General features: G+C 39.8%; 13 protein-coding genes across 20 annotated transcripts; 5 read left to right on the top strand and 8 right to left on the bottom strand.

The window, feature by feature from the left end:
- Positions 1–32,711: 32,711 nt before the first annotated feature.
- LOC113169725 (TGF-beta receptor type-2-like) lies at positions 32,712–59,330 on the top strand. Its single transcript, XM_026371369.1, has 10 exons — positions 32,712–32,796; positions 39,578–39,722; positions 39,828–40,018; positions 49,257–49,555; positions 49,650–49,898; positions 49,977–50,090; positions 50,290–50,427; positions 52,075–52,216; positions 57,286–57,413; positions 58,213–59,330. Exons 1-10 carry the CDS (start codon positions 32,712–32,714, stop codon positions 58,471–58,473), a joined length of 1,752 nt encoding a protein of 583 aa, XP_026227154.1. The 3' UTR covers positions 58,474–59,330.
- Positions 59,331–65,890: 6,560 nt separating this feature from the next.
- Positions 65,891–69,294, bottom strand: LOC113169468 (potassium voltage-gated channel subfamily G member 2-like). The gene is made up of 2 exons (XM_026370867.1): positions 68,563–69,294; positions 65,891–66,760 (listed from the first exon to the last, which is right to left on the bottom strand). Exons 1-2 carry the CDS (start codon positions 69,292–69,294, stop codon positions 65,891–65,893), a joined length of 1,602 nt encoding a protein of 533 aa, XP_026226652.1.
- A 7,825-nt stretch (positions 69,295–77,119) lies between these two features.
- Positions 77,120–89,967, top strand: csad (cysteine sulfinic acid decarboxylase). 2 transcript variants are annotated; one of them, XM_026371289.1, is made up of 15 exons: positions 77,120–77,181; positions 83,139–83,332; positions 83,456–83,582; positions 84,078–84,168; positions 84,310–84,419; positions 84,511–84,626; positions 86,239–86,318; positions 86,494–86,548; positions 86,711–86,827; positions 86,914–86,978; positions 87,125–87,206; positions 87,346–87,545; positions 87,972–88,023; positions 88,178–88,267; positions 88,434–89,967. In XM_026371289.1, exons 1-15 carry the CDS (start codon positions 77,151–77,153, stop codon positions 88,605–88,607), a joined length of 1,584 nt encoding a protein of 527 aa, XP_026227074.1. In that variant the 5' UTR covers positions 77,120–77,150; the 3' UTR covers positions 88,608–89,967. The 2 variants fall into 2 exon arrangements, with proteins under 2 accessions (XP_026227074.1, XP_026227075.1); XM_026371290.1 differs by lacking the exons at positions 77,120–77,181; positions 83,139–83,332; positions 83,456–83,582 and having other exon boundaries at positions 84,108–84,195.
- Positions 89,968–91,075: 1,108 nt separating this feature from the next.
- LOC113169688 (dysbindin-A-like) lies at positions 91,076–99,514 on the bottom strand. Its single transcript, XM_026371291.1, has 10 exons — positions 99,322–99,514; positions 98,662–98,712; positions 97,968–98,018; positions 97,541–97,601; positions 96,612–96,744; positions 94,198–94,330; positions 93,703–93,725; positions 93,180–93,326; positions 92,819–92,947; positions 91,076–91,916 (listed from the first exon to the last, which is right to left on the bottom strand). Exons 1-10 carry the CDS (start codon positions 99,375–99,377, stop codon positions 91,669–91,671), a joined length of 1,032 nt encoding a protein of 343 aa, XP_026227076.1. The 5' UTR covers positions 99,378–99,514; the 3' UTR covers positions 91,076–91,668.
- Positions 99,515–100,419: 905 nt separating this feature from the next.
- On the bottom strand, positions 100,420–114,038 carry LOC113169903. 6 transcript variants are annotated; one of them, XM_026371679.1, is made up of 8 exons: positions 113,910–114,038; positions 112,580–112,722; positions 110,832–111,519; positions 108,591–108,729; positions 107,922–108,094; positions 105,409–105,555; positions 105,110–105,303; positions 100,420–104,175 (listed from the first exon to the last, which is right to left on the bottom strand). In XM_026371679.1, the coding sequence occupies exons 2-8, from the start codon at positions 112,622–112,624 to the stop codon at positions 102,937–102,939; spliced, it is 2,625 nt and encodes an 874-aa protein (XP_026227464.1). In that variant the 5' UTR covers positions 112,625–112,722; positions 113,910–114,038; the 3' UTR covers positions 100,420–102,936. The 6 variants fall into 6 exon arrangements, with proteins under 6 accessions (XP_026227464.1, XP_026227465.1, XP_026227467.1 ...); XM_026371680.1 differs by lacking the exon at positions 113,910–114,038 and adding an exon at positions 113,768–113,877; XM_026371682.1 differs by lacking the exons at positions 112,580–112,722; positions 113,910–114,038 and adding an exon at positions 108,827–108,890 and having other exon boundaries at positions 109,216–110,950.
- Positions 114,039–115,858: 1,820 nt separating this feature from the next.
- On the top strand, positions 115,859–121,761 carry LOC113169148. The gene is made up of 8 exons (XM_026370328.1): positions 115,859–116,390; positions 116,629–116,741; positions 117,271–117,374; positions 117,473–117,647; positions 117,761–117,869; positions 119,476–119,561; positions 119,738–119,808; positions 119,962–121,761. Exons 1-8 carry the CDS (start codon positions 115,926–115,928, stop codon positions 121,221–121,223), a joined length of 2,385 nt encoding a protein of 794 aa, XP_026226113.1. The 5' UTR covers positions 115,859–115,925; the 3' UTR covers positions 121,224–121,761.
- Positions 121,762–124,402: 2,641 nt separating this feature from the next.
- LOC113170366 (aldehyde dehydrogenase, mitochondrial) lies at positions 124,403–135,238 on the bottom strand. The gene is made up of 13 exons (XM_026372439.1): positions 135,040–135,238; positions 133,993–134,097; positions 133,365–133,505; positions 132,734–132,813; positions 132,499–132,610; positions 130,857–130,985; positions 129,886–129,999; positions 129,526–129,628; positions 129,098–129,282; positions 128,257–128,421; positions 126,271–126,428; positions 125,285–125,399; positions 124,403–124,796 (listed from the first exon to the last, which is right to left on the bottom strand). Exons 1-13 carry the CDS (start codon positions 135,154–135,156, stop codon positions 124,764–124,766), a joined length of 1,557 nt encoding a protein of 518 aa, XP_026228224.1. The 5' UTR covers positions 135,157–135,238; the 3' UTR covers positions 124,403–124,763.
- An 852-nt stretch (positions 135,239–136,090) lies between these two features.
- Positions 136,091–143,088, top strand: rbm42 (RNA binding motif protein 42). Its single transcript, XM_026373464.1, has 12 exons — positions 136,091–136,407; positions 136,602–136,658; positions 137,988–138,117; positions 138,908–138,977; positions 139,769–139,840; positions 140,247–140,401; positions 140,498–140,662; positions 140,783–140,917; positions 141,256–141,373; positions 141,498–141,595; positions 141,748–141,844; positions 142,829–143,088. Exons 2-12 carry the CDS (start codon positions 136,603–136,605, stop codon positions 142,939–142,941), a joined length of 1,209 nt encoding a protein of 402 aa, XP_026229249.1. The 5' UTR covers positions 136,091–136,407; position 136,602; the 3' UTR covers positions 142,942–143,088.
- Positions 143,089–143,969: 881 nt separating this feature from the next.
- ppox (protoporphyrinogen oxidase) lies at positions 143,970–154,614 on the bottom strand. The gene is made up of 13 exons (XM_026373136.1): positions 154,481–154,614; positions 153,786–153,876; positions 153,029–153,163; positions 151,513–151,628; positions 148,559–148,691; positions 148,189–148,333; positions 147,801–147,994; positions 147,212–147,272; positions 145,170–145,288; positions 144,841–144,954; positions 144,559–144,708; positions 144,404–144,446; positions 143,970–144,325 (listed from the first exon to the last, which is right to left on the bottom strand). The coding sequence occupies exons 2-13, from the start codon at positions 153,867–153,869 to the stop codon at positions 144,189–144,191; spliced, it is 1,431 nt and encodes a 476-aa protein (XP_026228921.1). The 5' UTR covers positions 153,870–153,876; positions 154,481–154,614; the 3' UTR covers positions 143,970–144,188.
- A 5,277-nt stretch (positions 154,615–159,891) lies between these two features.
- Positions 159,892–182,218, bottom strand: dyrk1b (dual-specificity tyrosine-(Y)-phosphorylation regulated kinase 1B). The gene is given in 14 exon segments (XM_026369931.1): positions 159,892–161,108; positions 161,110–161,333; positions 161,629–161,732; positions 162,562–162,744; positions 165,117–165,237; positions 165,845–165,985; positions 166,217–166,363; positions 166,932–167,068; positions 167,291–167,440; positions 168,743–168,890; positions 169,422–169,610; positions 170,568–170,687; positions 171,621–171,787; positions 180,950–182,218. Coding segments are annotated over 14 exon segments (2,226 nt in total). The 5' UTR covers positions 181,053–182,218; the 3' UTR covers positions 159,892–160,816.
- A 21,224-nt stretch (positions 182,219–203,442) lies between these two features.
- fbl (fibrillarin) lies at positions 203,443–210,412 on the bottom strand. The gene is made up of 9 exons (XM_026369932.1): positions 210,071–210,412; positions 207,803–207,886; positions 207,352–207,516; positions 207,049–207,143; positions 206,696–206,866; positions 205,892–206,024; positions 205,679–205,791; positions 205,254–205,399; positions 203,443–204,393 (listed from the first exon to the last, which is right to left on the bottom strand). Exons 1-9 carry the CDS (start codon positions 210,078–210,080, stop codon positions 204,369–204,371), a joined length of 942 nt encoding a protein of 313 aa, XP_026225717.1. The 5' UTR covers positions 210,081–210,412; the 3' UTR covers positions 203,443–204,368.
- A 1,070-nt stretch (positions 210,413–211,482) lies between these two features.
- LOC113170327 (phosphatidylinositide phosphatase SAC1-B) lies at positions 211,483–221,036 on the top strand. 2 transcript variants are annotated; one of them, XM_026372387.1, is made up of 20 exons: positions 211,483–211,555; positions 212,049–212,146; positions 212,494–212,568; positions 212,674–212,801; positions 213,161–213,310; positions 213,399–213,458; positions 214,250–214,283; positions 214,553–214,654; positions 214,820–214,905; positions 214,997–215,083; positions 215,192–215,260; positions 215,816–215,895; positions 216,019–216,117; positions 216,265–216,403; positions 216,621–216,690; positions 216,801–216,873; positions 217,111–217,204; positions 218,422–218,514; positions 218,596–218,653; positions 218,783–221,036. In XM_026372387.1, exons 1-20 carry the CDS (start codon positions 211,527–211,529, stop codon positions 218,917–218,919), a joined length of 1,761 nt encoding a protein of 586 aa, XP_026228172.1. In that variant the 5' UTR covers positions 211,483–211,526; the 3' UTR covers positions 218,920–221,036. The 2 variants fall into 2 exon arrangements, with proteins under 2 accessions (XP_026228172.1, XP_026228173.1); XM_026372388.1 differs by lacking the exon at positions 211,483–211,555 and having other exon boundaries at positions 212,049–212,156.
- A 6,740-nt stretch (positions 221,037–227,776) lies between these two features.
- On the bottom strand, positions 227,777–238,810 carry LOC113171086 (sodium- and chloride-dependent transporter XTRP3). The gene is made up of 11 exons (XM_026373461.1): positions 238,567–238,810; positions 234,406–234,546; positions 233,594–233,685; positions 233,256–233,483; positions 232,020–232,130; positions 231,643–231,884; positions 230,930–231,092; positions 229,913–230,114; positions 229,465–229,624; positions 229,114–229,279; positions 227,777–228,099 (listed from the first exon to the last, which is right to left on the bottom strand). The coding sequence occupies exons 1-11, from the start codon at positions 238,688–238,690 to the stop codon at positions 227,929–227,931; spliced, it is 1,800 nt and encodes a 599-aa protein (XP_026229246.1). The 5' UTR covers positions 238,691–238,810; the 3' UTR covers positions 227,777–227,928.
- Positions 238,811–244,808: the final 5,998 nt, after the last annotated feature.

Consider the following 244,808-nt stretch of genomic DNA (forward strand, 5'->3'; position numbering starts at 1 on the left):
CTTGAAGAGTTACTAATGATAACTATAATGATCATTGTTATCATTCCTGGATTACAGATCATTCATTCAAAAGAAAAGTGAAAGTTAATGGTTATGGTGTTTGTCCTGGATAATTGAACCATATCAGCCTTTCCACACCATAGATAAAGCTGGAGACACTGACGTGTGTGGACTATAGGAACTATGTATCAAGGTTTTTTTAATCTCTTGCATTAGTAGTGAAACATTTACAAGAAAGACGTCCACATAACAGCACAAAAACCACAGCAGAGAGTCCTTCCAACCTATGAAGCCATGCGGTACACCCTCTGACACTGTGTCCCAGCTGTGATTTGGATCATTTTACACTGTATCAGAGGATGTCTAAGGACGTAGTTCTCAGCTGTGCTGCTACTGATTATGTCGCTTTCCAGAGCTGCGGAAGTAACTGCAGGTTCTGGTGGAGATGACACGAGTTCTGGAATGGTTAGTACACTCTGGCAGCAGGTGACAGCATTAGCCTAGTCAGTGGGGGCAGAGAATATAGCAGAGCTGGTACTACATAGGTTGGGGATAGGTTTACCCTGCATCATCCTTTCATATATAGACAGGATCATGCTGTCTCTGATGGAGTGGTGGGACGTGACCTGATGGAGGCAAAGAGGGTGTGAAGAGTTTTAGATTCACATTGTTGAGTCACTGGACTCACTAGATGTGAGTGGATGTGTAGTGGTTTCAACTTACTCTCATTGTGGAGAGTTGCTTCTGAAGCCTGACACTGGCTCACAGAAAAGGTTGACAGTAGTGAGATACCCACTTCTAAAAGTTTCTGACCAAGATACAATTTTTGCAGTAATTTTTGTAGCTTGTCATTTATTTGAATTTCTTAAGTATTAACTGAAGGCTTATGCAGAGCAAATGCACATTCCTGAGGAAAATCTAATATTTCAACTGTCAAATCGGCAAAGGAATCACTACCTAAACAACTGACATTACTGTAATTTTGAAATGCATCGTCAAGGAAAAAATGGCTAATATACAGGGAGAATGGAGAAGATACCCTGTTATTTCTTAAATAAATACTTTGAATACTTTCTTCAAAAGCCACTCAATTTACTACATCCAGACTTTGGAGTAGATTTGTGTTAGGCTGCTAATTTGAGATAATCAGATTCTAGTGCTTAATTCCAAAACAGAAACCAGTTCTAGAGTGGCATTAAATCTTTAGAATCTAGAATCAAGAACTGCTTTGTCAGGGACTAGGGGCCAGACTATTGTTGCCAATAAAACCAACTAAAGTTTTGTTGAAAAGAATCACTGTATCTTTTATTAGATTTGTTTCACAGCAGTGTAATTGATAAAACATAGTTGATGCTAATTGGCTATCTGACGGCTGAGGCTAACATTATGACTTGCAGCATTTGTGTTTGACCACTAGTACAAAAACAGAAAGTGGAAGTATTCAGGTGTATGTGGTGACTTGGCTCTACAGTGGCTCTCTAGCACATGTGACACAGATTTTGAGCTCTGGATAATTTTGCTGTCTTGTTTGATTTATGCTATTTTGTTTTTTTGGCAGGAACTGATCATACAGAGCAGGAAAAATGAAAGGCCAGTTTTTATCCATTAGCTCTGACCAAAATGTTAAAAAAGGCACCTTTAAAACTGTTTTATCCCACATTAGCTAGTGATTTCTTTACATTTTTTACATGACTCATAAGCTTCTCATTTGTGTTATGTTAATTTGAATATGTGATCATGATATATGATCACATGATAACCCATTATCATTAATCAAAAATTCACCTGGGGTTTTACAGGCATACTATATTCTCTGTCCATGATAGATGAGGATAAAACAGCCCAAATTGACTGTTATCAAGCTGTTCAGTGGTTAGGCATAGTTTTCACGGTTGTAGTTATGGTTCAGTGTGGTAATTTGGTATTCTGTAAATTGACATATAGTGGCCACAGGAAATATAACAGAAGCAATAGTGACAGTTAAGAGAGAGTCATTTGTGGCAAGAACATATTACCACTAGCTGCTGTAGTAACATTTTATAGTCACTGTCTTGCTCTATAATTCACTTTCTGTTAGGTTTCTAATACACAAATACAAAACTTTAAGACTGGATCATTTTTTTACAATTGAATTTTTTACAAAGTGTATAATTTAATTTGTCTCATTTGTTTAATTGTTTTTTAGAGAAATCAGAGAAAGTTCCAAAGGGTTCACAAACTTTCAAGTGCCCCTGTATATTGCCAACCTGTTTGGAACTTTTTGTAGCACTCATTTGTCTCGCTGTCTTACTCTAACATTTCATTTTTACTTTTCAAATGAAGCCACTTAATGAAATACTTGTCTTCTAGGCCACATAAGGTTAAAATGTTTTGGATACAATAAGAACAGTACAAGAGGGAATACGGGAATATGTGGATATGAAGAAAATGAGTCTTCTCACTTAAAGACCTCTTGGACTCACAAATTGTAACTCAAAGAGACAATGAGCTCCACATGTTCTCTGCAACAGCATAAATAAAGACCTGGCCGTCATCTGTTGTTTTATTTGTGCTCTGTTAAACACTGGTGAACATTATGATGAAACGTTATGTGGAGTGTTAGTACAGTCTGTTCTTTGGTTTTTGTGCATGTACTTTCTGTGGATGTAGGTTGATAGTGATTAGTATAACATGTATTTCACAGCCTTCGAAAAGTACTTAAGTACTGCATATGATTATCATCCCCGAAAACAATTCAAACTAAAAGTTAAAAAAGACACTGTAACACCTTCTTGTTCATATCACTATCACAACCTTTTCTTCTACAGCTCCATTGTTGTCCAGAAACAATCTAAACTATTGTATCAGGAGACATATTCATCCGTTATTACCATGACTGCTGTAGTTTCTTTTTTTTTTTTTTTTTTTGCTGATTTAAAACTCACTAGAGACGAAATGGATACAACAAGCAACATGTGCAAAGGAATGTGCTAAGCACAATAAAATAAGAAAAAAATGAAAGAAACAAAAATGTTGACTTAATTAATTCATCTACACCAACATGTCTTCTAGACTCCATCCTGACTAGACTGCTCAAATATGTTTTACATTTCATTAACTTGTACTGGTAAAGGTCACTAACAATCTTCTATTAGTGTCAGACAACAGACTCTCAGCAGCACTGAGACTCTCAGATCTCAGTGCTGCATTCAACACTAGATCACAACATTTAATTACACAAACTGGAACATGTCATTGGGGTTAAAGGAACAGCACTACGGTGGTTTAAATCATATCTATCCGATAGATTACAGTAAGTGCATGTTATTGATGAGTCTTGTATGCACACATTCTACGGAGTTAATATTAATGAAGATATTATTGATCCCCTTGGGGAAATTGCAGTTGGACAGCTGCCAAACAGTACATGTCGGTGCTGCTACAAGGTTTTGGTGTCCTGTCCAAGGGCACCTCAGAAAGTAGCCAGGAGGAACCTACCACCTGAGCTACTGCTGCCCTAACCACAGGGTTCTGTGCTTGGTCCAATTCTTTTCACTCTATATATGTCCCCCTAGTGCAATTTTATTAGGAAACACTCCACTCTATTTTTCCATTGCTATGCAGATGATACCAAGCTATATTTATTTATGAAATTAGAAGAAACAAATCAAATAATTAAACTTCAAGCATGCCTAAAAGACATAAAGGCCTGGATGTCCTCCAATTTCCTTCTCCTCAATTCAGACAAGACAGAGGTTATTTTGTTTGGTCCTTAAAACCTCAGAGACATGATGTCTAATCATATTCTTACCCTAGATGACATAACATTGGTAATAAGTAAGTAGTAAGTAAGTAGTGGAAGTAAGTAGTGGAAGTAATACTGTGAGGAAAATCTCCTTTACATCATACATAAAAGAAATCTCTAGAACTGCCTTTTTCCACCTGCAGAATATTGGGAAAATTAGGAGCATACTATCTCAAAGTCCATGCATTTATTACTTCCAGACTGGACTATTGTAATTCATTATTAATAGAATGTCCCAGTAATAATAATAACTAATAATAAAAAGCCTCCAGTTAATCCAAAATGCTGCAGACAGAGTTCTCACTGGAATTAGCAAAAGAGATCATATTTCTCTTACATTAGCTTCTCTCAATTGACTCCCTGTAAAATCCAGAATTGAATTTAAAATCTTTATCCTCACATATAAAGCACTTGCTAATCAAGCTGCAGCATATTTTATAGATCTCATAGTTCTATATTTCCCTAGCAGAACTCTCCGTTCTCAGACGGCAGGTTTACTTGTGGTTCCTAGAGTTTCCAAATGTAGAATGGGAGGCAGAGCCTTTAGCTATCAAGCCCCTCTCCTGTGGAACCAGCTCCCAGTTCAGGTTTAGGAGGCAGACACCCTCTCTACATTTAAGACTAGACTTAAAACTTTCCTTTTTTATAAAGCTTATACTTAGAGATGGATTGGGTGACTCTGGGCCATCTATTAGTTATCCTGATATAGGATAGTCTGCTGGGGGAACTGAGCTCCCCTTCTCTCCTCTCCTCTTCTCTTCTCTTCTCTTGTCTTGTCTTCTCTTCTCTTCTCTTCTCTTCTCTTCTCTTCTCTTCTCTTCTCTTCTCTTCTGTCCTGGTCGAGGCAGATGGCCACCCACCCAGAGCCTGGTTCTACTGGAGGTTTCTTCCTCTAAACGGAGAGTTTTTCCTCTCCACTGTTGCCTAGTGCTTGCGCAAGTGGGGTTGTTGGGTTGTGTATATATATATATATATATATATAGTATATTATACTATACTATAATTCTCTATACTATTATATTTTGTAAGGTCTTAAACCTTACACTGTAAAGTGCCTTGAGATGATGTCTGTTGTGATTTTGCACTATACAATTGAATTGAATTGAATTGAATTGAATTGAAATGAAATTATACATGCCACAAAATGTTCTCTTCTTGTTCTCTTCTTATGAACAAGGTTAACACCAAGTCTCATTCAGATCTCTCTATCACACTAGAATTATTTGAGAAAATTCAAATTATAGAAGAATTAACTAAATCATTACAATTCTACATAAGTGAAGGCAACATGACTCTCTCCCCTCCCTCTTCTCTCATCTCTAGCCCTCACGCTCCCTCTCCTCCCATAAGTTTTGTTCTGACTGCAGGAGCAGAAGTGCAGAGGTTAGCAAGTAGATTAACAGCAGCAACAGCGAAATCACAGGGCGGCACCTTACACAGATCATGTTCTGCTGACTGACGAGCCCCAGCCCCACCAGGCTCTGTAGATTGTATGAAAGCAGTGCAACTCGCAGCTTGCACATATTTTACATCTGTACAGTGTGTCTGTATAGCTCCTTTCTGCTGTGTCTACTCATACGCTCCTTTCGGAACCATTTACTCTCTTCCTAATCTTTCTATTTTCAGTTCTTTACTTATCATTACTATAACATATCTGTATTTCTCTCTTTTCTTCTCCAGTAGAATTTCTCTCAGAACAAAACATCTCTTGATTTTTACTTGTCACCATGACAGCTGAGTGTTTAAGCAGCTGTGTCACTGTGTGTGCGTGTGTGTGTGTGTGTGTGTGTGTGTGTGTGTGTGTGTGTGTGTGTGTGTGTGTGTGTGTGTGTGTGTGTGTGTGTGTGTGTGTGTGTGTGAAAGAGAGAGAGGGAGAGTGAAGGTTTTCCCAGGCAAACACAGACCACTCTCGTCTTGCTGCTTAAGAAATGAAAGGAAGCAGTCATGTGGCTGTACCACCATAACCCGACCCATGCTGCACAAATCAGTCTCTACAACTGAATACTCAAATTGTAGCTTCTTACACATATGATCCATTATTCATCCATAATGTGTGATAATGGAGAACCAACTACGTGCAGCATGGCTGACCAGCAGCCTATGATGGCTAATGTTAGTTAATGTGACCTAAATTACTTATATTGTTGTGTAACATAGCCATTTATCATTCATTTCTAGTTCTGTTACAGTAACACTATGCTTTATTGTACTAGTACTATGCTTTAGTGCTAGAGACTTTCCATAAAATACAATATCACAAGAGCATGAATGATAATAATAACCTGAGTCTTCGTTAACAACCTTTCCTACACTGGGGGAGATCTTCTGTGCTGAGCTCTACCCAGTCAATGACATGAACTGGGGGAAATTACTTCACTAGCCTTTACACAACATACAGTATTTAATGAAGATTATCTTTAGAAGAACATTTTGTATTTCTTTATTTCAATTCAATTCAATTCAATTCAATTCAGTTTTATTTGTATAGCGCCAATTTACAACAGAAGTTAAAGCACTTTACAGTGTTTAAGACCTTACAGAAGATATTTATACAAAAAATTATAGAGAAAACCCAACAATCCCATTTGAGCAAGCTTTGGGCAACAGTGGAGAGGAAAAACTCCCTTTAGAGGAAGAAACCTCCAGCAGAACCAGGCTCATAGTGGGCGGCCATCTGCCTCAACCGGTTGGGGTGAGTGGAAAGAGAAGAGAGAAAAGAACAGCAGGCAATAAAGACAACAACAAGCAGCAAGAACATTGGGCAGATCAACTGGATTCTGGAGATGTACAGCTCCAGGCCGAGGATACCTGCAGAAAAGTACAGAGAGAGGGAGACAGAGAGGAGGAAACACAACTACAGGAGAGAGAAGACACAAAGTTAATGACATGCAATGGTGGCATTTGCATTGATACAGGAGAAAGGAGAGAGGAGAGGAGGTCAGTTTATCAGTAGAGTTCCCCCAGCAGACTAAGCTATATCAGGATAACTAAGAGATGGTTCAGAGTCACCTGATCCATCTCTAACTATAAGATTTATAAAAAAAGAAAGTTTTAAGTCTAGTCTTAAATGTAGAGAGGGTGTCTGCGTCCCGAACCTGAACTGGGAGCTGGTTCCCCAGAAGAGGGGCTTGGTAGCTAAAGGCTCTGCCTCCCATTCTACATTTGGAAACTCTAGGAACCACAAGTAAACCTGCAGTCTGAGAACGGAGAGTTCTGCTTGGAAGATAAGGAACTATGAGTTCTTTGAGGTAAGATGGATCCTGATTATTAAGTGATTTATAAGTGAGGAGAAGAATTTTAAATTCAATTCTGCATTTAACAGGGAGCCAATGGAGAGAAGCTAACTTAGGAGAAATATGATCTCTCTTGCTAATTCCAGTCAGAACTCTGGCTGCAGCATTTTGGATTAACTGGAGGCTTTTTAATGAGTTATTAGGGCATCCTATTAATAAGGAATTACAATAGTCCAGTCTGGAAGTAACAAATGCATGGACTAGTTTTTCAGCATCACTTTGGGACAGGATGCTCCTAATTTTAACAATGTTTCTCAGGTGAAAAAAGGCAGTTCTAGAGATTTCTTTTATGTATGAAGTGAAGGAGATATCCTGATCAAAGATAACTCTGAGATTTCTTACAATATTACTTGAGGCCAGTACTAAGTACTAACTAATCAAGGGTGAGAACGTGATTAGACATAGTGTCTCTGAGATTTTTAGGCCCGAACAGTATAACCTCTGTCTTGTCCAGATTTAGGAGAAGGAAATTGGAGGACATCCAGACCTTTATGTCTTTTAAGCATGCTTGAAGTTTGACTAATTGATTAGTTTCTCCTGGTTTCATAGATAAATATAGCTGGGTATCATCTGCATAACAATGGAAATTTATAGAGTGTTTCCTAATAATATTGCCTAAAGGGGACATATATAAAGTGAAAAGAATCGGTCCAAGCACAGATCCCTGTGGAACTCCATAGCATACAAATTCAAACTGAAATCTATCCGATAGATACGATTTAAACCACTCTAGTGCTGTTCCTTTGATCCCAATGACATGTTCCAGTCTGTTTAATAAAATGTTGTGATCTATAGTGTTGAATGCAGCACTAAGACCTAAGATTTGACACTTGTATTATTTTACAATCTTTCTTTAACTGTGTTTGTTGCGCACACACACACACACTCACACACACACACACACACACACACACACACACACACACACACACACACACACACATTTGTGCTACACATTTGTTCGTCTGTTTGTGTCCCCTCCTTGTACAAACCGCAGGCAGCTAAAATTAGAGCCAGGACCAGACTTGATGTGTATTTCAGTGTCTCTGTGTGTGCAAGCATGTTCACTTGTCAGCACTTTCATGTGAGATCAAACTATATTGTTTCCAGCAGGTCATTATCAATCATGTGCTTCTCTCCCATCAGGACCCACAGGCTGAGGACTCCAAGAAGCTTAGGTGAAAGGCCAAACTTCTAAAAACAAAGCTGAGCTGTTACATGTAATGTCTGAGGTACACCACAGACACACACTTACACAGAGCCTAAAGTCAGAAAGGAGTTTGAGACACACACAGAGAGTCACAGTCAGAGGCAAGGGTTCAGGTCCTGGTTCAGGATGAATGTAGCTGCACTGCCTCTCATTCATCAAACTTGCACAAGAATACATTAATTATAACATCAGTGTTTATTAATATCATCTTGATTGGATCTTTAAGATCAAACCCACATCTGGTCAGAGACACATTCCAACAAGATGAATAATGCTGGATTGAGGTACCACAATAAAACCAAGACAAATAACCACAGTCATAACAATAATCATTATCAGAATTCTAAGTACAGTACTTCACACATGGAGCCCAGATACAGATGCTCAGTAAAGTGTTCAAAAACAAGTATTTGCAGTACACAGTGGAGACATGTGCCCCGTGCCACAGTTTGGAGTATAAAAGCATATGTTGTCTGTACCTTTTGATTTACTTCTTCTTTCCTTCAAACATACTGCACAAAATAGCCAAGTGTGGGAATTGTGGAAATACTGTAATGTATGTGACCTCCAGCACTAAGGCAGCATTGCACCAGAAACTATCCATTCTTCCATTATCTTAACTGCTTGTCCTCTTAAGGGTCGCGGGAATGCTGGAGCCTATCCCAGCTTTAGTAGCGAGAGGCAGGGCACACCCTGGACAGGACGCCAGTCCATCGCATGGCATGAGGAACCATTATGCTTCCATTAAGCAATATAACACTCAGGGTTCTGCTATTGTACTATAAATGAGCAGGTTGTATGCACTGGGATATAGTACATTTAGATAGTAATTTAATTAGTTCTTTGGATCTTTCAACACAAATGTTTTTGAAGCTGAACCAACACTTGACAAACAATGAGCACATCCTTAACCTAACTACCTAGTTAACTACTTCTACTACATGTTACAGCAAGTCATGGCCCACTACTTTGATTCATGTACATTCATCTATATGTTTCTACTGTATTGTATTAATACAGTATTTTGACAGTAATGTTGTGTTTCTCCGGCTGTAGCTCAGGAGGTAGAACAGTCGTCCACCAATCCTGGGAAGTAGGTCAATAATAATAACATTATTATTTATAATAATAATAACTCAAAAACTTGAGTACATGCCCCTCTTTGCTGGCAGCTTTACGGGCAAAACACAGGCCTTTTAACTGTATGTAGGGTTATTTCTGGACATTTTTACCGTCTAGTTTTACATTTAAGTTGTTAATGAATTATTAACCATTATAAACTAGTAATTACTTGCAAACAGAACCTCTACACTGGTCTTTATGACAGGACAGTATACTGTACCACTATATCTATAGATACATACATATACATATGTATGCTTATATAGTCCGATCATTAAAGTCAATGGAAACATCACTCCTCTTCATAACACATCACGTCACGTCCAACATATATCACTATTTTCTATTTTTATCTGCTCTCAAAATAAACTAGCATAGTATGGGCTTTTCTCCATCTCGTTCTGCTCCTCAACGACTTAATGCTTGGTCGGAACTAACTGTTGAGTAAAGATCAATATAGACACATGGATTCAGCTGTATTTTGTAAAGTCAGTGTCAACACTGTCCACTGCTGTATCCAGAAATGCATCCTGAAACCTGTTATGCAAGGGGGAAGCCAAACATGAATTCTGTGCAAAAAACGCCACAGAGTTTATTATTAGACATTTTAACCATTTGAAATCCAGCCATGCATGTTCGCTCATTTGTATGTAATAAATTACAGAATAGCATAACTAAAGTAGACATAATAATAGTTTCTATGTTTTGTTACAAGGGCCTCCTCTCTTTTTCTTTCTTTTCTTTCCTTTCTTTTACTTTTCTTTTAAGGGAGAAACTGATGTGCAGTTTCTCAACAATTATATTCTATTAAACTACTATACTTTGCATGCAAACTGTAGATCCTCTCACTCTTTATTTGTTCTGATGGATGTATTGTTTGGCATTAAATACCCTAATCTGTCTCTGGCCAAAAGGCCCTGCCCTCATTGCAGGGCCTCATCCCAAAAATGCCTCATACCGCGTTGCTGACGTCCGTCTTTCCTGCATCCGTGCCAGGAAAACCCAGATACTGTAAGTGATGGAGTAGAAGAGGAAATGCAGGAAGAACTGAAAAGAGATTATGTTGAGGCACTTTTTACCACCCTGATCTGGCAGCTCTTTGTTTTCAACAGTTAAACAAAAACACAGAAAAGATCATTCCATTTATGTAAGAAACACCGTTTGCTGTTTTTAAGTGACAGTGCAATTAATGTAGTGTTGTTGTTTTTTTTATGGTGATTGAAAGTTTCAGTGATGATGCTATAAACTTTGCATGCAAGTGTTCGATGTACAGTAAATTGTTTTGGGGTTGTTGATGCACTGCATGTGTGTGTGTGTGGGTGGACACACGTTTCCTTTGTCCATTCTTGCAAAAACAAATGCTTTTCTTCCATGTTATGAGACATGCACAGCACACACAAACTCCATGTTCCTCTGCCCACTCTTATCATCTTTATTCCCGTACTCCAATTAATCCTGGCCCTACTGAGATAAGAACCACCTTATCTGAGCAGTGATGAATCACGAGTAACTAACATTTACAGTAAATGTTTTGACTAGAGGATTACAACACTGATTCTCTGTTAGAGGAAACACAATCAAATGGAAGCTGTTGTGTGAATTTTATTGAACTAGTTATTGTATTAATTGCATGTCCCAGGCATAAATTCAGAGTCCATTGCTGCACATCAGCTTCCTTTCTTTCTGTCTGAAGGTCTAACTGGTGTCTCTACCCATGTCATTATCAGTTTCATGCTTATGGTACATTTAGAGTACCATACAGTTAGAGTTAAGTTAGAGTACGATACGTTACTTAATGGTCAGACAAAAGGGTGAGCGAGGTTAATGGTAATGGGAGAAATGCAGGATGCACAGTGTAAATTAATTTCAGTAATTAATTCCTCTAAACCATCAACATGTCTCTTAGATCCCATCCCGACTAGACTCCTCAAGGATGTCTTACCTTTGATCAGCACGTCCATATTAGATCAGATCAATCTGTCTTTACAAATAGGCTACGTACCACAGGCTTTTAAGGTTGCTGTAGTCAAGCCCTGCTCAAAAAACCTACTCTGGACTCAGGGGTCTTAGCGAATTATAGACCAATATCCAATGTGCCCTTTATCTCTAAAATCCTTGAAAAGATAGTTTCTAAGCAATTGTACGACCACCTGCGTAGCAATAACTTGTATGAAGATTTCCAGTCAGGATTTAGAGTACATTATAGTACAGAAACAGAACTGGTAAAGGTTACTAATGATCTTCTATTGGCATCAGACAATGGACTACTCTCTATACTCGTCATGTTAGATCTTAGTGCTACATTCAACACTATAGATCACAACATTTTATTACACAGACTGGAACATGTCATTGGAATCAAAGGAACAGCACTAGAGTGGTTTAAATCGTATCTATCGGATAGATTTCAGTTTGTACATGTTAATGATGAGTCTTGCACAGCAAAGTCAGCTATGGAGTTCCACAGGGATCTGTGCTTGGACCGATTCTTTTCACTTTATATATGTCCCCTTTAGGCAATATTATTAGGAAACACTCTATAAATTTCCATTGTTATGCAGATGATACCCAGCTATACTTATCTATGAAACCAGGAGAAACTAATCAATTAGTCAAACTTCAGGAATGCTTAAAAGACATAAAGACCTGGATGTCCTCCAATTTCCTTCTCCTAAATCCAGACAAGACAGAGGTTATACTGTTTGGGCCTAAAAATCTCAGAGACACTATGTCTAAACACATTCTCACCATTGATGACTTAGTTCTGGCCTCAAGTAATACTTGAACTGTAAGAAACCTCGGAGTTATCTTTGATCAGGATATCTCCTTCACTTCATACATCAAAGGAATCTCTAGAACTGCCTTTTTTCACCTGAGAAACATTGCTAAAATTAGGAGCATCCTGTCCCAAAGTGATGCTGAAAAACTATTCCATGCATTTGTTACTTCCAGACTGGACTATTGTAATTCATTATTAATAGTTTGTCCCAATAACTCATTAAAGAGCCTCCAGTTAATCCAAAATGCTGCAGCCAGAGTTCTGACTGGAATTAGCAAGAGAGATCATATTTCTCCAACGTTAGCTTCTCTCCATTGGCTCCCTGTTAAATCCAGAATTGAATTTAAAATTCTTCTCCTAACTTATAAATCCCTTAATAATCAGGCTCCATCTTATCTTAAAGACCTCATAGTTCCTTATCTTCCAAGCAGAACTCTCCGTTCTCAGACTGCAGGTTTACTTGTGGTTCCTAGAGTTTCCAAATGTAGAATGGGAGGCAGAGCCTTTAGCTACCGAGCCCCTCTGCTGTGGAACCAGCTCCCAGTTCAGGTTCGGGAGGCAGACACCCTCTCTACATTTAAGACTAGACTTAAAACTTTCCTTTTTTATAAAGCTTATAGTTAGAGATGGATCAGGTGAGTCGGAACAATCTCTTAGTTATGCTGATATAGGTTATTCTGCTGGGGGACTTCTACTGATAAACTGAGCTCCTCTCCTCTCTCCTTTCTCCTATATCAATGCAAATGCCACCATTGCATGTCATTAACTTTGTGTCTTCTCTCTCCTGTAGTTGTGTTTCCTCCTCTCTGTCTCCCTCTCTCTGTACTTTTCTGCAGGTATCCTCGGCCTGGAGCTGTACATCTCCAGAATCCAGTTGATCTGCCCAATGTTCTTGCTGCTTGTTGTTGTCTTTATTGCCTGCTGTTCTTTTCTCTCTTCTCTTTCCACTCACCCCAACCGGTTGAGGCAGATGGCCGCCCACTATGAGCCTGGTTCTGCTGGAGGTTTCTTCCTCTAAAGGGAGTTTTTCCTCTCCACTGTTGCCTAAAGCTAAAGCTCAAATGGGACTGTTGGGTTTTCTCTAAATTTTTTTGTATAAATATTTTCTGTAAGGTCTTAAACCTTACACTGTAAAGTGCCTTGAGATAACTTCTGTTGTAAATTGGCGCTATACAAATAAAATTGAATTGAATTGAATTGAATTGTAGTGTAGTACTTCATAGAAGGATGCTGTGTTGTGACACTGACATCAGAATGTAGATGTAGGTGACACAGCTTATTACAGAGCTTTGATACTCACACATTGAAGTTGTAACCAAAGCTGTAAATGATCTGTATCTAATAGGTTCAAAGGGGAAATTACATCTATCAGCTATTATAACTTTGTAGGACTTCTTGGTAAGAAGAGATTAATACTAGCAGAGATTTTTGGATGTGGCAACACATTAAAAATTCAGGCTGTAAACATGTTAGTAGATCAGCCAAATGTATTTACAGCAAATAGAAAACTAAAGTGAACAAGCCCAAACTGTAATAAAGTGAGAAATTCGGGTATAGTATACGATACAACACAGTGGCATTAGTGGAATGATCTGTAAAAGTATAGTGTTACATGGTGCAGAATAAAGATAGGACAAGAAGAAGCCTGCTGAAACCTGGGAACATGGCACCAGCACATTGCTTTTGCTTCTTTCAGGTGCTATAAAAACTTCCTAGTATCAATAAACTTCTCCAAAAACATTTCACAATATTTGGATTTTTTGGAAATGTACTCCCTGTCCACCACACCTTCTTCTTTTTAAGTGTTTCTTGGCTCCACGTCTTGTCCTTCCTGTCAGTACCATTTCATAAGACATACCAAACCCCCACTCCCCAAATATGATGGTTGCTGTTAAGAAAAACATTCCCTTTTCCAGACAAACATTGCCATCATAAGGGGACAGAATTTTAAGTGGAATCAAATGTTGTTGTCTCAGAGTGAAAAGACAGCAAAAGTTGTGAGATAGTGTTTGAGATGTTACACCAACAATTGTTAGCATAGTTGGTTTCTTGTCTCACAGAGTTTCCTTGAAGTGATAATATGAAAATTCAGATATTTACGACAGCATGACTACAAATCCTAAAATTATGCACAGCAGGCTGTTCAGGGATTATTGTGGTTGTGAATTTTTACAGTTACAGTTATATTACAGAAATGAGGATGTGTTGATCACACTGCTCCTGATCCATTGTAGCTTTTACTTTCCTGACATTCCACATTTCCTGGTGCCTTTATTGGACGGATGATGATCCAAAATGCAGCAGCATCTCTCATTTCTGATCAACCAAAAAAGACACGTTGCCAGTGAATGACGTCTTGTTGCCCCTTTACCTCACCTCAAAAGATCCCAGGTAAACTATTCAGCTTAGCGTGTCCACAATGCTAGAACAACCAAACCACTTCAGCATGCTCAGCAGCCTCATTCCCAAATTTCAAAAACCTGCTAAAAAAACACAATGATTATACAACTTTCTCACAACTGAATAAAAACAAATTAATTAAACATTGTTGCACACTTTATGAAATGGAGACAGTTCTTTCTATAGCACTTTAAAGCACTTTTCTCCTTGACTGAGATTGCATTACATTTAGCAGACGCTTTTATCCAAAGCGACTTACATATGTCAGTACAATGGTAGGCAGCGTGAGCATGAGGAGGTCTTGCCTAAGGACCCCTACTGGAGGTAGGCCACTGCTGGGATTGAATCCCGGTCTCCCACATAGGAGGTGGTGATGTTACCACTACACTAACCAGCCACAGAGAGATATTTTGCATACCTTGTAAGTCAGGGGTTTGCCAAATCAATAAATTAACTGTAAATGTATATAAAATTATAATTTATCCAAAAAATATTTGACTTTAAATTAGACAGAAATGAGCCAAACAGTTATGCTAATTAGAAAATTATACTAAACTAAACAAAGAAGTTAAATATGTTACATTATTCACCTTATACCCTCTAAATATCAGCCTATTAGTGTTATTATTAAGGCATAGGGTTATGGTTTTTATGTGTTTATTCTATTTGTGCATGAAGTGGAGATGCCAAACAAAACGTGACTGTAAACAAAACACTACAATTTCCTCAACATACTTTGTGCATCGCGTCCTGTATCCTGCACACATTGCAGTCAGAGCGTTTTTAGTAGGTTAGAATGCATTTGAATTGAGGAATTTCTGATCACATCACTCTTCCCAAGAGAATAAACTTAGGTTGGATTAAAATGACATGAGCAGGAATGCTTGCAAACCAAATTGAACAGAACACAATCTCTGTCACTGTTGAATTTTCTTTCCGATAGTAAAAAGAGTAAATGTTCCTTTCTTTAAAACTAATGGTTAAACAATACAACTGGATGAATGATGAATTAGGGGTGGGGGTAGAGGGAGCTTCCCATCAAATTAAGAACTGCTGAGTGAGGATATGATGAGGGGTCTTGAGTTTCTACAGGGACTAATGAGAAATGTATGACCTCTATATTCTTACCAAGAATGACTCTTCTCTGGACTCAAAAACTGTGAACAATGGAGAGGTGGGAACAAATGTCAGCTGAAAGTAATAAGAGTCCATAGCTGATGGCAACGATCTTCTATTGTTGTTCTGTCTTACATGAAATTACAACTTACACTCTTTCCAGTTAACCATAAATCTACACATAAATGGGAGTTTTTGTCATTCCATGCTCTCATTTATTTCTTCCTCTTTGTATTGTTTTGCCTTGTCTACTGCAGTCCAGAGCCAGGCTGTATGCTGCATTAGCTTATCCTTGTCCACAAGACAAACAGGTGGGTATGCACATGCTGGACATATTTCAACACACTGCAAATGACTGCTTTACATTAGTGGTGTGTGTGTGTGTGTGTGTGTGTGTGTGTGTGTGTGTGTGTGTGTGTGTGTGTGTGTGTGTGTGTGCGTGTGTGTGTGTGTGCGTGTGTGTGTGTGTGTGTGTGTGTGTGTGTGTGTGTGTGTGTGTGTGTGAAAGAGAGAGAGAGACAGACAGTTTACATGTGCACCATTTGTATTGTGCTAATCACCTCGGGATGTGTAAATTGTAAAGAGTGACACACTTACACAATTACATTTATGTATGTGAGAGTGTTGGGATGAGTAACAGAGCCACAGCAGGAAATACCAGAGTCTAATTAAAGAACCTACCCAACCATCCCACCAAGGATAACAGCACACAGAAATTGATCTGAGTGTATTGACTTTTCAGTGCTAGAATTTTTTTTTTTTTTTTTGGTAAATTCCTTAAAACCCTCCTGGTTCCTGCCCTGTTCAGAAATAGCTCCTAACAGGACAAGTATGCACCAGACTGTAGCAAAAAGACAGACAAAGAAATCTTTGTAATAAAGTCTTCTGATTGCCAGAAGAAGGGTAAGTGCACCTGACCTGTACACCCGGACCTCTATGTTATGTGTGATGCACAGGAAAAATAGAGCGCCAATAAAAAACAAACCAACTCCAAAAAAAAAAACTTCTGTACAGTTGAAGAGGGGTGGAGAGAGAAGTTCACCATGGTATATTAAAAGAAGAACCTGCACAATATAATATACTGTTTGACACTATAACTATGCATGGTAAACTATATTTTCATGAAGTATCTAAACATTGTCTCAAATACGGCTGCAACTAACTTTTTTTTAATAATAAAATGTAGAAATGATTTATTTGATTGGTCAGTTCAGCTAAACAAAGTAATTTTTATGTCTGAATGAAGGAACTATTCCAAAGTTGAACTTTCACTATGATAATATTCAACACAAAAGGTTTATGCACCATAGGCCTGATTGGATGCAATGGAAATGTTGTTTAGTCTTAAATCAAACTGTAACTAATGTATCAGCAACAACCTGCATCATCATACTTGTTAATTTAAGGAAATGTTGGAATGTTGGAAAGTCCAAACCAAAAAGCCCCCCCGCTGGCCACCATGAATTCCAGTTGTGAGGTGGCAGCTGTAACTACTCCATTATCATGCTGCCCCAGCTAAACAATAAATCAGTGAACCTAAAATAAATACATAATATGCCTACACATATATATTTATATGGTGTGTGTGTGTGTGTGTGTGTGTGTGTGTGTGTGTGTGTGTGTGTGTGTGTGTGAGTGACTCCAGTATGGAATGTTGACAACAGCTGTGGACACAAATGAATTTACACAGAAACCTAACCTCATGATGGTATTATACACACACATACACACACTCCTGCATTATACCACGATGCAAAAAGGTCGGGTGTGCATTTTGGCTACCAAATTTAAAGTAATGCCAACAGTGGTTGGTACCTTATCTGTATTTTATTTTTTAAGAAAACTATTGCTCCAACTGTGTTATTTGCATTAGCTGCTATCACTTGTGGCTTGGAAGCAAAGGTTAAGCAGGTTGTCATGGTGATTACAACCTATTGGAATGCAAGTGCGTGGGAGGAGAAGAAAAAAAGAGAATGTTGGCCAATCTCATGCAGAGTTTCTGTTATCTGTCATAATAGGTCTGTCAGTGGGTGTAAATGTGTCAGTTCATGTGTATGTATGTATGTATGTTGTGTAGTAACTATCACAAATAGGGACTTTACATGCCTCACACCCACAGCTGTGGGTTGCTGCTCAAAGCAGGTTAGTACTCAGGCAAGCAAAAAGCTACCTCCACCTAGGGACCAGAGGGGTAATGCACAAAAGTAGAATTAAGAAACCCAGTATGAGTGAAAGTGCTGATATGCTCATCCTGGCATTCCATTGCACGTTTGCCATAATAACAAGGTGCAGCTAAATCAAGCCAGATGTAGATATCTGGGATGTACGTGTTTACGGTATCGTTTAAAAGACCACGTATCGATCACAGAGTTAATTAAAGTAATTAAAGTAATCCAGAAATAATTATTAAGCAGTGTTTCAGAGAAATCTTACAATGTATTGAGTTACTGAACATATATACGAGGGTCATTCAATAAATAAGGTGAATTTTTCGGTATAAGGACTTTTAATACAGATAGAAGCTTACTTTTTTTTGTTTTGTTTTTTTGTTTTAATTCTTTTTCACATGGATTTAATTTCTTTTGCAAATTAAAAAAAAACCTTGGGAGTTTTTGCGATTAACAAAGATGGCCGACCAAGAAGCATGCTCCAGAATTGAACAGCGGTCAATTATCAAGTTTTTGGTTGCTGAAGGGTGCAAACCCGTTGAAATTCATAGGAGAATGTCAACTGTGTATGGTGCCACATGTTTCAGCCCTTAAAGAAGGACGGAGCAGTGTTGAGGATGAAGGCAGGCCTGGGAGGCCTACAGAAGTGAGGTCTCCTGAGGTGATCGAATCAGTCAATGACCTCACTCAGTCTGACAGAAGGGTGACAGTGGATGACATTGCAAGGACTTTGAGGAGAAAAGTAAGCTTCCCAGTAAGTAAGCTTCTATCTGTATTAGAAGTCCTTATACCGAAAAACTCACCTTATTTATTGAATGATCCTCGTACTAAACAGTTGTTGTATAAATGCCTTGAATGTGATCATTGGCAGTGAATATGTTATATATACATATAAATTTAATTTGTTTTACCCCCTCTAGTTTTTTTTTTCTTGGTTGATTTATTTAACCAAATCTATAATTTGATAATTTGGTTATATCAATTTACCGGTCTTATTATTTTTTTAATTACATTGTCTCCCTTATTTTCCACTGAGAGTTGTTTGAAAAGTGGACAGACATATCGAGAATCTCTAGGCCTACCTGTGAATCAGGTATTGGTCTTCAAATGCGAACCTGTCTCGGAACACTCTCTGATGCCTGAATGAACTAGTATCAACGTTTTCTCATTAGCTATGTTGTCTAAGAAAGGGCACGCCATTGTCAAGAGAAACTTGTGAATGGGACCTTTACAGTTTATATACTAGACTGCATGTTCCCCACTTTCTGAAACTGCCTATGTAAAATCATTAGCCGCTTCTAATAAAGACAACAATCGTAATCCTCATACTCTTCAAAGCATAACCATATGAACTGCAATTTTCATAAAACTAGCAGTTTAAAAATATGTCTGACAGTAATCATCATTACCACATAAATAGTTATGATAATAGTTAAAAATTATGTTAAAAAACGAACCAACATAGGCCAGCTCTGGACCAGGCTAACTTCAGAGAATAAACCTCCATAGTAACTTAATTCAGTTTAATTTAACCTGCTTTTGTGTAACTGAGTCTGGTATAAATGAAGCTAGGATGAGTGGATAACCACAACACAGACAACACAGAACAAGAGGATACGTTCAACACCCCTCAGGTTGCAACGCCCACTCTTTAAGGTGTTTGCACACTTTTTTTTGGAAGCACTTGTGTTTTTAGTTCCAGTTTCCACTGCTGGGGTCCTTGGATGGGCAGGGCAGGGAGGTACCAAGGCCTAGGGATGATTATTTTTGTGGTGCTCTTTTGTGCAGAAATGGCTACTCCATGTACTTTACTTTTTCATTAACTTACCATGTGGCTGTTCTAAGTTGTCACATAAAAGCATGTGATCAAAGGTCGACCAACTATTTCAAGTGAAAAGTTTGAAACAAGACAATATGTTGGTGTTTCTTTATTAACTTGCTTTGGAGTCTTGCTGCCTGGGAACTTTTTACTGATTTATGTAGATGTAGATATGTAGTTGAACTTCTTAAGTGATAGGGGAGTTTTTAAAATCCAGGTTATCTTCTTTCATATCAGAAACTAACATCACACCCCTCCTCTGAATCATCATTGTGGGTAGAAACGAAACTCTTAGAGAGAGAAGGGGAAAATGCATTTTGAGATCTGTAGTGAATGTTAAAACCCTGTAATATAGTAGTACCGCATGTGCCCTAAAAACAGAAGAACATGAAGGGACCACATAGTGATGATAACATATATAATTTATAGGTCTTTAATCGGTCACATCAACTAGAACATACTTACAGTGTGTTTAAACCACTCTAAGTCTCCATTGCTTGGCCAAAGGGTTTTCCCTTCTCAACACTTAGAGCAGACAAAGCTGGAGTATACGAATACACTGATTGGAAAGGGTTTCTGTCTAGACGAGTTCTGATATTTGGAAAAAATAAAGGCGTGTGATTTCATGTGTTTTTGGCAAAGTCCTCCACAGTTGTTTTATAATAACCTGATCGGGGAGATTATCCATCATTTTAATGTTGTTTTGAAAGAACTCTCCTAATGTTGGAATAAATATGTTCAATCTGTTCTAGGATGAGAAGTAAATAAACTCTGGAGATCTGCTTTTTTTCTGTGTTTTCATCTCAATATATTTAATACAAATGCAGGTGACAATCAAATGATTCAAGCAACAGCTTTAAATAAAATATGTAAATACTAAGAATAAAATCAAATTAGTAATTAAAGCTGTTTAAAATGTTGGTAGCATTAACTTTTCCACTGGGTTTAGGGTTAGGGTTAAGTAATAGTTAGGGTAGAGCTCATATACAGAAAATCCTTCCATCATTCCACGTGATTCATTCATGTGCATACATGCATCATTATTATATTATATTAATCCACTAGTGGATAATACTAAGCTAAGTACAAGTTACATGACCAAATCCATCCACCTCATTTCCAGTAAGAGGCGTTATCTTGGACCTAAGCCAAAGGATCCCTTTGGAATCTACCTTTGACAAGATGGGAATGACACTGGATAGAGAACTCACTGAAACAGCCATTGTTTAAACACAATAAAAAGGCCAAACCGTGATATAGATATTTAAGCTAGTTAAACTTGATTTCAGGAAATATATGCCAGTATGCAAAAAGTTACATTGTAATTAAGTATGAAATAGGCACAGGCAAAACTAGTTTTGCTACCTTTAACAATGGCAATATCTCCCAGGAATCTGTCTGTCAGAAAAAAAACATATCTTCAAACCTAAGTGTTCAAATTTTGCACATAATATAAGAAATACACAAAAAATAAACAAAACTTAAATAAAGATGAATGTGTTCCAACTATGTTAATATAGTGTAGTCAAGGGCATTTGGACAAACCAAACAGTGTTAAAGTAGCAGCTTATTACCATAATTATTCTTCAGCCGTCAGCAGGCAATGCAAGTTTATTACCATGTTTATGTTTGCATATATAGTATGTATGCAGCATATTTACTGGGGTGGCAGTTAGCTCAGTTGGTAAAGCATTCGTTTATAAACCCCAGGGTTATTGGTTCAATTCATTCTGTGTGACTGAATGTGATTTTATATCCTACATCAGTTATGATTATATCCCCTAAGCTGCAAAAAGCATAAATTGATGCCCAGGCACAATAGCGGGAAAAACAGGAAGTCAGTATAAACCAAACAGATAAGGATTGTTCAAAACAATTGCACTTTAATCACATGTCAGATTTTAATGAACAATTTTAAAATCTTTACTGATGTAAACACTGAAAATCAATGTGAAAACTCTTTACTTAAAGGCTCATTTAAGTTATGTGAATTTCATCACAGCAACTAATGTGACTCAGAAGGGCCCGGCAGCTCCTGCTCCGCTTCTTCTGGTGTCCAGAAGCAGAGCAGGAACTGCCGTGTTCAGTGGAGATCATTGAGTAGGAAGAAGCACCATCTAAAGATCCAGATCTACTGTTGGTGAAAAAGAGTGTAGAATGTAAAGTAATGCCCTCAGGGCCAGAACAAAAGATTCTACCCTACAGAGTTTGTAAGCTGCTGCAACAGTAGAGAAAGTTTGAGATTAAAAGTGGACTACTTGTTCATAAAGTGATTAACCAGCATACAGAAGTTTGGGCGATCCCCACGTGATTAGACAGCTAAAACTACCGTTAAGGCTCTGTGGTTGCATGCAGTCCAGCCCTTTGTCTAGTTCCACTAAGATCATGGTCCTTATTTCGAGTATAAGCTTATGAAATAGAAAAGTTGCACAACACCCTATCGTCCTGCAAGTAATGGTAGATTTAGGCTTTTTAACCAGACCTTGCTAAACATGTATCCTTGAGGAAGCCATACAGAATTTGCCTGCACTGGTCCATGATTTAACAACACATAAGCATAGTGCATAGTGTGACTGACTATGCACCCGCACTTTTAATGTGCGGACGACACTTAATGCTCCCAGATCACTCAGTTTTATGGGTAGCTCCTCAGCAGACTCAACAGGATGTGAGTGAGTGGATGCAAGACCACCAGCACAAGCTCTACTTAGTGTATCAGATAGCTAGACAGAAGATGGATGAGACTGCTTCCCAGCACAAATGTCAAGCTATTGTCCCCAGGGGAAAGGGTTTGGGTTAGGTTTGGCTAATTAAAGGGGAGTACTGGACATGGTGGAACTCTGAGTCTTATGTGGTTATAGAACAGGTGTGAGAAACTAGTTTCGTATATAGGGTGCGGCAAAAGAAGAGTGTGTGTGAACAGACGTTGCATAGGAATGCTTTGAAGATATGCACTGCTCCACCACTGGACCCCACTGAACAAGGGCCGACACCAGTTGTACTTATGTCTGCACTAACACACACAACCCACACCACAGGCTGCACAGGACTCTACTGTGGGACGTTCTACTAGAGTATACATGGCAGGGACTGCCGATGATAAAGTGTGGGGGGATGTCATGTGGTGAACAGATTTTTTTTTTTTTTTAATCATGAAGGGTTTATTTATTTTAACCACGTTTAATTGCTTGATTGCATGTTTTATTGTCTATTTCTGTTGTGTATGTGGTTATATATTAATTTGACCTGCATACCCGTGTGAACTACATTGCATTAATGACTTGCTCCTTCTAGAGTACACTGAATCCACCTGTGAATGATTGTTGACCAATAGCACGGAGTAGACAGGTATTGGCTGATTTAACAAGTGGAGCAGGGCACGATCAGGGTCTGCTCGCTCTGGTACACTCTCTATGGTCTCTCTTGCATGCCTTCCCATGCTTCTCTTTCCCCTACTGACGACTTGCCATTGGACCAGGCAGTGACACAGGTAGAATAAGCTAAAGATTTAGCCAAGGCACTCCCCATAGACATAGAGCACAATGCCCGGAAAAGTCAGCAGGGCAGGGAACTTTTCTCTGCCCCCAAATGAGTGAGTATTGCTAGCTAGTGCACCATTTTGCCGCTCATTAATGTATTGCGATGCTATATTATTGTTCCGAGGTTGTGTGCTTTCTCCTGATACTTGAAGACCTGGTGACCTACAGCGCAGGAAGACTCTACTCCCGTCATGGCTTTTAAAGCAATGTTTTATTTGACATTTTTTGGCCTTTATTGTTTTAGAAATCTAATTTTTAATCATTCTTAGTTAATAAATAATAATTCTCCTGGTTTGCTCCTGTTTAATGGTTTGGTCCCAACAAATTTGAAAGAACCTGCATGGCTGTGTGAATTAGTTGTAGGTTTACCCACTGGTGTAGTTAGCTACCTTTTATCCTTTTATATTTTGTAAATTTCTAATAACTACAATTCTATTTATTTTTTATACATTAATAATCTTTTAATAAAAAATATTTTTTATATTAAAATAATAAATATAATCACAATCACCAGGCTCCACATCACACTTATCAGTTGTAAATAAACAATTTATCCATAAGAACTACATCCAAAAGACTAATATTTATATAAATTAACAAAGTCCCCAAAATCCGAATCTAGACCCCCTCTTTGGAGGTTCTAGACACTGGTACAGTCACTTCCTGTATAAAATAGCTGTTTCCTGGGGTGCATCCTTTGCCCAAGCAAAAATGACTGTCTAGCTGCAGCAGCAACTAGCAGTGTCAGCTTCAGCACTGGTAATTCAATTTAATAAAATATAATAATTGTTAACACAGACATTGTTAACAAATTTAAGTATGACTGTATTGAACTAAATGTGTGCACTACAGATAGAAACTCATGTACTGTCAACCATACAAAATAAACTGAGTATATTGAATGAAACTAAATTGTTTCATTTCTATACTTCACTACCATAAACTTATTGTGGTGTTTAAACTAACAGAATTTAAAGATAATAAACTAAATATGAATTAAAACTAAGGTGTCCAGTGAGATAGTCGGGCTCACTTCCACACATAGTTTGGGCTCTGGAACACAAATCCTTGAGAGAGGTTGAACTCTCTTCTACTCTGGAGTTGCCCATGGTGAGAGGCGGCAGGCAGGGGTGGGCTTGCTTATAGCCCCCCAGCTCAGCTGCCATGTGTTGGAGTTCTCCCCGGTGGATGAGAGAGTTGCTTTCCTGCGCCTTTGGCTAGGGGATAGGTCTCTCACTGTTGTTTGTGCCTACGGGCCAAATAGCAGTGTAGAGTACCCAACTTTCTTAGGGTCTCTGGAAGGGGTACTGGAAGGTGCTCCGACTGGGGACTCTGTCGTCCTACTGGGGGATTTCAATGCCCACGTGGGCAATGACAGTGATACCTGGAGGGGAGTGATTAGAACGGCCTCCCTGATCTGAACCCGAGTGGTGTTTTGTTATTGGACTTCTGTGCTAGTCACAGTTTGTCCATAACGAACACCATGTTCAAGCTTAAGGGTGTCCATTAGTGCACGCGGCACCAGGACACCCTAGGTTGGAGGTCTATGATCGACTTTGTGGTTGTGTCACCTGACCTCCGACCATATGTCTTGGACACTCGGGCGAAGAGAGGGGCTGAGCTGTCAACTGATCACCACCTGGTGGTGAGTTGGATCCGGTGGCAGAGGAGGAAGCTGGATAGACTTGGCAGACCCAAACGTATTGTGAGGGCCTGTTGGGAATGTCTGGTGGAACCCTCTGTCAGAGAGGTCTTCAACTCCCACCTCTGGGAGAGCTACAATCAGGTCCCGAGGGAGCCTGGAGACATTGAGTCCGAGTGGACCATGTTTTCCACTTTCATTGTCAATGCGACTGTTCGGAGCTGTGGCCGTAGGGTCTCTGGTGCCTGTCGCGGTGGCAACCCCCGAACTCGGTGGTGGACACCGGAAGTAAGGGAAGCCGTCAAGCTGAAGAAGGAGTCTTATCAGGCCTGGTTGGCCTGTGGGACTCCTGATGCAGCTGATGGGTATCGGAAGGGTATCGTCGCAGAGGCAAAAACTCGGACCTGGGAGAAGTTGGGTGAGGCCATGGAGGAGGACTATCGGTCTGCCTCAAGGAAATTCTGGCAAACCGTCCGGCGCCTCAGAATGGGAAAGCAGTTTCCTGCCAACACTGTTCACTTAGGAGGTGGGGAGCTGCTGACTTCGACTGGGGACATTGTAGGACGGTGGAAGGAATACTTTGAGGATCTCCTCAACCCCGTCGATACGCCTTCTGTTGAGGAAGCAGAGGCTGGGGACTCAGAGGTTGACTCATCCATTGCCCTGGTCGAAGTCACTGAGGTAGTCAGTAAGCTCCTCGGTGGCAAGGCACCAGGGATGGATGAAATTTGCCCTGAGTACCTTAAGTCTCTGGATGTTGTGGGACTGTCTTGGTTGACACGCCTTTGAAGCATCTCGTCAAGATCAGGGACAGTACCTCTGGACTGGCTGACCGGGGTGGTGGTTCCTCTTCTCAAAAAGGAGGACCGGAGGGTGTGTTCCAACTATAGGGGGATCACACTCCTCAGCCTCCCTGGGAAAGTCTATGCCAGAGTGCTGGAGGGAAGAATTAGGCCGCTATTGGAGACTCTTGGAATTCACTCTTTGAGAAGGTTTACATAAAGAACAGGGCTGCAATCGCTCTGGAGTAGAAACTCTGTAGGTGGTGGGTCCAAGTTTCTTCTCCACCACAAAAGGCCCCTGCCACTTAGCTTAAATTACTGTCACTGGGACCTTTTGACCTGGTTCAAAGCTTCTCTAGCAGGCTGATAGTCATGCCAGGTTTCTTTTGATGCATCTGGACCTCCATGTAAATGCACTTATATAGCACTTTTCTACCTAACTAATACCCAAAGCGCTTTACACTGCAGCTCATTCACCCATTAACAAGCACACACACACCAATGGCAGAGCTGACCTGACTTACCAGGGACCACTTGGGGTTCAGTATCTCGCCCAAGGACACTTTGGCATGTAACATGGCAGCCAATCGAACCACCAATCCTATGAGTGGCAGACAACTGCTCTACCTATTGAGCCACAGCCTGGGCCAATTCACTCACTTTCTGTAGTTTCTCTCTCATCTGAAAAACAAAGGAAATCACATTAACAGGCCCCTACCTCCCATGGTCTCCTTCCCAGGTCTCTTTTAGTAAAGTCAAAATTCCTCTTACCTCATGCCCACAAAGCAGTTCAAAAAGGGAGAAGCCAGTGGAGGCCAATGGTACCTCCCTGTAGGCAAATAGGACATAAGGAAGCCACTGATCCCAGTCAGATTCACAAACTTACGGAGCACTTGTTTAAGAGTCCAGTTAAATCTGACTCACTTGGGGCAACTTGGGGTTCAGTGTCTTACCCAAGGACACTTTGGCATGTGACATGGCAGCTGGGAATCAAACCACCGATCTTATGATTGGCAGACAACTGCTCTACCTACTGAGCCACAGCCACCCAAAACTTGTTTACAGTTGTTGTAACTTGGTCTGTCAAAATTTCACAGGGAAAAACCACCCTTGAGAAGAATTGAAACTATGAGAATGCCACAGCCTTTGCTTTAACAGATTCTGTAGGCATAATGGTTTGTTATGACCTTCCTGTTCACACAAATAACTGACTGATAGCTATAGGGTTTTGAAGGCACATTAGCATTTACAGGAGACTTACACACTCCTGGCATTGACCTCTGATGGTACTGGAGGGCATTGGCTTACAAGTGTCTTTAGAGCCCTTTTCAGTTTTCAGTCGTATCTCCTGGGCCTCCTGCCACCCCATGAAGGCCTAGTAGATACCAGCCAGATATTTTAGTGTTGGCCCTCCTGTTTCTTCACCCCTCATACCTAAAGCCACTCCAGAAGCTTCATCTGCCATCTCATCTTCTCCATCTACTTGGTTTCCTTGGGCCGCGGGGAAGGTCTCTAATCTCTGCTCGACCTCTTGTACCTCTTCCTCCTCACTGCATGGCTCATATAAAAATTTTTTTAAAGGAATGAAGAGAAAAAAACACAGCTGTATCCCCAGCCAGCTGATCCCACCGCTGCCACCATACGTGGTGGCAGGCAAGCAGGCGAGCAAGAGGAAACATGTGAATTGAAAAAAAATTTTATTTACCCAAAATGTAGACAGCAATTTAAATCAAATATTTAATATTTTCTGGGACCATAAAAGAGGCCAACCCATTAAGCTCCCCTGGTGTAACAACCAGTCTGGTGTCTCTTCAATCCTGTTGAGTCTGAGCTGGGAGACACAGCAAACTCTCAAACCTTTAAGCCACAACTTTCAACTGCACACAGTTTGAGCCACCTTGGAGTAACTGAACTATATAAACTGATTGGACTGCAGGTACTGTCTCATGCTACCAGTAGGACACCATCAAAAGACAAAACCTGAGAGCAATAACTAAGGAAGTATAAGAAGAGAGCATTTGTCTGTGGCCACCACATGTAGAACTATTTCCTTTTTGGGTACTGTCGTGGTTTTACCTCTCCATTGCACCTGTTGTTTGCACCAAAGTAGGTGAAACTGATTCAAATCACTTGTTTTCTAAAGACAGATTGATATCCCTGAAGTGTAACTGACTTGGTGTTTTAATGTGATGATTAAGTGGGAGTAGCTTAATTTTTGAGCAGTGTCTATGTCTGCTACGGGATTCTTAAAGTTGTACCTTAGGACATACCACATAGTTAATCTGCCTCATTTGATTCATCATTGGTTGTCAACTACTGCTCAACTAGTGCTCTTACACTAGTTAAGCAATAGTTGGCATGCTCTTTTGTTGTAAGAGCACCCCCAGGTTCAGACATAGGCATTTTGACTTCGACAATGGCACCAAAATGGTGACTGGTAAAACATTTATCTTCACCCTAAACAGTCAAAAACAATTTGTGCAAACAAAGCTTTTTGGTTGGTAATGAGCAGAAATGTCTGGGTTAAGTTTAGGCACTAAATAAATATGGTTAGGCTTGCCTTCAAAGCTACAGCTTTCTTAATGTGTGACATTCGTCATATGACTTGCAACTCATGACTAGATTGTCATGTGATGCAGTGTAACTGCGTGTTATACCTACTAGCAAGTTTGGTTGCCTCCAGCTACTTGTAGATCAGAGTGGGTCTCAAGTCTTGCATTTAATTTGAGAATATTGGTGTTGACTGCACGCACTTTTATTTTTGATTATACCGTAACCTGACTGATGGTCTGAGCACTTGTCATGGTTGCCATTAGTCTCCATTGCTGACATTATGAAAGCATATAGCTATGAATACTGTCAATATTTTTAAGATAAAACATTTCTACATACGTATGTTGAAGAAACACATAATCCAGTTCCTCAGAAGATATTTTAAATAATACAGGCAATGCAATAATGGGGTGTAGATTATTTGTATATGAAATGTTCTTGCCAAATGTCTAAACTTCCACTAAAGACCATTTTTTATTACTAAAGGTTTTGACATCTATATATCTATAGTATAACTGATCCTGAGTGAAAAAGCAGCCAGGCCCCAAACATGGACTATCTGTTTATACATCTTTTGGGACCAAAGATACGAAACAGATACTTTATGAATTAAAATAAAATATTCTTTTAAGAGTTCGCTGCACTAACATGACAGCAGAAACCTCTATTCCATCTGTGTCCAAGTTTCCATTATTGTGAAATGCCTGGCAAAGAGCGCTTCACACGATCGTCCAGAGATCCAGCAAAAGCACAAGAAACATGAACAGTTGGTTCTGATGGATTAAATCATATATGTTGGCGGGTGTTAACCTGACATATACTACACAGCCCTCATGGTTGGTTTGTCCACTAAGTTGGTTAGAGATGAACAACATATATTAAAGACCTCACCCACACTGACACATTGTAAACATCCTTTATGCTCTTGCGAACCAGTTTAGGAATAAATGCTTCTTAATCAAGATCCAGGAGCTTAAGGGAAAATTGTTCTGTGGTTTCAGCCTCATTGACTGACAGTAGGGTCCTTGCGTACTCTCTTCCACCACCAGTGATCATAAACCACAGTCAGCGCTAAGTGAGATTTATTGTGCACTGTGACATGCCATTTACCAATTGATGCAGATTAGGAGACTCAGTGTGGTTGTTGGTGAGAGCACTTTGGATTTGGTTTTTCAACTGTTGAGAGAATGAGAGACATGAATATAGCTTTGAATGAGGCTATAATGATGTATTAAGAAGACTTTTTTGTTTGTATTGTGTTTGAATCCCCATACTGATATTAATAAAAAACACACTAATGAGCCACACTGTTACTGGGGGACATGCTGGACCCCTGGCCTGACTACCTGTTTAAGTTCTACATTCTTAGTAAGATATGGGCAGATTATTATTTGGGAGAACCTGAGTTCCTGCTGTCTCCTGTAACTTACATGTGTAAGTAAACTGCAATTGCAGTATTTTATAGGACCCTTTATCAGTGGGTAGGTGCTGTAATGCAACTTATTTTTCTGAAACAAACACTACATTTAAAGAGTGAAAGGAATTTGGTTGCTGGGTTTGGATGGTGGATGTACAAAGCACACAACTGTCAAACCACAGACCTGACTTTAACTGTGGTGAAGTTTAGGCAACTAAAGCACTTTGGATAAGACTGAAGTAAGATGGTAGTTTAATTAAGTAAATAATCCTGTTGTGTTGAAGTTACTATTAAGTTGGTCTCCAGCCAGACCGCAATCCTTTTACTTAGACATAGGGGTTAGCAAGGGAGACCTGACCTGGCAGCTTAAAGTTTCAATACAATCCACCATAAAACTCCCACACACACACATGCAATCCTTAAACCAATGTGTAGAGGTTTTAATGGAGCTAAAAACAAAAGATGCTACAATAGTTTTTCATTTGGAGGGTTTAAGAAGTTATTTATAAGGACTGACTTTCTTGTTTGTTTCAGTGATTTGAACTGTTTCTGTGTGGAGGCAGCTGGGAGGCAAAACTGCACAGCTGCAAGAGGAAAACACATTGTTAATCCAAAAATCTAACAACTACTAAAGTACTTTCAAAGAGGGAGAGGGTGTGTAAAAAACAAAATCAGAAGTATCTAACCAAATTTGGCCAGACTTGAAATACAACATTGGTTACTTTCAGTTTAATACAGTAAGTGTATTTTAATGACAGTTTAACAACAGCTCCGCCCCAGAGGACCTTTCACTTTGTTTGTTTCGACCACATTTTGATCAGGTCTAAATATTCTGTTCAAGTTGGATCTGACTGTTCTCAGGGTTTCTTGGAGCAGACGTGTCTTTTAGGAAATGAACTAAAACCATACATGTTGGGTTGGAAATAATTTTATTTAAATGACTAGAAGAGACCTCAAAATTCACCAAGTAGACACACAAATACAGTGGATGATAATCTGTGCATCTGAAATGATGCATAGGACATTGTTTTCAGCTTAGTAAAATGATGCAGCCCTAAAAACATCAGAGGCCATTTCATGGCTTTTGTTTGCCCCCAGTGCTTTATAAGCACAGCAGATAACATGATATCCACCTCCTTTGTTAGTTCGTTTTGGCTGAACAATATAATGCAAATAGAAAACTGAAGAATTAAATAAAGATAAAACTGATGAAAGGAAAACAAATACTAGCATGATGAGGAGGATTCTTCAGACATCCCACTCGAGAAAAAAGCTTTTCATTTCAGCACTGGGAAAGAATGGGTTCTGTTTCTGTTTTCTAATATTTTTGTAGAATTGATTTAAGTCAGATTGATGTCAGTGATTGTGCAAATCTTGGCTCATCAGGTAGGAATTTTATTGCTGAGGGGCCTGACAGCAAAAGTGACTTGTATGTCAGAGGAGAGATAATTTAGCTGAGATTGGCCTGCACAAGAGAACATAGGCAGATTTCCAAATATTGGGAATTTCTTTGTCACTATTGGTGAGATTAAATATATTGGTCAATGCTGCTGCGAGGCTAAGCAGAGCTCTTTTTAAGACTCTGTGGAGCTCCAACATGTCACAAGCACCTGAAGAAATTAAATGTCTAGTAAAGTATGGGTGTGCATAAATAGAAAAACATCTGCAGGCAAGAGGGGCTACAATAAAGGACTACAAAAGATGTCCTCCAACCAATTTATACGTTAAGACTGTGCAAACAACCTACTTTGGTTTACGCAAAAAAAAACATCATGGTTAGAGGTCAGAATATACAAGACTGGATATTGGATCTTTAACATGCCCAGTGACTGGCTGCACGTAGCCTGTCAACAGTCAGACAGGGGTCGCGTGGTCCTGCATTAGTCAAGTAAAGTTTGAATATTTGCATTACCAGATATGAATATGTCCCTGTTAGAATAATTGAGATAAATACAAAAAAAGTTATTTAACTAATTTAAGTAAGAGTAATTTAATAGAAAATAAATGATTTGATACTATTTTAACATCAAAACATGACTCAGGTTTCCCTTATTTAAAAGAAATCATGTTTTAGTCATGGAGCCAAATTCAGTTTATTTGTAGTCCCAGGCCGTAAAACATATTCTTCAATACATGTGGGACCCAAAAGGAATGAGGAAGAAATGAGGAAAGGGGTCAACCAGGTCTTTGAGACTCTAGAGAGTGTGTGGCTATGTTTCAGTGCTGGTGGAGAGCCGCTTGTCTAGACCTGCCTTAGTGTTCTTAGCTCATTTCAGTACTGCCATCAGGCTTTAATTAGATGTAAATCTTCAAGCTAACATCTTGATAAAATCAAACTTATATTTAGTTAGATTATAGATACAATAATGTCAGAGGTTATTTCCCCCCCCCATTGCGAAATTGTTACTGCTACAGGGGTTGGGTGTCTTGTCCATGTGGTGCAATTCAAGGAAAACTAAATGTTTCAATTCAAGAAAAGCCAATGCTCAAACAACAGGGGATATGACATCCCTGTTGCCAGTGGGGACTCCCCTTCAAATTCCACCACATGTACTTCTGACTACAACAGGTCCACAGCTGCCCTCCTATAGTTAGTGCTTCCAGTTATTCTTGATGTTCCATGAAGTTGTTCTATGTTGTATGTCATATGTGAAGGGATTGTTCGCCCTGTTCGCTGTAGACTCTGAGTCTGACAGTTGAAATCAGCTGAGGTGTGGCTGAGGCTGTGATATTCCAGAAAGCTGGTTGGCAGCTTTTCTCTACGACTCCATGTAAATGTGCGCAGAGCTGTTTACTGTTCCGATTTCCTCTATTTGGATGGGTAATTATACACACATACAGAGAGAGAGAGAGAGAGAGAGAGAGAGAGCGAGAGACCTCCCTCCTCTGGTTTCCTGTCAGAGCAGTGTGTGTGTGTGTGTATGTGTGTGTGTGTGTGTGTGTGGGGATGGTTCAGCAGTGACTCTCCAGCTGCTGAGCGGAGTGGAGCGGAGCGCGCAGTGAACTCGTTCCTTCACGGGACTCTGGTTTGACTTTACTGTGGTTTGGTTCACTGAAGGACACTGTTTGGACAGGGGACACAGAGACATGGAGGGACAGCGCTGTTCTTTCACTTCACGGGGACTTTTGGCACTCTCATTGCTCTCTGTGCTGGTGGAGCCCGGGACTGCCGGTGAGTAGCGCACTTTCTAATCTGTCCTCCTGTTCACTGCCATTAGCGCACTAACTCCAAACTGTGACAAGCTTCCACACTCGGTGTGATTGAGTAAAGGTCACCTCTGTCGTGATGTCGTGATGAGCGGGGGGGAGAGCTGCGTTGCGTGTTTCTCACAAGCAGCGGCAACAGGTGACTCATAGCGGGAGAGACAGTCTTACTGCTGGGTGCTCTGCTGTGAACTCAGTGCAGGGGACTGTGCCAAACAGCACATGCTTTAAGTTTATTTCCACTGGGCATCAATTAGTACATGTCCTGTTCAACTGTTAGGTGTAATGGCAACTTATATAATAAATAAATAACAAATCTGATTGTATCTTAACCTTTGAACATAGTTTAAACTCTTTATTTTAACTGTCCCCATCTTAAGTCCTTCACTTGACTCCCACATGTTGATCAGTTCAGTGTCAGCCAGCTTTCTAATCACACATATCACTGAGTTGCATTATAGTTGCTCCTGCGCTCACAGGGACTTGGAGCTCTGTTGTTTGGCTGTTGTTTCTCGTGACACCCTCAGCTTTATGGCAGCACTGTGCTAAATGGTGGGAATGCCCATTAAATGTTGTTTCTCCTACTCTGTCAGCAGAGTACGTGTCCATGTTTCCACCCAGCTTTCTGTTTGTGCATCAGCCTGACATGTTCGATATTTACAGTATATGGAAACTTTGACTTCCTAGAGCCTAGTCAGCATTTATCTACACCCTACCATTCCATTTAACTACAGAAATGTCAGGTGGGCAGACTGAACACACAATTCAGATGTGAAAAAAAACAAAGCTTCTGCAACTTCTTTATCATCTTCTTCATCTCCTGCTTCTTCTTCCTCTCCCGCAGTGTGTTACCCCCACCCCCTACCCACCCTTCACTGGTGGGGGCCTATTTTCAACTTGGAAATCCCACATACCACAAAGACTGTGTGCTCAATGCTGCATTGTACAGAATGTCACAAATAGACAAACACACATGCACATGAAAACATCCAAACGTCCGCCCACTTGAGCCACTCTCCTCTACCACTGTACAATGTCATACACATACTTGTAGCTATGCTTACTTCTCCAGAGCACCTTGTACTGGGGAAAACAACTCTCCACTCTCCTGCTCTGGAGATAGACATTTTGGCTATCCAAACAGCAGGTCAGGACTCTGTTGTTTTCAATAACCATCCGCTCAGCGGGCTGTCACCGGAAGGTTCTTACTTCCTTCCTTTCCAGGGAATCTTCGTTATGTCAGGGCATTAGCCAGCATGTCCCAGTCCTTGTGCTTAGCCAAGGCGGTGCTGGAAGATATTTTGATGATGCCAAAAATCAGAGCTGAAAGAGAAAACTGAAGGGCAATGTTGAGTAGATATAGATGTCAGGACTGTTCAGTCTAGCAAATCCTGACTGACCTCTGTTCAGAGAAGAACACAGAAGACAAGAGGTCACCTACTTTAATTTCAGGCACTTTTTCTTTTTTACCCTATTAGTCAACTTCCCGTCATGCTCTCTGCTGTCGACTCACTCCACTGGGTCTCAGATGGGCAGCGGGAAAGAAGGAGCCCCAGAAAGTCAAAGGAGGAAGATAAAGACGGGAGGAACAGGAGGATTAGGGCCATGTTGGAGAGACCTGGGTTAAGAGGGGGAGAGAAGTGGGAGGATAGCTTTCAGGAGCAGAGAGAGAGAGCCGAGCCACCTGCTGTGGCAGTTATGTAGCCCCGCGCTGCCTCTTGCCAGTTGTCTCCTCTCGTTTCAGCGACAGGAAAGAAGGATTCGTATTTTGTTTTGTGGTGCTGCATCTGTTTCTGGGGTTTTACACTGACACTGTTTCACACTGGAATCTTTGTTTACTAAACCTTAGGGAGAAGAACATTTTTCATTCATTTACCTCTTTAATTCTTTAAAATTCCTAAAATTAGGATATATATAATATACATTTACGCGGTGTCATTGAAAAGCAAACACAATTTTCATGTGATGGGTATCATGTATTTATGGAACTAAAACAGATTAATTGGTGTAAGAGATAACACAGAAACAACAGGCTCTTTCTGGATATAAAAACAGGTGAGCTGTGTGTGTACTGCCTAAAACAATCCTTAACATATTAACATTTTTCATTTTTTCACAACATTCTGTACACTCAGATGCACAAAGGCCAACACTGTGAGTTTTTTCTTTCATTTATGAAAATATATGACACAAAGACTCACTCAAAACAGTAATCAAATCCTGTCAAACATCAATTTGCCTCAGTAAGTTTAACAATCTGTCACCTACGACACCCTCTGTCCTTAGAGCCACAAATCAGATAAGGAAAAAAACTCCACAAAACAACCTTTAACAGGAAATAGGCAGAAACCTGAGGATCAGGAGGTTGTGTGTGCAGAGCAAAGCATGTGAATAATAATAAAATATAAATACTGTATGTTAACTCATAATTTAATTATGTAGTTTGTATGACACTGACCTGTAGAATTTTAACCTGGTTTGCAGATTTTTCACTTTTTCCGTTCACACCAAATGAGTTCAGAGCAGTTTTTCCTGAGAATGGATGATAAGTTGCAGTCAGGTTTCCTGTCTGTCCTTGTGTCCACTGTGAGCTTACATCCTCAGTGGTTTGGAAAAAGAGAGAAAGGAGAGCAGAAGAAGAGAGGGGAGGAAATAGTGGGGGGCGGGGGGTATCCCAGCTGTTCAGTGCTGATACACTGAAATGAGTGTGTACTTGTGCTTCTGTAAGCAGATTCATTGTTAGATTAAGCAACTGGTGTGTTTTCCTGGGCTGTTTATCAGTATTCTGAATGGATACTTTCATTTGTTGTTCTGACTGCCATACGAGAGCAGGTCACAGTAGCATGGCTTCCCTCCTGCAGCAACAGGACCTTGAGGAAAGCTCACATTTCAATTACAGCCACTACAGGAGCCATCCCAAGTACGACTAATGACCACACTTTCCTCTCACATTTTGCTGTGACACACTGAGGTTATGTGTGTTTTCATGCTGTAATTCCTACACATGGTCCAGTATGAAAAAGTGCGGTAGTAATATAACAGGCAGTGGAAGATCTTGAGCAGCTGGAACAGTGATCTGCATACTACCACAGACCTTCATCCACAGTTACCCGTTCTGTATTCTGTTTCTGGGCATAGTCTGCTGGAATATCAGAGCGAAGTGTGTAAAGCTGCAGCTTCAAACTATGTAGGATCAACAGCTCAGTTATTTTAGCATAAATCCAGAGAATTAAATTGCAACGTTTAGGGTAGTGTTTTTCTTTTGCTGTTTACACTTTAGATATAACTGATGAAAAATACAGTTTCCCATAGGACTTAAAGTTTAAACAACCAAAAATAAAAATAAAAAAAGTCCCCTTGGAGAACAAGTTGCTGGACTGGTCAGTAGGGTCCCTCTCTCTTTTCAAAACTCACTTGAGATGACTTATTAACTCTTTCTACTCACTCATGTCTTGATGCACCTGCAGTCTTGTGTCTCTTGTGTCAGGAAGAAGATTAAACTAAATGTGACAGCACTTATTCTCAAAGGTTCCTGCTTGAATTGTGCCTTATTTGTGCAACACTTTGGAAGAAAAATGTCTAATGAATAACAGGACAAGTTGTAGTTTTATAGGGAGTTTCAATAAACAACATTTAACCACCTGTTCTGTATCCTGTTTCCCCAAAGTAGTACTTTTAGTGGCAAATAAATCACATTTGTGTCCAAATCTACAGCGTTGACCTTCGTTCTTTATGACTACTACATTTCACTCTGACATGCTGGATATCAGCCTCTGAGCCAAAGCCTAATTGATGGTGATCCATTCTCACCCTATCAGTGTTTGAAGTTGATCACAACTTGTGGACTTCAGCATGTGCATGTAAATAAATTGAGTGTCGAAAAGGAGAAGAAATAGTCTGGACCAAATGCATCTTTTACCGAAACTGACCTGCAATCAGATGGTTAATGAGCCCGTAATGTGTAATAAGATTTACACAACACCATAAAAGACTTATTGAGCTTACTGGCTGCACACAGTGTAACTCTCCCCCTGTTGTCTGTGGCATGCTGCAGCACTAAATCAGGAGGTTTTATTTGTCTTGTAGATTGTGTGTGGGTGTTTGTGCTCTGCTATTTCAAATTCACAGGCTCTTTGTGCTAGAATGTGATTTCAGAAGTAAACTGTACACTACAGTACTCACAGTTAAATAATAACCTGGTCTACCCATATAAACACACTGTAGCAGGCAGCTTGAGTTCAAAGGAGAATTACTGGTGGAGTTTAGCAGCATGCATGGAGAATATGGGAATTCATGTGCAGTAGACCTGAAGTCATCTCGTGGTCAGGTTTAACAGTTCAGCCTGCAGATGTAATTATTAATTAATCTCGGTTGATTTAACAATAGCATAGGCTGCACTGCATGCACTTGTTTTTGTCTATGTCTCGTATTTTAGATGTGTGAGGGCTATTGTTGTTGTTGTAGGTGTTTGTAAGAGCATGCTATGGGTATCTGTAAAAATACGATTTTACTCAATCTGTAAAAAGGTCCCTGAAGTCTACAAATGTCTGAGTACATACTTCATCTGCATCTGTAACATGCAATGAAATCTACTCAGTTGTCTACACAGGTGTACAGCTCAGCCATTGTGACCTCACACTGCATGGTGCAGGGTGCAACACCATCACACCTACCAGCTACATACACTGTGGCTAAAAAGAGCTGCTTGCAGCTTAAAATAGAGGAAATGGTAGCGTATGTACAGTACAAAGTCATGTCTGCAAGTATTCACACACCTTTGCTTTTCGCACGTTTTACTGCATTGCAAATGTATTTGGAATCAGAAAACATTGAAATGTTTGCCTGTGAATGTCTATACAATAACCACTAATGACACTAATGAGTGAAAAACAAACAATTTACAAAAGTATTCACACCCTTTAATGTGGCTTCAAAATGTGGTCAGGTGCATCCTGTTTCCTTTAAACATTGGCAAAAACAGTCTTTTATAAAGAGTACCTTTCATAAACTGCTTCTATGTCTGCATGTGACTAAAACCACAACAAGAAGGCCATGGTCTCTGCAGACCTTCACAAGAACAGTCGCTCTAAAAGAGTTTAAGAAATCCTCTCTAGAGACGGCAGAGCCTAATGGAAGGACGGTCGTCTCAGTAACATTCCAGCATGCAGGAGTACATGTTACCTATCAGTACGACAGCCTGAAGTGACAGCCACACTCCCCTTCAGATTTGAGCTTTTACACAGCCTCTTCTAAGCTGGCAAGCAGTGGGTATTGATTCAGAGAGGCAGGTCTGAATAGGTCACAGAGCAGAGGGAGATGAGAGAGGTGTAGGCGGCTTGAGTCGTGCTAGAAGGAAGAAGATAGGACAGGTAGACGATTTGACAGATTAAGCAGGCCGCCCAGGCAGCACACGATGCACACAAACATGCAATACCTTCTAACTAGCCAGAGAAATTAAATGAAACAATGTCACCGTGTCGCTATTATGACACAAAATGAAGTCATAAATGGTTTTACATGTAAACAGGATGATGATTACTGATGTCACAAAGAGAATATCCAGTAAATGAGAGGCAGAGGCTCTTGTGAAATCATTGCCACCTCAAAGTCTGTGACTAAGTTTGTGGTTAGACATATTAGTCATGTTTAGGAGACACGGTAAATCATTTCTCAGATGGATTTGACTTTCATTTCTAAAAGCTTTCTAAAAGTTTTAAAGGCATCTCAAAGATTGCACGGTTTTGTATCAAAAAAATCGGAGCAACCATCATAGCATGGCACCGGCTAACATTTGATTCAGCTGTGGTTGTCTGTGTTGTGGTGGTTTTGTGTGGTCTTGGCCTTTATTTTTACGGCCTGATGATTTCCTAAGGCCCCATCCAGCACATTTGAGACGGTTGATCCAGGCACACGCAGTGAACTTCAATGGAGGTGTTGCCATGGTTTCGATTGTGTGTGTTGACTGTTGTTGACCTGGTTCGCTTTGGACAGCTGATGCTTTCCTGTGCGTACAAGCTGAGTTGTTTACAATAACATCCACATTAGAATTAGTGTGTCAGCAGGAGTTGCACATAACAGCCAAAATAACTTGCATCTTTGTGTATAATGTGGAAACCAGAGCAGGACACTCGAAACTTGGACTTGAATCCTACTGTAGTTACAAATATTAAAATGTGTACTCCACCTCACTCTGGAACTTTCTCACAGATGGAAAGCTGCAAATAGTTTTTCCATTAACTGGCTCCTGTTGCATCATGAAAGGAAACGATTCATCATCTTGGGAGCATGAACATGCTTGGTAACATTTGTTGGTTAGTTAGATTTTGGTTTCTGTTCTCATTTACATTTGCATTTAGTCATTTGGCAGGTGCTTTTATCCAAAGCGACTTACAAGGTAAAGTTCAAAAATGAAAGATGATGGTGGTTCTACAGGAAAGGTCAGAAACATTTAGCTTCATCAGTTTAGAGGTTGTGGATTTCCACTGCAAATACCATGAACGTCAGGCTCAGAAAAAGTGTCAATACTTACTTATAATACTTATGATAATAGTACAATACTTAATAATATTGTAATATCTCAATTTGGTTAATAAATGGGCTTACTTTAGAATTTGCTAGAAAATTTAAACATTGATTAGTCAAACTCAATCCAGCTCAAGGCAGAGTAAAAGCCATCAAACTAATAATTGCTGTTTAGCCTGCAACATGTAGCCAACCACATCATTACCTTTGTTTGTTTTTTTTTCCAGGTTTACCTTTTATTTACCCTAGCCATCAGCTTTGTATGTTCTGTGACGTGGAGCTGTCCACATGTAGCGCTACAGGCACCTGCAAGTCCCTGTGCAACATCACATCCATCTGTGAGGACTACAATGAGGTCTGTGTCGCTATCTGGTAGGTACCTGAGAGCAGGAAAATAACTTCATCTATCACATGGTCTTTACTAGTCAATAGTTTCTAAGACATGCACTGTTTAATGCCTCCATCTCTGTCTGCCAGGAGGGCTAATGAGACAGCCTTCTCCATCGAAACGCTTTGCCACAATCCATCCAAGATGCTGTATGGCGTCATGCTAGATGACTACAACAGCACCACCTGTATCATGAAGGAGAAGAACACCACAAGTGGAGTGGCTTACATCTGCTCCTGTAGTGGGGAGGAGTGTAACGATGAGCTCGTATTTTCACCCAGTAAGTACACGAAACAAACACACTGTAATGAGGCTAAAGCTGCACTTAGATTTGATTTAAATGAAAGTTGATTTGATCACTTGTGGTGACAAACCCACAGAGAGTTATCTCTCAGAGAGTTGTCTTAGCTCGGTTATGGTTTTTAGCAATTCATTTCTTTGGGCCAAAGCTTTACTGGTTTGGTTCACACTCATTTTTGTTTTAAATCACAACAAATGTTCTTATCAGCCCATTTACACAACCTGCCCATGATAGTGGCACAGGATCCTGACCAACATAAAGCACACACAGACAATTCTAAAAGAGGTGTTACTGTAACTACTGTGTGCATGAGTCTACATTTCCTTTAGATTTCATCAGTTGTCTATTGTTGACATTTTCTTTTTACTTATCTATCTAATTATTCTTTCCTGTTATCATTTTCTCACCTACTCCCCGTAGCTCGAGTACTTTGGCACATAAAGCCGTGTGTGCATGCATTTCAGAAGCAGGGTATTTCTTCCTTTTTTTTTTTTATTTAATTTTTTTCTCGTAGTTGTTATTAACTGGTTGGATAACTGTAGACTGCATCGTCATCATAAACAGGAAGTGGAAATGTGGTGCTTGCATCACACATAAACAGAGTTTGGGGAATCCTCATTGTGGTCACTGACATGCAGCTGTGCTCTATGCTTAACTGGGTGTTCAGCCTCTGAATACACACCCACGAGTGTGTGTGTGTGTGTGTGTGTGTGTGGCTGTGTAGGCTAACAACATCGGAGAGCTCAGACATATGGTTTCCTGTCTGTGTTTTAACTCAAATCAGAAACATCTCTAGCACAGGGTGAAATGGCCCCTAATACACAGAACACCTCTGCAGTCAGGCTGTTGGTACTGTATGTGCAGGATAGATCAATTGTTATCTTTACATGTTACAATGTCAATAAGACTGATGTGATTCATCTTCTTTCTTCTGTTGTACATACATTATGCACTGGAAATAATGTGGGAGGCTGAAGAAAAGCCACGTGTTAAAGCAGATTCTCCCTAAACTGGATGGAAAACATATCAATCAGGAAATTCAGAATAGAAAGGGTTAGTTCAGCAATTATTGCAAAACCACATTTCTCATTTCCCTCTTGTGGTACAGTTTTGAGATATGGTCAGATATAAAACAAGGTGACCCCAAAGTCACTTACAGTCCGAAGGTGAGCCCCCTCTAAGGTTCACACCCACAAACTCAAAAGTAATTCCACAGCACTCAACACTATATCTATGTATTGATCTGATATCTGTCTAGTGCTTTTTTTCCTTTACTGCACACAGTTTGTATATAAATTGTAATGCTGACTGCTGGTCTTTTGTTAATGCTGCACTCTGTTCTTCCTGTTATTAATCCCTATAAGCACCAGACAACACCACTGTCATGCACGCTCAGCAGAAGTGTCAAGATGTAGAGTACTAAACGCCTTACCCTAAGATTAGCCTTAACCTGGTCCCAACCCTAATCACCAAAACCAAAACTTAGTCGCCAAACTAACCAGACTAAATGTCCTCACAATGATGCTATCTAACTGACATTTGTCAACATAACTATAACAAGGCATGTACACACACACACACACACACACACACACACACACACAAACAGATAGCCTTGAGGGTAAGGGTTGTGGTTCCTTCCTCCCATTGAAGACACTTGCAGCAGGAAGTCCTTGTTTGTTTATTGGATCACTGCCGTGACTTATTCCTCCACAAATGCCTCACATTGTTATCCTCCAGTACTGCATTCCTATGACATGCTTCCAGTGTTTGTTAATCTCGTTTATTGCTTGAGAGTTGTGGATTCTGGCATGAGTGAGTGAGTGAGGAAGGGAGTGAGTGAGGGAGCAAGTGAGTGAGTGAGTGTGTGTGTGTTTGTTGGAAATGTCACTATGAGGGAGTTAACAGCAGTTTTTGGACAGCTTTCATAGGCAGCTAGTTTGATGACAATATATTGGATCAGAGCTGCTGTTTAATAAAGCTACTTAAAGAGGGATACATCACTGTTTCACATTTAGTGTTGTAGGTACTGAAAGGTAGGGGAGGTATGTAAGAGAAAACTTTAAATCTGCACTCATCAGCATTTTCTTATATAATAAGAATAATAAGAAGATTGTGTGGCTTTAAAATGGTAAATGATCTGCACTTATATAGTGCTTTTCTACCTAGCTGGTACTCAAAGCGCTTTACACTGCATCTCATTCACCCATTTGCACACACAAGCTTACACACACTCACATAACGATGGCAGAGCTGCTATGTAGATGATCTGAGTCACCAGGGGCAACTTGGGGTTCAGTATCTTGCCCAAGGACACTTTGTCATGTGACACAAGGGAATCGAACAATCAATCCTAGCAGCCAACTGCTCTACCTACTGATCCACAGCCACCAATTTAGTGTTGATCTACCTTCTCATCGTATTGTATATTTTTGATTCAGAATAGATATTTTGTTTTAAAGTTAAATATTATTTCTGACCAAACCAAATTTGAATATCAGAGATTAAGCCTCAGATCTATAAACCCCCGAACTGCATGAACAGGGATGAAATGTTCATATCCAAACTGCAACTACAAATTCTTTGCTGACATAGGAATCAGCAATGTCCAAAGACAGATTGTGACATAAAATATAGTTGTTATAAATGAGGCCACTGAACTTCTGGGACATCACAGATGTTTCTAATGAAGAGCCTCATAGCAGACCAGTGCTGCCTCGCAACCAGTGTCAGCTACACATGCGATTTGGAGCTTGTGGACTGGGTTCAGTGGAAAGGAAGGCACTGATAGTAAATACTGCCTTGTCATAGGAACATGCATTTTAGTGCTGTATTTACAGCTGTGCTCAGTTTTACATTAAGTGTATGGAATGAGACGGAGGTAGAACTAATTTGTCTGTGACATGGATTTATTTACTCACACTGTCCGTCTGTGCTTCTGCTCACATGTCACCTGATCTTCTATGTTGATTCATGAGTTCCTTTGGCATCCGTCACTGTGAATGAAATATTCCTCTTGACTTGAAGTGGGAACGTTAAATGTGAGGGGGGTGTTTCTATTTTGATGGTAAAGGCTGTAAAGAGGAAGAGGAAAAGAAGACAGATATGGAGCTTTAATGGAAAAAGTCCCTATGTGTTTTCCAAGATGTGTTTTTTTATTCTTATACTTTACATTTCCTCATTAACTGCGGAATTTTGGCTTACTGTCAGTGGGTATGTCACAAGAATGTCATTCCATCACAGAGCAGACTGCTTTAGAAAGAAATTACTCAAACAGACCTGTTTAAAGATACATAAAAGGAGATTTGGGGCAAAAAGGGGAAATACTTGCCAGGGCATATAAACAATAAGATTGGAGAAGGAAATAGATGGAGACAAAGAGATGGAGCAATGAAATAGACAGATATGAACCATGTTTATGGCTGGGTTGTAAAAGCAGTGCTGTTACCATAACAAGTCGATATTCAGTTTTACTGGATTCCTCCATGCACCATCAAACTACAATACCAGCCTGGATAAAAGCAAGTTATTTCATATACACTTATAAAGGTAAACATTCTGCAAAATGCAAACCTTAAGAATGTTTGTGTGGTGCTGCTGAAAAGACAAGAAGTGGAGATTAACGAACAGTCAATCATTTAGTAAATCTACAACACCCTACTCAAACATCCATTCATCCTTTTTAGCTTCCTCCACTTATCTGGGACAGGGCCGCCTCCCCAGGGAGGGGTCCCAGGGGCATCCAAAACAGATGACTAAGCCACCTGAGCTGACACCTCTCGATGTGGAGCTCCTCCCCAATGACCAAGCTCCTTACCCCATTTCTAAGGGTGCGCACAGCCATCCTGCAAAGGAAACTCACTAATTCGTCAATGTCACGCGCCATCGTTCCCTCACTTATGAACAAGACCCCAAGATACTTGATACCAGTACATAGTGAAGGTCCTGGCTTGATGAAGCAAACAGAACAACATCATCTGCAAGAAGCAGGGATGAAATCATGTGGTCCCCAAACAGGACTTCCTCTGGCCCCTGGCTGCACCTAGAAATTCTGTCCATGAAAATGATAAACAGAACCAGTGACAAAGGGCAGAGTCCGGAGTCCAACATGCACTTGGAAGACTTGGACTTATTGTTGGCAATGCAAACCAAGCTCGATAGGGACCGGACAGTCCCTAACAGAGGGCCCCGTACTCCCAAAGCACCCCCCACAGGATACCACAAGGGACAAGGGACATGGTAATATTAGATACAACATAATTTTTGTCTAATCTTAACCAAAGTGCTTTTTTGTCTAAAACTAACCACACACACTACTCTATAGTTAACCCCAGTCTGCAATTGTCCAGTGTGTTAAATTCCTGTTATCCAGCCTAACCACCTTGGGCATTAATAAGAAATACGTTATTCTTTCAGAAAAATATGTTGCTTCATAACATAACTATACTATGAATATGTTTTCTTAAAAAAATTGCTTGCATGTGCAGTTTAATTGCATAAGAAAATCAATTTTGGGGAACAGGGTTTGTGCTGTAAGTAATGAACATTTTTTACTATTCAGTTTTATGCATTTTACAAGAAGTGCCACCAGGTCAGCCATGAAGCATCTTATCAGCACATAATTGCTACTTCTAGATAGCATCTTACAGCTGTCCGCTGCTAGACTTGACATCATACTTCACCTGTGTTCACCCGCTATTAACCATATCACTGCTACAGTGCAATGCAAAAAACTAATCTGATTCATACACAACCTGCATTGTTTCTTCAACATTAGTTTAATACAAGTGTTTTGCCAGTGCAGGAGAATAAAGAAGCAAGATATTCAACCTTCTCAGTGTTTATAATAACTTCTGCCTATCCACCCATCACCTGTTTCAAACATGAAATCATGTCTGGTTGTGTTATTTTCCAAAGAAAATAGTTCCTCTTTAATATTCCAACTCACTACTTTGTTATTCACAAAACACTATGAGGATCCAAGTAATTAGCAAATGGTTAGAGCATTAAGAGTGTGAGTCAGAGTTGGCAGTGACTGAAATCCTGAAACACACACACACAATGATGATGTGAGAAAGCCAGAGGCGAGGACCTCTCTCTATTAGTCTAAATGATGTGTCAGACCTCACTGAACGCTGCATGAGAACACTCTGGCATGCTGATTGGAAAAGGCAATATGATTTCTATTACGAGTTTATGTTGGCGGGCAAGTTTCACCTTGAACACACACATCCACACACTGCAATCATGGCAGAAAGACAGCAAAGAAATAAACCTAAAAACCTCAAAAAGCATACATATTCAGACACATGGAATTTGAGAAGTACTGTCTGACTGTCTGGCCAGCTACTTTACTACCAGACTTCTGAAGGTGTCTCAAAAATCTGTGCACGGTTGTGTTCAGTAGTTTTGATTGACTGCATCCATGACTTTACCCAAAGCAATTTTAGAAAGATTAACTGCTTGACAATCACACACACACACATTTTGTATGGTAGTCAGTGTGAGGATACTCATTGACATAATGCATTCCCCAGCCCCCTACTGTTGCATAGGCCATGCTAATCTACTCTGTTTTAATTTTCTATTTGTCACATGTACTGCCTTACCCTAACCCTAACCATCACAACTAACTGCCTCACCCTAAACTTTACCCTAACCCTATAAGTCTTAAGTCCAAAATTGCTCTTTAAACACCTTTTCATTGTGAGGACCAGCAAAAGATATGTCCTCACTTCGTGAAAATGCCCTCAGTCCAATGGTTAAAAATTCATGCTGGTCCTCACAATGATAGCCATACAAACACACACACAGAGCCACAAACCACAAAATGAAGAAATCATTCAGAATTATTAATAATATTATTATTACATATTATTCTGTGAATATTTTTACTTTGCTTGAACATAGTGTGTCCCAGTACATGAAGGCTTCAGAAAGTTGCTTCTTTAAAAAAAAACAAATTTAAAGCATGTGATTCAGATATGTTTTACAGCTGTATAATCATGTGAGTAGTTGCTTTGGGCACAGCTGTTCAAAATAGCTCTAAATATTGTATTACAGCATGAGTTATAGCCAAGACTTGAACAAGTGAGTGACAAATACAGTTTAGAATTTTTATTCCACACAGTAAATCAGTCCGTAATCTTACAATCTAAACCTACATTCTTTGCTCAGTCAAACTGCATTTATTTAGAAGCTTTGGTACTTGGTTTGTGCAATTCAAGATGCGATACTGATGACTCACACACTGACAATAAGACCTTTCCAGGATCAGAGGCAGCAAAGCTCCACTGTAGTTCACTGATGTGATGATGTTCTCGTGCTAGTGTGCAGTTCCCTTTTTATATGCTCTTTATAAATAAATCAACCTTTGTTTCACCAGTCCTCATCTAACTTACTGTAGCTACCAGTGTTTTCAGGCTTGCTACCCACACAGTCCTTTCAATTGCTCTACAGTAAAGTTGACATGCCCCAACATGTTTATCATCTTTTATGATATAGTATCGGGAAACCTATACAGTTCATGGTGAGGAAAATAGGAAAGTATTTCTCTTAGATCGGAGTGGGACAGGCTGAGAGTTGTGTGCCATTCTACTAAGTCTAGTTCAACCCACACTACAGGAAATACAGGAGCTGATCCAACTTCAAAGTCACTTCTCTCTGTCCCATAAGAAAATGAGAGGGCGGGAAAAATAGGAAATAAATGCATGGTTATATATGAGCCAAAATTTAAAAAGAAACGCTAAATTTAAGCATTTGAAATTCAGTGAGGTTGTGAAGAAGAAAAGTCAAATATAGTAAAAAGTTAATTTTAACAACTGATTGCAGACAAATCTCTTTTTTTCTTAACAACTGACTATAACTAACTTTGACTTTGCACACAGAAGCAATTGAAGTATATTCTGTAACCTTAGATTGTAAAGTGCTGACTTGTTGTGATTTGGCGCTATATAAATAAACTGAATTATATTGATTTGACTGGAGGTTTAAATAGTTTTTTAGACTAAATGTAACTAATCTCTCTCACGTTGTAACTAACTCTATTGTTTATTAAGGTTGTCAATTACAGTTTTAACCTTTATGCATTTTTATTACTCAATAGAGCTCAGCCATGAGCATTAGATATGTGGAAAATTTGAATGCATAAATAGATGCAGGGTGGTGTGGCCTGTTAAATGGTCAGTCCTTGGTCCAAGCACCTCAATCCCTGCCAATGTGTGGCTTTGCTTAGGAGACTGAATGGGACTCTTTAAAAAAGTGCCCAAGCCGAGCCGAGCAGAGCAGAGCATGCCAGGCCATACACAGACAGGCTCTCAACTATTTTCTCCCCACTGCTCTGAGGTTTGGCTGCCGTTCTGTCCAGGCTGGTGGTTAGAGCCAGAGGAGGTAGCTAATGTAAAGTTCTTAAAGCTGTAAAGACTTCCCTCACTATACATAGTTTCTACTGTAGACTGACTGAGCCTAGCAGAAGCTCATGCAAAACCTATAGATACAGACGTGTGGAAAGGTTGTTGCAGTTGTTTTATTGGATGTTTTATTTATACTGCATGTATAGCTGAATAAAAGAATGCCATCTAGTTGGCAGGTATAGGAGGAGGATATTTTGGAGTGTCCAAAATGTGATTGTATACTATCATGCTGTAAAACGGTGTAGAGCAACGTCTAAAAATGTAGGCAAACAGACCCTCGCCACATTAGCTGTTTACCATTAATGTGACTAGATTCAACAAGCCAACCCAGATAACAAATAAGAGAAAACACAAAGTGCTGGTATAATTTACAGCTTGAAACTTTGAATGATGCCCAGGTTTAGGTCACAGTCCAAAATAAAAATACAAGGAAAATAAAAAAGGACGGAGTGTACTTCTAACATACTTGGTGTGTGTCTACATGCAACCTAAAGTCACATAAATTTACCAGAATGACCAAATAGAGAATTTTGCATAATGTGGGCCCAACAGGAAACATCAAAGATCTAGGTTGATCTGTTGACCAAGGGGGAGTAGAATTACTTTGTTGTGTTTGTTCAACTCTGTTCATGAATGTACTCAAGTTCCTTCCATCACCTATTACAAATAAGACTGTACATCGTGGCTCCATTAATATGAAAAAGAAGAAGAAGAAGATGATGATGATGATGACATGATTTACCTGAAAGGATAAGTGGGGATTACTGGAAATGGAGAACAGGAGGCCATTGAATGAGGGCTACTCAACTCAGTCTGATAGTCTGTCCAATGTAGAAACTCAACCAAAAAATAATTAAATAAAACTGGCTTCACATAGCACTGTTACGTGCACTATAACTATTTATTTTCTTATATCACACAGTTCAAGTCTTCCTTGTGTAAGATAGGTTTCAGTTAAGTTTAGTGCAGTATCCTTCCATCACATATGCATTTCAATATCTTTATATCAATACATATGCACAGAACTTCAACAGTATAAAATGTTTCAGTGTTTCATTGAGTCTATCCCAATAGTTTGTTTTGGTTTTTGTTTTATGTAAAAATAATGTTATCAACAACTAGTGGTATTTAAGCTCCCAGTTAGCAGACAAGTCATCAGAATCCACTCTGTGACTGTTGCTTGTTTTTCAGCTTTAACCAGTCTGCAGCCTAAACTGCTGTCTTACTTTAAATCCTGATTGTTCTGCCCACTTTTGTCAAGGAGGCTATATTTTTTTGTTTGACTTAACGAGAGTTATTTGCTGCTTGCTATTATTGTGCTTGTCTTTATCTCTGTCTGGATATATTAAGGAGAACTGGATACCGTATTAGTACAAAGGTTCTATTCATTCCTATGAAAGTTGCACATAATCCCGAAAAGTTTTCATCCTCCTGGCTTCCAGTCATAAAAAATACCTCTACCTCTAATATGTTCTTCATATGTCGCTATGTTTTTGGGTCCATATAGCGCACTATAGTGCACTATAGCACCTCTGGGCTTCCTGCTCACATGAAAATAATAAAAGTATATAAAAGTAATTTTATAATCTGCAGATAACTGATTGCTTTGGGTTTATCCTTCATTATTTATTAGTTTCGTCATAGTATATTTGTTGATCCAGTTTATTCCACATTTTCCAAATTTTATATGTAGTTCTTCACCAGTTATTCAACCTGCTGTCTACTCGTTGTGTTTGTGCTGGTTATGAACCTCATGCATGTATCACATGTTCTGCACCATTTTATTGAGATCTTCTGTTTCCTAGTTCTGGATCCAACCCCAGAAGACTCATTTCTCTATGTGATTCTGGTGAGCATGCTGCCCCTGCTGGTGATGGGAATCGTTGTTGTGGGGATGTTGTACTGGTATAGGGCCTACCGGCAACACATGCTCAGCCGAGAATGGGAGAGTAGCATTAACAAGCGCAAGCCAAAAACCAGTGGGCTGGACTGCAGCGATGCCTGTGCTATCATGATGGATGATGACAGGTCAGACAGCAGCTCGACTCACGCCAACAACCTGAACCACAACACTGAGCCACTGCCTATAGAGCTGGATATGCTGGTATAAAGACCTAGTAGTATTCTGGAGTTGTTTTGGGGACCTATTTTGCACTCAGCCATTCTAACTAAAATGCTAACTTTTGATGCTCTCCCAGGTAGGCAAAGGTCGATTTGCCCAGGTTTACAAGGCTAAACTGAAGCAGACCACCTCAGACCAGTTTGAAACTGTGGCTGTGAAGATCTTCCCCTATGAGGAATATGCTTCCTGGAAGAACGAGAAAGACATTTTCTCCAACACAGACCTCCGACACGAGAACATTCTCCACTTCCTGACAGCTGAGGATAGGAAAGTGGAGAAACAGTACTGGCTCATCACTGCCTTCCACCCACAGGGAAATCTGCAGGTGAGATTTTTATTTTATTTTATTTTATTTTGCATTTCAAACAGTACACACTTACAACCCTATGAATGTATCCTTCAGGAGTACCTGACACGTCATGTGACCAGCTGGGAAGAGCTGCAGGTGTTAAGCAGTTCTCTGGCTCGGGGTGTCGCCCATCTCCACAGTGACCGTCTTCCCTGCGGTCGCCCTAAGGTATACTGTGTGAATATGTGTTTGTGGTGTGTGTGCTGTTGGGATGAACTGAATGTCAGTTATTTATGTTTCATGAGATTTTAATTATTATTGCTGCCTAAAATGTCTTATTAACTGGAGAGCATGAATGTAAATTATTATTCTGTCTACTTTAATTCTTTTAATTTCAAATTGTTAACCATGATTCTTTTGTGCCTAGGTGCCCATTGTCCACCGTGACCTGAAGAGCTCCAACATCCTGGTGAAGAATGACTTGACATGCTGCCTGTGTGACTTTGGACTGGGACTCTGTCTGGACAGCAGTTTGTCTGTGGATGACCTCGCAAACAGTGGACAGGTTAGATGGCAAAGATCTTTTGCATTGTTTTGTGACTTAAAGCAGCAGCTTTTCTTTTTAATCAAATATTATTTTATCCAGAAACTGGTTGCTGGGTCACAATTCCTCATTTGTATTTGATCAAATCACTTCAAGTCTGCCTGTAGTCTTCTGCATAGAAGAATCAGTATCTAAGGCTTTTAGATACTAGACTATCTAAAGTCAAATATGACAAGTGGTTGAAGAACTATTTATATTTTTTAGTTAAGATAAATTTGTGATGCAACAATGTACTGTAAAAAATAGTGTGATAGAAAAGGATTTGTTTTTTTTTTTGTTGTTGTTTTTGTTATTCAAAATATTATTGGTACTATCACAAGTATTTATTTGTCCCAGACCAAGTTATATCAAAAGTAACCTGCAACAAATTGCCCAGGTGACTGATAACTTACATATACATACATCAGCCATACCAGCCACACCATCAACATCAACTGGAGGTGGTGCTGCATAGAATTCAGAACCAGGTCATTGAAGATACTGAATTATAATTGAGACCTGTTTGGAGCATTATTTTGATTTGGATCTGTAAAATACTATCATATTGCATTATGCATATTATAATATTGTTGATACTTTGGGTACACTGGCATTGCACTACAGACTATTTGCATTACAACTAGAGTTATCTGGAAACAGGTCCCCCCCTAAAATAGTTAACCAGTGCTTCAGTCTGTATTTAACATGGTACAATGCAGATGAACTACATCTGTCAGCATCATACTGTTTGTTTAAAACAGGTTGTGGGTTTTTAACTGAAAGCTTACCATGTACTGTTACAGTAACTCTCTGTGTTTACCATCACAGCTCTGCATTACAACAGCTTTGATTTGGTTTTTGGTGACGTGTGAATTGGTTGTGCGTGTTTTTCCTGTTTCAATCAAAGTCCCTCTTTGTGTTTGTGTGTTTTGATGGCATGCACCTCATTTGAATATAGAACAAAACAATCAGGAAGTAATGAGAGAGGTTTTGCCATGCAAGCATCTTAAGGCAGCTCAGTCTCGTTCTTGGCCTGTCAGAGACTTTGTCCTTCTGTTATGTATGTATGAGACATGTGAGACATGACAATGTTCTGCAAAATACTTCTTGCTATTGTATTAAAAGTGTGTTCCACAGCTATAATGTGAGCACAATTTTGCAAACAAAGGGGCATTAATTTGTGTGTTTAGCAATAAGTATACTAAAGTCTCTAAAAGCTAGTAGGCTATTCTCTGCAATCACCAACAATCATTAACTGTTTCCTGTTTATGTAGTACCTGTGGTAGAACATGCAGAATGACCTCAATGCACGTATTTTTTGTTAGATTTAAAGTTGAACAATACTGAAAACCAGTGTTTTAGTCTTCTGCTTTAATGTTGACATTAGGGATCATTCTGTGACAGTTTTCTTGGTTGTAAAATGGAAACAGAAGGTTGCTGCAGGAAACATTTTGTTAATTAATTGATGATTTGTCCAAAAAGCATTACCCATGAAAACTTTCTAAGTGTATTTTACACTCGGTGTATTTTAAGTGTGTTAGTTGTATGGGTGGCATTTAATACACTGTTATACACTTAGTAAGTGTTTCTACATGTGAATTAATCCTTTCTGCTGTCTGTGTACTGCAGGTTGGTACAGCACGTTACATGGCTCCTGAGGTGCTGGAGGCTCGACTCAATCTGGAGAACACTGAGTCCTTCAAACAGACTGACATTTACTCCATGGCTCTGGTTTTGTGGGAGATGACATCGAGGTGTGAAGCGATTGGAGGTCTGAGCACCCACACACCACAAGCATACATGTTTACTGCCATTACCTTTTTTACTATGTAGGAAGTGTGATGTCACGTAAATACACATTCACACTGATAGCCAAGTAAGTTCTAGTGAGGTGAAGTGTGAACACTGAAATGACTCAACAGTGACAACATACAGTTTGTCATGAGTTATGGTGACAAGCTCAGCAGGTGCATTCACTGACATTATAGAGTTCTGAGTTCTTGGTTTGTCACATAATGAAGATTTATTTAAGTAGTACTTGTGCATTCGTTTTTGCATGTGGAGGCAACATGTGAAAGTGTGCGTAATATCTGTAATCTAATGTGATAAACGTGATTGGTTTTGAGAGTTCAGTGAGATGTGATCAAAGCAGTAAAGTTAGAAGACATAAAACCAAAACGAGGAACTGAAAGATCCTCAAGCTCTCACAACAGTCATTTAACCCATCATCAGTATACAAATGTTGATTAGTGCAGCTTTAGGGATTGTGACCGATGGCACATAGTGTGGACTGTCTGCTGTTTCTTGTTATGCAGTGAGTGTGTCAACGGGGAGGCTGATTTCTTGTCTGTCACACTGCACCTCGACCTCAGCACCAGGTCTGCTGCAAGAATCTGAAGAATCTCTGATATGTTAGGGAGATGATCTGAACACTGCTGTTGCCCTTGTTTGGGCAGGAAATCAGTGGTGGAGAGCTGTAGTGGATACTGTACCTGCTGCAGCTGGCTGCACACGTGTGTGTGTGTGTGTGTGTGTGTGTGTGTGTGTGTGTGTGTGTGTGTGTGTGTGTGTGTGTGTGTGTGTGTGTGCAAGTGTGTTCAAGTGTGTTCAAGTGTGTTAGTTTTATGAGGCTCAAATGTCCTCACAAGTTTCAGTCTGCCTAAAAAAACTCAGTCCTCCTGAATGGAGCTAGAACAGTGGTGCTGCTGGGGTGCCACAAACCTTTACCTAAAACAACTTACAAGGTACAAAGGCAGGGTGAGCGTAAGAATGTCTTTCCTAAGGACCCCCACTGGAGGTAAACCACATTTAAACCCTTGTCTCCCACATTGGAGGGCAACAATGTTACCACTACACTATCCGTCCACTGCAGTTCCAGGACTAGTTTAACAGAGCAGAGCTTTTTCTGTAGTTATTGAATAATTGGACAGAATACTATGCGGACCTCCATATGCTGTAGATGGAGATCTTGTGATACAGTTTTTTTCATTATTTTAACTCCAAAACCATTAGATAACAAACAAACCTTTCAACTCAGTTCAATTCAGTTTATTTGTTATGCAGTACCAATTAACAATTAAAATAATTTTAAGGCATTTTCCGGTACATACTATACCAAGGTCAAGGCCATCAACTTACAGAACTTTCAACCACCAAAACTATTCGCCTAGTCTCTTGGACATATTTGACAAACTTGGACAGAAAGGTAGCAATATACAAAAACAGTTTCCTGAAATCTCCTCTCCAGACAGTAGTCTCTCTGGTCCACCTCCTTGCACAGTAATCTTTTTTAGAAAGTCTGAGACATTTCGAACTAGACAGTCACATTCCAACATGTGTGTGCTTGTCTGTGTATGTGTTTATTTCAGAGGAAGTGAGATGAAGGTACTGAACAGCCACGTGTAGCCTTGTTTCAATGTCTCAATCTGGACTGTGTGTGTGTGTGTGTGTGTCTGTGTTTCCTCTGTCTACACCCCAACAACAGGGGACAGAATGGTGGATAGAAATACTACCCTGCACTGGAATTGTTGTTGTGGTCAGTTATAGTACATTCTCAGTTTGTCTCTGAGCATTTTATTTACATGTCCTGAATTAGCTCGTGGGGCGCGGCAGGGCCTGCGGACTCTGTCTGAGGTGAGGGTTATGCAGGGTAATGGAGCGAGTCAAAGGTTTGCACTGAGCTAAGCACAAGCCATGTGGCCCAGCCTTCATGGGCCGCTGCTTGGCAGTAACTGGTGAGGGGGTAATAGTGGTGGAAGCTTGGGGTTGGAGTCTTGAAGGGCTAATATATATTCCAGGAAATGCATTTGTTAGCTTTTTTTCTGAGAGTTAGATCTGAGCTAAGATTGATACAATTGATATCTGACTGTATGTATGTATGTAAAAAATAGCCTATACCATCCAGCGTCCCTTTAACTTGTATGGCATTTATTTAATTAGCTGCATGCATATCTTTCATTTAATACATGCACAAACAGATAATGTATAAAACAACTAGAACTGTTTGCCAAGAAGTAAACACCGGAAAATAAATTGTAATTTTTACTTGGCTGTTTTGTGCACGGGTTAAACAAACAACATACTGTAAATGTTTAAAAGAAAAAAAACGATCTATCTGTCCAGCTCACATCATCACATTAGAGTGATCTATCATCACAATCTGTTGGAAATAAGGAAATAAGTTTACTTCTCTAAATCCTCCTTTAAAACTGCCTTTAACAGATGAATCCTCCAGCAGAATCAGGCTCAGGGCAGGCGGCCATCTGCCAGACAGAGAAAAGAAGAACAACAAGCGATAGATTAATGCTGGGCAGGTTGTTAGGGCCAGTAACTACACACTGAAAACAAGCTGGGGATAGCTGCAGAAAGGTAACGAGAGGGAGAGAGAGAGAAAAAAAAAAACCACAACTATGGGTTAAAGAAGACACAGTTCAAACTACAAGATGAAAAGCTATATACCAGGGCATATGCACTGTGGGAAATATTCATACAGTGATTATACAAAGCAAAGCATAAGGGCTCGGTGGTCATCAATAAACAGGAGATAAGCCATCATGGCAGTAATATTGAGCTCCACTCAATCTGGAGAACAGGAGAGCTTATGTTAAATTATTATAAGATAATAAATAAAATAGAATAAATAGAAGTGATGGCGTCACTCGAGTAGTTTCTGTAGGAAGCTACTGTTACTGTCCACCTGACTGTACTGAGTCATTTTCAGGCCCCGACATGAATGGAATTAGTATCACCTGCTTGCAGCAAAGTCTTTTCCTCTCAAGCTTCAGACACTTAAACCCCAATCAAAACACCACAAGCAGAACTGACTTTAACTTTCACAGCACCCTAATGTACAAGCCACAAACCTACCACAGAAATTCAGCCCACAACTCTCTGGAGGTATCTGGGGATGCTTTGTTTGGATGGAGAGAGGATTTTATTTTGATGCAAGTGTGGTCTTTTAAGGTTTGTGCAGATTTATTTGTATTGTAATGCATCAGTGTGGGATCAGTGTTTAACTTTATGGGTGTTGAGTCTCTTAAAAGGCAGATATAGAGCAGTGTTTCTCTCAAGATAGTAGATCCAACACAGTGCAGCCAGCCACAAGGGTTTTTGCTAACCTCCAAGCCACAAACGTTTCAGACAGATAATCTGAAAAGGAAACAGTTGTAAACCGCTTTCCACCCCTTAGACTGGATACACCAGGGTTTAACTATGAGCTCCAGACAGCGAGGGAAAAGTGAGAGTGAGACTCTGATTGCAGTCTCTTGTGAAATCTGCTCTAAAACTGCAGATGAAATTCTTCTCATAGCTTTCAAATGTCCAGAGAAGGAAAATAAGCCACACCTCAGACTGCATCGATCAATGCCTACCTTTGTCTCACTAGTTCTATTAATCACAGAAACACAGAGACAAGTCTATAAGAGCCACCAATAACTGTCTTTTTCAACTTTGCTTCTCATGTCAGATCAGATCAGTCTGTTTTGTCTTTTAACTGTGTCAAGTCCAGGTAAATGTGTAGTGTTTACTCCAGGCCCTCAGCAGGAGATCTAAACAGCAGCGCGCTGAGGACAATACTATCCTAAATAGGCTCCAGGCAAATGGGCCGGGCCATTCTCTGTCCTGTTTTAAAAACCCTGAAAACGGGGGAAGTTCCACATGTCAAAAACAGGAAGTGTGGGTTTGTGCACTAAGCTTCTCTGCACACAGTCTTGATCCCAGCCCTCCAGCTTCCTGTCAGGAGATTCCACTCTGACCCTTCCATTTCCCATTTCGCCAACGTGCTAATAAACATGAACAATATGCAGCATTAGTATTAGTATTGGATTGGTTAGAAGAGGGCACCTCATATACAGAAGCAGATAATGGAAATAAATAATGGAAACAAAAGATGTTTGAAGACTGTTTAAACAAAGAGTCCATTTAATAACTGTTGTGGAACGTTTGCTCGTCTCACATAAACATCATAATGAACATGTTATCTTTCGATTGTAACTTGATAAAACAAAAAAAGAAAATAATGCTGGTAGTGTCAACATCTACAGTAAAACTAAATGCTCACTTAGCTCCACCCCTCTTGGTTATGGCTGTTACACTTGTCAGGCCTTCCCCCCTCTTTTTTATTGATTTTTACTGTGTACTTTACTGACTGTATATAGAATATGTAATAGAGCTTCATGAATCTGGTCTTATCATTTTCTGGGTCAAAGAGATAATTGACAATAACTTTACAGTGACTAGTGTCTCTTTACAGCAACTGTGAGATTGGGAAAGGTTTTCTTTGTGGGACTGCAGCTGTTGTGAGCTCAGTTTCATGAGATTTGGATCCAGTCCCAGAACTTACATTTTTCATGGTTTCAACGTCATGTTTTTTCTTTTTTCTATTCTAACTCTTCAACATGAAATAATAATAGAAAAAAGTATTGCGTACTGTACCGGCTGAGGTGACGACCAATTGCTTGTTAGCGGAAACTCACTTGTTGTTTTTAGAAACAATCATTATTCAAGTGCCAGAGTAAAAATATGTCCTCCCATCATACAAATATTTTTATTTTAATTTATATATCTGTGTGCGTGTGTGTGAGTGTATTATATCTTGTTTGTTTGAGGAATGGCCTCATATCAGATTGGTTTTCACTTTCTAATGCCATAAAATGTGTTTTAATGTTAATGTTGAACTTGGCCAAATCCTTAAAACTTGTTGTTATCATGTGCTCACTTCCAAGTGCATATGATAGAAACATGATGCCGTATAAAACACAAAGAAAGGATATTTTTCTTCACTTCAGACTGAGGTGATGATTTGCAGTACATGTTATAAATGAGTTGTGTTTGTGATTGCAGAGGTGAAGGACTACGAGCCTGCATTTGGATCTAAAGTGCGAGAGCACCCCTGTGTGGAGAGTATGAAGGACAACGTGCTGAGAGACAGAGGAAGACCTGAGATCCCCGACAGCTGGCTCAGGCATCAGGTCACTGCAACCCATACATTGGAGATATTATGTTTAGTGATCATTCTAGCAAAAAACACACACACGCAAAATGTGTTCATCAGCATTGAAAACAGTGCTGTGATAATGTGTGTATTCAGAGGGCAAGTGACAGATTTGCCTGGAAGAATATTTTAGGCTTTTCTTGATATGTAAAGTCATGTTTTTGTCCACCTAATAATTATTACTCTGCTGTTAACTCTTAATTTGATTCCTGCAAACACCAGCGAAAGAAATATATCTGTGTATCTGCTAAATGTGCTAATATGTTCACAACATAGTCGCTAAGGTAGTTTAGGTTTATCAGATCTCTTACTGAAACCAGCTTCAGTATATATAGACCATATATATAGACCATATATATATATATATATATATATATATATATATATATATATATATGGACCAAACCAAAGAGCTAAAAGGGACTAAACGCAGTGTATAAACACTTTGAGTACCGGTTAGGTAGGAAAGTGCTACATAAGTGCAGACCATTTACCATTTACATGGTTAGATTGGTTAGAACCTTTAGAAATAAAAATTTCTGCACCACTAGCTGTTGCTACTGTTCTGTGAGTCTTTGCCACAGGAGGCCTTGACAGCACCTTACATTAAGATATGTTATGGAACATATCTCTTTTAAAAGAATTGGCGCACTGTAGCTTAACGTGTGGCTGGTATAAAAAAAACTGTTAGATGCTTTAATCAGTGTTAAAACTGATGTTAAAACCTACATGCTGGGAAGGTAGTCTCATACGCCTGCTCTCTTCTTCCCATACAGGGCGTGGCAGTGATCTGTGCCACCATAAAAGAATGTTGGGACCATGACCCCGAGGCCCGTCTCACAGCCCACTGTGTTGCAGAACGTATTTCTGAGATTGAGGATGAGATGGACAAGCTGTCCAGCCGCAGCTCATCAGCAGAGAAGATCCCTGAGGAGATGAAAATCCCAATAAAGGTGGAAATCCCAGAGGAGGAGGTGAAAATCACAGAAATCCAGGACATCATAGCTGTGGACTGTTCCGTTAGTGACCAGAAGTGAGAGACAGATATACAACCTCAAGGAGATTTATCAACATGGTGCAGGAGCTGAGCTCTTGCAGGACTTGCCAGGTTGAGTTCAGTCACGGTCTGCATGTTTGGTTCAAACAAGCAAAGATCAACTCTCTGTGATGATTCAGACTTTACCACGTTTCAAATATAACAACTCACCTTAATTAGCCAAAAAAGCTACAGAGCCAAAAATCCAAAGTATACTGGAAGCTTCCAAAGGTGTGCTGAGCATGGTCAGCCGAAAAAGGTCACTCTCACTAGAAGAAAGGAACAGGTCAATAACTGTTAAACCAAAGACATCAATATGCACTTTACTGCTTTACTGTGTGATATGTATGCATTACAAGTGCCTTTCATTTTGACATTTGCATGTATTACAGTTACAAAAGTCTTTGCCTAAAAGTGCCTTTATGAGTCTGGCAGCAATGTAGGCTTAACACTAATGATTCTCTGGACTCCATCCTCACCAGCAGCAAGTCAAACGAATGTGTGTATATATGTGTGAGCGTGTGCCTGTGTGTGTGTGTGTGTGCATGTCTGTAACAGTGTTTTTACTCAGCTATACTTAAACCTTGTTTGCCAGATAAACAAGAGCAGTGTACATAGAGACAAAAACTGTACATAAGAGACAAATCAGCCATAAAGGGAAAGTAAGCCTACTACTTATCTATAAATACAGAGGTCTTCATAGATATGTATTATTTGAAGCATTTCATATGTTTTTTTATCTATTGCAACAGGAAACAGAGCTGTGCCAAAGATCTTTATCATGCTTTACATACAGTATGTGTCATATGTAAAATACTGGAAATCTTTGCATGAGATAAAGATATTTCTGTATACTGGGATTGTGTGCAGTGTCGTCTGTAATCCATCCGAGATGTGACACCAGATACTGTGAACCGTTTTATCATTTTAGCTAACACATAATCTCAAAATTGGTAAATGTGTCTTTTTCTTTACCAACAAGTTGCTTTTTAGACCATTCTAACTGTAACTCTGAAGCTCCAGTCCTCTTTTACTTCTGCTGCATTGTCCAGTTCCTCTTCCATCTGTACTGTCCCAGTCTGCTCATTCTTCAGCTCATATATTGTCCTCCTCCTCTTCCAGCTTCTTCTCGTCTTCTGCCTTTCTCTGTTTTTGTCTACATAACTTTGTCAGGCTTTACTACCATCTTGTTCTTGTTCTCCTCTGTCCGCCTCTGCATGAATGTCATCTGAAGTGCATCTCCCCAGTCTGTTGCCCACACACTAGAAATGATGGCAGAATCTTTCATGGTGAGAAATAAAACTTTATTTGAAAACACTGTGCTGGCTGAGGTCAGGGCTACAGCCAGTCAATATCTCTCCCTCATAGACATCTTTAACAATTCTAAGTTTATGATAATGATAAAGCTTCAACTAATAATAATTATTTATTCATGTGTTCATTCAAAAATGATTTTGAATAACACATCGCAGTACTTCATGTAAATGTTGTGAAAAGCTGCTGCATTATAATTCTTGAGTAAGAGTCAAGATTCCTCTGGCCTCTGAGATGGCCAGCCCCCAGAACTGCAACTGTATAAAGGTAATTTTTTCATGAACTAGTGCATGTTCTTCGCTCATTCACAAAGATTTCTCTTATTGATTTTAGAATCTTTTTCAAGACTTGAAGCACAGCTGGTGCCATCATTAGAGGAAATAGATACTGCCGCCCCCAGTTCTTACTGTACAGTACCAGCCACTGTTGAGGCCAAACTGTGTTTAATGAAGTGAGCACAAGCAAATCTAAAGTGAATTCTTCAGTTTCTTCACAGTCAAATGTTTTTTGAGTGTTCCCACCTGTTGGGAAGAATTTGACTGTAGCCTAACTGTGACCACACTTTGGCTCCAAAATACCTAAACATGCAGCAGCAGACACTGGCCAGCAGTCAAATACTTGCATGGAGCATCAACTGAGCGAAATAACTCTGACTGAGTTTGTTATGTAGCGTGAAAATGTAGTGGAATGACTAGTAAGTGTGTGGGTGTGTGTGTGGTGTAGACATTCTTCTGCAAACTATTTTGTACCATTGAGTTTGTAGCAGGGAAATGTAATGACAGGCCTGCTAGAGCAGATGGTACCACATCACATGTGCACAGACACACACTGCCCTTTCTTTCTTCGTTCCTCGCCTTCTCTCTGGCTCTCACTTGTTCTTTCCATCTTAAAGTTTTTTCCTCCTCATGGCTTTGTTGGTGTATTCCTGGCATTGCTGTCTGTTTTCAAGTCCAGAATTAACTTCTGGCCCCTTCTGTTGGATTTTTAGGCCCCAGTAGTCCTGCAATGTTCTCTATGTATTCCAGGGGCCTCTCTGTGTTGAAAGCACAAGGCTGGACTAGTTGGTCTCCCAGTTCAGATCAGTTTTCACAGGTTATTTCCAGCTGTGATGCATCTTCCTGACTCTTACAGCTTGTCTTTGCAAAAGGTTACATTAGCCATGTGAAACCATTCAAAATTTAAAGTGCAATCGTGTAGTTACTGTGTTATTTTGCTGCAGGGAAGCATATGCTCCTTTCTTTGTTAAATCAGTAGCAGTGATGGTGATTGAAAGAACATGGCTGCCCTCTTGTGGACAAACTCAGCCAACTGCCAGACTTTCACTCCACATCTTCCATTGCAGCACCCACTGTTTTTTTGTAATGCAGCCACATTGCTTTAGTCATTAAATTATTTCAAAAGGAGCTGACTGTATAAAATTAGACATAATGTATCACTGATTCTATATTTCAAGAGGTTTTTGAAAACAAATGCAAAAAAAACCGAATGAGGCTGTTTTCCTGCAAGTAGTCAAGCTCAGAAAATCATTGTTTCCAAAAAATATCTACTGTTTAATTCAGTCTCCAGAAGTTTGAAACAAGTAAGAGCTGATGTTCCAGTTGTAGTTAACATTATACCAAACCCCCCCGTAACCTGACAGCTGCTGAATACGAACTGGACATGCTGCTAATTATCCCTGAATAAGTTTACATATATTACTGTACATGTAAGGTAATTACATATATGTAGGAGAGAAAGCAAATACGACACATTACAATACACACAATTAACTGAATTCAGCTTTACACTCCTGTGTCACTGAACATTTCATTCCACCAGCCATGAGCATAGTTGGTTAGACAAATGCTAATTCCAAGCATGCACATACACAAAAACAGTCTGTGGTGAGAGGAAGGAACTGATGTTTTTACATGGACCCAGCATAGGTTAAAAAGTAGCCCCTCCCTTATTGAAGGATTATTACCCAAAACCTTGTCTTTTCACTAAACTTCATGATAACCCTGTGGTTTTGTGCTTACAAATCTCTGACCCTAACCCTAACCTAACCTAACCTAACCTAACCTAACCTAACCTAACCTAATGTAAAGAAAACATGATGTGTAAAACCTTCGATGCATTACTGTTATTGACAGACTTCCTACCCAAAATACAAATGTATGCTCAATCATTCAACTGGGTGTCAAGGTTAAAAAGCAGTGTATATGATTAGAACAGAAATTATTATATCACAAAAGCTTTGTTTTAACCATTGAAGTGGGAACCATGTTAGTTTCCATACCTGTGGTTAAAAGGTTTAGTTGATATTGATGACAGAAAAGATGCCCTTTAAATAAGTATTATTAGATTTTATCTATGTTGAACTTCTTTGTAACCTGAAGTTGAGGAAGCTGTTTTAACTTCAAAAGCTGCTTTAAACATTTTACATAAAGTCAACAAATGCAATTTGTTCTTTTAAGACACCTTAACGTTGCCTTGACTAAGTATTGTATGCTTTGTAAACTTGTTCTTGGTTTGGTTGATTTGGATTTATTAGTTTACTGAACAAGTTAGGTAGTTACTCTGACTTAAAGCTCTAATTTTATTTGGACAATCTGTTGTGCAGACACCAGTTAGTTTGATCTAATATTTAATATACTCCTAGTTTTATTAACTTGCACAACATCTACAATTTTCTCAGTTACTCTGAAGTAACTCTTCTGGGGTATGGACTAAATTTAATACCCACCTCTATCATGGTTCTTACCATGATAGAGGTACTCTATCACAATACTCCTGTGTGTGGTGACTATTTTCTTTAAATACAAAAAAAGAACAGTATTTTGAGACCATTAACTCAACCAGTGCATGCTGAGAAATCTACTAATATTCTAATTAGATTGTCTTTTATCAACTAAATTTAATGAGCTGAGTAAACTCTAAGAAATTAATCCATTTACCAAATCATTCAAGTTAAAAACCATCGCAAACCAGTCAGAAATCCTAATGTGTCAATAAAACTTAACTTTAAGTTGAACTAGCTTGGAAAAATTTATAAAAAAATATAAGCAAGATAATTTTCCCGAGACTACTGGTTCAAGGAGAGATGCAAAAGAAAAAAACCTAATGGAGTCTATATGTGATCACAAAACAAACCCATCCTTCTCTAAAATCGTTTTTTGCTATGCTGCAATTTTGAGCCATGGGTTAAACCATGTCTCAACAGGAGGGATGGTACATATGACAAATCAGGTTTTTTAACTAAATTTTGCCCTTGCACCAGACTTTTATCTCAGTGAGTCAGATAGGATGTTCCAGCATGAAATTCACCATGAGACAAAAAACAAATGCAATGTTTCACAGACAATTACTATCTTTTCACCTCCCTCCCATCTGAAATCCATAAAAAGAACTGTATGTGTTAGATTCTCTGAGTTTCGCCTCTGGTCCGACAAATACGTATGTATGGTATATCAAAACACACAGCATGAAAGAGACTGTGCTAGTTAGTCACAAGCATTGTGGACCATAGGGATGGACTATGGGTACCAAATGAGAGGTGATGGTTATGGAGGAGGCAGCAACGACCTAATGAATAGAATGGCGCTTGACATGTTGCTGGCTGAACAAGGGGTTGTTTGGAACCTTTTGTTGTACATTTGTTCCAAATAACACAGCCCCTGATGGTAGCATTACCAGAGCATTAGAAGGATTAATGGCTTTGTCAGATGAACTCTGGCATATATGACCCTTTTAAGGATCTTTTTGAAGCATGGTTTGGCAGGTGGATCTGATTAATCTCCTCTCTCCTAGTCTCTCTTGCAGTGGCTGTCAGTCTCATCGCGGTGTGTGGGTTTTGCTGCATTCCTTATATCATATTAGAGGCCTGCTACAACGGTGGATAGACACTGCCATGACAAAGACCATGTATCAACAAGTAGTGGACGAGAAGACAGCTGATCACGACCTGGTCTAGAAGACAACTATAAGAGACTTGGCCTCACCTGCATCTAGAGTGAACAGACAATAAAGCTAGTTATGAAAATCTTGTAGTGTAAGTGTAACTAGTAGATGATACATGAAAGAACAGATGTTGTTCATACCCATTTATTATTTTCTATAATGTTTTTCTTATGTTTTATGTATGTATTTGACTATGTGCACACTGTTGATATTGCAAATGTTGCTTGGGGAGTATGAAAGTTTTAACAGGAGGGAAATATGATGTGTTAAACTTTCTATGCATTTCTGTTATAAAACAGATTGCTCAGTATTGCATCTGCCGAAACTTTGCTGCCAGCTCCCTTTTTCTTATCTGGACAGTGGAAAAGAAACACTGAAGGCCAGCAGAGTCTGATATGAAGAAAGCAGTCAGGGGGGAGACGTTGTGTATATATGCTGCATTATTGAGTTGTGTAGTTAGTCAGATATGTAATTTTGATGTGCATGTACTGACTGTTGTGTTTGAGCAAGCGACACCACAAAACCCTAACCCCACCCTAAACTAACTTAACCTAACTCCTAACTCTAACTAAACCATAATGTCTTCATAATGATTACTGGCTGTTTATATCATGCGTCGACTAGCCTTCATTATGATGCTATTTCGCTCCTGCCACAGGGGCCTGACAGTCTTCATCAAGGTGCTATTGCAACAGATTCCTGCTGCCACAGTGCTCATGGATTGGGGCTACAACCCAATGCTCTACCACTGAGCCACCAGGCCCCCCAGACGCCTCCATATGCCCTATAAAGCATATGGAGCCAGAGGTTTATCCACAATTAAAGTTGCAATAACCAATTTTACAGTATATTTTTCAGCAGCTTGTTACAAATGCCAGAATATATTTATGATACAGGATAGTGCTTAATGCAAAACATGTATCTTTTCTATGTTGTGACACTAATATATTTATATTTAAGGTGAACTGCCCCTCCATAATTCAGATTTTATTGTATTGTTGTAAGATAAGATAGAGATAGACTCCTATTAATCCCACAGTGTGGAAACAAGCACAATGAGATCTTTATAAACAAACAGAAAAAAAAAATCTACAAATATTCAAATAAAAACAAATATTAATTTTTACCGGGATTTGGGATTAAGATTTTGAGTATTGAATATTTCACCTCCCATGACTATTGTATGAATTTGAATACTGCACATTGTGTAACACCTTAAGTTATACATAATTGTATTATTATTATTATTATTATTGCTATTATTATTTTTCTTACTGTATTGCTCATTCCCTTCCTTTATACATGTTGTCTGTTCAGTTCTGTCAAAAACTTACTCCTTTCGACAACAGCTGCACAAATTTGTCTGTAAGTCCTTTCTACTCAGTGCTACTGTTTATATCTATCTTTTGGGAGGCTATGAACAAAAACGTATCCATTGCCGGTCCAAAAACAAGTCACATACACAATATTTCATTGGACAAATCTTTAGCTTTTGATTACAGCAAGCATTAACCGTGGCATTGTTGCGAGATGTTTTGCTAATGCATTCATTTTTCACTAAGATCTTGTATTGATGATGGGAGAGTCGGACCACTGTGCATTGTCTTTACCAGCACATCCCAAAGATTCTCAATGGGGTTAAGGTCTGGACTCTGTGGTGGCCAATCCATGTGTGAAAAAGATATGTTATGCTACTTGAACCACTCTTTCACAGGTTAAGCCCAATGAATCCTGGCATTGTCATCTTGGGATATGCCCATGCCATCAGGGAAGAAAAAAAGCCATTGATGGAATAACCTGGTCATTCAGTACATTCAGGTAGTCAGCTGACCTAATTCTTTGGAAACATAACATTGCTGAACCTAGACCTGACCAACTGCAGCAACCCCAGATGATAGCACTGCCCCTAAATGCTTGTAGCTGACTTGTCCAAAATGCCCTCATATTCCAGACTGTTTGATTTGGGCTGGAGGATTTGTTTACTGAACCTCCAAATGACAAAAGCATCATCTAAACAGGACACACACACAATTTGTACAAATTTATGAACAGTTCTGGACATTTGTTCCAATCAGTGAGATCAACCAATGATGCTGGGCAGGAGTGTCTAGATACTTTTGGTTATATAATGCACATTCTGTACATTTCTGTGAACTCAGACAGTTTCAGGAGAAAGAAGAGGTTGACAACACCTGCTCTGAGCCAGCACTGTAATGTCTTTCAGTAAGGAAGAAATAAGGATCATCCACACCAGGTAAAAAGTCTGGTTCTGGCCAATTATCAGGCCAGGTTTCTCTTTCTTTCACGCTGTCTTCGACCTCAGTGGCTAGCTCAGCCCCCCTCTCCTCCTTCCACAACCTCTTGTGCTCTTCCTTGAGTTCGGTATAGGTGCGGTAAAAAGTGTGGAAGATAGATGTGGAAGGGAAAGAAAGAATGAGAATCCCTGCCAAGATGGAGATTAGCGCCACCAGTTGGCCAGGTATGCTGCGTGGCACCATGTCACCATATCCCACTGTTGTCACCGAGATGATGGACCACCAGTAGGACACCGGGATGCTGCTGAAGCTGAGCTGGGGTGATCTTGCAGCATTTGGAGCTAGTTCACTCTCAGCGAGATGCACCAGTGGGGAGAAGAGTGTGACAGCAACACATACGAAAAGCATCAGCAGGCCAAAGTCTTTCATACTCCTCTGGATGGTCAGGCCCAGAGTCTGCAGACCTACAGAGTGGCGGGCCAGCCTCATCACATAGAAGATCCGTAGTGCTCTCATTACACGCAGGGTTAGACCCAGTTTATCCAGGGTGCTCCTTCCTGCTCCGGCCACAATGTCCTGCACAGACTCATCCCTGAGCTCCAGAAACAGAGAGACATAGTAGGGCAAGATGGCTGCTGCATCAATGATGTTGAGTGGGCCCCGGCAAAACTCTAGCTTGCTTTGTGCGTGGAAAAATCGTACCAGAAACTCTACGGAAAACCAAGCCACACAAACTGACTCCACCACAAACATGTTACGGCACTTCTGGGAACATTCACCCTGTGGAGTGAACAAAAAAGAAAAAGTTTACATGGTTCTTCCCTTTAGTACAATGTAATATGCTCATACCTGTACGGTTCATTTCCTGCCTGTATTCTAAAAAACATAACTGTGTTCATTAGATTTTAGTCTAAATAAAATAATATCAAAGTTTCCAGATATTTTGTATAATGTACAGATCACTTATGAGAACCACCATGACCTAGTTTTTAAAGAATAATGAGACAGTATCTACTGAGCACAAAGACAAGCATGTGTCCAAAGTATTTGCTTTTGTTGTAGCACTAATGCATTAAGGCTTCAGTTCTGAACACAGGTGTTGTTATTTTATCATAAGTATGATATATGTACATTATATTACACACAATGAGTTTGTCTAATTGTCAGTGGCATTATGTTTTTTTATTGTGGCATTCTTATGTAGACCAGCATCTGACAGTGATACATGACTTGATGGGGATCAGAATAAAGCCTGGGCAGCTGCAAGAACTGCAGTCCTACAGCCCTTGGCCACACAAAGCCTGCAGTGAAATGTGTGTGAAAAGTGAATTCTACATTTGAATCAGTTACTCCAGAGATTCAGCAGGTTTTGTTCAACATCATACAGTATTTAAAACCCCACAAGACTTTCAACAATAAAGAAGAGTTTCATACTCAGCACATCAGTGCTGCAGAGAGATGAACTGATTACCAACATCCTCGTTACAAGAATGAAATTCAGCAATACAGAACAAGCAGATAGGAAAAGTTCTGCTGATAAAAACCCTGAAATCAGTCTGTTTCCCAGCGCAATGTCAGTTTGGAGAAGAGCTCAGACCACATTATTGACCCAGCTACAGATCTAGACCCATTAGTGTGTGCATGTTTGTGAGTTAGCACCATTGCCTGACAGCTAGAAGGGAATGGGTTCAAATCCACATCTTAGTCAAGTGCCTTTCTCTGTGGAGCTTGCATTATCTCCATGTGCCTGTGCCTTATTCCTCAAACTCACTCTCCCTTCCACAGTCCAAAGACACAGGTTCAGGTTAATTAGTGACTGAATTGGACATAGGTCTGAGTGTAGATGGTTGTCTCTTTATGTCAGCCATATGATGACCTATAGGTGAGAGATACCTATCTAGGGTGTGCCACGCCTCACCTGTGACCTTTAACAGGAAAAGTGTTTGAGATAATCTAGCTAGATAGATGATCTCCATAACCAAGAAGATAGCTTGCATTCCATATTTAACATCTGTGTCTCTGTCAAGAAGTTTCTATTTCAACAAAGCTTCATGTATTGCTCTTCTGATGGTGTGGGCATTGGACACCCTGCCTGATCTTTGCATAGAACTGATGCAGTTCCACAAAACCTCTTTTGGAGTGCCCTGCACTGCACCCTTTGAAAACTTTTAGTCTGGCCACGATGAAAGCCTGTGCACAGAGGAGCTATACATAGCTGAAATGTTCTCAGTATATAGACACATTGTCAACATCCACAGTACAATTTAATACATATTACGCAAGTACAGTAATATGATACAAAATAAATAATAATACATGTCTACATGTGCAATTAATATCATGTCATAACAACATTTTTGTTGGCCCTGTGGCTCAGTGGGTAGAGCTTTGTCCTGGGCTGCAGAATATTCCTAGTTCAAACCCCATCTGCATCACCCAGTGTGTCCTTGAGCAAGACACTCCAAGTTTAATATAGTTTCTTAATTTCAAAGAATCAGAATCACATTTAATCATAACTATTTGGTTGGTTAGTATTCTTTATTTTGACTTGAATCCACAGTATTGCAGTGGTTCATACATACCGTGACGTCTTCCTGTTGGTGGTCTGACATGGTGCTGAGGCACAGGCTAACCACAGTGACCACCACCATGATGACAGACAAGAAAGCAAACACTTTTCCTGCTAATCCTGAGTGAGGGTTCTCCACTGCTTCTCCCAGCATGTGGAATAGACTCCCCTCAGTCACAAGAGTTCTCAGTGCCCTCCTCTTCTCCCGCCACTCATCCTCCTTGCACCTCTGTTCAGCCACATCCTCCACAGCGGACATCATGTGGTGGTGGCAGCAAGGCTCCATCTGTTTTAAATCAATGCCCCAGTACAGCAGCTCAGTGTGCAGGGCCACATTGCAGACCTCCCGCAGCAGACGTAGTTTACCTTTAGCCATGAAAGTGAAGATAGCTTGAAAGGCTAAAGGGTCACGGTCAAAGAAGAATTCATGTCTCACAGCATCATAGTCATCACAAACCTCTGCCATCTCCCTCAGGGTGGTGCAGGAAATAAGACGGCTCAGACGGCTCTGGGGGAAATCCATTAGAGTGTTCCAGGGAAAGGTATATCGAATGCCTCCCACATTGATGAGGGCCTGCCGTGAAGCATCAATGCAACAATATAAGGCCTCTGGTCCACGAAGCCGCTGAGCTCGCTGGAAGTACATACCTTTAACTGTATTGGTCCCAGTGTCCATGAAGACATGATTGTAACTGTCTTCAGTACTAAGGGACAAATCATCAAAGCCAGCACCGATGATCGCCATGGTGGTAGGATGGTATCTGACAGATTCACAGTAATAGAAGTAGTATCTCCTGGAGATTCAAATTAAAACCTGAAAAAATAGAACATATTGGTTTACAAACACATCTAGATGTGTGTGTTTTCTTTTTATTACACAATTGTAGGTAGTAATGCTAATGCACCTGGTTAACTTGCAATAATTAGTATTTTTCTGCAAATGAATGACCCCACACTGACTAGATAGCTTAAGGACGTTTTACCTTTTATCAACACGTCCATCTTAGATCAGCACAATCTACCTAACAAACAGGCTACAAAAATTTACCACAGGAGAAAGAATAAGGAGGCAGCTTCCATCAAAAAGTGATTGATGACTTTGACCTTTGACGTCAATTAGGTAATAATATTATAATTCAATTAATTGGCTTTGTGCTTGCCACACTCTCATACAGCTTTTGAACCCAGGCAACAGTTGTTGTATGTACAGTCTCTCCTATCTCATTGGCTGAAGCTTGTAACTCCCTCAGAGTACTCATCAGTTTGTTAGTGGCCTCTCTCACTAGTCTCCATCTTGCACGGTCACTCAGTTTCAGCCTGTTTCAGGCAGACTTAGACATGTGCCGTATTCCTATCATTTCTTGATGATGGATTTCACTGAACTCTTCACTGGGGGATGTTCAGTGCCTTGAAGATTTTTTTGTATCCATCCCCTGAGTTATGCTTTTCAATTACCTGTTCTCTGAGTTGCTGGGAGTGTTCTTTTGTCTTCATGGTGTAATGGTAGCCAGGAATACTGAATAACCAGTGACTGGACCTTCCAGACACAAGTGTATTTATTTATGATATTTTCTTGTCAAAGTCGCCAACTTTTATTGACCATGACTGATTTATAATGTCAATAAAAAGATAAAACATCCAAATGGGTAAATACTTTTTATAGGCACTGTACCTCACTGCTTTTTATTTGATTGTTTGTAAATTGTCTTTCATTTGAGTTTTAATTAGTACACTGTGGTATTACCTATATTACTACTTGTCTTACTACTTTTTAAGTTGTGTGACCAACCCTCGAACTTTGCTAAAATACCTGTTCATTTATTGCTCGCTATTAAACAGTTAAATTAGTTAAATCTTGATTATTCATACCCTACTAAAATACCTGATCATTTATTGTGCGCTATTGAGCATTTAATCAAACAGACAGGGAGTACATGCCCACCCATGTGGCCGAGGCACTCTGGAAGGCTTGTTAAGGTAGGGTAAGATAAATGCGACAAAATATAGGACAATCCTAGAGGACAATCTTATTCAGTCTGCAAGACAACTACAGCTTGGGAGATGATTTGTTTTCCAGCAAGACAATGACCCAATCTATACAGCAAAAGCTACACAGAAATGGTTTACAGACAAAAACATGAATGTTCTGTTGTGATTTGGTGCTATACAAATAAAATTGAATTCAATTTAATTGTTAATTGTTGTACACAAACTGGTAGTACAAGCAGTCCTTGATATCGGAGAGACTTACTGGAAATTCAGAACTTGTACTATTCGCAAAAAAGCTTAAACTAGAGTTGGATGGTAAGGTGATGTAAAAGCTGCTCTCCTCCACGGCAGCATATAAAAAAAACATAATGTTTGAACCAACACCCATTAATAAACCTTATGCATTAATCAGATCATTTGCAATTTAAGAGTGTAGCCTTTCTACCTCATCAGTACCTATTTTTTCCCCTTTCTCTTTTCCTCCTTTAGGATTTTCTACACGTGATAAGTTTTATCTTTTCCTATTTGGACTCTTTGTAACTTTGGTATACAATCTGAGATGATAAATAGTTCATCCGTTTAAGTTTGTTCCTTTTATTTTTGAAGTTCTAAACCATGTCACCTTTTTTAAAGTTCATTTTTAATTTGTTCTGATGAACACGTAGTCTACAGTACAGGTTTTAAAATATGGTGGTAGCAATGGTTATAACCTTTTACTAAACCACGTCGATATAGCCCCTGTTATTCTTGGCTTTAAAATAGCGCCACATGCGGTCTTTTAAAGCCTTTAGGTCAGTAACTGTGGAAAAATACAAGATATGTGTTGTCATCAATCTATCAAAAAAAGGAATTGAAAATTTTCTTTTCAATTTTATTTGAATAGCGCCAAATCACAACAGAAGTCATCTCAATGCACTTTACAGTGTAAGGTTTAAGACCTTACAAAGTATAATTTTATAAAGAATTTGAGAATTTAGAAACCCAACAGTCCCATTTGAGCTAGCTTTAGGCAATAGTGGAGAGGAAAAACTCCCTTTAGAGGAAGAAACCTCCAGCAGAACAGGCTCAGGTTGGGTGGCCATCTTTCGTCTGAAGTTTTTCAGGCACCCTGCTTTCCACCAGCACTAAGGCAAAAGCTCTGGTCACTTCAGGGCATGTCTTGTTTTTGAGCGCATGCACATATGCCATTTTAAAAATATATCTACTGTATTATGGTCAACGGAAAACCATCATTGTGTTTTGCTGAAGCCTGCAAGTGTAATCTGACGGGTTCATGTAATGTGTAAGTGACCTGTCCTGAGCTAACAACAAGACAAGTATAGAGCCATTCTTTCAAACTTTCTGCTTTCAGTGTGTGCAGTTGTGGCTCAATAGGTAGAGCAGTTGTCTGCCAAACATAGGATTGGCAGTTTGATTCCCGGCTGCCACATCACATGCCAAAATGTCAAGTTATGAGTCAGGTCAGCTGCATAGCAGCTCTGCCATCAGTGTGCTTGTGTGTGCGAATGGCTGAATGAGATGCAGTATAAAGTGCTTTGAGTACCAGCTAGGTAGAAAAGTGCTATATCAGTGCAGACCATTTCATCTTCTGTCCTCTTTTTCCCTCCCTTCTCCCTTTTGAAAGAATCTGGATTAGCGGCACTATAATACATCTTTTTCAGGAGGTGTTCCATTTGCTTTCCCCCTGCCATCCTTACATTAAATGTTTATCTTGTAAGGATGTTGTAGGGTTTTAAGAATTTGACACAGAGCATGTAAGTATAAAAAAAAGAAAAGACATTTTCTGATTATACATAATAACTTTAATCAGGTAAATACATATGTGTATAAAAGTTACAAACAATGAGGCGTTCTTCAGTTTGTGCAGGAAGGCCTATGTCACTTTTTCAGGATTTCCGCGGAAACGTTGGGCTTCAAACATATGCATTAGCAACAGTACGAGACGATCCATCCAGAGTTTTTTCTTCAGCGCTTCAAAATGAATAAGAAAAAATATTTGGGAGGTTCAAACGGACAAGGGTGGCGTCTCTGGCTGGGATGGTTAATTTCACACCCTGGACAGTTTTTAGCCAAATGTCTACCCAAAAAAATGTGCACAGTTTCAGACACAGTCGCTTTCATAATGTCTAGAAAAGCAGAACTCATCAAACTGTCATGCTCATCACAAGGCAGCAGGGGTTTAGGAAATACATTGTCTGTCAATGTATTTCAGGAGGCCAATAGGGTCCCTCCTCCAGAACCCACCTCCAACCCCCTGATTCGCCGATGTCCACTGACTAAAACAAACTGCAGATCCTCACTGTCCTGAGGTTATTCAATTTTACAGGAACAGCACAAGAGTGGTTTAAATTTTATCTATCAGATAGATTTCAGTTTGCGCATGCTAAATGGGGGTGGCTGTGGCTCAATAGGTAGAGCCAATCATAGGATTGGTGGTTTGATTCCCGGCTGCCACGTCACATGCCAAAGTGTCCTTGGGCAAGATACTGAACCCCTAGTTACCCCCGGTGAGTCAGATCAGCTGCATAGCAGCTCTGCCATCAGTGTGTGTGTGTACTTGTGTGTGCGAATGGGTGAATGAGACGCAGTGTAAAGCGCTTTGAGTACCAGTTAGGTAGAAAAGCACTATATAAGTGCAGACCATTTAATAAAGAGTCTTTCATGCACACAAAAGTTAGTTATGCAGTTCATATATTATTATGCAAGGTTCTGTGTTTGGACCGATTCTTTTTACTACAATATTATTAGGAAACACTGTGCAGATTCAATTCAGTTCAATTCAGTTTTATTTGTATAGCACAAATTCACAACAGAAGTTATCTCAAGGCAGATGAGACCCAGCTAAGTGTATCTATGAAACCAGAAATAATTAATCAAACTTCAAGCATGCTTAAAGTTAAATTTCCATTGATATGCAGATGACACCTAGTAATATTTATCTATGAAACCAGAAGAAACAATTCGGAAAACATATCTCCTTTACCTCATATTTAAAAAAAATATCTAGAACTGTCTTCTTCTACTTGAGGAATATTGCTAAAATTAGAAGCATCCTGTCTCAAAGTCATGCTGTAAAACTAGCCACCATTGCATGTTGTTAGTTTTGAGTGTTCTAACCAACCTGCCCGGTGTTTTTGCTGCTTCTTCCTGTTCTTTTGTTGCCTGCTGTTCTTTTCTCTCTCCTCTTTCTACTTACACCAGCGGGTCAACTGGCCTGGTTCTGCTGGAGGTTTCTTCAGTTAATGTTTTAGATATCTTTTTTAGATCTCAGAAGATGACACTGATAACAGGCAATGTATAAGTACATTTCCATTAAGGGTCCAGTAAAAACCAAAACCAATTAAACTAAGTTTCCTTTCTAGTAGATCTGAGTTTATTGTAACGAATTATAATTTTAACATTATAAGATTAACATATTATATTTGGAAACATACCATCAATGTGATCAAAGTCACTCACCTTAAATGGGTAATGTAGTGTAAAAATCCTTTAGTAATAGCAATTGCAAATATCCCAAATCCTGCTGTCTCATATTGTGAATCTGAGGAGACAGAAACTCCAGAACCAGACAACCCGTCCCTCCCACATGATCCTGATAGCCTGTTCATCCTTTCCTGCTTTCTTCTCTTAACTCTTTTGTTTAGGTGACTAATGGACGACCCTGCCTTCAATCTGGACATAATCAGGACACTTTGTGTCTAGTTTGGTCTGAAACATCATCCATTAACATTGTCACTCACTAAGCTTTTGGCTTTAATGGATCAAAGCCTGACAGATGATGTCTAAAGACAGACTCATTCACAGAGGAAAAGATTAATGAGAGTATATAGAAACTAACACAGAGATGTTGCAGGAAGATTGAATTTTGGTCATTTTAAAAAGCATAAAGTCATAATATCCTGTATTCAAGTGCATATATTTATGCACAGGAATAGCTGTGTGTGTGTGTGCACTCTGGTCATGTACAACGGTGCAAAAATTCTGGCAAGGAGTATACAAACATTTATCATCGTGGGTAAATGCCAGCAACCCCAGCACTTCACCTGCTAGGCGATCTAGGTGGGCTTAAACTGGAGGTCAACACGTCACAGCTACTTCTTACTGCCCTCTGCGTCACCAAAAAACACATCTTCAACATTTCATCTAAAATTTCTCAGAAGCCAGGACTGACTTTGGGATGCTCGTGGTCTGCTGCAGTGTGAGCCTTACAGAAAGTACCGCACTTTATTGCACTAGTGTTCTATGTACAATACAGTATCCTGCAGTCACCCTGAGCTAAGACTGGGTCAGTGTCACATATTGCAAAGGACTTTACCACCTAGAGAGAAGGAAAATTATAAGTGGATCTTATCTTTGTCTAGATTGTTTCTCTAGGGCATAGTTACAGTATGAGTTAGGATCTGTTTCTCTGAACTATGGCTTCTAACAAATGTATGTATAATATTATAATATATATAATATATAGTTGTTGTTTTGTTTTTTTTTTCAAAAAGATTTTTATAGGTCTCTCTTTCTCTTTTAAATATTAATGTCACACTGTTCTGTTGGATGTCTGTGTTTAATGTTTGAGTCAGACTAAAACATGTGTCTCTCAGAAATAAAAATGTTTTAAATGTAAACTCAATGCAAAGAAAACATTGGTGGCAATGTATCTGTAAGGTGGGGGTACATGCGTCATCCAACAACCCTGAACTTTGTTGCAGTGAGGTGACAGTGCAGTGCTAAAAAATACCTCAAACTCACTGAAACACTGACACCTGGCAGTAAAATAACTCTAAGACAAGTAGTCAAGAGTCAAAAGTCACTGAATCAGCATCCATCCAGCTCCAGGATTGAGACTCTGGTCACACCCCAATCTGCCTGTGCTGACCTACGTACCTGGAGTATTCTTTTTTTTTTTTTTTTTTTTACATCTCAATAAACTGCCCCTTGTCACTGAAATAGAGCTGTTCTGTAACTTTCCACAGTATGAACAGATTCAGTAATTTTCCACAGCAGGGTGAGAGGACAATGTTCAGCCAAGTGGTCGAGCAGCTCAACCACTAACAGCTAAATAAAAGTGAGTTGCACAACACTGAGATTGATTCCAGCACCCTTTGTCCATGTGTATTTAATCTCTCCCCTGAACTGGTGGCTCTTCCCAGTCCGGCAACAAAAGCTACAGGCCTGATGGTATATTTTAAGAAAGTGAATCAGTACAGTTAAGTTGTTCATTTCAAATGAAGGCAGCATTATTGCTGTGTTAGTGGTAACTGCTGCTACAAAGCCAGAGTGAGTTCAAACGCTGAAACATGGGGCTCCACAACTGGCTTTTAAACAAGGTTAGCTATATAGTAGTGCTTATCCAGGACTGATTTAAGTAATGATTAATAGGAATTATTATAAGAGAATAACACATCCTAATTACAAAATATCAAACAACTTACAACAATAAATATTTTTGTAGAGGTTTTGCTTTGTTTTTTTTAAATGTGGTTTGTTGCATTATTTTACTGTAACTTCTTTTTTTCTCACACTGCTGCTGTATAAGTGTTAATCTAGCCCTCATTTATCATGTTTTTATCATTTGGGAACATATGTCTTAAGAACATAACATGTATTATTATTATTATTATTATTATTATTATTTATTTATTTTGTTGAATGTTACACACTTTATGCAGATTCTATTATATAATTGTCTGTTAAACTCAACTATAATCCAGTAATAATCTTTAAAATTTAAAAAAGCAGTAAAGGTGACTAAATGTTGACTGTAATTATTCATCTACCAGCAAGATAACAGAATTTAACTAAACTTAGTGGCTGAATGAATGAAATCAAACTAAATAGCAATGAGTTAGGAAGTAGATTAGTTACAAAAATATGAAACAATTGCAAAACGTGCAGTGTTATTTGCTCTGTGTCTGTGGAAAAACCTATGGGGTGGCTGTGACTCAGGAGAGGGCAGTCATCCACCAGTTGTGGGGTTGCTGGTTGGATTCCCTGTTTCTCTAGTCATATGTCGAAGTGTAAGAAACTCTGCCATCGCTGTGTGATTGTGTGAGTGACTGGGTGAATGAGAAGCAGTGCAAAACACTTGGAGCACTGATAAGATCAGAGTTTCCAACAGTTGTTACTTGTATGAAAAATGTGAAGCTACATGCAAAAATAAAAGTTTCTGTTGATCAACTACTGTATTGTTGCACCTGATGGAAATTAAAAGTGAAAGACAGATTTTCTAGAATTGTTGAATACAACCTAATGCGTCCCAGTCAATCCTAGTTCTGCTTTTTGTTCAAGTACTGTTACAGAGAGTATTGGGAGTTGTAGTATTTAAAATCTGTACGTGGCGCTACAGCTTAAAGAGTAAATAGCTGCATACAGTAGCTGAATTACTGAGTAGTAGTAGTAGCCTGTTTTACTAAAAAAGAAACTGTAATCATACAAGGAACTAAAGACATGGGACTTTAGTTAGTCCAGATGTTTCTGATTGCTGTGCAGGCAAAGCCAGTAGTGGGAAATTCCATGACATCAGGATAGTCCGTCCTCCTGTGTATAAATACAGACACTGTAACTGTAAATGTGCAAAAACTGCTTGGAGTCTAAATACAGCAGCGTCTGAGCTTAGAGATGGCATCAAGCACAGAGAGGCATTTGAATGGTAAGTTTTATGAGCAGTCTTATAAATTTTAATGGACACACAAATGATAAAAGATAAAGGTCCATTTTACAACTTCAGTTAAAAAGTGTATGAAGTTTTCAAACTGCAATTCAGATTTTTCATGGTGTGGTACTATATGTTCTGTTACTCAACAATAGTTAGCACAGACTGACAAATACTGCAACTTTAACTTTTTTAAAGAGTCTGTGCAACAGTTCACTTCTTGTTACATTACAGTGCAACTAACAGTTCAACTGGAGCTTGCAATATACCATAGACATTACCACTACTGATGGAATAAGATAAAAACACAAATCAGAACAGCATGAGATTTAAATTGGTAATTCTAGCTTTTTCTATGATGACGACTTATTAACTAATTCTAACTCTGTCAGAACTGGTGGAGTGACACTCTTGTGTACAAGTTGACTCAAGGCCAAGAGATAAGCAGCAGTTTGTTTGGAAGGGTTAGAGAGTTCAGACATACCTACAGTTTGGTCAGCTGCCATGACTGAAATGTACAGGGGTCAGCCAGCTCAAATGTCTATAAAGTGCATGGAGTGATATGAAAGCAGAATGAGAAACAGAGTTTAAATGCAGATGGTTAAACCATGATGATATAGACAGAATCCAACAATCCAGCTCTCATGACAGCAGCTCAACAGGGTCCATTAGTCTGTCAGGGTAAAAAATGTTACAGCTCAAAAGAATTGAAATAAAATCAAAAGATAGGTAATATGTCTTATGTATCAATGTTGGCAATTGTCAATCTCACAGGGTCACGATCTAAGTGCAACACAGGACGTGTTGTGCAAGTTTTAAAGGGATTTAATGACCAAAAAGAGAAGAATTACAGAGGTTTACTGAACAAGTGATTCAGAGTTACCAAAAAGATCCAAAGAAATCAAAGGATTTACATGAGCAGGCTGCAAGATTAACAAGGCTTGGGCAAGAGCTAAGGCAAAAGGGAGCAAAATACAGTCACCAGACATAGGACAGAACAGGAACCAGACCACAGCGAGATCTGTAGGCGTCGGGGGGGAAGACAATCTGGCAATAAGTAAGAGAGATGTGGGAGTGCAGTGTAAACTGAGCAGGTAAGTGGAAGCAGCTGCTGAGGGCGTGGTTGGAATATGAATGGTGCCAAACAGAACACGCGTGAGGGGATAGGGCAGGAGCTGAGGCAGGAAACGTATGACAACATGAGAGAGCAAAAGCAAAACTTAACAAAATAAAAGCACGAGAAAGCACTTAGTCTGACAGCCAATAATGTAAGACAATTAAATAATAGTATTCTGTATGTATTCAGTATGGAATGCCCTACCTCTGCACATTAGGCACCTTCATTGTCAATTTTTAAAACTTACTTGAAGACCCATTTTTATTCCCTGGCTTTTAATGCAGCATGAAGACTCTGTGTTTGCTCCTTTGTTTTATTCTTTTGTTTTTGTTATCATTTTATTTACTATTTATTGTTTTAAGTATTGTCTTAATTGCTTGTTTTTTCTCTTGACTAGCTGTGTACAGCACTTTGGTCAGCCAACACTGTTTTATAGGGCTTTATAAATAAAGTTGAGTTGAGCTGAGTTGAGTATTCTGCCCTTCCTCAATGTGGGTCTCCAGTTTGGAACAGTTTTCCAAATGAGAGCCAAGAGATGGTGGTTTAGGCTGTTTATTGCCTCCCCAACATAAACACTGTAAAACACAATTCAATTCAATTCAATTTTATTTGTACAGCGCCAATTTAGAACAGAAGTTATCTCAAGGCACTTTACAGTGTAAGGTTTAAGACCTTACAGAAAATATTTATACAAAAAATTACAGAGAAAACCCAACAATCCCATTTGAGCAAGCTTTAGGCAACAGTGGAGAGGAAAAACTCCCTGTAGAGGAAGAAACCTCCACCAGAACCAGGCTCATAGTCAACCGGTTGGGGTGAGTGGAAAGAGAAGAGAGAAAAGAACAGCAGGCAACTAAAACAACAACAAGCAGCAAGAACATTGGGCAGGTCAACTGGATTCTGGAGATGTACAGCTCCCGGCCGAGGATGCCTGCAGAAAAGTACAGAGAGAGGGAGACAGAGAGGAGGAAACACAACTACAGGAGAGAGAAGACACAAAGTTAATAACATGCAATGGTGGCATTTGCACCACCTTTTTCACACAAAAAAGAAGACTCTACCACATCCAAACGTCTACCACAGCATGACATGTTTCCCATCCCAGTCAAACGACAACAAAGGCATGCCATGATGTACTAAAAACTCACTTATTAGCTCGAAGCGCAGAGACAACAGAATTCCCCATTAACACGCTAACAGACGTTAACATCGCGAGCATGCCACCCCCAATGTAAAGCTTGCTCTGTAGAAATAAAGATATGACTTGGCATCCACCCAGACACCACTGCACCACTCCGTTAGCACGACCGAGCGCAACAGAACAAAACTGTGACATTACTGCGTGGGCAGCACACTCCTCAACTGGTATTATATATGCCAAAAGTATTCACTCATTCATCCAAATAATCGGAATAAGGTGTTTTAATCACTTCCATTGCCAAAGGTGTGTGAAATGAAGCACCTAGGCATGCAGACTGTTTTTACAAACATTTGTGAAAGAATGGGTCGCTCTCAGGAGCTCAGTGAAATCGAGCGTAGGACTGTGATAAGATGCTACCGTGTGCACACAAATCCAGTCGTGAAATATCCTCACTCCTAAATATTCCTCCCTCAACTGTCAGCTGTATTATAAGAATGTGGAAGCGTTTGGGAACGACAGCAACTCAGCCACGTAAACTGACGGAGGGGGGTCAGCGGACACTGAGGCGCATGGTATGAAGAGGTCGCTAACTTTCTGCAGAGTCAATCGCTACACACCTCCAAACTTCATGTGGCCTTCAGATTAGCTCAAGAACAGTGCACAGAGAGCTTCATGGAACGGGTTTCCATGGCTGAGCAGCTTCATCCAAGCCATACATCACCAAGTGCAATGCAAAGCGTAGGATTCAGTGGTGTAAAGCACGCCGCCACTGGACTCTAGAGCAGTGGAGACACTTTCTCTGGAGCGACAAATCGCGCTTCTCCATCTGGCAATCTGATGGACGAGTCTGGGTTTGGCGGTTGCCAGGAGAACAGTACTTGTCTAACTGCATTGTGCCAAGTGTAAAGTTTGGTGGAGGAGGGATTATGGTGTGGGGTTGTTTGTCAGGAGCTGGGCTTGGCCCCTTAGTTCCAGTGAAAGGAACTCGGAACAGTTAGGGGCTAGCGCCTTCCTCTTCTAACATGTGCACCAGTGCACAAAGCAAGGTCCATAAAGACGTGGATGACAGAGTGTGGTGTGGTTAAACTTGACTGGCATGCACAGAGTCCTGACCTCAACCCCATAGAACACTTTTGGGATTATTTAGAGCGGTGACTGAGAGCCAGGCCTTCTCGTCCAACATCAGTGTGTAACCTCACAAATGCGCTTCTGGAAGAATGGTCAAAAAATCCCATAAACACACTCCTAAACTTTGTGGACATCCTTCCTAGAAGAGTTGTTATAGCTGCAAAGGGTGGACGGATGTCATATTGAACTCTATGCATTAGGAATGGGATGTCACTTAAGTTCATATGCGAGTCAGGGCAGGTGATCGAATACTTTTGGCAATATAGTGTACTTCATACAACTATACATTTTCTCTAGGCAGTAGGAGAATGACCTCAAGATAGGCCACAAGTAAACCTTAGCTGTACCCTGCTTGATTACTTTGACCTCTACCTTATACACTATTATTATTTGACTAGGAACAGTATTAACAACAAGTCTGGTTTGCCAGTCATTCCTTTTGACTTGTGAATGTTTCAGTAGAATCACATGTCCTACTTGCAGATCGTCTTTGTAGGGAGCTTTGGTGATAGTTCTCACTTTCTTGATTAGCCTTACAACTGCTTGAGTGAGTGACTTCCAAATGGAAAACCTCTCAAACCTAGCAGAAGTCAGTAGGCCTTTGGTAGTTTTCGTGCTGGATGTTGTCACTTTAGGTTGAATATCCCGATCTGCATCTGTATCCACATGATCAAAACCGTGAACGTCAGGTGCATGCTCTTGCCCTGGTCTTGAAAAGGAAAAATAGACAAGTAAACCAGTTGGTACTTCTGAGCACTGCTGCTGGTACTGACCGAGTCCCATTGTCAGCAAGATTGTCTTCAGTGTTGATATAATGCCACTGGTTTGGTTTAGATTTTCTAATGCTAGCAACTCTGTTAGAGACATAGACATAAAATCACCTTACAGTGTTATGTATGTAGCCAAGCACAATTCTACTGTCTGTGTAGAACTTTACTGAATGACTGTCAATTTCACTGCCACACTCATAGCATTTGAGTACTGAGTACCTCCATAGGGGCCATAGCTCCGACTATATGGTTCTTTTCTTTTGGCTTCTTTGTTGCAGGGTGATCATTTCTGTCTTTTGGTTTGGACTAGTAGTTTGGTATAGCAAGGGTTTGATCTCTGGATAGCCGTACTCACTACTCTGGTGATCACGTGGTTCTTTGGAGTATTTTGCTGCCTCATCAACATCATTGTCTGATGCAGACATCGCCTCAGGAAGCTATGCCTGAAATGTTTGCAGATCAAAGTCTAATTGAGCATGTTGTTGCACATATTCCTGTGTGTGCTAGATTAGGCTGCTGACTTGACCACTATCTTGGTGTCTTGGTGGGACTGTTGTGGGTCTCCGCTTTCTTGCACGGATGCTTCCCAAGCTTGAGCCTTGCTAGTGCTGCAGCAGCTGCTTGCTTTGATTTTAATAAGTGCAGGTCAGCATCTAGTTCAGCTTGCTGTTTGTGATTAGGGGGAAGATAAATTCCTAAGTGTATGAAAAAATTCTTCAGGATAATGTGAGAATGTCTGTACGTTAGCTGAAACTCTTTAGAAGCTAGGTGATGCAACAGGACAATAAACTACAAGAGCTAAACAAGTTCTGCAGGAAGAATGTGTACGTGTGGAAATGGTGTAGCTGAATGATTACAGCACATCAGAGTCCAAAAGACTGAAGAGCTGCAACACTGGGAGGAGAAAAATAAGCCTCAAAAATTTCCAAGAGGGTGATTGACATCTATTAAAAAAAGCAGGATTTACTGTAACTACAAAAAAATACCATTTTACAACAGAGCCATTTCAGTATCAATATTGACTAGAAATACAGCTTTGTGGTTGTATGCTTCCACTAACAGGTGACGTAGTTTACACGTGTCTGAAATAAAAAAAATAATAAAATGCACTGTACAAAACAATCTATGTGTGTAATACTAAAATGAAAAATATCAGCAGAAGGACAAGTTAATGAATAAAATTGTTGTAGTCACCACACTAAACATTAGATATATTGTGGATATACTTAGCACAGAAGACTACAGAAAACAAACAAATACCACTCAGGCAGCCAGACTATTTAATTTAAATTTAGGGTTTGATCTTGATTCTAATCTTTTTTGTTGCACCATACAATTTCGGTAAGAGACGGATGTGGACTGCAGACAGGCCAGTCAAGTACACAAACTCTGTCTGTGTGAAACCACACTGTAGAACCACATGCAGAATTAGGACTGACATTGCCCTCCTGAAATACCTACTGACCTCCTGGGAAAAGAACATTTGTTTCTCTCAAATCCCAATATACGCCTCTGCATATGTGGCACCTTGACACATGTGCAAATCACCCATGATGCGAGCACTATAGCATGCCCATACCAACACATACACAACATATTTTATGGGTTTTGTTGTGAGCCATGACTCATCTTTGGTTAGGAAGATCTCAAAATTTGCTTAGATTTGCAAAATACATTAGAGTTGCTCATTAAAAACAATGACATAATTTAGTTTTTATTGTATATTACAAAAAGTCCCACCTTTTCTGGAAATGTGGTTTGATGAAAAAAAATAAAGTAATTACTTTTCTTTTTGCAGGGCTGAATTCCCATGAACACCAGAACCATGAGGTAGATCTCAAGCATCAAGCGAAGTGTTCTCCAACTTTCATGGACAATTTTGCTGTGAATAGTCCTACAGGGGAAATGAATGCAACAGAGAGCTTCATCCATCATGCTATGGAAATAATTCTGGAAGACGCGGTGAAAAAAGCCACTGATGTCAGAGAAAAGGTGAATTTTACATTTCTCTGAAATCCCTGCCAACTGTGTGTGGATTAACCACTATGCTTCAAGTGTAGGACTAGTACTGCTACATTTGATCTACATAGTGAGATGTCTGTCCATTCTGACCAGGTTTGTGAGTGGCGTTCACCTGAGCAGCTGAAGGAGTTGTTGGACCTTGAATTGAGAGATAAAGGGGAGTCTGAGTCCAGGGTCCTGCAGTACTGCAGGGATGCCATCAAATACAGTGTCAAAACTAGTAAGTGAATAAAGTTGATATATTATAAACTTTATTTACTCAGACAAAACTTAGATTTGCCTAAGTATTCACCCCCTGTGTGCTGAAGTCCCTTTTGGCAGTACACAACTCCAAATCCTCTTGGTTAAGCTTCTACAGGCCTCTTACACCTGAATTTAGACCGTTTATTTAATTGTTCTTGGCAGATTCTCTTAAGCACCATTAGAGTGGATGAAAAGTGTCTTCAGGTCTCTGACTCAGAAACCTTATCCTCATACACTCCTTTAAATGCCTCTGTGGTGTGGCATTCATCTAACCACTTTAGTATGAAGAACTAATTGATGGAGTTTGATGCAGATTAATGCAGGTTATCTTTCCTCATCAGTGGATTTATGAAGCTCGGTTAACATTAAATTAAAATAATTTAGCAAACAAAGAGAGCGCAATTAAAGGTTTTGCAGTAGCTGACACACTAATAGATAATAACAGGAAATCTATTTTGCATCATCTCTGCAGCTCATCCTCGTTTCTTCAACCAGCTGTATGCAGGGATGGATCCCTACTCCATGGTGGGAAGCTTTATTACTGAAGCAATCACTACCAGTCTGTGAGTCGCAAATCTCATTGTAATACTGTAAGTCACACATGGAAATGTCTCAGTTGAGTGACTGTCTTTTATTGTATATGCTCAATATTCAGAAGATTTTGAAATCATACCATGACACACTAGGTATTTTGTTTTTATCAGGTATACATATGAGGTGGCTCCAGTCTTTACTCTGATGGAGGACACTCTTCTGAGAAAGATGATCGAAATGATTGGATGGGATGAAGGAGGAGATGGAATCTTTAACCCAGGTCACCAAGAGCAATTAATACTTTTTTTTCCTAATTTTTTTTTTATCTTTTTTTGGTGGGTAACACATGACGTGCGCTGTTTGCCTTTCAGGTGGCTCAATGTCCAACATGTATGCTGTGAACTTAGCTAGGTACCGTTACTGCCCAGATATTAAAGAGGTTGGCCTCTTTGCTGCTAAAAGACTGGTCATTTTAACATCACAGGAGGTAAGTTTTACAACATCAGACTATTTTCAATGATCAAATTTTTACATTTTACAATGATAACCAGAGTGAATACAAAATGCAGTTTTCTAAATATTGTTTATTTTATTATTTAAGGAAAAAAAAATGTTAAAACCTTATTTGAAAAAGTAACTTTCCCCTTAAACCTAATAACTGGTTGCATTTGTGATAACTGGCAATAATTTCTTTCCTAACACTGTGGAGGAATTTCGGCCCACTGTTCCTTGCGGAATTGGAAACTGGAGCGTTTCCAAGCATAATGGTCCAATGCAAAACCCAAGTATGCTTTAGCCTGAGGTCACAAACTTATGGCCAGACATTCTCCTTAAGGATCTTAGAACAGGGAATTCATGGTTCTATCAATTATGGCAGGTTGTCCAGGTCCTGACACTGCAAAGCAGCCCCAGACCATTACGCTGCCAACACCATGTTTGACTGTTGGCATGACTTTTTTATTTGAAATGCCATGTTAGTTTTCCAACTGATGTAATGGGACATACACCTTCTAAAAAGCTCAACTTTTGTCGCATCAGTATAAAGAACATTTGCCCAAAAATCTTGGGAACATTCAAGATATTTTCTGTCAAATTGATCAACCTTTTTGATCAGCAGTGCCTTTTGCCTTAAAACTCTCCTGTGGATGCCATTTTGCCCAGTGTCTTTCTTATTGTTAAATGAGTAACACTCATTAATTGTGAAGTCTGCATGCTTTGGTGTTTCTTCTGGGAAATATTTTCACCTTGAGTCAAGCAGGTTTGGACAGCTTTTTTCCCTTAATAATTTAAAACGACATTTTGAATTTACTCAGGTTATCTTCGTGTAATATTAATATGTTTTTAATTATCTGATTCATTTGTCATCAAGTGTGACAAATATGACATCAAATAAAAACAACAGGAAGGAAGCTAATACTTTTTCAACACAGTAAGTTGGGCTTACTAATGTGACAGTTCCAACAACATTTTGACTTCATTGACACCATGCAAACCTAAAATCTCCGCTCCCCCTCATATTTATGAACATGTATTAGCACAACTATTCTAGTGACTGGGGAGCGAGCTGATCCAACTACATTATAACAATTGACCATGTAAGATGTTTAAACTGGCAGAAACCCCCTTCTCGACACATTCGCTTCACTCTCCTCTCTGCTCTGCAAGACCACTCATTGTGACAATTACCTGTTAGGCATCAGTTAGGAAAGAACCTCAAATCAATCAATCCCACCAAAGTGTAGAATGTTCTTCGCTGTTAAGGCACTAAATGAACATGTACAATATTTTCACTGGCAGCTATGAACCTTCCTCCCTCTTCAACTAATACCATCACATGGTGCATGAAGGGCAAGTGAAAAGATCAATGGTCTTTACAACTTCTAGCAATTGTTAATTTCACTCATAAACAACCTCATAAGAAGTTTATATTGATAGCTGAGTTAAGGAACACATTACACTGTTTACAGAGTATGAGGAAATAGGAATTGAATCCATTATGTGTGATTATATTTACTGTGGTTAAGTTTGAATGAATCCAGCCAAATCAAATGAACAGCATGCTGACATATTTGTTGACAGACCTGTGTAAACCTTTTCAGGGTCATTATTCCATTTCCAAAGGAGCAGCTCTGCTGGGCATCGGCACAAAAAACGTTTACATAGTGTCATCTGATAAGAGGTAAACTGCTTCTCACGCGCACTTACGACTACTCGATATATTGAATGGTTGATTTTGAAATTATATACATCACTCACAGTGTTTCTGTGAATACAACTCTCAATTTGGTAAAAGTTGAGAGTGAAACATGATGAATTTGTGGTTTCAAAACTGATTTTGTATGTATGTGAATCAGAGGGAAGATGATTCCGTCAGCTCTAGAGGAAAAAATAAAGTTAGCTAAAAGTGAGGTGAGGAAGCCATCTTGTTTTGTTTTTTGTTTTTTGTTTTTGTTGGAAAATTTTGCAGTATCTTCAAATGTTTCGTGTGTGTGTGTGTGTGTGTGTGTGTGTGTGTGTGTGTGTGTGTGTGTGTGTGTGTGTGTGTGTGTGTGTGTGTGTGTGTGTGTTCAGGGTGCAGTTCCCTTCATGGTAAATGCTACAGCAGGGACTACAGTACTTGGGGCTTTTGATCCTATTGAAGAAATTGCAGACATCTGTGAGAAGTACAACCTGTGGCTGCACGTCGACGTAAGATCATACATTCATTCACCGACTAATAAGCATTTTAACCATTTTACTATCACTGTAAACTATTTTATCTTGCCTTTTCTCAGGCATGTTGGGGAGGAGCAGCTCTGATGTCGAAAAAGCATAAACACTTGTTAAAAGGCATCCACAGGTAAACGTGTTAAGCTCGAATATGTCGCAGAGCTGCGGAAGTGCATGTATTGACACTCATTTAACTTCAGTTAATCAGTGATGTTGTTCAGTCATAACTCACTGACTGGAAAGTGTCTCTCTGCTGTGTTTATTGTGTCTGTTAAGAGTCAACTCAGTTGCCTGGAACCTTCACAAGATGCTGATGGTACCTCTGCAGTGCTCGGCTTTCCTGGTCAGAGACAAAACCGTAAGATAAGCTCCCTTGTCCTCTGATGATATAGCTGTTCCAGAGAAACAACATGATGTAATAAAAACAAAAGTAAAAAGTTTGTGTGGAATTTTGTAATGGACAAAAAGAAAAAGTGTAAAACTTGTCAATTCCTCAGAGTCTCCTCCAGCACTGCCACTCTGCTCGGGCCACCTACCTCTTCCAGCAGGATAAGTTCTATGATGTCAGCTATGACACGGGGGACAAGTCTGTCCAGTGCGGCAGGAAGCCAGATGCCTTCAAGTTCTGGTTAATGTGGAAGGCATTAGGAACCACACAGCTGGAGCAGATAGTGGATAGAGCTATTGCGATGGCCAGGTTAGTCTGTGCAAATGTACCTGTCATGGATGTGATCCTTGCTCAACTTGCTCAATTCATTAAGTAATGGACTGCACTAAAGCATCACATATACAGATAGACAACCATTCACACCTACATTCACACCAATGGACAATTTAGTGTCAATTTCACACCCTAACTTTAACCTGTAATTACCAGAGCAGCACACAAGCATGTGACAGACTAGAGGCAAAAACACAAAGATGGCCGGTCTTAGCTCACAGAGATTTAAGTGCTTGATCGAACCAAAGATTTATAATTGATAAAGCACCTCAGTTTGACTAATGATCTGTTAGACTTTTGAGGAAATGCACCTGTCATGGATGTGTACAGTATGAAAGCTGTAAATCAGAGCAGTGTCCTGGTCAGACCAGATCAACTCAAAGCTAAATATGCTTTTTACAGGTATCTTGCACAAGAGATCAAGAAAAGAGAAGAGTTCCAGCTTGTGATAGAAGTAAGTGAAAATCAACCAGAACTAAAACCAGCAAACCGATGAATTAGTCTCTAATTTAACTAATTTCACATCTTATCAGTAAAACACTTCAGGCATGCCAGTGAAGCTTGTGATCGCATTGATTTATTTTTGAACACTGGTCTTCTGTCTACAGCCTGAATATTCAAATGTTTGCTTTTGGTACATTCCACCAAGTCTGAGGAGCGTTCCACATGGTCCTGAGCGCTGGAAAAAACTCCACACAGTAAGTGACTGATCAGTCAATAATGACATTTTATCAAGTCTCACAGATAATTATAATGCTAAATTTTACAAGACAATTAAAATCGCGCAGCCCCTATTCATGCCTTGCAGGAATAGGGGGTGTGACAGTAGAAAGTCATCCTAGTTTTTCCTCCTTCCCCCTGCAGGTGGCCCCAGTGGTGAAAGAGCGCATGATGAAAAAGGGCAGCATGATGATTGGTTACCAGGCCCATGGTGACAAGCCCAACTTTTTCAGGATGGTGGTCATCAGTCCTCAGGTCAGCAGGGAGGACCTGAACTTTGTCCTGGATGAGATTCACAACCTGGGACAGGACTTGTAATGAAGAACCTGTAAATTTATCTGTCACCTGCCATTGACTCAGGCATCTTGATTACATCAGTTTAGTAAGAGTATGAAGGTGAAATGTCTTGCAATATCTGTGTGCAATGTATAATGATGATCTGTAAATAGATGATCATTAAAAATGTGTTTTTCTGCCACACATGTATGTTTTGTGTCTTTCAAATCCAAGTGTTGCATGCAGGTGTAGAAGACCAGTATGAGAATTGTCTAATATTTGTTGTGCATTTCATCATAAAATAATAATCCAGATCATGCTGCTTTAATCTGAACAGCTGCACAACTCTTCATCACCAGATTGTAGATGAGGCTTCCTGTCATGTCTTCATGATGAGGTTGTTTCTTCCTATGTTAATCTGCACAGCCATCTTATGTTTCATACCATATTTATTGTGGTGGTTCCTAAAGACCTCACTCAGCATTTTGTATGGAACTGGTCTTAACTGAGCTTTTGTCTGTAGTTTTAGATTCTTGACGTTGTACATTTGAATTGTCTCTTTAGCTTCTTGTAGCTCTGCTATGTGCTTGCACTGCAGCCCACAGCTCATGGAGCTACTGCTCACTCATTTCAGGTCGTTGACACCTGCTAGATACACTCACTCAGCTGGATAAACAGACAGAGATGCTTTTGACTTTTTAGTTGGTGCCCAACTATTGATCCACAATTGATGTCTGAACTCCTGTTGACCTGCTGAGTTGTGATAAAACATCCCAACTCAGCAATTGACCTTTTTGTGTTTGTCAGATCGATTGCGTGAGCTTCATACTAACTAACAAATGCAATACACACTTCTTTGGCCACATATCAATGAGTAAAGTTTGTTTTTGAAAAACTACAGACAACTTACTAGTAGTAATTTGGTGCGTGTATGTGTGCACGCAAGTCTGCAGTGTCATCAGGTGGACTCTCAATAAATGGTTCATCAGTTTGAGTTGGGTCCATGACAGAGAGAAGGTTCTGTCCCAGAACCATGTTCCTCTTTAGCTTTGCTTTCACATACAACCCAATTATCCATCACCAGCTACCAACATGCTAACTCTGCGACCATGTTGCAAGTTGCTTAACATGCTCAATTCAGTAAGTAATGGACTGCACTAAAACATCACATATACAGACAGACAACCATTCACACCAATAGACAATTTAGAGTCCAGGCCCTAACCTTAGCCTGTAATTACCAGAGCAGCACACAAGCATGTGACGCTGGTCTTAGCTCACAGAGGATGGTGAATCTCATGTTCATCTAGACCAAGTCCAACATAAGTAAAGTAAAAACGTTTTTGCTACCCTCAAGCCCCAGCAGAGCAGCTGAATGCAGGGATGAGAGGTGTCATAAAACTTAAGTGCTTCATTATCAAACCAAGGATTTATCACTCATAAAACACTTCAATTTGTTAGTTGATATTTGTGTTTAACAGTGGAATGTTAACAGATCTGGTGTCATTCTTCAGTTTTCATTTTGCAAATAAACACAAACAAAAGAAACAGCTTTTTGTAATGTTCTTTTTTTTCCAACATTGTAATAGATTATGTCAATGGGGTATTCTCCATATTGTCCAGTAGCACTGAGTTGTATGATCCTGTCTTATGGCTCCTAACAATGCTGATAACTGATCATGCAAACTGATGTTCTTGTATTTTATCCTATGATTGTCCATAAAAACAACTCAAACCTTCATTTTTTGACACATAGTGCTGTTTTAAGTCTTAGCACAGTATGTCTGTAATAGCTTAAGAACAATGGGGCAGACTCTTCAGTCAACTGGGAACTGGAACAATTCATTGTTTGTTGTCATGATTTAATTACACTAGGAGAAATGTAGAATATCACCACCAAAGAACTTGGCATTCCATGTATCTAAATTTGAGGTAGGACGGTACAACTCACTTCTTGCTTAGTTTAGAATAGTAATATACAATACACTGTTGTACCGCTTCTGATTAGCTATAGGTAAATTTAGTGACTTTAATTTGGACATTCAACCTGTTAGCTAGACTGCAAGAATGCACATATGTGTACATGTGTTACTCAATAATGATGTTCTGATCAAGAGTCATTGGGCCTGATCCTGATCCCTAATATTAATATATACCAAATTCAAATAAAGATGTATGTGACACACTTAGATACACTACATTTATAAGTTTAAATTAGTATGAAGGAACTGTGACTTCTGAACCGTCATTAAAGGGACCACTAGAAGACTTCTCAGTCAGATTCTCTGTTACAGAAATATTCAGTCCACTTGCAGTTTCCCAGCAGTGGAGTAACTTCTTCCACAAACAATCTTTGGATGAGTACAGAAATTAGCTCCTGAGTCACTTTAACCAAAACCATTACTCAGAGTTAATATGAATTGTGACAGCTGAAACATTTGAGCCAGTAAATGCTTTGTCAGCTACATAACCCAATAGCTTTGTCCTAAAAGGATCACTCTGCAATAGACTTTGCTCAAGTGTAGAACACACTGTAGATATTTATTGGTCAAAATGTTCATCAGTTTAGTCTTTTTTAATAAATTTCCAGAGATTACTTTACTGCCCAGCAGCAGCTTGTGAATGTAATGGTGCCATGTAGTCAAGTGAAGGTCTGTAGAAATCAAATTCTTGTCACTGTGAAAACTGTCACTTGCACAGCTAGACTAAGATGCTTTATAGCAAAGTATGTCAAGCACTCACTATTTAGCTTTGAATTGTTTCTATGCATGGGGAAGGTTCTCCATCAGTGATCATGGATTAGTAAAATGCCAAACACAATTCTTTTGCTATATGATAAATAAAGAATGTCTCACTTAGCATTACCAACTGATAACATTTCTCACAGCACAAGGATCCCTACTGTATGGAAATTCAGCATTTGTGTTGCAGACATGTTTTCGTATCCAAGCTGAAAAGAGCTTTTTTCATATTCATATTTTCATTCATATTTTTCAGGCTTCAAAGGAAAAAAGCACTAACATTCTGGCAACTGTTGGCTGAAGGTGGAGAGAGGGCATCAGAGGGTAACAGTGTCCCAATATTCAAGTGCCTGGTTGCCAAGTTACCCAGACAGCAGGTCCCCTGTAGAATCACTGTCGTCAGAGCCCCTTAATGTGCCAACATCCTGCAGCCCAACCAATGACAAATCTGGCTGAATGTCCTCTTCATCTAACTGCACCAGAGGGTCATCATTCTCACTGGCCAATTCCTCTTCTTGTCCCCAGTCTGTGTCCTGGGTGGACAGTTGGTTGTTCTTGCAAGGAGCTTGGTTTTTCGAAGACTCTGAAGAGCAGGACTCTAGGTCTGGACCTGTTTGTGATGACATTGCGTACTTTCACTCTCAGCGAACTAGTGAACCTAATATCATTTAGTTAAACCGATCACACAGGTTGTGTGTGGTTAAAGAGTCGCTAATGACGTATCCATTTTTATTAATATTATATTGGATTGTCACTGATTTATGACATAGTAGTTTTCACCAGTGGATTATTGCATGTTAATGTCAAAACCTAAAAAAACAAGAGCTGTGGAGGGTTTTATGCAAATGTCCTCAGGTAAACTCCAGATGGTCACTGATCCATCAAAAATCTACACACAGAAAATATCCACAGTACATCACAATCAGTCACGCAATAGACAGTACTGAAAACAAGTAAAGTCAGATGTACTGACTAGAGCTATGCACATATTTTAAAAATGATCAGTGACATGACATTCAGTTTTAATTTGACTTATTTACTGTAGCTATTCATTGGTTTTCCCACGAACTCAAGATTTTGTTGCTCCTGCAGGAGATGATCTCACCTCCTTGCATAGACTTTCTGAATAAGAGGATTGCTCCTGTTGAGTTTTCAATGACATTCACTCATTTTTCATCCAACCATGAAGACAATAATACATGTACAATAAAATATTATTCTTCTTAAAGTTAGGACTAGGTGTATATTTAAGAAAAAAAACTGAGAGTATGAACCAAACATATTTGGATTTGGAGAAACATTCCAGCTGTTTATTATCTATAAAAAATCTGCAGATATCTGTGTCATTCAGCTGGTTTAGTTTTCAGTTTATCTCCCCACAAGTGTCAAAACATGATTTCGTCTTGAAGACTTAACAACATATCTCCATATCTTGAACTGAGACTGAGTTTGTAGATGATAATAAATAATAATAATGACATACTTTGAACTGATAAACTGGGTCGAAGTTACCTGATGTCAGTGATGATCCGGTGCTGATGTCATCACCAGTAGAGTTAAGGAAGTCATCCAAAGCCTCCTGGTCTGATATGTTAGTTACTGTCATCTGATCCAGAGCACACACACCAGCACCTGTTGGCTCTACACACACAAACACATCTCACTATACTTACGATGACACTTATTGACATAATGCTTTCGCTAGCCCTAACCATTACAACTACATGGATGTAGACAAGCTCCATATCACCATTCTGTCCACCACCACCTACTACTGTGTACCACACACCTTTAAAATCTCTAGTTCTGATGATTTCATTGGCTAGTTATTAAAGCCAGTGAAACATAAATGCTATAAATGACAGTGACTTACCCTGGGGCTGCAGGTATCCAGTGGACAGGTACTGCTCCATGTCTTGTTTAAAGGCTTCTTCATACACTTTTTGTCTTTCCCTTAGTTTTTGCTGCATGGCCTGCTCCATTTCTGCCACCTTCTGAGAATGCTCAGAAATTAGCTTTGCTACAAAAAGGAAGACACAATGTTTTAGAAACTCAAAACTATTTTACACATGAAACCACTAATGGCAGCATTGGTCATTGGTTGGTCATCAGCTGCTGATTAACACTTCAACACTAGACATGGGAATACTGACTTCCACACCATTTCATTCATAGGAATGAAACCAAAGGACAAATGTCATGTTTTTAAATTGTCTAATATTACATCAAACCTTTCATATGTTTAAACTATTTGTGTGACAAATATAAAATATAAAATAAAATATAACCTGTCAAATATATTTTACAACACCGTAATAAAGTAGTAATCTGGTCAGTATTGTGCAGTAACTGTGTTTTGCATATAAATAATGGCTGATAACAGTACAGCAGCTTACCTTCTAGTACCTCCATCTCCTTCCTGTTAAAAGAAAAACATCAGACAAGTTATCATCAAGGCATTTTATTTCCCAGTATAACAGTTACAGAGGATGAGAGACTTGTCTCCATTCCCACACCAGGCTGCCCTCAGAGCTTGCAGAAGGTCATTAAAAAGAGTAAACTAAATACATGGAGCAAATGCACATCAATAGTGGAAGAATACTTACAATGTAAATAAACCAGAAGATGAACTTTACTCTGTATTGTCCCTGAATACCTCACAACATGGAAACACACCACACTGGAGCATCTTCAAACACTCACTACAGACACTAGCAATGTCAATATATTGATGCTGAAAACCTGGCCTGAAGTAAATGATTAAAATGTATAGTTGTGGTTAATATGTGTATCAACAGGCCTAGCCAGAGTAAATGATTGGTGTAAATGATTCACTGAGAAAAACAATCTGTTACATGAGGCATGATTAGGCACTCTGTTCTATTTCATACCTCTTTTTTTTCTTATAGACTTCAAGTTGGTTTATATGATGTTGTTTCAATATTTGTTGTTCACACTGGCAACACAGAGTCTCCAGGTACAGTAGTCTGCTCTCCATCTCCTCAAAGTCACCTTCCAAATGAGCTGGAAAGACACGCATATTGAACACACATTAACACAAACAACTTCATTCAGTGAATTCATTCTACGTGGTTTTTAAACAGTCACATTATATTTTACACAGCAGTATGTGCAACACATAACTCAGTTTCTTTCCTGAACGTGATAAAAACCCCACAGCCACCAGCTTCGTTACATTTCTACAGCTTTCCAAAAGCAACAATCCCATAATCACACAGTGAGGAGAGGAGCTGGGGTTTGAACTGGAGCTCTAATTTGAGCTCTTTATTCTTGACCGAACAGTTTCACATGAACAGCACAGTCATTGAGACTGTGTACAGACGTGCATCTTTATCCACATATTTAAACAATATTGTGTCTCTATGACAGCCAGCCTACTGCAACAGCCATAAACCATTTAATTTCAGTATAATTTCAGTCAATTCTCCTAGAAGTACATTTTGTTCTATTAGAAATGCATGATTTAAAAACAGTCTGCACAGGTTTAGACACTTTGATTGGTGGTTAGAATATGGTGGTGAATACAGGTCAACGCGTGAAAGATTCTGACGAAACACACGGTGAATCGCAGCCTTAGGGGCTACTTAGCTGCAAAAAGTATGCATGTTGACCCATGTCCATCATAATATTAAAACCATCAGGGGGATTTAATGTTCTCAGAAATCTTTGTCGAGCTACATGTCATTCCACCCTCTGCCCTCTGGACCTGTGTGACTCGTCCTGATGCCCAACTTCTGGCTGGAGATCTCGTCACCTGGATCCACCGTTAGCCCTATGGGATGCGTTTGGAGACTGGAGTTGGTCACACACTACTAACGTCAGAAGCTGTTTCTTGGAGGTCTCGACTCAACGCTTGATAGTCGAGGAATGGAACAAGTCTGCCTGCAATTAACTAACTGGACTCCACATTAACTTAAAAGACATTAACTGTTATACTGGACTGCTGCCTACACAGCATGTAATCCATATGAGGATGGGTTCCCTGTTGAGTCTGGTTCCTCTCAAGGTCTCTTCCTGTTGCCTTCTCAGGGAGTTTTTCCTTGCCACCGTCGCCCTCGGCTTGCTCATCAGGGACAATCTGATTTCATGATTCATACACATTCACTGTTCATGTACTGTTGTGTAAAGCTGCTTTGTGACAATGTCAATTGTAAAAAGCGCTCCACAAATAAAATTGAATTGAATTGAATTAAATGTTGTGTTTGATTGGTGTATGTAGGGAATGTGCTACTGAGGTAGAAAGCATGTGTTGTGAGGAAATACCAGAGAGTTAGCAGTAATGTTAGCATTTCTACAATACCGCATACAGCCACTGTGCTATGCCAACAAGACATTTTGGCCTATCAACAAAAGACAATGCATTCTATGTGTGAGACTTGCATTAAACAGGTGTGGTTATAACACAAATATTAAAGCTTATTTTTATTTACCTTTTTGACCTTGTGTTTTGCTTCTATTGTCCTATCTATTGTATTATTAATAGTATCGCATTTTTTAAAGTGTACTTATTATACCATTTTGAGACTTAAACAGGTCCTTCAAGTCTCCAAAACGTACACTGTCATTATGAAAAGCAGTGTAGATTATAGTAAGCAGCAAGTCTCAAAATGTTGGTGAATAGACCCTCTTAAAAATGAAAAATGTAAAAAAAAGTTGGGAATGCACATACACTTACATGCAAGTCATGACCAAAGTGTGTACTTTGCATAATATGGGCACTGTCACTTTCACGCTTTTCATGATGCTGGTGTTGTTCAGCAGGTTAGCCACCACCCTCTTAAATTACAGCCAATCACATGCCAACTGCCTTTAATCCAAGCAGGGTCAACTACTGCTATCAAATGCAAACAGTTAACTGCTGTGTTCTGTCACACCACAGTTGGTTTTGTGGTCTCCTGGGCCTTTCAATGTTCCTCAGCCCACCAGTGCATTATTTGGTTTTACCTCACCTTATATTTTTTAACATTTTAACAGATTCAATTTGTTTTTTAAGCTTAACAATGGTCTGTTCACAAGCAGCAACAGCTCATCTTAATTGTTTTCATCTCAAATTCTCTGTTGTGGTGTACAGGGCCAAAACATTTTAAGTGTTTGAGTGTACAGACTGGACTGTACAGTATACCTTTTACTTGGAAGACAGTTGTTTTTTGTTAAAAATAATATTTAAATGTACACTGGATAAATGTCTTGGTATGACAACAGCCCTGCAAGAGACTCTATAGAATTTAAGACCAAGTCCACAGCTCCTTTTGTGGCCCAGTCCATTTTCAAACAGACTTCCTACCTATGTTAGCAGTGATGGCATCGAGTTCGCTGATAAAGGCTGGCAAGCCTTGCAGTTGTTCCTGTAGCTGTGTCAGAGCTGCTCTTCTTTTCTCCCAGTGTGCCGAGAGCATCACTATGTCCCCATCTACTGCCTAACAAACACAGAGCACAGTGGACAGCTGCAGTAAACACAAGCCTCAGCAACACAATTACCGTGGCCTTAAAAAGTATTCACCCCCTTGGATGTTTCATCCTTTCATTGACATTTATAAATCAATCATGGTCACAGAAAGTTGGTGACTTTGATAAAAAAATGTCAGAAAAATACCTCATTAATGTCAAAGTGAAGATGGGTTTCTACAAAGTAATTAATTTAATTTAATTAAAATATATAAGGTGATTTGATGTGATTATTATAAACTTTATTATTAATAAACATTTTTGAATCTTGAATCTTCACACCAGATCCCCATGAAACCTGACAGAGCTTGAGCAGTTCTGCAAAGAAGAATGGCATAAAATTCTGGTGTCAAGATGTGCAAGCCTAATTGAGACCTATCCACACAGACTCCATGCTGCGATTGCATTCATCTATTAAATACTGACCTGAAGGGGGTGAATATTAATGCAACAACATTACCTTATAGAAACCAGTTTTCACTTTGACATCAATGATGTATTTTTCAGAATTATTTTTATCAAAGTCACCAACTTCTATTAACCATGATTGATTTATAATGTCAATAAAAGGAGGAAAATTTCAAGGGGGTGAATACTTTTTATATGCACTGTACCTGCACTAAACTCACTGTTCACTGATTTGTGATCACACTCAAACTTTTCTTTCTCTTATTAAAGAGAAATATAATATTCTAAAGATCCACAGTGTCCACAGAGTCCAAAGATTTTCATATAGAAATTTTCAAGTAAGACATATGCTGATCTTACCTCTGCAGCCTGAGCACAGTCCTTAGTTCTTTTATGGAGCAGGAACCAACTCTCTTCATACCTATAGGAATAGATTTTATAAACATGACCATAAAATGTATACACATGTACACTGGAAACATAAATTATTACATTAACTATGTGTTTGTGTGGCTCTCATTGTGAGGACCAGCATAGATGTTTAACCTTTGCATTAACTTTAGTTGTGATGGTTAGGGTTAGGTTAAAGCAGTACATGTGATAAATTAAAAATTGATACAGAGTAGATTAACATGGTCTATGCAACAGTAGGGGGCTAGGGGATACATTACATAAATGCCATACAAAAATGTGTGTGTGTGTGTGTGTGTGTGTGTGTGTGTGTGTGTGTGTGTGTGTGTGTGTGTGTGTGTGTGTGTGTGTGTGAGAGAGAGAGAGAGAGAGAGACCTGCTGAGGATTTCCAGTCCAGCACTGAAATGAGGAAGGATTTCTTCAGACCTGAACGACATACAAGAGCATACATCAGCTTTACACCAATCAGCCAACTGATGGTTTTATTGTTGTGAACTGGGCTCAGTATGAGACTAATTTAATTCTGCCATGGTTCACATGTGTCAGTGCATCACAGCTTGCCAGGTACAGAACAGTGTAGCTGCAGACAAGTCAGAGTGATGAGCTGATTGGCACACGTAGAAGAGGAAAAGAACACCACCCGACTGTGAAATATGGAGAATGTCCAGTTATGTTCTAGAACTCAGAACAAATCAGAAGATTAATGGATGGAAACTAATGTTGAAGCACTCTGTGGTGACTGCTATAAGTCCTTATCCATCCAATGCCACCTCAACACCCATGAGACGAGCTGAAACTCAGAGATGGGAGAAGACACCTGTTAAAGAGAACTGTAAGATGTCGAACTGCCAACTGAGAAGTGCAGAAGCCTCAATACAGTAAGTCATACAATACTACAAACATACACATACTACAATGCACCACTATGTTTGTCTAAGCTATAGTCACTGTTGTATTAGTTTAAACAATATATCACAAAAAAATGTACTGCACTCCATATGGAAGAGAGTAGCAGATCCATCAACAGGTTTTCAACTGTAACTTATTTAGGTCACCTCTGTAAACTAACCTGGGTCTCCTCATTTTGGTGTCCTTTGATTTGTCCCCAAGGGTCTTAAAGCTGGAGGGAGGAGATAAGGAAAGGGTTAGAGTTAGAAGAACGTCTTTGGATCTGAATATGAATTTGTTATGTTCATTTGCCATGGCTGACATTTTTGTAAAACGGATGTGAATTTTCTCAAGGCTCATGTTATTCATGGTTCACAGTGAAAGGCTGTTTAAAAAAAACTCATCACATGATCGTCAGCTGAAAGTAATAACTAGGAACTGCTTAGACCAAGCTAGTTAGCACGATGACAGCCTAACTTAACGCTACACTGACAATAAATGTAGCTGAGTACTTGTTTAAATTCAGGAAGATACACATAGGGAGGTGTTCTCCATAATTATATCGCATAACTCAGTTAGGAACACAGTCGTGTGTCATTTCTCCCTGCTGGTGTTTTGCTTCGTTAGCTGTAGCCACTACAGCTTCTAATCAAAGCTCGGCAGTGAAGATTGTCATTGTATCATTACATGGAGCTAGCATTAAGTGGCATGTCATGCTACCTGACAAGGTCTGAGACCCTTCTTACTAGGGTTAGGCTATAAACAAAACGCCTCAGCTAGCTAACATAAAGTAAAGGTGAATGTTAGTTAACGTTAACGCTTTATCAGAAAAAAGACTAACCCCGTAGCGAAGTCCTGCTGGACCATCTGAAACCTTTCTCTTAAGTTTTCAAACATGTTTCCTCTCAGTTTCGCTTTTCTGATTTTTGATTCTTCTCATAAAACACCAGCTTCAACTGACTTTGAACAGTCAAGTGTTTTCATTCTTAAGCTGCTCTACTTCCTATGTAACCCCTGCTCTGGGCCTCTGCAGCTCTTTTTGTCCTGAACGCCTCCTTCCAGGCAGCTCCGCCGCTACCGCTGAGTCTGCAGAACCTGCTCTTTCCCACATAACAAGCTCTGACGGTTAACGCACACGTTATAGATGGTATAAGAGGGGTGATGTCAGTTGTGGCAAGAACAGTGATTTGTCTCTCAGGCTGACAAAGAGAACACGAGAGCCAAGTTCGCCTGAAAGGCTCAACACTAGGTAGAATTTCCCAATCATTACTGTATTTGACGGTAGACCACACGCCCCTCTCTGTCGCTGTCGGTGCCTCGCAGTTCTCGAGCAGGGTTTAATGTTCACACGGTTTCGATAGTTCACTCGTCTATGTTTGCGCGTTGTTTGATTTCACTGAACCACATATAGTTTATCGTGTTCTTACAAAATGTACAATGAAGGCAATCGCAAATTCAGTTTTAACAACACACACAAAGTGTCAGTGATGAGTCATATAAGTGATCCAAAGGTTTTCAGTTCAGATGAGGAGGAGGTTATAGCCATGGTTGCTCCTCTACACGCTCCATCATAACATCATCTGAACTCCTGGAGATGTCATCTGGGGTATTTTAAAGCAAGTTTTAAACACAACACCTTTAAAGGGAAATTAAAACTGTATGTTAAATGTTAGCATTTTCACAATCTCTATTATCTTAACCTGAAATAGCTTATTTAAATGAGGTGCAGGAACCTGGCTGAGAAATATCCAAAGTGATTTTATTGCAAATTCTCTTTAAAATCCTTCACATTTCTACAGACTTTATACAGATACCTTAGATGTGGCTGCACAAATATTCATCTTTTCATGTGTTACATTTTATCATGTTCCCTTGGGACTGGAAAGGTTTGGTCACCTTACCAAACAGCCATCAATGACACATTTATTAACAACCTCAGTAACACTTGAAAGTTGTATTAACAAGCATGTAGTTACAGTCAGAAATGAAGGTGTGAATCAATTTGTTGTACACAAACACATTTTCCTAGTAACATGGGACCTTAAAAGTTTATGCTCTTCAAAGAAACTTGAATCCACTGATTCTGTGTCCCTCATGAAATCCCAGCACATCCCAGCTACAACACACTGTTCAGTGATTTTTTTATTGGAGGCCATTTAGCCAAAACATGCAGCACCAAAATGGTAAAACCTTGACAGTAAATGTTAAAGAAGAATGGCTGAAGCTTACATTGTGGTCTGCAGTATGAAACACTCCTAGAATATGACTGAGAATAGCAGTTGCTCAGTGGACAGGGAATCACAAGCCATATTCTGTACAAGCCAGACAGTCTGCACTCACCTGTTAAGTTCCTCTTGATAACTTGTCTGTAGCTACTTATCTTTGTGCAATAACCAGTGGTCTAATCAATAATCAATGAGTCCCTGTGTTTGTATTGTACACATGTGGGCTTTACTGTGAGGAAATGTGCAATAGGAGTTTATATGCTGACTCATTTAATACAGCCATAAAGTGTTAGCATTCTTCTATTCCCAAACATCCATTTATGAGTTTTGTAACAGTCACTTACCATTCAGCAGCCTGACAAAACCCACATCCTTTTATTTCTACAAATATATAAATCTGTGCAGATTCAGAAATACGGATGTAACCAAGTCTGTCTTTTTCCTTCTTTTGCATGTACAGTAAAGCCCTAACAAATTGGAAACAGGGAGTACTGTTGTTAAATGTACATACAGTACAGACATAAAAGGCTTCAGTGGTAGGGGAAGATACAATTAATAAATTGATCAGTAAAACACCAGTTTGTTGTTGTTGCTTGTACTTCAAGTGTACTTCACCTGCTTGAAAACAACATTTGTCCAGAAACAGAGCTGGTGACTGTGAGGCTGGGTTTAATACACCTGGCTGTGGAGGTCAAACTTGGTGAGGACAGAATAGATCGTTGTGCTTACACACCACTGACTTCTTAAAGGGAAGGTTCACAAATTCAAGCATGTCTTGAACACACTCACATATGCAGGTTGACACAAGGTTATGTAACCATTCCTCTAAAATGCAATGCAAGTGACAGGAACAAAACCTGTGCAAGTGTATTTGAATCTAATGTGATATTCAGCTTAGATTCAGTTTATTTAATTTCAGTTCTATGCAGTGTAGTTTCAACTTTCAATGTTGCACAGAACAATGGATTTTGTCTCACATCACTTACAATGAGACTGAATTTAAAATAGGGCATAATAAGCAGTAGATATGCCTACTCTTTCAGACTAACTTGTGAACCTATCCTTTATTTCTAGGGAGACCTTTAAGTGAGAACCCCTTAGAATATGTATGTTCTAGATTAATCTAGATTACCTTGAATAGTTCAAATGAAATGTAACCTTTGTCTCTTGAGTACTCTGACTCAAGTCAACCTAGAGTATGTGCCCCAATAAAACAAGTGCCTTTTCCATGTGAATTAAAAAATACAAAATATTAGGTTACTATGTGACAAACAGCAGGGAAGTCGATGACTTTTTTTTAATTCAGTCCACAATATGTCTGCAATTATTCTACCTCTTCCATATGTTTATTTTACTTACTTATTTTACTCACGTACTTTACAGATGTGGATGAATTTGGTAGTATCTTTTCACATACACAGAAGAAACCACAATTTTCTCTGAAATAACTAAAAATCAAAAGCTAAATAAAAATCTGACTTTGCTTTTGATTTTTGTTTCAACTGAACATTTTAACAATACAACAAATGAAAATGGCCTGGACAAAGATAATCTAGCTCACTGAACATGACAGGACTTATAGAGCTTTGCAGCTGTAGTCACAAGAACATTTAACTGCTTGGATATGGCCTTATAGCCTTTATTTTGACCATAGTTGTCTATACGTTTTCTGATCTTCTCACACAACTCTCTCCTTTGCTTTCTCTCTCTCTATGTTCAGCGTGGTATACACAATGATACCGAATAGCAGACTGAATACTTTCTTCCATTTAAGTAGGCTAAATGACTAAAAACATGTGTAGGTTGTAATGTCCGTGATATAATTTCAAATATGACTGTAATCCGGTCATCTAGGGGCACCAGCAAATCTATCTAGGCCATTTGTATTTGTTGTATTATTAAAATATTCAAACATTAAAAGCAAAAGTCAAGTTATTTCTTCTTTTTTTCATTACTTTTGTCAGTTTCAAGTTATTTCAGAGAAGACTGTGGGCTATTCTTTCTTTCCATGGAGGGGTAACAACAAATGTGTTCGAGTAGAATTTAAATTACCCCACAATCGATGAAAAATGTAGAGAAGCTGCCATAATCACTATGTCCAACCAGTCAGCAACTATCATCATGCACTGCCTTTGGTAAACACTATCCAATATTTCTTTCATTGTCTTCAACATGAATTTTCAATGTAGTAAAAACAGAATCTGTGAACATTTTCCCTTGGAAGGTGATTGTTAGCGCTTCAGGAGGATTCTAGGGCTGGTCCTGGTCTTAATGGATGAGGTAGTACACTTGGTCTGGGTAAGGCTCTTTATAGAGCCCTTGGAAGTGCTAGAATAGCTACTGACAGGTGCACAGCTCTTAGTGAAGTCCTCTGTGACACCCATGGAAGAGTCTTTTCCAGCAACTTGGGAATTGATGGAGATGGTGTAACTGCTGGTTACTGAAGTACACTTGTTATTGTCCTTCCTGGAACCCTTGTTAATAACCTTAGGAGTGTGCTTGGCAGAGTAACTGGCTGGTGGGTCTGTGTGTGCACAGGTAGACATCACTGAGTTGATTTTGTCTTTAGGTAAAATAGTCCTAGCAGTAGCACCTCTGGAAACAGTCCTAGAATCAGCAGTCCTAGTAACAGGCTTAGGGACTGTGGGTTGATTTCTCTGGAGCCTTTTTTCTCTCATTTGTCTGCATATAACCTCACTGACAGGGCTGAGGTCATAGCTGGTGATGGCACTAGTAAAGGTGACCCCTTCTTGAGAAGGTTCTGCAGCAGTAATGCTGGTTAAACTTAGCTTTTTAACAGTTACCTTGTTCTGTAGGTCCTTCTCTAGTCGCATCTCTCCGACATCGCCACATTGGTCATTATGGCTACAAGCAGTCATATCTGTATGGCTCACATGCTCCTCTCCTTTATCACATCTGGCCTCATTCTGTGGGGTCTCACCAATATGGCAGTGATTCTCTATTACGACATCAGCATTGTTGTACTGCATTGTTTTGCATTTCTTTGTTGAGTTCTTATCCAAAGAAGGTTGATTCTGAGATGTAGGGCTGGTGTCTGGTGGCAGACCTCTCCTCCTTCTAGAAAATCTAAGGACCCCATGGTTCTCACTTATCTCTCTGATGACTGAACCATTAGTCAATGGTATCTGAGCTGAAGTTTTGCTTGGATTTCTTCCTGAGTTCTGGAGACTACTTAAGGTCTCTGGGTTGCTATAGTAGTTAGAGACTGTTCGGTGGTGGAGAGAAAGGTGATTATTGTGAGGCAGCTGATGGCTGCTATTCCGGGGGAGGTGTTTGTTGTTGGTTTCTTGGAATCTGCTTTGGGGATGACTTTTTGGTTTACAGGTAGTCGTGGGTCTTGTGCGGGACCTGAGTGATCGCCTACTACCAACCCCTGTGCTAGGTTTTAAAGGAGGGATTGACCTAACACAGGACATTCTTTGTTGAGAAAGTCCACTGACCTTTGCAACCTGCAAAAGAAAGAAATCAGGGCTCATATAAATTAATTATTTTTGTATAAAAATTGTGTGAGCACCATTCTTTTGTTCAATGAAACAGCAGTCAGAGCATATTTACAGTTAGGCCTGAAAGTGTCTGGACAGTGAGTTTTTATACAGGAATTATAGCCATTTTAACAGTGTACCTCCATTTTAGGAGGTACACTGTTAAGTGTCCGAACACTTAATAGTGTTTGGACAAAGGGACATAATTGTAAATATGACCACAATATTTAATACGTCCTTTCCAGTCAATTACTGACTGGATACTGGAGCCCATGGACATCACCATGGAGTTTCCTCCCTGGAGATTTTTTTTTACCAAGGCTGGCTTTTCCCTACACCTACCTTCTCCAGGGTATTCTTGACTTGTGGTAATGCTGTAAAATGTTGTAAAAATGCCTAATGATGGCCTCCTTCACTTGCATTGAGATCTCCTTGGACTTCATATCAGTAGCTCCAGTCAAACAGCTGCCAAATGCCAACTCAATACTTGATATTAACTCCAGACCTTTTATCTGCTTCATTTCTCCGTCTCTCAACCAGTCAGTTATTATTGATGTAGCCTCTCAGATGAAAATGAAACAACTTGAAGAACAAGGCACAGTAAAAGCTTGTTGGTTGGCCAAGTAGCTTCAAAAATCCCTCCCCTACACTTTTCCAATGTCAGTTTTCGGGCCGTGTCTATTTCTCTAACTTTTTGAAACCAACATCATGATTGATCAGTTTTGCAGAGGACCGGATGGTGCAAGGTCTTGGGTATCACTCATGACTGGTTTGTTTCACCCCAAGTCATCAATCTTCCCTCTTTCCATTACAGTTATGGTGACTTTGAGACTCTGTGAAAGCATTATACTACAGAAGCATTTAAAAAACATGATCAAATGTTGTTTTTTGTCCTCCTGACCTGAAGGGAGAGCTGCCGAGGTCTCAGGAGGTTTCTCTTGGCTGCCACTCTCCTGTCCTCCCCCACCCCCTCTCTTCTCCTCTGCTGCTGCTCCTCCTCTCTCCTCTCTCTCTCCCTCCTCCGCTGAGCTCTAGCTGTCAGAGGGCAGAAGGGACCTCCAGGCTTCCCTCTCAGAGACCTAGAGTCTTGCAGGACTGTAGGATAGTAAGACAAAGGCAGACAGACATATTTATAAAGCAAAAAGAAAAACATGAAGCATCCAGAGTACACTCCTAACAGACAGGTTAATGGGTGATTACCTTTTGTTCTAGTGAACATGCTCAAGTTCTTTCCCTCAGCTAAAGTGCTGTGACTGGTAGAAACACAGGAAGTAATATGCCTGTCACCACGCTTCTTCTGTCGTCCACTTCCTAAGAAGGCCATGTTGCTGGGCAATGCTGCTGAACCTGTGAGGTGAATGAGCAAATGCTTTAATTTATTGTGACTGATTGTCTGAGTAAGTACATACATTCAATTCAATTCAGTTTTATTTGTATAGCGCCAATTTACAACAGAAGTTATCTCAAGATAACAGTACATGTTTATACTCTGACTCTATGTCAATTTTTAGATAGAAAATGCCCCTCTTAATAATATAATTATTATCCTTTTTTGCCATTAAACTAATCCTCCTTTAGGATGGCTGTTATTTTCTAAATCTCAAGTTTTATCCCAGTGTTCTTATGCTTAATAACCTAACTTTCACCTGAACATTTTAGTCATTTACAGACAAATATCCATGCACATCAACTGTTGACTGTCTGGGCAGGAATATGGAAATTTGCAGTTGGGACTTAGAGTAAATCATATAACAGAAACAGCACTGAAATTGGGTCACTAATGATTTTCTCTTTGCTTCAGACAATGGAATTATTGCTATACTCGCCCAGTTAGATCCTAATGCTGCATTTAACAATATAGATCACAACATTTTATTACAGAGACTAGAACACTTCTTTGGGATTAAAGTCTAGGCTGGTTTGTACATGTTAAGTGATAAGTCTTCCACGCACACCAAAGTTAGTGGAGTTCCACCAGGTTCTGTCCGACAAATACTACAAGTTTTCCCTTAGGCAATATTTTTAGGTAACACAGTTTTTATTGCTATGCAAACAACACCCAGCTAGTTTATTAATAGAACCAGATGAAACAAATCAATTAGTCATACCTTAAGCATGCTTAAAAGACATAACAGCCTGTATGTTTCGTAATTTTCTACTTCTAAATTCAGACAAGACAGAAGGTATTGTGTTAGTGGTTAAAAACTTCAGCAATATGCTATCTAGTCATACAGTTACCCTAGGTGACATAACGTAATACTGTAAGGAATTTCTTTATTATTAATTATCTTTGACCAGGAAATCTCCTTTACCTCATACATAAAAGAAATCTCTAGAACTGCCTTCATTCATCTTCTATCAACCTCCAGTTAATCCAAAATGCTGCAGCCAGAGTTCTGACTGGAATTAGCAAGAGAGATCATATTTCTCCTACATTAGTTTCTCTCCATTGGCTCCCTGTAAAATCCAGAATAGAGTTTAAAACACTTCTCCTTACATAAAAAGCACTTTATAATCAAGCTCCATCATACACGTCATCGTGTCAGAAAAAAAGTCTCAAACAATAATATTTTGTTGGACTGTCTTTTGCTCTGATTACTACATTCACTGTGGCATCGTTTTAAGGAGCTGTTGCTTATAATAAGCTGAGTTGCATTAATTTTTCACCAAGATCTTGTAGTGATGATAGGAGAGTTAGACTGCTGCGCAAAGTCTTCTCCAGCACTTAAGGTCAGGACTCTGTGGTGGCCAATCCATATGTAAAAATAATGTGTCATTCTCCCTGAATCACTCTTTCACAATTTAAGTCCAATTAATAGACCAGTTAATAAAGTTTTTGCAATCTTAAATCCTGGCATTGTCATCTTGAAATATGCCGGTGCCATCAGGAAAGAAAAAAATACATTGAAAAATAAACTCATTCAGTATATTCAGGTAGTCAGCTGACCTCAGTCTTTGGGCACATAACGTTGCTGAACCTAGACCAGACCAACTGCAGCAACCCCAGGTCATACCACTGCCGCCACAGGCTTGTACAGTAGGCACTAGACATGATGGGTGCATCACTGCCTACTTCCTTACTTACACCATTGAATAAAATCAAAAATGCCAAATATTATATCTTATAAAAAAAAGAACAAAAATTAATTAAGGGAATTTCTTAAAATTTTACACAAATGTCCACATGGACTTAAAGACAAACTGAATACTTTTTGGTGGTCAAAAGTTAAGCTCACTGTGACCTTCTGTCTGTCTTGTCCATCCATTCCATTTTTGTGAATGCAATATCACAGTAATGCCATGAGAGAATTTTTTCAAATGTGGCTCAAGCGTCCACTCTGACTCAATGGTAAATTGGTTAGATTTTGGTGGTCAAAGGTCACTGTGACCTCCTGTACAATATATTCTATTTTTGTCAACACTATAATTCTGAAATACCTGGATGAATCTCAGTTACATCTAGCACAAATGTCCACTTGGATGTATGCCTAAACTTTTTAGAATAAGTCTGGATAGACATGCAACATGCATCACTCGACATGCAGTGTAAACTAAAACCTCAGTGGTTGGCGGAGGTAAACAATCACAATGCCATAACTCAACAGTTCTTCTTTACACAGTAGTTCAGTATATACAGGTATGGAGCTATAAGCTCCACCAACCCTGTGACACGATCACTACCTGTGGTGTACAGGCTGTACGTTGTAGGTTACCTCTCAAACAGAGAAAAGACAAGAAGTCTTCAGTCTTAGGTCGACGTCTCGTCAGGCAGCTGACTGTGGCCAGGTTATGGTTATGATTACTCTGTGCTGATGTCATCAATACAGATGGTCCTGGAGAGCTGGGGGGGGATTGGGCAAACTTCCTCTGTGCTTGCAGCCTTGGTCTGCACACACAAACACACACACACGCACAGTTTCCAGTTAATTATGTAGATCTAGTTCGAAATGATGCTGTGTACTGTCCCATAAATCATGCCTCAGTTTTAGACTTGTTCAGTGCAGTGTTGATTTAACTATATGATCATTTTGTGCCCCTATTAGCTGTCATACAGAGACAGATGTTTCTATTATTTTGTCCACCTTATGTATATAAATGGGGGAATATTAACAGAAATAGCTTTCTGTATGATGCATTACAGTTCAAAGTAGCCATCTTCTAAAACAACTGCACACTTTAGCTACAATCCAAACTCAAATTACAATACACTGTGCACATAATATGTCAGTTGTTAGCAGCTAGTGATTGAAGATGAAGATCCTGGTTTCTGATAAGTAGTTATACTAATATAACAACAACAACAACAACAACAATAACTCTCTGTATAGAGACCAGTCATGCACACAGGTGTAAACAAGCACCCACACAATAAAGTAGCTGACCTTTTGCTGGCAGGGTCATCCTTGTCACAATGGATGCTGGCAGGGCGGCGCTGTTTAGGGCAAGCCTGTAAGGACCAGCTCCAGCTTGGACAAGCTGGCAAGAGGGACTGACACCGACTGCTGCGGTTACCTAGAGAGCCTTAGAAAAACAGTTACATTTTTACATGAAGCAGTGAATGAAATTACGATTTGATTTACAATGTCATGTAGAACAATCAGCCAAACATTAACACCACCTTGTGGTTTTAATGTGGTGGACAATGATGCCATGTTGGACTGCAGACCGGTCCATGCTGACCCCTGTGCACCACAACATACGTAAGAGTGGTATTAATGTTGTAGCTCACCATTACTATAGTTCACATTATAAACTGTGTTAATAATTAAAGTTAGATATGATGAAAAACACTGAATTAATGTTGATGCTTTCTTTTATAGATATTTCAAAATAAACCATTTACAATAACATTACCCACAGCTTCAAATACATGCTAGCTCCAGCTGTGAACATTTATAAAACATGTGCAGCGCCTGTTCACAGGCATTACTATAGACAGGTTAGACACAAGCTCACGTTCAAACTTCTATGTAATAAAAAAAAGATCAAATAAAAGTTTAAAACAACCTGGATGCATGCACACTTTCTGTTTTAACAACTTGGACGAAACCCATTTACTGTAGTTGTGTACCCAGTTTATCTGGGCAGTGAGGGTACACTGGGCCACTCTATGGGGAGTAAAAAAGAGGTTAAGAAATCCAGGATAACTGAAACAGCTGGGCTTGACCTGGTCTGATTAGCACATCCTGGCTTAACCTGTAGCAAATTATGCAGATTTATATTTTGAAGCTAGCGTGGTCCACAGTAAGCTAACTACCAGGATAAAATTAATCCTAATGATGTAACTGTTAGTTCAGAAGAAACTGGCTTTATTTGTCATATGTCATATGTGCATGTTACAATGTCTCCTCAGCATTTAACCCTTCCCCTCTGCGGGGAGCAGTGGGCAGTGACTTGCTAAAGGATACACCTGGTGACAGAAACGGGTTTGAACCAGGAACGCATCCCAGACTGATGCTCTACCCATTGAGGCACCAGGCTGCCAGCTGTCAATCCTTTTAATGTGCTTTACAGACATTCAACGACAGTCTTCTGTAAATATGTTGCACCATTTTAGTTGTAGATAATAGTGTCATTAATATGAGTATGCTTACTTTTTTCATACTGTCACAATCATTTTCATAATCAATCCCGTGGTAGTTATTTATGTACTCTAATTGATTATTACACAGGGGTAATATTATTGCAGTTGTTGAGATGGTTTCAATAACATTCAAGACAAGGGCATTATCTAGTCAATATATAGACTAAAGTCCCATTCATGTGTTTTCTCTTTAGAATGAGATGAGCTTTGTTGGAAAGCATATTAGACAAAGAAGCGTCACAATCTGGCATGACTCCTAGGTTAGTCCTGTTGAGATTTGCAGATGAATAAACACACAGATTCTGGAGCGATGGCTTTTGATATTTCTGAAGGAAACTCGAACAGTGTGAATCCAAGACCCTGCAAGTCTGCCTTCCGCTGGAGTGAAGTCACCCCCCACCCCTATACACGTTTGTTCTTAATGAAAGACAGAGATAAGATGGATGAAAGAAAGGTAAACAGAAAAGCAGATTTGATCAAATGATCAGATTACAGAACACATGCGCATTGTGGAGACATTAATGTGCATGTTAAATTTCCTGAGTAACATTCACTGGTCACATCTAAGTGTGCATCTGAAGACAAGTAACTCTTTCAGGCCCTAATGAAGACTGGTTTCTGTAGTGCATTGGTTATTAATTGTTTCTGGACTATGCCTGCATTGAGTCAGTCATCTATTGCCAGTCAGGCTTTAGCTCTCTCTGTTTAATCAAAGCAGACGTACACTTTTTACATATACATCCTTTTATGTCTCCATAATAAGCTAGTTATTCTGGCTTGACCTCCTGTCTTGCCAAACGTGCAACAGATTAAGTCAGGGTGTGCTGTCAAGTCAAGCCCGGCTTTTTCTCTTATCCTGGATTTCTTAATTCTATTCTGTGTAATACACCCATGGAGATTTAGATTAACTAAACTGTGGGCTTCTCTCCAACAATGTACAATGTAACAAAAGAGTGATAAGACACAGCACTAAAAAGGAATTATCCTTCCACAGTAGCTGCAGCACTACTGTGACGAGAAGAGTATTGACGGTACTGACCACTAAGGCTTGTGGGAGTATGTGACCTCAGATTTCTGGCCGGGGCAGGAGCACTCAGCAGCGTCTGTGTGTTGTCAGCTGCACAACTGATTTTCACTGAATGTTGCTGGGGAGTAACATGTGTGCATGTTTCGCTTTCTGTGTATTTCGCATTCAGCAGTTGTGTTTTATGTGAACGTAGTGTCCTGGTTGATACAGAACTCTTGTGGAATGTGTGTGTGTTTTCTTGTAGGTGTGTATGCTGTACATTGTGTGGGATTCTCCCTGCGCACGTTTGTAATTGTGTTTGCATGTTCTGTGTCTGGGTGCAGTTATATCTTGACGGGTGCGGATCCTGAGACAAGTTTGTTTTTTGCTCTTTGTTGGTTTGTTCATGACGGTGTGTGTGTTTTGAACTGTGCCTGTTCTTCTGTGTATGTGTGTTTGGTGGCCTGTGTGTAACTCTCTGTTGTGCTACGTGCACCCTTTGTCTTGTATGTGTCTTTTTCTGTGTGTGTGCATTAGGTAGTGCCTGTGCCTTTCGTGGCGCATGTAAGAGCGTGTTTTTGGATGTGCGTTTGGGCACACGCGTGTGTTTGATTGAGTGCTTGTGTGTGGCACGGTGTCTGTCTCTGAATTCCCTGAGGGAGAGGAAAAGAACTTTGCGGACCAGACGTTCTTCACACCAAGGCATCCCGTCACTGATGTCCTGCAGAGTCACACACACACACACACACACACACACACACACACACACACCATGAGCTTCATGTGTTGGATCAAGATATACATCTATCATAAATAGACTTGAATTCTGGACTAAACACTGTGTGTAACAAACATTTATACACACATTATAGAGCCATGTAGACACACATATATATATATAGACACTTGTTTTTAAATCTCAATCATTGTCGAACCATAAATGGACACACACACTCCTGTGTTAGAGCTGCTGTGGCTATTTGTAACACAATTATCATTCAATAATTACTGCAGAGCATTTCAAAAGATTGGATTCAATTAAAAGACTATAACATATTAAATATACTAAACTCTCACTGGCCACTAGGTACACCTGTACAATCTAATACAATCTAGTACAGCAGCTCTGAAGTCTACATTTTGGGTTTCTCAGTTTTTAAGCTGCAACTGTCTGAAAGGGGATTATTCTACTATATGGGTTGTGGAGTTGTCCTGGAGAAGGGGAACTAAAACATTTTAACCTTGTAAAAGTAGCATTCATATCCGAGCTGATGTATTGCATTGCATTAGAAAGTGTAGTAACTGTAAATTGTAAATTATTTGTTTTATTTGAAATAAAACAAATACGTTTATGATAAAATATATCACAGTGATGTCTATATTAAAAGACATCACTGTCTCGACTACAACCTCCATCTCCACCTTATCACATCACTGTGGCTCTCTATTGCATGGTCCTCTTTGATAAACACTATGTGTAACAAATGTCATGTTCATGGTAACAATTACTCATCATTCATCACATCATTACCAGATGTTTTATCAATCTGAGAAGTTTTGCAGAGAAGCAGACAACTACCTGCTGCCAGCCTCTTCTTGACAAATTATTAATGATTCGATCTGTGATTTTTGGCGATTCGCAGAACAATTTTGTAGAAAATGTATATGTCATAATCCTGACTGCATCAACTGTGGTTCTGATGTTGTACAGCAGAAAATTATTACCACAGAACCACAGACGGGTACAATATTACCACAGAGAGGAAAGAAGGTTGACTCACATATTTTTTCTTGATGATATTCCTTTTGGGTCTAACTGTACTCATCTTGCCCAGCAGACACTAAGTGGCACATGAATTACAGAAGCCTCTTTCTTTTGCAGTTGTCTCTTCCGGTGTGGAAATGTATATTCCACCGCTTTGTCCTGAAAAAGAGGAGCATGTCAAGAAATGTAAAAAGAACTGCACAACTGAAAGAAAAAACGCCACACAAATGGAGCATAAAGCCTCATTCCTGACTTGGAAACAGTTTGACAATCAATTCTTGATTCTAGATTCTCTCACAAGGTTACGACAGTCTTCATCTTCATCTTCAACTAAAACATTCTGGAGTAAGTGGAGTTGTATTTTGCACATTTAATACCTAAGTTAGGGATGTGAACATGTGATTTCTGTTTGTTTTTTCCAGTTCTAAATCAAACTTGTTTCTGATTTTTACCGCCGAGATCAGATTTTCAACCCTAGCAGGGTGTTGTTCTGTTTCAGTAAAGTCAGTGTTCTGTTCAGTACTAATGTGTTTTCCACCTGGAGACTGTGTGACAGCTCCACTTGACTCAATCAGATTTTGAGGCTTGCTACCATTCGTGGACCTGGCGCTATCCAGCATCACCCTGCAACACACTGAGGAGGTTGTCCAGGTCCACACTGGGACCTGCCTTACACAGCCAGTCTTAGAAGCTGGTGATGTGCTACAGTAGACAACAGTAATGGATTCACACAGCAATCACTGATTTCACTGGTTGCACTAAAGCTCGCATTGGCTGCAGTGTAATCTGGGAGTAATAATGCAGCTTTATAAAAGATGGAAGCTATTTCATTTGTACAGCTGTAATACACTGAACCTTGTGGTAGTTAATGTATGTAATAGACTACATACGATATGCTATCAGTCAGGACGAGTACCACTGACGACTGCAGTGTATTACAGCGGACATTTTAGTTCCAGTCATAATTTAAGAAAGCTCATGTGCAACAATGACTGTCCATTCACCTGCAGCAGGACTTGCCGGCCTGCTACCAGCTTCATAACAGCCACACACAAACATGTCAATCGTGTGTCTGTCAGTGATGCCGTAAGTGAGACTGTCTGGTCATCATCACCGCAGTGGCTGCAGATGACAGCAGAGCTCCCTAGTGCGCTCGTATTAGTCCAGACATGAAGCGACTGTGAAACAATAATCGATCACCCACCTCTAGCAGGATTACCGGCCTACATCATGAGCACACGGACAACCTGAGGGAATGGCACACCGAGCCACTTACACTCCGTAACAAACCCTGACACACCGAGTCACAAAAAATATCCCCCCGGCTCTGGCGTGCCGTTTTTCACCTTAATGAGTCGTTTAGCTCGGCGTGCCGCTTGGAGTCGGCACCTGCAGGGCGGACGAGCGCAGGGAAGCAGCACTACTGTGGTCATGTGAGCCGCCGTTTCCGAAACAAGGCCAGCCCCGGTTATTTTGGTGCGCCAATATTATTTTAACTACGGGTAGAAAGTGGTTTCTACTTCCCCCTTTATGCATCCACCACGTGACCCGGAAACCAGTCGAGCTTGAAACATGAAAATGTACTCTATTAACTGGTTCTTTTTTATATATTTGTTCGTCACTCCTTTACCCCGAAATCAGCCGGCTACGGTGTGAACCATGGTTTACAAAGCATGGTAACTTTAACCCCAGCCGCTGCTTATGATAACGCGCGTCTATTCCTGAAATTAGGTACGGGCGCTGCGAGTAGCCAAAAAGTACAAAGACATTTTCCCTATAACTAAATATACATAAAAATAACGATAAACAGACAAAGTACTTTACAAAGTACCATAAAGATAAAACAACATTAACAATTCTTTACTATGTGGCAATTTTTACATTATGACATTATGATTTTTTTTTCTTTCTTTCTTTTTGTCTTCTATTTGAGGGCATAGGCTTCCACAGCTGGGCCAGCTGTACACACTGACATAGAGAGATTTTAAAGTAGACCTTCTTAAATATCAGTCATAAGCTGATGGGTTACATTTCAATTCTACAGTGCTCTAATAATAGCAGAAACAAATGATGTATCAGAAATCAGTTAAGTAAAGCTATAGGTACAGCTTAGAAATTAAAGTGTAAAATGCATCTCAAAAAAGCAGTTGGATGACTGACAAAGAAAAGTCTCTCTCTTTATATATAATTAAGTTCAAGTACTAACTACTGACAGTTACTGAAACAGCGTATTGAATTCAATTTAATTCAATTTATTAAATAGCCTTAAATCACAACAATCTCAAGGCACTTTACAGTGTAATATTACATTAATATCAATACATTAATGACAATAATATAATATCACATAAATAATTGGCTGCTTCTCATTAAAAATAATTAAATTAATAGCAAAAGGTGTAATCTTTTAAGTTGTGTATTGGATCAAGATGTAAATACCTGGAAATCAAAGGTGAAATCTTGATCTCTCTCATATTCATCTTTTGATATCAATCCCAAATGGTTTCAGTCTACAGCAAAAATTTAAAAAAGGCCTCAGTGTTTCAATACTTTCAGAAAGGAGTGTAAATGGAGTATTGGGAGCGTCTTGGGAGCAGACACTATCTCTATAGAGTTTTGTTAGTTTTGGGGGGAAAACTGCAAAGAGGGGAAAGACTGTTTCATGTGTGCAACACTGCTATATGGTCATAAATCAATCAGTCCTGGACAATCAATCAACCACTAAGAACCACCACAATATGAGGTATTACTAATCAACTCTTACCACAGGTAATCAAAGCACCACCTTTGGTGTCAAAGAAGAAGGCCTAAACACTTCCTCAGCTGTGGAGCAAAGGCCCACTGCTGGTACCTAACCTGCTTCTGAGGACGGTGCATTGAAGTAGCACTGTAGCAATGTGTACAGACTCCACAGGGAGAAGTTGTGACAGTTTGTTGCATTTATGGAGCAGATTTTTAGCTTCCTCATGTCACCTATAAGGAGGCTCAATGTTTCCCCTTGAAGGAGGGTAACAGTAAAAGTCAAGTGCACTCTCCATTACAACTAATCAACAGAGTGGATATGGATGAGCGCATCAGGCCACAGGGTTGTACTCCCAGGGTTAAAGCTCTTCCTTTTCACTTTTAATTGTGAACATTTTTATTTTGGTTGAAACTATAAAGAAACTGATCACGACAACAGACTGCAGTCTGGTACTCAGAGGGAGTTTAATGTTTTGAATTTCATTGTGCGGCTGCTCTCCAATTAGCGCGGCACCAGGTGTGATAATGAAGAACTGAGATGAGCTGTGATGAGCTCAGATCAGATCACACTCCACTGGCCGCGACTCTGACTCCGACACCCGCTCTTGTTGGTCCAAATCATGTCGGTGTCCGCGTGGCTTCTTTGGGCATTGTTTCATACTATAGTGGCGGGACCGGTCCAGCGCGCGACATGGTCGGAGGGAGGAAATTCCCCCCTGACAGAAGAGGACGGAGCCCGGCTGCGCCCTTCATTCTTCCACCTGCCTATGTTCCACCACGCCCCGGCGCCGCTTGTCGCCCCCGAGCATTTTCGTCCAGTTCGCCATAAGCGGCCGTTTCCCGCCGAGCTGGCAGAGCTGCTGTTTCCGCCCACGCGACGGCCCCAGAGCGTCCAGGAGCCAGGTGCGCGCGCGGTGGAGGTCTGGTGCGGCGTCGATAAAGTGTCTGTGCGCGTGGACCGCTGGCAGCTGCGCACGTGGACCGCCCCGTCCCTGTTCCGCCTGGGCTCGTGCCGAGCCAGCAGAGTCAGCGCCCGCTTCCTGCACTTCCACTACGGCCTGACGGAGTGTGATGGAGAGGCTCAGGTCAGGACACGAAGCCAGCAGTGTGTTTGAATCAATCAATCAATCAATTAAATAATGAAGTGGCCACCCCATTTCCAAACACACATAGGAAGTGTTTGTAAAAGATCCCTCCAAAAGATTCAACAATGCAGCAAGACCTGTGATATGTTCATATGGGCCACTGACAAACTGTGAACCTGTCCTTGCACGATGATTTTGACTGGGGAAATGAACTGATTTGAAATCTGTTTTGTCTCAGGTGATTGGTGGTCTGCTGGTGTATACCTATTTACTTAGTTATACTCCACCTCGACAAGACTTCGTCCTCCGAGCTGTACCACTCAATTTTCCCATTCAGTGCCAGTACAACAGGTAGTTATAACCCCTGCTGTTCACTGTCATTAAAATGGTTTGTCTCACCCACTGTCTATAGGGACAGTAAGTATTTAGCATGCTTATTATTTATTATTTATTATTATGTAGGCTTATTTGTATCCGCTTTCCACTGACTCCGAATCTGAGGTCTGTCAACACTGATGCTGTATGTTCTTAAATGCGAGGAGGCTTCTTCTAGGTACATGTCTTCTAATCTAAATCAGATCAGAACAATGGATACTGAAGTGGACAAACAAGTAAAGTTTTAGATTGTCTTTGATGCATTTTGTTGGTGGGTCTGATATTAAAGGAGTGCTTCTGCTTCAGTTGCACTGGCAGAGGGGACTATGAAGTTGTGTTGGATAGCAAATACATTAATGCAAATACAAGAGTGTACAATACAATAACCTCAAGCAAGTCCAGTTACCACAGAGCAGCACCTTTGGGACCTCTAGAGGTATAGCAGTAGAACAATCTTTCACCTTAATTCACGTTTCTTTGTCATATGGAAATCCTCTTGTTTCAGGTTTTATTACTCTTACCAAGTTGGCTTCAGACCTCAAGTTCAGCACACAACCTTTATAAAGAGCTTGCAGACTAAACTCAGCTTCAGCCTCACTGTCTGCAATGGTAAGTTGTAGTGTGCAGTATCTAAAGAGTCTTTAGTGTTGCCATCATTTGTGCAGGAGGATATTTGGCTTTGTGTTTGTGTGTTTGTGTGTTAACAGCCCAGTGGGAGCCCCTCCCTCCAGGCCACCGGTTCTCTTTAGGGGAGCAGGTGTATTTTGTGGCCCAAACAGGAGCTCTGATGGCTGGGGAAAGGCTTTATGTGGACTCGTGCCATGCCACAAGCTCCAAAGACCCAAACAGCAAGCCCCGACTGGATATTGTATCCAACTATGGGTGTGTCTCTACTAGGAATACATAGATGTACTCAGTTCTTACATAATTTGCTTGCCACTTCACCTGTCTTAATTGAGGTTGTGCTTAGATTTTTATTAATTTTAAAATTGCAGCTGCATGATGGACAGCAGGAGGGAGGGCAGCGGCTCCCAGTTCCTGCAGAGAGAAGCCAGTGTGTTGAAGTTCTCTGTGGACGCCTTTCTTTTCAAAGCTGTCTCACAAGTAAGATGAAACCAGTTTTTTATTTGATGTCCTACTGAAATGAGAACTGTGCTACACAATCTTACTTTCACTTGCTAAGCAGAAGTCAAACAGCGGCAGGTTTCAACAACACTTATGTATGTTTTGCAAGAAAACTTAAGAGTATATTGTCAAGCATGCTAGTTCAGAAAAGACTGTATGACTAAAGGTACAGTTAACACAGTAAATTTCCTTTCAACCAGATGTACACACTTATCATTAATCAGATTGCTCACAGTAATATGAGTGATGTTAGTTTGTATTCTGCTGGTGTATTAAAGTATGAAGATGTGATAAAACAAGCTAAAATAACTACAATTTCTAAACATACTGCAGCAGTGTTTCTTTTAATGACTGAGCACGTCAACTTACTCAGTTTTGCAAAGATGTGAACTCGCCTATGGAGCTGCCATAATCTGTCAAAGAATGTGCTGTAGGCTTCAAACTCGAAATTTGTAAACACAATAAAGTTGGTCAGTGACAACACAGATAATCACAAAGATTAACTAGAATTAAATTGGGTTTTAGTTTTTATTGCATTTAAAAAAAAAAACACTATTTCAGGAAATGGTGTTTTGTAGAAATAATGGAATAGAATGTAATATGAGAAGTAATTATGACTATAAAATATAGTATTGTTTTGGCTCTAAAGGGAATTAATTGCCACAAATTATACCTGTAGCAGCTACTAACAGGCCGTACCATAGGATCACATCAAAAGATGCATGCCTTGCCTATAAGCAGTGTACTTCACTTGTTTCACACCATTACTTCACTTGTTGCCCACAGAGGTCATCATATTCGCTGAGCTCAGCTGGTTTGTTTGCTCAGGTTGATGCAAACACAAACTACTTCAGGTATGAGGGTCACAGTAGCTCCCCGTTTTCAACTGCAGTCCACATTCAGCATTGTCTGTGAAACGGAACAGAATGCACTCCATGAACAGCCTGTTAGGTCACCTGTCTCACAACACAGATAGTGGCTTCTCCATGGCTTTGCTGGAATTAATGTCACCTGAGCTCCAGCTCCTTGCTGGTATTCCATTAGCAAATCATACGTGGAAATCATCATTGTAACTAGGACAAAGAAACTTTTCAGACCAAAATTAAAATGTTTTAGTAGCGCCAACAATCTCAAAGTGCAGACGATTGACAGGGATTGTCTTTGATTTAGATTTTTACTTTAGACACAGTTTGGTGTTTTTGATATTTGACTCAAGCTTGGTTCTGGAAGAGAGGTGTGAACTTGTCCTAAACCTGAACCTAAGCTAAGTTTGCTGTTCAGCCCTGGTAAATGGAAGCATGAGTGGCAGTCGTCTGTGTGGATTTCCAAACATATTGAAGTGGGACTGTGGCTCACTGGTCAGCATGATGCATCCAGTGTTTGATGGCTTGTGTCACTGTTAAAAACTGAATGACAGCAAAAGTGTAACTGCTTTTTGAATCCCCCTGTTCTTTTTATCATTTGTTTTAACACTTATAACATTACATGCATTAAAATATATTTTTCAAATATGGCAAACACTTAGACGCTCTGCAACTTTTTTTTTTTTTTTTTTGCGTTTTACCTTCTGTGTCTGTCTTTGTAGATGCTCTACCTCCACTGCTCTATGTCAGTTGGTCTTGCCACATCTCTCACATCAAAGTCCTGTAACTACAACACGGCTGCAACCAGGTAAGCAATAAACCTTTACAAACTGGTAAAAATTTCAGTAGTTGGTTGCTATTTTAATACACTGGGGTCACTGCCATTGAACAGATCTGTACTTGCATGCCATTTAGTGATTAGTGTGTGGCACTGTAAGTAAGTAGTCTATGTACTGAAGGACAATCTGCTCTTTTAATGTGTAGGTGGCAGGAGCTGGAAGCCCTGCATTCAGTATGCTCCTGCTGTGATTCTGTGTGTACCGACACACACAACCGTAAGTTGTGTTTGATTGAACAAATCACGCTACACCAGATGGTGACCAAGGATATACATGCACACACAGTACAAGTACATGATTAATCAATGATGGTGATCACATAGTTATCAGTAGTATATTTAACTAATGGCTATCTCTTCTTCTATCTAGATATTGAGTCCACAGTTAGCAGTCCAGCCTGGCATATTGGACAAAAGGGTGAAGACAAACCAAGGATGGAGATATTTCAAGCAGAAGAGGACAGAGATTGGCTGAAAAGTGAAGGAAGAATGGGTGAGCGCCTTAGAAAAGTTCAGACTTTCCAAATAAAGACCGATATTAACCATGAGGAGGAAAAAGAAGAGATCCTTCATGAGATATCCCTGCTCCCTGACGAAACAATCGAATGGAGACACAGTACTGCAGTTAGACCGTGGGGGGGAAAGGAAGAAAAGGAGAGTGAGACAGAAGAGGTGGCAGCTGGCGAGCTGAAAGAGTTGATGTCGGATGGCAACATTATGTCTGACCAGAGTAGACCACAGGAAAAAAAGAAGCATCAGGCTAGAGATGATGATGATGATCTTGGTACCAGAGATGATTCTGTGAGTGATTTATCCAGCAACCACAGTAGTTCTGACCTTTCAAGAGTTGGTTTTGACACCACCACTGTTACAAGAATTTCCAGTTTTGGTATAGATCATGAGAATATAAGTAATCATGGTTTTGATGACGGCATTTCCTCAGCTGTAATTTCTATTGCCAATGATGGTCTGTTTGATGATGGACTGGAGACATTAGCTAGGACACTTCCTGCTACCAGTAATTTGGACTTTGATCTTCCTGGTTTTGATAAGGTCCGAAAATTGGGAAAGAGTAGGCTCAATTTGAATAGTTTCCTGATGTCAGAGCAGCCTGTGAATGAATCGGGGAACACCAAGTCTGACGGAATACAACAGCGAGCAGTTGACTCTGTTGGCAGTAAAGGAGCCGATGAAGATGAGGACATGCTTCACGGTCTACAGATCAGAGCATTAGAATCAGACCAGTCTGCTCGCTCACCTGGGCTCAGGGGCCCAAGCTGTGTAGATGGGTTACTCTGCGAGTCTGATTTTGATTCTGGAATTGAAGAAGGCAAAGCGCTTCATCTGAGTCAGTTTACTAGAGTAGCGAAGACATCAAGAGACGTACAAGACCTTTCTGGCGCCATTCCAAGAACCGGCGTGAATTCTGGTTCTGCTAGTTTAGAGCAAATGCATCAAGACAGCCCCAGTTATTCTGCTGTGGTGGCAGTTTCCACCCTGCGGAGCTCTGAGAGCCACCAGATGACTGACGGGGAGTGGGCTGAGGCAGTGCCACATTGGGGCCTGCAGAGTTTTAGATTTGTGGCCAAGCAGCCAACTGAGAGTTTTGACGAAGGAGATGGATATAGATAAACTTGTTGTTTCAGGAGCTTTAGAGTGGGTGTTAATGTTTGTACAAAGCTTAAACATTGCAAGGCTTACCAATAAATTCTAACTTTAATTATTAATGAAATTTTGGCTGACTGGTTCATTGTTGTTTACAAACAATAGAAGCATCTTTAAGTGTAATACAGTCCAGCATGACATCCCCTCAAAGCACAGGCTCTAAACTAACAAGACTTAAACACTGATAAAATGCTGGGTTGTATTTATTACTTGTATGGATTTCAACAAGGCCCAGAGAAGAGTGAGGCAAAAGAACAGTTGCATTTAACTGTGAGGTTAGGACCTGAATTCAGACGAACAACACCAGGGGAAGTGATTAGCAGTCATCATGGTTTTAATACAGTGTTACAACTTCTGTTCATCTTAGACTGCTAATGTTGAGTACTTAAAGAACCTGGATCCATAGTTTCAAACAACTTTGTTCAGGTCTGGAGCAAAAAGTTAGACCCTGGAGTTCACTTGGCTGTATCCATGTACACATTGATGAATAATAAACTCCTTTGACCGTCCCTTACCTACAGTTGCCCTGTTTTGAGTTTTTCATTTTCATTTTCATATATGATGAAAGCATGTCTTATTATATGCCTATATTCACACAAACTAATGCATTAGTTGGTAGTTCAGTACTGTCTTTAGTCTCATGCTGTAAGAACAAAGATTGCAATTTTGTCCATTTTTGCAAATCTGCTGTTGCTCTGTAAATCTTAATGGGACCTGGACAACTTGCAATGTTCAAGTCTTGTTATACTAGGGAATGGATGGATGGATTGCGTTCTGAGGTCCGTTTTATAATCCAAGCCTGTTTCTGGGACAACATTACCATGTGAAATGTCAAACATTACCTTTCACTTAAGTTTGAAGTAGTCAAAAGGCCTGAACCAAGTTCAATTTAGTCTGGCACTCTCTTGGAGTCCCATATTAGTTTGAACTGTTGTAAAATCAAAGAGGAGACAGAATCCAGGAATGATTCTTTTTTTTTTTTTTTTCTCTCTTCTATTGTTAACTGTTTGGTCATTGTCAGAAGTAATCTAAATATTATAGTTTGGTTAGAACAACATTCTTTATCTGCCATAGCATCTGTAAGACAAGAATTAAATGCTTCCCGAGTCCTCAGTCCAACCGGTTACTCAAACTGGCTGAGCAATTTTGATTTCACACCCTCCCCAACTCCCTACCTACTCCCAAACAGTCCCACGCCAACTGTTTAGTTAGCTTTATGTAAACCATCAATTCTAATGAGCACAGTATTCTTGTGAGGAGTAAACTCAGAAAGTTTGAGTGTTTTTTGTCAAAGTAGCTCTAGTCCACACCTACAAACTAATTTTTAAACAAGACTCCAGGTATGGTTATACCTGACTCCAATTAGCTTTTGAGGTCATTATACCAAGGATTTACATACTTCCACCCACTAGCAGTATAAGGTTTTTATGGTTCTAAATAAAGACATTAGAGATCAGATTACTTTTTTTTTTTTTAGGCACACACTTGTTAATATTCTTGACTTATATAAAGAGCAGACAACATTTGAAAAAGTTACACAGAAAACCGAAAGTTCCGAAAGGTTCACATACTTTCTTGCCACTGTATACCTCCATCCCAATTGGTGATGGAGAAAAAAACCTTCTGAAGCAGTGACCAAGTAAGAAGAAATTGTGAAATGGTTCACTGTTTTAAATCATATCACACCATCAAAAGTGACATCTACCAGCTAGAGCCTTGATATTGTACTTCAGTCTTTTATCCTTGCCCCATATTACAACCCTGTGCAGGTAGAGCTGACTTCTGTCTTAAAGCACTTGTACTGCAAGAATGTTTCAAGGATTGAATAGGATTGTGTTCAGTTGCTGGCTGTTATGGAGCATTTACACAAATGGATATGAAGTAACTATCAGTATCTTGTGTCATCAATAGTCTTGGGGGTGTGTTGTATTGAGCATATAATTTACACCTTCAGCTTTGACTACACAGTTGCTTTCTGTGTCATGCCACTGCCAGACACCAATGTTGATTTGTTTTTACGTTGCCTTGAAAAAATATCCCCCCGCCAGCAAACAATGGTGAGAGCCACAATCGACAAATGGAGAAAACTTGGAAGCTGAACCTTCCTATCAAAATGACTCCAAGATCACAACAATGGTCACAAAAGAACCCAGAACACAATCTAAAGAACTGTAGGCCTCAGTTGCTCGTTTAAGTTAAGGTCAGTGTTCTTCATTCAACAATCATAGAAAAAAATGGCATGCAGGGGAGAGTTTCAAGTCAAAAGCCACTGCTGACCAAAAAGAACACAGAGGCTCGTCTTACATTAGCAATAGTTGAATAGCTGAACCACCTCTTAGTTCTGCTGCTATAGGTTAATTTGCTGGGCGACCTCTGCTGATACACTGAGCTCATCTCCTTTCTCCTATATCATTGCAAAGTCCACCATTGCATGTCAACATGTTAACGTTGTGTCTTCTCTCTCCTGTAGTTGTGTTTCCTCCTCTCTGTCTCCCTCTCTCTGTACTTTTCTGCAGGTATCCTCAGCCTGGAGCTGCACATCTTCAGAATCCAGTTGACCTGCCCAATTGTTTTTGTTGCCTGCTGTTCTTTTCTCTCTTCTCTTTCCACTCACCCCAACCGGTCGAGGCAGATGGCCGCCCACTATGAGCCTGGTTCTGGTGGAGGTTTCTTCCTCTAAAGGGAGTTTTTCCTCTCCACTGTTGCCTAAAGTTTGCTCAAATGAGATTGTTGGGTTTTCTATATCATTTTTTTATACAATTAAACCTTACACTGTAAAGTGCCTTGAGATTACTTCTCTTGTGATTTGGCACTATTCAAATAAAACTGAATTGATTTAAATTATAAAAACTGTACAAGTTATTTTTATTCTGGTCCAGTAACCTGTTAAATAAACTTTGTAAAAAGTTAGTAACATTTTCAACAATAAAAAAAAAAAAAAAAGCCTGGATGAAAATTATGGGACCATTAAACAAATATTTAGCTTTCCAACCCTTAGAGACAATAACTGTGAACAATTGATTTCTGCGGCTGTTAATAAGGCTTCTGAAACTGCCAGCAGTAGTCTGACCTGCTCTACTTGAACAAACTGTCTCAGGTTTGAAGGAAGCTCTTCAGAATAATGTTTAGTTCTTTGACATTCGGGATATTTTAGAATCTGCATTTATTATGAAAATGTTGAAATATAAAAGCCCACAGATTACAAATTGGAGCTGGATTTATAAGCTTTATGATTACATCAAGTCAGAGCTGAGAGGACAGTTTTCTATACTCTGGTTTTTGAGACATCGTCAGTGTTATCAAAAATTCTGAATAACGTATTCAAGGCATCAATCACAAGTAGACGCATTTTCACAAACAAAGAAGAACCAACAGTGCTGAAATGAATTTAATTCACCCATCTTCCATGTGTGTTAAGTGTGCGTGTGACAGAAGTAAAATCGCTGAGAACAGATCAGAGTGAAATCACAGTCTGACGTTGGCTGTTGAATAGCTTGCAGCACATGTCTATGAATTCTTCTGTGGCACCTTGATGGTCACCTGATGAGAAAGAAAAAAAAAATACTCTCAATTTTCGGTGTATAATTATTTATTCAAAACAAACATGACACTGCATGTAGTACTTTTACTTCTACTTTCTAATTTATGTTTACTAAAGCAGTAAAGTTACATTTCTGACAGTGTTATTTCAAAATGCAATGCTGCACTGAATGTGCTTAAAATCCTTTCAAATACACAATTTAGTCTCTAATCCACGCTAGGCACTGGTATGGTCTGGTTAGACTTTATCATTTGAAAATTAGATAACACACACATTGGCTAATAAAACCATCCCAATGTTCTAAAGAACTGTAGGTGTGTATGTAGGAGTGACATGTTCCTGGCAGATCCTGCTTGACAACTGCTTAATATTAAACTGACAAGTCAACATTTTAGCAAGTTAGCTTTGCATGCTAATAGGAAGTGCTATGTGGCTCGAATCCTGAAGGTCCTGACTCAGAGCTATTAATGTATATTTTAGCAATTACCGTCTTGACTTCTGTGTAGTTCTCCAGACCATACTCTCCCATTTCTCTGCCATTACCCGAGGCTTTGTATCCTCCAAATGGAGCCTGCACTCCAAATACATTATAGCAGTTGACCCTACAGAGGAACACACAAACAACATAATACATCAATTGTGAGCAGGAACAAAGAGTTCCAGACAGTGGAAAGAAAAAGTATGTGAACCTTCAGGAATTTTATGGTTTTCAGCATGCATTTATCATAAAATGTGATCTGACCTTAATCTAGGTTAAGAGTATTTACAAATATAATGTGCCTAAAATAACAACACAAAAACAAATTCTGATCTTTCATGTCTTTATTGAGAACAACAATAAAAATATCATAGTGCCAGTAGAAAAAGTATGTAAACCATTGCAGTCCATGCCTGGTGTCTTCTTAATAAAATTAGTTTACAGGTGTGGACTGAAGCTACTTTGACTGGAGTTTGCTCCGCACAAGAAGAATGCACTTATATGAGCCATGCCTCACCAAAAGGAGCTTTCAGATAATCTAAGATCAAGAATTGATGTTCTGAAAGGGTTCTGAAAGAATATGACATAGCTAAAGCAGTTCTACATTTATTAGGTTATTGCTGCCAAAGGGTGGGTCAACCAGTTTACTTTTGATGTTTCTTCCACTAGCACTTTTGTTTCTGTTGTTGTTGTTGTGTTATTATTTTAAGCACATTATATTTGTTTATGCTCTTGAACAGATGAAGATCACATCACATTTTATGACAAATGAATACAGTTGACCTCTGATATATTTCACAGAGATGCAATCTCTGTCTGCTAATATCAGCTGGTCACCAGATCAGATTACCCACAGTGATGGGTAAAATGTAATGTAAAAACTAATAGCAACAGGATAGGAAATGTCCTGTCATTATTCCTTTAGTTTAACCATTACTGCCAACAGACTACTGTTTGTGCTAAATGAATAAAGATTTCAGTAATAATTTTCTTACCAGACTGTGCCAGCACGGAGCCCATGAGAGACATACATGGCCTTATCAATGTCTTTGGTAAAAACGGCAGCTGCTAGACCATATTTGGTATTGTTGGCTCTCTCTATCACCTCCTCCACCGTTTTAAACTTCAGGATCTGCATCACTGGACCAAAGATCTGCCAGAGAAAACATGGCCAAAGATAACACATATTGTTTAAAGTTTTTGATATCTGAAATCAATCTTATCAGAAATTAACTCATAAGAAAAACTACTTAAAAACTAGAGCACACCCACAGAACCAACAAACCAGCCAGACAACAGGAGAGAAGACAGAGGTTAAAAACACCTCTGACCTACTGAAACTGTACTATTACAATCACATGATCCCACATTCTGAGAAGCAATCTTGTGAGTGGAACCTCCCTGGTTCAATCAAAGAACCAGTAGGACTAAATATGACAGGACAAGTGAAACATCAGCCATTACTGTTTATGTTGATGAGGAAGGAACCTCATCAACATCACTGTCAATGTCAAAGCCCTTTTCACAGCTGTGTGAATGTGATCAGGGTCATTCCCAAAAAACAGAAAAAGGTTCCTAAAGCTGTTTTCACATATGCACTCTCCAGAGGATCAGGTACGGACATTGTGCAGACTTGTGAGTTCACACAGGCAGCACACAGCATTTTTTTCATAGTTTTCTGCATTAATTAGTCACGACAGGTGATCTGACCTTCATCTAAGTAAAAGTTTTAGTATTAATTAATATACTAAAAAGTCTAAAAATCAAAACACAAAAAAATTCAGATCTTTCATGTCTTTATTAGAAATCAATGATAAAAATAAAATATTGTGCTAGTGGAAAAAGTATGTGGACCCTTAGAATTAATAACTGGTTGAACTGCAGAACTGCTTTAGATTTGTCATTCTTTGGATGTCTCGTGTGTGGCTCTCTTCAAGTCGCTCCATAGCATCTCTATCTGTTTGAAGACATTCTGTTTGGGTCTGGTTTGAATCATTGTCCTGTTACATCACCCAGCGTCTACAAAGTTTCAGCTGACATACTCACATTATCCTGAAGAATTTTTTTAAACACTTGGAATTCATTTATTGAGTAGAGTAGGCACAGTCCCAAAGACACTTTCCAGCTTTTTGTAAAGTATTTGCTTTTTTTGAGGTAATTATTCAAAGGGTTCACATATGATTGTTCTAAGATATGAAGGATCAGAATTTTTTTTCTATCTAATATAATATTTGTTAAAACTTGTGAAAGATCAGATCACATTTTATGAGAAAATTATGATATGATGATTATGATACAATTAATGCAGAACCATAAACTTCCAAAAGGTGGTGAAATAGTCCCCTCACTCTCTTGCTGTGAATACTATTACCTGCTGTGTTTACACCTGGGCTCACAGACATTACACAGACTTTGCACCAGGGGGCTCCCAGGATAAAGTCTGGGTAATCTCTGAGCTGAATAACTTGGACGTTTGCATGATCACATGTAGCTCACCCGGGTAAAGTCTTAGGCTTAGAGATCAAAATCCAGACATACTCTGAGCTCAGAGTGTTACATCTCAATAAGAATCTGCAGAGTGATGTGTCAAGGTTCTTACTCAACGTTGCAAAAGTGTCACACAAGTCTACAAAATTGCTGCCATTATTGTATGTCTGTTGACTAAAAGACCGCACTGAGGCCATGAACCTTTGCCTGGAACATAGACTGTACCAAGTGCTGCCAAAAGGTGTGGTTGGCACAAAGTCCTCACAATCTGCCTAGTGCTCATTTGCAGTTATTGAGTTTTGTCCACAACATGTAATAGTTAATAGCCTGACCAACATACAGAACATGTTTCCCCTTAAAAAGCCATCTGCCTTGACTGGTTAAGATGAGTGGAAAGAGGAGAGAGAAAAGAACAACAAGCAACAAAAGAAACATTGCTGACACACTACTAAAGAATCAATCAGTGACATTTTAAAGCTTCCATACTGTCCTACCTCCTCCCTTGCAATGGTCATGTTGTCCTGAACATCTCCAAACACAGTAGGCTGGATGAAGTATCCTTTGTCTGCAGCCACTCCACCTCCACACATCAGCTTGGCTCCCTCTCTCTTCCCACTGCTGATGTAGCCGAGAATTTTGTTGAACTGCTCTTGATCTACCTGCATGGTCATCAGAGAGTGAACAACATCAAGTGTGTGTGACTATTCACTCTATTACTACTGTGCAAAAGTCTTAGGCACCATTTGCTTTGTTCTTTTATGAACGATGAACACTATTTATTTCTTTTTTTTTTTGGCTTTTGCCTTTCCAGAAAAAACATTTCAGGTCAAGCTTCTTTAGGCTGCGGAATGACCAACTTGGCATCCACATGAAGCTGCCAGATGCTGAACCAGGTAATTGCTGGACTTCTGATCTCTCAAAGAAGAAACTCTGGGAAACTTCTCATCAGATCTTCCACTTCTGTTTTTGTCCTTGACCTTTTCCAGATTCCTCTACAGAGGTTACACTTATTATTTGTCACTTTAGCCAACATAATGTTAAGTCAAACGTGTTTATTCTGATATTTTTGTGTTTTTTATCACTGTGAACATATTTCCTATGTACACTAGCTGCATTCTAATCAAGTGACTACAACATAAATAGGTATATAGTTATAATAGGACTGCCAACCCAAAGACAAATGTAATGGTGCCTAAGACTTTTGCACAGTAATGTATATACAAACTTGAAAACCCCTATTAATCCTGCCTATGATATAATCAAGATAGTTTATTATTTGAGGCTTTGGTACAGGTGGGTATAGTTTGTTTACCATTTTGTGCCTCTGTGTGTTACCTGAGGTCCCTGCTCGGTCTGAAAGTCAAAAGGGTTTCCCACCACTCGTCTTTTAGCTCGCTCTGCACTTCGCTCCACAAACTCATCGTAGATGTCTGCTTGGACGAAGGTTCGAGAGCCAGCACAGCAACACTGGCCTTGGTTGAAAAACAGACCAAAGTGGGACTGCTCCACTGCCTCTTCCACTGAAAATGGCAAAAACAACCTAATGGTTACCGGGGATCCTTAAAATAATTCTTGTAAAGCACACTAAAACACATCTTAAAGGGATAAAAGTAAATTTTATACAATGTTTACCTGCAGTTTTAAAAACAAGTTTAAAAAAAATATATCAATAAATCATTAAAATGTGACTGTGGAAATTAGATCTGTAAAACACACTAAGATACAGCATCTTGCAGTTTTGGAAGCACAGACAGAACACATACTATTAGCGTCAGACAGGATGATGTTAGGACTCTTTCCTCCCAGCTCCAGGGTGACTTTCTTCAGGTTACTGCTGCCTGCAGCCTGCTGGATCAGATGACCCACCTAGTGGACATAGGCAGGGAAAGACTGAGGGTGACACCTTCACATCACACATTCCCAGCTGAAACCATTTTACTAAAGCAGAAGTTAGTTGCCTCTCAGTGCTAGTTTAAAATGTTCCAACATACATTATCACTATCCATCTCGACTTGTTTCAGCCTTTCTGACCCTTTGTGGTCATCTGCAGGTTTTTCAGTTGATTTCAATCCATACATAGTGTCCTGTCAACAACAACAGCAAATAAAACCAAACTGTCGTACCTCGGTGGATCCAGTGAAGGCCACCTTGTCAATATCCATGTGGTTTGCAATGGCAGCACCAGCTGATGGTCCCATGCCAGGTAAGATATTCACAACACCTTCAGGAAAACCCACCTGCAAACAGAATCAAGTAAACAAAAGCTGAGGAAAAATATTTAGGTATAACGAAGGACTTATTTTTAGAGGATTGCTCTTTGCACTACATTGCACATGTAAATGTGATAAATGTTGGTGCTTTGTGCTTATTTAATAAATGTCCTCACTTTGATGACCATTCAAGAGTGTGTTGGTTAGGGATTAGGGTTAGGATTAATTGTGGGTGTAGGTGTGTGTGTGTGTATAAGATGGGCGTTGGTTGATTTTATCTCTCTGAATGGAGTGAATACTGGTTACTAACATGAGAGTGCAGATAAGTTTGGCTGCTGGCGGCTATTTGAAGGACTATGTGGCTCAGGAAGCATTCTGCCCATGGACTGTTGTTAGCATGTTGACAGTAGATGGTCTGGTTGCTTGTGAAGATGAGACAACAGAAGAGAAGTGATAAATCCAAAGAACTCTTGCTCTGTGAACTCTGTGCTTATAACAGCCAAACTGGCCTGAGCCTCATGACTAAGGTGTGTGAGGTATGACAGGCTCACTTTTAACAAGTCTGTCATAAACTAGGGAGCAAGGGTACATAGGACTGTATAATCAAGAGCTCAAATTTTATTTGCTGCTCCTGAGTGAAAAGGAGGAGAAGGTCTCTGTAAAACCAGTGTATGAGTGTAAAAGTGCAGCTGACCCTCTCTCTATCTCCCCGTATTTACTATCTCTCCTCAACTTGCAAAGGCAAAAAATTATATATTTTAAAATCTTTAATTTCTTTAATTAAATAAGTAAATTAACTATTTGCTCATTCATATAGCATTCATGATCACTTATATTTTTCTGGTAATGTGATGTTAAATCATGGAATGTAAAGAATAGAGTACCTCTTTAATCAAGCTGGCAATATAGAGTGCTGTCAGTGGTGTCTGCTCTGCCACTTTCATCACAACAGTGTTACCAGTGGCAAGGGCAGGGCCAAGTTTCCAGGCCTGCATCAACAGAGGGAAGTTCCACTGCAGAGAGAGAAGAAGAGAATGAGTTACATTTCCAGGCTTAACTTTTGCTGCAATGCATCATCACTGCAACTGTGCTGCAACAGCCATTCAAAGATTTGCAAATCTAAAATCCCAGTAGATCACTTTGTAAGATCAACGCCGTATTATCATGTTTTCTGCTGTATTTTATTGTTATGTTTTCACCTCCTATTTGTCATGATGAACATTTTGCTGTGTTTTAATATCCTCTTTATGTTGTTCTGCCATTTTATAAGCCTTGAAATAGATTATTCTGCTACTTTGCAGGTGTCAGTCAGCCCAGGTAGTGCTTGTCCCTGCTTTGACTCTGTAGTGGAACAGAGGTGACAGTTTGCAGGAGGACGAAAGATCAGTCCTTACCTGTAAAAGCTTTAAGTGCTTCTTTCACACCCTCCTATGCACACACTTCTATTGTTGCCTGTGAACTGGATGGCTTTCCACATAATGGCTGTGGGGTGGCTGTGGCTCAATAGATCATACCGATAGGTAGAGCAGTTGACTGCCAATCACAGGATTGGTGGTTCGATTCCCGGCTGCCACGTCACATGCCAAAGTGTCCTTGGGCAAGATACTGAACCCCTAGTTGCCCCCGGTGAGTCAGGTCAGCTGCATAGCAGCTCTGCCATCGGTGTGTGAATGTGTGTGTGCTTGTGTGTGTGAATGGGTGAATGGTAGGAATGGTACTAGGTAGAAAAGCGCTATATAAGACCATTTACCATAATCTGGTTTAGAATGACACGGCCTTATTTGACCCCTTCCTCTTCTCGTTCATCAGTTTGTTTTTTATACCTAAGCCGGTGACATGGCCCAGTTTAACATGTTAAAACCTGTAACTTTATTGTAATATAGTCACAAAACAAACATTAGTTAGTTTGCAGGTTTTGAAATGATCACCTGTCAGCTGCCTTTTTTTCATGGTCACGGAGGCAGAAACAACTCAAGAAATCAATGGAAGATGAAGATTAACAGCATATATGAACAATACAGAAGGTGGATAATCATGGTGTGCACTGTACAGTAACGCTGTGTAATAAAACTACTGCAAATATGTGTAGAAAACACAGTGGCAGTTGAACATTTATCAACTCTTAAGAATAACAATATGATCTAATATAATATGATCTAAAACATGATCTGAGTATTTATATGAGTCACTGCAGGAGAGGCTCTTAGATGTTACCCTGAGGTTGACTGTGATCTCTGGTACCTGCCTTACTCTTTGTGTTCTTTACTCATTCTTTGTGTAGCCCTTCAGTAAAGTAAATAGGAAATGAAAACATTATTTGGTTTTACCTAAACAAAGGCCAGAAATCCTTAGTAAATGTAATGTAATACTCTCCACTGTGTCATTAGATATATAAAATGGAAACACATCATAAATTAACTACATTTGTTGTTGTGAACTCTCACGATTATGTCCTTTGGTGATATTTTTTTTATTTTACAGGATGTAGAATATTGCCTGCCTGTCTCCACCCGCCCCATTCCTCACCGGTATGATCTGTCCACAAACTCCAATGGGTTCATGCCTGGTGTAGCAGAAATTATCTCCATCGATGGGGATGGTCTTTCCCTCCCATTTGTCAGCCCAGCCGGCGTAGTACCTAATCACAAAATTCAGAGAATTGAATTTTAAATATTTCCATTTCCATGTGGTCCAACAAGGCACAGTTGAGACCTGTGTCATACCTCAAAAGCCAGAAAACGCTGGCTAGTGTGTTTAGTACCTGAAACATTTCACCACCATGGGCAGATCCACGGTATAGGCAACAGCATATGGCTTTCCATTGTCAAGGGTCTCCAGTTCCTGTGGCAACAACACAATATCAGATTTGCAACTAATTCAAGACAATTAATTGATATTTGTTCTAAATTCTAATTGTTGGATCAGTGTTTTTTAAGTTTTAATCAGTAAAAAATATAAAGAATTAATTTGCATTTGATTTTTGTTTTGTAGTTTACACTCATTTTCATCTATCAAATGACATAGTAAAGATAAATGATTGGCAAAAAAATGAAAGCTGAAACTGAAAAAGGATATGTAGCACTTGATCAAAGAACACTACTCAAATAAAATTAAAGCCATATCCAGAGGGCCACTTTTAGCCTTAGCCTTTAAATGGTTAATAAGATATATATATATATATATATATATATATATATATATATATATATATATATATATATATATATATATATATATATATATATATATATATATATATATATATATATATATATATGTTTCTGTGCTGGTTCATTCTGACATTAATCTTGAAACAGGTTGATTTGGCATGGCATTTGACATGGTATAAACAGAAAACTTCAATTGGAGTTTGACACTTTACAATGACTTACAGCAAGGTAGGCAGCATCCCTCTCAATGGCATCAGCCAATTTGCTGATTAGGAGGCCACGATGAGAGGCATCCATTCGTCGCCATGGTGACCCCAACCTGAAGGCGTTGCGTGCCGCTTTCACTGCTTTGTCTACATCTGCCTGTAAATATTAGCACCACAGCATGATAAACTGGTCACCCGGATTAACTGAGACCTTAAGGACACTTAAACTTAAGACTTAAGAGACTGTTGGGACATAAACTTGCTGCATTCTTTACTCTTGTTGCAGCTGCAAACTGCATTTACCCTTTTTGTCAATCTGTGCAACTGTGGTGTTCCCCAAGGTCCTTTTTTGGAACCACTTTTGCTTACAAGCTACAACTTTCCCCTTAGTTAGAGGACATAAACCTAATATGTCCACTTCCTTTGCTATTTGGCTATTTGGATGACATGGAGTTATATATTACACTGAAGTCTAATGATTCTTGCACTGTAGATAATCTTCCTTCTTTATGATGTCACCTGTTGGATTTCCCAAGATTTCTTAAAACTGAATAATGATAAATCTACGTACCATTGGATTTGTATTTAAGTTCCACCTGAATGTTAATGAAAGCAGTTTATTGTCATGTTTTAGTTTATCTCACCTGATCAGCTTCTGCAACTTCACAGATGACTTCACCGGTTGCAGGGTTAATAGTAGGAAAGGTTTTCCCACTTGCTGCATCTTGCCACTGGTTGTTGATAAACAGCTAAAACATGAAAATCCAGTTACAAGACCTCTGTTTAGCCTGAAACATCATTGCTGCAAAGGAACATTACTAGTGTTACTGTAAAAACTTTTTTATTATAGTATTTAACTATTTGCAAAATTAATATTAGTTTCAATTTCATGTGTGAGGAGTATCCTGATTCAACAGAGCTGAATCATATTCCACCGAAAATGACCATGAAAGTTTCAGCAGACAGTCACACTGCGGTGTGTCTCATCATCCACATGACAATGATAAGCCGTAGGTGTTGTGCAACACTGTGTGTAGGGAAAGAAAACGGGCGGACTAGAGCTTTGGCAGCTGATGGACCTGAACAAACTAACCCGCTGCGCTTCCTGGTGTTTACTTGGAGAAGGACTCCTCAGTCGTGAACAACAGTCAGGACGCAGTGATTTGCACAAACGCAAACGGCCATTGATACACGACAATCCCCAGGACTCAGTGTTAATAATTACCCTTACATAACCTGCACCCAACATGTTAAACATGACTCCTCTGAGGGGGGGTTCGCAACTATCTTTCCCTCAGTTTGCACACAGACGCACTCTGTCACCTTCACGTCCTTTCACCTCACCTGTCTTCTCTGTGCAGCTCGTTCATGTGCGCGCGTCTTTCTGTCGCGTGTTTTCTAGCTAAACTAAGTATGTGAACGTCACAACTAGCCTACTGCTAACTGCTAAACTATTGCAAAGAACTGTTGCCATATAGTTGTTATAAGTCAGCAGCAGTGAACACTTGCACCCTTTTACACACACACACACACACACACACACACACACACACACACACACACACACACACACACACACACACACACACACACACACACACACACACACACTTGTTGACCAGTTGGCTCGTATCCAGCGTTTAACGGCACTTTCGCTCTCACCGTGACTCACAGCTCAGTTAATGCTGTACCTTGTTGTAATGGACCTCGGGCTGGGTGCTAGGTGCTGGGATGGCAGGAGCAGAGTAGTGACACGCAGACAGTCGGCTCAGTCCGGGAAGAGCCCGAGTAAACACGGTACGGAGCATGATTCCTCCTCCTAAACAGCAAACGCTTCAGTGAGAGTCCGACAGGATCCAGGCCCACACTGAACAGGCTGCAGGGGGAGCCAGGGCTAGATCTCCAGCCCCGCCCACCACTCTACGTCATCACTTACTGACTAGTTATAATTATAATGAATTATTATTAAAGATATCCTTCATTGTATTTTATTCATTGACATGTGGTCAATTAAAGATTTGATTTAAATTACAGATTTAACTAGTGAGAAATATATTGCAGATATATGTAATGGGAATCCTTTCATTGCATTAAACGCTAAATCAGTGCAACGTTACAATGTACAATGGAAATGTGACTAGTCAAGATGTAATTGTAGATATAATGAATTGTCATTCTTACTAGTAAGAATACAATTGCAGACATCTCTAATTATAATTTTAATTACATTGTAGTTTTGACCAGTCAAAATGCAATCGGCAGGATTTTCTTTCACAACAACTATTTCTTTCAGTTTATTGTCAACTTCATTATGTTGATTTTACTGCCTTTACTCTATGAGCTCCTTTTACCTTCAAAGGTCCCCAAGTGTCTGACTACCATTCCAAGTTAACAAGTAAAATACTGTGAAAAACGTTTTACTTTAATGCCTTTAGTTTTAATATTTTTTAAGGTAATCAGTTTTTATAGTTTTTGTTTTTTTTAACACAGATTTTATCAGAGCACTTCACAAAACAAAACAAACAATAACAGAAACAAAATGTGGTCCCTGGGGGACCTGGGGTACTTACCTCGTTTTCTGTAATTCTCTATTGAACAACACACAAACCTAAACACAAATTCAACAATAATTCACAAAGAAACAAGTTCACAAAACGAGCTTATATTGACAAGCTGTTGTTCCACAGTCCAGCAGGCGGCAGCAGCGCCGACATGCAGGTGGAGAAGAAGACGGAAGTAGGGGAACTTCAAGAAACGCTAACATCCGAAGAAGAAACATTAGCATTAAGCAAGAATGACTACAGCTCGTACAGTAGCTGGTTAACGTTTATCTTTTAAATGGTTTTACTAGTTATAGGTTAATTACCAGCAAAGCAGAAAGCAGTTTTGCAACGGTTAGCGTTAACAGTAGCTAGCTGACTCACACATTACTGCTGTAGCCAGCTTTATTGCTACGTCGGCTAGCTTGTGATGTGCTAACTAACGTTATTTTAATGAACAGGTAGTTCGTTAAAAGCCAAGTGTTGAGGTAGCGAACGATTCGTGTAGAAAGAGTGAAGGTAAGTAACAAATCTGATAATGTTAGATTAAGGTTATGATTCAGTGTGTTAGAAATCCTAGTGCTATTTATTTAATGTTTAACACTTTAGTGTAGCGTTTGTGACACGTGTTTATGTTGTTATGTTTATGTTTATATGAGCTTTGAAGTTTGCCCGTGTTTGGCTGCTCTGTGATCAGTGTTTTTGGCTCACAGCATGGCGCTCAAGTCAGGAGAAGAGCGTCAGAAGGAGATGGAGGCTGAGATGGCTCTGTGAGTACCACTTTTGTTCACAAACGTCACATATAGAAAAATGGTTAATTTGGCCCAGGCGGCACTTAGCAGCCACATCTGAGGAAATGTTCAAATGTTACTGGTGCAGGCTATGCATAAGCTGAAGTTGCTTTAAACAATACATTATCACCTTAATGTAAATGGAGAGCTGGCAGCAAAGCCTGGCTATTTGAGCACATAAAGTAAGGACTCAGCCTTTAAGTCAAGAGTATGGAACAACACAGAACAAATATAATGTGCCAAAATGAATAACGTGTGGACTAGAGCTACTGCGACTTTTTGAGTTTGCTCATAGGCTTATGTGAGCCATGACGCGCCAAAAGAAGCTTTTAGAGGATCTAAGGATCAAAAATTGTTGATTTTCATGAAGCTGTAAAGGGTTACAAAGTGATGTGAAAGACTTTAGAAATTCACCAGTCCACTGTTAGGCAAACAATCTACAAATGGAGACACTTTGAGACTGTGGCTACTACCAAGAAGTTGGCGGCCAGTCATAATGACCCCAAGAGCACAACGAACACTCATCAATGAGATAAAGAAGCAAACCAGAGTGACAGCCAGAGATTTGAAGGCATCAGGAACTGACTAACATCTGTGTTTGTGAGTCTACAGTACATTAAATGTACATTAAATGTACTGTAGAAGCAAGCAGGGTGTCTATAGCAGGACACCACATAGGAAGCGGCTGCTTACTAAAAAGAACATTGCTGCACCGAAGTTAGTACATTGACACTCCACAGTGGTTTGGCTAAATCTTTTTGTAGACTAATGAAACTAAATTTGAACACAAAACACTGGAGCAAGTCCACAATGAAATGGCTTAGAAAAAATAAATCAACCTTTTGGAGTGGCCATGTCAGAGCCCAGGTCTCAACCCAATAGAGATGCTATGGAACAACTTGAAGAGAGCCATACACATGAGTTGGCCAAAGAATAGGACAGAGCTAAAGCAGTTCTGCCAGGAAGAATGTGCTAAAATGTTATCCTGAACCATGTGCAGGTCTGATCCACAACTACATGAAGAGCCTAATTGTTCTCAATGAAGACATGAAAGATCAGATCTTTCTGTTATGTTAGGCACATTATATTTGTTTATACTCCTGAATTAACTAAAGATCAGATCACATTTTTTATCAAATTAATGCAGAAAACCGTGAAATTCCAAAAGGTTAACATACTTTTCCTTACCACTATATCTGCAGTAAAGAATCAGTCCCTGAATGTAAAGACACAGATATTCTTTAAAAAAAGTGATAATGTTCCAACTTTATATAAAGTCAGTGTGTATCTTTGTATCTTTGCATCTAGCTTTGAGCAGGAAGTTCTTGGTGGTCCAGTCTCCAGAAGTCCAGCTGTTATGGAGGCAGTACCTCTAGCTCTAGCTGTCCCAACAGTTCCAGTGGTGCGACCCATTATAGGCACCAACACCTACAGACAGGTTTGTACTAAACCAGTAGAATCTGAATAGAGTTATTGTTGTGATGATAATAATGACTTAAATCAAAGTGCAGGAAGCAAAATAAAAATCAAGTCTTTTAGCCTTGATCTGAGAGTGAGGCAAAGCCAGGACTGAACTCTGAGTAGGAGCCAAACCATGAAGTGCTTTAAGATTGACCAGTAAAATCTAATTATTTGAAGAAAGGCTAAAACAGGAGTTAGTTTAAATTAGTTAAAGCCAGTAATCAGGGTGTTATTTTATAAAAAAAGGTGTCTGAGATTCTTAGGATCAGTATGAGGAGAGAAGGATGGGATTTCAGAAGTGATGCTCAATTGGTTGAAGGATGACTGCACATAAATGCCACTGACTGTCAGGTTGACTTTAGCTGACAGAGGCAGAGACCCTGCTGCAGGATGGGGGTGGATTTAAAGGACCATATGTATTCATTTTGGAGCATTCAGCACTTAGGCACCAGAGAGACTAGAAACAGTTGTGGAACAGTGTAATGAGACCTGGGGGTCTAGGTGAACATAATGTTACACAAAGGGCCCATCTGGAACCTAATGTCCTTGGTTGTAGAGATAGAAAAAGTTGAAATGTGATTACTGCATCAAGGATTAATCGCTGAATTGTGAGTATAGAAACAGATGTTTGTTTTCATAGCTTAGATTATTTCTGTTCAAATAATGTAATTTTACCAAATAACTACTGAAAAAATATTTTCTGTTGTGTGTGTCTGTGAGAGACTGACTGAATCAGTTATTCTCACACTTGTCTTCTTCTACTTTAGGTCCAGCAGACATTAGAGGCCAGAGCTGCTAGTTTTGTTGGTCCTCCACCACCGGCCTTTGTTGGACCAGGTGAACTAAAACTCTTGGATAAGAATTGAATTTGTATGCAGTCTACACATAATAGAAATGCATTCCTTAGCTGTGGCTCCAATTTGTGGTCAGATGCATTCTGATAACCTTTGTTTTTATTGTTTTGTCTTAATGAAACATTATTATTGGGACTGAATTGATTCAACACAGCCTAGAAAGACACACACCTGCGTATATAAGATTCCCACATGTCACTCTGCATGCCAGTACGAACGCCAGACTTCCTTAATACCATTTTGTGGCGAGGCACCTACAGACATCGACAAAATTGTTGGTACCCTTCTATTTAAGAAAAGAAAAACCCACAAGGTCACTGAAACAACTTGAAACTGACAAAAGTAATAATGAAAAAATTACTAAAATTAACTCACGAAAATCAGACATTGTTTCTGAGGTGTGGTTTAATCAGAACAGTTTTTTAAAAAGAAACTAATGAAACTGGCCTGGACAAAAATGATGGCATGCTTTATGTTTAAGGGAAGGGTACCATCAATTTTGTCCACGTCTGTAAGTGGCAGGAACAAGGTGACTGGTAAAATGGAGAGAAAATAAAATTACAGAGATGTTCTTCAAGAAAACCTGCTCCAAACTGCAGGACACCTGAGACTGAGACAGTCAGACAAAGACTAAGCAAACATGTTGAACATTTCAGTTATGAAACATATTAAGTTTACTTAAAAAACACTGTGGGAGCTCTCACTCCCTGAGGCTGTCCTGCAGTCCTGCTGTGCCTTCATTTACACTGACTGTGTGACTTGTGTCTGTCCCAGTTCCTCCAATACGTCCTCCTCCTCCTTCCATGATGAGACCAGCCTTTGTCCCTCATATCCTGCAGAGACCTGGTAGGTTACCACTACACAACTGGTTTACTGAATTACTAGCACTGTGAAACGTTATGGTAACTTAATAGTCGTATTCTGTTTGATTCGAACATTAACATGAGGATTCCAGTCCAACATGTAACATGCATACAAAAGCCCCAATAAACAATAAATAAGAGTTAAAGCAGTGTTAAGTTGTTCCAGATCCCATTCGTTGACTTTATTGTAACGTTTCTGTACTAATGCTGATCACATTTTTCCAATTTGCTGAATATTGAGGTGATTGAAGTAATTGAGAATAAATATGATGCTGCTCTGTTTCCATAGTTTCCATCTGTGCTCTTTCTTTTACCTGGCATCCCTGCTCTATTCTCTGACTTCACACACCTCACAAACGGTTCTTGCTCTCTCATTGTCTTTTTGTCAGGTGGTCAGAGGCTGCAGATGATGCGCGTTCCTCCAATAGCACCTCCCCTGCCTCGGCCTCCTCCACCTCCTCCTATGATGCTTCCTCCTGCCCTACAGGGCCCGTCCCCTCAGGGTCCTCCTCAGCCCATGTCTCACGTAGCTGCTGCACCTCAGGTCAGAGCTCAGAGAAGCAGAACAGTGTTTGATGCGTTGATGAGTTGTTGGTTATGCGTTGACATACCTGTGGACTTGTTTTTGTGCCTCCCTCAGCTAGGTGACATGGTCTCAATGGCCCCAACCACAAGACAGGGAGCCCCGCCTTCCACAAAGCAGACACCGTCAATCATCCAGGCAGCACCGACTGTGTACTCGGCCCTTCCTGCTCCTGTTGGACATAAAAGAGTTGATGTCAGAGCTCAGAGACAAGCCAGGATGGTATTTGCATTTAGATACTCTTCTGTGCTCTCCTATGGGAATGATGTTCAGCAGTGTGGGTCAGTGTATGAAGGATGCTGTTGATAAACCTGCCTGATGTTTGTGATTTGGCTGCTTCAGGAGGAACTGGCAGCGCGGGTTGCAGAGCAGCAGGCTGCAGTGACTGCAGCAGGTCTGCTGGACAAAAAGGATAGTGAAGACAGCAGCGCCGTCATTGGACCCAGCATGCCCGAACCTGAGCCCATCCACACTGAGGTACATTTAAAGTCATTGACTTTAAAAGAGTTGTGTGTGTGGGCACGTTAGTTAGAAAACAGTCAGTGTCTGCCTCCACTCTCTACTATGGTTTTTCACCAGAATGTACAATCTGGATGCTGGATTTTCTGACACGCAGACACATTCACAGATTATAAATGAGGTTGGGCAGGGATTAATCATTCAAGGTTTATATATAATTTCTACATCAAGAAGATTTAACTGATATCCTCCAGATACAGCATTAAAACAAGTGAAGCTGTCGCCAGCGGGATCCTGTATACTGTGTTTGTGTTTATATAGGATGGGTTTTAGCTCTCTGTGTGTGTTTGTTCCAGCCTGTGGAAAGTGCTGCAGAGGACAAAAAGAAAGGAAAGGGGGAGAAGGTGAAGAAGTGTATCCGTACAGCAGCAGGGACCACCTGGGAGGACTCCAGTTTGCTAGAGTGGGAGTCAGGTACAAACCTGTGCATGAACTGGAGGACTGTGAAAAAGTTCAGATCCTGTGAGAAGCTTTTTCAGCTCCTGGTGCTTTTTCCTCAGTGTCCTCGTCAAACTCCTGTTTTCCTTGTTTGTTGCAGATGATTTCCGGATCTTCTGCGGTGATCTTGGTAACGAGGTCAATGACGACATACTGGCACGGGCTTTCAGCAGATACCCGTCTTTCCTCAAAGCTAAGGTTTGTGTCAGACCCATTATTTTGCCTTTTCTGCATCTTTTAACCCCTTCTTAGTAAATAGACTCATTGATGGTTTACCAGACCAGGTGTTATGTGTTGTCTCACTGTTTAAATGGGTCTCTGTGTATGTGCTCGACAAATGACATCATCAGGTGGTGAGAGACAAACGGACAGGAAAGACCAAAGGCTACGGCTTCGTCAGCTTTAAAGATCCAAATGACTACGTCAGAGCCATGAGGGAAATGAATGGTCAGACTTTGCACACGCAAACACACACAACAACACAGTTACTCTCTCCTCTTTCACCTGCCTGCTTGTTCTACATGTACTTCTTTAGAGTTGAAAAAGGCTTCTCTCTATCAACATTTGTTAGTTTTTGTTATTGGATGTTCCTTGATGTAGAAATTGAGTGTAACTGACACTGTCTTCCATTCATCCATACTTTCTTCAAATCTGTATTGCTTACCATTGTGTAAACAGAGGCTGTTTACAGGAAAGGAGCAGATTCTAGTTTTTGAGGAAACCTAACCTCTTAAATGTGTGCAACAAGATGTTTACCAGTCTGTTGTAGCCAGTGCCGTCTTCTTTACTGCTGTTTTTAACTAACTAAACAAAGTGAACGGAAGGGCTGTCTGTCTGCTGGGGCCTTTACTGGAGCCATTACTGGAACCTTTACTGGAACCAATTAGAGCAGGTTGTTGAGAGGAGGATGCTGAACAAACTACTGAACATGGTGGAGAGCAGCTCATATCCTCTCCACAGCCTCCTGGTCACACAGCGGAGTAGCTTTAGTCAGAGACTTCTCTAGGTGCACTGTGATAATGAAGAGGCACAGGAAGTCACTCCTGCCAGCAGCCATCACCCTGTACAATGACTATATTCAGACAGTAGACAGCGATGCTCCAACAGTTTAGTTATTGCTGGGGGGCAAAAAATAACAAACTTCAATTTATTGTAATATATTTCTTGATATTGTACTTTTATTTCAACATACAACTATACAACATACTTAATAGTTTTCCTGTTCTGTAGATTTGACAACTGTGTGCATCTTAAAGGTGCAATTTTGTTTCTGTTTAGGTGTTTATTAACAGGAACAATATAGGAAAGAATGATCTTCTACGTGTGTATGTTGCTCTAAGTAATGGCTACTGCAACACCAGAATTTAGAAAGTATGTAGCTGTCTATCTATCTCAGACTGTGACACTCAGTCCCTCATTCCATTTTTGCAGGGAAGTATGTCGGCAGTCGTCCCATCAAACTGAGGAAGAGCATGTGGAAGGATCGTAACATTGAAGTGGTCCGAAAGAAACATAAAGAGAAGAAGAAACTGGGCCTCAGATAGTGTTTAGTGGGACTTTTAGTGGGACGTGTTGTCCTCCCTGTGGAAAGACATTGTGTGAGGGTGTGACTTACACTTTGATCTGTCCCATTAGAAGATTGCGTAGATGTTAACATGTTTTCCTTTCTGAAATAAACCTATAATTTCTAAGTTGTTAATATTGTTCATTTTACTGTACCAGTACTCGTAGATTCCAGTTAAACCAGGACAGCATTTTAAGTGCTTCACAGGCTTTGTCACTTGTAACCACTTCTATTATAGATATGAGAAGTATCTTTCCTTCTCATCATGTATCATCTAAAAGAGCTCCTAACATAGTCTAAAAAAGTGGAGCCCTAGTCTAAGACTGATTAAGGAAACTTCTCATTATCTTAAAGAGGAGGTGTGGTTGCTAGGAATGACACATTGTTTTGAAAGCTGAGATTGGTTCATCAAAACATACAGTGCATCCAGAGTATACAGCTTGTTTAAAAGCCACCTGTGGGAAATTCAGTGGATTGGACATGATTTGGCATCCACCTGTCTATATAAGGTACCACAGTTAATAATTTCTCTGCTTCCACCATTTTGTCTGCTTAAGAATCTCTTTAGCCTCTTAAAAGTCCTCCTGCCTTACTGATTTTATGTTTAACAGTTTTTCACATTAGGAGCTCTTTTAAGGGCTACAATGCTTTGTTAAACATTTTTAGCTTTATAAGGATTGAGTCTTAACTTAGTGAACCAGGGAAATTCTTAGAAAATGTCATAATTCTTTGACAGTTCTATTCTATAAGAATATTCTTAGGATTTCACCACTAGGGGCAACCTTTAGGCTCAGGAAGCTTGGTGAATATGGCCCCGGATTTATTTCACAAACTCTGAGATCACAATTATATCTAAGAAACTATCTAGTAATGAATGACAAAAAAAAATAAAGAAATTAAGGCTCAGGTTACCATAGAGACTTGGTGTAAAAGGGAAACGTGATCAAGGTGGAGCTGAGATTAACCAGTGACTCCATAATAACACATTATTTATAATATATTTCTTTATTAACATTTTAATCTACAAAGGTTTTAAGGCTTTAAGTCGATGAAGAGAACGTGACAACAGCTTGTTGGTACATTAAGGCTTTACTTAAAGTGCAACTGACATCAATAAAAAAAAACTGAAATCAAGCGTACTGGAAAACAATCATAGTGATGTACTTCTTCATAAAAGTACATGTAGACCTGCAGAGCAACAGCTTGGTCTCGTCATGAGCAGCTCCATCAAACCCCACTTCCCAACAACTCTTCCACAGCTGTCCGTCCACTGAAAATGACATCATTCACTGAAACGCCATCATACGAGGAACCAATCAGAGACAGCGAGAGGTTGTTCTTCTTTATGAAACTGCGCATCGACTCTGGGAAAAAAAGACACAGCTTATAATAATCTTCCACTACTGTTTCTAAGGGTATCGTGTTTAGATGCCAGTACTCACCCACTCTCTGAAAGTGTCCTTGGTAATACTGAGGTATACAGTCCTGACGAGAGAAGGACACTCCTGTTACAACACACTAGTAACAGTTGAGCCATAACTGATCTACAGTACAGGTGCAAGAATTATGAAACAGAAAAGTAATTTCCTCGTTGTACCCTATGTACAGCCACCCGACTCCAGGTGGGTGCTGCAGCAACTCCAAGGTGGCTCTGCACTGCTTCAGTGGCTTTTACTAATAGACTCTCCTCTGTTACTGTTTCTGGAGCCCCAAAGACCTCCTGGAACCAGGCCCCACCCATCATCACCTAGAAGACATGGTCATGACTTTTAGGAATCTTGTGGTATAGGAACTGCTGAACACAAATGATCATTTTGTTCTGTTGGAGAAGGAGTGTGTGTGTGTGTGTGTGTGTGTGTGTGTGTGTGTGTGTGTGTACCGTCAGTCTAGTAGTCTGTCCATTAGGTCTGTTGTGTTGCGGGAAGAAAACAGAGTCATAGACCACCCCGAGTAAACCCCGATCCTCCGAAGATGGAATCAGGTGACCAAAACCCTGACAACACACAGTTTTAAACAATTGTGGACAGAACATGCTTGGGACTCAGGCAGGTCAAAGGGACAAACTTTTTTTTTTTTTTTTTTATTTGGTCTATTTGGGTTTTTTTTATTTTATTATATCAACACTTCCAGTTGAAATCAACTCATAGCGTCTGCCAAGCCTTTGTTTGTTTGTATGTACGTGTCTGTGTTCTCAACCGTGGTGCTCACCGTCACAGGCAGGATAGAACCGTCATACTCCAGATTTACCACGGCAACTGTTGCTGTGAAGATGTCCTGCAGCTCCTGGATGAGAGGGTGACAGGAGGAGGGCAGGGCTGAGGACAGGACTTTGCGGGTGGGGAGTGGGTGGTTGGTGGGGGTCAGGTAAAGAAATTACAGGCACAGGTGAAAAAAAATACTACATGCAGCCAGTTTATCAGCCGATAAATAGAAACAAAACATCGAGACAGTTTTTCCTGAACCAGCACTGTTTCATCACATCCAATTATCATTTCATAATTGATAATGCAGTAGACTGACAGCATCTGGATGTGTCGACAGGTGATAAGTGTAAAATCAATTACTCTTGTTGCACTTTGCATTACATTTGTAACTGAAGCTAACTGAGCGAGTGTTAAGTGCATCTAACTGGGACAGTATCAGACAAAACAAGTCATTCAGCTTCACTACAGGCTACTCAGTACAGAGTCCTCAACGACTACAGACCAGTGGCTCTGACCTCACATATTATAAAGGCTTTTGAGAGGCTGATCTTGGAGTCCCTCTGAACTCTGGTCAAACCCTCACTTGACCCCCTCCAGTTTGCTTATCAGCCTCAACTTTGAGTGGATGACGCCATCATACATCTGCTCCATCGCACCTACACCCACCTGGACAAGCCTGGGGGCTTAGTGAGGATCATGTTTAATTTCTCGAGTGCATTCAACACCATCCAGCCTGCACTGCTGGGAGAGAAATTAAAAAACATGCAGGTTGTCACTCCCCTGACTTCCTGCATCATGGACTACCTCACTAACCGCCCACAGTACATCTGCCTGAAGAACTGTGTGTCTGACACTGTGGTCTGTAGCACAGGTGCTCCACAGGGGACAGTTCTGTCTCCATTCCTCTTCACCCTGTACACCTCAGACTTCAGGTACAACTCAGAGTCCTGTCATCTTCAGAAGTTCTCTGATGACTCTGCAGTTGTAGGATGTAATAAGGGTGGAGATGTCACAGAGTAACAGGGAGAAGTGAACAGGTTTGTGGACTGGTGTGAGCTCAATCATCTCAAACTCAACATCTGTAAAACAAAGGAGCTGGTGATGGACTTCAGAAAATCTGATCCTGTCACCAGTCTCTCTATACAGGGGGAGGAAGTGGAGGTCATATTCAAATATTGCTGTTCTTTTCTCTCTTCTCTTTCCACTCACCCCAACCGGTCAAGGCAGATGGCCGCACACTATGAGCCTGGTTCTGCTGGAGGTTTCTTCCTCTAAAGGGAGTTTTTCCTCTCCACTGTTGCCTAAAGCTTGCTCAAATGGGATTGTTGGGTTTTCTCTATAATTTTTTGTATAAATATTTTCTGTAAGGTCTTAAACCTTACACTGTAAAGTGCCTTGAGATAACTTCTGTTGTAAATTGGCGCTATACAAATAAAATTGAATTGAATTGAATTGAAATACAATATCTGGGAGTGCACAATAAACTGTACTGGAAAAATAACTCAGCAGCACTGTACAAAAAGGTTCAGAGCCGGCTGTACTTTCTGAGGAGGCTCAGGTCCTTTAACATCTGCAGCACCATGCTGCGGATGTTTTATGAGTCTGTGGTGTCATCTTCTATGCTGTGGTCTGATGGGGCGGCAACATGAAGGTGACAGACACTAACAGGCTGAACAAACTGATTAGGAGGTCTGGATCTGTTCTGGGGCAGAGCTGGACTTTCTACATGTTGTAGCTGAGAGGAGGATGCTGTCCAAACTCCTGTAAATCCTGGACAATCCCTCCCACCCACTACACAGTGTGCTGCTGGACAGAGGAGCACGTTCAGCAAGAGACTGATAAACATCAAGGGCTCCACAGAGCGCCACAGATCCTTTTTGTCTGAACTAAACTGACAGCAGCTGTACCAAGGCGAAACATCTTCTAGCATTAATACAGTTTTTTGAATCCTGAAGGGTTGTAACCCTGTAAGTGTGTGTCAGTGCACATACTGATGACTGACTCTGTGTTAGATACTACAGTCAAAGTCTGTAGACCACAACTTACCTTTGGCAGGCAGAGCAGAGATGATGTGATCAGCTGATATGACTCCATCCTCCATGGTGATCTGCACACACATACACACGCATAAAAGGAACTTATAACACAAGAATATGAGATCTGAACATTTGATAGGTTTTGTGGACTCAGACGTGTTTAATGTGCATCATGACTCACCACACTTAAGCCCAGTCACAACTCACCCCCCTCTAACCCTCTTACCACTTAGCTACAGTTTAATATGCTCAGGAGTTCCTGATTCTCTTCAGGGCTGAGGGGTAGGGTAAAGTAGCAGGGCTTCTTACTGTTTGTTTTTGACAAGAAATCCCTAAATGTTGGCATGTTTTTCAGAAATTGGCTGATAAAAATGGTTAAAGACCAGAACATCTTAGTTTACTGTTGTAGACATTGTAAATTTCCTTGTCTTGTCCGTTTATGATGATGTGTCTGAACCTCATCAACTGGTGACACACGGCTCTTGAGCCATTTCACAGAGTAATGTTTCATCCACTACCCCTTGTTAATCTGAATGGGACTGGGCCTAAACCAGGTAAATCTTCCATAAGCTGAAGAACACAGAGATTGACTCACTCACCTTCCAGCCAGAGGCTGAGGGGGTGATGTGTTTAACGGCTGCCTCTCTGTGAAGCTGCACTCTCCCACTCTGCTGGAGGAATTCAGTGATGGTTTCTGGAAGAGTCTCTACTCCCCTGCTTAAGGACCACTGGGCCCAGGACTCTTTAACAGATCGCTGAGCCAGACGGCCGGGGGAGACCACAGAAGTGGAATCTGCATGTTTTTAGCACATAGACTACATGAGGACAAACTGAAAGACAGGGCAACAATCCTCTTGTAGCTGTAAAAGTGTATTCCTAGTCAGATTCTGAGTCTTGTTATAGTTGCATTCCTGTATGCTGATATTGTAAACAATAAAACAAATTGTCAACACCAGAAACAATAATACAGTAAGAGTTGGAGTTTACCTGAGCCCAGCAGCAGGCCCAGTGTCAGGGAGCCTCCACGCCGCTCTGCATTGTATAAGAAGGGAAAACAAGAGCGCACACTCAACTTCCTGCAGTCACCAGCAAACACACCACGACACAAACTGTCCATAGCTATGTCTGCCAGCTACACGCACGCATGTGCACACACACACACACACACACGCACAATGCATTAAAATTGAGAAGCATAACTTTCAATAAATGAATGAAAAAATATGAAGGATGAGGAGAGACACATATTTTAGAGATATTTTAACTATGACCACTGTTCCACACACAGGATGTCTATAACAAAGTCATGTCCTCAGACAATGCTTGTGTAAGAAACAATCTCAGTGCTTCCCCTCACCTCTTTTCCCAACCTCCTAGAAATAAATGAATGCACAGACTCATCATCCCCTCTGCCTTTCTTCACCAGTATCTCCATGGCAAGACTTGGCAGGAGAGGACGAGAGAAGGGTGGGACTGTCCGCAAAAGTCCACTGAAAGAAACATGGAGAGGATTCCTTAGGTTATTGGGTATTCATATGTTTCAGAAGAAACTGGTCACGAAATGTGATCTGACCAAAACTTTACCAAAGTTACTAATACCAAATATCGAACAAACACATTATTTTTAAACTGATAAAACACAAACAGTCATGATCTTTAATGTTTTTAGTGAACACAACCACTAAATCCACTAAATAGATTCTGTCACTAAACAGCAATCAGAGTTAGATGTTAATGAAACCTGGAGTCTAATCAATGAGACAAGAATGGAGGTGTGGTTTAGAACTACCCTGACCACAGCAACCCATAGGGATGCTGTGGAAACCTCAACAAAGCTGTTTACACAAAACATAAGAATCTGTCTGAGCTAACGCAGTTCTGTTAGAAATAATGGTCCAAAGTTCCTCCTGAATATTGTGTAGGTCTAATCCACAGCTACAGGCAGCACAACCTTGAGGTATGAGGTAACAACCTTGAGGTTATTTTGACTAAAGGCTGGTTAGTGTAGTGGTAACATCACCGCTTCCCATAGTGGAGACTGGGGTTCAAATCCCAGCTGTGGCCTCCTTAGGCAAGACCTCCTCACGCTGCCCTGCCTACTGACTTGTAAGTCCATCCATCCATCCATTTTCCACCGCTTATCCGGGGCCGGGTCGCGGGGGGAGCAGCTTAAGCATAGATGCCTAGACACCTCCTCCAGCTCTTCCGGGGGAACACCGAGGTGTTCCCAGGCCGGCCGAGAGACGTCTCTCCAACGTGTCCTGGGTCTTCCCCGGGGCCTCCGCCCAGTGGGACATGTCCGGAAAACCTCCCCTGCGAGGCGTCCCGGGGGCATCCGAAACAGATGCCCAAGCCACCTCAACTGGCCCCTCTCGATGCAGAGGAGCAGCGGCTCTACTCCGAGGGTGTGCCCAGCCACCCTACGGAGGAAACTCATTTCGGCCGCTTGTATCCACGACCTTGTCCTTTCGGTCATGACCATTGGTGAGGGTAGGAACGTAGACTGACCTGTAAAACCTTTTTCATCACGACGGACCGGTACACCGACCGCATTACTGCTGCCGATGCACCAATCCATCTGTCAATCTCGCGCTCCCTTTTTCCCTCACTCGTGAACAAGACCCCAAGATACTTAAACTCCTCCTCTTGAGGGAGGATCTCCCCCCCAACCTGGAGGGTGCAAGCCACCTTTTACTGGTTGAGAACCATGGCCTGGGACTTGGAGGTGCCGATTCTCATCCCAGCCCCTTCACACTCGGCTGCAAAGCGCCCCAGTGCCTGCTGGAGGTCCCGGTCTGATGAGGCCAACAGGACAACATCATCTGCAAAGAGCAGAGATGAGATCCTGTGGTCCCCAAACCGGATTCCCTCCGGCCCGTGGCTGCGCCTAGAAATCCTGTCCATAAAAGTGAATGAACAGGATCGGTGACAAAGGGCAGCCCTGTCGGAGTCCAACGTGCACCGGGAACAAGTCTGACTTACTGCCGGCAATGCGAACCAAGCTCCTACTCCGGTCATACAAGGACCGAAGTAAGTCGCTTTGGATAAAAGCGTCTGCTAAATGTAAAGGTGGTTCAATCAGTTATTAAAACACTCACTTAACTCTTAACAGGTTAAAAGGTGTTTAATAAAGAAAATATATGCAGAAAACCAGGAAACTGCAAACAGGTAAATGGTCTGCACTTATATAGTGCTTTTCTACCTAGCTGGTACTCAAAGCGCTTTACACTGCATCTCATTCACCCATTCACACACACAAGCACACACACAAGCACACACCGATGGCAGAGCTGCTATGCAGCTGACCTGACTCACTGGGGGCAACTTGGGGTTTAGTATCTTGCCAAAGGACACTTTGGAATGTGACATGGCAGCCGGGAACCACCAATCCTGCAATTGGCAGACAACTGCTCTACTTATTGAGCCACAGCCACCCCCACTACTGTTCAAAAGCTTGGGATCACTTAGATATTTGATTGTTTTCTAAGGAAACACACATGAAATTTGTGTTAGTGAAGTATAGCAAAAGAACAGGAGATCAGTTTTGATAGCTTTCCTTCCTCAATCCCTTCCACTCTGTACAAATCTCCTCCCCAGACCAGTTTGTTGTGTACTATTTAGTGTAGCTGCTAGTTGAGAGCCTGTGAGGCATTTTTGTCTAAAATACACTTGGATATTTGTCTTCTTACACAATTGTTCATCGGGATCTTCAACTCATTTTTCTGTCCCTGTTAGAGCCAATTTGTGCTGCTCTCTGAAGGAAGTAGTTAACAGCATGATAAGAAATTGTAAGTTTCCCTGCAATTTCTAGCATTGAGTAGCCTTCCTTTCTAAGGCTAGCCCCAGTAGCCTACCTGAGCTACCGGGGCCACATAGCAGTCGCCTACCCCAGGGTGAGTGGTTCGATTCCCAGTTCCCCCTGGCTACTTGCTGAGGTGTCCTTGGACAAGACACCGAAACGCAACCACAATTTCCCCAAGGGGATCAATAAAGTATTCATTATTATTACTATAAAGAAAGTAAAATAGTGTCATGATCATTCTCTGTAGCATGTATTGTAACTTAGGGCCACTTAAGAATAATAATAACAACATTTGGACATGGAGGATCCCTTCTTCAATTAAACATTACTGCATATGGCAGCGTATGAAAAATGTGGCTTGAGATGTCATGTTCTTTGATATGCATTTTTTATTTCTCTTAGCTTTTTGTGATGTACACGCATGTGTACGACAGGTCCTAAGAGGTTAAAAACAAATGTCTGTGTGTATTATGGAGTAGCCAAACATAAATACAGCAATGTCTTCTGACCTTAATCCTGAAGGTAATTTGTGGAGCTGTCCATTGACATACAGATATCTGTTCTTGGAGGCAACATGACTGTAGGTGACTGGTAGAACCTCCCCAGCAAGGCCCAGGTCATCCACCTACACACACAGACACACATTTTAGTAATCATGTTGTTTTGAATGCTGTCACGGAGGCCAGAAACATGGACGACAACTGTAAAATTAATTATAGAGAAAGGTATAACTTGTGAAAGGGGGAATATGCAGTATAGGCCCTACTGGCCTTAGAGTGGTAAAGTAAGATGGAATGAAAGGACAGGAAAATAGAGCAACAGGAAACTGGTCAAATCCCCATCTCCAAGTCTCAGGAGGAACACCAACAGGAAAGAAGCCAACCTTAGAGAGATTCTCCTGAGCATCCAGTACAGAAGGAAGAAAACATTGAGGGAGAATTGAGAGAGGAGACTGAAGAGATTCATGATTAGGGAAGAGGAGCAAGAGCTTGTCATTGATTATACCCCCATGTCTCCAATTTTAGAGGCATCACCACCAAAGGAGGAAGAGAAGGGAGAAGATGAAGAGCAGCACCATATAACAAGCAGTAAGCAGGATGGAGGATAGATAGATTAATTAATTAATTGACTAAACATTTCACAGCAAGGTTAATCGATAAGAAAGATTATTATAGTTTTGTGATTTTCATAATAATTGATTACATGACATATATTAATGAAATGTGACAGTATATATACATCTGTTTTATAATAAATTAATGTGAAATGTGTGTAAGAAGTCAATCTGTAATAAAGTATTGTGTTCACAAGTCATGGTTAGGAAAGCAAAACTTGATGGAAAGTACCAGGAAATCTGGGAAAACAGATGGCTGGAAGAAAAAGGGTAGAAAATAGAACTTCAATTTGGGAAAATAAAGTCATGACTGAGACAGGGTGAAGTCATATGACTGTGGTGAAAGGCCACATTCCGATCACACCATCTGATTATACCAAGTCTGCATGGTAACTGAAAAACTCACATGATGGAAGTACATATAACTAACCCTAACTAATGCAGCGGAAAGAATATATATATATATTGCTGGTTATTATATTAGTGGATTGTATAATTGCTGGGGGAAACTGTGAATCAGCAACTAGACTGACAACAAGAACAACCACCTGAAGAGGTGAGACTGCCCTGGGCAGTTAGTCCATCGGGACTGGAAGCCACCTGGCAAGGCGAGGCTGCTGAATGCCATTGGGTCTTCAGATGAGAGCAACCTAATTCATCCCATACCAAGGAGTTATGAGTAGAATGGTAGTTTTTATAGGGAAAGAATAGACCTATTTGATTGATTTAGTGTGTTGTTGATTTTATCATTTTAATTTTTAACTCTTTTATTGTAGTTATTGCTGTTACTTTTTGGATCTGCTAGTGGAGATGTAGAGGGGGAAACATTGTGATGAAGGTAGTGAAAAGCTGGATGAATCTGTTGTGCAAATACTGTTTGACTCATATATGAGTCAAACAATAGAACTCACCATATTGAGTGTATTGCGTCCCACTGCTCCAGTGGGCCGAATCCCTCTGGGTCCATGTTCAAACACTGCCCCATCTGACCTCCTAGTGGACCACAGCCAACCTCCAAAACGACTGCTGGACTCTAAAACTATAATCTAGACCCCAAATAAGAGACAAACACACATAGAGACATAGTTCAGTGATGAAAGGCAAAGGCAGTATTTTAGTTAATAGTTTTGTCCACACATCTGAGTCATTCATAATTTCTAGTTGATTATTTCATGTGTGCCATATTACTATAGAGTTATTTTGCAAGGGAAAGGTTGTCCTGATGCTTTGCTTGGATTCTAAGGTCCAGAACATTCCATGTACTGGTTTTAGCTGCTGTACATTTACACAAAAGGCCTTGCAAACAATACTGTATGATGGAAATTTTTCTAAACCCAGAGAAAAAAAAAGAGCAAACAGGCCATAACAAACAAAGAAACGATTAAAAAAGTAGCTGGATAGGGAAGTGGTAAGAGTGCAGCCCTCCATGAGGGAAACTGGGGTTCCAATCCTGGCTGCAGCCTACCTCCTCTAGGGGTCCTTAGGCAAGACCTCCTTATACTTGCCTGCCTTTGTACTTTTACGTCACATGTAAATAATATGATCAGGAACAGATTGCAGCTTCATAATGCTTTTACCTAACACAACAAACACCAACAGTCCTTAGCTAATAACAGCTTAAGAATACCTACTGAGATCTCGCACTATGTAACACTGTGTGTATTTTACCTTAGAAACCTGGGGGCTTTTGCACAGGTAGTAAGAAGCTGCCAAACCCCCAATCCCCCCTCCGAGGACTGCAACTGTTCTCATTGGCCGACTGTAAAACACAAATGACATTGAGTAAGTGAGAGATGTGTGACACACAGATGAGGCGAGGGGACAGCAGAGCTGAATACAGTGGGGTGTGCCTTGTGTAGGACGTCGGTTGATCATGATATGAGAAACCGTCAGCTTATCAGCTGTGTCATTCTGTCCCCCAGGTGTCTGTCCAACTGTCCACTTTTACAGTAGACAAAGAGTGAGAAGAGTTGATGTGGAGTTCAGGGTACATAGCCTAGTTACACTACATGCATTAAAGTGACTTGTTCATGGTCACTCAAACACAACAGAGGTTATTCTGTGGGTGTGGGTGTTTATGAAAATATAAAGTGATATCAAGTCACTCAACTCAAAAGTCATGGTCGAATAAACAAAAACAGGAAAGTCACCTAATAACACCATATTGTCCTGCATTACTATTACTATTACTATTACTATTGCTATTGCTAGAGGTTTGAATTGAGGCACACGCTAACGTTACTGAAGAGCAAAGACATGGTGTCAGCGGGCAGACATGCACCTGGAAACACAACAGCTCCACACACGCTCCTGTAGGGCGAAACGTACAGTTATAATAGAATGAAACTAACTTTCCGTGTTACCTTTATATGTAACCCAACAGTAGAGAGCGGAGCTCAGCGTTCCGCCTGCGATCGGCTGGTTCCGTGTGGAGCTCGGTCCTGTCAGGGACTCTTTATTTCACTAACGTTACTACAGTGTTTCCTGTAACGTTGGAGTGCTCCGCCCAGTTTCCTTTTCCTTGATGTTTAAACGTAATTTTATGTTAACTATGAACTGTTGCATTACCACCACCTACTGGTATGGAGTAGTACTACTACTTCATCTATCATGAATAATGATGTTTTTTTCTGAGCTGCAGTGATGGAGTAACAGTGTGCAGGCATGAACACTGTCAGGATTCTTGGTGCAATTAAATGCAGCTACAGATGTGGAAAAAAATGTTGGTACCCTTCCGTTAAAGAAAGAAAAACCCACAAAGGTCACTGAAATAATAAAAAAAAAATACAAAAAAATTAACTCATGAAAATCAGACATCACTTTTTAGTTGTGGAAGAATCATTTAAAAAAAAGAAAAAACAACTAATGAAACAGGCAAATAAAATTATGGTATCCTTAACCTAATATTTTGTTTTGATCAAAAAATTGATCAGATCCTCCCTGCATATAGCATGGATTGTACAACAACTCTAGATCCACGCTCGTACTTAGACTGCTTCCTCCCCGTAGATAATTCTGAATTAATTTCAGTAATTAATTCCTCTAAACCATCAACATGTCTCTTAGATCCCATCCTGACTAGACTCCTCAAGGATGTCTTACCTTTGACCAGCACGTCCATATTAGATCAGATCAATCTGTCTTTACAAATAGGCTACGTACCACAGGCTTTTAAGGTTGCTGTAGTCAAGCCCCTACTCAAAAAGCCCTACTCTGGACTCAGGGGTCTTAGCAAATTATAGACCAATACCCAATCTGCCCTTTATCTCTAAAATCCTTGAAAAGATAGTTTCTAAGCAATTGTACGACCACCTGCGTAGCAAAAACTTGTATGAAGATTTCCAGTCAGGATTTAGAGTACATCATAGTACAGAAACAGCACTGGTAAAGGTCACTAATGATCTTCTATTGGCATCAGACAATGGACTACTCTCTATACTCGTCATGTTAGATCTTAGTCCTACATTCGACACTATAGATCACAACATTTTATTACACAGACTGGAACATGTCATTGGAATCAAAGGAACAACACTAGAGTGGTTTAAATTGTATCTATCGGATAGATTTCAGTTTGTACACGTTAATGATGAGTCTTCCATGCACAGCAAAGTCAGCTATGGAGTTCCACAGGGATCTGTGCTTGGACCGATTCTTTTCACTTTATATATGTCCCCTTTAGGCAATATTATTAGGAAACACTCTATAAATTTCCATTGTTATGCAGATGATACCCAGCTATATTTATCTATGAAACCAGGAGAAACTAATCAATTAGTCAAACTTCAGGAATGCTTAAAAGACATAAAGACATGGATGTCCTCCAATTTCCTTCTCCTAAATCCAGACAAGACAGAGGTTATACTGTTTGGGCCTAAAAATCTCAGAGACACTATGTCTAAACACATTCTCACCATTGATGACTTAGTTCTGGCCTCAAGTAATACTGTAAGAAACCTCGGAGTTATCTTTGATCAGGATATCTCCTTCACTTCATACATCAAAGAAATCTCTAGAACTGCCTTTTTTCACCTAAGAAACATTGCTAAAATTAGGAGCATCCTGTCCCAAAGTGATGCTGAAAAACTAGTCCATGCATTTGTTACTTCCAGACTGGACTATTGTAATTCATTATTTATAGGATGTCCCAATAACTCATTAAAGAGCCTCCAGTTAATCCAAAATGCTGCAGCCAGAGTTCTGACTGGACTTAGCAAGAGAGATCATATTTCTCCAACGTTAGCTTCTCTCCATTGGCTCCCTGTTAAATGCAGAATTGAATTTAAAATTCTTCTCCTCACTTATAAATCTCTTAATAATCAGGCTCCATCTTATCTTAAAGACCTCATAGTTCCATATCTTCCAAGCAGAACTCTCCGTTCTCAGACTGCAGGTTTACTTGTGGTTCCTAGAGTTTCCAAATGTAGAATGGGAGGCAGAGCCTTTAGCTACCGAGCCCCTCTTCTGTGGAACCAGCTCCCAGTTCAGGTTCGGGAGGCAGACACCCTCTCCACATTTAAGACTAGACTTAAAACTTTCCTTTTTTATAAAGCTTATAGTTAGAGATGGATCAGGTGAGTCGGAACAATCTCTTAGTTATGCTGCTATAGGTTAGTCTGCTGGGGGACCTCTACTGATAAACTGAGCTCCTCTCCTCTCTCCTTTCTCCTGTATCAATGCTAATGCCACCATTGCATGTCATTAACTTTGTGTCTTCTCCCTCCTGTAGTTGTGCTTCCTCCTCTCTGTCTCCCTCTCTCTGTACTTTTCTGCAGGTATCCTCGGCCTGGAGCTGCACTTCTCCAGAATCCAGTTCATCTGCCCAATGTTCTTGATGCTTGTTGTTGTCTTTATTGCCTGCTGTTCTTTTCTCTCTTCTCTTTCCACTCACCCCAACCGGTCGAGGCAGATGGCCGCCCACTATGAGCCTGGTTCTGCTGGAGGTTTCTTCCTCTAAAGGGAGTTTTTCCTCTCCACTGTTGCCTAAAGCTTGCTCAAATGGGATTGTTGGGTTTTCTCTATAATTTTCTGTATAAATATTTTCTGTAAGGTCTTAAACCTTAAACTGTAAAGTGCCTTGAGATAACTTCTGTTGTAAATTGGCGCTATACAAATAAAATTTAATTGAATTGAATTGCACAACCTTTTCAAGCAATCACTACAATCAAACGATTTCTGTAACTGTCAATGAGACTTCTACACCAGTCGACAGGTATTTTGGTCCTCTCCTCACAAGCAAACTCTCCAAAGGACATTCTCAGAAGCTTTTTGGTTTGTCAATTAACCATTTCTATTGTTTTTAACAATTTGCTTTCATCAGTGGAGTCCTCTTCTGTCGTCTTCTATTAAGTCCACTTTGGCTTAAACAGTGACTGATGGTGTGATCTGACTCTGATGTACCGTGACCTTGGATTTTACCTCTGAGCTCTACGGAAGTTATTCTGGGTTCTTTAGTATTTTCTGTCTCTTCAATCTGTAATCACTTTTCCTCTTATGGCCACGTCCTGGGAGGTTGGCCTTTAAATTCAACATGTTGGTCTATCATTTTTATTTCTAATATTCTGAGACAACTCTCTCTCTAGTTTTCTGCGGTCCATGTTCAGTGTGATACACACCATGATACCAAACAGCACAGTGACCACTTGTCTCCCTTTAAATAGTCAGACTGACTGATAACACGTGTGAAGAAACCTGTGAAGCTAATTACAAGACACACATTAGTTTAACATGTCCCTATGGTCAAATTATTTAATCTTTTACTACTTTATCTTTTCTAGGGATACCATCATGTTTGTCCAGGGCAGTTTCATTAGTTAGTTTTTTAAAACAAACTTCTATTGAAGCACAACTAAAAAGGTGTCTGATTTTCACGTGATAATTTTTAGTACATTTTTATTCATTATTACTTTTGTCAGTTTCAAGTTAGTTCAGTGACCTTTGCAGGCTGGTGGCTCAGTGGGTAGATCATCTGCTTTGAATGCAGAAGCTTCAGGGTTCAAACCCTGTCACAGACACCAGGTGTGTCCTTGAGCAAGACACTCCATGCTAGCTCCCTGGGTGCTGTGTGCAGCTGCCCACTTTGTGGGTTTTTCTTTCTTTAACAGAGGGGTACCAACAATTTGTATCCACGTTTGTATAGTCACCATTTGAAGGAGCAACATTCTGTGCAGCCAACTGTTTGTTAGATGTACAGCACAGCAGATTAGAATCTACAGCTCTGCTACATTATTGCAGTAAATGTGTCCTGGTCAGGATCCTTCAGGAGAGAGGATGTGATATTTGCAGCTGACCAATTTTGATCTGATCTGTGTGCAGCACAGGTTTCCACCTGTCCTAGTTACTGTGGTGATAATCTGTGGATTATTGTGAACTTGTGTTACTTGTCAGTTACCAAACAGAAGGCAGCTGGCTAAACCTCTGTGTTGCTGTATTAATGTAAACGGCTGTCGACATTGCACTAATGCAGCATGGATACCCCCGTAAACCAAACTAAAACTCAGGACTCCACCATATTTCTTTTTTCATGTGCTAATAGTGACAGAGGGGACGATAGGTTCTAACAGGCTAAACTATTTTATCTCTGGGATTAATAAAAAAAAAAATTTTATCTTAAATTTAATAATAATTAGGTGAGTGGCTGCACTCACCTAATATCAATATTTGATATATCAGGCATGAATAAAAATCCAGCTGAGCAGACATTTATCACTCTGAGCCAGGAGACATTAGCTTGTTGTATGCACAGATTAGCTGAATCAGATTGACTGATCTTATTCCCAGTGAGGTGAAATACACTGCTGGAGTCTTCTGGGTTGTAGCTGTAAAGATGAATCTATCATCCACAGACATGCAGACATGACAGGAGTCATTCAAACACATCAATCTGTCACTGGCAGAATGAAAATAACGAAGAACTGTTCAGTCACAAAATCAAAAAACAAAACAAAACACTGTTTAGACAGACAACTGTTGTAAAGTTAAAAAAAGACTTGAGTACACTGCGCCTTTTAAAGATCAATCAAAACATTTTTTTAAAATATGTTCCTTTGTGACTATTTTAAATAGTTAACACTGATAAACCAGTGATTACTGATGAATAGCAATTAAATATAGACCATCAAGAGTAAGCATGAGCATAGAATAGTGTACCAGCAAACTATGAGGCTGGTATCATTATACTGACCTTGTCACCTGGTCTTGTCATTCTGCATTTTCATTTCATTCAAAAAATGTAATTTCAAACACTTATTCACATCCTTAACTGTTAGTCGGTTTAATAGTAAGCTCTTCATATGATTAGTACTTTACCCATGAATGAATAATGTACACCTCCTATGCAGGACACTGTGATTGATCATGGGCCATTGGATGCTGCATGTTAGAGTGTCCTGTGCGACATGTGGATGAGCTTCCTGAGGTGCTGGATCAGATTAATAGGAAGAAAAGCGGAGATCTGGTGTTTGTTTGACTTTGGTGTGCAAAAGTATACTCTTTATTCTTATTATATATCCAACTTTATTTTGCCCCAACCCCTCCCCTCCACCCAGCCCCCACTACCAGTGGCATTCCCATGTCACCAGTTACTGTCACTGTTACAATAGCCAATCAGAGCTCACCTGCAGAAAGAAGGCAACCAAACAAAGAAGAGCAGAAAAAAGGGTTACTTTCAGTTTGTTTTTTCTTGTTAAATAGTAATAAATACATTGAGATGCAGTGGTTCTTACTTTATCCTTTTCTCTTAAGCAGAAGGGTTAAAAAGTTTTTTTTATTTCTGTTTCTATTTCTTTTTATTTCTTTATTGATCTGTGTTGGATCTTTAGCAGCAATCCGGACCAGTTGTCATGGTGATTAGCAGCACAGAGAGGAGGAGCTGTCTGGAGGAGAAACACGACAGGAGGAGGAAGAGAGGAAGAAGAGAGCAGGCAGAGGGGGAGGATTAGGAGGAGAAGGAGATCCCTGTGCACGCCACGAAGGCATCATTGTCCTGTCACCTCCTCCTCCCTCTGCCTCCCTCCCTCTCTCCGTACACTGTCACACCCAGGAGGGGAGTGACAGAGGGAGGACACAGACTCAAAGAAAACGTGAGTTGGACTCAAACAGGAGAGAGAATCCAGAGTCCTGAATCACAAATATGTTGGTGTTTTCTCCCTCTGAAACCAGCTTCTGTCTTCACAATGCAGCAGCATAGAAGCTCTGTGTGTTTGTGTGTTAAGACTGCTCGTCTCGATGGGCTGTAAATATGAATACACTAATGTCAGAACTAACCAGTGCGAACATGAATATGTGCTCTCCTTCCACTTACAGCCAGCATATGGAGTAAAATGGAAAAGCATGGCTCCTCTCTCTTTCCTCTTCATCCTCCTCCTCCTCTCCAGGCTTAAACAACAACCAAGTAGAACACACAACTCCTCAAACCCGAGAAAAATCAAATAATATTAAACAACAATAATAATATTAATAAAAACAAACTCATCACAATCATTCCTTTCAAATTACAGTCGCAACAAAAGACAAACTAAAACTGGATAAAAGGAGAGTTTTCTCAGCATCCTCCTCCTTCCTCCTTCTCCTCTCATGCAGTACAAACTGTCTCCTTCAGCACAAAGTTCACCTCTTTGTCTCTGAAGTCTGGCTGGATGTGTGTAGCTGTAGTAGTTGTAGTTAAAATTGTATGGCTTTAGGGCATGGTTCAGGTTTTATCAAGAGTTGGCTGGCCCCTCGTCTGAGTCCGGCCTCCCTCTGCCCCCAGCAGCGGGGTTATTGTTGTTGGAGGCAGGGTAGTAGTCCTCAGGGGGTGGGGCTTGTGGCCCTGGGGCGGTGGGGGCCGTCCGAGTCCGGAAGGCAGACAGTCCGATTGGCAGAGCGAGGGGCAGGGACGCAGAGCCAAACTGAGATGCCTCCATGGAAGACACTGCCCCCAGGTGGTGCAGCCCTAGGGACACGCCCACATCCATGCTGTCACTCATCTGGGGTGAGGATCCCTGCTGGCCCCCCCCCTACACTGATGCCCGTCTGTCCGCCCTGCCGCAGGCCACGCCCACCATTGCCGTGGTGGGAGTAAGTTGGGTGGGGGTGGTGAGGCGGGTCCAGGAAGTGGCGCTGGTGTTGTTGGGAGGCAGCCGGCTTGTGGAGCAGCAACTGGGTGTATGCTGGGTCCTGACCCCCACCTCCACCATCACTGCCTGGCCACATCCTCATCTGCTGCTGGGAGGGAGCCTGGTGGGGGGGAAGAGAAGGGGACGCAGAGATGAGATGCATTCAGAGTCAAGAGTTAGTGACACGATCTGTTTAAACCTCCACAGTCTCTGCCCTGGTTTCACTGTTCTCCACATGCTACAGGGAAAAGGTCCTGGAACCACACGATGGACCATGATTATAAAATCTAAGGTCTTGGATACTGCATGGCAGATTACTTCCTTCCTCATTTTAATGCTACATCTGTATGAACTGGAACAACACATAATTTTTCTTATTGTCACATATCAAACAGGTGATGCAGTGCTGTGTGTACCTGAGGGCTGGTCATCTCATAGTCTGAATGTGTAACAGCAGAGTTGTAGTAGCGGTTACTGTAGCGGTAGTTGCGGTTGTCATTGGAAGAACCACTGGAGCCACCTGCAGATGAAACAGAGCAACAGTAAACTCACTACAAAACATGTGTACTTCCAAATACTATTTGTCCATTTTCCCATCGGTTAGAACTCTGCACCCAACTCTACCAACTCTGTCCGTTGGTACAAGGATCTCTGAGCCTGAGTGTTTGCATTAAAGAAATGAATATAATCTGTCCTTAGTTCTCTCCTGATTTGTGTTCAACCTAACTTATTACAAACAGACTAAGAGGTCCAGTTATGAAGTGATGGACTGACAGTGGAGAGTACAGGTGATATGTCACCCTGCAGTTCCTCAATGTGGACCCACCAGACAAAATCAAAACAAGTCCACCCACTAATAGCTGGATATGAGCATTATGACATCTTCTGTGTCATGAGAGAGCAAGAAACATGATAAAAACAAGACACCCCACATCCCAATCTGACAAGATATGTCTTTTGTGTGCTGACACCACAAAGACACACTGTTGTAAGTGTGGACTGGCTGGTTATCTGCAGCCAGTCATCAGACTTTGCTCCCTCAGGTAAAACTGAAATCTTTCATCAGTGTTTGGATCTGGCTAATGATTTACAACAATGGCTGCATTTCTAATGCATCTGGTTGCATTTGGACCTCTCAGCTGTCTGACTGGATAACTTGGTTGTTCCTCTTTGTCTTCTTCGTCACAACCTCTGACTGACATTTCATCATCTTGCACATAGATGTGGTATAAATAATTTAAGAATCCAGGACAAGCCATTCTGAGCTGTAAAACTGTGTTAGAGAGACTAGTGATACACTGTGTGTGTGTGTCTGTTGAGTGTGTAAAGCAGGCAGTATGTATTTTTACCAGAGCTAGAAACAGAGCTAGTAGTGGAGGTTGAATGTGAGTGGTCCATGGCAGGAGAGGTGGATGTAGATGAACTGGTGTTGGTTCCTTCATCTGTCGTCTTTTTGAAGAAATTGTGCTGCAGGGCGTAGAATGGCGTGATACGGCTTTTAGGGTCATAGTCCAGCATACGCAGGATCAGGTCTGGAAGAAGACAGACATGATTAGCCAAAACACTACTACCCTAACACCTTACACTGTAAAGTGCCTTGAGATAACTTCTGTTGTTAATTGGCGCTATACAAAAAAAAACTGAATTGAATTGAACATGAGCATGATGATGATGATGAGGATAATTTTTTATAGTAGCCACAGGGTCAATTGTACATTGCTTACTGAAGTGCATGGTAATCAAGTCAGTCACTGACAGTACAGTGACCTCCAAACTCTTAAATGTTTTCGGTGATACTATATTTCTTCACACCTTTAGTTTGCAAATTTACAATTCTTGTAAAGAAGAGAAGAAGTGAAGGGAAAGCTTGGACATCACTGCAAACTGAGAATTGATGTGGATAAACATAAATGAATTCTATGCCAACATTAAGTTCTTCTCTCTCTGTAACATCAGTGATAGAAATTTTATTTACAGATAGGTCCATAAATAATGGAATGAGGTTAAGCTTTTTAGAAGTTGTTCACTCTACACCACCATGTTAAATTTATAAAGAAACACTCATGATGTAAGTGAAGCCTAAGCTTTTAGCTTTAACTCAAAGGGTCTGACAAAAGTGACATTAACCATTTAAGAACTACATTTTCATTTTCTTACACACCCTTTATTGGGGATCATAAATAAGTAGTTACATAGCCATGTGTGACAGCAGATAAAAGGCCTGGAGGTGGTTCTGAGTGTTACATTTGCATTTGGTAGCTGTTGACTTCCTTTTTCTAAATCCAGACAAGACAGAGGTTATACTGTTTACTACTAAAAATCTCAGAGACACTATGTCTAATCACGTTCTCACCCTTGATGACTTAGTATTGGCTTCAAGTAATACTGTAAGAAATCTCAGAGTTATCTTTGATCAGGATATCTCCTTCACTTCATACATCAAAGATATCTCTAGAACTGCCTTTTTTCACTCGAGAAACATTGTTAAAATTAGGAGCATCCTGTCCCAAAGTGATGCTGAAAAACTATTCCATGCATTTGTAACTTCCAAACTGGACTATTGTAATTCCTTATTAATAGGATGTCCCAATAACTCATTAAAAAGCCTCCAGTTAATCCAAAAGTTCTGACTGGAATTAGCAAGAGAGATCATATTTCTCCTACGTTAGCTTCTCTCCATTGGCTCCCTGTAAAATCCAGAATTGAATTTAAAATTCTTCTCCTCACTTATAAATCTCTTAATAATCAGGCTCCATCTTATCTTAAAGAACTCATAGTTCCATATCTTCCAAGCAGAACTCTCCGTTCTCAGACTGCAGGTTTACTTGTGGTTCCTAGAGTTTCCAAATGTAGAATGGGAGGCAGAGCCTTTAGCTATCAAGCCCCTCTCCTGTGGAACCAGCTCCCAGTTCAGGTTCGGGAGGCAGACACCCTCTCCACATTTAAGACTAGACTTAAAACTTTCCTTTTTTATAAAGCTTATAGTTAGAGATGGATCAGGTGACTCTGAGCCATCTCTTAGTTATGCTGATATAGCTTAGTCTGCTGGGGGACTTCTACTGATAAACTGAACTCCACTCCTCTTTCTCTATAATTTTATAAATTATAGAGAAATAAATATATGTTCTGTGAGGTCTTAAACCTAACACTGTAAAGTGCCTTGAGATAACTTCTGTTGTAAATTGGTGCTGGAATGATGAAGCCAAGATTAACTGGTATCAGAATAATGGGAGGAGAAAAGTAAGTGGGAAGACAGAAAAAGCCCATGATGTAGCAACCACATCATTGGTCAGACATGGTGGAGGCAGTGTTATGTCATGGGCATGTATGGCTTTCAATTGACCTGGGCCACTGGTGTTTATTGATGACCTGACTGCGGATAAAAGTATCATAATGAATTCTCTCTGCTCAGGGGCACGGTGAGGAGATGAACATTTCCATTTTGTTTTTGGCTAACTCTGGCATCTGCAAAACCATTGCAGTGATGCTGCAAAATAGACAGTTGCTGCTTTATATTGGAGATAGATAATAAAACAAAACATACAACAAGAGCTACCCAAGAGTTTCTATAGGAAAATAAATTATTTTTCACTGGCCAAGTCAGGGATGGCACGAGGTGTTGTGGTTAGAACTGTTGAATCACAGCAAGAGGGACACAGTTGCCTTTCTTTGTGGAGTTCTCTCTGTGTCTGCGGGAGTTTCATTTCAATTTCAGTATGGTGGTGTACAGAGGACAAATGTCAAAAAACATATCTTTGTTTTATTACCAATGGAGCTAACTGTTTATGAAATGCATCACTGGCTTACTCACTGTATTATACTGCTGTTAATACACCTGGAAAATTGTATTATCAGTTAACCATTTTTGTATGTCATTGCAGATTAACACAAAGTGTTGGTTTACCTTTAAATTTCAGGTAGTCACAAGGGGCATGTCCTGGCTCCCCTGCCCTCCTGCCCCCTGGTCCACCAGTCTCTACACCCAAAATCTCATGAAGACGTCGTGTGGCTGGGGGCTTATACTCCTGCAACAACAAATTATTTATTTATTAATTATAATCCTCCATTAACTAATGGTAACAAGACAAACACTAGGCTTCCTGCACTAACACACGTTTGCACATAGCAGTCATATGTTTCTTAAGCTACAATTTACAACTTAAGCTACAGCTAGCATCAATTCACTTTGCTCCCCCGCTACCTGTGTGAGTCTGCATAGCCCTTTAGGCATTAGTCATTAATAATTTACAATAAATAAGAAACTATAAAACTTACTAAACTTACTAATCACACTAATGACTTCACAGGAAGCATCAATAGCACCTATCCACAATAAGAGGAAAAAAGACACATACTGTAGCTACATACTATATTCTACTATAATACTGCTTTTTGTGTGGCTAAGATTTCAAACTGTTGTAACAACTCGTATAATGAAGGTGAATTAAAATCTAATAACCCTGTCTACAGTAGCAGGCACAGTTCTCAATGAAAACTATTTACAAGTTGCTAAAGAGTTGAATAAACAATGTATTCTACACTGGATTCATTTGCATCATGTCATCATCTGGAGTTAGTAGAAGGTGAAGGTCAAGGTTAAAGTCATCTTTTTCATGCACTTTAAAGAAATACCTTCTTGATATCCTTGTTCTTCTTCACTGTCCACAGACCGTCTGACAACTTGTCAAAATATTTCCTGGCTTTGGGAGCTGCGTCCAGCATGTGGCTGGGTGGGATCCCCAGGACCTCCACAATCTTATTCATCTGGTCAACCTACACACAAACAAACACACACAATTAATGTAATATTGATATGTGGACATACATGTGGATTAAGATTACCTACTGGTAACATAGGAAAGGAGGAAGTGAAGCTGTTGCTTTAAAGAAGAAACGACAGTCTCACATACTGAATCAAATGTCAATGTTTGCTAACACCAGACAACATTGAATCACTGCTCAGTCCCACCAATCCTAGATGATTACAGTGATGTTTCTTTTTACCTCATTGGAGCCACTGAAAAGAGGTTCTCCTGTGTGCATCTCCACCAGGATGCACCCCAGAGACCACATGTCAATGGCCAGGTCATATGGCATTCCCAACAGAACCTCAGGAGAGCGGTAAAACCTGCTCTGAATGTACTGGTAGATCTGGAAGGAGGACAAGAAGGAAGGGGAGAAGATCTAACGTGAAAAGAGCAAGGCTGCAACCAACTATTAGTTTCATTATTGGTCAATTCGTATTTTGTATCGTTTTAACCTTTATTTTATCTATTACGTTTCCTAAAATAGTCAGATTTCTTCTTTTAATTTTAATTTGTCTTTGTGTTGTTCTGTTCAACCAACAGCCAAAACCTGAAGGAATTAGATTATCATTATATAAAACAAAGAAAAGCATAAAACAAATAAAGTCTTAAACAACTACTAAAATAGTCTAAGAATTTCTGTTAACATGTGTGTTAACAGAAATGTTTCATCATTTTGCTCAACTTCATTTCTAGGCTGATTTAAGATAAACTCAGATGCCACTGTCACAATGTCTCGCTTGCTGTTTCAGTAGCTCTCCACTGAGAGGAGCCATGTTCTCCTCACAGAGCAGCACTAATAACTAATCAACCACAGTCTGCTACTCTCATTCAATATATTAACCCCTCATACAAAGCGAAATCTATTTATATGCAGTACAATAAGAAATGCACTGCATTGTGATTGTGCTCACCCTCTGTCCAAGCTGGCAGGAGGATCCAAAGTCGACTATCTTGATGGCAGACCTCTTGGGGTTACACAGCAGGATGTTCTCTGGTTTCAGGTCGCAGTGAATGATCGAAAGCTCTGGCGTAGCCAGGAATAATAACGCTGTTGATCCAAAAGACATCATTCTTATTTGTGGGTATGTCCCACACTTAACAGGAAAAGGCAACTGTCAGTGAACTTCCACTATATATTTAAATGACATCCTTGGTCTTAGTGAATTAAGTTGGTGACCTATAGAATCCTTACTTCCTGATCTGATGATATATTGGTAGAACAGTCATCAGCTGCACTTACAACTCTTCATTAGTGTTTCCATTCGCCTACCTGTACAGAGCTGCTGTGCAAATTTCCTGGTGAGGTTGAGGGACACTCCTCTGAAGTTGGTGTTCCTCAGCAAATCGTACAGGTTGTAGCTCAACAACTCAAACACCAAACAGAGATGGTTCCTAAACATAAAGTGACGCTTCAGGTGGACTGCACAGAGACAGATTGACAGACAGACACACACAGACAGACAGATGGGAGACAAGGAGGAAGGTTAACACCATTCAAACAACAGTCATTAAAATCACTTCCTGTCAGAGTATCTGGAAGATGAGTCATGGCAACTGGACTTCAGTCCAGTTCACCTGGATGGCTGTGTATCTTCACTGACATATTCCTTTCAGAGTGCCAGTTTTGGACAGTAGTGACACTGCTGACACTTCTCAAATTTAACATGGACATCGGATAAATTACTTTAGTTTTGTTACAACAAAACAAACCCTTGGCAGCCTGTTCTTGTACTTATAATAGCATGTCACAGTCATCATCATAGGATGAAGTTTGTTTAGTGGGAGATGGCACCCTTATCCTGTGAACTAAGGGTGCCTTCACACCTTGATTTGTTTGCTATGGTCCGAATCAGTTGATAAGTTTGTAAACTTGTAGCAATTTCTCCTTCGGTTCGGTTTCATTTCACACACATAAAAATCCAAGAGTACTAAAACACGTCATTTCAAACTATGCGAGAACGTCCTCTCCACTTATTGGTCGGATTTTCTGCTGCTGGAACAGAAAAAGTAAATACAGGAAGAAGGTGAAGTGTTGTGGATAACGTACGTGTACGTTTGTGTGACAGTAGGGAGATGATTTCACTATGAATGTTAACACAGATTGGTCATCCCGATGAATATTGTTTATTGTTTAAGTTACATCGCCTGCAGAGTCATCAGACCTGGTGTCTGTGAGACACTTCACGACTCCACGTTTGTCCTCAATTAATCAGACGGCATGTTTTTGGTGGACAAACGAAAGAAATGGAAATCTACACACTACTCATAGCCCTGTTTTGTTTTGGTTCGGTTCGCTTTCTCACAAGGAGGACTGCACCAGAGTTTGCTAAATGATTCAGATCGGGACCACCTCTTTCTTCCGGTCACGATTACCGTGTTCACACCAGACAAAACGAACTGCACCAAGAGGGAAAATGAACTTGAGTTCGATTTAATTGAACTAAATCCTGTAGTGTGAAAGCACCCAAATTATAAGTTAACTTTGAGTTAAGATGTTTTGACTTTGACCTTGGTTCACAGGATCTGTGTAGTTCTGTACAAGTTCATTGTGTTTTCAAGCAGTGCTACTGGGGCTGGCAGCTCTGATTTGACCATGAAGGTCAGTACAGCCTGGACGCACCCCCACACCTGTGTGAACACAGACATCACTGTAGGGTTGCACATATGTTCTGGCCCCAGCACCACACCTCACTATAATGTGTGTGTGTTTGGTTGCTCTTACCTATGTAATATTTCATCTCAGTGTCATGCTTGTTCATGAGCTCCAGCAGGCGCAGTTCAATCTGTGCCTGGTTAAGAAATGCCTTTTTGTTCTTAATGATCTTAATGGCAACCCATTCCTGCTCATGGTGGTCGTAGGCCTTCACCACCTGTGGACAGACATCAAAACACTTTGTCATCACTGAGAATGTGTTGGAGACTGATGGCTGCGGTTGGTTTGATTTTGTCTTGTCATGTACATGACATACTGAATGAGTCCTAACAAGAACAGCTGCTGCTGCTCAATGACCATGATAAGTGTCTTTCAAGCAGATTTAAACTAGAACACAACAACACACAGTTGAAAAACCATCCTTTCATCTCACGTACGAAAACAAAGTAAATACAGAAGTAGGCAAACTGCAAATTTGGGGCCATATTTATCAACATGTGTGGCTTATTTTGTTCCTGTTATTATTTAGAACAAGAAGTGATAAAGTAATGTTTGAAAAACAAGTCTTGTTGAGAATCATTGGTTCTTGATGCTCAAGTGGTGAAAGCTAAAGCTGTTGCTGTTTATAAGGAACCACAATCAGAGATAAAGATACATAGAAAGGTATACATATGGAAGATATTATTTTTTATTTGTATTTCCTGGACCATCACTTTTCATGCTCATATGCTTCCTTGGTCTATCTCACCTGTCCGAAGGAGCCCTTCCCGATCAGTGAGTCTATCTCGTAGCGGTCCAGCCACTTTTCACCATTTTTCACAATATAGTCGTAGTTGTCGTCGTCATAGCCATCGTTGTACACTTTTCTCTCCTTCTTGGTGCTGCTGTCCTCTGGAGGGACCTGCTGGGCCCGTCGCTTCTTTTTAGTATAGTACACCTGTACAGAGAACACAAAGTCAGAGTCATGCGTTTACCAGTAACAAGTATTATTTCATTATTTAGTTCTTCTTAGAGCCTATGTTGTTTCACCAACACAGACTGAGTGGCTCAGCAGTATGGGCTTTTAACCCCCTCAGCCAAGCCTTCAGAAATGTACAGATGTTGCAACAAGTTCCCACACCTGTGATCACTACAGCTGTCTTATTCTCTGGTGTAAAGCAGAATCTTCATGTACATTCTGTTTATACCAGTGGCCAGTCAGGCACAGTACACACTAGTATCTCAGCATTCACCCCACACACACCTCTAGCACCTGCTTTCTCTGCTCAAACAGCATGTTATGTGTCACCTCTGACTCAGTATGTGGACTGGCTGTTACTAACTAAATCTTATACAATAACCACACTTTTTAAAAGTTAAAATCATTGATTGACTTCACTACAAAACACAGATAACAGTAAAAACTAAAATGTAGTACTTCTAGGGGATATACTTGTTTGTAGCAGCTGACCTGCACAGAGACCATTCTCTTGACATGATTAATCATTTATAAATAATAAATATGTTGCTCTGATTTCAATGAGGCCAGCTGATGAGGATGTTAACTGTTAAATGTAACACAGACATTTTCTGATTCATTACATTACATTACATTACAGTCATTTAGCAGACACTTTTTATCCAAAGTGACTTACAAGGAGGATACAGATACAATGGTAGGGTGAGCGTGAGGAGGTCTTGCCTAAGGACTAAGGCCACAGCTGGGATGTGCTGTGATGTTACCACTACACTAACCAGCCGCCTGATTCATGCTTGTAATGCTTGCATACAAAAACAGTTAAGCTTACAGGAAAAAGAATTGATAATAAAAGTGAGGAAAATGAAAAAAAAAAACAAAAAAACAAAGACGTGTGTGTGTGTGTGTGTGTGGTGTAGCTTGTCTTGTGTGTCCTACCTCATTGATGTGCTTGTAAGTTTTGATGAGGTCAACAGAGAGTTTCCTCAGTGGAGCACTGGCAGGGTCTCTGAAACTTGGGGGAATCCTCCGCTGGAGTATGGTCATATCAGACAGCACCTGTTTCAAGCAAACCCCCCATTATCAACACCTTATCGTAAACATGCACATTTATAGGTTTTAAATACACACAATGACAGGGATCAGTCAGTCAATGTTTTCTGCAGCTACCTGCACAACTATGTGGTATAGGCCCCGTGCAAGCATAACAGAGGTGAACATTTGAATTAAGGAGTGAAAGAAGTTTATGAATTCAGGAGGTTTAGAGTTTCCACATGATGGGGCCACAATGTTCAACTCCATAAACAGCTGACACTACAACCTGATGTCACAAACCACCTGATGACCTCCACACCTCTGCTGCACCCAATACATAATGTGCATGACAAACTCAGGAAGTAACAAAATGGAACCTTAAAGTTGGATACTATTCTTCACCCAAACAACTTGAGTAGTAACTGTTGTTCCTTAATGGAATTAGCATCTTCCATAAGCATGACCATGAGCTTTCCCAGGTAGCAGTGATTGAACACCTCAGCATTTAAGTATCAATCTATGGCCAGCACTCTGAAATGGCTGTTTGGCTGTTCAGGCTCTGCATTCTGGGTCCAGGACACTGAACATGCTGGCTTGCTCCCAGAGGCAACTGCTTGCTGTAAGAAGGACCTTGATTGTTCCTATGTAAAGGGTCAAATTGTGGGTGGTGCATTTGCATGCTGATGTCGGTACCGATTACCTTGGTGTTAAAGCAAACTTTTGGCTTGTAATGTCAAAGCATTTGGATTAAATGTCAACCATGTGCTCATTCACATCTGTGAGTCTTTCACATGCATAGCCTCGATTGGATGACTGAGGATCTTTATTCCTCTGATATGAGTGGGGGATTACTTTTTCACTATGTGAAGCACACAGTGTCTTTGCTGCTGCTCTGACAATCAACAGGTGGAACAGGTGAATAACTTCTTGTGTCACAGGTATGTGTGCATTTGTTACCTGCTGCTGCTCGGCCATGGAGTGGATGGAGCTGAAGGAAGGGTGTGTATGTGTGTGCTGGCTGGTCATGGCTGGCTCAGCGAGGGAGAAGCCCTGGGCAGTGGAGGAGGAGGAGGAGGAGGAGGAGGAGGAGGAGGAGGTGGGCGGACATCCTGAGCTGCTTACACCTGAGAAGAGAGAGAGAGAAAGATGGTTAGAGAGGAAGGGAAACCCCATCACTCTAATCAATTTATTTTCCTCCATCTTTGGACTGACATAGCTACTGCTCCTCTGCTTTGCACCAATACTGGTCAGAAACCATAGGTCCAACACAGCACAGTCACTGACCACTTCCCATCATAAATACCTACTATCACTACACATACTCACATGGAGAAACCAGGCCTTTTGAAAGACTTCACTTCCTAAGTTCCAAAAACACAAGAAACATTTTTAACATGGCACCCCTCATAGATTAGCTGTGTCAACAAACAAAAGGAAAAATATCTATCCTTGCATAATTTGATGTCTCTAATGAACTTGTGTGTAACTCAACAATCCGTCTTTATTCATCTATTAAAGGTGACACCTCTGTGCTGCTATTTGCAAACATGCATATAAGACTCTAATACGAGTAACAGGCCCTGACAGTTTGCATGTGTGGTGGGGAAGGGCCAGCATTTACAGTTTTCAGCTTTTATACAATATGGGAAAAAAATAATATTATGTTGCAGGACAATTACAGGGTTTTTCTGATTTTGGGTAAAATGTGTTAGTCTTTCTACTGAACAAAGAAAACAGCACAACCCTGTGCTGTCACCAATGTCTACATTTGTCAAGTCTAGATGCTTCCAGTAGGTCTGGCATGTCACTGAGACAAACACAAAAAGACCTGCATACAAGTATACAGTAATAACAATGAAGAAAAACGCCTCAGAAAATGTGTTTCTTACTGTATTTTAACACAACAGCTAAAAAAGTGCAGGTTCAGAGAGTAGCAGGGTTTGTTAGTTTTAATGTTTTTTTGTGACCGTTTTACAATGAATAGGTAGAAGTGCTGTTCAGCTGCTTGAATCAAAAAGAGAGATGAAGGCTGTTGTTCTGTCCTTTTTGCACTACTATACAGCTTGTTCACTGGGGAACAGTGCTTGCTGATCAGACGACAACAAAACAACAAACAATGTGGAACATCACTCTGCTTCTACCTTCCTCTAGAGGCGAGAGTTCAAAGATGGTCATGACAGCGTCAGAAATGTAGAATGAATCTTGCAATATGATGGCTGTTACGACCTGTGTCTGATAAAAGCAAAATGAGACTCCTTTGTTCACAACTGTAGAGGCGCAGATGGATCATGGACACTAAAGATACTTTATTCTTGTCATTGACTTTCATTATAGCCCAAGATTCAGTAGATGTTCTCATCAAACGCTCTACATACATCAAAGTGGATGCTGTACCCAAGTGTATCAGATCCATGTCAAACATTGTAAACCTTTAAGACTGCTGAACCTCAAAATGTGCACATTTATCATAATAGCGGAATATTTAAAAGGCTCCAGGATGACTTTTCCACAGCTGGATAGAAACAGTAATTAAGCACACTATGACATATAGTGAGAAATTAGACAAACTGTCATCATCAAACCATCATCACCATTAATTTTGCCAACTAGCTGAAGGATAAAATCTCTATCTGTATATGTACGTCAAACATCTGCAGGAAATCCTGCTGCAGCAGTAACGGGAGTAGGAGGAAAGCAGACCGGAAAACTGTGAAACTTCTCAATTCAGTTAGATGAAAGTAGCCCACAGCAACTGAGCTAAAAGCTACTGAGGTACCCAGCACAGACTTAACAATGCTGCTTTATCTCTGTTTGCCTGCATGACCACATGTGTGGTGGTGTGTTTGGTTGATGAAGTGTGGTGAGGACTGACAATATTGAGGGTCAGAGCAGTTGCAAAAGCAGGCTGCACTGGACCATTAGATGCCCAAACTAACATTTATATAATGAGGGAAAACCCAGTTAGTACTGCACAACTCCTGTGACCTCTGAGCAGCACTAACACTCTCTATTGCTGTCAAAGTGAAAGAGATTTCAGAGCTGCAAAATGAGGTCTATTTTATGTCATTATATCATAATTCAGAGCAGACATTCTCTAAAAACATGTAAGAATAACTTTTGTAATTATAGGCTCCTCACCACTATTATCTCCAATACATGGTAAAGCCTGCTCCTATTCTCTCCCTCTCTTTCCAGTTTTTAAAGACAGCACTGTGGCTAAATGGGGTTCTACCTGTGAACTTAAAAACTGAGTTAAAGTTGTATCTGTTAAGATGGAGAAAATAATCCAGTCACTGTCATTAGAACATAATTATACACAAATAACTGTTGTGGTGCTCTGGATCCTGGCCTGCTTACAGATATGACACTGCTGGAGAAAGTGAATATCTGCCTAGTACTGAGAAATCTGCACCGTCTCTTTAAGAGACTGAGAGGCACTCACAGCACTTCCTCAATCTGGCATCCCCCTTCTTGTGCAGCCATTGGTTGGCGCCCCTCTTTCTCTGTCAGCTGATTCGCTGTTGGTATCTAAGGGCTGGCTGGCCAGCACTCTATAAATAAACCCAATGCTGTCTCAGCAACCAGCCTACAATACTCATTAGCTACTTCTTTCTCTCCTCTTCCGCCTCTCTCCTGCTAAGCAAGTAGCTTCCAATAGCAGGCCTGGCTCTCAGCAGCAGTCTGACATACTCTACCCTAGCAACCCAACCCACCCTACCAGTCGCTCTCTCCTCCCCCTTTCCTTTATCATTCTTCCTGTTTTCTCCATAACCCATTTGACTCTGGACATGCTTCTCTCTTCCATCCATCTATCCTTGATACATCCCTCACTCCCACTTTCCTTCCCTCCTGATTTCACTCTGATGACTGCTGACTAGTTCTCATTTAGAGACACTTTCTGTTTTCCTGCCCACCATGTCATTTCTCCACCAGTGTTGTATTGTTGCACAATGATGTAACAATTTTAGAGTAACAGTGAGAAGTCTCTCCAGGCAGCACAGCAACATCCAGTACAGTCAGAAACGAATGCTTCTTGCTCACAAGTTGCTTGATGATTAGCAAACAATATTGATCCAACTGGGTTTGCACTACAGTCCATCCCAATGACCAAGAGTTGTGCAACATTTACTTGTTGGAACAGCCTCTGTACATCTCTCTGGACCACAGAGATGAACATTGCTGTTCACAATGCGACTATAGTCAAGACCACTCGGGTAAAGGCATACCCAGTTCTGAACAATCCGGAGACTGAGTACATTAGAAGAACACCTTGAAAATTAACATAGAAAAACAACCTTCCTAAAATAGACTGGAACTAAACTGGAGTATGAACTCTAAAGATTCCCCCCTGACTGATCTAAAGCTGGCTTGGCCTTCGTGCCCCATCCACTAACATATCTGGTCTAGTTACACATAGCTGACATGATAGCAACACAACCCAAGTCACCCAGCTGATTCCAACATTGTGTGTTTCAAAATGACTGTGTTTACCTCATTAATACGGTGCAACCCTGAGTGACAGCCAAAGATTTGAAGACATCATTGGAACTAGCTAACATTTGTTTTCATGAGTCTACAGTAAGTAAAACATTGAACAAGCAGAATGTCTATGGTAGGACAGCACAGAGGAAAACTGCTTACTAAAAAGAACATTGATGCACGCCTGAAGTTTGCAAAAGAGCACATTAACACTCCACAGCAGTATTGGCAAAATGTTTTGTGGACTGATGAAACTATATTTAGCTATGTTAAAAGAACTCAGCACTACATTTGATGTAATAGGGCACTATATAGAATAATGAAAATATCATCCCAACTGTAAAGTATGGTGGAGGAAACACGATTTGAGCTGCATTGCTGCATCAGGGCCTGGGTCGCTTGCAGTGATTGGGGTAGGATGAATTCCCAAGTATATCAAAAAAATTTTCAGCACAATGTGAGTATATCTGTATGAGGGGCGGCAGTAACTCAGGTGGTAGAGCGATCGTCTACGAACCCCAGGCTTAGTGGTTTGATTCCCAGTTCCTCCTGACTACTTGCTGAGGTATCTTTTGACATGACACTAAAACCCCGTAGTAACGCCGACATGTACTGTCTGGCAGCTGTACCATTTCCATTCTGGGTCACTGGGATCAATAAAGCATTTTATTATGTCAGCTGAAACTTATTTATTTAGTTTTATTTATTAATTTCAAGGGTTCACATACTTTTTCCACTAGCACTATGAGGTTTATATGGTAGTTCTCAATAAAGACATGAAAGATCCGAATGTTTTGGTGTTAGTATTTTATGCACATAATATTTGTTGTATTTCTGCATTAATTTGATAAATTAATGCAGAAAACCACAAAATTCCATACTTTTTCTTGCCACTGTAGCCTTTGATTCACAGCACACAAGAGTGACAAAAGAATTATGTATTGTAAAGTATTATTGTTACTTTAACTCACCTTAACACAACACTGTTAAAAGCCATGTGGACAAAGACTGCTGCTCACTGCCATTGACTAAGCGTGAATGCTCACCTGTACTTTTGCTTTTTATAATAATTTCTGCAGGGATATCAGTTACTAGGTTTCATTTCCATTACATTAGCACAGTTAGCTAAGAGCTAACATTTCTATAGTTGTTCCACTGACTATATATGTAAATTACACAACATGCACACTCCCTCTATGTTTAATGCAAACTGTGAAATATTAGCATGCTAATTGTCACTGTAAGCATGTCAACAAGTTGACATTAACACTTGTTACCAGTGCCGCTTACATTCTATCAAGTTCCTTAATAAGATATCAAGAACACAGGACACAGTGAGTTCCCTCAACAATGTTCAGACACTGCGTCATTTCAATGCAACTGTCTGTTTATGATAAGTTTCACTTGACCGGTTAATTAATCCAATGATTAATTTAAGCTTAACTACTTTGTTGATCTTCGGTTATGCAAACATGATGGCCCTACCATTTGTGTATGTCTAGATGCAGACACACACACACATATATATCTTGTATCCTAAATACATTTCTTGCATAGATGTGGAGATGTGATATTTATCTATGTGTCAGCAACACAAACTTTTTATTGTATAGTTTTAACACATACAGTCTTATTACAGTAATCTTGTAAGTAACAGTAATCTGCAACAGTAATCTGTTGCTGCGTAGAAAGCCATGTTCATTTCACATCACCAGCTCCAAAGCACTCCAACTCTAAAAGTGGGTTTAAGAAGTGATTAAATATGGCAGTAATAAAAAAAGGAAATTAAAAATATGCACAAATTAATTCACTAAAAGAATCTCTCTCCTATTTTCCATACATGTTGATTCAGAGCCACTGGACACTGCAGACAAAGCTAGGCCCTCTCAGTTTTTATCCTGACCTCTAAACTAGATAAAGATCTCTGTACAGGCTCCTAGGGGGGTTAAAAAGAATCAGACCTTGAAATCTTACAGTTAATCAATAAGATGTTGAAATCCATTGTGCTGTATGCTTAAACAAATGTGATGTGGTCACACCTTTTAGCTCTGATTAAAGGCCCTTTAGCTACACTTGTTTTTGTATTGACAGGTATTTTACTCTGTGCAGAGAAAAAGCCATGGAAGACATTCTCTAAGGTTTGAAGTAACTTTTGTTATATGTTCTCTGGTGTGACGATCAAACCACAAATAACTATCAAACTAACATTTTGCAGCAAGTTTGTTATGATGCCACATGTAACCAGTAGATGGCATGATATGTTTTATGAGGATTGTGACCAAAAGACAGGGATTATTATGTCAGAGGTGACACATACAGTTTTTACTTTTAACAGCATGCTGATGGGCTTAACAAAGGCAAAGCTATGGCTATGAATGACCTAGGAAAAGTTCATTACATGGAATACAACTAGTTGTGACAAAACCTTTCCTCTTAAAGGTAAGAGGCAAAATAAGGGAATGCAGTGTTTGACACAGTCATGGCAATATCTCAAACACATCATGTCATCAGACGTGTCAAGGTAGCACCTGTATTAACAGTCGTTAGAAGTTAGCTGGGGACTTCAACAGTGTTAGTCTGAGTAGTGCTGCACCTGGAAGCTTCCCTCAGTCAGATCATGTTGACCAGACACAAATTCCAAGATTTTCAAAATAAATTCTTTATTTCAAAGAACTTGTAGGAGCAGACCTACACTCATCATAAAGGCTCTTTAGAAATAAGACAATTGGCAAAAATTAAGACAAAGCCAGTTAGGCCAGGAAGCCCTGCAGTGAGGAGATGAGATAGGAAAATGAAAGCAGGAATCTATGCTAACATATACACTGCCCGTCCAAAAAAAACGTCACCACAAGGATTTAACTAAGCAAATAGGTACGAGTCTCCAATTGGATAATCATTGCATGCTTATATTTTCAGCTGGCAAGTTATTGAACCCTAACTGATGCAGTGAGTAGTTTCTTATTTCTCAAACAATCATTCTGGAACACACATCCTGTGGCTGTGGAAATATGTCAATCTGTTTCAGAAGGGTCAAATTATTGGCAAGCATCAAGCAAACAAAAGATCTAAGAAGATTGCTGAAACTATTAAAATTGGGTTATAAACTGCCCAAAGGAAGTAGGTCATGTGGTCTGATGATTCCAGATTTACCCTGTTCCAGAGTGATGGGAGCATCAGGGTAAGAAGAGAGGTGGGTAAATGATGGACCCATCATGCATAGTGCCTACTGTACAAGTCTGTGGGGGAAGTGCTATGATCTGAGGTTGCTGCAGCTGGTCAGGTCTGGGTTCAGCAATGTTATGTGTCCAAAGAATGAGGTCAGATGACTACCTGAATATTCTGAATAACGAGGTCATTCCATCCATGGATTTTTTCTTCCCTGATGACACATATTCCAAGATGACAATGCCAGGATTCATCATTTAAAATTCAATTCAATTTTATTTGTATAGCACCAAATCACAACAGCAGTCATCTCAAGGTAACTCACAGTGTAAGGCTTAAGACCTTAACCTGAGTAGAACAGAGTATAACTGTATGGTAAAATACTTAATTCATCTTCCATAAAATATTTGTGCCAACGAAGCTTACCAAACACAGTAAAAATAAAGATACTGTATAGAAAAATAATGTGTTAAGTCAAATGTTAAATGCGTATTTACACATTAGCAGCGTACTGACAAATGCATGCCTTTTTTTTTCATCCGCTATTTGCTCCAAGTGTTGAAGGTGTTTAGTACTATATGTTACTAGTTATGTTATCAATAAACCTTTGGGAGATTCAGATGGCTGAACTGGATGTGATGTGATCACCTGCAGGTTTTACTAAAGCAGACTTCTCACTCTGTTGGTATTGCTGGAGCTACAGAAAAACTCCATAGAGTACATAGAGAGATGCTACTTCTACCTCATTAACAATCTATAGCAGAGTACAGACATCATACTCACTGACAGATGAATGAAAAGTTAACATAATTCATTCAGACACCAATTCCATCCACCTTCACTTAATCTTACTCCTCCCTGTCATAGAAGATATGCAGCAGCTGAATGGGCAGCAGTTAAATCTACTACTAATGAAGAAATGTAATGAAGTGGCTTCAACTTTAGGTACCACACACAACATCCTGTCTTGAGGCAAATGTCTACAGGAGCTTGCTGACACAATGTTTAATTCATAAGAGCATGATCCAGGTTCCAGGTGCACAAAGTTCCTTGTTTATTATTATTTACCTACACTGGCAATGTAGTGCACTTTAAGGTATGATTTCAACATATCTGACCTCAGCGCAGACACAACTTCATGTCCATAAGCCCAGTTGCTCATGTAGCATTGCTGATATCTGATATTGATACAAACTTAAACAGCACCAAGCAGCTTACACGGCTGTCTTTATGTATACACAGCAACAGCAGCAGCTGTTAAGCTTCATTACGTGCTCAAAGTTTAAAGATGTATAAATATTAACTCAAAGATAGCCATAATGCTTTTGTTTGTTAAATCTAATGTAATCTATTTTAGCTAACTCAACACTGTATGTGGTAGTTTCATGGTAAAAGCCTTTCACTGTCTGTAGATTTACACATATTTATAGTGTATTAAGTTTCAACAGTTACTTTACACAAACATTTTATACAAGCAGAATTAAACAATAACACTCAAAAATGGAGGGAACTGATAAATAACAGGAAAAAGGCAGGGACAGACCGGAAAAGTAGGTAAAAGAGAAACAAAGGTCCCTGCAAAGGTCTTCCGACATTTGGTCCACATGGGTACTTGACTGCTGTCAGTCATTTATGAGTAGAGTTATGCATGTGTACATTTTTTGTTAAATTGTTGTAGCCCACAAGCACTGCATGACTGTACCAACAGTCAAAGTTCAGAATTACAAACCACTAGAAATAATCAAATCATTAATAAGCACTTTAACAACAACAGTCAAAATAGCATAGGTCTGTTTTTCAGTGAGGTCAATAAGGACGTGGTTGAAACTGATGTGAGATTCTGTAGTCAACTGCAAAGCATATTTGCAAATGATCACTGAACATGTCTGTCTAATGGAGAAAAACAGGCAAGTGGAAAACATCAATAAGCATGCCTTGTCCTCAAGTGTGTCACAAACATATATCTTATGCCAGATGAGATAAATCATAAAGGAAAAACCTGTACTTGCCTCTGTTCAAAGTGTTCAAACAACAAACCCTGGTGTCAGCAACTCGATTCCTTTCCCTTACTCCACCAGCAGGTACAACTAAATAAGCTTTCTAGGACAGTTTTCGTCACAATGACACACAACTAGTCAGATTCTGAGTTGAAAGTGATGAAGAAAATGTAGTTTTGTGATTCTTTTCATAAAATACATGGGTTTTACTGTGTTCAGTCAGTAAAACCAATATTTATCAAATTTGCATTTCATAATGTTGTACAGTGAGCCTATGTTGGATAAGGAACAGACTGCAAAAATACCTCAATGTTTAATGGACAATGACTGCATGACCAGCACAACAAGGAAGTACAGAGCACTTCCTGCACTAATAAAGTTCTTCCACAAATTCACTACACTTCAAATTCACTATAATTTATATAACTACTCACATCAACCTGGCTGAAAACCACTAGCATAGACTGTCATTGGGAAGCATCCCGACTGACTGACCACAACTGCCCAACTGAAGTCATTCACATATGCACAAAAACAGTTGTTGCCACAACAGTAGACTGACACAAACCTGTGGCTATACTGTGTAGTAAGAAAAAGACGAGTTTGCAGTTTTATCAGTAGCATTGCGTGTGTGTTTGTACTGACTCTTGTTCTTGCGGAGAAGGGCAGAGGTGATCCAGGGTTCTGTCTGGACCATCCTGCAAGACGGCACGTTCTTGTCCTCCACGGATGATGATGTGATCACCATGGAAATGCTTGTCAACTGTTCAATCCAGCAGGGAAATACTGTCAATCAATAAATTGCTTTGACAGGTGGGCAGGCTTGTGAGGAGTCAGGTAACTGTCTCAGGTGTGTTTTCAATCCCAGAGTTCACTTCAGCAGTTTACATCCAACTAAAAATCAATGAATCTTGAAATGGTGGGAAACCAACCAACCAATCAAAAGGCACCGTCTTCTCTGGCTTGTTTCTTTTTTTGTGACTGTGGTTTCTAAGGCAACCAACTGGTATACAGGCAGCTTGTCTTTCTGAAGTAAAAATATAAAGGATGTAATCTCTGTCTTGGGTGGAGTTATACTATAGATATAGATCTTCTTTGCATCTTCTTCTACATATATATTCTGTTGCTCTGTGGGTATGGGAGATAGGGAAATAGAATATTTGGTTAGTCTGGTTAGCTTTTAGTTATGTTGGTTTCAGCAGTTTCATGCATTCTTGCTGTGTGCTGGAGGTGTGAACCACTCCAGCACGCTAGTGACTTTTAGGTAGTCAGGAGAGCTTCTTCTATTCCACTATGTTAACAAGTAGCTACTCTGTGTTTGTGTGTAAGCTTAATTCCAACGGGCTAATGGCATACACTGTACTTGCTTATGATGAGCTCACTTAGTCCAGGGCAGATTTAACCAAAAATACACAGCTTGTAGTCCTTCAGGCATCTTCTGTGTGATAATCCAGGACAACGTTTGTGTGCCCAGTGCAACCGTAACCAGTAGAAAACAGTGCAGCTGGTATTCCTGTTACTGAGACTCCATGGTCAGTGTAGTTCCAACAGAGTTCCAAATATTCACCAGAATAAGTTTGATGGATTCTTATTCTTCCAGTCCACTTGTGAAACACATTAACTAGCTTAAAGTCAAATGTGTGCTAACCAGGCTTGCCCAGCATACTGCCAGGTGGGGTAAGCGAGGTAGTGTGATAGAAGGGGTGGAAAAGAAAGAGGTGGAGGGGAGTTGGGTTTCCAGCTGCCTGATTTTACCCCATCCCTTACACTAAAAATAGATCCGATTGCTTGCTGCTTTCTGGGGGGACTCGTCACTAGACAGAGTAGGGCAGTGTAGAGTGATGTTATCACTCAGATTAATGCAGTGACACACACACGCTCTTCACTGGCAATGTCACAGAGTCTGTGCAGAGGTCCACCCTTCACCCGCCTAGAGCAGAACGTGGCTGGCCTCTGCCAGGGTAGAAAGAAGCCCTTTAAAAAAAAAAAAGCCAGACAATAATGTAATCCTCGTATACTGCACAGGGCGCTTCTGTGACTAAAAGCAGTTACACAAACACATGTAAACAAAGTAGTCCAAAGCAATGAGTTGACTTCAAAGAGTCGTGTAGTTCCAGAGAAAGTTCCTCTAACTGTAAATCCACAGTGTGGGGCCAGGAACAAAGTGACGTACCATCACAAGCAGAGACACTGCACCTCAACTGCACACCACTTTCTCCTGGGGGTAAAACTGGGGAGGGAAGCGGGACACAAAGTTGAGATCCAGTATCTGGGGTTAGATGTCAAATGTCTCCGCGTGTCGAAAAAGCTCCCAGGACAAGCCGCTGACAACCTGCGTTCACCCTCCAAACTCCGACAGTCTTCTGTTTACCAAAGCATAACTCAAACCAAGAAGAAACCAGCCTCTTAGGTAAGCACTCTGAAGTAAATCACAAACACCATCTAAACGGAAATTGATCAAAACTTGAAAGTCATCTCAAAGTAAACCAAAGAAACCAAATCCAATGAAGTTCCTGAGCTCGCTGTCAGACGCCTTTGATCGCTCCTCGACGCGCCTCTTCTTCCGACTGCTTCCGCTTTCTTTTCACACACTTTATCGTCCTCCTTTACTTGTCCTTCTCAGAATTTGGGGAGATTATTTATTCCTTCGAGGTGGAAACCTTCAGAGGAGCGATTTCAACTCATGTTTCTCGCCCGTTTCCCTTTCCGTGCTTCTCCGTTAAACGGAATCTGTGCTGCTCTCCCACACGGCTCCCCCACCCTGCTATAGGGATTATACCATATGCGTGTGGCAGGGGTCGGAGCTGGTCTGTCTGACGCAGCCTCACAAAGTACGAGTAAATCCAAGACAGATCCGCGCACCGGGCCATAACTGTCATTGGCAACATTTTACAGCGTATTTCACATCGACCACCACTCACAGGCAGACTGGTTTTATGATACGTTATCTACAAACCTAGTGACTTAGCGGGACAGTAACCTTCCCTCTGACCGCAGTAGTCTGTTCCAAGCAGACCTCTCCTGTCCTGTCCATTTATAGTAACAGCGGGATATATATACTGGAACTTTATATGTACCACATACATAGACAACATTTACTTACACCGTTGATTCAATATTGTGGATATAGGCCTGACAAAGGACTGTTTAATACATTCTTATAACTACTTTTTAAAAAGGAACAGGCTTTACCATTAGTCTAAAGCTTGAATCACACCACTATGTGTATATATATATATATACTATATACTATATATACCACACGCACATACATATATGTGCGTGTGTGTGCGTGTACTGTCTTATTATTCGATGTTTATTTAGACGAGAGGGAGAGGACAGGAGAAAAAGGCAGGCTTTTGTTGAGAGGCAGCATTATAATGTAAACGTTTAACACCTAAACAACACATTAACATTACAGTTACGCAGTTATATAAAAAATAACTATTTAGGCCACATTCAACAACAGTGTTTATGACACTGTTTAATGTTACAGTCTTTCTAATAAGACTGACCTGCACTAAGACTGGGATTTGGGTCGTATTATTGCTACCATGTCACACAGAAAGGCTCATTTTATTCATCCACTCTTTCAAAATGTTTCAACTTCTCTGTACTTCGGTAAACGCAGCCTCTACCCTCACTCAGCATGCACCCTCTAAAGGCTCTGTTGCTACCCGACGCCACGGCAGCTGCGATGCCATTGGCTACATAAAGTCCCGTCTCTGGCTGTGATTGGGTAGCGGCCTGATCTGTGGGAGGGGCGCTCGGCTTGGTCTCCCAGTGTCTCTTCAAACGGTGCGTGGCAGGAATGACGCGGAAATAGTTTGAAGATGTCAGGTAGAAATGGAAAGAGGGAGGGGGAACCGAGGGTTGTAGGAGCGGGGCAAAAGGCTTCCATAAGCACATCGTCACTGAGTGACTCCCTACAGCTGAGATGTGTGACTACTCCTCACAAAGCAGCCAAAGCTAAAAGTTGTTACTGTTGCTATCCGAGCATTCTGGCTAAATCAGGCACAATGCTGCCTGGGAACAGCTCAGCACACAAACAGTGTCATAAACCAGCTGACAGCTCCTTAAAGGAAAATTCACCTAGAAATACAAATCGCACTGCATTGCAAATGTGTGTCACTTGAATCCTTATCTTTTTAATGTGATTTTACCTTTAAATCTGACTGTAATATGTAATATGTACTTAAAGGTAATGACACAGCCCACCTCAGTTTGCTTACTGTACTTAATGAGTGTTCAAAGGTAGGTCTCCATTTATAAGTTTGGGAACATGACCTGCATGAACAGCAGTAGCTATTGTACAGGCTGACCTTGACTATTATTTATTGTTGCAATTTGCATCTTAATTAGTATATGCTCATATTGATTTGAACTGTGCTTTAAGCAGTCCACACTGTTCTTATATTTGTCCCTCACTTAAGTTCATGCAGCTTTGCCTTAGTAACCAAACTTGGGGCTCCAGAACCCATGGTCCAAATCGCTGTGCTCCCACACAGCACAGCAGCAGTGTACCCAATGTGTTAATCGCATTCAGATGTATCACTACAGGTGGTCTGCTTCAAAAATGCCTACTACCTAGCACAGGCTGACTAGATCTGTCTACTCTAAGCTGGAGCCAGGATAATGTAAAGCATTTGTAATACAAAGGAGTGCACACCACGCATAGTTCCATAGGAAAACAATGGTGTGTCATGTGTAATATTTGATTGACTATTGACTTTCTGTTTCAACAAAAGGGGGGCTCCACTATTATTCAAACAAAATTAAACACATATTCAGATATTCAAATACAGCTCTAGATACAAATACAAGAACAGTCACTGGATTTGGAGGTATGTCCATCCAAACTAGAAGCTACGATGAAGGAGGTGAGACCAAAATGTGAAACACATAAACAAATGTTACAGACTAACACAGGAAGCAGATGATGATTTAGGAAGAATTGGATGAAATTAATGGTGATTAATTAAAAGTAATGTGGTGTGTATCATGTTTAATCATCTCTTGCAGTGACTTTAATAATAATAATAAAAAAAAAAAAATCTCTACCTACCTCCACTAGGGATCCTTAGGCAAGACTTCCTTTCACTTACCCTGCCTTTGCCTTGTACCTTGTATCTCACTTGTAAGTCACTTTGGATAAAAGCCTCTGCCAAATGACTAAATGTAAATGTAAATTTAAATCTCCCATCCATGACCTCCACTTGCATTACAATAAACAGTAATAAATTTATTCACTTGTTCTCATAACCTCTGATTTCACATTGTGCTTTATGTATGTTGTGTGGGTCTTTCTCTAATTTACATGGTAAGGTTCTTTTTGGAAAATCCTGACTGTTGGGCCTACATAATTCCCAGACATGCATAAATGTATTACCAATTCTTCTACCTGTGTAAAATTAAATATTCCAGTCATCCAACTGAAGTTCACTGTTTAAAAAAAGGCTGAATTGAAGTTTAGCATGTGCAGAAACAGTAGCACTATTAAAAGTGTCTGTCCTTAATTCTAAACGAATTAACAACTGGAATCATATTGTAAACCATTTAATTTTACATATCTGACTTGTATGACCACATGATAGTGCAGCATCATGTTAAGGTAAACCTTGCAGTTTACCTTAACATTCTGAGTTAGGTAAAAATTGTAGATTTCATAACTAAAATATACAAACTAGAAGAGCTGTAATTATTTTTTATCAATGTATCACAGGGAATGAATGCATTGGGTATACATTGTAAACACAGGAAGCAAAAAAAAAAAAAAAAAAACCTATTAAATAACAGGTTCAACACAGTGAAGCTGTACAGGCCTAAGTGCAGACTTAAAGTGACTGAAGACCATTTTAAACATTGTTTAGGCCATTTCATCTGTGCATGCAGACCATACTAATTTTAATTTTATGTCAAGTATATTTTAGCAGTGGCAAACATCCTATCAGATGCACAATCACAGGGTGCAAGAAGATGGCTAGGCAGAAATACAGAAAGAAAAGTCCCTAACCCATATGTCCATTAGCATTAAGGAGGAACATAGAGTGTATTACATTTTACCTCTTGTGTAATGCAAACCCCACAAATATCTCAGCTTCACAATTACAGATACATGAGCATCTGTAATGTCTGTAATGTCTCCATTCACTATAATTATTTTAAGTGCTACCCACGACCTTCAACAAAAAAACAACTAACAAACTGACTTTTTGGAGTTTACTAGACTGAAATTAGTATGATGGAAAAACAATAATATTCAGATTCTATCAAATGACTTTACAGTAAAAGAGATTATACATGTAAAGAAAACATTATTTCATATTCAAGAGTTACCAGTTCACAGTAGCAATGTATTTAAATTATTCATAGGAATTCATGTTTTTAGGTTTACTTTAGTTTAGTTAGTTTAGTTTTAATGACACAATTAAATGTGGATAAAATGTACGATAGATTTATCAGTCTGTTAGTAATTATATAAGTGAATATTAGTTCATACAGGAAAGAAGCACTTTGAATCTACAGAGCTATTTTGTCTTAATGTATTGTCTTAATATAAATTTTAAAACTAAAACTAATTTTGAGCTTCTAGATATTTCTTCTTCTGTTAAATATTCTTGCTTTGTTTGATTTAAAGTACTAGATATTGCTCCATGTCTTGTTTTAGTATTTGTTAGGTACTGATACACCTTATAGCACGGGCAGAATAGCAGCTTGGAAAAGAGGGCTTTAACAGGCTGTGGAACTAGATGGAGCAGTTTCCTGCTGTCGACTTTGCCGATTGCCTTTCTGTCCGTTGGTAGCTCTGAAACACATTGCAACAACTATAATAGTGAATGTGTTAAGAAGCGTTGGTATTTCCCTTCTCACAGATACTGACTGACTTCCATTAAATCACGTTTGGTGGTACTAACGACCAGACAGCGGAGATTACAACAGCACTGCGAGGAGGCAAGCACACTCTGAGACTCACGTGCCTTGCAGCAAAATTCCACCCGGCAACTATACATTGTACCATGGCAACAGCCTTGCCATTGGTCCCCGGTGCGTTTTCAAATGACCAATGGGATGGCCAGCCGCGGGTGATGCTTGTTGCTAGGTAAACATGATGCAGAGGAAAGATAGAGGAGCAGAATTACCATGCTGCTACTGCAGGGTGCTTTCAGTGAGGAGTGGAGGAGCACTTCACACTCGGAGATACCCTTCTTTTTCTCAGCACTTGGCAGTGCCAGAGAGACAAAAAACAAAATTAGGCAGGAATGACACAGGCAAAGAGGAATAAAATATAAGACTGGGTTAAAGCCTGTGGGAATGCTGCTACCACTTCTCTCGCCAACGTTTAAAAGGCACAACTGCATTCAAGCACATTAAGCTAGCTGTTAGATAGCTTAAAAATCAAATGGCCAACTCATCTGTGGATACTTTCTTCAAATAAAGGCTAATAAGTAGGATTTACCTAAACACAGTTCACACATAGGGTTAGAACTGCGACACGTGTAAATTAATTCAAAAGAATACACAGACACTGAATCTCTAAATATTGTCTGTGTGTAGGAACTTCTTACAGTAAGTTAGTAGCATCAGGTATAAGAGGTTGTACAATCCAGCTGCCATACAGTTGTGTTTGCAGTGGTGATTTAAACTTACAGTACTTCCTGTAAGGTATATTTGTATAAAAAGTTACTATCATTATTGTTATATATATTCCATCCATCTACTTCAGTGTTGATAACCTGCTGTAGGACATGCCCTCTAACAGCATGTTGTTAGAAGGCCTGATCGTCATTACTACTCAAATGACAATGCAACCCTAAAGGGGCTATTCAACACGGCTGCCTCCCTTAGTGACCAGCCAGCTACATACAGGGGGGTGAGCAAGTGGGATTCTGACTTCTCTGGGAAGCTGTTTCTTGTGAACACTGAGGTCAATATATATATAGTATTCCATCTCCAACCTCTGTTTCCACCATCCAGTGTGGCCATTCAGAACAGCTAGGAACCTGTTTACCTATATGATGACTGATCATGTGAACTGGTTCTTTAGTAATATAATTTTCACTTCACTTCACTTCACTTCACTGTTTTAGTTGGTGGTTCCAGATGAACTTTCTGACAGCCTATAATAACCACATAAAATATGATCAATTGTTTTCAATAACAAAAAACAATTGATCAGGAGTACATAAAATACATTTACTGTTGCTCCAAACCAACCAATACAACAATAAAATGCTCCTCTTATAGATTTAAAATAATATAATACATAATAATATCGTCAGGGGCCAAGTCAAGACCTTTATTTTTTAAACATAGAATGGTGAGTTTATTTGTATAGCACATGTCACACACAAAGTGCTTTACATGATACATGAGACAAAGTTTTATTTATGTCAGTTCTGATGATAAAACATACATATTTTACTTTTACAAACACACTGAAGCAAAACCATATTCATCTACTAAGTATGGCAAAGCTCTAAGATTACATTTAACTTATATTTCTACATGAGACAGCACTTACATGTTCAGGCATCATGGCTCATTAAGTATGGGTATCATACAGTATCTGGCATAAGCTTGCACGCATCCATGAGAACTAGTTGTGACATCATCAAATGGATCCAGTGTTTAGCTCAAACAATTTTCTTCACAATAACTTATAATTCCTTTGGTTATCCTTTGATTTTCATTTATTAGGTTATATTTTAATTTTGTTCAATATTTTGGTTTATGAGCAAATATCTGCCACATTATATGCGGTAAATATTTACTAGTTTTGGTCCTGGTGTTGAAAAGCACTGTCCAACATGTCACTCCACTGTCTTCCATGAGAGTTCAGTCTTGTGAGTTTACAACAGCAGTAAACCCCCAATACTAATAAAAACTATACTACACTATGACTATCAATATCTGATCTATTTGATCATGGGGTTGCCTTTAGTCTGATGAGACCGTAATTGTGACAAAAGTTCCCAAAATCTTGTATGCATATCTTTAAGCCTAAATGCTTCTTTACTGCTCGGTGAAACTGGGAATAAGCCAATGTAAGGTCCTCACATCCATGAACTTATGACGGTAGAACATCCAGTAATTCTCTACACTGTTACTGTTAACCTTTCCATAAAGATAAATGGATACAAATTTGCTTCTGTTTGCTTACACTGGCAGCTCTGCACTGATGTTGTGTTTGTAATGTCATTGTAATTTCTTTAACTTACTTGCTATAGACAATACAATGCCAGTTTAATATATAATGGTAAACCTGTGATAGCTAATTGTTTATATGAATCAAATTACATTCAGTATTGTATGTGTAACTGTGCAGTACCTCTCAGCCCTGCAGAGTTTTATAGACTCTTTTAGCCATTGTTTTGGTTTACAGCTTTACTGTTTTGCTTCAGTCCTGCTGTTCGAGTCGGTCAGTTAAAAAAAGAAAATTAATACATGAAACAAAATTATAGAGAATATTCTGCTTGACAGGTGCTAGTGTGACCACATCTTATTGGTGGAAGATTTTGTACCATAGTGTAAAAGAATTAAATCATTCCTTATATAATAACAGGGTTCCCCAACTTGTGATATACATGAGGAGACCATAGAAAAACATCTGTTGTTCCATACTATGCTTTATTGTTTATTTTATTGGGTAGAAAATATTCTTTTCAGCAATGTTTTGAGTCTTTTGGGCCACACTTTGTCGTACTTGCACTGATGCAGGTAGGACATTTGCATTAAGGAATAATTCCAAACAGGAAAAGCACTCTGTCCATCTAAGACAAAATATACAGTGCGTAACTCAAAGAGGGGTATGGTTTGGGTATGAAAGGTCTGACATGGACCAGAAACTGTACTTAAATTATACTGGAGACAAGTCCCCACAACAGTCTAATATACCACTAATCTCCCTTCCCACCTACACAAGAATTGTGTCAAACTGTATGGATGAGAGCCACAAAAGTAAAAATTAGGCCTTTCAACTTTACCTAAACTATTTTTTCCATTCATTTTACAGAAAATGTGCTACAGTGCTGGGAAAAGTATTTGCCTGTGGCTGAATTAAAACTATTCTGCAAAGAAGAGCGAGTCAAAAATTCTCCACAATAATGTAAAAGACTTTTTTTGCCAGTTATCAATGCTTGATTGCAGTTGTTGCCATCAAGGGTGGTGCCCCGGTAATTAGGTTTAGGGGGCAATTACTTTTTCACATCGGGCCAGGTAAATTTGGATAGCTGTTTTTCCTTAAAAACTGCATTTTGTCTCTCTAGTTATCTTTGTGTAATATTAAAATGTTTTTGTTGATCTGAATAATTTAAGTGTAAAAATATGTAACATAATAAAAATTACAGGTAAGGGGCTTTACTACTTTTTCCACTATGCTGTATATCATATGTATCATTGTATGCATACAGAACAACCTGTATCAGGATTTGGTCATCGCACAATTATATTGCTCCAGCCAATCAGAGTACCTGCCTGCAAGTAATGCAAGATTTCAGGTTTATAGCTTCTGAACACTAGCTTGTGTGCAAGTGTTCATGCAAAGGTTGATTTGTTTAAAAAAAAAGTGAGATTTAGGTGAGCAACAGACATCAACGTTTGTTGTTGTTCACAGCACTTCAGCAAACAGCTGATTTTGCTGAAGTGTGTTGTTTCAACTAGGCACAGTTCGGCCGACAGGAAGTCTTCCACAAAGTAGCCAGTCAGGACAGCAGTCTTAAAGATACCGGAGTGCAAATTAGCCTTTTTAGCCTTAAACCCTAAATTAAGCAGAATATGGCCACTTTAAGACATAAAGAAAGACAGAATAGTTAGTCATCATGTTTTGTATGTATGTATTGACCACATACATATATTGCCAACATTAGATGCTACTCTGTTATAGCAAAAGTGTTCAACTGGGTCAGTATTCTGCTGTTCAGCCCATGTGAGCCTGTACAGCTTCGGCCCAGTTGGAGTGAAGACCGGAATAACACATGTACACACAGAGTGCATACATATATATATATATACAGTCACTGTTGCCAGGCGAGACACAGTCAGGTTCCGTGTGAGACCCAGAAATAAAGTGCCAGTAAGGACAGGTGGAGGGGCCACATGCAACATGCCTCCTTGTGAAAATTACCACCACACATGGCAGAGAGAGACACACTGACAGACTTAAAGTAAGATACATATACTAAATCCACACAGGCTCAGAGGCTTGACCAGACCACATAAGCGTGTAAGTAAACACGTCTGACTATTAATGTAGTTCACTGTGACACAAGAAACACACCTGTCATTATAAATGCTGTGTATCACAATAGGCTTCTCATTGTATCAGTGCATGTTCAGGGCCCAACACCAAACTTCACATTAACTTTAATGGGGAAAAACTGAGGCCTCCGATATCATATCACAGCACCAGTCTTCAGCTGAGTTACATGATTTGAATATTTACAGTGATTCACACAATAACATTACCTGGCACAACAAAGATAAACTGTGTACAAGGAAGTTTGTTATGATAATTGGAAGAAAAATTGTGTAATCTTTATAACACAACTTTGCTTAGTTACAGTGAGTTTCAGGTCACAGGAGGAGTTTGCAGTAGTGTTCAGTGCCATTACCTATATTCCTCGTATGATCATGACAGGCTTTATATACCAAGATGTAGGCTCTGTACAGACTTAAAGTTAACACACACTACCACTACTAAGATTTACGTCTAGTCGACTTCACATACCAAGAAGATTTACTTTCTCTTCTAAAGCACCATTCTGCTTTTAGCTAATGCAACAATGATAATGTCATCCTGTGCAAACAATAACACAAATTAGGTGATACAATATGATCTGGGGTGGCTGTGGCTCAATAGGTAGAGCAGTTATCTGCCAATCATAGGATTGGTGGTTCAATTCCTAAAGTATCCTTGGGCAAGATACTTAACCCCAAATTGCCCCCGGTGAGCCAGATCAGCTGCATAGCAGCTCTGCTGTGTGTTTGTGTTTGAATGGGTGAAAGAGATGCAGTGTAAAGCGCTTTGAGTACCATTTAGGTAGAAAAGCGCTATATAAGTGCAGACCATTTGTAAGATTTTTTGTTGTGCTGATGGCTTGTTTGTTTAGTTGGTCATTTGTATGTGTGCCTGTGTCTGTGTGTTTTTGTGCTCCTGAAGGCATATTATTGTTATGATATTTTTGCAATTGCATATCGAGAAGAAAATAAAATCAAACAAAAAAAATATTTGGAGTAAGTTTTAGGAGTGTATAGTCTAAAATTAAGTTTAAGTCACATAACAGTAAAATAAAAACTAAACGCAAATAAAGATAAACTGATAGGAAACTCCACTAAAGCTTTATGAATAATCACTTTTTTTTATATCTATTTTGACTTTCAACAATTGGGAAAAAAAGACTATCAAGACAAAATGATTATTGTTTTGTATTCCGTTACACAACAATCCTTTTGTCTTGTGTGTTTAGGGCAACCATGCTCAGTTGGTAGGGCAATCATCTATGAACCCCAGGGTTGGTGGGTGATTTGCAGTTCCTCCCGATTCCTGGACACATGTCCAAGTGTCCCTGGACAAGACATTGAACCCTGAATCCTAGGCGCCTCAAAAGGGTAGCCTGTCCTATTCCCCAATGGGACTAATAAAGTATCAATTATAATTCTTATTTTTATTGATAATTCCAGCGCACCCTTTTTTCTTTACAGTGCTTTTCTCTGGGCGCTTTGGCTTCCTTCCACTGTCCAAAGACATGCATGTTAGGTTAATTGGTGACTTTAAATTGCCCATGGGTGTGAATGTGAGAGAGTACATGTGATAGACTGGCGACCTGTCCAGGGTGTACCCCACCTTCTTGCCTGATGACAGCTGGGATAGGCTCCAGCACTCCCACGACCGATGGATGAATGGATGATCTCGATGTTGACTAAATTCCATAATCAAGCAGCTCGTTGTTTCCCCTTACTAGCTCTCTCTAACTTCCTCAGTTTTAACACTAACATTTTAGCTCTTTTCTCACTTTTTAGCAAACACAGGTGTTTGCTCTGCCTAAAACAAAAACAAAAAAAGCACGCTATGGTAAGCAGATACCATCCAGTGGAAAACAGCTATTCATGTTTACAACAACTATAAAGATGCAAGTTTGTGTACATAAATGTTCAGGGTAAAAAGTCAACTATGAGTCCCAAGATGCATTTCAAAAACAAACATCCAGTCAGCAACAGGTGAGAGCTAACAATGATGATACTGTGTCCTGAACACTAAAATACAAACTGCAGCTTAAGTTGGATCACTTTCAGTTTTTCACAAAAACGAGACATTGTGCCACAGCACAGTGTTTCATTCAATTCATAAGACAAGCCTTGAATTTCCAGCCGTTCTGATTCACACCTCCGGTTGTCTTCTACATATAAAGATATTCCTGTGTAAAGTTAGATAGGAAGTCTGAAGTCCATGAGATTATATTTATATTCAGTGTATTCTGTGTTTAAGGGCCATATTAGATTCTAGTTGTAAGAAACATTTTTAATAATATTAATAATGCTAATACAAAAATAATACCTTTAAGTTGTGCAACTTTACATTCAGAGTTGCATGTTTCCATCTAACTATAGCTCAGACAGAACATCAGCCTTAAAGTGCCCATATTATGTAAAATCCACTTTTTTTCCTCATTTTGGTAAATTTATATGACTCTATGGTGCATGTAGACATACATACCATTGTAAGAAATGAACTCTATCTTTTTTTTCTTTTGAATTTCTGGTATTGTAGAAACCAGTCTCTGAATAGTCCATTCAGTTCTCACTCAAAATGACATATTGTCTAGTCTCAGGGACCCAATCCCTGCTCAGGCTGGGTTTAAACATGCCCACAACAACCTGGCAAACACTTGCAGTCCAACATTAGTTTTCTTTAATACAGCAGACTCACTATGCAAACAGCTAAATAGCAGAACGCAAAGCACAGACACAGCTCACCTTTTAGATTTATGGACGAACTCCATTCTCCAAATCTAACTGTGGATTTACTTGTTTTTGATCGAGAAATCCAATATATGAGGGTGTAAGTAAAGTTCCAAACAGTTTGTGGATGCTGGATTATTTTCAGGAGTGAAGCTCAAAGATGGACTGATTCTGACTGTCTGTGACCTAAACCTGGGCAGGTTTTTGCCAGGGTACTGCTAAATCGGTCACTTTTGAGAGGCTTTTCTGAAAGATTAGACATGCTGCTGCATTTTGAAACTTCTGGAGGGGTTTGATGGTGCATGCTGGTAAAGCCCTCAGTGAGACATTGCAATAGTCCAGATGAGATGATGAGAATTAATTGGGTTGCATAGTCTGAAAGGTAGGGTCTGACCTTTAGATGAAAAAGGCAAATCTGCATGCCCTTGAAGCATAGGAGATGTGGTCAGTAAAGCTCAGTTGATCATCAATAGGTTTCTGGCAGACTTAGTGGGGACAATCACTGAAGACCCTATGTTGATACTGATTTTTGTATGCACATTTGTTTGTGTGCAGCAGTGACGTAAAGGGTGACCACCATCAGTAAATGGTAAAAATATTGATCCAGTGTGCAGTCCTTTCTTCAACATGGGTGAGTCCTGCAAAGTGGAATGTGAATGGCACCAAATAAATGTCTTCCATTCAGATCTTCCATTAGTCACGTTAGGCTCTGGCTGTGTCTCTATGTGTGTCCAGGTGTACTGTGGGCAGCTACAATTGTAGCCCTGTTACTCTCCTGCTAACTCCTAATCTTAGCAGTTTTGAGTTTAGTCCAAACTGTAACTAGCTGCCTCACCAGTGCACTCCATCTTTGTTCAACAAGTCATTATTTTACTCCAGTTGATAAAATACAGCACTCACTTAATAAACATTCAATAAAACTGTCAACAGAGAATTTTACATCAGCCTTATTGCATCAACATCTGACAAAACTAGCAGACCTCGCTCCTGGAGGTGTCCTCACAATTAAAGCCTAACCCAGCTTCAGTCAAAGTAAGGCTTCTGCTTTTAGGAGAGCACATACAAATCAAGGTTGCAATTAGAAAACTAGAAAACATTTGGGCAACAAATGTAGATGATTCTTGAATTTCAATTCCAATTCAATGCAGCTATATGTCCTTAGCAGCTACTCTCTGTCCTTAAAAATTAAATGGACAGTAGCTATTGTTAGCAACCTTGCAGCTTATCATTCGTTTAAATGGCATCATAGATTGTCGTCCTACAATACAACATAAAGTCATTTTACAGCCCTACAGGCTTTTACTTGGTACTATAGTAACTTGTGCAACGGGACATTCTGAACATAGGAAAAGATTTATTGCAACCAAATAAGATATGTGAAATTACCAGTCAAATGATCTTTACTGAGTGGTAACAAGCATCTCTGCTAGCACAGCAGGGAATGGTTACACATCCCTTCCTTACCTCCTGCCTTTACCCGCCCCTCCCTACAAAGCTTACATTTAACTTTTACAGGTATCATGGAATAATTGTGTCAGAGAATTAAGGCACTGCAAGTATGGGTCATGAAGAGATTAATATAGGAACGTACTGTATTCCATACTTTTATTTAACAAAGTTACTTTCCAATAATAGTACACAAAGCACACAAGAGCTTATACACCTTCTGTGGTCTATAGACCTTTTGAGATAAGTGGGATGTGTGCAACCAGTCTCCTCAGGCAAACCATGTCCATGTAATTTGAAAGCATATTAACTAAAAGCAGTGTCATTGTAGGCTTCTGTCCTGTGCGTTGGACTGGACGCTTTCAATTTTGCATTGAAACTTGCAACCAAATTCTAACTACAGCAGTGTTGAAAAAAACATCTAACAGCATTGATCAACTATTTTAATCAGAATCATCAACACCACTGCATTAGTTTTCAGCGACATCCTGTCCTTTCAAATGGAGAGTCTTTCTCAAATACCTTCGCTAGAATTGTTTGTTTTGGTCCTTGAACTACAACAGATATAATGTGCACTGTAGCACTATACTAACAATCTAGTTGTAAATGCACCTTATGCATCTAATGTTACCTAGCTGGCCACAGGTATCAGGCTGATGTCCAATAAAGAAACACAAACATACATGGGGGGATGATGCTGTATTTAACTTAGGCAATACATAGCTTAGGTTTTATTAGTCTGATTTATTTGAGTTGTACATTAGGTCCTACAAATACATTGTTACAACTATGGTTTAGTAGGTAAAATATGTGTCATAAAGTCAGAAATATAACGCTACAGTTGGTCTGTGGTGCAGTTTGTTGGGTATAGGGCTGCTTAGCGGAATACTAGTCAGGGTGCCCACACAGACCCCTGTCCACCGCTACAAGCGCCAACAATGAGCACATGAGCATTAGAACTTGACCACAGAGCAATGGAAGAAGGTTGCCTGGTCTGATGAATAATGATTTTATTATTCATCACATGGAAAGGGCATGTGCAGAGCTTACCAAGGGGACACAAGGCACTGTATGCACTATGGGAAGAAGGCAAACCGGCAGAGGAAGTGTGATGCTTTGGGCAATGTTCTGCTGGGAAACCTTGGGTCTGGTCATCCATGTGGATGTTGCATTGACATGTACAACCTACCTAAACGTTGTAAACCATGTACCCTTTTAATGAAAATGGTATTTCCTGATGGCCGTGCCCTCTTACAGGAAGATAATGTGCCCTGCTACAAAGTAAAAATGGTTTAGGAATGGTTTGAGGAGCACAACAACAATTCCACAGATCTCAGTCCAATCAAGCATCTGTGGGATGTGCTCAACGAACAAGTCTGATCCATGGAGACTCCTCGTCATAACTTACAGGACTTGAAAGATATGCTGCTAACATCTTGGTGCCAGATACTCCAGCACACCTTCATGGGTCTAGTGGAGTCCATGCCTCAATGGGCCAAGGCTGTTTTGGCAGGAAAAGGGCAACTAATACAATATTAAGCAGGTGGTCATAATGTTAGGCTTGATTGTTGTATTTACATTCTTTACTGTGACTACCAGACACACCAACAATTAGTTTTTTTTTATGTCATTCTTGTTATGAATAATCAGGAAGACCGCTTGAAGGAAGACAGCTTTTCCTCTGTTTAAAATTCAGTCATGTCAGGTAGTAAACTGCGTGTGCATTGGTTCTTGCTGGAATCAAGATGATCCCGATTGGCTCTCGCTCAGCTGTCGCTGAACCCCGTCACAGCATATCTGCATCAAGGTGAGCTTTTCTCAGCTTTCCCCTGCTGCTAGAGTCCTCTTCTCTCTGTCTCACGCAGCGGGGTGTATTAAACCCACGCAGTGGGGTGTACTAATATTTTACCACGTTTCCACAGACAATCAACTGTGGCTGTCACTGCATCAATGATTGGTTGTTCATATTGCGAACATAAAATAAGAATGTCAGCATTTTGCTTGTCACAAGGTGTTAAGATGAGGTGTTATGACAGTGAAAGGGGAAGTCATAGGAGCCTAGATTCCTGTGTTGATCTGTGTCTCTCTATTGGGAAGTAACATTTGCTATCAAACTTTGATATCAGGCTGATGGTCTATACTGTGTGTGCTGAAACTGATGTTAAAAATGGAGTTCTCTATGTATGCTTTTTTGGGTAATGTTTATTTACCTCATCTGTCTTGCAGAGCCTATGTGCTATGGAGAACCCAATGTTTTAGTTCATAATATTTTTCTGTTGCTCTTTTGACAAACATGTATAGTGCAGTGTTTTTTCCAGAAACTCTTTCACTGAGAGAAACCACACAGGTCAATACAATGCTAAGGACATAGACACAACAAGCTGACATCAAAGAACTAGCAGTGACAAAGCTTCATGTCTTGTTCGTCTGGGTCAAATGTGGCACTTGAACCCACTGCAAAGGCCACACCCAACAGCCAGCTAGCATATACATTTAACATCGTTGTGAGGAAATTACTTAGCTGAATTGGCTGAAAAGCCACTGATAAGGTACCGACCAGTGCCAACAATGCAGGAAATATTTGAAAAACTAGGGAGACAGCCATTATTGGCTGACAGCCCTTTGTTGACTTGGTTGGTCACAGGCTTAAAACTAAACACAATATTAAATGTCCAATAAATGTCTTTATTTGTAAAATAAGTACTCTTAGGTTAAGAAACTTTTTTAATATTCTCAATGGTGGTCTTTGTTGGAGGTGAGGTGTTCTACCACCTAACAAGCAGTGGTCCATGCTGCACTGCTGTCTATGTGCCTAGACACAGATGGATAGATGGGCAAATGCATTGTCATAAAATTAACACATTACTTCACTTTGAGGAAATGTGACGTTTAGCAAGTTAATGATAATGTATGCGTTTGGCTAAGTTAAGAAGACAAATCAAGGTTCTAAAAGGTTGGTTGCACAGATGGCATTGTTATAAATGTACACGCATTTTAATACACAATCTAGCAACTGCTAGTGAAATTGTTGAAGGACTGCCGTTTGCTGCTTGCCATATTGAAAAGTAATATTTTTAGTTAGTGAACCGAGGTTAGAAAAGCCAACTAATTGGTGAGATTACTTTGAACTTTAGGATATTGTGATGTTTTTTTCTTTGTTCTAACAGTGTATAGATTAAACAATTAATTGATTAATTATATAAATTAGTAATCAGATTCATCTAAAACAAAAGTGATTATTAAAGCTATATTGCAGATCTTCAATAAGCAGAAAGTTTCATAAAACTGACCTATTCTATTAACTTGTATAGATAATGAATCAAATTGTGTTTTTGGAAATATATTGATATACTATATAATAATAATAATTTTAGAGAACTTTTCTAAACATATGTTACAAAGTGCTTCACAAAAGAGATACAAGAAATACTGCGATTTTTCAAAACTCTTTCAAAACATGTGATGTGCATGTAATTTAGTCTCTGCTACAAGATTCAAGCTACCTTGTTATTTGGTGCCAAGTTTCCTTATTATTAATGGTATTTTAAATAATTTTCTAAGTTTGCTAAATAATTTGTAACAATATTAAAAACAACCACTGTTATTATTATTATTAAAATAATTATCATTACTGATAACTGTAGGGGTAACAAAAAAATGCCGCCTGGAAAATGTACAGCCACCGTTTACATCATCATCACCTGTGTCATAGTTTCGTTTTCCTGAATGACACTACAAGACTATGGACATGTATGTCATGTCTCCATTTCAGAACTGTTACACCCCTACTGTCAACATAATTCAGTATTAAAAATATCCTTAATTTCTAAAGATGTGAAGAATGCTACCATTCTATGGGGAACAGAGGCAAATAGATAAGACTCCACAAAACCAAGTTTTTAAACTTTCGTGTTAGAGCTGTCACACAAAGCCTTGTTGTCACAGCAGTGCTGTTAGTCTTAAAAAAACAAGTCCACTGGCTGTTTGTGGCCAAAAGACATAGACAGCAAAACCACTCCTGTGGCCAAAGCATGCAAAAAATGTACATTGTATCAGTGGGATGAAGCATTATCTTGGAGTGAGAGGGAACGCTGAGTGTCTGGCACTGAGGAAAGCCACTCCTAGATGCTCCACACCCACTGTGCAGCCAATCTGAGATCCACTGTGGAAGGATTTTTACTTGATATTAAAGATTCTTTTTTTTAACTTAATTATGCATAGCCCTCTAGATATAGTGGTCACAATATATAGTTATACCACAACTTATAAAGGATAAACATCAATTATCACACGGACGTTTATTAATTTCCATATAATGTCTACTAATTTTCAAATAGCCTTGCTACGCCTTTGTCTAACATTTAAAATACAATGACTACTACTAGTGAGGAGAAGGCAATGTCTTTCAATGCTGCTTTTGTAGCAATCAGCTGGCTGGAGTAATCTTTTGCGCCAGGTAAGAAAGTTCATCTGTTCTTTATGAAGGGGGGGGGGGGGGGGGGGGGGGGCAAAAATGATTCACTTGTCATTTGGAAATGGCACTACAACTTTTTACTCAAATGTGTGATTTCCAAGTTGTTTTAGAATATAGTACCAACAAATGGTGGGAACATATTGAATTTGTTCCTACTCCTAAAACATTAAGATCACAATTATAGGAGGATGTTTTATCACGTTATATCAAACTCCTTTAATGCAAAAGATTTCATCAGTGTATAAGATAAAACAAGTAAACATTGGAATGAACTGAAAGTTTGAATATAAATGACATAATGCCAATTCAAACAGTTGATTAGAAGGACATTCAGGAGAAGAACCTTTGAGGTTTCTTCCTCTAAAGGGAGTTTTTCCTCTCCACTGTCACCTAGTGCTTGCTCAAGTGGGGTCGTTGGGTTTTCTATATAATTCTGTTATATTTGTAAGTTGTTAAGCCTTACACTGTAATGTGCCTTGAAATGACTTCTGTTGGGATTTGGCCCTATACAAATAAAACTGAATTGAGTTGGATGAATGAATGATATGAGACTAACTAGACTAACTGGATAGAGGGGGGTTATATTATGATGTACTGTGGTACACTATTTTATGTTAGGTAATGGCGATTGTTAAGTGGCTGTGACAGTGCTAGCACTAACAATCTTACTGAAGACTGGTGTAAGTCAATGGAACTGCACTTCCACCTCACACATTTTTAGATACATCTTCAACAGTGTGAAGACGACTTCTGGCGGAAGCTATAAGTTGAACAAATGTGTCCTTCCTCCCATCTAAAATATTCCATTGTGTCTTACGTATGGCCATTTTATTCATGCAGAGAAATTACTAAGCCATATTCTGTAGATTCAGAATTATACAAGATTTACGAGAACAAAGAATCAATGAAAATAATAATGTAAAGCAGATGTGGATGGGACAATGGTCTATTCTGAGAATCAGATGTGTTCAGGAGAAACTTCAGGTGGGTGGGGAGCGAGAGGGCAGCATCTGTGACAAATCGTATTTAAATCAGCAACAATTTTAGACCACATCTTCTGCAAAGCAATGACAGGAAGGGACCACAAAGATTCATTTAGGCAGAGATAAGATGTCATGTCATGATTCTTCCAGCTGTGCGTCAGCACTGCTCCTTTCATAGACATGCTCCTTGTCTAGGCGCAGCCATCTCCCGGCAACTGAGTGCCTGTGTCCCTCTACTCCTGGACAGGGTAGGGGCTGGGGCTGGGGCTGATGCGGTAACGTTAGCTTTGCTAGCGGCTAGTGTTAGCTGCCATAGCAGATAAAATGCTGCAGATCTACAGAGGACGGTCGGGGGTTGCCGGCTGGCAGCTGTGACACTTAAAGTCCCCATCATCCACTCGCTTCATCAGGATATAACCACATATACCAGATACCATCAATCCGTCTAGATCATATAACAACGCATTCATTCATCTCTTCCTACGTTTTGCTCCGCCGGCATCCTCTCCCAGTGTACTGGATGTCGTGCATTAACTTATAGGCATGTCGCGATATCGCTGGTACTGAAAGTTGCCTAGATACACACACTGATCGCATCAATCCTTAGCCTATTTATGACCAACCCAACGCTTGGTTAACTCATCGGAAGGTTAGCTGTTAGAATCTTTCACAATGCATCGTTAGGCTTGAACGGCAGAGGTGGTTAACGCTGGACCTGGAGGACATTACATGCTACTAAACCGGGTAACGTTATGTTGTCCATCACCATAATGTATACCTCAGCTTCTATAAATACGCCAGCCAAGCCTTAATTGTTGATCATGGTCTAGTGTCCAACGCCAACGTTATTTCATCGAAGCCTGCATCTTGCCTCATTAGCCATCTGACCAGCTGTGGCAGAGGAATGGGGACACGAGGCCGGGTGACAGGGGCAAATAATGTAGAGACGGGGTAACGTTATGCCACTAAGCAGTTCTACTGATTGACTGTCGAGCCTCCAACACATATTTGCAAATAAGACCCAATTAGCACCAATTCCATACATGAATGAAAAAAAGACAACGCCGACCGGCGGTTTCTTACCTCAGGCGGTGTGTCGAACCAAAGTCCGCGTAGCAGCCATATTCGGAACCCCAAGCTCCCTCTGTCCACACGAACCGAGCCCCCTCCCCCAAGTCAGTCGTCCTTTTTCCACAGCAAAAATCCAAATAATGTAATGTAAAATTATTAGCTGATAAAATCCGGTGATAATAGTTTCCAGAAAATTTGCGATATTCTCCGGAGCTCAGAGAGCGGGCGGTCGATGGGGACTGATCACCGGCGCAGCACAGCTAGCCGTGCCTAAGGGGAGGTGGGCAGCCCGCCGCCTCAACAACGAACACCTCAAACTATTCTTTCTACCCAGCAAACTTAGTTTATTTGTTCGATATTTATTATAAAATATATAAGAGACCACTTTGCAACTACCCCTTTGGCTACCTGGATTTACAAGCCTGTCACCTTTAAATTAATTTAAAGGTAAGAAGCTAACATTAGCTAGCTAGCTATGAGCTAGCATGCTAGCTACCTAATAAAACACTGCCATTGGAATTTGAAGACAGTCCGAACACTGTTTGGCGGGCAACAGCCAGCCGATGGAATACAAGCAGACACTGGAAAAAAAAAACCTAAACGTATCTTAGCCGGCACAGCTACATCTAAGTCTATGCTGGCCAGCCCCTCCGTGATGTTAATATCGGTCAAAGGAGAGGGGCTGCATCGAGAGCGCCTGCATTGAGAGCGCACTCCCGACACCAAGAACGGCCCAGCGCGTTCCAGAGAAATTTCCCACAAAATGGCTGCCAAAACAAATCCATCGCGGACAGTCAAGTTCCAAAAGTTGCGTCTTCAAATGAATACGTGGTTGCCAATTTTTTTTTAATAAAACATATTACACGGACATTTGTATACAAACTTTGAATGGAATGAGATCGTTTGTGAACAGCTGGCAAAAACCCGTCTGATTTTACTAATAGTGAAGGACATGTTCTGTATACAGGTGCTGATCCGCTACTAACCACTGCTCCCTGGACCAGAATATGCCGAAATTCCTGAAAGTCCTACCTGTAAATATCTGCTGAGAGAACGGTACGCAGCGATAATAATCCCAATACAAACCTTTTTTTTTTTTTTAAATAACCTGTCATAATGGAATTTCAAATATTGAAATTCCTCAATGAAAATAGCTATAAGATCCTTCTGTTAGCAGTAGGATGTTTTATGATCGAAGGCTATAACAATTAAAAAGCAAATATTTTATTTAAACAAAGACGGTAGATTTAATAAAAGAAAAAAAGTTGTAAAATATCTACAACAATTCCATCACAGAAGTCAGAATGAAAAAAAGAAAAGAAAAAAAAAATCCATATTTGTACACACAGAGGTTCATTTACCATCTCACCACTGAACAGCTCAGAATTAACTGATTTAGCTGACTGACTAGGTATTGTGCCAACGTGGAAGTCTTCACATGACCTGCTTTAAGGATGGCATTTTAACATAACTTTTACAAGAAAAAATAAAATAAATCACCTGGGCTTTATGATGTGTGGATACTTGAGATATCTAAAATTGTGGGACCACCCAGAGAAATGGCAATATTTAAATAAAAAGACAGACAAGGACAAGCAGTACAGAGGAAAGGAAAAAGAAAGGGGCTGACCCCACATTACAAGCTCCCTGGAGTCAACATCAAACCATGGAGTAGTTATTCAACCTTGTGTAACTACACTGAGATGTTTCGAAGTGTTAACAAGTAAACGTTTAAAATTCTGTTGAATAAGACAAAGAAACTTGCAGGGCACAATGACTTATCTATTGGTGGGGATGCACTAAACAAGACTTGATATTTAATTGATTGGACCAACAGTCCACTTTAAACATGTACTTTTACTACTTCTATTGGCAAATCAGATGATGCTGAAATGTCTTTGAATGTCACATAATGTGCTCCCAACATTAACAGCAATACACAATATACTCCTGAATGTGGATGGTTGGTCTGTCCAAAGACACTCCAAAAAAGAAACCCAGACAATATTTTACCCTGTGTACAAGTCATGCCTTCACGCTGCACAGAAATCTATGAACAGGCAGGTGGACAACAGAGACTAAAATTCAGAGGTGGTGGTTGAAAATGGTAATCCGTTTCCCTCTCTTTTGAACCTCATTTCTTCTGTTTGGGTGGAGGTCTGAGGAGAGAAAGAAAAGAGCATGTTATACACATACCCCTACATCTCTTATTAATAGCTATTGCAATTTACCAACGAGGGATAAGCAACTGTCCAGGTGGTGCTTGAGGTTTTATGCCCAAGTTAAACTGTGGGTCTGTGTCTGCAACTTCCTTCACTCAAAAGCAAGTTTGACTAGTACAACACTGCAATGCATGATGGCAGCTATGACAATAGCCAAGTCGTTATAATGCAAAATTAGAATTGAACTAGTAATGTGTGCCGAGTCTCACTCACACCCTGAGCTTGTGTCAAGAGCTGTATACATATAGTAGTAACTGTGTGACATAAGCATATAAGTTAGTAACAATTTGACTTTAGCTAGTAGGTGGTGAAAAGTTAACTTTTTAAATATTCCACCAGATGGTGCTGTTTAACCAAACATACAGGTGCAGACAGAACCACCATGTTTGATTCCAGCTGTAATATACAGCTCTTTTTCCAACCAACCACCAAGGATTAAAAAAAAAACCAAAAAAAAAATCAGAAATTCCTCCACAACTGTAAACACTAGCTACACTGGGATGATTACATGTAACACCGTAGTCAAGTCTAAATATTAGAAAGCTATTTCAGGAATAGGATATCTTGATACACGGGATAAAAAAAAAATCTAAGGCAAGGTACAAAGCTCTGCACCTACAAAAGAATCTTAACTGGGACACCACAATTAAGACCTTTCATGGCTTAGTTAGTGAAAATAAAGGTTTAACAGCAGCAGCTTCAGCTGCCAGCGTGACTGACCTTATTGCAGTATTTTACCAATAACCTGCTAAATGTATTACCAAGACAGTAGTGAACATATGAGTTGGTCAGGGTACCTGTAGACTCCCACCACCACAGCGTGATCTCTCTCGTAGGGCTCCAGTGTAAGCTGTTCCTGTGGTTTCATGTTCTCAGCACTCATCTTCTTCACCTCTGAGGCAAACACTGCCTCTGGAGCTGCTGTTGAGTCTATACAGTTAGCCTAAAGAGAACAAGACACATCAGGGTCCACACCACTGGCAATACACTCCATATGAACAGACAGCATCTTGTGACTAATACAGCACCCAAAGATAACCCATAATCTACATCAACAATATCAGGATATGACTTTCTCCTAAGCATGTTTTTGTACTTTACACAGCCATTCCTGTCATTATGACAATACAATTGTAACAGTGATAGCTTTAAAAAAAAAAATAAAAAAATAAAAATAAAAAAAAAAGCTGTGTATGGGTTGAACAATGCGAGACTTATCTACCTTGATGGAGATAACAAAGTGCCCTCCATTCTTCAAGAAGTTGTGGGCATTCAAAGCAACAATCCTTGTCTGGTCAGGCTGGGCAACATCAGCAAAAATCACATCCACCATGCCTGTAGGCAGATTTGGGGGGGGGGGGTGTAATTGTTTGAAAACAGACTCCACAAAACTTGAGTCATACTTGGTTTAGGTACCGACTTCAGGACTACCTACCAACCAGCATGCGGTATTTGTGTGGGTGCCGAGCGTCTTCGATGATTGGAATGATGTTGGTGCGTTTCTTTGCAACATTGAGAAGGTCGCGTCCAGAACGATGGGAGAACTCCACAGCATAGACTAAACCGTCCTGTAACACAAGATATGATATCACTGCAACCATTCAACGCTGAGGGCCATTCCAAGAAATTCACAGGAAGAGTTCTTTACTTTTCCTCAGGAACAAACAAACTCAACACAAAATTTTCTAACTGACAGGTCCCAAGCATCAGAACTATAAGTACAGCTGAAATCCTGAACCATGCATTCAAAATCAGAGCAGTGGAGAAATCAGATTACTCTATTGCTCTTTTGCTACATGCATACTTGGTTTTTCAGTAACCAGGGTTCTTGAGTGCATGGAAATGCACTGAGAGGCACACACCCACAGCACAGCCTCTTCACACTAATGCTTTTAGGTAGAAGATGCACAAGTGTGAAATCCAGAAGAACTAGACTGACAGTTTATTTCCCACAGGCCATTGGGCTTATAAATAACTCCCCTTCTTCAAATAATAAAAAATAATGATAATGATGTGATGTGATGCTTAGCTTAATGTTACACAGGGTTCACCTGTGTATGCCAGCATGGTTACACGTTTGTTTTTTTAAACACCATAATCACTTTTCCATGTCAATAAACATCGTATTTGTGTATGAAGTTTAGAACTACACAGTCAGGACATTTAGCTTTCATTTCTTATGAAAAGGGAACAAATAGTGATTTCTGAAAATTCTAGATCTACTGTGTGTAGTACTCACCGGTCCAACAATGTCAGAAACATGGGACACTGTGGTGCCAGAAGCTGCTCCCAGGTACATAACCTTTGCTCCAGGTTTGATGTGGATCTGATCTACTCCTCCTAAGATGGCTGCTGCCAGCTTGGAGCGAAAAGGGTTCCAGGCTCTGTACTCAATCTTAGTCTCTCCTTCCTATAACATTAAGAACAGTCACAGCCGCTTTAAGACCAGGCCTCTTAAAGCTAACAGATCTCCCTATAATTTAAAGACGCTTTATATACTCAAATTATAATTCAATACAAAACAAAGGCTGGTGAACATAGTGCAGCATCAATGTCTGATATACACTGTGCTGCTGTGAATTCATAGCTCACCTCCACACTGATCCTCTTCTCTCCGTACACAGACTCTCCCACAACCATGTTCTTGGTCACCAGGGCATCCTCCTTCCCTCTGCAGATGAACACACCTGACCAGACACAAACATTCATTTATGGATTTACTCTTACAGATAACGGAAATGACCAGAAAGAGAGCAGTGAGGGCAAAAATTGAATTGAAAAAAGCAAGTGAACGAATTCCAGCCCGAAACTGTCAACTCTGCATCTACCAGGGTTCCAGCAATTAGTTACTGCATCCCAAACAACCCACAATCACTCAAGTTTAATGATACAAACCTTCATGTCTATGTGGCTCAACCAAGACCTTCTTCCCTCCTCCGAAGCCTCCAAAGCCTCCTCTGCCGCCCCTCCCTCCTCCTCTGCCTCCCCTGCCTCTTGGAGTGCCTCTGCCACCCCCTCTGCCTCGAAATCCTCCACCCTCTGGAGACTTGAATCCTCCACCTGAAAATTGAAATGTTTAATACAGAGTCCAAAGTTAAAACCTCTCAATGATGCCTGTACCCTGGTCAAACAAACTAGACTCATGGTTTTATCAGAATTAAAAGATTGAGTTTACAGTAATCAGAGCTGTTGTAAAACAGTTTAACATCCACTTGTGCACACAAACATGCTCTTTATTGAGAACCATCTATATCTTGTAATTTACTTTATTACTGTAAAATGTTATATGGCTAACAGTGTGCATATTGTGATAATACAGAGGAGAACACTGAATACTTTTCCTCACCTCTTCCTCCTCTGAATCCTCCTCGTCCACCAAATCCTCCCCTACCTCCACCTCGTCCTCCCCGGTCCCCACGTGGGCTAAACCCTGAAATACAAGCAGATAATGGTCGCCCATCAGCTGACTTTACTGTAGCCACTGGGGCTACTGTGATACTGCATGAGGACTTGGGTAGCAGCCATTTTGCTCATATCAAACTACATGATTCTATAAATCCTCAATAATTGTTTTGATTTGAGCTCTTCTGTTTCTGAACGAAAATAAACTAAAATTTTAATTAACACAATACACACACAGATAATGTGGGTAACGCTTGGTTTTAAATTTGTTTTGGCTAACCCAATCATAAGTGGAATTGCTGTTCTGTTTATAAGTTACAGAGTCACAGTAGCGCAAAACCAGCTCAAGCAACTTCACGTGTTGAGAATCTTTCTGCCCAGCTTTGGGCTAGTTCAGTGTTGAGTGTACAGGTAAGAGTTTCAACCAAATAATGAAGCGCTGCTTACTTACACTTATCTGTCTTGTTTACACCTAATGTTAAAATGCAACTTGGGCAATCATATCGCAAGTAGCCAGCCGACATCTCTATTTACACCTAAACACCACCTATGTGCAGCTTTTATTAGTGCTGTATCATTTCCACTATGACAAAGGAAAACATAATAATATTTAAGGAGATTTAAATATGTATTACAAGCTTAAAGGAAAGATTTATGTTCAAGAAAATTGGAACCAGAGCTAGATCTGTTTTAAGTTCCAGATCTAAGTAGTGAATTTATGGAACAAACTTTAGGATTAATTCAAAATGTGTAAACCTCACTGGTTTTAAGAATATGTTCATAAATAGAGTTTTAAGTGTGTGCAAGAATTTGGTCCATCGTATTTTTGTATTTATGGACATCAAACCAGTAAGTTAAACGAGTTTCTGTTAGCTTCATGTTTTGAGAATATTTTACTGACTTTTATACTAATTGACTCATATTTAGATGTGAAATAGAATTTAATTTACTTAGTTGATTTATTAGGGGTATAGTTGTTTATTAAGCTTTGGCTTCAGCCTGCACCTTATCAGTCTTGCTGAGACACCAGTCTCAGAAGCCTTGTCAGCTCTCTTTGACTACCACTTTCACATTTCACATTTCATGTTATTTTTCTTCTTTATGTCTTAGTTCAACTAAGATCTTTCTTGCTGCTGATTGAATATGAAGTGAATAGAATCAAGAGTCCACAGATGACACTGAAGTGAGCTAGGCTTGTACTGAATCCATTTTAAGAGGACAACTTAGGGGAATAATGGTATAAGCATCGTTTATGTTTACATGCATGTTAACTACAAGTTTGCTATATAATCAGTTTGTACAACTTCTACACTATGATAGAGGCTCTGAAACACAAAGGTTGTGAAATAACTCAACTCATACGGCGGGAGTAAAAGCCTGCATGGTTCCCGCAGACAAACGAGCCGGCTAAGTGCTGCTGTGTTCAGTTCAAGTTTTCACGCACGAATACTGCGTGACAGCGCTTTCAATAACTGAATCGAACCCCTACATTTTAATACTACTGATGCAGCTAATACTCCACTAGCGTGCTGCATCACTCGTCTTGTAGGTATTTATGTTCCAATTCACGCAAAGCTAAATACAAACGAGTTTGGTCCACCAACACCCGACTAAAGGTTTAAACGAATGATGTGATACGACTTTGTGAACTGTGATTGTGGCCGTCCGCTTAATACACCGTTACACGTGCGTAACGAGCACGATCCGACTCGGGCTAACGTTAGCATAAGCTAATGTTCATTTACCATCAACTCTCGGGCCTCGTGTTACACCAAAGCATACAACTGCTCCAGACGTATTCGGTTTCCTGCTTAAACAACTAAGATTTTTGCACATAATACATTTTCTTATGCGTGTGTCATACAACATGTGGTTTGTGTGAAGTTATGCGCAGACATAACTTCAACACGTGTGTTGACCGACTACGGGTTCAGTTTGCTGCTGGTGAACGGTTATTTGCTGTGGTTGTCGAAAGATTATTCAACCAGATTCAAACAATACATTTTCGCAAACATGTCATATTAATCGAAAACATGGACACACTTAGCAGCAGCAGCAGCAGCAGCGCTTCTTCCAGCTGGAAACAGTTTAATAGGTGTAGGCCGAGCACACATCCGAGTTTTTAAGTTCAAATACACTACAAGCATGTTTATTAATTAAACAGTGTAACATTGTATCTTATAAAACACGACAGAAATAATAACTACTATACCTGGCCTCATGCTAGATGTTGTACAGCGTTAAGTCGACTTCCAGTGGTTTTCTTGCTTCTCTCTCGTCCGCCGTGACTCTCACCGTGACCACGTGTATAGGCACTACACTACTTCTGTTTCAACTTCTTCTTCTTCTTCTTCTTCGTCGCCTTCGTCCTCTTCTTCTCTTCTTCTTCTCTGCGGTTTTAAGGCAGCCGACATCTAAAAACGTTGCATTGCTGCCATCTGTAGGAATCTTATCGCGTTGCCTTATTCAAATTCTCTTCAAAGACACTTGGTCTGTCTAAGGCTCTACTATCCCAAATTGAAATCATTTGCCTTTAAGCCTCTCCTCCTGAAGTCCTCTATCATGTCTTCCCTTTCACAACAGTACCTCCTACGTCTAATCATACCATGCTCTAATGTTTCTGGCTCCTAACAGTCTGCACATCCCGTTTTCATATTTTTTCTACAGCAGCTTCCTAGGTCTACACCACAGTGAGCACTACCGCCACCAACCGGCACGGAGTGGGATAAAACAACACATTGCACTGTATTCAAAAAGACTTTCAGACAAATCACATTTCGCTAAATAGAATCGGTTACAGAACCACTAAGAAAGTTAAGAAAGTGCTAAGCGATAAGTTTTGCTTTTTTCACCAATAACAAAAATCACCTTTGCTCCTCATTTTTTGACACTAAATTACACAAATTACAGAGTGAGTATTGTAAATACAGCAGATATGTACTGTTGTTTTTGCAATCTCTATCTGTTCTATCTAAACTGGGGTTTTTATAATTCCAACTCTCAACGCCATCTGTCTGTGAAACACCATAGGCATCAGTGAACAATCAAAGAAAGATCAAGTGGATATTCACATCACACACCGGAGACAAAGAGGAGTGGCCATCTCCACCCACATTTATGTTAGACATAAGGAAAAAAGGTATAGAGAAGTTACCTACGCAGCCAGGGAAGACCCTAGATGCAAAGATGCCCCTGAGACAATCCAACACAAAACAGCAGGGTGCAAGATGTAACTCATGTATGCCCAAGCTTGAAGGACAAAGACCGCTCACAAAAGACATTTTTTATTGGTTAAAACATATTGATATGTATTGATATGCATATATTTAGAGCCTTTGTACCAATTCCACCAACTTTTCATAAGTTGGAAGTCCTGTGTGCTGTGTGTGTGCTGGATCCACATAAGGATAACTTCACTTCTTCCAACAGCGCCTCATGAATTCAGTGTTATGGGCTGTTTGATGTGCCCACAGACTTTATATAGCATATGTATATACTGTACAGAAATATACACTTGACACACAGTTTTTGTATGTACCAGATTCAATAGGTGAAATTAACCATTCTTGCTTGACGACAGCGCCACCCAGCGTCTCGTTTCAGCGCAGCTAATGGCGGAAGTAGCTGCTGTGTCGATGACACGTCACTGAGGTCAAACAAGAGGAAAGATGGCGAGCACCTATGAGAGTTTCAACTTGTAAGTGACATGGAACAATATGACAGTATCCCAGTGCTGTTTCTAATGTTCATACTGAGTGAAGAGTGAGGACTTGTCATGGGTGTCGATAAACCTGCTGAACAGGAGCACTGCGCCTGCGCTACGTGCGCTTTATGTTACTGCAAACAACGCTACAGATGATTCAAGTTTTCTTTACAGATCATCAGTTTTTTTAAGAGCTGGTTTGTTAGCACGGATCTTAAGAGGGATCCTGTAGCCCCGAGACATGTCAGATGTTGGAGGATTGACGGGTTAACACTGGTAACCAGCTCCTTCCAGTAGGTTCCGGTGATCCATTAGCTCATATAGCTAACAGGTACAGGCAGCTGTCAGACAGTTGCTGCTCCGTGTTCTCTGCCCGCAGCTGTTTCGGTCTCATGTCGGCTTATACGGCAGGCTCTCTATCACCATGCTGTTGCTGGGATGTTGCTGGTTTTAGCTTTACGAACGTTTGTGTCTCCTGTCACTGCAGACGCACCACACCAGAGAAGTTTTACATCGAGCCCTGTGATGATGGCTCCGAGGATGTCCTGGCTATTGACAGGGTGTCAACTGAGATGACTCTCACAGGTAAACACAGGTCAGGTGATTGATCTCTAGCACATACTGTATACGGCTGAGTGAGAACACAGTGATTAGGTATAAAGGGACACTGACAGGGACACAGCTGGTATGAGCTGAAAACGTTGTTGTTGAGTTTGTACTTTATGCATGTTGACACGAAGTGTGATCTGTTTTCAGTGTGAGTCATTTAGTAAGTAAAGCAGAACAGATTAGCAGCTAACCAATAACATAACCCAGAGAATCAGTAATAGAAGTCATTTATAGTTGCAGCTCTGGTTCAGATGATTGTACCGCTCCTTATCCTGTGAACACACAGACACTTATTGTTGTTGTGTCCTTTCTGTTGCTTTTAGTGAGGAGGGATATCCCAGCATCAGCTGAAAACAGAACAGTATGTGGACTCATGGGGACCATACGTTTGGTGGCAGGTAGGTTCAGTACAAAAGGTAGGAGTGTTATGTTCCTGCCTTGGACAATGTGAAACCACCAGCTGTGGCGGCATGGTTTTATCTTCTATTTCCTGGTTGTGTTAGGCATGTACCTGGTTGTCATCACAAAGAAGAAGAAGGTAGGAGATTTGCTGGGCCATGCTGTGTGGAAGGCTCTGGACTTTGAAATCCTCTCCTATAAGAAGACAATATTACACCTGACAGACAACCAGGTAGGATCTTATGTCTGATTGTGTCGGTGACATGGAGGTCTAGATGATTCAGTGCCTGAAGTTCTGAGGAAGGTTATCTTCCTGCTGACAGTGGACCTAAAGACGCCAAATTGTTCTGTTGCAAGAAAAAGTTTGAAAACATTAACACATCATCATTGGACTTTTACACTATAGTGTAAAACATTAATACCAAAACACATCATTTGTTCCCGATTCATCTGTAACAATGTAATCAGCAGGTAAACCATGTAAAATTTTAAAGATTACCTTTTACGAAACAACTAGCATTTGCTTCTTAATCAGCTACTCAAGTTAATGTGTGGATGCTCTTTGTTGCCTCTGGTGTCTTCTTTTTTTAGATGCAAGACAACAAGACTTTCCTGTCGATGATCAACAATGTGCTTCATACAGATGGCTTCTACTTTGCAACAGATTACGACCTAACCCACACTCTGCAGCGCCTGGCCAACACCAGCCCCGAGTTTCAGGAGATGAGCCTTCTGGAGAGGGTGAGGAACACCCCATATTCCACATATATTCTCTTGTGTCTGGGGATTGCTGGGATTGTAGAACACATGCTAACTTTCTTCATCCCAGGCGGATCAACGTTTTGTCTGGAATGGCCACCTGTTGAGGGAATTCATTGCCCAACCAGAGGTATGTCTACATGAATGCTCTTTTTCATAGCATTTGTTTGGTCTCATCACTATGGGATACGTTCCTCTGTCTAGTCTTAGTAACATTTCTGATAGTTATGCAAATATGCTGTGGAACTGAATTCAGGCTGTGTCTGTTACCTGAATGTTGTTGTCGGCTCTCTACGTTGGTAGAGGGAAGGGTGGGGGTGCAGGGTGTTCAGATGGTTACAGTTTGCAGCCTCGCCGCTAGGTGTCACTAAATTTGACACACTGCACCTTTAGTTCAGACTCAATGTTAGCATCCGCTAACATCTGTAGTGTCAAAGGTGTCATTTGATTTTTCTGTTAGTATTAGTAGTAATCAATGACAATGTTACACTGTATTCTAATGAAAACTTGTTCTCATACTAGTACTCAGATACTAGTGATGATTCTAACAGGCTGATTTAAACTGCCCCAGCACAGTGTAGCTGTCACTACTCGGGGGTGCCCCCCTAGAATATGTGGTGGAGGGGAATAAGCTTGTCCACTAATATGGGAGACTACCTATCCCACAGTGAGTAAGAAAAAAAGAAGAATGCCGTGAGAGAGAGAGAGCTTAAGTTTGCATGAACGTCATGTTTGAAATATCTGATGGGGAGAACCTTCCTCCAGGGTGTGACTGGTGTGATGGAGTATGTGCTACTGAGAGAACCGTGCTGTGATCTATGCAGAGTACCAAGATTACATGTGTAACCTTTCTGAAGAATTGTACACAGAATAAAAATAACCTGCACATCTTGTTTGTTTAACGCCGCTCTGATTTTACAGTTACACAAGTTTGTGTTTCCTGTTGTCCATGGCTGTATCCTTTCATTTTGTTGTCTGACTGCCAGTTTTTTCTTCTCTCCTTATAAATGTAAAATTTCATATCTTGGAGTAGCACATTCAGTGTAGTGCCTCCAGTGTAATGGTAGATGTTCCATTTGCTTTGTACTGTTAAACGTGCATGTCTTGTCTTTGACCAGGATGAATCCAACAAGAAAAAACAAAACTGCAGATGTATTTGTATGTTATTTATTACTTAATATTCCATAGCAGTGCTGTTGGTTTCTTAACACATCTGTTAACTAGTCATCACAATGAAGTCAAGCTGCATCAATGGGAAAGTGTTTGAGTGGAGTATAATCTCCAGGAGGAGCTGCTTCAGAGCTGGTGTCCGCTATTATGTCCGAGGTAACATTGCTGTTTGCTTTGCTGGGCCTGTTGCTCCATGCTGCTGTCATAGAAGACATGTATTTCTCATGTCAAGCACACATCTGCTGAACATGAAGTTAGTGACATTGTCTCTGTGTTACTGGGACTAGCTGTGAGACTGATAACTTGTGTTTTTGTATACAGGCATTGATTCCGAGGGCCATGCTGCTAACTATGTGGAAACAGAGCAGATAGTGCAGTACAGCTGTGCCAAGGCTTCATTTGTTCAGGTGAGCTGAGGCAGTGATGAAAAAACTGAACAATGATAAGCATCATAAAGCCTGGTGATGCTACAGTATATGTACGCATTTTTGTTCATAGACACGAGGCTCTATCCCCTTCTACTGGTCCCAAAGGCCGAACCTCAAGTACAAGCCAAAACCACAGATCAGCAAAACAGTTAACCATGTAAGCTGCCCTCACACTGCCATTAGACAAAATGATGCCCTCTGTATGTGTTTGTAATGTTATTTTCTCTTCATGTAATATTCCCCTTCTCTCTGTTTGTCTCTATAGTTGGACGGGTTCCAGAGACACTTTGACTCACAAGTTATTCTCTATGGAAGACAAGTCATTTTGAATTTGGTATGATTAAAAATATATAATAGAAATGATATCTGCATATTCTATCAGTGTTATTAATTTCACTTTATGTAACTGATAAGCTAGATATTAGTTTCACACTGTTTAATCCCTGGTAAAACCCTGATTAGAAAGAAACAGTCAAAGTAAAGACATTTCCAAGAACAACTATTTTCAGTTGTCTGTTTTTCTGCATAAATTGGTCATGAAATGTGATATGATCTTCACCAAAGTCAAAACTAGCAACAAAAACAATATTTCTAAGTTGAAAAATAACTCTTTATTTAACATGCACATTAAACATTCAGAACAATGGTGGAAAAAGTGATGGTTTAATTTAGACCTGCACAAAGTTCAGGGGGATTTTTGGACCATTCTTTCTCACAGAACTGCTTCAGCTCAGAAAGATTCTCCGGACTTAGGCTGTAAACGACTCTATTGAGGTGTCTTTCGTGCAGAAAACCAGGAAATTGCAAATAGTTCACTTACTTTTTTAAGTAGTTTAAGTATGCACTCTTTTTAGAAAACTAAGTATGTGTTGTGTTTTTGTTTCCATAGATCAACCAGAAGGGCTCAGAGAAGCCACTGGAGCTTACGTTTGACAAGATGGTGACCAGCTTGGGAAATGGCCTCATCAAGTAAGACTACCACCAGTTTCACTTGGTTCAATTACCCCACACATATGGTTGGGTTCTTATATTGCCTCATATTTAGTAAGTTTGGCTGAGGTCAATGTATTTTGAATAAATGCTTTTCTACAGGTACATAGCGTTTGACTTCCACAAAGAGTGCAGCCGGATGAGGTGGCACCGCCTCCAGATCTTAGTGGACATGGTCGCTGAAATGCAGGATGAATTCGGGTCAGTTTGCTGTTCATACAGTGTGTGTGTGTGTGTGTGTGTGTGTGTGTGTGTGTGTGTGTGTGTGTGTGTGTGTGTGTGCCAATATACAGTACACCATATCTACAGTATGTACTTTACATCAGGAGTATGTGTATGTGAATTCAGGTATTTCCTTGTCGATGCTGATGGGAAAGTCCTGCTGAACCAGGACGGGACATTTCGGAGCAACTGCATGGACTGTCTAGACCGTACCAATGTCATCCAGAGCCTGTTGGCCCGCCGCTCACTGCAATCACAGCTACGGGTAGAACCCTTAATCACACAAATTAGACTAATTATTTATTTTGCATTTGCATTAACTGCAAATTAAAACAGGAGCAGATCAGAGCATACTGAGACTTCTTACTGAACTTTTATAAACTGAAATATAAAACTAGCTTCTAACTTAACAGTCTTTGACATATGAGACAGAAATTTCATTATCTCTCAACTCAAATCTGTGTTTGTGTGTGTGCCTGCAGAAAATGGGAGTCCTGCACATGGGCCAGCAGATTGAGGAGCAGGCAGACTTTGAGAAGATGTACAAAAATGGTAGGCTGTCTTATTCTCATGACTGGCCTCAGTAATTTCCCCTGAAAGATCATAGGCCTGTTTCCTCTAATTCTCATTCCGTTTTGTCCTCCCTGTGTCTTCACATGCAGCCTGGGCAGACAATGCTGATGCATGTGCCAAGCAGTATGCTGGGACTGGGGCCTTGAAGACTGACTTCACCAGGTCAGTTTTTATACAGCACGCTAACATCCATCCAAACACATTCTAACTACCTGCTAATGACAAATGAATGATCAACACTAACTGTTGGGTATCCAACAGAACTTACTAGCTGTCAAGAAAGTTGTGAATGTTGAAAGTGTAAACTAGATGTAGGGTCAGGGATCATGAAGTGATTCAGATCATCCCCTGGGGTTAGTGGTGTTCTTTTAGATGTTGAGCCACATGTTGATCTTTCAGGACAGGGAAGAGAACTCATTTGGGGCTGCTGATGGACGGCTGGAACTCCATGATCCGATATTACAAAAACAACTTCTGTGATGGTTTTAGACAGGTAGGTCCAAATCTGCATGGTTTTGAGTGTCACAGTACCTTTGTAGATATTAGAGTTATTACAACTAGTAGTTTATACTAATTAAAGTATAAAGGGCATCTTAACCAGATTTCCTTAATTGAAAGGACAAGGTTGCTGCTGCAGTGACTCTATCGCTGCAACTACAGCAAAGTAAGTAATTATGGGTGAGGACACACAGCACTAAACTCCAGTGAGTGTCGTTTTAAGGTCATTATCCGGATTGATTTTACCTTGAAGATCGACACACTCTGGTTCAATTTGGATCAACCTGAACCAACCGTATTTACTGCGTACATGCAGTTTGTCAATGTACTGCACATGTACACTTTTTTCATGTACACTACTCATCCAAGGAGCTTCTTCAGACTGAAGAAGCTCCTTGGATGAGTAGCAAAACGTTTCAACCTAACAAAAGGGAGTCCAGTTGCCATGACTCAGCTTCCAGACTTCACTTGGACGACTGAGAATCTTCAGAGACATTTACACTTTTTGTTTTCATTCCCAAATAACACTGTACATTCCAGGTGTTAGAACAACAAAGTCAGTGCATTTTGCATGTACTATACACTGAAGATATCGGGGTTTAAGATCAAGTTCAGAATTTTAGCTTTTATTTCCTGCTGCTTAGGTTTTACATGCGAAGACGGTCTTTGTTGTTACAAGGGATCAACTGACATGAAAATAAAAGGGCTGTCTATAGGGGAAAAGCAAGGAAAGAGGAAACATCAGAGGCATTGACCAATACAATAAAGAAACCAGAGGAAACCACTGGTGTACAGAGCATGCAAATATTACATGTTATTAACTTTGAAACCATATACTATAATATATACTAATATATATATATACTATTTCTGCATGTTCTCAGTTGTTTTGGCTTATTTTCTTTCACAATTACTTTATTAAAAAGACATTTAAAAATGTAAATCACAAACATCCCATAAAATTAAAAAACCTGTGCCAGCGTAGTCAAACAAAACAAAACCAGTCTAAAATCTTTGTACTGGATAGATGGGTGGATATATAACGTATGCATGTATTTCTGATAATTGTTCTAACTGTTTTAATAATGCTTTTCTCATTTAAATTTAAAATTGTAATACATCTACATGTAAACATCAAGAAAATAAAAGCTGAAATTCTGAACTTTGCATCTGCTAAAAGAGCAGAAGAAACAGTGGCTGTGCTTGTTGCAGGACTCCATTGATCTGTTCCTGGGGAACTATGCTGTGGATGAATCTGATTGGAACACACCACTGCGTGACCCCAAAGACTGGAAGTTCCTGACGGTAAGAAGGGCTCAGGAAGATAGGTTCAGACCTTTGCAATATCTTCTTAAGGTGACTCTGATCTTGTTTTTTCTTTTCTAGTTACCTATCATCATGGTGGTAGCATTCTCAATGTGTATCATCTGCTTGCTAATGGCTGGTAAGACAAAGTGCAGTTAAGCAGCACAACACTGAGGTTGATTTTTCTGGAATGATTTTGGATCAGCTCAGTTTTTTTTTTGTTTAAAATTCTTCTACTAACTCAGTACTATCTGCTTTACCCTGTAAGGTGAGACGTGGACCGAGACTCTGGCCTATGTTCTGTTCTGGGGAACAGCCAGCGTGGTGACGGGCGGCCTCATCCTCTTTAATGGGCTTGACTTTGTAGATGCTCCAAAGTTGGTCCAGAAGGAGAAGCAGGACTGAATGTGTGTGTGTGGAAAGCAGCTAGGCCCTGGTGAGCTTACTGCCTCATCCTCTAGCTCCTCATCACTTTACCCGCAACATCTGCATCAGCAGGCCTGGAGCCTTTACTAACAGAGGGTGAAGTTGAGGAGGGTGGTGGGCAGCAGGGTCGGCCTTGTGCACGGAAACGGTGGGAAGACAGAGACTGGGCGTGTACAGGCCTGCTGCTGTCCACACTGCAACGATTGTCATATGGACAGGACTGTCTGTCCCCAGGTTTTACTGGAACCTCTGAAGTTTGTTTTTACTGGATGTAATTGTTTCAGAGGAATGCTGTGGGACCTACATGATATTTTACATTTGTCCGACTGCATTCGATTAATGGACACATTGGGATCAAATTCAGAACAGTTGCTGTGACTTCACAGCACAGCTGTAAATTATAATCCTGTTTAATTCTAATTTACCACCTGTTCTTTTCTTTGTTTCCAGTGCCACTATCTGTTTATTTATGTACAGTAACTCTTTCCCTGGTTGATTGAAATTCTTCATTTCAAGACTAGTAATGGGTCTCTGAGTATGTTATGTTCCATAGGCTCCAAGAAATCCAGCTGCCTTTTGCCACAATTAAAATTACACAGCTAGTGGACAGTCTGATGTACTCGGTACATGCTAATCTAGATGTGCGTCTCATGGACTGGTGGCAATAGTCTGTGTTACCTTTTATTTGTTAATAGTCATACTTGTAGACAGGCCCTCCCCTGTCTTTTACTAGCTGCACTAGAACAGTTGAGTTAAGGGTTCAGGTATAAAACTGGAAACCTTCTCGAACCTCTAATCTTCTCACATGGTGGTGGTTGACTGACCAAACCAAACTGCTGTCTGAAACATGAGTCCTTTATGCTTGATAACTACTGTAAGTTTATTAAATCTATGTATTGTTGACTATGTTAAGAAAAAAGCTAGAGCAGTTCATTTAGCATGTTGCAGATGCTGCACTCTCTGCTGTGGTGAAATGTTTATCTGATTTGTAATAATGGCAGTGGCATACACACTAGCTTTATTGTCTCAGTACATAATATACTAGTAAAATGAAGAACACAGTTGTTTGTAGTACATTTCTTCTTCTTCATTTTAGACACACAACCTTTCTCTGAGATGCTGCTGATCTATTTCATTGTTGAGACTTGGAAAAAAAACAACAACTTTGGTTAAAGTATATTTACAGTACTCTTCACACACTGAAGAGTACTGTAAATATACAACATTAATACCACCTGATGGTATCATGCTGTCGTGGACATGGGGCAGCGTAGACACTCAACATGCTGAAGCAATAAAACCAGCTGCATTACTGTTGAAGCTGATTGGTGTTGTGCAAATGTTAAGTCAGGTGAAAATATAAAACAAAATTCAGGTTCAAGTAAAAGATGCTCTACACATTTAATCACATCTATAAAGTTTCAGAAATTCATGTTATGATGTAAGATCCGTTATAAATCTGAGTCCTGTTGGATCCAACAGGAGTAGGGACTATTTTCAACATTTGTTTCTATAATGAGTACTTGTGGCGGAAGGACGGTGTGTGTAGGGCAGAGTCACAATAGACTATGCTGTGTGTCACGGTAGTCATCGTAATGTCCAGTGGACTGCACTCAGTATAGTATGACAGCTCTAGAGACAAGTTGTCTGAATCTACGCTGTAGGCACATCAGTCATTTTCACAGTATTAGTTTGTGTTGATTTGTGAATTCACCTTCAGGAAGCATCGTTTTTGATTCCCTGAAGGCACCACACAAACCTGCTGAGACTGTTGCAGGACCTGCTCTCTCATTCCAACCATTCTGTCTTTGCTAACTGCTTCTCCAGCTTTGCTTGTGCTCATCCTTTACCCATCAGTCCAGAGTCCTGCTTCACAATAAAGTTTATTGAGGAAGCATCTGTCTGACTTTATATAATCATTTACAGCTACCGCTCTAAGCTCCTCTTTATTGTCTGTGTGACCTCCGCTGATTTGAGAATGTAAAAAACTACTGTGTTATTCTCGCATATTATTTCATAATGACTTGACACTACTAGTGACATGGTTTCTTTTACAGCAGTAATGTAAATGAGGTAATAAACAGGGCAGATGATTACTGTTGTCTGCGTTTTTGTCTGTTAAGAAGTCTCTGCAGTAACTTTGTTAGGTGTTTGTTTGCCCACTTGGGGGCAGAAGAATAAACTGAAAATCTTTGGTACGTTATTGCCACGAAACACTTAGAATCATGTTAGACAGTGATTTGTAACATTGAAAATAATGTAAAGTTGTTATTCTGATATTTAAGTCTTTCAAATGTTTCAAGTGTTGAATTCTATTTTTCTGCTTTAAAATATCATGTAACACAAAACATATTTTCAACCTTTTAAATCCTTGTTTTAATGTAATTTCACCAAACTTGTGCTTCTTTACACATCCACAGATTATTTACACTAGTGACCTGGAAAAATACATTTTCCCAAATGCAGAGCTAATACTAATGTTCATGTTATGTTGTGTGTACGATTAGCACATAAGAAATAATTAACATTTGATGCATGCAGTGTGTTGCAGGGGACTGGATAGGGATTCAAATATTTTAATGGTGTGGGGCACAGACTCATGGGGTGGGGGTACAAATAGAATGATGATCAGTTTAAGTGTTTCAAATTAACAAATCTTCTTGGATCTAATACATTATATAATAGTGTTGGTGAAGATTCTCAGTCATGCAGCTGAAGTTATCTGGAACTTCATGGTAACTGGACTTCCTTCTTGTTAGGTCAAAATATTTCTCATTCAAGTAGCTTCTTCAGTCACACTGAATGTCTGATCTCTGTCCAGAAGAGTGCACCCCTTGTTGAAACAGCTAAGATACTGCCAGGAACCTTGTGCTCCCAGGCCTCTGGTGGAGGACTTGAGCTTGAAGGACAAAGACTGCCCACATAAGACTAGGGGGGATTTATTGTTCTACAGTTGTTCTACAGTTCTACACTAATTTAGAATCATAGGACAACTACCTACCACATTCTCATTGTCGCAGGGGTGACAGAAGGGGTGGCAAATCAGATTTTAGGTGTGGCTTGTGCCACCCTGGCCACTCCTCTGGCCTTCCCCCGGGTTTGTAGTAAACACGCACATACATAGAAATTAACAGATAAACAGTGCTCTGTTTCATAATTTGTTAAAAGGAAGTAGATGCTCATAAAAATGGGTGACTCAAATGTTTTGATACCTTTGAGCTAGTCAGATAATACTAATCACATAATGCTGGTGATATTTATTACAGGATTACCAGATAAAAACAGTTGTTTTAGTGTAATCTTGTGGACATGTGGATCTGTTTCTGCACTTTAAATCTCAATCAAGTTGACATTTTGCATAAAGAATGTTTCTCCATCCCCAGTCTCTATTGCTGACCAATATTATGAGCCTTCGTCTGTCGGATGTTAACGTAAACAGTTAGGTTCTTTATCATATTAGGCACAATACATACAGTATTCTTTTAGACAGCCTTGGCCTTATAATAAATGATGCATAATATGTTTCTTTATTTATTGTTTTATTGTATTGCCTTTGAGCCTGTTTATTACATATATTGTTTTATGAGTCTGCAATTTCAGTGTGATTACATTTTCTTTTGTACTTTGTAACAAAATAAAAAGTGCATTCTAGCCTAACCAAGTCTTTGAGATTCAACATCTTGAAGTTACCCCGTCCTTCCAGTATATTCTGAAAATGCAGCTACTGTAGGAGACATGGCTTTTTGCCTATGTACTGTGATGTGGAGAGTCTGGGGACATTGAGAAGACAGACTGGCCACTGGCCAGTGTATCTAGATGGGTGGATGTATTCTACATTAACAGTGATGAGAGGATTTGTGTGAGCAGAGATACAGAGTCACTTCTGAGGCTATTGAAATCACTGTGTGGATACCTGTGTATCCTAAGCTTTGTGGAATGGGAAAGTTATCTTGTGTTGATAGACAGAGCCAACCATGAGTGTTCTCACAAAGGGCATTTGGTGGCTTGGCCTACATTCATAGAACAAAGTCAGGCTCAGCCTGAAAGCGGTGACATATGGCTGCCAAAGTTGGTAGGAGCTTTACTTTCCTTCTCTGGTTCACAGAGGTAGACACAACATAGAGTGACAAAATGCCACAGTTGAAATGTGGAAGGTCATGGATATTATGCTATTTTTCCTTTTTTTTGTAATTTAATTAAAAAAATATAATATAAATACATTCTAGATTAATTACATGTATTCTTTTTTATTTCAAGCATTTTTTCAACTTTGGATGATGTTGCCTTACAGCTTATAAAAATCTAAATCCAGTATCTCTGTTCTAAATTGTTGAGAAACATCTGTAAGCATCAAGTGTAGATTCTAATAAGGAAAATGTATCATGGGCTATGAGATTGTTATATTTAGTAATGTGATAGTGATGTGGCAGGATGGCAGTATGGTAGATCTAATAAAATGGACATGTGACCCTCACCTTAACATTACCCCAACGTTGTTCTAACTAGTTATCTCTGTCTACTACTGAACATCGGAATTTAATGTTTACCCTCCCTGTAAACCGCAAACAGCAGTATTCAGTTTTAAGACAGGCCAAGACTTTGTCAGATGTAACTGATCTGCTCTAAATCAGTACTAAAAACATACTAACTATAACCGATCACTGCAAAAAACTAGTTGATCTACTAAGGGTCCGCACTGAGGACTTCAAATGAGAAAAATAGCTCAAGCTGTGGATTTTGCACCTTTGCCTTCATAAATATGTCATTTCTTTCTGCTCAAGTGCTCAAAATACAGGGAGGAGAAAATGCAAATAGAGTAGAAATGTGATTTATCAAGCCTGAAATCCATTTCTGGAGGATGGGATTGCACCTTAATCTATTACCTCTGAGAAGTAGGTGAAATCTGCTTGCACACAGATGGCTGCTGTTATTTTAAAGGATCAGGATACAAAGGAGAAATTAAGTAAAGGGTCGAAAATGTGTTTATCACACATTTTCAAATTCTTGATCAATGACAGATCAAGAATTTAGCACTTACAATTACAGCACATCATCATGTCTTATCTGTCTTAATTGGCTTATTCACAATAAAATGAGAAAATTCTTTTTAATTCTGACAAACACATTTCTGGATGATAGATACACAATGCTCTACAAACCAAAGTCCTATTTGGTTCAGCTACGTGTTAAGAGGAACACACCTGAGTAGAAGGACACAGTTTTGTAGAAGTTCGCCTTGCCTAAAAGTGAGTCATGTTTTTATTCCACTTGATATAAGGGGATGTGTGAGAGGTGTGTGTGTGCATGTGTTATGCCCCCCCATATGATCTGCCACTCCATATCAGTAAAACACACAATGCCCTCATTTAAATATGGCTGTCTCCACTTTGTTTGTTCATGTTGTCAATCACGCAATATTTCTTAGTAGATCACCAGCAAAATTAGCTACGAAGGAAAAACAAACACAAACACAAACAGATTGCTCATGCAATTTAGTACTTGGTGTTTAGGATCTTAGTAAATCAGGCCTTAAAGTTTACTTCTCTTCTTCTGCATGGTTGGTTTTGTTAGTTTTAGGTGAAATATTTATGTCTTATGGCTTTTTTTTGGATGTTGTCTACCTGGCGTCCCTCTTGTGTTTCTTTTGACCAGCGTGCCTTTTCTTGTTTCTGATATACCTTCACTTCAATAAACTTTTGAATGACTGATTAATACAGTATTAGTGCTTTGTGTAAATGGTTAGCAGTTAAAGGATAGTTATACTTCTCCACTGCTGAAATTTCAACATTGTTTTTCTGGCTTATTTGCTCGTATGGGGATCAGATGATGAGGAAACAACAAGCTTAACATGCCAGATCAGATTAGCTCTAGTCAGCATGACGAGAGACCTGCTGGGTTAGCTACCACAGTTCAAACCTGCAAGAAAACAAGGACTTTCACACCATGCAATAAAAAAAAAAAAAAGAGTAAATAAAATTCATAACCTTTTCACCTGTCGGTAAAACTGGGCTATACTAGGCCCATTATAGCATTTAAATGAAAATATGGATCTTGCTAAACTTCAAGTCAAATAATGTATTTAGAAATGTATGAAATAAATACTGATACTGTACTTTTATTAGTTCTAGAAACTGAATCAGAGCTTAGTGTAGTAACAAAATAATAATAATAGTAACAAAAAATTGGAAATACATTGGAATATGAAATAGATTTATCTTCAGTGACCACTGTATGAAACTCTCTGTGGTCTCTCAATTAATCAAACTTCAAGCATGCTTAAAAGACATAAAGGCCTGGATGTCCTCCAGTCGTCTTCTCCTAAATTCAGACAAGGCAGAGGTTATTTTGTTTAATCACATTCTTACCCCATACGAGTTAGCATTGGCCTGAGGTAACACTTTAAGTTATCTTTGATCAGGCTATCTCCTTCATTTCATACATCAAAGAAATCTCTAGAACTGCCCTCTTTCACCTGAGAAACATTGTTAAAATTAGGAGCATCCTGTCCCAAAGTGATGCTGAAAAACTAGTCCATGCATTTGTTACTTCCAGACTGGACTATTGTAATTCATTAATAATAGTTTGTCCCAATAACTCCTTAAAAAGCCTCCAGTTAATCCAAAATGCTGCAGCCAGAGTTCTGACTGGAATTAGCAAGAGAGATCATGTTTCTCCTACGTTAGCTTCTCTCCATTGACTCCCTGTAAAAATCCAGAACTGAATTTAAATGTATTCTTTGTGTCTTCGCTCTCCTGTAGTTGTGTTTCCTCCTCTCTGTACTTTTCTGCAGGTATCTATTCTTTCCATTCACCCCAACCGGTCGAGGCAGATGGCTGCCCACCACGAGGCTGGTTCTGCTGGAGGTTTCTTCCTCTAAAGGGAGTTTTTCTTCTCCACTGTTGCCTAAAGCTTGCTCAAACAGGATTGTTGGGTTTTCTATGTAATTTTCCATAAAATTATACTCTGTAAGGTCTTAAGGTCTCGACACTGTAAAGTGCCTTGAGATGACTTCTGTTATGATTTGGCGCTATACAAATAAAGTCAATTTTAATTAAATTGTCTGGTCCACGATCTCTGATCTTTTCCCCGTAAATGCTGGTGTTTAATGACAGTTGTTACTATCTACACCATCTACATCTGGCAACAATAGTAGTATTGGTAGCTAGTAAGTTTTCCACTGGAAATATAGATATAGAATAGTGATGCATCTCTTGACTATCAATATGCTCTTGACTATCAATCTCCTCCAATCAGATCTAATGATGAGAATATATAAATTTGACAACAGTACAGAAACCAATTGATGTGATAAGAACAGATGAGTCCTGTTTTTTGGGTGCATCAGCAGAGATCTCTCTTCTTCTCTCACATTGATAGTTACCAGTCCATTACGAACAGCAACATCTGTTCAACATTGTCTTTAATGAACACTGACCACAATGCACCGTTTAACAACAAGTATAGCAAAAGGATGAGATGTTTGAATGACAGTTTATTTGCTTTAAATTGATATCACGCTAGTTAGTTATAGCAGAAAATTATCTAAAGTTGACATGTACTTGAAAAATCGAATCATTCCATCATTAGATGACAGACATCTACAGTATGTACATATTTATGATTTGTAAGGATGTAGTAGATATTTACACAGCAGATCTACTACTGGTTTATTCAACTGCACTGATGTGCTGTTTGTTTAACATATATCTCCCACAATAAGGGTATGATTAATGCCTCTTAAAACAGATATTAAACTAGATAAAAAAATTCAAAATACAACGAAAAAACAGATCACTTGTACAACCTACATACAACAAGAAGATAATACCAGGCACCTAGTACTCATTTTTGTACAGTGTCATCTTTTCTCTAAACAAGCAATAGAATTCAGTCAGTGTGGTGTGATGAGCACTGCTAGGTCATTTTTCAGGGGCATTCAGCCACTAAAGAATCATATGTAATTTTTATACTGTGTGTGTGTGTACTGTGAATTCTTATACCACTTGTCTCTTGTTTCAAAATACTGATGCAAAATTTTCAAATATCCCTGAAACAGGAGAAACTGAGGCAATAGAGCTCAACCTTATACAATTCTATTGCTGGACTATAATCATATCGTAGAATTGTATATTTCTACAAATAAACTTGAATCTAGATAACATTACTACAATGAGAAGACAAATGAATATTTACTGCTGAATATGAAAAACCACAGCTTGAGACATTCTTACACTGTGTAAGATATGAATAACTTATTAATATACTCAAACACCACCTGATAACTCTTTCACTGATATACTGTATCTACATACTATACATTCAGCATAACATAATGAACTTCATGTGCACAAAATACATGCTCTGTTAAGTTAAGCTGTGATGGAGACTGAGCTGACCTCCTAGTCTGTGCAATGTGGTGAACTTGGTGAAGCTCTTTTAATGTGCTGAGTATCAATTAGACTCAAAAGTCTGACTCTATTTAAAATGCATCTTAGGGGGACTGGTACTGCTTGGCCACTTCTGCTAATGTGTGACTTGCAATTCTAACAAACGCCAGTGATGTATTTTCCTGTTAGATCTTTGTCAGGACACATCAGGATGCATTAGCATTTACACGAAAGAAATTAATGATCAAATGTGTCTCAGACCACCTTGACTTGTGGTTTTAGTGTAGTCTGTCTTGGTGATTGTTTTAACTTGGACTTTGTCCATGTCATGATCTAGTCACACAAGATACATTTTAAAAGTGTTAACAAAATCATACATAGCAACATTTGACTAGTGTCAAATCCTTTTCACCAAATTTTCACCGGGATGTGATGTCCAAGTAATATGCATGTTTCCTTCTTTATAGAGAACAGTTACTTTTAAGACTGTGATATATGGTGAAAGATAAAAAACGTGCCACTGTCCCTCTATCCTTTGTGTTAGGATGGTGCTGTGCTTAGCTGGAGGAGGAGCCTAGGAAGACAGGTCATTGTGTGGTTACTAAGCAGATACTGTGCTTATGGTCCGCTGTCTCTTGTGATGGAGTCCATGTTTCCTATTCCTACAGTAGACATACAAAGCTGTGAGGGGAACACAGCTGACTGAAGACACCAGCAGCAGCCCAATGAAGATTTGACCAAAGACAGGATACTCCGTCACCACAGACTTTCCCTGAGAAGACAACATATAGTAAACACCTGTTTTGACATGCTACGTAATTCCTAATTCCCCATCCATCGATCCAGGAGTCTAAGGAGAGATCCCCAGACTTCTCTCTCCATAGTTACCTCCTCCAGTTCTTCCGGGTGAATACAGAGGTGTTCAGGCTTCTCTCCTCTCTCTACTGATATGTCACCATAACATGTTACCTTTCTGTAGGTATCCCCAGCCTCTGAGCTGTATATTTTTTACATTCTTCTTTTTTGTTACTGGTCCTACCAACCTGCCCAGTGTTTTTGCTGCTTCTTCTTGTTTTTTAGTTGCCTGCTGTTCTTTTCTTTCTCCTCTTTCCACTCAACCCAACCAGTCAAGGCAAATGGCTGCCCACCCTAACCTAGGTTCTGCTGGAGGTTTCTTCCATTACAGTTCAGAGAGTTTTTCCTCTTTACTGTCACTGGGGTGCTGCTTAAGTGGGATTGTTTTCTATATAATTATGTATACAGTTATATTTTCTAAGCTGGCTTGAGGAAGGAACCATCTTTTTCAGAGGACCTTAGCTAGATTGTATTTAAACTATGACAGCGACACATTTTTTGAGATTTGTTTATTATTTTGTTTATTCCACATGTTTCAGTGGTATACTAAAGAACAATTAGAATTATTTCACAATTTCTTTTTGGATTGAATAAAACATGCTTGGTTAAAAGAGAATCCTTTGGGCCTAGAACAGATCCTTGTGGCATTTTGAGGCTATCCACTAGTGCTGCTAAGGGTGTGTGACCACTTGCCTATAGACGTTTCTGAATACATTGGGGCTTTCTGTCAGATACTTTTAGAAATAAAAATATTTGCTGATTAAACTATTTGTGCACAAGACTTTGTAAGCTATTTTATTATATTTTTACATCAAGTAGTGGCCTCCTGTCCAAAGCTGAGTGATTGAGATTTGGACATCAGAAAGTGATCAGCTGCACCAGTTTGGAGGTTTGTGAATATGGAATGGAGAAGGAATTAGTCCAAACTCACCAGCTCTTTGTTCCAGGCTTGGTAGGTAGGCGTCCCCCCCTGGATGTAGTTGATGATGTAAAAGATAAAGAGAGCAATAAGGAGAAGGGGACTGGTACCTGCCCACATGATCTTCCAATACCAGTTGGGACGATGACCGAGCATGTCTTCTATGTCTTTCTCAAACCTAAGATGAGTTGATAACATGTTAAAATAAAATAACAAATATAAATATAAATAAAATATTCCATGACGTATTGCAGATTGTTGTACTTTACACATGTGAAAGTAGTCACTATTTGAGCAAAAAGAAAAAGTGAAAAGAATACATACAAACATAGGAAACACTATCTAACACACAAATACACAAACCTTTTGATTCCATAGATGTAACTGACAGTAATGACCTCGATGAGGACAATGAACAGCAAGGAGAAAGTGGCTCCATAATCATTGAACATGGTAAACCAGTAATTTCCTGATGTGGTGGTGAAGCCCAGGCCCAGCAGCAGACAGAACAAACACACTAAACCTGCAAGCAAAGGTCAAGTTTTATTTCTTCCACTAAAACACATGTCCAAATGACACTTAGCATCATGTTCCCAGCACTTTTCAAAAGCCTCGGAGAAACACTTAAAGGCTAATTGATACAAGTGAGGTGTCAGTTCCAAGTTGTTTTATTTACACAAGTTTGGGCAGTGGAGACCCCTGGGAAGTGCAGAGTCATTGCACATTTTTCTTTCTTGTGCATTTGCCACAACATAAGCCATAACACATGTGGTGTCCACACATTTTCTGTAAGCATCATCCTGGATCTTACCATTAAACAATTCATTGCTCATGCGGGAGATGACTTTGAAGTCTCGTAGTGGGGTGATGATGGCAGTGACATTGCCCAGCATACTGCCCATTCCCAACAGCAGGAGCATGATGAAGTACAGCACGGACCACAGCTGGGACAGCGGCATGTTCTTAATGGCTTCACTGTACACTATGAAGGCCAAACCTGTACCCTCAACTGCCTGAAACACGAGACAGTGATTACCAGTGGATTGGGAAATGCATTAGCCTTTGACCCTTCATACTCGAAACACTGGACAAAAATTTTGTCCATTGTTTGGACAATACTGTGCACAGTGAAAATGGTCTTTGATGTGTCAGCCCCTTTTACCAGAACAAACTGGTAAAAGGGGCTAGGTACTGATTCATATTTAGCTGTCACAAATTTACACAGAGGCTGAAATTACTGTTAAGGCTCTAGCAATCAGTGTTTAGTACAGCTTTGCATCGCTATGATTTTATTTTGTAGAGCTCAATATGAATATGTGTATTGTATGTGTGATAAAGATATAAATTAAGTAATACCACAGGAGTTTCACTGCACTGAGACCAATTTAAGCCTCATTCACAATTTGTAGGTACGTCTTTTATAAAGAAAACCAAAATTTAACAAAGTGACAAGTGACAGACATTAAGTCAACATTAATATCCAAGAGTTTATCCACTGTTATCACACAGACAAGGTCAGAGGGGAGACTTTGAACTTCATTTGCCTTTTGTCATTTTTACCACAGTGAATTCATCAGTTAATTCAGCTGATCTCAGCTCCTTTGTATATTCTCTAGAAGCCATGTATGTTTTACTTTTGACTTAGTCTCATGTATTTAGCTGAAAGATCAGCTTTGATTGCCTGTACTGTATTTTTTTCCAGTAGTTAGTTAGCACTAACAAATTCTCTTTTGAATGTGTCTTACAGTGTGTATGAATGGATTTTATTTTCATTATTTTAATACTTGTGTGCACCATGCTCAGAAGAGTGTAATGATGTGGAACATACAGTGTCAAGTTCACTTTCCAGGTCACAGTTTTCCAGTTTGTGGGTTAGTTGAGCAAACTGTTGTGGGTATGTTGTGTTCAGCTTCTCAATCCACTCAAAGGTGTTGTCTATGGTGATACTGTCCTCTGCCAGATTAAAAGTATTCAGCAGCAGTAAGCGTGTCCTGCAAGTAGGAAAAGGGACAGTTACATGAAAGAGTCATCCAGAATAAAGTACTATGCTCCATATATTTCTGTATCACATCACATTATGACATGAAAAACTTGTGGTAATTTTAGTTACTATGGCTTTTCCCTTACTTACTCCTACATTGCCACAATCTCTTCACCTCCAACCCACACAGATAAATGCAACTCCACCCAATCTTTCTTACTTTTGTTTGTGCTCTCTTTTGGTATTGATATATTATGCACCTTATGTTGTGGAATCAGATTTATTGTTTTTATTCTTTCTGTATCCCTTTGTTTTAAATATACCTACACGTACACATGTAACATCCTGTTAACTGTGATTTGCAGCCTAAGCCTTGTGCCATTATTTCCATCTGACATTCACTATCAACAAGGACATCATGCAAGTGGTCCACATAAGAATAAGAGGGAACAACAAAAATAAATTCTCTACAGTGAGAACAGACCAGTTATGGAGCGCAAATTGGTCTGCATGGCTCAGCACTGTTTCCTCTTTCACAAACTTGCACAAAACTCACACACCTCTCCAGGCAGTTCTCATAGTTCACAGTAGCCTTAAACCCATAGATAGCAAAGGTAACACAGCTCGCAAAGATGGAGGTTCCACTGTTGATGAGGGCGACAACGATGGCCTGGCGCTCAAAGTTATTGTTGTACTGGTTGTAGCTGGCAAAAGCTATGAGTGACCCAAAACCCAGACCCAGAGAGAAAAAGATCTGAGTGGCCGCATTGATCCATGTAGTAGGGTTGGCAAGCTGTTCCATCTAAAAAGTGCACACACACACACACACACAGATGGCACACACACACAGATGGCACACACACAAAACATTACATTTTAAGAATGTAGTGTTGTTCTTGTCTACTTTCCTATTGCTAATTCTCTAACACAAGCTTACCTTTGGCGTGAACATGTATTTGACACCATTGATGGCACCATGAAGACTGACACCTCGGATCAGGTAGATAAAGAGGACCACATACGGAAATGTGGCTGTGAAGTACACCACCTACACATGGAGCCAAAAAAGCAACAAAAAAAGCACTAGACTGTATTAAATAAGTATCCATCTTTACATCTATCCATCTTTTAGATTACAAATTTAATAACAGTTGCCATTGCAGGTGCAGTTAGTTTATACTTATATTGATACTGATTAAATGAATAAGAACCAACTAGATTTAGTGTGAATCAAATGACAATAATTGTTAAGAACAAGGAAACAAGTAAAATATAATGTAGGTTTCTTAGTTGTTAATAAAAAAAAATCCTTCCATGCATTCTCTAAATGACTTTTCCTCTTAAGAGTTGCACGGGTGCTAGAGCCAATCCCAGCTATTATGGGGTACAGGTCAGGCAGCTACAGAGAGAACATACAGAAAGGTACCTAGCCAACTGGAGGATCCAAACCCAGGTTCTTCAAGCTGTGAGGTGACTGTGCTAACTGCTACTGCACCCATGGGTTACCCAATAAAAATACAGTATATTCTCTGTAAATATATTATCAATAGTTTTGTTATTTTTAAGTGAGTACAGAGTACAGTAGTTAAGTGCTGTGGACGTTAGGGCCATGGCACACCAAGCTTACATTCAGACGTCAGGGAGATTCTGTTGGCCTAGTTTTTGTAGTATGTCCATGCTGCTGGTATTTTGAAGTGCTACAACTTGGCGAACATTACTGATTCAGCATGTTCAGCATGTCTACTGTCCTGTCAGTTTGAGAGACAACATTGGTTGTGCAGCTTAGCGACTCACTGCATGAGAAATAGACCTCTTATCAGAAATATCCTCAATTAGAAGTAGCTATAAACCATAAATCTATTATGAGCGACAGAGGTGTAAAAATACTGTAATAAAGACTGCAAGGTGCTGTTTTATTTATTGTTTGTATGTATCTGCAGTATGTGTCTTCTTCTCTTTTCCTTTTTAAATGAGGAATACAGACTACTTATTGGCCTAGAAGATGTTTTAATCTACGTTGCCTCTGGTTCTTTGATGTCAGCTTGGTGTTTCACGACCCTCAAAAGATCTCAGTTACATCTGGCAGACTGGCCCTGATCACATACAATGAGGAATAGCTGTCACTGTAGATGCTACCGGTTTATGTACATGAGGGGTTTGGGTTTCTTCCTACCTTTCCAGTAGACTTTACTCCTCGAACAATGAACAGGTAGGTAATCATCCAAGCAAGCATGAGGCAGAGTGCCTGACCTGTATGGATGCCTCCATTCTCTTCAATAGAAGAAGAGATGTCCAGTGTTTCCCTGTAGAAGAAGTACTGAGTGGGGGTAGCTCTTTCACACTCCTCTATAGGACCTGTCTGGTTGGAATTGATGGGACAATCTGCCCAGGGCAGGACTGACTGTGATGAGATAAACAGTATAGGTATGTTATCTAACTGTACAAGGGATGGCCAACATTTTCTATACATACAGTATCTACAATAAATACAGTAGTCATTTAGCAGCTCACTTGAAATGAATGAAAGAGGTACCAGAAACTCCATGCATTGATGATGTTGTAATACAGACACAGATACAGGGATGTGACAACACTAGCAAGACCTAAAATGAAAACATTTAAAATTAAAACTTAAACATTGCAAGAGATAATTACTGTACAGTAGTTTCCCATTTTGCATATTCCGTATCTAACTATCAACCTATAATGTTTCTCAACAATTCAAGTCTCAAGTTTTTGAGTAAAGAAGTTAAGAGTTTGAAGAGTAATACTTCACATACTGAAGTGCATTACACTGTGACTAGCTGCAATAACTATATGAATTAAATCAAGTCATCGTAGGCTCAGGTTCAGGCATAAACTGTGCCAGGAGCTGAAGTACTAGCATTTTACTGGCAGCACAGTCATGGATGGATTACCGAACAAGATAGGCCAAGATACTTTGTATGTATGTATGAAATGACAGAGCTCAGTTATGAGATAAAAACCAAAATAGAAACCAAGCCCCAAAAAATTCTAAAACCAAAAAAGACACAAAACTATTAAAAACACATTTAAAATTACCAAAGTTGATACATTTCAGTAATAAGATAAAATGACCAAAGCATGGAACACTACCAAAAAGACCGTCCATGTCCATCCATGTGCACAATTTAAGGTGGTAGCACTTCAAAATATGTGCACTTTTCAACCATGTGTCATCACAAGCACAGCAGGCGTAGCCTGTCCTCCCGTCTTATTAAATTCAACATGCTGTAATTGTTTTCTGTCAGCACAAATGCAAATGAGTTCTGTCATTCCTACTATGTTCAGTCAGCACTTACCCAGTCCACCCAAATAAGGGCTGATGGCAGTCCATGCTCCGATGCTACCAAGACGCATCTTCTGTCCAATGGCAAGCTCTAAGTAGAACAGGGGCAAACCCTCCAGAAACAGCATGAGGAGATATGGAATCAAGAAGCCTCCTGAAGATGGAAAGACAGTTCCACTAACAATACAGAAACTATTAAAAACACTATTTATGCTGACCGCAGGTAACATCCTGAAACTGGTAATAAACTGGTAATAAAGGATATTTGTGTTAACTATAAGATACAAAATGTATATTGTATGAAGTACACTACATTATTTGTCATTAAACTCAAATAATGTTTTAACGGTGGCCCTAATCATCTTTGTACATATTCCATCAGAATTTCCTGGTGGACAGTAGAATTCATGTTCTCTTCAAACTGTTTTCTATGAGGAATTCTGTTCTTCGTGGAGGTGAAAAGCTTATGATTATCAACAATAAGATTTTGTATTTCTTAACACCAAAAATACCAGAAGTTTGGACAAGTGCTTGATATGGATTGAAATTGAAATTGCTTTTAATTTAAACTCAGATGAAGAGCAGTTTTCCTAGATTTACTTGGCAGAGGTGAATACACACAAGGACACACAGACACACACACTCAAAATACATCTTAAAATTATAATATGTGAAAAATGACCAACAATAATATCCTAATTTGTATATTTCTGTGAGCTCAAGTTCTAGGGAACTGTCAGTTGCTCGCACAACTTATAGAATGTCTAGTCTTCTCTGTGTAATTAATTAAATAGTTTATCACACACCAACAGAAATTATACATATGTACACACTGGCAAAGCTGCAGCAACTATATTAACTTTTTAAATCTCACGTCTACAAGATCTGTCAGAATTCAAAATCATTCAGTGTGATGCAGTCTATCTTGAACTCTGTCAAATGTTTGTGGGGATTTTTTTAAATGCAAAAATTCTAACTGATAGATATAAGGATTCAAGTCTAATTATATAGTGACAATACAAAGTATGTGAACCTTTTGGAATTTCATGGCTTTCTGCATTAATTTGTCATTAAGGTATGTGAACCCTTTAAATATTTTAATAAAAGCTAATTAAAGTACGGTGTTAGCATAAGTTAAGGAAATTAGTTTGGAGGTGTGGACTAGAGCTATTTCGACTGACAAATACCACTTCTTGAGTTTGTTCTGCACAAGAAGAATATGCTTGTGTGAGCGATGCCTCGCCAAAAGGAGCTTTCAGTGGATCTACAATCAAGAATTGTTGATTTACATGAAGCTGGAAAGTGTTACAAAGATTTTAGAAAATCACCAGTCTACAGCTTGGCAAACAAGCTACAAAAATAGAGACACTTTGGGACTGTGGCTACTCAATCAAGAAGTGGGTAGGCCAGTCAAAATGACCCCAAGAGCATGAAGTAAAGAAGCATCCCAGAGTAACAGCCAAAAATTTGAAGGCATCATTGGAACTGGCTAACATCTGTGCTGAGTCTACATTACGTAAAACATTAAACAAGCAGGATGTCTTCAGACAAATGTGAAAATGTCTGTACGTCAGCTAAAACTTTGTTGAAGTTGGATGATGCAACAGGCCAATGACCCAAAACACACAACAAAATGGCTTCAGAAAAGAGCTATATGACAGAGCTATAGCACTTCTGCCTGAAAGAATGGGCTAGAGTTACTCCTGAATAATGTGCAAGTCTGATTCACAGCTAGAGGAACAATCTCCTTGATGTGAATCAGTCTGGCTTCAAGAGTGGTCACTCCACAGAAACAACACTTTTGACTGTTGTGGAATCCCTACAGGTGGCAAAAGCTGCAGGTAACTCCTTGAAACATATCTCATCTCATCATCAACATAACACATCTCTTGAAACAGAAACACTTTTTTAACAGCACTCTGCTTTGATGTTGTTTCTTCTTGACTTAGATTTTGTTTGCTTGCCTTGTTCCTCACTTGTAAGTCGCTTTGGATAAAAGCATCTGCTAAATGACTAAATGTAAATGCAAATGTCTAGAGGAACCACCTGGTTGAGGTTATTGCTGCCAATCGAGGGTCAACCAGTAATTCCAGGGATTCACATGAGATTTTTATGGTTGTTCTCAATACAGATATGAAAGATCCGATTTTTTTTTTTCAAATTGTAGGCACATTGTATTTGTTAATATGTTTGACTTAGATGAAGATCAGATCACATTTTCTGCCAAATTTATGCAGAAAACTGCAGCAGTAGCTCAGGTGGTAGAGCAGTCGTCTACTGAACCCCAGGGTGAGTGCTTCCATTCCCAGTTCCTCCTGGCTACTTGCTAAGGTGTCCTTGGACAAGACACCATAACCCCATAGTAGCACCGAGATACTATCTGACAGCTGTCCAATCGCAATTTCCCCAAGGGCATCAATAAAGTATTCATTATTATTAAATTCCAAAAGGTTCACATACTTTTTCTTCTTACTGTATATAAATAAACCCAACAATCCCACTTAAGAAACTTTTAATTGTTCCTTTTTTTAATAGAGAAAACCATTAAAGGAAATAGCTTCTGTCTCCACCAGTTGGGGTAAGTGGATGGAGGAGAGAGAAAAGAACAGTAGGTAATAAAGCATCAAAAACACTGGGAAGGTTGGTAGGGCACACTGGAAACATACTCTGTACTCTCTATATACTTTTCTGCAGATATCCCCTGACTCTGAGCTGTATATAGACATGGAGATAGAGAGGAGGAAGCACAACTATGGGAGAGAGAAGACACAAAGTTAATGACCTGCAAAGGTGGTATTTGAATGGATAGAGAGGAGAGGAGAGGAGAGGATCAAGGGAGGTCCCCCAGCAGACTAATCTATAACAGCATAACTAAGAGATGGTTCAGAGTCACCTAAGCCAGCCCTGACTATAAGCTATATCAAAAAGGAAAGTTTTATGCCTAGTCTTAAATGTAGCTGGTTCCACAGAATAGGTGCTTGATAACTTAAGGTTCTTTGTTGAATCACCTTTAGCAGCAATTACATCCTCGAGTCTTTTTGGGATATACAACAACAAGCTTTCAACACCTAGTTTGGGGGATTTTCTGCCATTATTCTTTGCAAATCTGCTCAAGTTCAGTCAGGTTGGATGGGGACTGTCCGTCCTGCTCTTGAGGCCCTCCTGTGTTGTCTTGGCTGTGTGCTTAGGATCGTTGTCAAGTTGGAATGTGAACCTTCGGCCCAGTCTGAGGCCATGAACACTATTGAACAGGCTTTTCATTCAAGATATCTCTGTACATTCAGCTTTCCCTCGACCCTAAACAGTGTCCCAGTCCCTGCTGCTGAAAAACACCCCACAACCTGCTGGGGTGCTGGGAAACCAGCTTCTGGAAGAGACCTGGCTGTGCCAAACATCTTCTATTTGAGAATTATGGAGGCCACTGTGCTCTTGGGAACCTTTGGTGCCAAAGAAGTTTTTGTAGCCCTGCCTAGGCTCTGGGCTCTACAGGCAGATCATTTGACCTTGTAATTTTGGGTTTCTGACACAGTATGCATTTTTAGCTGAGTGGCCCTCTATTGAGACCTGTCTGCCTTTCCAAATCACAGCCAATCAATGTAATTTATTACAGGTCTCCAATCAAAGTAGACATTCAATTCGAGATAAAAAAAAAAAGATTAATCCCAGAGGGAAATTGGTTTCCTCTGGGACATGTCAGCATCTATCACGATAAATGCAAGGCACCAGAGTCAAATTTCAAGTGTTGCTGCAAAGGGTCTGATTATTTAGGCCAATGTAAAATCTTTTTCATACATTTGCAAACATTTCTGAAATGTAGTTTTTACTTTGTCATTACAAGGCACTGAGTTTGGAGGGGTTTCTATATAATTCTATATTTAGTTATATTCTGTTAGGTCTTAACCCTTACACTGTAAAGTGCCTTGAGATAGGTTCGGTTGTGATTTGTGAATTGAACAATAAATAGCTACTGTACTAGGACTGTAGGACTTGAACCCTGAACTCTGAGGACTTCACCTGCACGCAGCTGTGAGATTTAAAAGAGGATTCTCATTTACTGATTTCAAAGCAGGCTACCATACGATGTCCTGACACTTCAAGTTTGTGTATAAAATCAAATTCAGACTTTGCACCCGCCTCATTCCCGGAATGATCATGACTGGAAACGGTGACTTACCTCCGCCGTGCATTTGACAGAGGTACGGAAACCGCCACACGTTTCCCAGCCCGACTGCGTATGATACACATGCCATCACAAACTGCATGGGGTTGTCCCAGTTGGGTCTTGAATCTTTTTCCATGTCTGCGTCCTGGGCACGTTTCCAGGTTTGTGTTAAACAGCCGAACTTCTGGCAGAGAGGACTTGAGGAAAGGAGCGCTTCAGTGCGCGGTGTGCGGGAGGCTGCGCGTCACCGTGCGCCCTGCCAGTGTTTCACAAGCTCACTGGGATTGTAACGTGGTCGCTTTTAGGAGGAGGGCTTTCTTACGGGAGAATGATTAGTCTTATGTTATTTAATAACTACACCTCTGGCGAGCCCTTGACAGATGCTGGTATTTACTGCAGCAGGAGAATCTTATCACATCACGTTCATGTGAATTATCCCTCTCAACAGAAACAAACCACTGCTGCTGTCAGTTCAACTATGAGGTGAGTGAGAGGTGGATGTCAATCCCAGGTGAATATTGAATTGTACAGGCTGTTTAATTTAACAGTATCTTTTGTGGCACGTCCAGCCTTACCTTTTCTATACCTAAACCTTAAATGACAGTAGGTTTTCAAACTACTTCTACAGCTCGGATGCTGAGATTTCGTCACTAAATCCTTACTAAACCCAAAACTATAACCCACATTTGATCTTTGTTTTTATTGTGCTTTGCAATAACTACATGACATGCAGCTCCTTCAGTGTGGAGGATGGAATGTCCCAGTGGAATAATTACAGACTTTCATTCAAATCTTCTTAGTCCAGTAAAAATATTGATCGATTAAAAGGCAATTACAGAGAGTTCCTGCACTTACTTTAGTTTAAGTAATAGAAAGACAAATTGCAAAATAAAATAACAGGGCCATGCTCCACTCAAATACATTTGTATCTGAAAATCAGAATAATCTCTATTTGTTTCTTAGGTAACTAATGAAAGAAAGGAAGTGTATAGAGTAGGAGTACATAACTACAGGATAGTCTACCCACGACCTACTAGATGATACTCATCACACAAACACACACGACATAAATCCATCTTTTCCTGTTGTCAGTCATTCCACCAAACCTTATTGCCAAACACATATTACTGTTGACTGTAGTATAATTACTGTTTTATAGGCTACATTGTCACACTTAACTTGGATCTTTTGGTTAAATATTAATTTATTGGTCCATGTTTCTTGATGACACCTTAAGTCAAAGTGTGAAGACCTCTTCAAAGATAACAAACCACAGGTTGAACATAAACCAGCATACATTGGATACTGTTTGGGACTCCTGGAAACACACCTGCCTGACTCTTCCTTCCATGATACCTGATGACGAGTGGAGATTTGAACAAGGTGAAGAAAGTATGAGCATGTTTCATGTCCCATCCGAGACCACTGTAATTCTCAGTTTAAAGAAGCTTATAAAGCTAAGGCTCAGTCCCAATGCCATCACTCTTGGTGTTTGCAAGTGGTCAGTGGGATATTTGTGTGACTCATTTCCAGTAACTGCCATATTGTGAAAGTACTTATTAAGACTTTGACAAAGCATAAGTTTATTAGTGCTCACTGAAACAAATTAGATTCATAAGACCATCTTAACCCTAACCCTAACTATGACTCAAAGATCAAATAACATATAAAATTGAACAGCCAGTAATCTTCACATGGAAAAAGATCCCCAAGAACATCAGTTTCTCTAAAATGTGCTGGTGGTTTCATTTAGCTTTGATGTGAAGATTTATTTACAAAATATTTTAATTAATAATGTACAAAAACATGTTAAGGAGACATTCTGGTGAGATGCTTAAACCACTTTGTCTAATCTCTTCTATTAAGTAGCATTTCTTTTCTCTGATTTCCTAACACTGTCCTAAAGGGTTAGCCCTCCCACCCTGTAATAGGAACTCCACATGTGTCCAAGATGCCATTCTTTTAATAATTACTTAAAGTTCAGCTGGCAACTGAGGTTAGAGTTGTAGTTTGCATAAGTTGATAATTTTAGAGCTTTGTCTTTAGGCACAGCTTCACACCCTCATGTTCAAGCAAGTCAAAATCAAACTGCAAAACCCAATGAAATATTTTCTTCTCTTACACATCATCCTCCTAACAGTGTTACCTGTCTTGTTGCTTACCATTTTAAAGAAACATACCCTAAACATAACTATTCAGAATCCAGAAAGACTAGTGGAGGTAGTTGGATTTCTAATCTAAATTGTATTTATTTAATTTAATTTGTATATTTATTAACACATTTAAAGTATTTTTCTGTAACAACATGATCAACAATAATAATGTCTCACTTGTATAATTTGTCATTTAATTTGTTTGTAGTTCTGTGTACTTGTATGAATGCTTTTGGAGGTTTAAGATATGGAATTGAACCACTTGGTTTAACTGTTGGTAATAAGTTTATAGACAGTTGTTGTTGGTGAAAAGTGCATTCCACATTGAGGAAGGCAGTACATTATTCCCATCAGTTGCTGTGCAACAATGTGACCTGAATAAAAGGAAACATTCCATTAAATTGAATAAATTGGAAATTGGAAAATTATGGTCTTCCTCTCTCTACCTTCTTGGACAGCTGCCGATGCAATATCAGTTAAAAGACCAATAGTACAGTACACTGTGGCACAATGAGGAGACATTTCCTCCTTCTGACCATAAACATGCACAATACCTTGCCTCTACTGCTCTATTACTGTTAGACCAAGTTGTCCCATGCAGGTCACCACGACTCTCAGATGGCTACGCTGCTAGTTGTGTAATGGCCCATGTGTGGTTTCTTGCTGTGTCCCACTTAACTGTTGTTGATTTTGTCAGGGCCAATAAGCACCCCCACAGGCCTATCAGCATTTAGCACAGTGGGCCAGAAGTAGGATGCCGGTTTTTGTTTCATGAAGTAATGGAACAAGCTGAATGAATACAGTGCTAAACAAGTTCAACATGATTCTTATTTTAGCATAACTAGAGAAGTCAGGGTTTAAGAGGTAAAATAAAGTGTAGCACTCCATCAGTACATAACGAACCTCAAAAGAATTTGGTCAGCCTGTGTTCCAGTAATCTCTGTTAAATCATTCTTCCTGCAGAATGAAGTCTCCTCCTGTTGCTTAATTCCAGTTGAGATAAATTATCTTGACAGTCACACACAGTCAAATTATGCCTGGGTGAAAGTGGTTTTCAGAACCCTATGCAGAGATTTAACAGGGACCTTCACAGGATGTAATAGATATGTATTTTGGTGGACCTAAATATATAGCCAGACACTGTCACTAAGTACGTTATTGATTCGCTGATGTGAATTAAACGGTGGTTACAATGACAGGAGGGCTTTGGGTCGACAAGCCAGCAATGAGGATCTACAGAGGAGAACCCAGGTGAGTGATTTGGCCTTACTGTGTTTAGCTGTAAATGACACTCTTGTTTACTATACCAGAAGGGTTTCCACTGTTAAATTCTACCAGAATAGTCAGAATAGTCACTTCGCTCCTCACGTTTGCTTTATTTCTGTCATTGCTCACCACACCCACAAAGCCTGGAAATTGGAAATTTCTGGTTCTGCTGGAAGGATCTTCCATTAAAAGAAGTTTATTTTCTTCAATGTCACCCAGTGCGATGTGCCTTAGGATAATTGTTGTAGTGTTGTGATTTGGCATTATATACTGTAAATAAAATTGAATTCAAATGAATTCCTGCTCAAGGTGGTTCCACCTGTTTAAAACTGTTTCACTTATTTTTTCTGCTATTACGCAGTATATTGCATAAATGTGTTCGATAAAGACATAGATGATCATGACTGTTTGTGTTTAATCAGCTTAGAAATATGAATTTATCATATCACATTTCATGACCAATTTAAGCAGAAAACTGGAAAATAGTCATGACACCTTTTCTTGCACCTGTATTTGTGACTTCAAGACTTTGGCTACATGCTCTATATCTACCTCAATAATCACAACTAAAGGAGTTCTAAAAACATTTTTTCCACAAATTAAATTTGAGTAGCTACAAAAAGTTACAGTATGTAGAAACAATTCCTACATATATAGAGCTTATGTCTTCAGTATATCTACTATTAGTTAGTGGCAGAATGTAAGATTTTGTATAGCATAAAGAGGATTGCTCATGGTGATACTATATTTTTGATTTTTGATTCAGGGCAGATAACAAAAGCAGCAGCAGAGACAGGTTATGCAAGTTTTTTTTTCAGAACTTCCTGTTACAGTTTTTCATTGATAGACACTGGGCTTTAGGATGTCTTAAGGCAAACACATGATACCGTCCATCCATCCAACTTATCTCAATTCAATCATTCAGGTCTACATCCCCTCCCGTCCACTGTGCTCGACCAGTAAACGTCATCTGGTGGTACCAGCACCACACAGTCACACACCAAGGAAAACTGTTCAGCTCAGTGATCCCACGATGGTGGAATGAGCTGCCAAACTCTGCATGCTCAGCCACCTCACTTGCAATATTTAAAAAAGTGCTGCAGAGCTCTTCCGCATCTTCCTTTGCACAAAAACAAAACATAAACTTTTCTTATCTCTTGTACTTACATCTCTTGAAACAGAAACACTTTTTTGATAGTACTTAGCTTTGATGTTTTCTTAGATTTTGTTTGCTTGCCTTGTTCCTCACTTGTAAGTTGTATTGGATAAAAGCGTCTGCCAAATGACTAAATGTAAATGTAAATCTGCCACTCCATCCATGACAGACATGGCTGTCATGTACGCATGAAGTTAAAAGTATATTATTACACAAAGGGGAAGGAAACATTAACTTCTCAAAGAACTGCTCAAAGATGTTTTACCTTTGATCAGCACATCTATATCAGGTCAGATCAATCTATGTTTTCTAACAGGCTGCATACCACAGCAACTTTTATAGTTGCTGCAGTTAAACCTCTATTTAAAAAACTACTCTTGACTCAGGGGTTTTACCTAATTTTAGACCAACATCCATCTATCTCTAAACTTTTTAGAGAAAAAGATGTTTCAAAGCAATTATGTGACCACCTGCGCAGGAATAACTTGTATGAAGATTTCCTGTCATAATTTAGAGTACATCATAGTACAGAAACAGCACTGGTAAAGGCCACCAACATAATTCTTTTAGGGTCAGCCAAAGGACTTCTCTCTATATTTGTCTTGTTAGATCTTAGTGCAGCATTCGACAATATAGATCACAACATTTTATCACACAGTTTGGAACATGTAGTTAGGATACAAGGAACAGCACTAGGCTGGATAAATCCTATCTATCTAATATATTCCAGTTTGTTAATGACGAGTCTTCCATGCACACAAAAGTTAGTTGTGAAGTTCCACAGGGCTCTGTGCTTGGACTGATTCTTTTCACTCTATAATAATAATAATAATAATATTAATAATAATATTAGGAAACACTTAAATTTCCATTGCTATGCAGATGTTTCCGAGTTGTTTTTAAATATGAAACCAGATCAAGAAACAATCAATTAGCCAATCTTCAAGCATATTTTGAAACACAGAAAGGCCATTTCCAATAATTTTCTACTCCTGAATTCAGACAAGACAGAGATTAATTTGTTTGGTCCTAAAAACCTCAGATACATGATGCCTAATCATATTGTTACCCTAGATGACATAGAGTAGCATTGGCCATATAATACTGCAAGGAATCTCAGAGTTATCTTTGACCAGTATATCTCCTTTAAATCTAACATATCTATCTGAGATATCTCTAGAACTGCATTTTTCCATCTGAGGAATATTGTTAAAATTAGGAGCATCCTGTCCCAAAGTGATGCTGAAAAACTAGTCCATGCATTTGTTACTTCCAGACTGGACTATTGTAATTCCTTATTAATAGGATGTCCCAATAACTCATTAAAAAGCCTCCAGTTAATCCAAAATGCTGCAGCCAGAGTTCTGACTAGAATTAGCAAGAGAGATCATATTTCTCCTAAGTTAACTTCTCTCCATTGGCTCCCTGTAAAAGGAGACTTCACTCTCAGAGTGCAGGTCTACTTAGACTTTCTAAATGTAGAATGGGAGGCAGAGCCCTTAACTATCAAGCCCTTCTACTGTGGAACCAGCTCCCAGTTCAGGTTCTGGTGGCAGACACCCTCTCTACATTTAAGGCTAGACTTACAACTTTCCTTTTTCTTAAAGTACAGCTGGCTCATGTGATTTTGAATCGTCTCTTATTTATGCTACTATAGATTACTCTGCTGAGACCTCTAC

The sequence above is a fragment of the Anabas testudineus genome, chromosome 16, assembly GCF_900324465.2.
Source record: "Anabas testudineus chromosome 16, fAnaTes1.2, whole genome shotgun sequence".
Lineage (NCBI taxonomy): Eukaryota > Metazoa > Chordata > Actinopteri > Anabantiformes > Anabantidae > Anabas > Anabas testudineus.

Excerpts from the sequence above, each read along its gene's own strand:
- LOC113169725 (XM_026371369.1), top strand. The coding sequence starts at position 32,712 with ATGGAGGGACAGCGCTGTTCTTTCACTTCACGGGGACTTTTGGCACTC. Across the intron at positions 40,019-49,256 it reads TGAGCTCGTATTTTCACCCA|TTCTGGATCCAACCCCAGAA; the intron begins GTAAGTACACGA and ends TCTGTTTCCTAG. Across the intron at positions 50,091-50,289 it reads TTCCCTGCGGTCGCCCTAAG|GTGCCCATTGTCCACCGTGA; the intron begins GTATACTGTGTG and ends TTTTGTGCCTAG.
- LOC113169468 (XM_026370867.1), bottom strand. The coding sequence starts at position 69,294 with ATGGCGATCATCGGTGCTGGCTTTGATGATTTGTCCCTTAGTACTGAA. Across the intron at positions 66,761-68,562 it reads ACCAACAGGAAGACGTCACG|GGTGAATGTTCCCAGAAGTG; the intron begins GTATGTATGAAC and ends TTCACTCCACAG.
- csad (XM_026371289.1), top strand. The coding sequence starts at position 77,151 with ATGGCATCAAGCACAGAGAGGCATTTGAATG. Across the intron at positions 84,169-84,309 it reads GAAGCAATCACTACCAGTCT|GTATACATATGAGGTGGCTC; the intron begins GTGAGTCGCAAA and ends TGTTTTTATCAG. Across the intron at positions 86,549-86,710 it reads TAAAGTTAGCTAAAAGTGAG|GGTGCAGTTCCCTTCATGGT; the intron begins GTGAGGAAGCCA and ends GTGTGTGTTCAG.
- LOC113169688 (XM_026371291.1), bottom strand. The coding sequence starts at position 99,377 with ATGTTTGAAAACTTAAGAGAAAGGTTTCAGATGGTCCAGCAGGACTTC. Across the intron at positions 96,745-97,540 it reads ACTGTGCTCAGGCTGCAGAG|GCAGTAGATGGGGACATAGT; the intron begins GTAAGATCAGCA and ends TGTGTTTGTTAG. Across the intron at positions 91,917-92,818 it reads CGGATCATCACTGACATCAG|GTCCAGACCTAGAGTCCTGC; the intron begins GTAACTTCGACC and ends CATCACAAACAG.
- LOC113169903 (XM_026371679.1), bottom strand. The coding sequence starts at position 112,624 with ATGAGTACAGTTAGACCCAAAAGGAATATCATCAAGAAAAAATAT. Across the intron at positions 108,730-110,831 it reads TACTCCCACAAGCCTTAGTG|GCTCTCTAGGTAACCGCAGC; the intron begins GTCAGTACCGTC and ends TGTTTTTCTAAG. Across the intron at positions 108,095-108,590 it reads GATGACCCTGCCAGCAAAAG|ACCAAGGCTGCAAGCACAGA; the intron begins GTCAGCTACTTT and ends TTGTGTGTGCAG.
- LOC113169148 (XM_026370328.1), top strand. The coding sequence starts at position 115,926 with ATGTCGGTGTCCGCGTGGCTTCTTTGGGCATTGTTTCATACTATAGTG. Across the intron at positions 119,562-119,737 it reads TACAACACGGCTGCAACCAG|GTGGCAGGAGCTGGAAGCCC; the intron begins GTAAGCAATAAA and ends TTTAATGTGTAG. Across the intron at positions 119,809-119,961 it reads GTGTACCGACACACACAACC|ATATTGAGTCCACAGTTAGC; the intron begins GTAAGTTGTGTT and ends TCTTCTATCTAG.
- LOC113170366 (XM_026372439.1), bottom strand. The coding sequence starts at position 135,156 with ATGCTCCGTACCGTGTTTACTCGGGCTCTTCCCGGACTGAGCCGACTG. Across the intron at positions 130,986-132,498 it reads TTTGTGGACAGATCATACCG|TGGAACTTCCCTCTGTTGAT; the intron begins GTGAGGAATGGG and ends CTCTCTCTGCAG. Across the intron at positions 126,429-128,256 it reads TGACCATTGCAAGGGAGGAG|ATCTTTGGTCCAGTGATGCA; the intron begins GTAGGACAGTAT and ends TTTCTCTGGCAG.
- rbm42 (XM_026373464.1), top strand. The coding sequence starts at position 136,603 with ATGGCGCTCAAGTCAGGAGAAGAGCGTCAGAAGGAGATGGAGGCTGAG. Across the intron at positions 138,118-138,907 it reads GCACCAACACCTACAGACAG|GTCCAGCAGACATTAGAGGC; the intron begins GTTTGTACTAAA and ends CTTCTACTTTAG. Across the intron at positions 139,841-140,246 it reads TCATATCCTGCAGAGACCTG|GTGGTCAGAGGCTGCAGATG; the intron begins GTAGGTTACCAC and ends TCTTTTTGTCAG.
- ppox (XM_026373136.1), bottom strand. The coding sequence starts at position 153,869 with ATGAGAACAGTTGCAGTCCTCGGAGGGGGGATTGGGGGTTTGGCAGCT. Across the intron at positions 147,995-148,188 it reads GGGCCTGCTGCTGGGCTCAG|ATTCCACTTCTGTGGTCTCC; the intron begins GTAAACTCCAAC and ends AAAAACATGCAG. Across the intron at positions 144,447-144,558 it reads GTCGGGTGGCTGTACATAGG|GACTGTATACCTCAGTATTA; the intron begins GTACAACGAGGA and ends TTCTCTCGTCAG.
- fbl (XM_026369932.1), bottom strand. Across the intron at positions 206,025-206,695 it reads TTTCTGACATTGTTGGACCG|GACGGTTTAGTCTATGCTGT; the intron begins GTGAGTACTACA and ends CTTGTGTTACAG. Across the intron at positions 205,792-205,891 it reads CAAATACCGCATGCTGGTTG|GCATGGTGGATGTGATTTTT; the intron begins GTAGGTAGTCCT and ends ATCTGCCTACAG.
- LOC113170327 (XM_026372387.1), top strand. The coding sequence starts at position 211,527 with ATGGCGAGCACCTATGAGAGTTTCAACTT. Across the intron at positions 211,556-212,048 it reads ACCTATGAGAGTTTCAACTT|ACGCACCACACCAGAGAAGT; the intron begins GTAAGTGACATG and ends CTGTCACTGCAG. Across the intron at positions 213,459-214,249 it reads AATTCATTGCCCAACCAGAG|TTACACAAGTTTGTGTTTCC; the intron begins GTATGTCTACAT and ends CTGATTTTACAG.
- LOC113171086 (XM_026373461.1), bottom strand. The coding sequence starts at position 238,690 with ATGGAAAAAGATTCAAGACCCAACTGGGACAACCCCATGCAGTTTGTG. Across the intron at positions 233,686-234,405 it reads CCCTTATTTGGGTGGACTGG|GTCTTGCTAGTGTTGTCACA; the intron begins GTAAGTGCTGAC and ends TTTTCATTTTAG. Across the intron at positions 228,100-229,113 it reads AAGCCTGGAACAAAGAGCTG|GGAAAGTCTGTGGTGACGGA; the intron begins GTGAGTTTGGAC and ends TTGTCTTCTCAG.